Raw genomic sequence first — 288,358 nt, forward strand, 5'->3', positions numbered from 1 at the left:
AAATTTAATTAATTTTAGATTAATCCTGCAAAAAGAGTTAAATTTATCTCCAAAGAAGTGTCAACCAAGTTTAATATACTTTTATTTGTCCAGTAAAAGTAACTTCACAACCTATTAAAAATAAAATTTTAATTGAAGAACAATTTCTGTTCCTTTTCCATTAAAGAAAGCGTAAGATAAAGGACAGCTGTATTCAAGTAAATGTATAATTATGACATAATGACAGACTGAATCAAGTATCCAAATAAATGTTAAAACATAAAAATTTATAGTCCTGTTACCTTTTCCTTTCTAAACTGATAAAATACCATCAGAAAAAAAATGTACATGAAACTTTTCTTATTGTAACTTGTGATTTATTGTTCTATTTAATTGAAAATGTTTTGGTTTCAGTTAGTAATTTCTGTAAAGTAGTACTTAAATGAGTTCCTAAAAACAGTATTAGAGCTGTGAACATTACATTTAATCTCATCCAAAAAACTATACTAAAACTGTCATGATAAAAAAGGGTTATAAAATTTCTCTGCTTTTTTCCTTTTCCAGAATTCTAATAGAAAAGGAATTTTCAGACACAAATAGTTATCAGTCAGATAATGTATACTGCAATTTAGTGTACTTAGCTGCAAACCAAAGAAAAGTGAAATTGTTTTTGTCATTCATTCTGTGCTATACTCTTCTCCCTACACACCTTTAATAGTAGTCAAAATTCTATCCTAGAGATTCACCTTTTCTAGTCTAAATAGTGCTGACTCAACATTTTACCCTCACTTCATCTCTAGCAATCAATTTAGATGTCTCAACATCAAATTTAATAATCTGTTTTATTGAAAATTGTTTCAAGGGCTAAATTTCCATAAAGTACTCTAACAAAAAAAAAAGCAGAATCTGTAACTGTAGAACACAAATGTAAAATAATATACAAGAAACTTTATCTCAACTTAAAGACTAAATATCTGGGTGTTAAAAAATAGGCCTAAGATAAAGAAATTTTGTGTATTCTGCTCTTCTTGGGTGTTCAGTATATTTCTGTAACCTCAGAACCTTAGTTCAGAGTTTTATTCAAGTCCTCTGTTTCCTTATTGATCCTCCATTAGTTTTCCTATCATATTAAAGGTGATGTTTTGAAGGCTTAAAAAAAAAAAAAAAAAAAAAAAAAAGATAAAGAAATTTTACTATCAAATAATTTTTTTCTACATGGGGTCAATATTTATATTTTAAATTATATATTATTTACACTGTCCTTTTAAAATAGAGGTTCCCAAAAATCCTTCAGTAAAATTCTATGCTGAGTATGTATTTGGTTCTTACATGTTTTTGTGTGAACTGTTCTAGATTTATTTGATGAACATAAAGTCTATAAAAAAATGAAAATAATCAAAATCCTTATCAAATAATTCCACATTTTGAACCGTATCTGTAAATGTATTCTTATACACCTGTATTCCTAATACTATTTTGTAGTATGATCACAGCAAGTATATGGATTTTCCAATTTTGTGGGGAAATACTCAGTGTACTGAAATTTAACTGTATTTAAAGTCATTATTAAACACAAAACAAGTCATATAGTATTATCATATGCTAAATGGCAATTCACTATTTTATTTATAGTCTCAGTAGTAAAAACTAAACCTAAAAGAAATGTGTATCCAATGTGACACATTTTCAAGGTTTAAAGAACAGCCTGACTATAGCATTTAAAAAGTAATTACACTACAGAAAAGCAGAAAATCCATGAAAAGATTTAAATCATTACTACTAGAACTGATTATATTGTTATGTGCAAACTCAAAGGATTTGAGTTTTGGTTGGAGAAAAAGAAAGTAAATCTTTCATATATTCTGATTTACCCAGGATGAAAACTAGTCATATTGTAAAGGGATAAAAAGTTCTATGATCCTCAGAAGAAACTTAAATCATCTGTAAGAAAGATAAACTTCAGCCTTTTTACTAGCAGGAAAAACTAGAAGGGCTAAATATCACTCTAGAACCATCTCCTTCAGAATACTTCAAGTGACCTTTTCAAGATAAATTTTTAAAAATACAATAAAAGGTGACAGTACCAATTGTTGGTAGGTAAAAACACATTACTGTCTAAAGCAAACCCAAGAGTGGATATAACACAGATCAGAAAATTTTATTATTCAGTTTAAAGTTGTAAAAAAAAAAAAAAAGAAAGAAAGTAGACTTTTGCCTGTTTTCATATTTATATATCACTCAATTTCTGAGGATTCCAAATCAATTAAGTTCTAACTTTGAAAAGCATTTAAGACCCCTACTACAGCAAACAGTGTATTCTATATTTCATCAATCTTACTTTCAATAAAACATAGGATTTTAAATAAGATGAAAATGATAGCAGTCTCCATAATCTTAAAATCTAGGTGAAACAAATATCCTCATGGTCCAATAACTTGTAAAATGTAACCAGGTCATCAGACCAACACACTAGTGTACAACTTTAATAATTTCTAGCAGCAAAACACCTGGAACAGTCATTAACAAATGTGTTCATTGGATTGTAGATTAATTTCTTTGTAAGAAGTAATTTTTAAAAAGTATAGTTCAACTGCGGGCAAACATGAAAGATATCAAAGATCTTGTTTATCTCCACCTTTCCCAGTGGATTCAAGTGCAACTGGAACCTTACTAGTTTCAACAAAAACAGATTCAAAGGCAGCTTCCTGTTCATCCAAAGAATCAGCAGCCGTGGCTCCTTTAGTTAGTGTTGTGTTGTTAAAAGGTTGTTGCTGCTTGGAAATTTTGCTGGATTCCACTGCTTTTCTACCTCTTCTTTTACCAAGAATTTTGACATAATTAGCAGGTATAAGTCCTGTTGTTTGACCATCAAGACTAGCCAGAAGCCAACCACGTACTTTGGGTTGCTGTTCTGATGGAAGAAAAGACAGCCTTGTAATTATAACACACTTTGGAGTCCAAAAAATATTGGTAACAAAATATTAAGTAAAATCTGTGTTACACTTACATACTAAAATATATAAACAAACAGTATATATATTCCAAATCAAATGATGAGTAGGCTTACCAGTTCTAGGATCCCTTCTTATAATTTACACTTTTTATTTTATACTTACCAAATATATTTTCAACCTTGAAGAACATGAAGTTTCTATCAGTTTGTCCATTCATAGAGTAAGGAGATTCAGTTCTTCCAAAAGCTAAAACTAACATCAGTTGTTTTCCATATTTTAAATTGAAATTTAAGAAATGAATTTCTCATTCCTTCTCAAAAGAAGAGCAAGTATAGAAAATATGTACCTTTATACATGACAAATTTCTTTATATACTTTATATACTATACAAAATTCATTCTATTTGATTGTGATGAAAAATTCTTTCTTTCTTTTTTTTTTTTTAAAGTAGGCCCCATGTTGGCATGGAGTCCCTGTGGGGCTTGAACTCATGACTCTGAAATCAAGAACTGAGCTGATACCAAGAGTTGGATGCTTAACCAAGCCAGTCAAGTGCCCTCGTGATGAACAATTCAAGAAAGTGAATACTGCTGATTTTAATCCAAGATGGGCAAAGATAAAGACCTCAGTTATCTCTAGCCACATAACAAAAAAGGTAAGGCAATACTCTAAGCTTAAAGAAGAAAAGGTTTTTTAGTATATTCAATTTTGTATTTTGGTACTTTCAAGATAGCCTGTATCTTTAAAAAGCTGTTTAACTTTCAGTTTTAGTTCAACACTGTAAGTCAGGCACAATATGACATTTTTATGTTTAATACTTTACAATAGAGGGGAAAAAAATAAAACACCTAAAATCAACCATGTCTGTGACTGATTTTGTTCTAAATGCTCAAAGGTAAGTGTTTAGCAGCACAGTGTTAAGCAGCATCATTAGTGGACAGATAAAATTTGAGATATAAAATTTTCCTTAAATAGTATAATGTAATTGAAAGAAACCACACTTGAACTTTTTTATATTTTATTTCAATTAGTTAAAACTAATTATTTGAAAGTGCTATTTTCACTAGAAGAAAAACATGAATATAATACTTAGAAGCCTAGGTTTTGTGTCTGAGGGATGCAGCAGAGATTTAGCAAATTTGACCCATATTTTTCAATTATTTATATAATAATCAAATAATGTGAACGTTGACAATATTTTTTCCTTATATAAAGAATGACTAAAACTAATTAAAGGCTCAAGTTTCCATTAATAGATCACATAGTTAGTTACAAGTGTAGGTTCTGAAGTGGGACAAACCTAGGTTCATAGTCTAGCTCCATCATATCTCAGCTTTGTGATCCTAGACAATTTAGTCATTCTGAGTTTTCTCATAAGTAAAATAGAAACAGTATAGTAAGAGTGCCCACATCATATCATTATTATAAGGGTTAAATGCAAGATGTAAATTATAGTGCCTTGTACTATAAAGGACAGCTGTTATTGTCACTAGTATCTTTACCAACAAAATGTTACTTTTCCAGCAAACCTCAACCTCCACAAACACACAAAAATCTTTTCTTCCCCCCCCCCCCCCAAATCCATTAAAAATTCTGATCATCATTACTGGGGAAAGCTAAACGGAAAAGGCCATTTTGTTGGAGCCATTAAAAACTATTAGTGACCTGGTCTAAAAATAAACCCGAGATGTATATAAATTTTTTGCTGAGGTTCTTTAATACCTCATGAGAGTAATTCCTAAAATATTCATGTTGGAGTTTCTGAAGTAAACACTATTCCAATAAAAAAGAAAGCAATACCAGTCTGAGCAATCAAAGACTGACGGGGATACTTACCTGACACTGGATGATTTCTTTGGGTTGTTAGGTTTATTACATATAGTGCTTACTTCATGTTTTTGTGTGAGGATTAACAATTTGAGTTCAAGTTTTGAGTTTAGAAGAGGTTATATGAACAAAATATTTCCTCATCTCAGTGAAATATTATTGGAACAAACCTGTTGGGCATTCCCCACCCCCCCCACACCCCCAGGTTTGGCAGTTCTAAACTGACATGAAAGAGAAATCCTAGCAACTACTTCTGAGTTAACAAACAATGACCAAGATTCTTTGTTGCAGTTTTTAAATACTCTATTTACAAATTCAAAAAAAATTCATGGATAATTCCAATTTATTCACGTTTTATTACCTTTGAGAGCTAAGTTTAGCATATCACCAGCACGGAAGGAAATCTCTTCTTCAGATACAGCAGCAAAATCGTATTCTGCTCTAGCAACTACATGGTCATCCTCACCACTTGCCCAGTTTGTATTGTCTACAAACCAAATTAAGAATTAAGATTAAGGGTTAGGGTTTACAGTTCACTATGGTTTATAAACTGCATAAATTTATTTGCCAAGAGAAAAGTACCCCTCAAAGTAAATTCTATAATTAACACCATACAAAATCCAACAATATGTTCACTAGGATATCTATTATGAACTTTCTTTTTTTCTTCAAGCCAAAATTACAATTACCTGTCTATTGTCTTAGCCATTTCCCTGCCAATAAGTATTAGAAAGATAAGGGAGAAAAAACAAACAAACAAACAAAAAACAACAACAACAAAAAATAAAGATAAGGGAATTATGTCCTCTTTATCTTTGTATCCTCTACAGCATCAAGTTCAGTACCTTGTAAACAGTAATCAGGCAATGTGTACCGTTATATTAAGTGAACAATAAATAAATCAATAAGCCTGTTTTTGCTATATATTCGTTTTCCAGTTTTCAAGTTCTTAACTGAAAATATAACTGGATCAAAATATTAAATACAAATGAACATGAACAATGCTAACTTAACAAATTCATTCTTGAAATTTGAGACTGTTAAAAGGTTTTTGAGCCCATTCTCCTACTCTTACCTGTTATTTCATCGTTATGAGTAGACAGCAGTTTCCAGATGAGGTAAGGACCACCAAGGATAACAGCAAAGAACAAGAATATTGGCCAAGATTTTGCTGAATTAGCTGCTCTGTCCTCAGCACCAAGGCAAGCCACAGTTCCTTCACTTTCTGCCCATAGGTCCTCATTCTCAGAGCCTCTTCTTAAACCTATCATCCACTGCAATCGTCTGTAAAGATACCTTATAGTCCTAACTAATGCAAAAGCTGAAAAAACCTTTGTGAAATGTATTTTTAATCGGGAAAAGTGATTTGCTACATCCAATACAGCCCTGAAACTGTTATAGACAGCTGAAAAGGTAGCATCCATCATCATACTGACGGAGGCAAATGCATGCACAATACTTTCAATGGACTGAAATGCACCTCTGCTGCTTTCTTCAGCTTGCTGAACAAATCTACTAGGTGGCAGATCATCTACACGAAGGCGGTTATAGCCCAACCCATTATATCCATAACTATAAGGGCTATAGCTTCCATAAAATGAATTTCCATAGGCACTATATCCTGAAGAAAATGAACTGTAAGCAGGTCTGAAAGTATTCACATTGCTGCTTCCTGTCTGCTGTGATGGCCTTGGAAGAATAGGTGGGGGCACTCTGGTAAGCGCAGGTTGTCCAGGTCTTGTCAATAAGGTAGGACCCAAATCAGCAGATCTAAAACCAGATAAAGATTCAAAATAGCAACTTAAGCACATCATAAATTCAATTCAAAGTAACTATTAAACACTTCTTACATATCTAGTGTTAACAACAGATCTACTGAAGATATGTAAGAATAAGAAATAGTTGCTAATATCCACATGCTTAGAATCTCAGTCTTAAAATGAAGAAGTAAAACAGCTGACTAAACTTTGCTATTTTCTTGTTTCCTTATGCCGGCATTATTAGAAGTATTGTTAATCTATTTTCTCAGAGTTGGGTACAACCATGTATCTGTCTATCCTTGCACCTAAATGTCATTATCTTAATTACTATAGTTTTATAACAGGTCTTAGTATCCAATAAAGCAAGTCCTCCTACAGTGTTCTTCAACTTCAGTAATGTTTTGGCTATTTGACCCTTTAAATTTGTACACACATTTTAGTATCAGAGCTTGAAGTTCCACACCTTCTCCCCACCAAAACCTTATTGAGATTGTACGGGATTACACTAAATTTGTAGGTTAATTTGAGATAAACCACATCAAGTGAGTTTCAACTCACATTTATTAGGTCTCTGAAAGATTTTTCTCAATAATGGTTGTTTTTTTTAATTTTTTTTTTTTTATTTATTTGACAGAGAGAAATCACAAGCAGGCAGAGAGAGAGGAGGAAGCAGGCTCCCTGCGGAGCAGAGAGCCCGATGCGGGGCTCGATCCCAGGACCCTGAGATCATGACCCGAGCCGAAGGCAGAGGCTTTAACCCACTGAGCCACCCAGGTGCTCCTCAATAATGGTTTTTAAAGATAACTTTATTGAGTCTCCATAATGTTTTATATAGTTTCCATGTAGCAGGTTTTCTCTAAATTTATTCATATATACTTGGTATTTTCAATGCTACTATAAATGGTGTCTTCTAAAATTTCATTTTGTTACTATTACATAGAAATAATGCATTTAAAAAAAATATAGTCCTTGTATCCAGGAATCTTGTTTTTTATTCTATTGGATTTTCAAAAATCTTAAGCATTTCCAGTCATTTTGTATGTGAGTAACGGCTGGTTTATTTTCTCTTTTTTCAATTCTTACAACTCTGATTAAGCTATTATACCTTAGACATGTTATACAATCTTGATTAGAAGTGGTAAAAGTTCTCAACCTGTCACCATTGATTATTATGCTTGCTGCAGGGCTGCTGTAAATTTAGTAGTTCCTTTTCCATTTCTATTTGCTAAGAGTTTTTAGCATGAATGAACATCCAATTTTATCAAGTGATTTCTCAGCACCTATCAAGATTATGATTTTAATTATGAATTAAATTTCTTTCTTTCTTTTTAATTAATTCAATTTGTTGAATGCTACTTAAAATAAGGTCTGTGGACCAGTGCTAATTTATAAGTCATATGTTCCCATCTATAATGAGTAAAGTACAACAAATGAGACTGTTTATCTGACTTTGCTATATTTTTACTGTATTTTATAAAAGTATTGGTGGGGTACCTGGGTGGCTCAGTCATTGAGCATCTGCCTTCAGCTCAGGTCATGATCCCAGGTCCTGGGATGGAGCCCCATATGGGGCTCCCTGCTCAGCAGGAAGTCTACCTCTCCCTCTTCCACTCCCCTTGCTTGTGTTCCCTCTCTTGATGTGTCTCTCTCCGTCAAATAAACAAAATCTCAAAAAAAAGAAAAAGTACTGGTTATCAGCATAAGTATTTTGAGAAGAACTGCTATCAGACTATCTTCTTTATTTGTAAATTATACCTTGCCTCATCCCCTAAATTTTTTCCCTTCCTTTCTGTATTTTCTGTACTTGGTCTCTTTGTGCAAAAATATGTTGGATATTTTCTTCTTATCCTTCAGATCACTGCTATTCAAGGGCCATTCCACCACAAAATAAGTATCTTGTACCATAATGTAAATCAATGAATTCTTAATGCCAATTAAACTAAACATTGTGCTCAGTGTCAATGTTGCTTTCTTTACATCCTGGCCCAAGTTTCATTATTTTGTGGACTGCTATTACACAGTTTGAAAAACAACAGCTGGTCCATACTCTCGCAGGACACACTTAGAACACTGTTCTAAGTCACTAATTCTCTCTGCAGCAATGTCTAATCTGTGGTTAAACCCAATGAGTTCTTAATTTTGGCTACTATATTCTTTATTCTAGATATTCCTTTTCCTTTTAATAGTTTCCAAATATCTGCCAAAATTCCTTATGTTTCCTTCTATTGATCGCCTTCAACATATTACAATGTTAACTTAAAGTCTCTTTGGTAACTCCATTTTCTGAAGTCCCTATGAATCTGTTTTTTATCTGTCGTTAAACTTCATTTCCATTTTTGTTATCTAATGTCTTTCTGGGTCCTGTTATTTGGTTTTGCTTATGTAGCAGATATACACAAAGAACTGTAGCAATAATTTGAGCCCCTGGACTCAATGGATAATAAGCCCCTGGATAATGCTCTCCTCTTCCAGATTTATTTCATTCTGGATACTGGTTTCTTAATTATCCTCTCGTTTACTTCGGGCAGGCTGTTATGGCTATTATCAATTCATGATGTCCTTAATCTAATTTCGGGAATGGAGATGATTTAAAGCTGGGCTTATATTCCTGTTAAGGGTCTGTTTGCTTCTTTTATACCCTCATACCTAGATGTTATCTTTTCAGGATCATAACTCAAGGTGTGGGTAATTTATCAGCACTTCTAGACCACTAGACTCTAACCATGCTCCAAGAGTCTGTCAAAAGTGCTCTTCAACTAGTTTCTCATCACCCAAACTGCTTCTTTTGGAATCAGCAGCAGCTTCTATGTGAATTTACTCTCACCTTTGTGGATTTCCATCTTTCTCTAGATCTGGGCTCCATAAATCTTTATCTTCTTATTTGTTCTATAATGCATTCAAGCACATGTTTTAAGCAAATGTTTTTATATTCTGCTTAGCTTTTCCACTTGACAACATAATGATGTCCCCCCCCCCTTAAATTAATGCTTCTGCCATCATCAGAAGCCCTTCCCATAATTCTCTGTCCATCTTTATACAGTATCTTACATTCCTATACATGTTCTCTTCTATCAATGAGCTCCTCACAGGTACAGGAGTTATTCTTGCTTCACCATCACCTACTACAGTGCTTAGCATATAATAGGTACTGACACAAACACTACGCTGGAGTCTCTCTTTAGTGAATATTTAAAACACATATACCACCTAGAGTATTGATACAGATTTTTCTTTATATATCCTTCTATTATTTTATAAATTTCAATGAATATGATAGTTGAAAAATTATAATTAAATGTAAATATGTAATAAGAAAAAAAAGAAAGTTTTCCTCTTACTCTTCTCTGATTTGAATGCTGCTGATTTCTGGCATATACAAGAATAATCAGTGTCCACATATAGTCTGGCTTTCTGTTACAACCAGCAAAATAAGAACAACTAAGCAGGCCTATGACTTTGAATAACAAAATATGTATATTCAGTGCTAAATGTGCCAAAAGTCTCCCAACCCAACTTTGTATTTTGAAAAATTTCAAACACAAAAAGAGTTGAAAGTACAATGGATACCAATATTTCTCCTCTCTAGATTCAACAGCCGCTACGGTTTTGCTGTATTTGCTTTCTTTCTCTCACTCTCTAGTCTTTTAAAAGTTCTTGAACCTGGGGCTCTTTGGTGGCTCAGTCAGTTAAGTGTCTGCCTTTAGCTTAGGCCATGATCCCAGGGTCCTGGGATCGAACCGTGTCGTAGGGTTCCCTGCTCAGTAGGGAGCCTGTTTCTCCTTCTCCCTTGCCCCATAATTATGCTCATGAACACGTATGCTCTCTCTCAAATAAATAAAATCCTAAAAATATTCTTGAACCATTGAAAGTAACTTGCAGACTTGATACCTTTTTTTTTTTTTTAAAGATTTTATTTATTTGCCAGAGAGAGAGAGAGAGGGAGAGCACAAGCAGGGAGAGCAGCAAGCACAGGGGAGTAGCAGGCTCCCTACTGAGCAGGGAGCCCCACAAAGGACTTGACTGCAGGACCCTGGGATCATGACCTGGGCCTAAGGCAGATGCTTAACCGATTATGCCACCCAGGCGTCCCTAAACTTGATACATTATTACTAAATACCTCAGCAAGTATTTTCTAAGAGCAAAGATATTTCATACAAAACCATACCATTTTCTCATTTCTAAAAGTTAACAATTTCATCATTATCCAATTGATATCCAACAGATAACAATTACCTTCAAATGTCTTTAAACCTTTTAACAGACAACAGACAACAAATACCATCAAATGTCTTTAAACAGCTTTAATGAGATAAAATTCATATACCATGAACTCAGTTATTTAAAGTATAAAAAGCTATTTGAAGTATAAAATTCAATGAGCTTCTTGCATATTCACAGAGATGTAAAACTATCAACCTATGTAATTCCAGAACACTTTCATCATCTCACAAAGAAATCCCATATCCATTAGCAATCACTACCTATTTCCTGCTCGAGTCCTAATCTTAGGTAAAAACTGATCTAATTTCTGTGTCTATGGATTTGTCTCTTCTAGATATCTCATGTATCGTCAATTCTTATTTTCAATAGTCATTCTGTAAAGTTGCTGTGAACATTGAATTAGCAAATATGGAATCATTGTTCCTGGGGGAAACAATGTACTTCAGCATTATGGTTAGGGGCCATTTTAAAACAGCAAAATTACCAAAATATGAAAATGTCGCTTCCATCAAATTGTGAAAAGTACATCTGTTTATAGCATAAAGCGGAAACAAAAACCCCGAGGGTCAGGAAGCCTGGGTGGCTCAGTCAGTTAAGTATCTGCCTTTGGTTCAGGTCACAATCCCAGGGTCCTGGGATCGAGCCCCACATCTGGTTCCTTGTTCAGTGGGGTGGCTCCTTCTCTTCCTTCTACCTGCTGCCCTCCCACTTGTACACTTTCTCTCTCTCTCTCTCTCTGACAAATAAATATATAAAAAAAGAAGTGACAGGGTTGCTTTGTTCAACCTCAGCTGAGAGATGACTCAGATCTTTTGCCACTCTATGCATATCTGTGAGTGATCATGAAAGTCTCCTAAGTATTAATTTTGGGGTTACAATAAATTTTAGTAAGAAAATCTGCAAATACATCATCTGCAAATAATGAGAATTTATTGTAAATGAATCATACTAATATGTAGTATTTTGTGATTGGCTATTTCCACCTTATATAATGTTTTGAAGGTTCATCCATTTTGTAGCATTTATCAGTACTTCACTCCTTTTTATTGCTGAATTATGTTTATCCATCCATCAGTTGATGGACATTTGCACTGTGTCCACTTTTTGGCTATTATGACTGTTATTAAGAACATTTATATATAAATTTTTGTGTGGATGTACGTTTTTGTTATCTCTTCGGTATATATACCTAGGTATGGAATTGCTGGATTATACAAACCTTCTGTGGAATCGCCAGGTTGTTTCCAAAGCAACTGGGCCATTTTATATTCCTACCAGCAGTGTATGAGTGTTCCAATTTCTCCACATCTTTGCCATCACTTGTTACTATTTATCTTTTTCACTTTAGCCATCCTAGTGGGTATAAAGTAGTATCTCACTGTGGTTTTGTTTTTCATTTCCCTGACCGTTCATGATGTTGAGTATCTTTTCATGGGCTTATTGGCCACTTTTTGATCTTCTCTGAGCAATGTCTATGCAGAGATATTGCCCATTTGAAAAATCAGGTTATTTGCTTTTTTATCATTGAGTTGTAAGGTCAAATATCTTTTAGGTTACTGTGGTGTTCTTTGAACAAAAATTCAATTAAGGTTCACACATTGTATTTGGTTGTTTCCTCATCTCTTTTAAATTAGAATCGTCCTGTTTCTTTTAAATGTCCTTGACTTTTTGAAGAGTAGAGCCCATTTTATTCATTTTTAAAAATTATTTATTTGACAGAGAGAGAGAGAATGTGCACACACAGGCAGGAGGAGCTCCATGCAGTGGGAAGAGAAGTAGGCTTCCCGTTGAGCAGGGAGCCCAAAGCAGGGTTTGAGCCCAGAATTCTGGGATCATGACCTGAGCTGAAGGCAGATGCTTAAGTGACTGAGCCATCCAGGCACCCTGAGTCAGTTTTGTTTTAGAATATCTTACATTTCTTGATCTGTGTTTCCCAAAAATGTTGTTTGTTTTTTTTGGGAGGGGAGTGCATGTGTGGAGAGAGGCAGAGGGAAAGAATCTCAAGGAGACTCCCCACTGCCCCCAACACAGAGCTCAACCTCACCACCCTGAGATTACGACCTGAGCCGAAATTAAGAGCTGGATGCTTAACTGACTAAGCCATGCAGGAGACCCCAAAATGTTGTTTAAATATATCTCTATTCTCTACATTTCCAGTTAAATTAAACACTGCATCTAAAGGTTTCATTAGAATCAGGTTAACATTTTTGGCAAGAATAATTCATAGGTTTTGTTTATTTCATATTGTATCGCATCACAAAAAGTGGAACCAAACTTTAAAAAGGGTTAGCTGACTAAGAAATAGTATAGTATTTTCTAGTTTTCATAAAGCAGCTCTGCTCTAAAGTAGGAGCAGTAACAGATAAAACAAAAATAATAAACAGGCATATCTAGATTTATGAAATAGAAACTAAACAGAAATATAAAGATGATTATAGGGGTGAAGCTATGGGCCTACTCAATTCTGGGTCTGAAATCAGGCAGTGACAGCCAGGACATACGTTTCTAGGAAACAACAAGAACTAACAGTGCTCCACTCAAATAGAACTAGTTAGGGGCACCTGGGTGTCTCAGTCAGTTAAGCATCTGCCTTCGGCTTAGGTCATGATCCCAGGATCCTGAGATTGAGCCCTTGTATCGGGCTTCTTGCTCAGGAGGAAACCTGCTTCTCCCTCTCCCTCTGCTTCCGCTCTCTCTCTGTCAACTAAATACAAACCTTAAAAAGAAAAAGAAAAGAAAAGAAAAAGAAACCTCACTGGTTCTCTTATAAACAAACAAACAAACAAACAAAAAAACCACCAAACCAAACCAAACAAAAACAAATGGAACTAGTTCATCCCTTGAAGCTGTGGGTTGGAATGCAATACCTTGGCTTCTAAAAGGCAATTATAAATTTGCTAACAACAGTTTAAGATTTTTAGAAAGTTACAGAACTATGAAGGGTTAAGACTCTTGTTAAAGTCTCAAGTGCAGGAAATGAAACAAGTTAACAACTGACTCAGTGACTTGATCTTTGATATCCTTAATCTAAGCTACCATTTTTTTAAAAGATTTTATTTATTTATTTGACAGACAGAGATCACAAGTAGGCAGAGAAGCAGGCAGAGAGAGAGAGAGAGAGAGAGGAGGAAGCAGGCTCCCTGCTGAGCAGAGAGACAGATGCGGGGCTCGATCCCAAGACCCTGGGATCATGACCTGAGCCGAAGGCAGAGGCTTTAACCCACTGAGCCACCCAGGCGCCCCTAAGCTACCATTTTTATATTTGTTCTTACATGGGAAGGTGGAGAGGCAACAGGAAACCTACTAGACAGAGAGAGGTAAATATAGAAGGGAAAGGAGACAACTCAAAAAGGAAACAGAACCTATTCAAAACAAACATATCAAGAAGACACACAAAGAAGAAATAAAAACATTAAGAAACCAAACTAACAAAAATCAACGATTAGAATAAAAATTCAGCTTCTTGGGAAGATGGCTGAGGAGGGGACCCTAGTTTCATTTAGTCCATGGAATTCAGCTAGATAGCTATCAAACTCAACCAGACATCTAAGAAAAGAATTGCTACAATTCTACAAATAGAAAAGTGACCACTTTTTGCAAGGCAGGAGGTGAGGAGAAGTGAATTTGAGGTAATATATTGGAATATAAAGTGTGGGGGAAGGGGGCTCCCATAAGCTGGCTATGGGAAAGTGATAAGGATCAAAGTGTAAAATTGGAACTTTTAGAAATATGCTCTGGTGGGGGATATCCCTGCCTTAAAAGGTGCTCAGGTGGCAAATGAGGTGGAATCCTGGATGGGACAGTGTGGTCCCAGGATCCCTGGGGTCACAGAAAGAACAGTGGTGCCTGAGTGCGGCAGAGTTCCCAAGTGCTGTGAAACAATATTAGAATAACTGGGGTCTCAGAGGAAGAGGAAAGAGAGCAAGAGATAGAGAGCCCAGAAGGTTATATTTGAGCAAATTATAGCTGAGAACTTCCCCAGTCTGGGGAAGGAAACAGGTACTTGAGTCTAGGAGACAAAGAGAACCTCCATCAAAAATCAATAAAAATAGGTCAACACCTCGACATATAATAGTGAAGTTTGCAAATTTCAAAGACAAAGAGAAAATCCTGAAAGCAGATTGGGTCAAAAGGTCATCAACCTATAGAGGTAGAAAGATAAGGCTGGCAGCAGACCTATCCACAGAGACCTGGCAGGCCAGAAAGGACTGGCATGATATATTCAGGATGCTAAATGAGAAAAATATGCAGCCAAGAATGCTTAATTCTGTAAAGCTATCATTCAGAACAGAAAGAGAGGTAAAGAGCTTACAGCACAAACAGAAACTAAAAGAATTTGTGATCACTAAACCAGCCTGCAAGGAATATTAAGTGAAGAGAGAGCCCAAAAGTAACATAGACAATATACAGAAACAGTGACTTTACAGGTAATACAATGGCACAAAATTCATATCTTCCAATTGCTACTCTGAATGTAAATGGGCTAAATGCCCCAATCAAAAGACACAGGGTATTAGATTGAACAAAAAACCAAGATCCATCAATATGTTGTCTACAAGAGACTCATTTCACACCCGAAGACACCTACAGATTGAAAGTGAGGTGAGGCAAGGGGATCGGCTGGGTGGCTCAGTTGGTTAAGTGGCTGCCTTTGCCTCTGGTTGTGATCTCAGGATCCTGAGATCGAGCCCCATGTCAAGCTCCCTGCTCATTGGGGAGTCTGCTTGTTACTCTACCTCTGCTGCTCCCCAGCTTGTGCTCTCCCACTCACATAATCTCTCAAATAAATAAATAAGATCTTAAAAAAAAAAAAAAAAGAAGTGAGGGGGCAGAGAACCATTTATCATGCTAATGGACACCAAAAGGAAGTTGGGGTAGCCATCCTTATATCAGACAAAACAGATTTTAAACCAAAGACTGTAATAAGAGATGAAGAAGGCCACTATGTCATAATTAAAGGTTCTATCCAACAAGAAGATCTAGCAATTATAAATATTTATGCCCCTAACATGGGAGCAGCCTGTTATCCAATTAATAACAAAATTAAAGAAACACATTGATAATAATACAACAATAGCAGGGGACTTTAACACCCCATTCACAGCAATGGACCAGATCGTTTAAGCAGAAGATCAACAAGGAAACAAGGGCTTTGAATGGCAGAATGGGCCAGATGGACTTCAAAGATACATTCAGAGCATTCCATTCTAAAGCAACAGAATACACATTCTTCTCAAGGGCATATGGAACATTCTCTAGAATAGATCACACAGTGGGTCACAAATCAGGTCTCAACTGGTACCAAAAGACAGGAATTATTCCCTGCATATTTTCATACCACAATGCTTTTTAAAACTTGAGTTGAGTTACAAGAGGGAATTTGGAAGGAAAACAAATGCATGGAGGTTAAAGACCATCTTTTTTAAAGATTTTTTTTTTTTTAAGATTTTATTTATTTGACAGAGATCACAAGTAGGCAGAGAGGCAGGCAGAGAGAGAGAGAGAGGAAGGGAAGCAGGCTCCCTGCTGAGCAGAGAATCCAACATGGGGCTCGATCCCAGGACCCTGGGACCATGACCCGAGCCGAAGGCAGCGGCTTAACCCACTGAGCCACCCAGGCGCCCCAAAGACCACCTTTTTAAAGAATAAATAGGTCACCCAGGAAATTCTAAGAATTTTAAAAATTCATGGAAACAAATGAAAATGAAAACACAATTGTTCAAAACCTTTGGGATGCAGCAAAGGCAGTTCTAAGAGGGAAGTATATAGCAATATAAGTCTTTCTCAAGAAACAAGAAAGGTTTCAAATACACAACCTAAACCTACACCTAAAAGAGCTGGAGAAAGAACACACAAAAAGCCTAAACCAAGCAGAAGAGAATAAAGATTAGAGCAGAAATCAATGATATAGAAATAAAAATAAAACAAAACAAGAACAAAAATCAGGGGAACAGATGAAAGAAACTAAGAACTGGCTCTTTGAAAGACTAAGATTGATAAACCCCTGATTTATCAAAAAGAAAAAAGAAAGGACCCAAATTAATAAAATCATGAATGGAAGGAGAAATCACAACCAACACTGAAGAAATACAAACAATTATAAGAATAGATTATGAGCAACTATATACCAACAAAAAAGGCAATCTGGAAGAAATGGATACATTCCTAGAAACATATAAACTACCAAAACTAAAACAGGAAGCAATAGAAAACCTGAACAGACCCATACCCAGCAAGGAAATTGAAGCAGTTTAATCAAGTCTCCCAAAAAACAAGAGTCCTTGGCCAGAGAGCGTCTCAAGGGAATTCCACCAAACCTTTAAAGAAGAATTAATACCTATTCTTCTAAAGCTGTTTCAAAAAACAGAAATGGAAGGCAAACTTCCAAACTTGTTCTATGAGGCCAGCAACCTGACAAAGATTCCACCAAAAATATTCCTAAGGAACATGGATGCAAAAATTCTCACCAAGATACTAGCCAGTTGCATTCAACAGTACATTAAAAGGATTTTCACCACAACCAAGTGGGATTTATTCCTGGGCTACAGGGGTGGTTCAACATCTGCAAATAAGTGTGATATACCATGTTAATAAAAGAAAGGACAAGAACCGTATGATCCTCTCAATAAACAAAGAAAAAACATGTGACAAAATACAGCATCCTTTCTTGAATAAAACTCTCCACAGTGTAGGGATAGAGGGAACATACTCCAATGTCATAAAAGTCATATATGAAAAGCCCATAGCAAATATCATTTTCAATGGGGAAAATCTAAGAGCTTTTTCCCTTAAGCTCAGGAACACAAGGATGTCCACTCTCGCCACTGTTGTTCAACATAGTACTAGAAGTCCTAGCCTCAGCTGTCAGACAGCAAAAAGAAATAAAAGATGTCCTAATAGGCAAAGAAGTCAAACTCTCACTCTCTGCCCAAGACATGATACTCTATGTGGAAAGACCAAAAGATTCAACCATAAAATTGCTAGAACTCATACAGGAATTCAGCAAAGTGGCAGATATAAAACCAGTGCACAGAAATCAGTTGTATTTCTATACACTAACAGTGAGACAGAAGAAAGAGAAGTTAAGGAATCGATCCCATTTATAATTGCACCAAAACCCAGAAGATACTGAAGAATAAACCTAGCCAAAGAGGTAAAGTATTTGTACCCTGAAAACTATAGAAAATTGAGGAAGACACCAAGAAATAGAAAAACATTCCATGCTCACGGGTTGGAAGAACAAATATTGTTAAAAGGTCTATGCTTCCCAGAGCAATCTACACATTCGATGCAATCGCTATCAAAATACCATCAACATTTTTCACAGAGCTGGAACAAATAATCCTAAAATTTGTATGGAACCAGAAAAGACCTCAAATAGCCAGAGGAATGATGAAAAGAAAACCAAAGGTGGAAGCATAATAATTTCAGATTTCAAATTCTATTACAAAGCTGTAATCATCAAGAAAGTATGGTACTGGCACGCAGATCAGTGGAATAGAAAAGAGAACCCAGAAATGTACTCTCAACTCTATGGTCAACTAATCTTCGACAAAGCAGGAAAGAATATCCAATGGAAAAAAGACAGTCTCTTCAACAAACAGTGTTGAGAAAACAGGACAGCCACATGCAGAAGAATGATACTGGACCATTTTCTTACACTATACACAAAAATAAACTCAAAATGATTGAAAGACCTAAATGTGAGATCGGAATTCATCAAAATCTTAGACGAGAACACAGGTAGCAACCTTTGTAACTTTGGTTGCAGTAATTCCTGGCTAGACATATCTCCAGGGGCAAGGGAAACAAAGCCAAAAAGGAGCTATTGGGACTTCCTACAGACATCCTATAGAATGGGAGAAGGTACTTGCAAATATTTTATCAAAGGGTCAGTATGCAGAATCTATAAAGAACTCACCAAATGCAACACCCAAAGACCAAATAATCCAATCAAGAAATGGGCATAAGACTTGAACAGACATTTCTCCAAAGACAAACAGATAGCTAGCAGAAGCATGAAAAAATATTTAACATCACTCGGCATCATGGAAACACAAATCAAAACCACAATGAGATACCACCCCACAATTAACAAGTCAGGACACAACACACGTTGGTGAGGATGCAGAGAAAGGAAAACCCTCTTACACTGTTGGTGGGAATGCAAGTGGTACAGACACTCTGGAAAATAATAGAGAAGTTCCTTAAAAAGTTGAAAATAGGGGCATCTGGGTGGCTCAGTGGTTAAAGCCTCTGCCTTCGGCTCAGGTCATGATCTCAGGGTCCTGGGATCGAGCCCTGCATTGGGCTCTCTGCTCTGCCTACTTGTGATCTCTGTCTGTCAAATAAATAAATACAAAATAAAATCTTTTAAAAAGTTGAAAATAAAACTACCCTACAGCCCAGCAATTACACTACTGTTTACCCCAAGGATACAAATGTAGTGATCGGAAGGGACACCTGCACCCCAATGTTAATAGCAGCAATATCCACAATAGCCAAACTATGGAGAGTCCAGATGTCTATGAATGGATAAAGAAGAGGTAGTAAACACACATGCACACACACACCCCCCCAATGAAATATTACTCAGATATCAAAAAACGAAATCTTCCTATCTGCAATGACATGGATGGAACTAGAGGGTATTATGCTAAGAAAATTACTCAATCAGAGAAAGCCAATTACCATATGATTTCAGTCATATGTGGAATTTAAGAAACAAAGCAGAAGAACATAGAGGAAGGGAGGGAAAAATAAAACAAGATGAAATGAGAGAGGGAGACAAACCATAAGAGACTCTTAACCATAGGAAACAAACTGAGGATTGCTGGAGGGGAGGGGGCTAGAAGATGCAGTAACTGGGTGATGGACATTAAGGAGGGCATGTGATGTAATGAGCACTGGGTGTTATGTAAGACTGATAAGTCACTGAACCCTACCTATGAAACTAATAAAACACTATATGTTAATTAATTGAATATCAATTTAAAAAAAGAATGAGAATTCATTCAAGGAAAAAAAATTTTATATAACAGCCAAACATTAAAATAGTCAACCAGTTCAATGAAGCAATAACATCTATGAAATAAAAATTGAAATGAAATAAAAACATGTAAATATGAAAAAATCCATTACAAATCTTAGACACGATGTTCATAGTCACAGGAATTGTCTTGCAACTATAATGGAAGAAGAAAATTAGTTGCCCTACATAAAGGAACACAGTGGAAAATACAGAACTTGGGGAATTCCACTTCAAGTAGTCAGCCCTTTCTAGGCTAAAAATATATAACATTACCTGTTTAAAACATGCAAGAACAAGGCATTGAGGAATTAAGAAGTTAATATCCAGGAGAAAGAAAACTCAGAGTCCATTTTGAAAAGTTTCTAAAGGCACAAGCATCAATCTAGAAGAGATGGCTGACAGGGCAAGAAGCTGTGCAGAGCTTTCAATAGACTCACTGTGCTCAGGAGACAAAAATGAGAGTTCAGAACCTGTAAAGACGAGGGCCAATGTAAAAACCCACACTTCAGACTGGGATCTTAAAGGGTCATATACTAGGAATAAAGGAAAAATGGTATACAAGAAATAAGCTAGCCCTGGCAGGAACTAAAACCACAGCTTCAAACTGGCTCAATTCTTGAAGGCATTAAAATGATCTTACACTGCTAGTGGGGAAAGGTGCCTGTCAAAGGTAAAACTCTCAAGATAACCAGCATCCTGGCCTCAAATTGCTTTAAATTATCTACATACAATGTCCAACTCTCAATGAAAAATAATTTGGCCTAGGTGAATACTAAACTATATGTCAAAAAAATATATAGGATAACATCAGATAATACAAAGAGATCCATAAGGGTCCAGGTAATGGAGTTACTAGGCAGAGACTTAAAAAAAAAAAAACTATGACTAAGATACTAAAGAAAAAAAGACAAGATTGAGATTTTTTTTTTTTTTTTTTTTTAGCAGAGAATAGAAACTACAAAGCAGGACCAAATGGATATTCTAAAAGTAAAAAATTAAGATTACTTAAACTATGAATTTAATGATTGGTTCAGTACCAGATTAGACACTCTGAAAGAAAAACTCAGTGAACCAGAAGAGAGCTCAGGAGAAAATACCCGGAATGAAGCATGAGTACCAAAAGAATACACATAGAAAGGAGTTTAAGTTATGGTTTGTACAGTGAAATAAACAGCCTATAGGGAGTTGGGAGTCAAAGGGTTGTAAAAAGATGATGGGCAGAAGCAGTATTTGAAGAGATAGAGGCTGAGACTTTCTAAAATTAATGAATGATATCAAGTCAGATATAAGTATCTCTGTGGCTCCCATCCCAAATAACACAACGAATCTGTTCATACTGAGGCCTCAACAAAGTATGATTGCTGAAAACGAAAAACAAAGAGAAAAATCTTTAAAGCTGCCAGAGGAAAAAAGAGATTCCTTTCAAAGAAGCAAGAATAAGACATAAATGGCCCAAACTCAGGGCGCCTGGGTAACTCAGTGGGTTAAGTCTCTGCCTTCGGCTTAGGTCATGATCTCAGGGTCCTGGGATCGAGCCCCACATCGGGCTCTCTGCTCAGCAGGGAGCCTGCTTCCTTCTCTCTCTGCCTGCCTCTTTGTCTACTTGTGATCTCTCTCTCTCTGTCAAATAAATAAATAAAATATTTTTTAAAAAATGGCCCAAACTCTCAGAGAGCTTAAAGAAAACAAAAAGGAAGCCAGGAAAAATGTAGGTCCCTTAAAGACAATATTGAGTTAGCAGATCCCTAGACTCTCTAGACTTCCAAATAACTAAACAAGGAAGTGGAGTAAGTCATACATTGTTACTTTAGCAGAAACTATTCCTGATACAATGTTTAATAGGACTCAGGGAAGAAGAGATGGGGAATAATAGGGCTTAAAAGATGTAAGTAGTGAAAATTTTCCACACTAAAGAAAGACTGAATTCTTAGAGGTACTGAGCATGAACAATGTAGGTACTAAGCAGGAAGAAAAAATATACATGTCGGTATATTCATACCTGAATAGGGTATAATAAAGTTGCAGGGAACCAAGGTATCAGATAACATCTTAAAGCCTACTAAGGAAAAATAGTCTATCTACAAAGAAATAAAAATTAGACTAAATAGAAAAATTTCTGTAGCTATACAACCTGGATATAAAGCCAAAAAAGTACAGTACAAAGAAAGAAAATTATAGGCTAATTTCATCTAGAAATATATGCAAAGATCCTAAAATATTAGAACAGATTTCAACACTGTATTTTACAAAATAGTCACACTTAGGTAGTAAATTTCATCCAGAAATTTACTCATGATTCAACACTAGAAAGTTAACTGATGAAATAAACATTTTCAAATTTAAAAAATACATATGATTATCTCAATAAATGCATAAAAAAGTCATTCATGAAATTTAATACTCCTTCATAATAAAAATATGAGCAAGGTAAGGAGACAGAGGTTCAAAAGGAAACTTATTAAAAACAAAAAAGGAAACATTATACTTAACAGTGAGATTTGAGAAGCAATCCGATGAAAGCCAGGAGCAATACAAGGATGCTGGTTATCTATGCTGGCTTATTTGTAAATGATAGGACTGTCAGCATGGAACACAAGAGAATTTCAACTAAACCACTAGAACAAATTAAGTCTGACTTATGCTGGATATAAAAGATGGAAAAGTACTTCATGGAGATATTTATAAAACATTATTTAGGGGGCGCCTGGGTGGCTCAGTGGGTTAAAGCCTCTGCCTTCGGCTCAGGTCATGATCCCAGGGTCCTGGGATTGAGCCCCGCATCGGGCTCTCTGCTCCGCAGGGAACCTGCTTCCTCCTCTCTCTCCGCCTGCCTCTCTGCCTAGTTGTGATTTCTCTCTGTCAAATAAATAAAATATTAAAAAAACAAACAAACATTATTTAGGGCAAAAAAGGTCCAAATTCTCATGAAGTTCTAATAAAAATCCCAGTAAGTCTTTTTTATAAAGGGTAAATGTAACAAAGGCAATTCTGAAGAATAGCAATGTGTGGAGGCTATTGACATAACAGGTATCAGAACTTAGTAAAAAGACAGTGTGGGGTTGCCTGGGTAACTCAGTCAGTTAAGAGTCTGACTCAATTTCAGTTCAAGTCATGATCTCAGGGTTGTTAGCAGGGATCCCTCAGCATGGAGTCTGCTTAAGATTCTCTCCTTCTCCCCTGCCCCTCCTTCTGCTTGTTCTAAAATAAATAAAACGATCTTAAAAAAAAAAAAAAAGAAAGAGTGGTGCTAGCATATTAATAGAAAAACCAACAGAACATATGGGAAAGTCCCCCAAACAGAACCACACATTTAGGAAAACTTAGTAAGATATAGATAGCATTATAAACTCGTACAGAATAGATAAATTAATTTTACTGGGATAGTTATCCCCATGGGGGGGAAAACTATATTCTCTATTTTGTACTTATTTTGTACAACAGTCAGTTCCAGGTGGATTAAAGATATTAATGTGAAATGCAGAACATTTACAAAAATAAGAGAGAGAAAAATTTTCTTGATCTCAGGCACAAAGGGTTTCTTTTTTTTTTTTTTTTTTTTCAGATTTTTATTCATTTACTTGACAGACAGAGATCACAAGTAGGCAGAGAGGCAGGCAGAGAGAAAGGGAGGCAAGCTCCTTGCAGAGCAGAGAGCCCAATGTGGGGCTCGATCCCAGGACCCCGGGATCATGACCTGAGCCAAAGGCAGAGGCTTTAACTACTGAGCCACCCAGGCGCCCCAGAAGGGATTTCTTAATCAACACATTAAAAACACAAAGTATGAAAATTTTCACTATAAATTAGAAGTATCTGTACAACAAAAGTGAACATGAATGTAAACAGACAAGCCACAGACTGAAAGAAATTGAAAACATACAAACAAAAATATAATTAGTATGAACAAAGGACTCTTAACAAGTTGAAAAGCAAACCTAAAACCAATAAAGAAGTGGGCAAAAAATATCAACAGAAAAAATTCAAATGGCTAATTTAACATTCAAAAAGATGCTCAAACTTATTATTAACCAGAAGCACAAATTAAAGATTAAATATCATTTCACATCCATTAGATTGGCAAATATAGAACTAAAAAATAACATCATCAGTGTTAGAAAGAATGCAGAGAAACTGAAACAGCTAGTGAAAATGTAAAAACTGGTATATTACCACTTTGGGGGAGCAATGTGGCAGTAGTTAGTACTTGAAGTTAAGTGTACCTCCCACCAAGTAATTCCACGGCCAATAACACATTATTAGAAAGTCCCTTGGAAATGTGGACAAGGAGAAAGGCACAAGAACGGTCATGGGAGGGTGCCTGGGTGGCTTGGGTCATGATCTTGGGGTCCTGGGATCAGGCCCCACATTGGGCTCCCTGTCTTGGGGAGTCTGCTTTTCCCTCTCCCTCTCTTCCTCCACTCTGCTGATGCATGCTCAGGCTCTCTCACTCTCTCTCAAATAAATAAATAATCTTAAAAAAAAAAAAAAAAGAATGGTCACTGCAGCCATTTTTAATACATAATACTTTAATACTCACAACAGAATAGTTTATTATATAATAGAATATCCTACGGCAATTAGAATGAGCTACAGCTGTATGTATGAACAAGATAAATCTCAAATCAATAGTGTGTAATGGAAAAACATTTCGCAAAATGATACATACTTTGAACATATTTATTTAAACTCTAAAAACACACTAAACACTATAGATACAGACATATATATATAACACACAAACTTAAGGATCAAGGTATAAAGTATAAAAACATAACTGGGTACACTAAACAGCAAACAGGGACAGTAGTTACAGCAGGGAAGAATAGTGGGAGGCTTAACTGTTTTTGTAATTTTAATTTTTAAAAAATATTTTATTTGAAAAAAAAAATATTTTATTTGGGGTGCCTGGGTGGCTCAGTGGGTTAAAGCCTCTGCCTTCAGCTCAGGTCATGATCCCGGGGTCCTGGGACTGAGGCCCGCATCAGGCTCTCTGCTTAGCAGGGAGCCCGCTTCCCTTCCTCTCTCTCTCTGCCTGCCTCTCTGTGTAATTATGATCTCCGTGTCTGTCAAAGAAATAAATTAAAAAAATCTTTAAAAAATTTTTATTTATTTGACAAAGAGCAGAAGGAGAAAGCAAGAGCAGGGTGACGGGCAAAGGGAGAAGCAGACTCCCTGCTGAGCAGGGAGCCCAATGCCGGGCTCCATCCCTGAACTCTGGGATCATGACCTGGGCCCAAGGGAGACCCTTAACTGACTGAGCTATCCAGGCGCCCCTGGAAAAATTTTCTTAAAGCTAAGTGTGAATACACAAGTATTCACTCTTACACTCTACCAGTCTACGTATTTAAAATTCAAAATTTAAAGCTTTGCGCAGTGGCAGTATCGTAGCCAATGAGGTTTATCCGAGGCGCGATTATTGCTAATTAAAATTCAAAATTTAAAAAAGTGGGAAAATGGTTAATTTTACATAAACAGAACTTTAACAAGATGCCAAAGTATAAAACCTGTCTTCCAAAGAATTGTCCAAAAATTTTTAAAAAAAATCAAATCTCCATAAAAAAGGTAGCAGGAAGTGTCGTGCAGCTTAACAGTATAATTAAGGCTTTTATTTGTTATATATCTATCATTATTAAATTAAGTTGCTAATGTGTTCAAGCATCTTGATATTTAAATAAGGATTACAAGATTTTAGAACATAGCAGAAATACTTTCCAGTATATTGGGGATTTTCTAAACCTACTATGGTAGGCGATCTGCCATTCCAATCTCATCATCTAAATTTCCATGTCCAGATCCACCCAACATGAAGCACACAAGCATGTGAAACTCTTCTCCTTCATTCTCTTTTAACCTTTTCCCCGTTAAACACTCATTAAAAACAAAAAACACGCAAGCCTTAGAAAAGTGACACACTATTTTGCAAAGTCCATCCATAGGCCTTGGAGTTACAACTCGCGCTTTAAAGTTGCTTCCCCAATCCAAAACATTGCTGAGTTATGCTGAAAAACAACGCAAAGTGTATTGGCTTGGGTTCCAGTTGCGTAAAAGCGACCTTTTGGGCTTTCACCAACTTCTCGAGAGGCTGCTGAAAGCTCTGGGAAGACTTTGCTCCCTGTCCAGCCGGTGCTGAGCAAATGCCAGCTATTCTCATCACCGAAAAGACCAAAAGTCTAACGCTTTTAAAAGGGCCAAGCGGTTCTGTCACCGTGTTCCGCTAATAGAAAGGAACAGGAAGCCTCCCCCTTTCTCCCAAGCTCGGGGACCCAGTGAGGCTCCCAGGGGCTCCATGGAGACTATCTGCATCGAGAACCGTCGAGTCAGAAACAGCTGTCTGACACTGAAATTCCCCACACTGGCGTCCTGTTCCTACCTTGAACCCCTCAACGTTAAGGGCTGGTTGAGAGGGGGAGGGGACACCGCAGCGCAACAACGGCCTCAACCGTCTCCTGCCAAGTCCCCTCTGGCCCACCAAACCCGCGGCCAGAAAAATCCCACACTCACTGGAAAGTGGGCCCAGGTCCTGGTCCTGGCCCGGCCCCAGGAATTCGGCGGGTCTCCCAGGGTTTCGGGGGAGGAGGTGGCTGGGAAGCCATCTCCTACACCTCCGCTCGGCTCCCGGTTGGTGCTGGGACTCTCCAGGTCCGGATACACTAACCCCTTGCGCGCCAGGCACAATGGGCAGAACACCGAGTCCTCCACCCCGCCCTCCCCGGCCGTTAGGACGTCGTTTGTGGTACTTTGCCAGCCGGGACCTGAGGAAAGGAGGATGCCACTAGTCCAACGGGGTGGGGAACACTCTCTTTTTATTTGCCTTAGCAAGAATTTCCATTCTAAACCTGAGGGAAATGGCTCATCGATATTTCTGGCAGCGACTACCACGTCCTAGAAGTCAGAGTCCCACGGAGGCCTCTCTGGGACAGGTCCAGATCTGGCCCGGAGTTCTGTCCCACGCACTAATACCCCTGCGAGAGTGGCAGTGGGATGTGAGGTTGTGGCTGCGCCCCAGGCAGTTTTTTGGTTTCCCCACAAACAAGAAGAGGAGAGAGTTCCTTCAGCCCTTGCGGGAGGGCCTGGTACTTTCGTTCTAAAGCTCTCGTTTCCTCGGGGAACAGAATTGCTACACGCAGTAGGTGCGTTGTCTTTAGTCTTCCCCGTTCCCTCTGGGGGGCCGGAAGGGGTTAAACCTCAGGCTCCGGCGTCGCGGGAGAAGGTGAGGCAGGAAGGTCTGAGGGTTGGGGGTACAACCTGGGCGCTGGAGAGGTGTGGATGGAGGGGACAGATTCCTTCCTGCAGGGACGGCCTTGTTAGCAAGGAGGGGTGAGCGGGGAGTTTCTAGGACCTGACTGAAGGAGGGGAAGGGCTTTCTTGGCCGAAGACTGGAGGTTAGACCTTGGGTGAATTTCTGAAAGTCTAGAGTAGATTCTACAATTAAGTATAACGGTGGCACAACAAAGCTGTGAGGGTCTCCTTTGAAAAATCCACACACTCCCCCACCCCCGTGAGACGAATGACACACTTCTGAATGGAAATGTGTTGAAAAGATTACGGGATGTGAGACTCGGTCTGGCCATTTTGGTGTTTTTTCCCACGCTCTGCTCCTCTGTTTGCAACGAATGATTTCTCTAAGTCCAAGAGGTGAAAAGTCCATCGTCTTCTCCAGTTATCATAGATTTGTGGAGAAGGGACTCAAACCCCGTAACGATCCTGGCACGTGGGAAGATACTCTGTTGCAATGACTAGTTCCAATTCTTTATGTTAAAGAAGCGCCTAAACGAAAAACGAAAATCTTAACGAAGGCAACCGACAATAAAAACCTTACAATATGGGATGCATTTCTCAGGGCTTGCTTTCAAGGATAATAAATCTCATATGGAACAACTGATTTCTGATGATTCATGAAATCCTGTCAGGCTACACGTCAAGATGAAACGGCCAAATTTGAGACAGAACGCATTTCCTCCTTTTAATGTTAACTTGTTTGAGAGGTCGCTAGATTGTTGCTAAATGAAACGGATCCTGAGGGTTTGGAAGACCGTGACATTACTGACACATACACACGGAGAAGGTTTTGTTTTGCTTTTTAATACCTCTTCAAATTATTTAGGGCAGGAGGTTTCCTAATTCTCAACAGGTTTGGTAACTTCTCAGAGCCAAGAGATTGTAATATGTCATTTATAGACTTTGCGTGATAATCTTTATTCTAAGTGTACCTATTGGAGAAATAAACATTCCGTCTTTGAGCCAAAGGAAAGAGAGCATCCATTTCCTTCAATTTAAAAATTTTTCTTCTAATTTAAGTGTAGTTGACATACAATGTTACATTAGTTTCAGGTGTAAAACGTGGTGATTCAACTTCTGTATAGGATATTCTGTGCTCACCCAAATACAGCTACCATCTGTTACCACCCTACAACCTATTACAAATCATTGCCTTTTATTCCAGTGACTTATTCGGTAACTGGAATTACGTAACTCACTCCTCTTTCCTCTGACAACCACCAGTTTGTTCTTTATATTTTTAGAGATTCTGCGTTTTATTTGTTTATTCATTTGCTTTGTTTTCTTTTTAAATTCCACTTACGGGTGAAATCATATGGTATTCGTCTTTCTCAGTCTAACTTACCTTAGCATAATAACCTGTTGCGTCCATCCATGTTATGCAAATAGTAGGATCTTATCCATAAAAAGCATCCACTTTAATAATAGTATTTAACTTAAATCCCCAGGGAAAGCTTTGATACAGTGTTTTTTAAAGAAGTTACTCATGAAAAAAACAAACAAACAAACAAACAAAAAAAACAAAACCTTACTCATGCACTTTTTTACCAAAGGGTTTCTCTTTCTGAGTTAAAGGTTAATTCTGAATTAAATGAAATCTCCTGTCTTAAGCAATGGAAAGATAGAGAAAAGATAAAGAGTGAGACAGAAATAGTTTCTCTGGGAGGGGATTGTAGTCAGGGATATACCTTAAATGCTGATAATCAGCCCCTCACTGAATCCCAACCCTTTTTCAGAATCAAACTAACAGAGTAAATGGCCTGGCAGAAGGAATTCAGATCACTTGTATACAATGATGACCAAACAGAACTTCTCTGTATACAAGGTGTTTTCCATGTATTCTGTGTCCTTTTGTGAAAATGCCCCAAACCCCAAATATACTTAGGCTACCCTAGATCAGAGCTTTCATCCTGTGTCTCAAAGTTCTCACTAGTGTATCCAAGCAAAGTCTTATTTTTTTTCTCTTCCTGTCGGCAGCTCCCATACTGTATTCACCTGAATTGGAACTCAGCCAGAGGCAATCTGCTTTTGTAGTCCTGGCTGATTTTTATGCTGAAGGGTTTTGTTGAAGTATATACCCACCTTCCTCATTATTTTGTGTCAAGGATATACTCTTGATAAGTGGCCATGAACATGTAGAAACTTGCAAGTAAGTAGTGGGTTTTAAAGGGTTGGAAAACAAACTAATTCTAAGAATCACATCTTCACAGTAAGGAATTGGTAAGCTCCACCGTCTCACAGATTTCAAGCAAGTTCATTTGAATTATGAAACTGCATGAATTAAAAAGCTCCATTGTTTTTTATCTGTATGAGCACCATACCACAACATTGCCATGCAATCATTATTTTATAAAATACTGATAGTTCCTCGTTTTAAAGTAAAAATAGATCTAAGGTAAAAATAGATCTATTTTTGCAAAACAGAATGATTAGGTAATTTAATTTTTGTACACCTCATTCCTGGCAACGAGAGAGTTATATCAGATTTTAGTCCATTCTCTAATTTGTTTCTAAGGGCATGTATTCAAATTGTGAAAAGTAACAACTTGTTTTAGATGAGAGTTACTCTAAATTATTTTGCATTTAATTTGTGGGTGTTTTTTGGTGAGGGGAGGTTTTACTTGTGCATGAAAGGAACAGATTCTTCCCATTTTGCTAATAGTTGGTTGTCATTTAGTTATTTCACCAAGGTATAATTGGTGTTTTTAGATCTGCTGATCAATTTGTTTTGAATATTTGACTGCTTAACTCTCATTGGGGATAGTAAAATATGTAGACTGATCTGATTATTTTTTCCTAGCAAACTCATTTTTAATTTCTTTTTTTTTTCATTTTTAATTTCTAATAGGAAAAGCTAATTGACTTTACTACTTTGTGTTCTCAAACAATAGTGTATGGTACAATATAACAAAACTTCACTCTGTATTCTTTGTTTTTATTACCCTCCTCAGAGGCAACCTTTCTTGATTATTTTTATTTATTTATTTATTTTTTGAAGATTCTATTTATTTGACAGAGATCACAAGTAGGCAGAGAGGCAGGCAGAGGGGGAGGGGGAAGCAGGTCTCCACTGAGCAGAGAGCCTGATGTGGGGCTAGATCCCAGGACCCTGAGATCATTACCTGGGCCGAAGGCAGAGGCTTAACCCACTGAGCCCCCAGGTGCCCCGATTATTTTTATTTTTATTTCCTTTTATTGATTTAGTTATATTGATATACTTTATCATAATCCAGAATGCTACACTAAATTCCCTGATAATTAGAAACTTTATCTGGCTCATCTAATAAATGTCTTTCAAGTTTGTTTCAATATGCGTATAATGAAAAGGTTATTGTTGGAGAGTACAAAATAATGTTTTCAAATAAAAGTTAGTTTTATCCCTAAAGGTGCTGACATACTTGTCTGTGAAAGTAAAACACAAAAGATGTTCATTACTTTTTCTTTCTTTCTAGTTACAATTAGTCAATATGTTTCCACTGGCGGAGGAAAACAAGCATGTGGCCCAGTTATTGCTCAGTACTGGTACCTGTCCAAGATGTATTTTCAGATTCTGTGGTGTGGATTTTCATGCACCTTACAAACTGCCCTACAAGGTACTTCCATTTTGTTTCTAAAGAAAGTTTCTCTATTCTAAAATGAATACCTGTACATTTGAGGGCAAGTATCTGTCCATAACTCTTCATTAAATTAAAAAACTATAATAAAATAATTACTGATAATGGTAAATTTGGAATTTTCTTTTAGTACCATAAAACCTTAAGTTCCTTCTTAAGTGATTATATTTAACATTTAATGTAGTGGGATCTTTGTGGAGCAAGTCCCTGGTGTATTTAATGTTTGTATATACCTTTCCTAAAGAGAACACAGATACTACAAAATAGTACTTCTAACCAGGTATTAGTGAGATGTGACAGGAGGAGGATGACAGTCCTGAGATCTTCTATTAGGTGGAAGCATTGTGGATTTGGCTGCATTTTTTTCTTTTTCTTTTTTCTGTATTACCATTTGTACTTACAAATAGGTAATTGCAACCTTCCAGAAGTAAATGCTTATCATTGTTATTTACTGCTATTAATATAGCAAAAATAATATATAGGGATCTTTGACATTTATGGCAATATGCAGAGAGCTTTGACTATTAACAGAATACTTTCACAAAAAATATGTAACGTATTTTGTGAAGTATACTTGATTCCATTAGTGACATTCTTTTTAGAGACAGATAGTAATTATATATATATATAAATATATGCCTGTCTAAATAGTATGTACACACACACATGCACACTCAGTTTCTTACAATTTTTAAAAATTGCTCACAAGTTAGCAGTATCAATCATTTTCCTTATGTATTAGTTCTTTCTATTATTTTGGAAATAATAATTATATCTAATATTCAAATAACATTTTTGTATGTCAAGCTCTCATCTAATCCTCATAATAACCTATTAGGTAAGTACGTGCTATGATTGTCTCTATTTTCAGATGAAGAAACTGAGGCACAGAGAGGTTAAACAACCTGCCCAAAGTTACACAGCTATTAAGTGAGCAAGCTAGGATATGAACTGTCTGTCTGAATCCAAAGCCTAGAATTTGGAGCTAGAAGACATGGATTTGAATTCCAGTTCCAGCTTCAGTTTTCTCCTCTCTAAATGGGAATGATGATAACATCACCTCACAGGATTTTAAGGGACAATTTCTAATAAAGTATGTGAAAACACTTTGAAAATGGTACATATGCTATGATGATTAATGTATATGTGTATATTCATTTATATACACTATGACTATGAAGTAATCAGATTGATTTTGTGTAATTCTCCTTACACATTTTTCAGACACATTATATGATTCTATTTTCCTATGCTTTTGTTTTCATATTTAAAATATGTTTTAAGATTTAAAATATATATTAAATAAAGAGACTTAGTGTTGCCAACTTTTATTTGTATCATTTTATGTAAATAAACATGAAAATATTTGAAGACAATTTTTTTTTGTAAATGTACTTGAATTTTGATCTTTGTAGTCATCTAACTGTGTACACATACATATACATGTACTATGTTATACTGGAATTACAGAACTTAGGTAATAATCATATTTGTGTGGGTCATAATATACCTATATGTGTATGTATATATTAGTATTTCTGTTAAAGATGAAATAGAGCTACTGTCCTAATAAAATGAATTAAATTTGTTTGAGTGAAAGATTATTTTTTTAAAGTCAGTAAATTGTAATCTGAGTAAGTTTTAAAAGGACATCTATTTAACAACTGAACAATAAAATCTGTCTAATTAGGCAAGACAGAGAAAAAGTCCTGTGAGTATTTAGATGGATGGAATGTCTGAAATACGAGAATGGTTTCAAAAGAATGCAACTTTTAACGTTCTAGTACAAAGGGTCACAGAAATGAGGCAAACCAGAATGTAGTGGAGAGCTTCTTTTCAGTTAATGCATATAAATGGTTTTTGTAATTACTCTGCCAATTTTCAGCATTGCCAGCAACTGTTTACCTTTGTTTAGTGACTTGTCTTGAAATTACTTTTACTTAATAGATGTATAATTTCTAATTTTTCAGATTTCATATAAATAAATATTGTACAGATGTTTTAGTGATTGTGAGATTATTAAATAACCTAGCAAGAATGGAAATTCAGTTTGTATATCTATTTATTAATGATTAGAATTGAATTTTGTTTGTTTTTACTAAAATTAGCAAGTGAATGACCCTCACAACATAACTACAAACCAAATCACAGGTATACCTCATAGATATTGTGGGTTTGGTACCAGACCACCGTAATAAAGCAAGTATCACAGTGAAGTGAGTCAAATGAATTTTTTGGTTTCCCAGTACAGATGGAACTTACATACTGTAGTCTATTGTATAATAGCATTGTATCTAAAAAATGTACATACTTAATTAAAAAATAATTTATTGCTAAAAAGTGCTTACCATCATCTGAGCTTTCAATGAGTTATGGTCCCTGATCACAGATCACTGTCACAGTATAATAATGAAAAAGTTTCAAATATTGTGAGAATTACTAAAATGTGACACAGAGACACAAAGTGAACAAATCCTGTTGGAAAAATGGTGCGATAGACTTACTTGATAAAAGGTTGCCACAAACCTTCAATTTATAATGATGCAGTATCTGCAAAGCACAATATACTGAAGCACAGTAAAATGAGTCATGCTTGTAATAAATTTGTTAATGGAATCTTCTGCCTCAGCTTTAGGACTTTAGCTTCACTAATATGTGAAACCCTTTTGGAAAAATACTCACACATATTGTGGGCATTAGGTAATTTTCTTTAAATTCCCTAGAAAGCCAACGCTGGCTAATAAAATTAATCAATTGCTCCAAAATTGATATAAATCAACATGGTGTAAGTCTGCAGTATATCATAATTTCACTCCTATTTTCATTTTAGCCTTAAGGTCATTGTAAAAGGGTTATTACTTTTTTCAAATTAACTTTCCAGGAGTTGCTCAATGAACTACAGAAATTTCTGGAAATTGAAAAAGATGAATTCATTTTGGAAGTTCCAAACCCACCTCCCAAGAAAATTCGACTACAAGAACTAGAAGATGGGATTGATGGGATTGATAATCTGAGTCAGAATGGAGAGGGAAGGGTCTCCGTTATTGAAGATGGTAGCATTGCTTCCAAGAACTCAAATTTAATTGTGTGCAATGTGTGTCTAGGAATTCTTCAAGAATTCTGTGAAAAAGAGTTCATTAAAAAGGTAAATAATTTGTTTTTTATTATATGTGCCATTATGTAGAAATTTTTGGTCTTAAAGCCTAGAATTCTTGTATCTAAAGTAACAATACCATTAATTTCAACTTGTTTTACACCAATGGATCATTAAAAGGTTTCTTAATTAAAAAATAAAACAGGCTTACTATTCTCCAATTACTTTTTTATTAACAAGATAACTGAAAATTAATAAAGTAGGTGTCCACGTATTTGAGTCATGAGTACTACTCAACTGAAGAAAAATATAGTGGTTTTCCCTCTGCTGTTTAACATAGCTAAGGAGTTAGAGAAAAGTTCTTAGTCATACCTATTAGTGGCTTGAAAAGACAAGTGTTATGTCTTGTGGAAGGTACATGATTGAATGTGGGATTGCCTTTTGTTTGCAGCTGTCAGGAGCGCCAAATTTGGCTTAATTTTGTTTAAAAATCTTTTTTAAGTTCTGAGGTGATCTAAAAACTATTCTGACATTCAACAGATTGTTCTGCAAGTAAGTCCTGGCTGTGTTGACATCTCATGATAACAGTTTTCAGGGTCATAGTTAGGAAATACTTGATTTTGGGATTTTGGGATGCTTATGAGAATTCCCTGAGGTGAAAGTTTAGAAGTGTAGTGCCCTCTCCTGGACCCAAAATCCATGTTATAAAGATGAATGTAAAATTTTCAGCAATTCCCGAGAATTTATATATATAAATACTGTTTTGTGTAATAAAAAATGCTTTTATGTAATACTTTTTTAGGTGTGCCAAAAAGTTGAGGCCTCTGGGTTTGAATTTACCAACTTGGTATTTTCAGTCTCCTTTCCACCACAACTATCTGTAAGAGAGGTAAGGTCATTTAAAGCATAAAGTTATATGTGAAATGCATGCTAGAAATATCTCAAAAAATGGAGATGTAAAAACATTCCTTACAATGCTGTATTTTCTAGGTTTCTCTTTTTTTGTACTTATTGAATGATTGGTGACTGAAAGCATGGCATTATTATAGCTTCTTAATAATGTTGAATGAATGGGTGAGAAAAGGAATTATTAAGTTAGTTTATCGTAGGATTGGGTTTTTGTTTTTTGGGTTTTTTGGTTTGTTTGTTTTGTTTTGTTTTAAGTTTTTAATATGTATTGTGTCACCAGGACTGAGAATATCATATGATTCAGTTTTCTGTGGGAAGTTATATAATAAAAGCATAGTGCCTTTGAGCATGAAAATCCCAAAGGTCAGGAGTCCTCTAAAGGGATTGAAAGGTAGAGATTTCAGAGACTTTCTCTTATTTTCAACATGTAGAGTGACTAGTTTAAGTCGCTTTTTTGAAGACTGAGTGAAGAAGACAGTTCCTTAGGCCGTTGAAAGGACTGTTCTTTCAGTCCTGGGGCTCCTGGGTGTCTCAGTGGGTTAAGCCTCTGCCTTCGGCTCAGGTTGTGATCTCAGGGTACTGGGATCAAGCCCCACACCGGGCTCTCTGCTCAGCAGGGAGCCTGCTTCCTGCCTCCTCTCTGCCTGCCTCACTGCCTACTTGTGATCTCTCTCTCTGTCAAATAAATAGATAAAATCTTTAAAAAAAATAAAGGTCCTCATTCCATAGCACATATTCATTAAGCTTTAGATCTGTATGAGGCTTATTGGTCAGAGAAAGAGATTTGACCAGAACTTCAGACATGTTTTGGAGATAGATATATGCATGTTATAATGGTCCGGGGATAGGGTCATTTCAGTTATGATGAATCTTATTTTCTGGAGTCAAATATAAAAAGATGGCACCCCTTTTAGTCAATGGGAAAAGGGAAAGAAATAGCCTCATGTTTATTTTAACTTTTTTTCCTTTGTTAAGTGAAAAAAATAATAGTAGTCATTACTGTAACATTCTTGTGTGTCAAAACTGATGTGAAAACATAAAACTATCCTATAGGGAAAATGACCTTTGTAATTTCAAATTACAACGAGTTCTAAACATACCCATTTACATGTGTGTCTTTTCCATAAGAATCTGAAAGCATCACTAGAACATTATATCTCATACTATCACTTTCTTTGGCTGAACAAAATATGTTGGAGCAAATAATATGTTTATTAGCCCCCAAAAGGCTGAAGATCGATTTAAGACCTGATGAAGCTAGATGAATGATAGAGAAGAGCTGGGAAGTAAAGAAGAATAGAATGATTTTAAGTAGTATCTCTGTCAAGGGCAAGATGACGGAACAAGTAGGAGAAAGGGGATGATGATGTATGGAGGACTGTAAACACATAAAGTCATTTTCTAGTCAATCGTCAAAGCATTTCTCATTGATAGGTCATTTTCAGGATCATTTTGGTAGCAAGAAACAGACTTGTGAAAGCTGAGTGGCATGTAAAAAGTTGTAGTGTTTGAGTAACAAAAATAGAAATAAGCATATTTTCTGAGTGTGGCTATATATCTTGCCACCAGACTCTTTCTCTGAGTTTATATTTTGACATTAAAATTTATATTTTCCATTTTTATCACTTAAGTGATCATTTTAACATATCCATTTAGTATTTATTGAATATTTATGAAGTATTTATATTCCATATTAGAAATATAAAAGAATTATTCTGATTAAACTCTACTTGTTGCAAATGATTTTAACCACTAAACTGTTTTTTTTTAAAAGATTTTATTTATTTATTTGACAGACAGAGATCACAAGTAGGCAGAGAGGCAGGCAGAGAGAGAGGAAGAAGCAGGCACCCAGGTGAGCAAAGAGCCCGATGTGGGGCTCAATCCCACGACCCTGAGATCATGACCTGAGCCGAAGGCAGAGGCTTAACCCACTGAGCCACCCAGGTGCCCCTAACCACTAAACTATTTAACAGAAATATGTGACTATTCCAATTATTGGGGAATTAATACATTTCCACAGTATAGTGTGTTATGTGACTCATTATTTTCCTTTGTATTGAGTAGTATATTTTTACTCATTCATTTCTTAAGAATAATGATTATTCAAAGAGTACACAGTGTTACACACTGTATAGAATTTTCAGAACCCAGTTTTCTTTTTTTAAGGTTTTATTTATTTATTTGACAGACAGAGATCACAAGCAGACAGAGAGGCAGGCAGAGAGAGAGGAAGGGAAGCAGGCTCCCCGCTGAACAGAGAGCCTGATGCTGGGCTCCATCCCAGGACCCTGGGATCATGACCTGAGCCGAAGGCAGAGGCTTTAACCCACTGAGCCACCCAGGCGCCCCTAGAACCCAGTATTCTTTAACAAATTGTGTTTATGGTTCATTTTGTGATTTTTAAAAATTATTATATTTGGTTAACTTTCTTTATTGCTGTCTTTTGTTACTTCCTTGGAGTTGAGATATGTTATGTAGAGTGAATATAAATTGCTTTCCAAACTAGTTAACGTACTTGTAACATATCCTAATTTAAACAAGTTACACATTTTCAGATTATTCTTACATTTTGAATATATATTCTGTGACTTCTCTAGTGACATGTTTCTTCTAAGTTTTTCAGCTTAGATCTTGTAAAACTTAGAACTTATTTGTGTGTAGAATAAATTATGTTGGAGTTGATTCATGCTAGTTGTCTCATAATTCAGAGTGGAATATACAGTTGAGTGAATTTGAATGATTCAGTGTTTCCACTTCTAGAGAAGAAAATTATGATCACAGGTGTATTGATTTGAAACCAGATAATTTTTTATCAGCATGGTGGTATTATGTATCTGCTTACAAAAGAACCAAGGAAAAGGATGACCTCAAGTAAGGGTCATCCAAATACTAAATGGATATGTTAAAATGATCACTTAAGTGATAAAAATGGAAAATATAAATTTTAATGTCAAAATATAAACTCAGAGAAAGAGTCTGGTGGCAAGATATATAGCCACACTCAGAAAATATGCTTATTTCTATTTTTGCTACTCAAACACTACAACTTTTTACATGCCACTCAGCTTTCACAAGTATTAAATCAAAGTATTAAATTTATATTAACTCCTTCATATTCAGCCCTATCAATCCTTTTCTGGCTACAGCTATAGTTTTTATTTATCATCATTATAAAAGCACTAATTTGAAAGCTTAGGAAGAAAAGCTTGTTGACTATATAATCAACATCTTCCTCTGAGTTTTGGAGAATATGGAGGGAGAGGTAGAATACATCTGTATGTGTTTTCTTAGGAACTGATCTGGTTAGGACAGTTTTAGATTGAATACTGCTAGAGAGGATAAAAACAAGCAGATTAACTGATAAAACCCATTAGACATCAAATAAGACATGGTAAGCAGAATAAATGGGAGCAGTATCCAGAGACTCACAAAAGACAACAATATGGAATCTAGCTAGGGTTAGTACTTAGAGTCTTCAAAGTCTTTGTAACAGTAAACAAAATTTGAATGATAAAGTCGAGATTATAAGGGATAGTAATAAGTATGCCATGAGTATCATGATGACTTTCTGGATTTGGGCTCACCACTTGAATGTAGCAATGGTAGGATGTCTTTTTTATGAAAGTCAAGGAAAAGGATGAGTAAGAGGTAAGAGGTAAGAGGAGATATATAATAGTGTGGTATGGCAAGAAATTATATACCTACATTGAGATTTGAGATCCTATGAGTGGAAGGATGCTGCACACCATCCAGAGGAGAATAAAAAAGAGAGAAATGAGACAGATTCAGGAATAGAAGTGTGTTGAATGACCTTTGGCCAAGGGAAGAAGATGATGAATTACAGATTATAAGATAGTCCTAAAGGTTAGTGTTTACAGTAGTATGAGAGTCTCCCATTGTCTAGGCACTTGATGGGAATCACATTTGGTTAAAAGCACATCAACAGCTCTTGAATAAAATAATGGTTCTCAAACTCTAATATGCATAGGACTCATTTGGAGAGTTTCCCAGGCCCCTTCCTTAGAGATTCTGATACAGAAGGTTGGTGGAACCCATGAATTTGTGTTTCTCACAAGCTCATAGGTGAGGTTGGTACTGCTACAAAGGAGGACACTTTGAGAACCACTGTCCTAAAGGATAAAGGCAGAAATAATCTAGTCTGATAATAAACTGATAACTTTTTAAAATTTATATTCCTGATAGGATGAAACAAGCATAATTGAATGTATCCTACCCTTTTTTTATTAGAGTAAAAATTCAGTTTATTCATCTGTTTATGACACAGTACACAAGAGACAAAGTGTTTCATATCATATATTTCACTTCCAACTCTTTGGTATGTTCATTTCTTTGGCTAAGAGAAGAGACTAAACATGAGAAACAGGCAGTGCTTAGGCAACTGAAATAAGGATGGGGAGGGGTGATGCTAATGTCATCCTTGCTGGGCTATTTTCTAGAACTGTTAGCTGGAAACAAAGGAGCGCTGCTCCTGGATGTTCATGCTATGGTAAGCCTCACTCACCCCCCCTTCACCCAGGTACAGCTGTGGTTTTTGGCAGTCACTCTCATGTCTTGCTGGATGCAGTAGTACAGCAAGTCCCTGTACTTGCTGTACTTTTTTTTGAATTCAGACCCAATTTCCAACCTGTCCGCTTCACAGAGAGAGATCATGATCGATCATAATTCTAAATAGGACTTTATTGCGAGTCCCTTGCCTTTCATGGAGTCATACAGTCAGTCAGCAAAATATAGGGATTTGTTCTGAATGTTCTGGACCCAGTTCAGGAAAGCATTTTCCAGGTCTCCTTTGACCTCCTTCGTGACGCTCTTTAGCATGTCATAAGAGCGATTGCTCTTGCACCTTTCAAATACTTTCTGAAGGTGACACACACTTGGTCATGATACTGATCCACTTGGGCACATCAGTTCCTTTCCTTTTTTTTTTTTTTTTTTTTTTTTTCCTTTTTTTTTTTCCTTTCCTCTTCACTCCAGCATCATAGACATCCCAGGCATCTTGGTTCGTCAGTTCATAATTAATGACAGAGCCATCCTCTGCTCTTCTGCCCTTTGCAAGGGCAACCATCAGCTTGTGGAAGTCACCAGATGTGTCACAAATGATGTCCTCCAGATCAGTCTTGTGCATTTCCTTGTAGACCCTGTTAATTTCCTGAAGGTCTTGGTTGGTCCTTGAGCAGATCATCACAGTGAGGGAATCCTCATCAGTCCTCAGCCTCTTCATAGAGGCTTTCAGCTCAGAAGCATCAGGCTGAGCAGGTGTTTTCATTAGGCCCCAAATCACAGTCTTCAAGGGACTGGACAAGGCTGATTTCAGTGCTGATTCAAGTTCCTTTTAGATCCTTCTCTAGTAGGCAAACCAATATCCCTTCTCTGTTCATTGCTGCTGTTGGTCAAAATGTTGGCAATGGTGACCTCATCCTCACCTCTGGTCATTTCATTGATGGCCATTTCAGTGTTGAGAGCATCATGCTCAACATCAAAATTGTTGTATGCTTTGACCAACCATATGCACTTGGGGCGTGGAGTGATCATCCTCCAAGCTGAGCTTGCAGAGAATTTCCTGAACAATAAACAGTTTGAAGCTGGGCCAGGTGCTGAGAGCTGCAATCACCCCTAGTTGTGGAACTCTTTATCCTTCATTTTTGAGAGGTAGATGTCAAACAATACAAAGAAAAAGCAGAGAAAGAGGGCAGAGGAATCTAGGCTGGAAGATAAAAATATTGGGGGGTTCAGACAAGGTACAATTCACACTTCAATTAAAACTAGATTATCCCAACCAATTAAAAAAAGTTTAAGATCAAAGTACATCCCAATGAAGAAGACAACGGGCATCTCTGTCTCTCTGTGTTTCCATAAACATTTCTATTTATATATTTATATGTATTTATTTGACTTTATTTTAGAAAATTTAAAAAATAGTAAGACTAGCCTAATGAGCCTCTTTGTATTTATCATCCAGCTCCAATTGTAATTTTTTTTTTTTGCCAAACTGAAATCATTTTCCAAAACAACGTACATGAAAGCCAGAATAATGCAAATGTAAGAAGGAGGCTTAGCTCTGTAATTGCAACTGGAAAATAGAGTCTTGAAGGAGTAGAAGCTTGTAAGAATTGCCAAGAAGACTTAAGGGTTACTTTAAATTATGATTACAGCAAGAGATGAAAAAGAGGATGTGTTTGGAACTGATATTATTGATGGATGAAACAGAGAAAGTGGAATTTCTAAAAATTTTAATTTTGCTTCTGTCCTGTCAAGGAAAATGATCTTCAACCTAAATGCGTAGATTGATCATTTTTTAAAAAAATACAGATGAGCAGATGAGCCCTCTCCAGAACTATGTGGTGCCAAGGAGAGGGGCTGCTTTTCTCCATTCTAAAGCAAGGAGGACTAAGTCTTCTTTCCTTTGGGATATGGTGTTTGTGCTAGTGTTTGTGTTGGTTTGGGTCCAGTATTTGGAAATGACGTTGTCGAGTTCAGTCTCTGGAATTGCATCAGCTCTAAGTGGGGAAAAACATATAAGGAGATCCAGTCCCGCTTGTGGAAGACACAAAATGCGAGGAAGATATTTTGTCAATGGAAGAAGGGCAGGGAAAACATTCTGGACACAGTTTCCCTTTAGGCTCTCCAGGTTCATGCTTTACGAAGATTAGAATCTTCCTGGGATCATTGTCTATGATCTCTGGATTCCATTTCCTTGCTCTTTATGGATCAGCTGGGGAAAATAAGAAACCGGGAGGTGTACATTTAGGGCCACAGCTGGGCCTGGCTCTATTCACATCTATGCTGACCTAGGAGCTAGGATGTCCAGCCTTCCTGATTTTTTTACACAGTTCTTGATAAGGAAGCAGTGCCCTCCAGGCCCCAGCCACCTGGTCAGATCCATGGTAGCCACTGCTCCCAGGCTGGGGACAGATGGAGCAGAGATTGGTTCACTTTTGCCAGATAAAGGTTCATATGTTCAGCAGAGATTCCCACACTCTCCTTGCTGGCCAAGGGGACTGTTAGGTCCAGGTGGTTCTGAAGTCCCTGGGTTCCAACACCCACCAAGAGACACACCTATGTTCCAATCACTTATCTGAAATAGGGAAATCACCTGATCTGGAAGACCTAGACACAGATGTAAACTAAGCAGAGGGGAACCATCTGTCATGCAAATGGATGGCAAAGGAAGCAAGGGTAGGAGTACCTCTATCCAGACAAAACAGACTCTTAAAAGAAAAAAGGGGGGTGTAGGATAACAAAAAGAAGGAAACGAGGTCCTCACAGGCACCAATGGAACAGTAACACAGAGGAGGTTCTCCTGACACCCGCTTCAGGATCCCAACTCACTGAGCCTCCAGACACAATGGACGCATCACTGGAACGGTTCATTTCTCAGGAAAGGTGAAATGCGGTCAAACACGGAAAGATGCAAAATAACATCACTGAAAGAAAGCCCACTGTGATCCCCTGCCCGGCGTCTTAAGTCCCACCCATGCGTGAAGCCATTTGAGAATCACAGGGGAAGGGAGGGAAAACTGAATGGGAAGCCACCAGAGAGGGAGAAAACGGATGAGCAGGTTTCTTTCTTTCTTTCTTTTTTAAAAGATTTTCTTTATTTGACAGAGAGATAGCACAAGTAGGCAGTGCTGCAGGCAGAGGGAGAGGGAGAAGCAGGCTCTCTGCCGAGCAGGGAGCCCTGTGTGGGGCTCAACCTTAGGACCCTGGGATCATGACCTGAGCTGAACGCAGCCGCCCAATTGACTGAGCCACCCAGGTGCCCCAGGTTTCTTTCTTATGATAACTTCCTGAAAGCGGCAGGAAACATGAGTAGAATGTGAAGACAGTTGGGTGGGTTGTACCTGGCTGGCAATACTCAAAAGGAACTGATTAATAAGTGATTTCAAACTGGGCAGTATTTCTCCAAGTGTACTAGGCAGATCTGAAACTCACTTGGAGAAAGGTGTTAAAAGCAGGTTGCTGGGCCTTGTCTTAAACCTCCTAAATCAGAATCTCTAGATATGGGGGACGGAAGCCCTTATAGAGTTAAGTGCACACTGAAATTCAAGAATCGAGATTTCTGATGTCCTGCAAGACTACTCATACCTTGTCTTGTTCATGATTCTGTGAGTGATGATATAATAGGAACACTCAAAACAGGTGTGTATGACATAGAATCAAGAATATAGCAGATAGATTGAGTATTATGATTGAGATCCAAAAGTCTCACAAAAAGGGAAAATCTAACAAGATGCTATTTAACAGGAGTAAACATAAGTTGTTAGAAAAACAACTGCCATGTAAAGGATGAAACAGGAATGGCTGCTTCCTGAATTATCTGAGTCATCTCAATCCAATTATATGAGTCCTTAAGGGCACCTTTCTTCTGAGGTCAGGGTCAGAGGAAGATGTGATTATGAAAGAATGGTCAGATGCAATGTTGCTCACTTTGAAAACAGTGGTAGGGAACCAGGAATATGGTGGCCTCTAGAAGCTAGAAAAGGCAAGGGAATGGAGTCTCCTAGCCTAGATCCTCCAGAAGGGGATGCACCCCTGTTGACAACTTGATTTTAGCTCAGTGAGACCCATCTTGGTCTTCTGACCTAAAGCACTGTAAGATAATAAATGTGTGTGTGTGTGTGTGTGTGTGTGTTTTATTTATTTTTAAAATATTTTATTTATTTGACAGATGGAGATCACAAGCAGGCAGAGAGGCAGGCAGAGAGAGAGAGGAGGAAGCAGGCTTCCCGCTGAGCAGAGAGCCCGATGCGGGGCTCAATCCCAGGATCCTGGGATCATGACCTGAGCCGAAGGCAGAGGCTTTAACCCACTGAGCCACCCAGGCGCCCCTGTGTGTGTTTTAGAGATTTTATTTATTTGAGACAGAGAAAGAGAGCATGACTGGGAAAGAGTCAGAGGGAGAAGCAGGCTCCTTGTTGAGCAGGAGGGAGCCAGATGCAGGGCTAGATCCCAGTGGGATCATTACCTGAGCTGAAGGCAGATGCTTAACCACCTGAGACACTCAGGCACCCCATTAATTTGCTCTTCTTAAATATTTGAGGGTTTTTCTGCTGCAGAGATAGAATCAGGAGGGAAATAATTTTCAGTTATAAGGAATTATGCAGAACAGAATAGACTGTTTCAGGGATGGTGTTTTCTATTACCAGAATATTAAGCCAAAGCTGGGTAACTACCTGGCAGAGATATAGAGAAGAAAGGTGTGCACCATCTAGTTGGCTAGACTAGACTTTGTTCAGCCTTTTCAACTCTAAGATCCTATATAGTTTGTTCATTTGTTTGTTTTCTTTGACACAGAGAGATCACAAGTAGGCAGAGAGGCAGGCAGAGAGAGAGAGAGAGGAGGAAGCAGGCTCCCTGCTGAGCAGAGAACCTGATGCGGGACTCCATCCCAGGCCCCTGAGATCATGACCTGAGCTGAAGGCAGAAGCTTAACCTACTGAGCCTCCCAGGTGCCCCGATCCTATATAGTTTTAAGAAAAATATTTATTATGTTTGTTATTTTTTTATTAACTTCTATTCATAATTGAATCTTCTAGACTTCTGTACCACATTAAATTAGTGCCACACTAAAATTATTATAGAATGAATGACCCAGGCTTATGCTAATATTAGGCTAAACTTACATTTATGGGAAAAGAAGCATTCAGTTAAGTTCTATTAAAAGTAAAACTTTAGGGGCGCCTGGGTGGCTCAGTGGATTAAGCCGCTGCCTTCAGCTCAGGTCATGATCTCAGGGTCCTGGGATCGAGCCCCACATTGGGCTCTCTGCTCCGCAGGGAGCCTGCTTCCCTTCCTCTCTCTCTGCCTGCCTCTCTGCCTACTTGTGATCTCTCTCTCTGTCAAATGAATAAAATAAAAAATCTTTAAAAAAAAAAAATGTAAAACTTTAAAGTCCCCCTGATTTTTTTAGGTTTTTCTTTACTACTATGGTCCAGTAGAGGGCAATATTGCACTATCAGTTTCACTTTTTTGTAGTATATGGAAACAGCGTGCTCACTTTATTGACTTTAAATGGATATAGTGCCTCTTAAATGTTACTTCGGTTGTGTGAAACACTTGCTTCTTAATACAATTGATACAGTTGGAGTTTTATTTGTCAAATCAAAACTTTTCCTTTTCATTCTGGTAGTATTTCCATGCTTTACACTAAGTACTATAAATTATACACATCCCTAGAAATCTAACCAAAAATAGAAGCAGCACCATTTCTGTGGTAGCAATTTATATTTATATTTTTCTTAAATTCTGATAAATGGGCATTCAGAAGACTGGATTTTTCCTTAAATCTGGGGATTCTTAACCAATTTGGGATCATTATCTCATTAAGAATCTAAAGAAAACAGTTGAATCCCTTTCCTAAAAATGCATATGTTCAAAATTTTGCTTGTACTTATAGGGCCCTTTAAACTCCCAACCATTAATCTAGGATTTTTCTTAATTGGATACTCTAGAACACCACCCCTTCTTTACCCACCTTCCCACCATGAATACTTGATTGATGCACTTACTTTTTTCTAAAGGGCAATGTTTTTTTCTAATTATGTTGAAGTCATAGGACAGAATTTGTTGAAATCACTTTGACTTCAAGTATAGAGACTACACTTTCAAATTCATATTATGTGTGCAGGCTCATTCATTAACCTGTGATTTAGCATGTGTATTTTCAGCTTTTTGTTCATTTTCTGTGACTTCTCACATTCTTGTTTTGTATGACAAGCACCCTACCTAAATCACTTTTTGTTCTCTCTCACCTACCATTTAAAAGCAACTCAAGGTTCACTTTGACCAAGAAACTTTTTCTGAGCTTACTGAGCTTACTTTCAGAATCTGTAGTCCGATTTCTCATTAGCTTAGTTGGTTAGACCTTGCTTCAATTCCTTTGTGGTCCACTAAATCACTCAGAACATGTTTTTATAAGGTTGCTGAACAAGGCACTGAAAAACATGCAAAATTATAACAATCACTATCTCTGCCCCTTTAGTGTCTTTCAATGGACTCTTCATGGTTGGGTGGGGGCGGATTATAACCTTGCTATGATTTACAGGCTGCAACTTTAAAAACCCTTCAGAGGACATGAAGCAACTTAAATCTATCTTCCTTATCCCAAAGCTTGTCCTTGTGAGCACACCACCAGTGTATAAAGGTCTGCATCATGAGAATCACAGAATTATAGATCTGTAGGAGACCTTGGTGATCTAGAACAGGGCCCCCAGCTCTTTGTGGTCCTCATTGAAGAGTGATGATATTGTATATGGCTGTGATTTGTCAGAGCTCTGAGTATGCCCCACCCTCAGTGCAAATCTATTTGGAATCTCTGATGGAGAATCCAAGAGTTCTCCACTTTGTGTATAAAGTGATCCCCTTTTAATCTCTGACAGTTCAATGACTCCTCCATATCTGTGATTTAGAAAAAAGATATGCTTGGATGATTTTTTTCAGCCTTAGATTGGAACTACTTCACTAATCATCTCACTCATCCTCATTCGAAGATGAGAAAACCAAAACTTGTGAAATGTGGCATGTCAGAATTTGTGTGTGCCTCCCTGATTGTGCCCTTGATGTTTTTAGACCATACCATCTTTTCTTTTTTTTTTCTTTAAGATTTTATTTATTTATTTGAGGGAGAGAGAGAGAACACAAGCAGGAAGAGGGGCATAGGGTGAGGGAGAAGCAGACTCCCCACTGAGAGAGCCTGACTTGGGACTCCATCCCAGGACCCTGGGATCATAAACTGAGTGGAAGGCAGAAGCTTAGCCGACTGAGCTACCCAGTCACCCCTAGACCATACCATCTTTTCATCTTGTATACTCAAGATGCTGCATCAGGAGGAACATGGGATTAGACATGGTAGTAGGTTCTGGATTCTGTTAGTCAATGCAAGTTGGGATATGTGTTCCAAGGGAGAAAGGAAGAGTGACATGCAATTAGTTATAATCTATACAGAACCCCAGTCTTGGTTAGAATGGATGAATCAGATGTCCCGCTGTCAAGGAGTCACAGCAGGTATTGAAGAGGACTAATAACCCATTATTAGGGGTGTAGGCACAGGAGAGCCCAGTACAAAAACAGAAACCTAATCCTGAGGTCACTGCAACATGCAGCAAAGAGGAATGCTCTTCCTGCGAATGAGGTGCCATGGTGAAGCTGGACTACAAACAAGGCTAATTTCTAAAGCCCACCACAGAAATACAATGTAGGATTGAATTCAGGAACAGAGTCGGTGGGTATTTGGACATATGTTTAAGTACTTGAATATGCACATGTTTACTTCCTACCTTTGTTTTTTTCTTGGCCCAAGCTAGCTAAGTGAGGTGGAGCAGGCAGGAAGAAAGAAGAGGTTGCTGGGGCTGATCAACCCATGTGGGTAGTTGAGAGATAGCAGGGCGTAGTAGGAACATGAGGCAGCCTTAAAATTTTAAAGTTTATTGTTTCATTTTGTATGGTCTCATTCTTGTGAATTGTCACACTTCTGCATCTTCAAAATTTACAATAAGAAATATAAGAAATAAGAAACAACGATAAGGAATAGAAGACAAAGGAAATCATTTTTCTTTGAAACTCAGTTTCCCCGTCAGATGTGATATATTATCACATTGCTATTTACCAGCTATTGAGTTCCTTATCAAACTTTTTTCTCATTAATTTCAGGACTTTGTGGCCTAGTAAACTAAGTTTCAGGAAAAGGGAACTTCTAATTTAGGTTCTGCCTATTTCAGACTTGGTTTCTCTTGTTACATAGAGAAGTCATGTCAACTATTCTTTTTCTGATATCACCACCATGTTTTAGACTTAGTAATTCTAACCTCCTAAGTTGTGATTATTTTTGATATAATTTTATATATATTTTTGATATATGTAATATATAATTTAATCATCGTAACCCATTGAAGTAGGTGGTATTATTATCCTACTATACAGATGATGAAATTGCAACTCAAGGTCACATTGCTAATAAATAACAGACCTAGGATTTGAACACTCATCTGTCCAATTCTAAAGTTTATGCTGGTGATTACTACTATACCCTATTGCCTACATTGGAATTGATAAGATTTCAAAAGTGGGTTATTTTGTTGTTGTGTTTATAGGAGAGACTTAGCCTAGGTTCTGACCTTCACTGGTATTTTGTTTCTTCAGAGTGTGCAGTATCTTCACATTTAGAGAAAGGATCCTTGGGGGGAAAAATACGGAACCAGCATTTACCATACTTTAACAAGAATAAGGATAAATCACTAGTTGATTTGGTGATTCTCTAAAAATATGGCTTTAAAAGTAAAATTATAGGGACACCTGGGTGCCTCAGTCAGTTAAGCATCTGCCTTCAGCTCAGGTCATGATCCCAGGGTCCTGCTCAGCAGGGAGTCTGCTTTTCCCTCTCCCTCTGCCCCTCCCCCTGCTCATGCTCTCTTTTTCTTCTCAAATAAATAAATAAATAAAATCTTTAAAATAAAATAAAAATCACTTTTAAAGACTTTTCCAGGGGCGCCTGAGTGGCTCAGTAGGTTGAGCCTCTGCCCTCGGCTTGGGTCATGATCTCAGGGTCCTGGGATCGAGCCCCGCATTGAGCTCTCTGCTCAGTGGGGAGCCTGCTTCCTCCTCTCTCTCTGCCTGCCTCTCTGCCTACTCGTGATCTCTATCTCTGTCAAATAAATAAATAAAATCTTAAAAAAAAAAAAAAGACTTTTCCACCACACTCATGTTCAAATTTTGTTATTAGATGACTGGAGCATGTGCAGAAGAGGTTTTGCATCAAATATTTTATTACACCAGATATCTTAAAATAGAGGATTTTTCTTTGATCATGGGAAGATAAGTACATATGTGTGTGAGATGATGAATTATGATGTTATAGTCCCTTAATAATTGGAGGTGGGAGTAAGAGGGACATTTTCAGGCAAATCACAGATGTGTCCAAATGTCCAAGAAGAGAGACTGTTGGCAGGTGCCCCTCTGAACTCAGAGTCATCCAACTTCATTACTGACTTGTCTGAAATCTCTTTCTTTAAAAATAGTGCCGGTACTTTCTTCCCCTTTGGGAAAAGGAAAGATCAACGAAATAGTTTAGACTAGCTCAGTTAAGGGGCGCCTGGGTGGCTCAGCGGGTTAAGCCTCTGCCTTCGGCTCAGGTCATGATCCCAGGGTCCTGGGATCGGGCCCCACATCGGGCTCTCTGCTCTTCAGGGAGCCTGCTTCCTCCTCTCTCTCTGTCTGCCTCTCTCTCTGTGATCTCTCTCTGTCAAATAAATAAAAATAAAAAATATTAAAAAAATAAATAAATAAATAGACTAGCTCAGTTAAAAGGTGTTGATTAATGGTACTGCTGCAGCTGTTCCTGCTTCTTTTTAAAAGAATAGACCCTACTGCTTAAAATATTGAAAGTTATCTTTACAAATCTTCCCTTTTAAATAAATCCTGCTCTGTTTTTCTTCCTTAATATAGGATCAATACTAATGGAATACATTTTCTAGAGTAGATACCTTCAGGGCCCAAATGGAAATGTTTATCTGAGAAATTTTTTTCTAAGAAAAACTGTCTTTCTCCTTGCCATTATTTATTATTTATTTATTTATATTAATTCCAGGGGTGCCTGGGTGGCTCAGTCAGTTAAGTGTCTGCCTTCAGCTCAGGTCATGATCCCTGGACCCTGGAATTGGACCCTGGTCAGGTTCCCTGCTCAGTGGGGAGTTGGCTTCTCCCTCCCCCTCTGCTCCCTCCCACCTAACTCATGTTCTCTCAAATAAATAAATAAAATCTTAAAATTTTTTTTAATTCCAGTATGTTTAACATACAGTGTTACATTAGTTTCAGTGTATATTGTAGTGATTCAACAATTCCATATATGACCCGGTGCTCATCATGATGAGTGCACTTCTTAATCCCCATCACGTGTTTTACCCATCCTCCCACTCACCACCCCTCTGGTAACCATCAGTTTGTTCTTTAGAGTTAAGAGTCTGTTCCTTGATTCGTCTCTCTCTTTCTCTTTTTTTCCTTTGCTTTTTCACTTTGTTTTTTAAATTTCACAAATGAATGAAATCTTTATCATTATTTTTATTTTTTTAAATTTTTAAAAAAGATTTTATTTATTTGACAGAGAGAAATCACAACTAGGGAGAGAGGCAGGCAGAGAGAGAGGAGGAAGCAGGCTCCCTGCAGAGCAGAGAGCCCGATGTGGGGCTTGATCCCAGGACCCTGGGATCATGACCTGAGCCGAAGGCAGAGGCTTTAACCCACTGAGCCACCCAGGCGCCCCCCAGCTTTTTTAATACTATATTTTTCAACCAATTTGGATACTCTATTTATAAAACTCTCATGTAAAAGACTTTAGTTGAACATTGGGGTGTTATTTCACAGTGCTACTTCCTTTTTACTGCTTGTACTGTTTGGTGGGTCAGAGATCAGCTGGATGTGTGGCAGCCTCTACAATTGTGGCAAGAGAACAGACACTAGCAGAAGGAAGAGGTCAAGTTTTTAATTTAAAAACAAAACAAATATATGGCAAATTAAAGAGTCATATATTGTTTTCATTGTATTGTAATTTAAAAGCTTTTCATGTAAGTGACTATTCAAGTATTGCTATGATTGAAACTCTTGATGGTTTTTTCTGGTGGGATCTGTCTCTGAAGTGATTGCTAAAATGTTACTGTGAGTATCTGGGCAGAGATAATGTAAGGGGAACTAACTTGGGTAGGGAAAAATAAATAGATTTTATTTAAATGTAGTCATGAAGCATGCAGAAGGAAAGGAAATAATGAAAGAGATGCAAAGGTGTCAACACAGGTAGCCCTTTTATGCTTCTATTAAGAGTCATAATGTGGTTTCTTTTCAGAATTCAGTTCACATCTAGGATTTAAGTTTTCTCTGAAACTAGGATATTATGATGTGTAATGATTATATGATATTCATTTGGTATTATCACTATAAGTTCATGTTAGAAACCGTGAGATAGTGATTTTAGTGAGACTTAAATCATATTTCTGAAAGCATCTCAGAAATCCTTGTCCTATCAAGGAAGTGGGCATGTGGACCCCTGTCTTATTAAGTAAATCAGTACTTCCAAATTATGAATGGTAAATTGGCATTCCAAAAGATTTTGTAAAATGTAGACATGTATTCAGGACACTTCTGTTGGATAACATTTTAATTCATGATGTAACTAATCTGAGTTATTTTGCAAATAAGATTGAGATGTACCACATGTGTCTTCTGAAGAGCTTTTAATCACACTCATCACAGGTATAGTGTAATGAATCAGAGTGTGTGTTTGTTCAGATAAACAGTATTCTTTTTTTTTTAAGATTTTATTTATTTATTTGACAGAGATAACAGGCAGGCAGAGAGGCAGGCAGAGAGGGAGAGGAGGAAGCAGGCTGTCCGCAGAGCAGAAAGTCCGATGCGGGGCTCGATCCCAAAACTACAGGATCATGACCTGAGCCGAAGGCAGAGGCTTTAATCCACTGAGCCACCCAGGTGCCCCAGATAAACAGTATTCTGTCAGTGCATAGACTTTTCCCCCCCTGAGCTTGTGACATAGTATATCTATTGGTTAATGTATTGTTATCTTAGGTAAAGTCTTATTCCAGTTTGTTTAGTCTTTCATTTCTCATGGTTTTAAATAATTTTAAAAAATCCATTTAAACATGGATTACATGATGGGTCCTTGAGGTTGAAATCTATCCCAAAATAGAAATAGTTTCACTTTCTTTTTAATAAGTTTTTGTTTTTATATTCATCATTGGTTAACTCCAATCTTCTCCTTACAGGTAACTATTATCTTTGCCCCTAAAACTAGAGTTTAAATGGGCCTGATTTTGAACTTTATATGAAATGGAATCATAGCATGAAAATATTTTGTGTCTGGCTTCTTTCATTTGATATTATTTTTGAGAGATTCATCTGTATTGCTATGTGGAGCTATAATTTGTTCATTTTCATGGTTGTATAGTATTCAGTTGCATGAATGTACTGCAATTTATTCATACTGTTATAAATGTATATGAAGTTCTTTTCCAGTTTTTTGGCTTCTTCCAACAGTAAAACCATAAGCATTCTTTTAGGTGTAGTCTACCTGTGCAGGCCTCTATCTAGGGTATATGCTTGTGAGTAGATTTGCTGTGTCATAAGAATATATTTAAATAATATAATCTGAATTAACACTGTAATTTATAGCCTATTAATAAGCTTATTAGCTCATTCCTCCTAAGTCAACTTGACAACAGCCTTAGCTTTTCACTCACACTTTCTCCGTCAGTGCCGTTGTTAACATTAATGACATTCTTCCACTAATACCCATTACTGGTCAATTTCATCTATTACTAGATGAAAGAATCACTAACCTGCCTTAAAAACTATACATTACAATACAAGTTATGCTACAAATTTCTTAATTACAACTTTTACTGCTACAGAGTTAATCTTCTATTTTATATTTTATTTGCGGCCACATTAGTTCCAACCCTAATCATCATCACTTGCTGAGAAAACCAAACAGAACAATTAAATGCAGAACTTTATTTTATATGGTAGTAGGATCCCTCCCACTTCTCACTGTCCTAATCTTTATCCAAAATCTTACAGGTTCATTGAACTTTCTGATAATTCAGTACTGAACTGCTAGTTCTTGATGTTATATTTTCTTATGACTAGCATGTACAGTAGCATTTATAGTAAAAATACTTCTGGATGGCCTGCACCTTTGATTACCAAAAGCACATTTGAAACCCCTGCTCTGCTGGGTCCTAAGTGCTTGTAGCCATACTACTCAAACTAGGCAGCTATGGGATATTATGAGTTATAACACTAGACCCCTAACAAATTACATGCATATCCTTTTCTTACATTATCCTTATGAGGAGTTAATTATAACTAGCTCCATCTGTCAATGGAAAACAGACCTAAAATCACTCATTGCATATTCTTCTGTCAGCCACATAGCACTAGTAATTGTAGCCATTCTTATGTAAATACCATAAAGTTATATAAGAGCTACAGCTCTGATAATTGCCCACAGTCTTATAGCATCAGCACTGTTTGCCTAACTATGAACAGATTTCCAGCTGAACTATAATTCTAGTTCAGGAATTACAGACTCTCCTTCTACTAATAGGACCATGATGACTTCTAGTGAACCTTAACCAATTTGGCATACCTCCAACAATTAACCTAATTGGAGAACTATTTGTGGTTACATTATCATTATACAACATTACCATTGTCCTAAGGAATTAACGTAGTTATTATTAGCCTATATTAACTATAATGCAATGAGGCAAATATATGTACCATGTCAAAAATTTTAACCATTATTTATATGAGAAGATGGTCTCATAACCCTACATTTCCTACCCTTTCTACTTTTATCATTTAACCCACAAATTATTTTGACATCCATCTATTGTAAATACCGTTTAATAAAAACATTAGATTGTGAATCTAGCAATAGAAACTCAAAGCTTGTTTACTGAGAAAGTATGCGAGAATTAATTCATGCTTCCATTTATAATAATACGGCTTTTCAAACTTTTTATTATTTTTTTAAAGATTTTTATTTATTTATTTGACACAGACAGAGAGAGATCACAAGTAGGCAGAGAGGCAGGCAGAGAGAGGGAGGGGAAGCAGACTTCCTGCTGAGCAGAGAGCCCAATTCGGGGCTTGATCCCAGGACCATGAGATCATGATCCGAGCCGAAGGCAGAGGCTTAACCCACTGAGCCACCCATGCGCTCCTATTTTTTTATTTAAAAGATTTTATTTCTTTGAGGGAGAGTGCACTTGTTGGGGAAGGGCAGAGGGAAAGGGAGAGGTAAACTCCCCGCTGAGCAGGGAACCCAATGGAGGGCTCTGTCCCAGGACCCTGAGATTGTTACCTGAGCTGAAGTCAGATACTTAACCGACTGAGCAACCCAGGTGCTCTGTTTTCAAACTTTTAATGGGTAAAATTGATGATCTCTTGGTCTCAGGAACCAAAAAATTGATGCAACACCAAATAAAAGTAATAAATCTATTCACCTCTTGTACTAATTTCACTATTTATATTAACTTCCCCAATCATACAAATCTCTTCAAAAATCTACAAAAGCAGTCTATATCCATACTGTGTAAAGTCTCATCTCCTATGCTTTCATCCCACAACATTCATTTACACAGGCCAAGAAAAAATTATTTCAAATTGACACTGAATAACCATCCAAATCCTTAAACTATTGCTTAGCTTTAAACTAGGTTATTTCTCAGGGTGCCTTGGTGCCTCAGTTAAGTGTCTGCCTTCAGCTGGGGTCATGTCTCAGGGTCCTGGGGTCCTGGGATCGAGCCTCACATCCAGCCCCACAATGAGCCCCACATGGGGCTCCCTGCTCAGCAAGGAGTCCACTGGTCCCTCTCCCTCCCCAATCCTCGCCCTTGCGAGCTCTTGCATGTGCTCTCTCTCTCTCTCAAGTAAGTAAATAAAATCTTAAAAAAATAATAAACTAGATTATTTCTCAAAAATATTTCTACTAGTATAATGTTTTATTACATAGTCAATTATAGAATTTTCTATATGATATATACATTCAGATCCCAATATTAACCAATTTTTCAAATACTTCTATTCCTAATTACTATTCTAATCTTAGTCTCTGCTAACCTCTTCCAACATTTCATCAGATGAGAAGGAGTAGGAATTATGTCATTTCTACTAATCGGATAATAACATAGCTGAACAGATGCAGGCACTGCGTCCCTCCAAACTATTCTGTATAACTGCATCAGAGATACTGGATTTCATTTAATTTTTTTTTTTCAGTGTTCCAAGACTCATTGTTTATGCACCGTACCCAGGGCTCCATGCAGTACGTGCCCTCCTTGATACCCACCACTGGGCTCACCCATCCCCCCGCTCTCCTCCCCCCCAAAAACCCTCAGTTTCTCAGAGTCCACAGTCTCTCATGGTTCGTCTCCCCCTCCGATTTCCCCCAATTCACTTTTCCTTTCCTTCTCCTGATGTCCTCCATGTTATTCCTTATGCTCCACAAGTAAGTGAAACCATATGTTGGATTTATTATATCAATATCAGGATTGCTATTCAACCTAAAGTCACGAGATTTTCTTTTTTCTTTTTATGAATTAAATTTTGTTTTTTTTAAAAGATATTATTTATTTATTTGCGAGAGAGAGCACACAAGCAGGAAGAGTGGGAGAGGGAGAAGCAGGCTCCCCACTGAGCAGGGAGCCTGACATGCGGCTGGATGCCAGGACCTTGGGATCATGACCTGAACTGAAGGCAGGTGGTTAACCAAATGAACCACCCAGGTGTCCCAAGTCCTAAGATTTTCAACAAATTTTTAAACTCAACCTTAACCATGTTAATCACCTACTAATTGGACTTCTTTAAGCTACAACTGATAACTTAGCAACTTTTGACCAAATTGGCTTTCACCCATAACTTCCCTCAGCCACTGAGGGGCGTACACCCATGTCAGCCCTACTTAATTCAAGTACAGTATTTGCAGCAGGTGGAAATGAATCTGTTTCCACCCATTAATAGAAAACAACAAAGCCATTCAAACATTAACACTCTGCCTAGGAGCTGTCACCACATTATTTATAGCAATCTGTGCTCTAACTCAAAATATTAAAAAGGTTGTTACTTTTTCCATCTCAAGCCAATTAGACCTAATGATATTAACTATATTGACAGTATTCCTACTGTTTATGGAATGTATAGGAATGTCTAGCATTCCTATACACTCCTGCATTACAGTGTTTGGCTATTATGAATAAAGATGGTCTGTACAAACTTTTATGTATAATTCTTTGTGTGGATAGATGTTTTCATTTTTCTTGGATAAATACCTTAGAGTGTAATATCTAAGTCATATGGTAGGTTGTGTGTTTAATCTTCTGAGAAACTGCCATATAGTTTTCCCAAGTGGATTTACCAGTTTACATTTATATTTCACCAGTAGTTATGTGAGCATTATTGTTGCTTCACATCCTTGGCAACCGTTGGTATTGTCATTTTCTTATAGTTGAGCCATTCTTGTGGGTGTGTAGAGATTGTGTATTTATTTTCCTAATGACTAATAATGTGGAACATCTTTTCATGTGGTTAATTGCCATTCATATATCTTTGTGAAGTCTCTTCATATTTGACTTCATCAAATCTTTGCCATTTAAAATTAGGTTGCTCTTCATTGAGTTGTAACAGTTCTTAATACATTCTAGATCTAAATCCTTAATATGTATATATGTATTGCAGATATTATCTCCTATGTTGTGGCTTGTTCTTTAATTTTCTTAATGATATCTGTCAAAGAGGAGAAATTTCTACTCTTGATAAAGTCCAGTTCACCAGCTTTTTATTCTTATGGCTCATGTTATATGTGTCCTAGCTAACAAATCTTTTGTATGCTGCAAGTTTGCAAAGATTTTCTCTGATGCTTTATTCTAAAAGTTTTCTTCCTTATAGCATTTATGGTTATATCTATCATCCATTCTGAGTTAATTTTTTAAAAAGATTTTATTTATTTATTTGAGAGAGAGAGAGAGAGAACATGAGTGGGGCGGCAGGGGTGAGAAGGCAAAGGAAAAGGGAGAAGCAGACTTCCCATTGAGTGAGGAGCCCAGTGCGGGCTTGATGCCAGGACCCTGGAATCATGACCTGAACTGAAGGCAGACACCCCACCAACTAAGCACCCCCTGAGTTAATTTTTTTTTATACTGTAAGGGAAAAGTTGATGTTTTTCTTTTCTTTTAAGTACCTGATTAAAAAACTTTTCTTTCTCCATGATTTCTTTGCTGCCTTTATAGAAAATAAACTGACCATATGTATATACTTATATATGTCTTTCTTTAGTCCCAGCTCAGTTCCAGTGATATATTGGTATATCCATATATCAATACTATACTGTTTTGATTACTACAGCATTATAGTATATCTTTATGAAAATAGCATAAATCTTTGAGCTGTGTTCTCTTTAAAATTTGCTTTGGTGATTCTAGGTCCTTTGCATTTCCATACAGATTTTAGAATCTGCTTGTCAATTTCTTTTCTTTTTAATTTGCTTAAATTTTGACTGGGATTGCACTGAATTTATAGATAAACTCGGTAAGAATTGACATCTTGACAATATTGCACTTCCCAGTGCATGAATGTGGTATATTTCTTCATTTATTTTGATCTTTAATTTCTTTTAGCAGTGGTTTACCATTTTTAGTGTATAGATTTCACACATATTTTAAAAGTTTATCCTTAAGAATTTCATTGTCTTGGGTGCTATTGCAAATGGAATTATATTTTTATTGCATTTTTAAATTTTTCATTGCTGGTCTATAGAAATACAGTTTGTTTGTTTGTTTTTTAAAGATTTTATTTATTTATTTGACAGATAGAAAGAGCCAGAGAGCGCAAGTGGGGCAAATGGCGGAGAGAGAGAAAGAGAAGCAGGCTCCTTGCCAAGGAGGGGCCCGATGTGGGGCTCAATCCCAGGACCCTGGGATCATGGCCTAAGCTGAAAGTACTCACTTAACCAACTGAACCATCCAGGCGTCTCTTTGTTTTTGTTTTTGTTTTTTTTTTTAAAGATTTTATTTGTGGGGCACCTGGGTGGCTCAGTGGATTAAAGCCTCTGCCTTGGGCTCAGGTCATGAGACCAGGGTCCTGGGATCGAGCCCCGCATCGGGCTCTCTGCTCAGCAGGGAACCTACTTCCTCCTCTCTCTCTCTGCCTGCCTCTCTGTCTACTGGCTCAGTGGATTAAGCCGCTGCCTTCGGCTCAGGTCATGATCTCAGGGTCCTGGGATCGAGCCCCGCATGGGGCTCTCTGCTCTGCAGGGAGCCTGCTTCCTCCTCTCTGCCTGCCTCTCTGCCTACTTGTGATCTCTCTCTCTCTGTCAAATAAATAAATAAAATCTTAAAAAAAAAAAAAAGATTTTATTTATTTGACAGAAAGAGACATAGTGAGAGAGGGGGACACAAACAGGGGGAATGGGAGAGGAAGAAGCAGGCTTCCCCTGAGCAGGGAGCCCAATGTGGGGCTTGATTCCATGACCCTGGGATCATGACCTGAGTCGAAGGCAGATGCCCAACGACTGAGCCACCAGGCACCCCCATTTTTGTTTTTAATATAGATGTACTGGTGTTGAGTTCTCCTAGTTTTTGCTTATCTGAAATGGCTTTATTTCTTCTTCAATTTTATAAGATAGTTTCATTGGATATAGAATATTTAGTTGACAAAATTTTTCCTATCAGCACGTCAAATATGTTGTTCCAGTATCTTTTGTTCTTTGCTTTTTATGATGAGAAGCCTATCATTAATTGTACTATTGTTTCTCTCTATGCAATGTGGTGTTTTCTCTGTCTGGTTTCAGTATTGTTTTCTTTATAGTTGTTTTGCAAGATCTTTCTGCTAAATTAAATTTCTCAGAGTCAGTTTCTTCTGACTGCTCTTTTCTTAAAAACGAATCACTTATATATTGCCTTGACCCTCAAAAACAAGAATGTTTCTAGAATTTTAATATTAAGTATATTGTTAACTCTTTTCTGATAGAGACTTTTTATTTAAGGAAGTTTGCTTCTATTCCAAGCTTAGTAAGTTTTTTTTTAATCAGAAGTGGATATTTGCGATCATTATATTTTTCTGGATTTAACTATTATTGTAGTCAAGTAATTGAATAGATTCTCTTGTGTTGAACTTTTATTTTCCTGAAATAAACATTTTTTAGTTTTATTTTAATAAAAATTTGACTTCTTAATATTTTACAAAATTTTTACATATATACACATATATGTATATGTAAGACTAGTCTGTTGTCTACTTTTAAATTAAAATGTATTGCATCTTTTAAAAAAAGATTTATTTATTTATTAGAGAGAGACCACAAGCAGTGGGGAGGAGCAGAGGGAGAAGGACAAGCAGACTCCCCACTGAGCAGGGAGCTTGATGTGTGGCTCTATCCTAGGACCCTGAGATCATGACCTGGGCTGAAGGCAGATGCTTAACCGACTGAGCCACCCAGGCACCCTGGATCTTTTCAATGTTATTTCAGTGAAAGTTGTGTTCATCACAGTATATATTTATTTCACTTTGCACAGCTACGTACATTAAGTATTTCTAAAAATGGCACTTTTACATGTGAAGTACAGTGTCATTCATTGTACGAATCTTATCTGCTATTTTTTATGCTATCTTTGGTTTGGATATTGTGCAATTTGATCATATATATTAGATTAAGGTTTGTGTATTAGGTTATGTAAACATTGTGGAATTGTCAGTCTTTTTTCTTTTAAGATTTATTTATTTCTTTGAGAGAGAGAACGGGGTGAGGGGAGGATCAGAGGGACAGGAAGAGAATCTTCAAGCAGACTTCTTGCTGAATGCAGGGAGAGCGCAATACAGTGCTCAACTCATGACCCTGAGATTATGACCTGAGCCAAAAATCAAGAGTCATGGCCCAACTGACTGAGGCATCCAGGCGCCCTGAATTGCTAGTCTATCTTTTTCTTGGAAAATTTTAACAACAGAGGAATAATCGGTTTTTGTTTCTTGAAGTTTTAGTAGACTTATAAATTATAAGTCTATTATAAAATAGACTTCAATTATAAAACCAGTTGAGAGGCTACTAAGGATAGATCTTTATTACTTTTTCAGTTTATTCTGTTGAAAGTTATTTGGTTTTATTCCTTCTTCTTTAGTCAAATTTTAATTATTTGGGGGCACCTGGGTGGCTCAGTTGGTTGGGCGACTGCGTTCGGCTCGGGTCATGATCCCAGAGTCCAGAGATCGAGTCCCACGTTCACAGATCCATGGCGGGGGGTCTGTTTTTCCCTCTGACCTTCTCCCCTCTCATGCTCTCTCTCTCACCCTCTCTCTCTCAAATAAATGAAAAAAATTTTAAATTATTTGTATTTTCCTTAATTGTCCATTACATTCAGATAAGTAGTTCTCCAAGTGTGGTCCAGGGACCCTGAGGGGTCCTTGCAAGGGATCCATGAGGTCAAAGGTATTTTCATAATAATACATAATTACCTTTTCATTCTCACTCTCTCAGTAGTATGCAGTGGAGTTTTCCAGAGGCTATATGCTATGTATTGCTGCAGAAAATTGAATATAGAAGCAGATATGAGAATACAGCTATCTTTTATTAAGACATATATCAAAGAGAATAGCAAAAATGTGCCATAATGCTGCTGTTCAAACTAAATTATTTTGTCTGAAAAATATAATTTGTTAATGTTTATGTAAACATGTAATGAATTTATTACTTTTGCTATTCACTTTAAATGAGCTAATACATATTTTTAAATTCATCATTTTAATTGATAATATTATAATTATTACTAAATATAACCAGCATAGACAAAGCTATTTTGTCTCTCAAAAAATTTTAAGAGGGTAAAGAGTCCTGAAACTAAACTGAGAACCACTGATCTGGATTTAACAATTTAATTTTTTTGAGGATGCATGTACTCTTTTATAATTCTTGAAATCTTTGAATAGAACATTCTACCGTCCAGGTATATATATCTTCATCTCTATGTACACATATGGATGTGCATGCATTTTTGTTTTTACATATTTGTTGTGTCTCCTTGTGTGCTCAAGAGCAGAGCCCCAGCTTAGATGAGAGCACTGGCCTCGTTGGTGCTTTGGGTCTTCTTTGTGGCTGATTTTGTCCACAGGTCAAGTTTTCAGAAGTGATTTAGACTTGTGAGCTGGCACATTTCAGGTAGGAGGCCTGAATGAAAGGCACAGAGTTTCCTAACCCCAGCAGGAAGGGTGGGAATCTCCCTCAGAGAAGTTTGTCTCACAGACTAATCTCATCTTCTGATGGTTAAGCTGGATTTCTTGAAATCCACATCTTGTGCAAAATAAGAATTCAGAGGTGTCCCTAGATTGAAGCTGCATGGTACAGAGTTTTGGCTACTATACCTCCCATGCCCAGTATTTTTGGGGGACCTGCAGTCTATGCTTACCAGCCATCTGTCCTCAGTGCACTCCCTTCTCCAATTCCACTGAGCTAGACTATTTGATCTTGTCTATAATGACTATTCAGAAGCCTCTGGCTCTAAAGGTCAGTACCTACAGAGACTGTTGCAGGGCACAGTTCTGTGGGCCCAGGACTTCCCGTGCACCAGAAGCTCCTTCTTGGAAGGATGCAGTGTGAGGCATAGAGTTACTGACCAAGACCAAGACCAAGGACAGAGTTATAACCTGGTAAAGCCTCAGATTATTCTTTTAGGAAATGGACCAAGGACTGTTGTGCAAAAGTTAGTTTGAAGGCAGTGAGATCCTAGACTGGAAAAGACCCCAATCCTCCTTGCTGTACCTTTCAAAGTCATTTCCTTTATTCTGACATGGAGGGTGCATAGATAGGTTGAGCAATTACCTGAATTTTTATAATAATCTCCTCACAGCTGTCTTTGTTTCCATGTTTGTTGCCTATCACTTTAAAAGTCAGTTCACATCCTTCCTTTGCTTATCCTCCTAGTCTCCCCATCTCCCTTGGAATAAAATCAAAGTCGTTTAATTGTTTCCAAGGCCTCATACTGGCTCTACCTAGCATTGTACCTCAGTTTTCTTTGACTTCATTGCTTGCTTCTCTATTCTTCCAAGGTTCAGCCACGTTGGCCTCCTTCCTGTTTATTCATTGGACACACCAGGCAAACTTGTACTTCAAGGCCTTTGCTTGCTGTTCTTTCTGCTTAAAATGTTTCTTCCTCAGATATATTCGTGGCTTATTCCCTCACTGTCTTCATATCTTTTTTCAAATGTGGCCTTCTCAGTGAGGCTTTCCCTGACTGTGCTATTTGAAATTGCAAATCACTTCTATTCCCCATTCCTCTTTTACTTTTCTGCACTTTATTTATCACTTCACATTGTATTTATTTCATAAAATGGTATGTGACTTACTTGTTTTGCTTGTTTTCTGATTCTTGGCTATCAGTTTTACAAGGGCAAGGATTTATGTCTGTTTTGTTTACTCATAGATGCCTAACACACATGGGTATGCACACTTACTTATCATTGGCTGTGGTTACTCTGAACCATATTCGGCATGTCTTGCCCAAGTCCCCAGCAGTAACAGCAGCATTTTATATCTATGCAGAGTAAAAGGAAGAAATGGTGAGTAGGAGGAAGGACGTCCTACCTTCTCCCATACCCCGAAGGGTTCCTCCTACTTCTTTTCTTTGCTGAAGAAACAGAAAACCTTTGAGGTTGAGATAATATACAGTGGAGAAAGAGACAGAGAAATTATGTTCCAAGAGAAATGACAGTGTATTCTGTACTTTCTAACATGGTATTTAAAAAGAATAAAAGAAAATGAGGGGGGGAAACCCCAAACCTTCTCCAAATATGTGGTTCTAGTCCCTTTTTCATTTCATTTTTTTTTTTTTTAGATTTTATTTATTTATTTATTTGACATACAGAGAGAGATCACAAGTAGGCAGAGAGGCAGGCAGAGAGATGGCGGGGGGGGGGGGGAAGCAGGCTCCCGGCCAAGCGGGGCTTGATCCCAGGACCCCAAGACCATGACCTGAGCCGGAGGCAAAGGCTTAACCCTCTGAGCCACCCAGGCGCCCCCCTTTTTCATTTCTAATGGTGTTTGCTTATACTAAGATGCGGTGGTTTTCAAACATTTTTGCTTATATACCCTTCTCCTATGCCCTAAAAAATAAAAAATGCCCTAAAAGCATTTTTAGAAACTATGTACTCCCTCACATATTTTTAAATTGACATCTAGAATATTTCATTTATAAATTGAATGGGTAGTAAAGAATATCACTTTTAAAAATGTTTCCATTGGAAGGTATTCACAGGATTGGATTTTCTTAAAACAAACAAACAAAAAAGCCAAATACTAAAAAACTGGAGCCTATTTCTCTCTCTCTCTCAAAAAAAAAAAAAATAATAGCGATAAAAGAAGATTGGCAAAATGTTGATAACTTGAAGCTGCTCAAAGGGTGCATGGGAATTCATGTATTATTTTTTCTACTTCCACGTTTATTGTTTTGTTCTTTTCCTTTCATGTTAGAGATTTTCTCTAAATGACTATCGATATTTGTCTGTTCATTGTTAAACATAGGGTATTTAAAAACTGATTGAAAGTTATGTCTATAGGGAGCAGGTTAGTGGGCTTGTTGACTGGGTTTTATTGGAGGAGAACAGGTAGTAACCTGACTTTTACGTGGAGAGACCATGTGTCATTTTCTGAAAGTTTTCTCTCAGAAGCCATCCCATTTATCCAAAGATGAACTCTTGAATCTTCTGTCCACAGAGGTGGAAGTTTGGCTGCCTGAGTACCCAGCACAAGGTAGGAGCTGCAGGCTCTAGGTGAACTGTAAACTCCAACTGAACCCCTGCAGGGCTTGCCAGGAGCTGCTGACTGTAGATCCCTCTAGTTTGTTTGGCCTGCAGAGTTGAAATCTCCTCTTACTTGGTGTCAGTTAGAGGACGTGGGTCTCTCCGTTCCCCCTCTGTTAGCCTGTTTCACCTGTGTTGTCTTACACTTCCATTCTCAGCTTGGCTGGATTTACAGGGGCAGGTATTTCCGTCTGCCAACACTTAAGAATCAGCTTCCTGGGCTCTGCCACTTTCCACTCCTACATTTCCTTTTTGTCTTCATATATGGAGAGTTGGGGTGATGAGTAATTTTTTTGTTTTTCATTGTAGATGGAGTTTCTTTTTCTGTTTGTCACTCTCCATTTTATTTTGGGATGATTTTCCAAAGAAGAATCAGACAGAAAGGGCTTTATTCTATCACCTTGAAGTCACAAGTCTTTATTTTATAATAACAGATTATTTTGCATATTTAAAAAGTAACACCTAAGTTTTTTTTATTTTTATTTTTTTAATTTTTATTTTATTTATTTATTTTTTAAAGATTTTATTTATTTATTTGACAGACAGAGATCACAAGTAGACAGAGAAGCAGGCAGAGAGAGAGGAGGAAGCAGTCTCCCTGTCGAGCAGAGAACCCGATGTGGGGCTCGATCCCAGGACCCTGAGATCATGACCTGAGCCGAAGGCAGAGGCCCCAACCCTCTGAGCCACCCAGGCGCCCCTATAATTCAGGTTTTTTTTTTAATAGGTTTTCTTTCTTTTTTTTTTTTTTAAAGATTTATTTACTTGATAGACAGAGATCACAAGTAGGCAGAGAGGCAGGCAGAGAGAGAGGAGGAAGCAAGCTCCCTGCTGAGCAGAGAGCCCCATGCAGGGCTCGATCCCAGGACTCTGGGATCATGACCTGAGCCGAAGGCAGAGGCTTCAACCCACTGAGCCACCCAGGCGCCCCTAAAATTCAGTCTTTATCCCTAAGAATGTATCTAGTGCAAATCAAGTTCAACACAATTTCAGTCTTGTAATTTTCTTGTGATAACTTGGAATAATTTTTAAATAGTCCTTTTCATAGAATTCTTGAGTTATTTATTGAAGAGATTTTTTTTTTTTTAAAGATCTTATTTATTTATTTGACAGAGCTGCACAGTGAGAGAAGGAACACAAGCAGGGGGAGTGGGAGAGGGAGAGGCAGGCTTCCCGCCGAGCAGGAAGCCCAATGCGGGCTCGATCCCAGACTCTGGGATCATGACAGAGCCCTGCTAAAGGCAGACGCCCAATGACAGAGCCACCCAGGTGCCCTGAAGAGACCTTTTCAACAATGAATAGATTTTCAGCAATTAACAATTAATTTGTCTCTTTGGTATTCTAAAATTTAACATTTACTATTAAAAGCTGTTTTTCTTGGTAGTAATTTTGAAGTAAAATTGTATTTATGACTTGAAATTGAGCTTTAAATACATCGACATCTTTAAATACATCAATGTCTATTGAATCTGCAAGTTCACTTTACGTTAACTGGTATTTCAGTGAGGATGCTAGTTCTTTAAAATCACAATCTAGGAGGAAATATATATGCATCCCCTCAGCCACACCCCATTGCTAATAGATATTTGTTGAGATGTCTTTGTTTCAGTGATATTAACACCAGAGTTACTTGAAACTGTCAAGTTATCCTCTCATTAGCATATGACACTAAAGGACAAGGCTGAACCGTATCTTTTTTTATTATTAAACTTTTAAATTTGAGTAAACACATGAGTTTGACATTTGAGTTGACACAGTTACAATAGTTTCAGGTGTACAGCATAGTGATTTGACAAGTTTATACATGATGCTATGTTCATCACGAGTGTAGCTACCATCTGTTCTGATACCTCACTCTGATAATATAATGATATTATATATGACTAGGATATAAGACTGTATTCCTTATGTTGCACTCTTTATTGCTGTGACTTATTCATTCCATAACTGGAAAGGTGTATCTCCCACTCCCCTTCACCTATTTTACCCATCCCTCAGCCCCTTCCCCTCTGGCAACCATCAGTTTGTTCTCTGTATTTATAGGTCTGATTCTGCTTTTTGATTGCTTATTCATTTGGGTTTTTTCTTTTTTGAGATTCCACACATGAGTGATATCTCTTTTCATGTCTGTCCCAGAGCCTTTCATTCATTGCAGCTTTTCTGTCTTTTCTGATCCTGCTTCCTACCTCTATTCCTACCTCACTTCCCACCCTCATAGAATTTCCTCTTGTGATTATTTCCAGTTACATTCTTCAGAGCTAGGCGAACATCAGCACCTGAAATATTGGAAAACACAACAGAAATTCTCTTTCTTAAAATTCACATCTTAGAAATAGGATTCCCCTGTGAAATAAATCAGTAGAACTGTGCAACTTCATTTGGCCCACAGATTCAGTTTGTCTTTGCTGATTTGTTCTTGCTTTTCCCTTCCAGCTGTGTCAAAAATAAGAAGTTCAGCATTTTTTTAAAAGATTTTATTTATTTATTTGACAGAGATCACAAGTAGGCAAAGAGGCAGGCAGAGAGAGAGAGGAGGAAGCAAGCTCCCTGCTGAGCAGAGAGCCCGATGCGGTGCTCGATCCCAGGACCTGTGATCATGACCCGGGCTGAAGGTAGAGGCTTTAACCCACTGAGCCACCCAGGCGCCCCAAAAGTTCAGTATTTTTAATGCTATCCAAAGGTTTGTGTTACCGTGCTCGCTTCGGCAGCACATATACAAAGGTTTGTGTTACCGACAGTAGTAAAAGCTGGAGTGAGAAGGGTTTATGTCCCACTTCATGTTTTTCCCCTCTCAAGCCAGTAGGGAAAGAATGTAGAGGATATGGGTGGATTTTCAAAGATAGCTGATGTTTTATTCATGAAAAGAGATACTCAGACTCAGTCTGAGTATCATGGGTGTGACATCAGAGACTCGGGAAAAGAAGGGTGAGATTGAGGCAGGGAGGTGGTAGAGGTTAGGAGATGTGGGCGAGGAGTCTTTACCTGACATGGTGGAGTCCAGCAATGGTTATAGGAGTGCATTCTCCTCCCTCCTCTCTTACCTTCCTCTTTTTGCCACCACACCTGACACCAACCCTGACACAAAGTGAGGAGCGGGCCCTGGTGAGGCAGGTGCTCATGGTTGGGAGGAGGAAGGAAGAGTGACTTGTTACTGACCTCGTTGTTGAGCCTAATTCTCAGCTGCCTGTTTGTGTGCAAGTAGAATACATAAATATGTTTGTGTGTGTGTGTTGGAAGAAGAGAGAATAAGGGGTAAACCTCTAACGGTCCACACAACTGTTGTCCTTTTCCTGTTGATACAAGTCTGTATTTGTATTATCTTTGTTATTTTAAATGAGTCCAGGAGATATATAAGATTCAAAAGATTTTAGAGTTTTAAAAAGGGCCTTAGTGGTAATTTAGAAACCATAGTGTCACTGCTGGTCGCCAAGTCCTGGTGGTCTGTCTCCATTTTCTCTTAAAGGTATGTACTCCTCTCCATCCCCACACTAATTTCCCATGTATGATAATGAAGTAATTTGGTATAAGAACTCTTATCTTTTTATTTTCTTTTTAAGCTACCATGTAAGAAAAATACTGTGCAGATGATAGTTATATTGTGACTTGATGAATTAGAGAAGATCAAATGTCAAAAAAGAAAAAGATCAAATGTTGTCCATAGGACTTTGGATATACATAAATGTGGCACTTCTTCTGTTAAAGTTTCATTCTTTGGAGTCATGCCCTAGGTTGACACTTAAAACCTGCTGACCTTTCCAGTTTCATCTCTAGTTGTTGAACCTCTACTCACATTTATACATACGTTATATATATGCTAAGCACCAGCTTTACTGAATTGTTGCTCCCCAACATGCCATTTAAAAAAATTAACATATAATGTATTATTAGCCCCAGGGGTACAGGTCTGTGAATCGTCAGGCTTAAACACTTCACAGCACTCACCATAGCACATACCCTCCCCAATCAACATGCCGTTTTTTAATGCCTCTCTCTCAATCCTTCCTTCCTGACACCTCTGCTTAAATCAGCCTCAATTTCTGACCTGCTGTTACACACTCTCATTGGTTGGTGCTAGATGAACCCCCATCTCAGAACTCTGAGATCTAAAGCCATTTCCAGGCATCAGCTTTCCATGGCGTGCATGTGTGTGTGCGTGTGTGTGCTAGCGAGTAAATGAGCACTTTAGTAAGCACGTTATTCAACTGCTCTCTTTAGCACTTGACTAGAATTCCCCAATAAAGTTAAAACAGAGTCAAGGATTAAGTTGTGTGGTTCCTGAATTTTCAGGAGATGACATATTGCCTTTGGTACCAAATTTGATTAAACTTGATAACTTTAATGCCACTTGGTTCTGTTGGGGAGGAAGAATTAAATTGCTTACTCTAGAGAATAATTTTTTTCCCACTGACTAAGGAATAGAACATTTATTAAAATTATCTTAGTGACCTGAAAGAGAGAAATGTACTTTCTTCCCCAGCAGAAGCAGGTCTAGGATGTTATTAGCACGTAGTAAAAATTGAATAATTGAGCAACACTGACTTCTTTGGGATTCAGCCTTCCAGCCCCTGCTGTGTGATTAGTTCTGTCCAACCTGCTGGCATGCTTGAGCAGGAAGCCTGCAGAGGATTAGGAAGGAAAAACCCTTTGGCAAATCTCAGGTACTGAAGACATTTGATTTAATTTTATATGTTATACATGGTAATCTGGTTTCCCTTGGCAACCTCCAGTTCTGCCCTATTTTATAATCAGAGGATGGCAGGACACATTGCATATTTGATGGTATCACCTGGAAGTGACTGTAGAAAACAGAATTTGCTTCCAAAAGGAGAGAAAAAGGTCACTAAAAAAGGACAGAGGAATCTGAGTCCCCTTAAAGAAAGGACAGGTAATTCTCTATAGCTTAGATACCCATGAGGATTTCACTGATGAGAGCAGTTCCAGTACTATCCATATCAGAGCAGTTTGGGAAGTGAGGGAAAGGAATCAGTCTTGTAAATCTTTTTTTTTTTTTTTTTTAAGATTTTGTTTATTTATTTGACAGATAGAGATCACAAGTAAGCAGAGAGGCAGGCAGAGAGAGGGGGGGATGCACGCTCCCCAATGAGCAGAGAGCCCAATGCGGGGCTTGATCCCAGGACCCTGGGACCATGACCTGAGCCGAAGGCAGAGGCTTTAGCCCACTGAGCCACCCAGGCGCCCCAAGTCTTGTAAATCTTTTCAGGGATGATAATTTGGGGCACCTGGGTGGCTCAGTGAGTTAAGCATCTGCCTTCAGCTCAGGTCATGATCCCAGGGTCCTGGGATTGAGCCCCACTTTGGGCTCCCTACTCAGCAAGGAGCCTGCTTCTCTCTCTCCCTCTGCCCCTGCCCCCCAACTCGTGTTCTCTCTCCCTCGCTTTGGTCTCTCTCTTTCACATAAATAAGTAAATAAATACATAATCTTTAAGGAGGAAAAAAAGATAATAATGTTATCATTTGTGAATTACAGTTAAGGTTTTAATTAAAAAATGGCAGTGATAGTTACTGTTTGTTAAGTACATGTCAGGAATCTTTCTTGGTTCTTTATGTATACAACTTCATTAAATTCCCACAATCTCCCTTCAAGGGGAGTATTAATATCCCTATATGGATGAGAAAACAAGTATTTATTGATCTCTTAAAGTATGGAGGCTGGAGGATGGTGGGGCAATATTGACTCCAAGGTTTCAACTTTGGGAGACCATTCTTCATTTTTTTTTAAAAAGATTTTATTTATTTGACAGATCACAAGTAGGCAGAGAGGCAGGCAAAGAGAGGGGGGGAAGCAGGCTTCCAGATGAGCAGGGAGCCGGAAGCGGGGCTTGATCCCAGGACCCTGGGATCATGACCAGAGCCAAAGGCAGAGGCTTTAACCCCCTGAGCCACCCAGGCGCCCCTCATTCTTCATTTTTTTCTCTGATCTTAAAGTCCTATAAGTCCTAATAGTCTCTATTCCAAAGCAGTATACTAATCCACATTCATGATGACTTTTAGCTAGCAAAGTAAACATACTACCGAATCAGAAGGTACTGTTAAGGTGTTTAGGCATTGGGAACAGTTCTAGTTCTTACTTGGCCAGTAATTAATTTATTCTGCTTGACTCATGTCTGAACAATGTAATACACTTAAGATTTCCAAATGATTAAGTCTTCACAGATATCTAGTGCCTCAGTGGTCATTTGAAGTGTAAAAGGACAGGATTCTACATATGAATGGTAACATTTGTGGGGGGGTGCTGGTCTTGCGGTAGATGTGAGTGATAATGAATGGCCACTTTTGTGACAGGTGGATGCGGAGACTACATAATGGTCTTTTATCAACTTATGCATGTGTACTTCTGTCATGTTCACAAAATGACATACTGAGGTAGGACATGTCATTAGCTTTCTGTCAAGTGACAGCTTTGGGAGCCTACTGGCAAGCTGAGAAATCTTAATGTCACACACTTATTGTGTAAAGCATTTTATATGAATTTAATTTAATCCTTACGACAATTGTGATTGTGAATGTTATTGTCTCCATTTTAGCAACTTTTTCAGTTTTTTATTAATTCTTCCCAGAACATTTTCTCTAACATTTTAGTAAGAGAATTTTTAAGCATACAGTAAGGTTCAAAGAATTGTACAGCGAACACCCAAATACCTACCTAGATTCTATAATCGTTTCCTTTATTATATATCTTGTCACCAGTTTATCCATCCACCCAACTTAGTTTTTGTTGTATTCTGAAGTGAGTTACGGATGTTGGTACATTTTACTTCTAAACACTTACATGTGGGTATCATTAATTAGATAGAGTTAAAAGTGTGATAGCCCTATTAAAAAAATGAAAACAAAAAACTGAGGCCTTGAAATTCTGTTTGGGGGACATAGTATGTCCTCGGTCACTTTTGGCCTTCCTCTGTGAAGTAGTAAGATATTTTAAGAAAAAAATAAGCTACTCATGTTAAATACTAATACCTCAGTAATGACACAGAAATCTGTAGGTAGGAGGAAGATACTCCTGTTAGGTCCTAGACCACAAGCAACCCAACACTGCAAAGTGGCATCTTACTTCATTTCTGATTTTTTTTTTAAAGATTTTATTTATTTATTTGACAGACAGAGATCACAAGCAGGCAGACAGGCAGGCAGAGAGAGAGAGGAGAAAGCAGATTCCTCGCGGAGCAGAGAGCCCGATGTGGGGCTCAATCCCAGGACCCTGGGATCATGACCTGAGCCGAAGGCAGAGGCTTTAACCCACTGAGCCACCCAGGCGCCCCTTCATTTCTGATTTTAAATGAGTATGAGGTCATTGCCACATTTCTGAACACTAATTCCTCCCCTAAATAAGAGACTTTGATTAGGAAATTAGTTAAGCACTTTAGTAATGATACTGGAACTTCATTTCAGTGAACATTTTTTCTCTTTTTCTCTTCTGGGTGTGACTAAATTGCCTACAGCATGCTGCATGGTTGCTGGTAAAACAGGAAATGGGGTAAGTAATTTAGGTAGGGAATTTTTTTCTACCATTTAAATATAAGCTACCTGATTCTTTTTTTTTTTTTTTAAGATTTTATTTATTTATTTGACAGAGAGAGAGGTCACAAGTAGGCAGAGAGGCAGGCAGAGAGAGAGGAGGAAGCAGGCTCCCTGCAGAGCAGAGAGCCCGATGTGGGGCTCGATCCGAGGACCCTGAGATCATGACCCGAGCCAAAGGCAGCAGCTTAATCCACTGAGCCACCCAGGCGCCCTAAGCTACCTGATTCTTAAAGTACTTTTACTACTACTATCTCTTTTTTTAGAGTGAGTTCACTAGCTCTTAGAGAAATAGAAAGAGAAAAATTTTATTGTATGAATTTAGGTGTCATCTTTGTTTAATTAGTTTATTTGCATGGTACATTATTAGTAATCTATTAAAGTGGATTCATTTTTTATAGATTTAACATGAATGTAAATATATATTTTACATTTTTACATTAGGCTTTTATATAATATAGCTTGGCAAGCTATTATAAAAGAATAAATTTTATACTAATCTTAGAAACTAAATTATAAAACTACACTATAAGAGACACAAAGTAAAATCCTACTTAAAGCAGAACAACAGTGAGTTTATACATAGATAAAATATATAAAACATAGGCCCACAGTCCTTTATCTGAAACCCTTGGGGACCAAATGTGTTTTGGAATTTGGAATTTTTTTTTAGATTTTAGAAATGTATTTTGGTGTTCAATACCATATATAACATACCCCTCCCCTCCATGGTCTGAGGTGGTACTCTATAATTAAACACATTAATGTTTCTGTAGTGAAACGTGAATATCCACACTAAGTTTGATACACAAAATCTCTAAACAGCCTCTCATGTTTAAGACACTGTTTGGTTGCCAACTGAGTTAAGAAAAAAAAATCTTTAATTTTCCAGACCTTTTGGGATTTTGAGACTAAAAATTCCATACCAGTATAAAAAGGGCCATGTGACTACTGAAGTTTCCTGTGTACTCTGGAGAGAAAAGAGAAAGCACAAAGAAAAGTATAGATTTCTGTATTAGAATCTTATACTTGGTTATAAAAAAAGTAATTCATTGAGTTTTTTGTTTATTTTCTATTTTACATCTGCTTTTCTGAAAGGGTAGTAGCAGTATATCTATCAGGGGTTTTGGGGTTTAGTTAGGTTATGTTAAATTAGTCTCAAATGCTTGTGATTCTGGCATAATAAAATTTGATCCTATGCTTGATAAATTTTTAGCATAGTCAAGGCATGCTATTTTCTAAATGTTTCCAGTTTCCATCCACATTGGCTGCGAGTTGCTGTTACTATTCTTTATCAAAGAATTTTGAACTAAGCTTAGTTATTCCAAAAGATCCTGCTCAATATAGAGATATTGGCACAGAGGAGATACAGAATACTAATCTTTTCCTCTGTGTCTGTAAGTTCATTTTACATTCAAAATATTGTGGAGGAATCACCATTAAAGATTTGATTCAAGAAATTTAGGAAAATTAATTGTGCTTAGGTATTTGGGCTCATCTTTCCTCTGGAGTGGTCGTCATGTTGTATCTATAGTAACAGTGATTGCAGTTGATATCCTCATCAGTAGTTATCCGACACAGGAGAGAGGGAAATGCAGTTACTAAGTACTCAGTTAGGACTGAATTTACCTCATGACAACCAATTCCCCTACAAGACCGTCAGGCATGTTCTAAGAACCTCTGAAAACATTTACCCTAAGTTATACTAGGCACACTGAATTTACAGGATTAAAAATCTGGTATTTTAAATGTTAAATTTTTGCCTTGTATAGAAGGTTAATGTTTCCAAGATGTCTATTAACCCCTTTCTACTACTCTTTAATCTAGAAAGAAAAAAATACCTGTAGTTTTTTTTTTTTCCTTTTAAGATGTCTAAATATATTTCAAAGACTGTGAAGAATTTAAAATACCAGTAGTTTTAACCTGTATTTAGGATTGCTTTTTGCTGCAAATCATTGTGCTCTCTAGAGTCTAAACAATTTTTTTTTTTTAAGATTTATTTTTATTTATTTGACAGACAGAGATCACAAGTAGGCAGAGAGGCAGGCAGAGAGAGAGGGGGAAGCAGGCTCCCTCCTGAGCCAAGAGCCAGATGCGGGGCTCGATCCCAGGACCCTGAGACCATGACCTGAGCTGAAGGCAGAGGCTTAACCCACTGAGCCACCCAGGTGCCCCTAGAGTCTAAACAATGTTTAAGTAGTTTTCTATTCTTGTGTTTCACATTTCAACTTTTTTATCCTTTAAAATGTATTCTCATACATTCCTTTTCAACTGTGATACTATTTTATGCAAATATCATTAAACTGTTGGTACAATATCAAGATAGTCTTTTAAAATACTTTAAAAGTTTCTGATATTCAGAGATTAGGAACAGTTTAAGAAGTTCATGGGGTGCCTGGGTGGCTCAGTGGGTTAAGCTGCTGCCTTCAGCTCAGGTCATGATCTCAGGGTCATGGGGTCGAGTCCTGCATGGGGCTTTCTGCTCAGCAGGGAACCTGCTTCCCTCTCTCTCTCTCTGCCTGCCTCTCTGTCTACTCGTACTCTCTCTCTGTCAAATAAATAAATAAATCTTAAAAAAAGGAAAAAAAGTTCAGTGTTTCAATAAGTTCTTGAGTGTAGAGAGTAGTTTGATTATTTGTCAGATGTAGGATTTATCTGAGTATTTCATTGTTAAACCACAATCCCAAAGCATACGAAAGCATTCTGTGTAACCAGTTACACTCTCAACTGGGTAGAATGTGTACATCAACCATTTCTTAATTTGTATTCTTAGAGGATAGTTGTTGTTATATGTTTTTTAGATCAATTAAATTAAGCCATTAGCTAAATTTGTTTTCTACCTATATTAGTAGTGTATTTTTGTCTTCAAGAATTAAATTACGGGGCGCCTGGGTGGCTCAGTGGTTTAAGCCTCTGCCTTTGACTCAGGTCATGATCTCAGAGTCCTGGGATCGAGTCCCACATCAGGCTCTCTGCTCCGTGGAGAGCCTGCTTCCTCCTCTCTCTCTCTGCCTGCCTCTCTGACTACTTGTGATCTCTCTGTCAAATAAATTAAAAAAAAAAAAAGAATTAAATTACAATGAATTTTTGATATAAGCCCTCATTTGTATCAGTGAAAATTGGACATAAAAGAAGTGATTCACAAGTTGGTCCTAACATCTTTGTTAAGAGCAGCCCTGTTCACAGCCATAAGACTAATTATTTGAATAAGACTAATTATTGGAATGGTGTGAATTTGTTAATTTATTAGTGATATCATAGTATTCACAGCATAGGAAAGCACTTTTTTTAAAAAAAGATTTTATTTATTTATTTGTGTGACAGAGAGATCACAAGTAGGCAGAGAGGCAGGCAGAGAGAGAGGAAGGGAAGCAGGCTCCTGGCTGAACAGAGAGCCCGATGTGGGGCTCGATCCCAAGACCCTGGGATCATGACCTGAGCCGAAGGCAGAGGCTTTAACCCACTGAGCCACCCAGGCGCCCCGCACTTTTTTTTTTTTTAAGATTTTTATTTATTTATTTGACGGAGATCACAAGTAGACAGAGAGACAGGCAGGGAGAGAGAGGAAGAAGCAGGCTCTCTGAGGAGGAGAGAGCCCGACATGGGGCTTGATCCCAGAACCCTGGGATCATGACCTGAGCCGAAGGCAGAGGCTTTAACCCACTGAGCCACCCAAGCACCCCAGCAAAGCACTTTTATTAATATCACACCATACAGGTTTTTCTTTCTTTTTAAAAACTTTAGTTCCTTTCTTTTTTATTTAATTTTTAGTTGGCTTCATATCCAACATGGGACTTGAACTCATGACCCTGAGATCAAGCGTACCCTGAGGCACCCCCTTCAGTTCCTTTCTATAACAATTTTGGGTTACAGACTAAAAGCTAGAGATCACAACTGGTTCTTCCCCAAACCTATTTATTGGCTCATGAGTAGATTCGGGGGAATATCAGATTTTTATTCAGATATTTTTTTGATATTAAAGTGACAAGCGTTACAGCACATTGATACTTTAGGATTTAATGTTTCTTCTTTAGCACTGAAGTACAGCTTTCATACTGATTTCCCAAAAGTAAGCCCCATTATCAGGACGAGGGTAGATGTAAATATTTTTAGTCTGGATGAGATTATTGTAATACACAGTTTTGTTGTTTCTGAGCAATAAACAGTCCCTTCTATTCCACTTTCTGTCCTCTGATGTATAAATCCTGGAATCTGGTAGCTCAGAAAAACTCATTAGTATACTTTTGTCTTTGAAGCTTAAAAACTGTCTTATATACCATTTTAAAAAGCCATTTTTTTTTTTTATTCTACTAGACTATAACGTCCATGAGCGGAGGAATTTTTGTCTGCTTCCTCTCTGCTTTCTAGCTAATGTGTAAAAAATAGTGCCTGGAACATAGTAGGCACTCAATAAATATTTTTAAACAATTGCATAAATTCTTGCCTTTAGCAGAAAAAGTGAAGTTTTTCATTTTAGTGAATTAATTTTTATGTTTTTCAGAAAACAGAGTCTGTCTCTGGGAAGAAATGATATTGTTCAGCTGAAAGAAGCCTACAAATGGATAACTCACCCACTGATTTCAGAGGAACTGGGTGTTCCCATTGATGGAAAGGTATTTGGTCATCAGCATTGTTAATTTCATTTTCTGGTTTTACTAGTTTTACTTCATTATATGGAAGAATTTTGATTAGCCAAAATAATCTTCTTTTTAAATAATCCAATGGAGAATTTTTAAGTTTTTAAACTACTAATTTCTAGCAGTCTTAAATTGAGAAAGATTTTATTTTTAAAGACTTCTTTGTGATCTAAGCATTTATGAGTGTAACAAATGTAGTGTACCCTAATTGACTTTAAAAGATTAGAAATGAATCTAAGCCTTCAATATGTTTTTTTTTTTTTTTTTATTTATTTGACAGAGAGAAATCACAGCTAAGCAGAGAGGCAGGCAGAGAGAGAGGAGGAAGCAGGCTCCCTGCAGAGCAGAGCCTGATGTGGGGCTCGATCCCAGGACTCTGGGATCATGACCTGAGCCGAAGGCAGTAAGCCTTCAATATGTTTATAGTTTAATTGGAGAGACACATATACTGATAAAAAGCAATACATAAGTAACTATGAATAAGTGTGGAGTTAACTCCAGACTATTTAAATTTGGTTATCTGTGGCTAATCTTGTTTTCAAATATAATCAGTCAACTATAGTGAGCATGGGTTCAACCTGTCCCACCTTGTTGTATCTCAAGTCCCTCTATTTAATTTTAGGTAAAGACTACCTTTGAAGCCAGAACACTTAGTCATCTCCCCTGTTCCAGAATGGACCTTGCCTCAGTCTCCAGAATAGACTGAAGTTTAGGGAAGAGCTCAATAGTTTCCCAGATGTGGAAACAGGATATATTCCCAGCTCATCTTAAATTATGATAGGCCATAGTATGGCCTCATTGCTTCATGATTTTGCTTGAAGGAAATTCCCTGAATATCAGACACACCCCTATTCAAGTAAAATCACAAAACCATCTTTCAAAGCTAAATAGTTAAAAAATTATTCACCATTTAGAATTACATAGCTCTGTTTCCTTCTGTTAGTAAGAATAAACTCTCTCCTTTAAACTGAATACTGACAGAATAGAGAATAAAACCACTTCACACATATATGGAGGGGAAATGAGGTAATGAAAGTACTTTGGAAATTAGAGAAGTCATTGATGCAAAATATTTTTACCTCAAACTTCAGTTTTGAAGCATAAGTAATTTTACATGTTGAGCTAGTGAGAACAGAAAATGGAAAACAAAAGATGCAACAATATTCTAATAGATTCAGAATGAGTGAATTTTCTTGAGCAAAAGCAATGTCTTATAATTTTAATTTTACTTTGTAAATTAGAGAGGAAAGAAAAAATTTAGCTATTCAGTATTATGATTCTAGAGAAGCTAATATGCTTGTTAACAATCCAATGCAATCAGTAAATACAGAAATACTGAATTAATTAAAAAAAAAAAAAGAAATACTGAATTAAAAAGATAAAATTGTTACATGGTAGGGATTTGTCATTTTTCTCAATGTGGAATTTCGTTCTCTGTGAAGATTTGTATATAGAGTATGAAATTGTGCTTTTTTTGTATGCAAGGATGTTTATTATAGCATTTTTTAATAATGGAAAAGTTTACAACTAAAATGTCCAACAGTCCCTAGAGTTGAAGAGATGAAAGATGTCCACATAATGCTAATTAAATAAAGCAATTTTCTAAAAGTATGTTTAATATCCTAAGAATACATATATGTTTATATTGATAAAAATGGCTAGAAGGAAACACACCTGTTACTATGTTCTACCTCGGTGGTGTGAGATTAAAAATACATTGTTTGATTATTTTATAACTTGTATGTATCGTTTTTATAATAAAAATTAAGATCTCTCTTTTAAAACTCAAATCCACTAAGAAGTTTGAATACTCAAAGTGCCATAAAATAAACAATAAAAAAATAAAGGTTCCCACAGAGATTTTAAGCATGTATGTTATGAAATGCTTTTGCCTTGCTAATAATTCTAATCATAGGAACAATTCTCCTTTCTGTTATCTCTTTCCAATTCCCTGAATTCTCTTTCATCTTCACATTGAATTTATATACATACACAAAAATCATACAAATTTATTAAAAAAATTTTTTTGTAGAATCACTAGTGACTGAACTTTAGAAGTAGAAAAACAAAAAACAAAACTATTTCCTTTCCAGCTGCCCTGTGCACAAGCTGATTTGAGAACAATAGTATTTCCAGTTTTCCTTGTCACTATTTGTGAGCCAATCTTTGAGAATTAATTTCTATTTCCATTCATAAGTGGTTAGATGTTGGTTTCCTTTTGCTCATTTTTAAACTGTCTTTATAATTTTTAGAGCTTGTTTGAAGTGAGTGTGGTCTTTGCTCACCCAGAAACAGTTGAGGATTGCCACTTCCTGTAAGTTGCTACGTAAACAACGTCAGTTGTGTAACATTGTTAATGCTTTTTGGTTTTCATGAAACAGTGTTCCTCCTCTTTGTAATGAGCCTATCAGAACTTATCATGTCTTAGTAGGTTTAAAATGTGCTGTCTAATATAAAGGTGTAAGCATACCCGTATAGCTGGTATAGGGATTCATTTCGTTTGCTCTTAATATGTTGAGTTTAGCAGCCATATATATTAAAATATATAAAATATATTTGAATTATATTCACCCCAATAAAACCCACTAACTTTTTTTTATAAACTTGAATTTTACTTAGACGTGTGATATGTCCAGATTGCTTCAAACCAGCCAAAAACAAACAGGTAAGGATTCCTCCTTTTTATTCTTTATTGAGTTTTGTCTGAGCTGAATATTCAGATTAACAACAAAATGATATGCATTAGAAATCCTGGCAATATGTTATACTAAGAATCATTCTTTAAATATTTTCATTTGCTACATTTATTTTTATTTTTTTCAACCCTGAATATCTTTGCCTCTAGTTTGGAAGTCATAACACAAACATTCTCATATTTGTGTCACTGTCTGGGTTGTTTCCCTGGTGTTAAATTTAGAACCAGTGTTTCAATGATGTTACTGTTTTCCATTTGGGGGAAATTCAGCTTTTAGGTTTTAATCCCAAAGTTACCTCATTGGAGAAAATCCATGTTAATCATTAGCATTCCAAACTTTTATCTAATATTCATTTTCTGAGAATTGATATTTAAGAAATATAATCCAAAATAAATTATTTTACTTAGGACAATCTGAATTAATATGGCCTATTTCAGGCTATATTGCAAAAGGGCATTTTATTTAAACTTCACTTTATTTGATATAAGCTGGTCTTCATGTTAGTGAGCGAATTAGTTAGCGTGTATTTTTAGTTTCTGCTATGCCAGGATGGAATGGCATGGCAATGATATTGTCAAGATTTCATGCCACAGATACTTAGCCTGTTTTATACAGAGACTCGGGCATTCTTAATTTTACTAACATCCATTTTGCTGTTATGGTTGTTAAAAATAAATAAATAAATAAATAAATAAATAAATAAATATATATATATATATATATAGACAGATACATCTGTTGGGCTTTACTCTTGCTTTAATTGCTGAGCCTTTTGGAACTGGGCTCAGGGTTGTGGGGTGGGGGAGAGTTTGTAACATTTGTTGAACACCCTGTGAGAATAATTTACAAATGCAGATGAAGCCTAAAGCACTGCTTCCCACCTTTCTCACATCATGGTACACCTAGAACATTATCATGTTTGTTCAGCACCCTGAGGTTAACAGATGAAGTTGCTCTAAGTTGGAAGCAATGGGCCTGGGAGTTCTTTCCATCCAGGTCCTGCCCCTCTGCCCTTGGGAATTAGAGGGCTCAACATCTTGTGTATAACTTTAGCTTATTGCTTTATCGTATCAGTTGGAAAGCTCTGTCCAAAAGACCTGTAGCCATATTTATATTAAAAATCTTGTTTCAGTTTTTGAGGAAATATACAAGTACAAGTACCAAGTAACGGGATAAGGAAATTTTTGTCAAAGCATCATTGACACCACATCATTTGGCCAGTAGTATAGGTGTATGTAGCTTTCCTGCCTTTTTGCTGGGAACAAATCACATGACCTTTTGAGATTCTTTCAGGCTTGAGATTTCATATCTTAACAAATAGGCACTTATTTTTCAGTTTTAACCTTGTATCTTTGGGTTCTCCCAAAATATGGTTTAGAAAACCATTGATTTGATGACAAACCATTGAGATGCCTACATTATGCCTCTTTAGAGTAAAGTGTAATTTCTCCAAACAGAAGAGACAATTGTGATTTATTGTACTAAGCCATGTATATATGCACTGATTTTTTCTAGTATATCTACCATGTGGTTTGGCTTTTCTTATCTTGAAAAACCCAATGTGGGACATTTGTTGTAGATGCCCTTCTATTCAGCATGGTGAATTCGTTTAATTTATCTATGACTGGTGAGTGATGTTGAGTTGTTAGATGCCAGGGCAGGCCGGTTGGCTCTATTTACCTCTTAGCTGGCAACCTGCTGTTAAATTGTTCTGCTGGACCTACCTGGCATTATTGACATAGGCTAAATTGAAAAGAAGGGTTGTAGGGAGAACTGACAGTATGAATGTTTATGTTTTATTTTCTTGGAGCTCTTAAGTATTTCTCTCCTATAAGTATGGTTTAAAATGATGTAATTTCTCCAGCCATGTTTTGTGTTTCACCTCTGATGTTTTCTTGTCTGGTTGACAAAATGTCTTTTTTTTTTTTTTTTTTTTCATTTTTACTTTATATAGTCAGTGTTCACTAGAATGGCAGTTATGAAAGCGTTGAATAAGATAAAAGAAGAGGATTTCTGCAAGTAAGTAGAAATATAGAAACGTGGGAGCATCATGGAATTTTTGAATAAAAGGGATGTTAGAGATAATCTGTTATCTCTAAAACAAAACTGGATGTCTTTCAGGGATGATGATTGTGTCTTCGTCATTGTGATATTCCTACTCCCTGGCATAGTACCTGGCGTGTAGTAGTGTTCAATAAATGTTTGTCAAATTGACATTTGAATTTATGAATCAAACCCAACTTCTTTATCTTTAGAAGAGGATATTGAGGGAGTTGACTTGCCTAAGATTTCAGCTGGGTAACAGAGTGGACTTAGAGCCAGGATTCTGGACTCTCCATTACATCCCTCATTCTGCATTTCGAGTATTATCCATCTCCAGAAGAGGGAGAGAAAGGCTCATGAATTCTTCACTGGTTAAGATATAATGAAATACAGTAAGCCTTACATTTTAACTCTCATTGTGCTCATTTTATTTAATAAAATATTATCATAGTTATCCTTCCAGAATATCCTTGAATAAATTTCAAACAATGGAGCTATGAAGCAGGTTTTACTTATTTTACTGACTAAAAGCAAGCCCCAGGAAATGGAAATACTTCTATTAAATTTTAGAAGGTAAAGTTAGCTACTCTCTACAAGCAATAGTTCCTGAGTTTCTAAGTGATTTTTTTGTTAAGACATCTTGGGAAACTATGACATTTTCAAGACAAGCATTTGGAGTAAATCCATATCTAGTCTTTTACAGGTAGACTCCAGTCCATGGCTTTGGAAGTTCCCAGATGGTAGACAGAAAATAAAGCCATATATTGCTCTTTCCTTTCTGTCTTCAGTTAGATTGAAGTTTCTTAGCTAAAGGGCAAAGTCTGCCACATTCCACTTTTTCTGGCCCTGAGGTCATAGTTGGAATGAGAAGAAAAATGGTGGAGACCCTCCCCACGGGTGGGGCTTACTCCTATGACTAGTCTATCAATGCACACCAACTTTACCCAAATGATTAAGGGTTTTGTAAGATGGTACCAAGTGTTCATGGATAGCAAAATGGCTAAAGAACCCAGAAAGGCTTCCACTTCGTAAGTATGGGTTTTTCTCTCAAACCTCAAGGCTGTTAGAAATTATCATCTGGGAACATGAGGCCTCCTAAGTGAAAGTTAGTAGCAGAGCCCTGATTTACTTAGTGCCACTCTCATGTATTAAAATGTACTTGAGGCCTGAAAGACCCCAGTGATTCCAAAACTTAAACTTAGGGAGTGGCTTAATCCATGAGACGCTTGGGCTCTGTGTGTCTCAGAAAATGCTGATTCATCCTAGTTATGTGGTTCGATATCATGTCTGGAAAATAGTAGCTGTAAAATTTATTTTGTTTTGCAGGCAGTTTCCTTGTCCTCCAAACTCACCAAAGGCTGTTTGCACTGTTCTTGAAATTGAGTGTGCTCATGGTGCTGTTTTTGTGGCTGGTAAAATATTTAGTCTAGAATATACTTACACTGTCGACTTACTCTCCTTTCTGAAAAACTCAAATGACTCCTTTGTTTCCTTCTTATATTTATTATTAGGTTCTGGTTAGTTACCTCTTTTGAGAATTAGGAATGATAGCCAAGCTTATTTTAGGTTCTATAGGCATTTTTAAGGTCCACTTAGTTTTGTTATTTAAAATCCCATGCCAAAGGGAAATGACACTTCTCAGGTTTTAGTAGTTTCCATCAGAGATGGCCAGTACCCATAGAAATATGGGTAGATACAGAAACCCGAAACTGATCAGGAGAAACTTAGCCACAGAGATCATGAAAGTGAACTTGAAAAAAAATAATTTTATTATCTGCAAAATGACTGAAGACTGAGCTTCTGCCTTAAAAAAAAAAAAATTGTTGCACTGACCTTCCCAAGAGGTAATCTAGCAGATAGTTTTTGTTTTGAAAGCTGCATCGATTTCACAGTAATAGTTGAAATGAAATTGCTCTCTAGTCTCAACTATAACACCCTGCCCCATGGTAATGAAAACCACCTGCCATTAGTGCAGCTTTATTCATAAAGCAATGAATCCTATTCTATTAGAGTCATGGTTTTTTTTTTTTTTTTTAAATTACAAAAACTGCAAAATTTCCTATATTTGAACTCTTTGGAATATATTATCTCCAATGAGTGTTGCATTAAAAGTATTATTAATCAGGTGTAAAAGCAGTAATTGCTGTTTGTTTGTTTGTTTTTTCTGATGATCCTTGGGGTGTTCCATAATATAACTTGTTCAGTCAGCCAATCAGATTAATAAATATACTGAGCATTCCTTTAGAGCTCATTTGGTGATTCATATCATGTCCTTAGCCATCTCTTCTACTGTTACCTTAAATCTTTTAATTTAATTATTTATATGTCTGTGTGCTGGCTCCCCAAATTAGATTATAAGTTAGCTGAAGGCTAAACATTGTTTTATGTCGTGGCACCTAGGATACTGGCACTCAATAAATAGTTGTTTTATCCTATTGTGTTAATTATAGCATTCCGTCCAGGCTACCTTATGTTTCTTTGGCAGGGAGATATAATAAATATTCTAGGAATCTGCCACAGACTCCTTGGATAATCGATGGAGAAAGGAAGCTGGAATCTTCAGTGGAAGAATTAATCTCAGATCATCTTTTGGCAGTATTCAAAGCAGAGAGTAAGTATTATTCATATTTTAAATACATCGTCATTCATGAGTAGATTTCTTGGAGGCGACAGGAAGGATTTCTGAATTTTGTAAATCCCCAGCGAATCTGGACTCCTTACCTGGCAGCATCCCATGAACAGGGGTCACCAAGGCCTGAGCACTTCTGACTTGGGCTGGATTTGAGCCAAGTATTTCTTTCCTTTCTCAAGATGACTGTTTTTTTCCTGGGCAAATTCAAAGCCCCTCAAGCTATTTTAAGTGAATGTACTTAACCTCTGACCTTGGGACGCTTCAGACTTGGCCTCTTTTGGGGGAATATGAGGAAATTAAAACACAACTTCCACATCCAGTGCTTGTTCAAGAACAATCACTGGCAAATGCCTGACTCCCAGCATAACTGCTAACATGTCCTGGGATGAAGTTCGAGACTAGAGAAAAGAGATCAACAGCTACCATTTTACAAAGACCTAATGATAGTATGTTGTGTTTCATTTTCCAGGTATTAATGAGCCCAGGTTTGTGGAATGAGTCAGATCCTGTCAGGTTTATGTTTTCTTTGTCTCAGTAGGTCCGTCGGGTCATAGGCAGCATGGATCCTTATGATGTCACCTGGGATTAGACTAGAGGAAAGGGGCCAAGATTTCAATTGCGGAAAGTCATGTTGTACATCAGGAAAAACTGTAGGCAGTAAATAATAATTTACTTTGAAGTGGGTCTCCTGTCTTTTTTGAGGAACCAGCTTGATATCCACCATTCACTCTGAAAACCTTAAGTCAGGCCTGCCTGAGGAATGGCAGGCAATGACTGAGAAGAGATATGGCTGTCCCTTCCAGCTCTCTGCCTTGTCAAGAGAAAAGAGGACTTTAAACTATATCCTTCTTATAATTTGTTGCCTATTGGGTTGGTGGATCCTCTTTTTAAGGGTCTTTAAGAATTGTTTACTGAGGGGTGCCTAGATGGCTCAGATCATTAACCATCTGCCTTTGACTCAGGTCATGATCTCAGGGTCCTGGGATTAAGCCCTGCATTGGGCTCCTTGCTGGGCAGGGAGCGTGCTTCTGCCCTGCATCCGCCTGAAGCTCCCCCTGCTTGTGCTCTCTCTTTCTTTCTCTCTTTGTCAAATAAATAACATTGTAAAAAAAAAAAAAAAAAAAAGTTGTTTACTGAAAAAAGAAGAAATTAACCTAACAACCTAACATTTTCCAAAATCTTAGCAATCAAGACTCTGGATATTGGCATGAGCTTTTACCTACTTAATATTTACGTACTGGTTATCCCATGAGAATTATCCAAGTTATGAAGAAGTAAAAATCAAGCTTTAGCATAAAAAGTCTCTTCCAAATTCTATGGGGCCACCTTACTCTCTTTCTATGAGATGATTCAAGAAACTTTCAGTTTTGATTATTTGGGTCCCAAGGAAGCCCCCATTACCAATAGGGCTATTGGGAGGCTCTGAAAGAGCTGTCTGTTTCCCCCTTGCAATCTTTCATGCAGTTAGCTTGGTTTCATTTTCCATTTGAGGGGGAAAAAATTATACACAAACTGAAAATGAAGCAAACTATGTGTTTAGCATCCGTAATCGTATCCTGAGGAAATGTATTGAGAGCTGCCTGAGAAAAAGCAGACTTCTAGACTCCTGTGCTACTGGCTCCTTGTTAGGGGATAAGCCTGTTGTTTGAAATGCCTGATTGGTAGCATCAGTTTGCTAAACCTGTGCATCTCAAGATATATTACTTGTTCTTTCTGTGGTTCATGTCTGATGGCTCTGGGAAGATGGTTCTGACTGTTGTACCTCTATGATTTACAACTCTCTGAAAATAAGCAATATTGTATGAAGTAGTCTAGCTGCTTACATAAAGGGTCCTTCCCCATGGGGTGCCTGGGTGCTCAGCAGTTTGAGCATCTGACTCTCTTGGTTTCATAGGGCTCTGTGTTCTGTGCTCAGTGTAGAGTTGGCTTCAGATTCTCTCTCCCCTTCCCTCTCACCCATGTGTGCTCTCTCTCTCTCTCAAAGAAATAAAATCTTTTAAAAATTAAAAAAATAATAATAAAAAAATAAAGATTCCTTCTCTGAAATGGGAGATACAAACTTGTTTCTCTCACTTTCAATGGGCACATCATATTATCCACTTGTTAATCCCCTAGTTAATGAGTAATAAACTTTGACACACTCTCAAAGTCAATGTGTCTAAGAAATTTTCCCCTAACCCATTTATTATTTCACGTATTGAATAAATATCTGTCATGTTATTTCCCTGCTGAAAACTTACCAGTGACTGCGTACAGGATTAAAGTCCAAACTACTGAGTTTGATCTCCTGAGGCCTTTATCCTCTTTCATCTGCTCATTTGTCAGTCCCATCATTGGTCTGCCCTGGGTATGGGGGCCACTGCTGACTAGCTAAACTGCTGATAGTCCTGATCATTCTTGCACTTGGTTCGTTTTGGTTTTTGAAATATCTGTTCCTTTGAGCAAAAGGCTCAAAGAACTCACAGGATAGGGGGATAAGACAAGGCATAATGGGAATTTAGAAAACTCAAGCAGGACAGCTGGCAGGCTCAGTCGGTGGAGTATGTGACTCTTCGTCTTAGGGTTCTGAGTTCAAGCCCCATGTATAGACGTTACTTAAAAATAAAATCCTTAAAAAAAAAAAAGAAAGAATGAAAATTCAACCAAACTTTAAACATGTATTTCCTAATACTTCAGGTGGTAACTCCTTTTTCTTTTGTTGTCAGCTAATATTCATAATTACACAGAAATAAAGGGTTAAAGGTTATGCCCCAAAATATTTCTCAATGAAGTGTCCAAATTTGAAATATTTTTCTAAAAGATATAATAAGTGTCCCTTCTTCCTTTGTCTAGATTTAGTGTTTCTTTGGACTTCTCAAGAGCTTTGTTTTCTGCAGCTCTTTCTTATTCATGGGCTAGAACTTGTGGAAGTTTTATGGGCCAATTTATGAACTGAAAATCTCTGGTCTGATTTAGCTGTCACGGGTAGACTTACCTCTTTGTGTCCTGTTCATTCCCTTCACCCCTACCTGTCACAGGTTATGGCTCAGTCACTATGGATCCCCTGGTTCACTAACATTATGGCTGCTTTAGAGATGGAGGTGGGCGGGTGTAAGACAGATCGCAGACCCAGGGAGTCTGTATCTTCCCAGATGCCCCCCGAACTCTCCATTTCACTCTCTACCCCTACTTAGTGGTGCTCCTGAGTCTGTTGACTCTGACTAGAAGCTGCTGATGTTACTATGGGTTTTATTAACAGTTTTAAAATGGAGTGTAAACATGGAATGGAGGGTTCTTGGGGTCTGAATGTTTCACAGAATCCTACTCCTTGCCTTTCTTAGATTCTCTGCCTCGAGAGGAGCCTGATCCTGTAGTTTCATGGCTGCTTACCTGGCCAGTTCTCAGGTGTTAACACAGCAGCTTATGTTCTAGGCCTACCTTGGATGTCTAGCCCTTACCTAACCAGCCCTGTGTTGCTTCTCTTGGTAAGACCTATAGCTTTGGGCCCTATGGGCAGAGAGGAGCCTACTTGACCCTGGTAGTACATGACAAACAACAGCTCAGAGCCTATTTCCCCAACGTGTTGACCTTGGCTTGCAAAAGGGATTTCTTAGAGGTGAAAGAAGAATGAAATTTTCCTTTCCTCACAGCTACACATCCTAGGAAAGAGGGCTAACTCTTCAGTGTCATTTCCTTAGGACTTTTCAAGCTTGTTCACCCTCCTCTTTCTAAAATCTACATGGGAGCTTTACATGCAGACTCTTTCCTTGGAAAAATGTGGCTGTCAGAATGGTGTTCACCCTCCTTCCACCTTTCCCATTTGTTCTTCCCAGCTATCTTGTTCTTCTCGTCTTGTGCTCTCCAAAGTGCCTGGACCATTGAGGAATAAATACAAACCTCATAGCTCATGCTGCAAACTGTAGTTTTAGAACAAGAATGTTCCTGTATGCTTCCTGTCCTAGCCCTACTCACTATACTGCACTTCTTATCCCTCCACAAACAGTAAGCCCTGTGTCCATCTTGTTTGTCTCCCCAGGATCTAACACAGTGCCTTGCACATGCCCACTGTAGATATTTGCTCCTAAGTAAATAAATCGGGGTGTGAGTCTGAATTCTAGTCTCCAAAATATGTGTTCAGAGATCTTACACGTTGCCAAACGCTAAGGACTGACCAGAGTTCTCCAAACATCCCAGCCCTTTTTTTTTTTTTAAATATTTTATTTATTTATTTGACAGAGAGAGAGAGGGAGAGATCACAAGTAGGCAGAGAGGCAGGAAGCGAAGGAGAGGAGGAAGCAGGCTCCCTGCTGAGCAGAGAGCCCGATGCAGGGCTCGATCCCAGGACCCTGGGATCATGACCTGAGCTGAAGGCAGAGGCTTAACCCACTGAGCCACCCAGGCACCCTGCATCCCAGCCTTTTTTAATCTCTTCTCTCAGAAGACTGGTCTTGCTTTCCCTGGGACGAGTTTGGACTGTCTTTGTGGTGGTTAAGAGACTCTGGAGTCAGACTGTCTGGTTCAAATCCTGGGCTTACCACCTACCATTGATGTGATCTTAGGCAAGTTACCTATCCTGTCTGTCTCATTTTCCTTGTAAGCAAAATGAGAATAATGAGCATACCTACCTCATAGTGTTAACATATATGAAACATTTATGATAATGCCCACCTCTGGTAATGTTTCCTATGGTGATGATGGTGAAATTGTCAGTTTTTTATCTAGGAAATTTGTCATATAACCCCTGCCCCCCCCCTTTTTTTTTCTTTCTTTAAGATTTGATCTATTCATTTGACAGACAGAGATCACAAGCAGGCAGAGAGGCAGGCAGAGAGAGAGAGAGGAGGAAGCAGGCTCCCTGCTGCGCAGAGAGCCCGATGCGGGCTCGATCCCAAGACCCTGAGGTCATGACCTGAGCCGAAGGCAGAGGCTTAACCCACTGGGCCACCCAGGTGCCCCCCCCCCTTTTAAAATGTCATTTCCCATTCTAATATTTGCAGCTTTTTTTTTTTTTTTGAGATTTTATTTATTTATTAGACGGATATCACAAGTAGGCAGAAAAGTAGGCAGAGAGAGAGGGGGAAGCAGGCTCCCCACAGAGCCCGATGTGGGACTCGATCCCAGGACCCTGGGATCATGACCTGAGCCGAAGGCAGAGGCTTTAACCCACTGAGCCACCCAGGCACCCTAATATTTGCAGCTTTTTAGGCTAGTGTGATCCATCTATCTTAGAATGAACACTAGTTTTGTTATGGTCCTAGCCTAGGTTTGTTTAACGTAAAAATTTACTTTTAAACCCTTCTTTTCCTCTCTTCTTCTTTTCATAGAGTTTAATTCTCAAATAAATGTTTTTGCTTTGTTTTGCTTTGAGGAAAAAAAGGAAAGGGGTTAAATTTCTAAAGGATTTAAAGGACAGATTTTTCACCATAAGCTTGTGGCCAGGCTTATAGTGGGTCCTTCCTCCAAATAGTGCTCTCTCCCTTTGGCTTTCCCACAGGATGGTGGCATAGGGTGACAGTTAAAGTCTGGCTTGGACACTACGAGCAGCTCTGCCATTCAATCATGGGATCTTGGGAAATGTACATATCGTTTTAGAAGCTTGGTGTTCTTTTATTTAATACCTACACCATAAGGTTATAATAAAGATGAAAGGAAATAATGTATGCAGAATTTTAGCTCAATGCCCAGCATAAAACAAGTACTCCATCAGTGGTGTTTCTTACTATCATTGCTACTTTTATTGGAGATTGGGATTAGAGGTGGGATGACTATCCCTTGGATTTTTCCTATAGATTGTTCAAGACAAATGAAGTCTCTACCGAGGGGTGGGAATGAAAGTCTTAGAGTTACTGTGTTACTGACTGCTTTTCTTTATCTGCTTTGCAAAGGTTTTAATTTTTCCTCCTCTGGAAGAGAAGATGTAGATGTGAGAACATTAGGAAATGGTAAGATTGCAACAGCATCTCTTGACTAGAACTAACTTTCAGACTATCACCCTTCTCAGACAGCAGGTTCGCTGTAGTTGCTTAGTTAAAACCAAAGTGGGCAGAGCCCAGAGCTTCTTCCATCGAGGAAGCTTTGTGGATTGTAGAGCTACCTTTATAAATTATACGATTATGTCTTAACAGGATTCATTTCTTAAGAGGCCATCCTTATTACATGCCTGTAGGTTCTAAGGGACTTTTATGTGCATTAACAAGGCGGTGCCTGAGTTTTTCCAAAAGTTCGCTTATTAATTGCTCCATTTGATAACATTTCAGCAGTACCAGTATAGCTTTCAAAATGCACATCTTCATTTAAAAAGTGATTCTGCTCTCTTAGCCTCCATTTCTCTCATTTTACATTGTTGCATTTTAAAAAAGATGATGAGAGTTAATCCTAAACTTGAGGTTAATAGTCCCTTCACCTTATGGAATCATAGCTTTTCCATTTCACTAGTGGATTAGGCTTAGGAGGATGGATTTCAGTTTGGTATACCTGGGCATTGCCATGTGTGATAATGTTACCTTAGTGTAACCAAGTCAATTAGCAGCTCTTCGGATTTTATTTTGTAATTAACAAGGCTTGTTCATGGACCTTTGGGAAAGTAGTCATTTTCACATACTGCCTTTACTGGGGTTTAGCAGCCCCCAAAAAGCCCCTTGATTCTTTCACACATCCTTCCCTCCCCCAGATGTAGTCATGTCACTAAACTTTCAGTCCTCTAGAGCTCAACTCGTTTTTTTCACACCTCCTAACCCTCTTGCATTAGCCCAAATGTTAACTCCATCAACACGTTTCTGTTTCATGACGGGGTGTGTGCTGCCAGGAAGGCCCTTTGCAATTGAGCTGGTGAATCCTCATAGAGTACATTTCACTTCACAAGAAATTAAGGAACTTCAGCAGGTAAACCACTTCATGACATGGAAATTGTCATGTTTCTGCAACTCTATAACTGGACTGGAATTGCTAATTGTTTCTCTTTTTCTGCTACTACAGAAAATTAATAACTCATCTAACAAAATCCAAGTCCGTGACTTGCAGCTTGTCACAAGGTAAGAGTGGACTCTCAGTAGATGATCTCAGAAGGGAAGTTCTGGTTGTAGATGATTTCTCTGTTAACAGAATTATCTCCAGAATATATAAGGAACTCTTACAACTCAATAATAAGAAAACAACACAATTAAAAATGAGGGAGATGGTTAAGTGGGCATTTCTCCAAAGAGGATATACAATTAATGAATGAATACATGAAAAAAAAATGCTCAGCATCATTTGCCATTGGGAAAAGACATCAAAACCTCAGTGATAGCTCACTGTATTCTCATTAGGATGGCTCTAATAAAAAAGACAGAAAAAAACAAATGTTGGCAAAGATGTGGAGAAATCGAAACCCTTGTATATTGCTGTGGGAGTGTATGTGTGGCCACTTTGAAAGACAGTTTGACAGTTTCTCAAAAGGTTAAACGTAGAGTTACCATTATGACCCAGCAATTCCACTTCTAGATATATACCCAAGAGAAATGAAAATGTACATCCACGTGAAGACTTCCACATGAATGTTCGCAGTAGCATTATCCATAATAGCAAAAAAGTAGAAACAGAGGCGCCTGGGTGGCTCAGTGGGTTAAAGCCTCTGCCTTTGGCTCAGGTCATGATCCCAGGGTCCTGGGATCAAGCCCCGCATCGGGCTCTCTGCTCAGCAGGGAGTCTGCTTCCCCCCTCTTTCTGCCTGCCTCTCTGCCCACTTGTGATCTTTCTCTGTCAAATAAATAAATAAAATCTTAAAAAAAAAAAAAAGAAGGAACAACCCAAATGTTCAAGGACAATATATGGTATCTCCATACAGTGGAATGTTATCCAATAATAAAAAGGAAAAAAGTCCTGATACATTCTCCAACATGGATGAACCTTGAAAACATTATGAAGTGAAAGAAGCCAGATACCACATACCACATATTGTATGATTCTATTTTATATGAGATATTCAGAGTAGGGAATCTATAGAGATAAAAAGTCAATTAGTGGTTGTCAAAGGCTGGGGGAAGTAGGGCATGGGAAATGACTGCAAATAGGTATGGAGTTTCTTTTTTGGGGTGATGAAGTATTCTAAAATTAGATTGTGGTGACGGCTACACAACTCTGTAAACATGCTAGAAATCACTGAATCGTATAGTTAAAATGGGAATTGTATGTAAGTCTTATCTCAATAAAGCTATTTTTAGAGAAAGGGAAGTTTGGGGCAAGTCTTGTGTGTATTCTGTGTATTTAGACAAACTTCGCTTTTTTGTTTGTTTGTTTGTTTAGAGAGGCAATAGGACATATGAAAGAAGGTGAAGAAGAAAAGACCAAGTCCTATAGTGCCTTAATATGGACAAATAACGCCATACAGAAGAAAGACATTGAATTCCTAAATGACATAAAGGTAGTTAAGTGCTCTCTTTCTCATTTTTCAATTGCTTTTAAAAGAGTCCTTTCACTTTTAGTTTATTACTAGCAAGTCATAGGCTTTGGGGAATGTGGATCTTGCTTGCCATTTACTGGTTGAATGATGGGGCAATTCATTGGGCCTGTTTGAGAGACAGCATGCCAGTGATGAAGAGACTGTCTCTGAGCACAGATCGCTAGGGTGCAAATCCTGCATCTGCCTTTCATAGTTGTGTGACTTTGGACAAGTTGCTTATCCTCTTTATGCTTCAGTATTTTCATCTATATTATTAGTTAGAAGAATGAAATTAGTTTAGTCATATGAAGCACTTAGAACAGTATCTGGTACGTAGAAATCCTCAGTAATCTGGTTATTATATTTGGCCTTCTGTAAAAGGGAAATACAAAATAGAATTGATCTAATAGAATTGATGCTAAGATTAAGTGCATAAATAAAACATGTTGGATTTTTAAGAAGGATAGTATATGAGTATATGAGCAGCACCGATATTTTGGCACCTGCTAGGTTTCCCCTCCCATGAGCATATCACTGTAGAGGGTCTGCCTATTTATTTGCATATTTCTTCCCACCTGTCCCCACCTCTTCCTGTAAAGATAATTTACTCTCAAATGCAAGGAATGAGCCTAAATGAGCACAGAGATGTGTACAGTTATCACAACATTGTTTAAATGGGCGATATTTTACAATAATCTAGGTGATCTACTAAAGGAGAATGGCTTAATCTTACGGTTTATCTGTGTGATGAGCTATTAATGCTAGCCAGTTGTTAGAAATTATGTAGTAGCTGACTATTTATTGACAAAGGAAAATGGTCCTGGTAGATGCTAAGGGGGAAGAAAACAAGCTATAAAGAGTACATAGAGGGTGATACGCTGTGATGTGTACACATATGTATGACCACGTAGAAAACAAATTGTGTGGCAAAAGATACCATAAATGGGATTTATACTTAAGAAAAATACAAACACCCAATACAGAAATGTAGACAAAGGATATGAACAAGCAGCTGAAAATGAGCAACACCAAATGCCAAGAATCATCTGAAAAGATGTTCCACTTCTGGATTGAAGTAACAATAAGACCTCACTTAGTCCTCTGAAACTAACAACACCTTATGGGTGGCATGGAGGAGAAAGCTAGTTGTATACTTAGTAGAAATGTAAAGTGTTTAGCATTTTTGGAAAACAATGTAGCGATGACTGAAAACTAAAAATATACTGGTCTTCTACCCAACACTTTTACTACTGGCAATCTGTCCTGAAGAAATAAAACTCCGGTGCTTAAGGATATGTGTGCAAAGATGTTTGCTTTATTCAAAGTGGCAAAATCAACAACACAACTAGAAACAAAGTGAATTTCCTTCAAAAAGGAAAGGGAAGAATAAGCTGGAATATTATAAAGCCATTTAAAAAAAACACACAACAGCATGTGCTCTCATGTAGTTTATGTTATTGTATGTATATATACCTAAATTGTTGTAAAAAAGGATAGAGGTAGGTCTATGTCTATGACTTAGAGAAACACCCAAGACATTATGAGAAAGAAAGTGAAGTGCAGAATCATGGTTATAGTGTAAGTGTTTTGGTGAACGCACACAAATCATCTACCCGCTTAGACAAGTTCATCTCTAACCTGGAGAGTGGACTAGATCACCCCCAGAGGGCCTCCAGGTCTCAGGTTCTGTGATTCTATATCAAAAACTGTTGGCTTTTTTTTTTTTTAAAGATTTTATTTATTTATTTGACAGAGAGAGATCACAAGTAGACAGAAAGGCAGACAGAGAGGCACAGAGAGAGAGGAAAGGAAGCAGGCTCCCTGCCGAGCAGAGAGCCTGATGCAGGGCTCGATCCCAGGACCCTGAGATCATGACCTAAGCCGAAGGCAGCGGCTTAACCCACTGAGCCACCCAGGCGCCCCAAACTGTTGGCTTTTCGTCCATTATCTGGGGCCTTTAGGATGATAGTTTAACTCTAGACAGATATGTTTAAGGTTGCAAAACAAATTTCTAAATCTCTATTCCATCATGTGTACAAGTCAGTCAGAATGCTGAGGGGAAAATTAACTCATTTAAAAAATAGATTCATGGGCACCTGTGTGGCTCAGTCAGTATAGCATGTTACTCTTGATCTTGGGGTCATGAGTTCAAGCCCCACACTGGGTGTGGAGCCTACTTAAAAAAAAAAAAAAGATTCATTATTTGGAGGTAGCCCAATTCAGAGCTAATTCAGAAATAATGCTGAATAATGCTGAAAGATGATTTTTGGAGGTTCAGAGTAAACATTGAAAGGGTCTCTTTTAATGGTTCACAGCCCAAATAGACTGATGGGACTAGCTGATTTCTGATTTTTTGTTTTGGGGTTACGACTATTTTCAAATATTCCTATTGTCATCAAAAATACAAAAAACTGAGTTACTGTTTCATGTTGTGAGTCACTTCAAACTTACTATTTGTCTCTTCTTTTTTAAGGGCAACCTACTTGTAAGGAAAAAACAAAACAAAACAACTTTTGTGTATATGTGTTTCTGAAAATTCAGCAGAAAGTGGCCAGCAGAGTGCAATGTTAGAGGTTCCTTTTTATCTACTGAAAATAGACAGACACAAAACACACAAAGGAGTGTGTGATTGATCAAGTGTTATGTTGGAAGCCCAGCTCAGTTAGTACTTCCATTGACTAGTTCATGGTTCGCAGGCCTGGGAGTGAGTAGCAAGAAAGGAGACAGGGAGAAGAGCACTCCTTAGTCATCCATTTAAAACCGGCTGTTTCTGTACAGATTCCTTAACAGTTCAGCCTTGTCCTTTTTTTTTGTCTTTTTGGCTGGAGAAATGTCAGACCTTATGGAGACAGCCTGTATCGGCAGAACAAAATGCTTCTAAATTTGAAGCCTTAGAGAATCATAAAACCCACGAGTTAGGAGGGGTTGTTGACTCACTGCTATGATCAAAACAGTCACACCATTTCAAGTATAGTCTTTGTCAGAACTTGCTCTTTCTTTCTTGGTGGAGAACTGGATAGAGGGAAGATAGACAGAAATCCTTCTCTGCTTAGCGTGGTTTCAGGCACTCCCAAATCATGCAAATTGGGAAGGAGTTGTTCCAACAAGAAACGGCAGAATATTCAAAGTTCTTATGAACCTACATTTCTTGTTATGCCCAATATGTATTTTTAAAACTTGGAATTAGTTGACCTTCTGCAATATTAATCTCTGTTTCTTAATTATATATCTTGTGACAAAGGAAATCTCTAATTATAAGAAAAATAAACCCATGCCCCTAAAAAATCTGAATTGTAAAAAAGACATGCAGTATGATTATTCTAAAGTAACTTGAACTGGCTTACAAATACTGAGAGGTCCTGGTTTATTGTACACACTTCTTTGTAATTCTTTGTAATTATTATATTGAATTGAATTGTAATTCTTTGTAATTTTTATGTTGAAACATTACCCTAAACAGTGATGCAATTGTTAATTTTCTAGATATTTCTTTTCATATAACAACAACAACAACAAAATAACCTTGTAAGTAGGTGCATGGTTGTCCTTAAAACATGCACACTGCCCATACACACCAGTGATGCTGAGGTCTCACCTTCTACAAACAGCCATTTCTCACCTCAGCTGCTAGGTCATCTGTTGGGTTGAGGGGAGAGGAAGGTAAGAATAGGTCTTCTAGAAGAACTCTGTTAAAAGTGAAGGACAGGCTAGAACTCCAGGGTCCTACTCAATTTAATTAATTAAATATTAGCGCAAAAGAGACCCTGGGGATCATCTACCTCAAAGTCTTTTTAAAAATGGCAAACTGGGGCCCAGTAAGTGAGTAACTATGGACGACGTTATGAGAAGTTCCACAGAGCCTGAACCTTGGGGAATACTATTTAGTATTCCCCATTACTATTATACTACTATTATACTGTTATCAGGGTTATGGATATTATACTACTATACTACTACTATTACTATTATACTACTATTACAATACTATTAGTATCTACCCTGACAGTGATAGATGAGGTCCTCCAAAGAAAACATCTGTGGTGGGCCATGGATGACAGAGGTGTTGAGACAGGCTTTCCTGGGCAGCAAAGCTGACTCCATGATTGTGTAGCACATCCTCCTCTAGGACTTAAAGATCGACCAGAAAACACCTCTGCGGGTCCTTCACCGGAGGCCCCTGGCTGTGAGAACTCGCATCATTCACTCCATGGAGTCACGCTATGTGGATGAACATCATTTCCGCCTCTATCTGAAGACTCAAGCTGGAACGTATCCTTTTGCCTTCCACATAGCAATACTCTAACCAGAACCCTGTTGGAAGAGTTCAGGCTGCCCTAGAAAATAGCTGCAACTTGATCTAGGAACGATTAGGGTAAGGATTAGGTTGGGGAAGAATCCTTTTTTTGGGGGTGGGGAAGGAGGGTTCCCAACTAATTTGTATCTTTCAAAACGACATTTTAAACCACGAGGCAGCAGCCAATAGAGCATGAACTTTAAAATAGTGTGTCACACAATGCTGACTGTAGAGTGAATACTCAGGAAACAGTTCTGATTGATTCATTTGTTGATTTGTCTCTATGCATTTTGCAAGTCAGATTTTCATAACCACATTTGGGTCCTTTCAGCATTTCGAGCATTTGCCCCAAATCACTAAACACTGATAATAGGTGGGAGTGGCCCTACTTTACATACTGATCTTCACTTCCTTATGGCCACTGGCCCTAAACAAGAGAATAGTCCAAAAATGATCACTTGTTCATATGGTTCATATGGTTTGTGTTTACCTGTTTTGTGTGGTTTTTTATCCAGTCTGAGTTTTTAGTTAAAATACATTAGGGAGTTGCCATCCATATTCGTCCACATTTCATCAAAGAAATCACATCAAAGAAAATCTTTTTACCTAACTCCAGCTTTTATTTTAGAGTGCTAGGTGAAGTACAGGGGTCTTTTGAAGAAACTAATGTCTTGATTTCAATCTTATTAAAACATTTTTAGGACCAGGCATGTATATGTTACTTATGGGCTTAGCCAAGAAAAACTGTCTGCTAAAGCTTTAGATACCATGTGGTTATACACAAAAGTATGCGAATATTTCCACATATATTGCTCGGTATGCTGAACTAGTTCATTTGACTTACACCTCATCCTTCTGGATATGAATAAGAACCATTCTGGCCCTTTTAACTGGTTGTTCTGGGGCTTTTTGGTCATCTCCTCTCGTCATTGCTACTCGGAAGTAGCATTCTTTTTTTTTTTTTTTTTTTTAAAGATTTTATTTATTTACTTGACAGATAGAGATCACAAGTAGGGAGAGAGGCAGGCAGACAGAGAGAGAGGAGGAAGCAGGCTCCCTGCCAAGCATAGAGCCCGATGCGGGGCTCGATCCTAGGACACTGGGATCATGACCTGAGCGAAAGGCAGAGGCTTTAACCCACTGAGCTACCCAGGCGCCCCTGGAAGTAGCATTCTTGAAAGAGAAAAAGGATGACAAATGTTGAATAAGTATGAGTTCAGCAAAGAAAGCAGTTACTAGATAATTACATGTCTTACGCTTGAGTGAAGACATTTGGTAAAAGTAGAGTGAATACACTTTCAGAAAGTGAGGAGGACATAATATCAGCATATTCATGGTATAAGTTTTTTATTTGTCATCTGAGAATCAACTTATTTTTCCTATTTGAATTATATTAAATTTTTATACTCAGTGCCAGTTTATAGAACACAACATAATACTGAACGGGTTTTTACTAAATGCTAGCAAAATTGTATCTCTCAGATAACAATTTTCAAGGCCGTAGTAGAGTCCTGTCTAAGGAATGTTAATGTAATCGTAATAAGTAATTCCAGGATTGGCCATTGATATCAAAATTTGAAGACTTATGAGGGAAACACGAAATCATCCCTTTCAAAAAAACTTAATTCTCTTGCTAACCATGTAAGAATGCAAACAGCTAAAACTTAGGCCCCTTGATAATCCTTCTGAAAGGCCTTTATCAACAACTAAATTGATATTCTCATTGTCCCTCCCATCCTACTGGTATTGTGTCACTGGGTCACATTACCAGGAAAACCATCATTGGAGTCACTGTGCGTGACCCTGTGGAAACTGCTCTTCTGGCAGATGCCAGCTGGTGTTATTGAAAAATGGGACCCAAAAGATGACAAAATGTAATCTGTGGCAAAGAAAAAATAGCAAAGGTTGTTTTGTTTTGTTTAGCATTGAAGTACAGTTCGTTTTAAAAATCCATATCCAGGGTTGCCTGGTTGGTTCAGGCAGTAGAGCATGGGACTCTTTTTTTTTTTTTTTTAAATTTTAAAAAAAATTTATGTATTTATTTGACAGATAGCGATCACAAGTCGGCAGAGAGGCAGGCAGAGAGAGAGGCGGAAGCAGGCTCCCTGCTGAGCAGAGAGCCAGATGTGAGGTTCCATCCCAGGACCCTGGGATCATGGCCTGAGCCGAAAGCAGAGGCTTTAACCCACTGAGCCACTCAGGCACCCCAGGACTCTTGATCTCAGGGTTATGGATTTGAGCCCCACGTTGGGTATAGAGATTACTTAAAAAAAAAAAAAATCATTTCTTATCTCAATGTTTTATTTAAATTCTAGTTAGTTTAAAAAAAAAAAAACAAACTTAAAAAAAAATCCATATCCAAACCTTGGCACTTGGAGATGAGCTAAAGGAAAAAGAAAGGCGTGACTTTGGTAAGTTTGATGTAAACACAGGTGCCAAGTCCTGCTGTTAGCTACCAGGCTGGTAGGAACCAGTCTGCCAAAGCTTATTTTCTAAGATGCACATCATGGGTCACAGCTCAGAAATAACCTCTCCCTTGTAACATTTCTGCTTTCGTCTGTCATTTCCCTTTCACCTATCAAATCTCACCAGTTAGCTAGCATAGCTATCTCCATTGTTTCCTTAAACAAAGCCCAGCTACATTAAAGAGTTTGTCCATGGAGACTTTGGGAGAACCAAGCCAAACATTGGCTCTCTAATGAATGTGACTGCAGACATTCTTGAGCTGGATGTTGAGGTAAAGCATTTTATTGTGGAAGTAGCTGTTTGTACATTGAATTCAGCCAAGGTTATGCTTTTGGGGGGGTGGGCATTAAGCCAAATAGGTATCTATCTCCACTCATCTTAATGGGTATTTGAAAATGGTCAAAATCTCACAGTAGCATTGTATTGCAGGAAGGGACCATCTTTGGAATTTTTATCTTCTTAAAAAATACAAGATCTCATTGATGATCCTTGGAAATATATAGCTAATTTACATGGGGCATGAGATCTTAAACCCTTAAGTGGGTCAAGAAAGTGAAACTTAAGAACCTTCATATGTCCTTTGGACTCTACGGAGTTCATTCCCAGAACTGTTTTGTTTTACCAAAAATTTAAGGCAGGCTACTCAGAAACATACATTCAGGACAGGGATAGAAAATGGGATCAGCCGATGTTTACTGGAACAATGAAAAAAATAAAATTAAATTTAAAAAAAAAGATTTTAAGCAGAGGACATGGGGGGGTGGGTAGGTGATCCTGGTGGTGGATATTAAAGAGGGCATGTATTGCATGGAGCACTGGGTGTGGTGCATAAACAAGAATCTTGGAACACTGAAAATAAAATAAAATAAAATGGAAAAAAAAAATAAACACACACACACACACACAAAATAGTTCTATAAGGGACCCCTATGATGTGGTATAAATTTTCTGCTCCTAGGGTCTGAATTAAAACAAGGTTAAATTCTTAAGTATTTGAAAGAGTGGATTTAATAGGTCCTTCTGGCAATTCTCCATAAATATATTTTCTCATTTGACCATCAATAGGTACTGAGTCACAACTTGTGCTCCTTGATGAATATCTGATGAAGAATGGGGTCCCTCTCCCACGCCTCCCCCTGCATAAAGAAAATATTAGGAGGCTAGTGTTTTGCACTTGGGATGATCAGTTATCAAAAGAAGTGGGTTTAGTGACCTCGTGGGCAAACAGCTATGGTAATCCCATGATCACTGGTGCATCATCGGCTTACTGGCAATTTTCGAGTGCTTTCAGATTAGATTTTACACAGCTCCTGCATTCAGCCATTGATAGCACCTTCAAGGTTGCAGGGAGCATTCTCAGAGGGACTGTTATTTTGAAGATAGCCTTCTGTTAAAGTAAATCTCAACTTCATTCATCTTTCTTAATTCGTAGAACAATTTAGCAATGTTAGAGTCACAGGCCAGTGTTCCTCATCCATGTTTGTTCATTAAAAACACCCATAGAGCTTTACAAACCTTCCCTGCTTTCAACACTAAAAAGACTGACCTGAAATGTTTAGTTTTCAGGCATGAGAAACAACCCATTAGCTTATATATGGGTGTTCAGTATGTGGCTGTGTTCTGAAATAAAACCAAAATATCTTCTTGGATTTCTGAAAGATATGCATAGACACATACAACAGTTATTTGGGCTTTTCTAATAAAATTTCCTGATTCTGGCAGTGACTCGTAGATTGATTTTAAAAATCACTTGTGGTAAAGCATTTTGAGTTTAACAAGACATGGGTACAGTGGACTTTTTAAAACTTCTCAAATTGGGCCTTCTACGGTGGTTCAAGTACTTCTAAAACCTAGGATGTGATTGTTGTATGTGGAGGAAAAAAATAGTCTGCTACTGTAGTTTCATTATGACTGAAATCAAGGCTTTGTTCTAGAAGAGCCAGACAAAGTGAGTAGAGATAGATAAATCTGATTTTAAAAGAAACAAGAGTTCTGAAATGATATACAATGATCATTTATCCTTTTCTAGTTCCAGGCGATCTTTCATACTCATTTGTTTCTCATTCGGTTGCTAAGTTACAAATAACAAGCTAAGTGTATAGACTATTTGAGTGCTTGTTAAATGCAAGATGAGACAATGGAAATGATCTGAAGAATAAAAGTTGCTGAGACTTCTGAGGGAAAGTTGGTGTTGTCCCTGAAGTTGTTACTTTACCTATAAATAACATTTACAAAATTTGGTTGTACTCTAGTCTCTTCTTGGACAAAAGGTACGATTAATATAAACAGCTGAGTAACCATTCAGATACAGACCTTGGGCCCAAGAATCTCAAGGCCAACCATGGGTTTTTGAGTGTTGAACTGTGGTATTCAATGACTTTTGTTTAAATTCAGCTTCTGCTGCTGCCTTATATTAAAACTATTAAGTTTATGCATTGCCAGCAAATGCTTACTGGAACAGTAATATGTTTTCATGTCTTGTTTCCTTCCTTCTAGTCTGTAGATGTTGACTGGCCCCCTGCTCTGGATGACTAGCTTTCACATGTGGAAACAGAGTAGGGTTTTCGTGGAACGAAGCGGACCTCCATTCAGCATACACTGTATAATGGCTATTTACTCACTATTACAGTGTCTTGGAAACCATTTGGATCATGTTGATCTATGTATTTTAAAATCTGTTGTAATATCTCAGGATCTATGTATGTGTATATTTTGTGTTAAATGTTCTAAGGATGTCTTGGGATTTTTCTTGTTCCTTCTCCAAACCCTACACGCCAGACTATGAATAATGAAAACATTCTCTTAGTTCTTTCATTTAGAGACATACACAAACAGGATACATTCTCTGATAATCTGAGAGGCTATCATTTGTTTAGCAAAATTTCCCTCCACAAGACATACCACCTTCAAAATCATGTTTGAACTTTCTTAAATGATCTTGATAAGTTATATCTAGATTTGTACAGTACAGTATCCTATAATATACTAAGATATCAAATGCAAATCTAACATCATTAATATTTTTCCCAGTAGGCTTCAAGCAAGATATTACCAACATAAGTACTTTTTTATATAATCTATCACAATCTTAATGACTTCAAGTAACTATTTTGACAACTTAAAAATATCAGTACTTTTCCTGGGGAGGGAAAATGAAACCTTAGGAATTGAGGCATACCCTGTTAAGAGACTTCCATAAATCTTTTAAATAAGGAGACATAAGTGCCTTCAGTAACTTCAAACCCAGGGATAAGATTTTGAAAAATTAGGATTGCTAAACAATCTGCTATTATTCCAGAGTGCTTCAGTGTATTATCCAATTTCAAACGTCTTCATTAAGTGGATAAGATATTATAATTTCCATTTTATAAATCTGAAAACCAAAGAATGAAAGTTAAATGATTTATCTAAAATCATTAGTTACTTCTGTATCAGGGGCTAAACTGAAGTTTCCTGGTCTCTAGGGTCCTTTCTTAATAAATCTTGTTATTGAGGTACCCATTGTGTGAAGGAGGCACCTGAGAATGTTGTTTAAATGCACTAACCAAATAAATAAATAAAATAATTAAAATGAACAAATAAAACAAATGCACTAAGCATCAGAGATGACTTTTGGAGTTTAGATACCAAATCAAGGAGATTGCCAAAAAATAGCCCAAGTATATTTCATATGATCTTATATGACTACTATTTGTTAATAAGTTAATCATCAGTTGGTACTATGAAGAGGAAAGAATGAAATAAGCTAAATCTAAAGAAAACAGATGGGTCATTAAGAGAAACATTTCAGCAGTCTCATTAAAAATTTCAGACTTAAGTGTATTTTCTATCACCCTGATTCAACTATCTGAGCTTATTTTAGAACACATGTGACTTGGATAGTATTGGATGATTGTTTCCCATCTCTTCATTAAATATACTTCATAGATACAAAGATGCATTATTCATTTATCAGGAAAATTATTTGACATTTAGAAGTTTCATATGTGAATACTAGCAAATAATTGTTTCACTATTTTCAATGCCAGAAAACAAGAAAGGAATAATAGAAATAAACTTCTGATAAACAGGTAAGAACTTTTGTGTGAATGTTTCTCCCTTTCTGGGAAAGTTTTGCTACAAAAAAGATTTAAATAACTTGGGAGATAGTGTTTTCCATGTTTCTTTTTGGCTCAGCTTTGAATTTAGTGGAATCTGAAAAATGGAAAAATTAAGATTTCTATTTCCTAAATTTCTATTCCTAATATTATGCAAAATTTCCAGCAAAAAGTAGACATTAGCTGTATATACTTTATATATTATGAGACACAGGTTGTTAAAAATCAATGTAGGTCTTTGTTTTATGCAAGAACTGAGAACATTAAGTAATGAAAGTACTATAGTGTCGCTTTTGCCTATATACAATTATTTTAAAATTAGTTTTGTGATCTTTTCTCATAGCTTTATTTTGTAATTATTTTTTCCTTTTCAAATTTTTAGTTAAATTCTAGTAACATATAGTGTACTATTGGTTTCAGGAGTAGAATTCAGTGATTCATCACTTACAAAAACATGCAGTGCTCATCATAACAAGTGCCCTCCTTAATACCCACTCATAGCTTTATTTTTTTTTTCAAACTTTCATTTAAATTCTAGTTAAATCTTTAATAAAACATAAAGAAAGAGCCCCTTTTTACTTCTTAGTATTTCTTTGTCCCAAATATAGTCTATGATTTAGTTTAGGAAAAACATCAACTCAACTCTGAATACCTGGAGAAGCCGAAAGAAAGAAAGGAAAAAAAGAAAGAAAGAACAGAAAGAAAAGAAGAATTTCCCAAGTAAGCAAGTAAGTTAACTGGTTACATTAATAAGTTATATGAAATAAACTTAGAAGGTAAATTTTGATTTCTAAAGAGAAAAATCTTATTTATCTTACTTAGGCTAATCTTTTCTTTTGGAGCTTTATTCTTGATTTTTAAGCCCATATAATGAGAATGAACTTTGATAAGGTTTTCTGATTTCTAAAACTGGTACCCTTTTGGAGCCTGGGTAGCTCTGTCCGGTAAGTGTCTGACTTTTGATCTCAGCTTAGGTGTTGGTCTCAGGGTAGTGATTTCAAGCCCTACTTTTTTTTCTTAAAATACTGCTTTTATGATACTCATTTAATTGTTTTCATCTTGAAATAATTTCAAACTTTCAGGAAAGGTGCAAGAAATACAAAGAAATACCCACCCACCCCCCCCAACCACTGAGCTAGTGATGCTCTGTCACCGTGAATGTGAATACTTTAGCATACAATTTCTACAAACAAGGACGTTCTTCTACTTTGCCACAACAGGACTATCAATTCAGGATGTTAACCTGGATATTACAACCATGTAATCCACAGAGCCCACTCAAGTCTCACCAGTTGTCCCAACAGTAACATTTCACAGGCAAGGGATCATGCTTTGCACATAAGTCCTCCACCAATCTGAAACAGTTCGTCTTCCCTTGGCTTTCATTATTTTAACATTTTTGAAGATTTCACGTCAGTTATTTTGTAGATTGCTCTTCAACTTGGGTTTGCCTGATGTCTCCTTTTTATTAGATTGAGGTTGTACCTTCCTAGCAAGAATACCACATAAGAGGTATTATCTTCTTGCTTGTCAGGTGTCCTACAATTTTGATTTATGCAGTTACTGATGACTGGATTTTAATCAGTTAATGAAGGTCGTGTCTGCCAAGCTCCTCTACTTTTATAGTTACTCTTTTTTCCCTTTAATTAGTAAGTATTTTGTAAGGAAACCATCAAATGTTGATCTACTAGTTTTAGCATTTACTGAAGATTTGTCAAAAACCGATCTAATTCCACCATTCCTTCTCCATTTATTGCTTAGCATTCGACTGAAAGGCAGAACTTCCCCTTCTTGTGGATTTGTGGCTTCCTGTTTTGTTTGATAGGTCATAATAACAAATGCAAATGCATACATGCACACATAGCATATTTCTTTACATATATTGAAAATTGGGAGTTGTATACCAATATATCCAATTTCAACCTTATTCTAGTTTTCTCCCTTTTTAAAAAAAAATTTATAATACCCTTCTCTGACAGAAATCTGGCTCCCATTAGCCTTAATATATTTACTTGATAGATCAGTTCCCCTCATAAATAACCAGTCTACTCTTGCTGCATCCTTATTCCAGATCCCTGGGAGTTTCCTCCATACTACTGCCCTCAAATGTGCTCCTCAAGTTTCACTCTGTATCCCATACTGGGCCACCACCTTTGGCCCCTGTGGTAGTACCTACCTGTACCTTGCTCAGTATAAGTAAATGACGTTTGTCCTGAATTATAGGGAGAGAGGCAGGAAATAAATCAGGAAGGCAGAAAATGAAAATCTTTAAAAATGCATTCTAGTACTCTACAAAAATTATCATTTCAAAGGATAGTTATATGTGCAGGTATTTTCAGCTATAGCTTTCCATAAAAATGCCTAATGTTTCTAAACAACCAAAATACCCTTCCCAAGGAGGATGGTATAAATAACAAAATCTCACCAATATTTTTAAAGGCAAATAACAACAAAATTTTCGGAATTTTAAAGTTTTCCATTTATTATATTACCACAAAAAATCACTGTATACAGAGATATTACAAAGGTAATAAAATATTCTGTACAACAAAAAGGATTTTGACACTTTACAAGTGATTGTAACTTTTTAACACATTTAACATTAAATAACCTGAGAACTTTAAAAATACTCTGAGCGTTTTGAAGGGGCGGGGGTTGGGAGGTTTGGGAGCCTGGTGGTAGTTATTATGGAGGGCACGAATCGCATGGAGCACTGGGTGTGGTACATAAACAATGAATTCTGTTACACTGAAAAGAAATTAAATAAAAAAATACTTTTTTCAGTATCTCCAAATTTATTATACTCACTAAAAAGCATATCAAAATACTGAGCACAGTAAAAAACAGAATAGTGCCATTCTGTAGGGTTCTGAATTCATCAGTTAGGATTTTTCACACATAAGTCATCTCTAAAGGGTTCATCTGGTCTGAACCATGACCCCAACGAAGTCTCCTGAGAGACTTCTATACATAGATCTCCAAATACTCCATCTTAACCTATTTCTTACTATATTTTAGGCAAAGCTATACTGTTTTGATTAGATAATAAAGAAGAAAAATAGGTAAGATGTTTACTTTCATCAAAAACTTGTATTTTAATGGAAAAAAAAACATAAAAAAAAAAAAAACACCTTGTATTTTATTTACTCTGCTGATACCCCTGAAAACCCAATTTATTGAAGCACCAACATAGAAGATTCTTCTTGGGGAAAAGGAATAAAGGCCTCTACTAAGAAAGCAGTAGGAATGAAAGAGGGACAAATGGAAGACATTTTTATGAGGCAGAATTTAAAAGACTTGATAACTAAGTAGGACAATGAGGGAGAAAAGGAATAAAACATGATTCTGAGTTTCTAATTAAGTATCTTGGATGGCAGGGTAAATGATAATGCCATTAATTAAAGTAGGGAATGCAAAAGGGGGAGGCAGTTTATAAAGGCATTTGGGTAGCGTGAGAGAAAGCTGAAACTGTAGACACTGATGAGGTCAGCCAGGGAAAAAAATAGCACCAAATGAGGGCTGGGGTTGAGATTCTGGAAAAAAAGTCAACCTCAGAAAGGAATCTTATCTACCACAGAAACCTCGGAGGAGTATCCAAGAAGGGAGTAACCAATAGGAAAAAAGGTTATGGATAGGTCAGGCAGAATAAGGGCTGATAAAGACACTAGATTTGACAAGGAAAGGTGTCTCTGGTCACTTTTCCCAGAATATCATAAGAAAACAGTAAGAGGGGGCACCCGGGTGGCTCAGTCAGTTAAATGTCCAACTCTTGATTTTGGCTCAGGTCATAATCTCAGAGTCACAAGATGAATGCCAGGTCGGGTGCTTGCAACCTGCTTAATATTCCCTCTCCCTCTCTCTCTCTGCCCTTCCACCCACCCTTGAGAGTACACGTGCCTATGTGCGGCCTCTCCCCCCACCAAAAAAAGGGGAAAAAGAAAGAAAAAAAGAAAACAAAAGGAGGTGAAAGATTAGTAAGCCAAAGAATGACTGGGAGCTGAGGAAACAGAAGCTGGAAGTATTTCCTGAGTCCGGATGTGAAGGAAGGAACATGAAGGTAGTAGGAAAGGTTTTTGTTTCCTTTCTTTTAAGGCTAAAGAAAATGTTTACCACAGTTATACTAAGAAAACCACCACTAAATGGTGATGTGAGGATACAGAAACAAGATAGAGACAGAGCAGGGTCCAGGGTGCAAGTAGAAATGTAGAAAGGCAGTGGGGCACTTTTTCCTCAGAAACTACGTGTGAAAACACAAATACATTTAGAGATAGATGAGAAGCATGTTGCCAAATTCTTTTTATATTATAAACTCTATGATGAGTAAGTAGCACCCGAAAAATGAAAAAAAAAAAAAAAAATCCACTGGAAATACTTTAAACACAGATGAAGCAGTACCTTAATTCAGCTTACATGGGGTGGGGGACGGTGGACAAAACACAACCCTACAAAACAAGTCAATTGCTTATTTAATGCAAAAATCCCGTCAGATATTCTAAAGTCTGTTTGAGCTGGCCAGTGCTAATTACTACAAAATTACAGGATTCTGTATTTTTTTTTTTTAAAGCTCACCACCTATCAACCACTATCTAGAGATACCCTGGGTTCATTCATATTTTGAACAGAAAAGAAATGATGCCTTTCAAGGTCTTCTTTCTCCCTGGTAAATTCTTCACATGCTTATGGTTTTTAAAATTATATAACAAATGTTTCATTTTTAAATCATAATTTCTGAGAAATATTAATGGTACTTAGGTGTCTTTAATCTTTTTCTTCTTCTGCTTCCTAGACTATCCTAACCCCAAGTCTTATCTTGCTCTCCTTCCCAGTTCCCAGTATCACTGAACTCAGATTTTTTTTAGAGATTCATACATTCAGACATTCATACATTTCCCATTTTGATTGTTCCAGTAAACTACTGGTTTGGTTGGACACTGTGTAAATGAAATGACATACTGTTTCTAGCTCAGAACATGCTCAACATTATGGTAGGCTCTAGGTGTAAAATAGAGTAAGTCTTCAATAATTCAGTTACTTAGCATCATGACAACTCCATCACAACTAAGATTACTGCCTAAATTCTACCATCATTTTGCAACTGGGATTACTTTGCTTTCAAACAGTTTGGATTACCATTATTAATCCTTGACCTGAAGGTGTATGATTCTGACATAAACCCAATGTCACATTAAATAGAATTATAAAAATCATGAACATCTAATAATTAAAGCTGTTCTTCCAAAAACAAAGTTCTATTAGTAGTACTTTGAACATTCAATATTTACTGAGTGCTTAATATGAGGCAGACCCTGTCCTACAAACTGGGGATTCAACAACAAAACATAAAAATTTTCACCCTTGTAGAGCACATATTCCAGTTAAGGAAAAAAAATTAAAATAAAAAATAAGTGTTTAGTAAAGGTCAGACCTGGTAAGTGCTACGGAACAATATAAAGGAGAGGAGACATGGAGTGCTGATATGTACAGACTCGAGGAAGGCCTTGATCAGTATCAGATGAGTGAACCTGAAGGATGTTGAAGTGAGCTACACATGTATCTGAGAGAAAAATAGTTAAGGCAGAGAGGACACCAAGTACAAAGAGTCTGAGGCACGAATATACTTGGTGTTTTTGAAGAGAGGCTGTGAGAATGCCTGGAGCTGAATGAGAAGAAAATGCTAAGAGATGAGATAGGAGATGGAGTATGTATGAGCCTGCCAATTTTAAGGATTCTGGTCTCTACTCTGAGTGGGAATGGGGAACCACTGGATGGTTTTGAGCAGGTGAATGATACCATTTGACTTGTTTTAAAAATACTCATTCTGGCTACTTTGGGGAGAAGAGACTATAGGGGCACAAGGATGTAAGAGCATCTTTTGAGGCTATAGCTTCAAACTAGGCAAGAGATGATATGACAGTGGCTTAGAAGAGGAAGTTAATAGTAGAGGTCAAAAGAGGTGATGAGCTTTGGGTATATTTTGAAGTCACGGCCTACCAGATTTGCTGATGGATTGAATCTGGGAGAGAAAGAAAAGAATCAAGGATGACTCCATGGTTTTGGGCCTGAGCAACAATAGAAGCATAGCACTGCTATTTGCTAAGTTGGGGAAGACAAAGGAGAAGCAAATTAGGAGAAAAGATCAAGAACTCAGTTTTGGATATGTTGAATCGGAGCTAGATTTTTGTTCATTAATGGGTTTCTAAGTAGAGATGCCAAATAAGTAGTTTTACATACACATGTAAGCTCCAAGTATGTAGGTCAGAAGATAGGTCTAAGGTAAGGATAAAATTGATGAACAGAGAGCATGAAATTGGATGAGATCACAGTGAGTGAGGAAACACAAGAAAGAAGAGAGGTCTAAGAAAACTTTTTCACCTTAAAGACATGGGTATAAACCTAAAATCATACGCAATTTTAAAGGTAGGGATTTAAATCGTCCAAAATGTAGAGAACTTCCCCTACCGTGAAAGCTCACTTCAACTCTCTTCTGTCCAAGTTAGAATTTTTTTTAAAGACTTCATTTATTTAAGAGAAGAGTGTGCGTGCACAAGAGCGAGGGTGGGCAAAGGAGAGGGAAAGGCAGACTCCCCACTGGGCAGGGAGCCTGCTCCAGGACTCGATCCCAGGGTCCCTGGGATCGTGACCTGAGCCAAACGCAGACACTTCACTGGCTGAGCCACCCAGGCGCCCCCTGCCAAGTTAGATTCTTAAAGATTTAAAAATTCTTGACTTACAGATAACTCTAAGAAACTCCAAGAACCCTCAGAAAACCCCTTGGGGGTCACCTTGGCCTATGGGTCTCAAAAATAATAATGAAATCATTTTTCTAATGACACAGTCATTACAGGTTTTACCTTAAATTTGCTTAAAAGCAAATATCAGTTAATTCATTTAACTAAGAACACATTAACACCATATAAAAGAAGAATAAAAAGGTGTATTTGGAAGAATTGGAGGCTTGCTCTCATTTTCTCCTCATTCTGTACTGGGGAAATGGGGTAGGACTCTAAAGATAGAATTCCCACTGCATACAGTATCAGGACACATATTTCAAAAAGAAGAAACAGTTAAGCCCTCTTAAATTTCTATTTCAGAATTTCCCTATATGATACTTTCCAGTTTTGAATTCAGTATACCCAAACAACCATTTAAGTTTTACAAATTACCTTGAAAAAAATCAAATGCAAATGAGTCACTTAATTGCTCATTCTGCATAGTGCCAATACTAGAATACTGACTATGAACAAAACCATGACTGTTTGGATTAGTACCATTTGATGGTCCTGACTCATTTATCATACTGTTATCTGTACAGTTGAAGTCAGATCTCTCAAATGCCTCTGGCTGTGGAACAAAAGCAGCCGTACTGGAACCAGCGCCGGCTGGCATACTGGGAGAGGACATCTGATGGAGCTGTCTCAAGTCTCTTGGGTCTAACACTGAATTACATGAGGGATTTTCAAGATTCATGCTCACAAGTCTCGGATTATCATTCTCCCTCATGCTGTCACTACTAGGTGTCATCATATTCATCGGGCAATTCGGCAGCAGGTTGCCATCAGAAATACCATATAAATCAGCTGGTGACATGGATGGTGCTTCCATTCTGCCTATGTCATTCGCATTGTTATAAATACAAGCATTAGAGGCATTCAGATCACTCTCAAGAGGCATTTCCAGATATTGCGAGATACCTTGTGGATGGGAGGAAAGTGTCCCTGTTGAAAAACCACTTAATGGATTTGTACTAACTGCGCGTGAGGTGGGGTGGGCCCCAGCTGACCAGCTTGAAGAAGGTGGAGACACCACTGAAGGTATGGGTGGAGTATGCTGTGACAGTGCGTTTGAGATGGACGCAGGTGAGGAATAGTAGGAATCTCCTTGACTTGAAATGCCGGAAGTCCTGGGCATTTCTGTCAAAACTGCACCATGAGAAAAGTTTGATTCTGTGAGGAGGAAAATGTATTTTTATAAACTGAAGTGAAAGTACAAAAAACATTATCTCTAAATTAAACTTGCATAAACATACTGATAAAGAAAATTTCCAAGCAAACTGATATAACATTTTAGATAAAAGTATGAAATAGCACTAAATTATTGTAAGAGCCCAAAGCTGAATTCTGTAACACTTACTATTTTACAAATACCTATAAAATAATTCTGGTAAGTTATCTTGTCAGAGATAGCTTCATTAAATAATGAAAATTTAGCTTCTGAGGCCCTATAAAGTGAAAAATCAGAATTTCAGGGATGCCTGGCTGGCTCAGTTGGTAGAGCATGCAAATCCTGATCTCAGGGTCGTGAGTCTGAGCCCCAAGCTGGGCACGAGATTACTTAAAAAAATAAAGCATTTATAAAAAATCAGAATTTCAGTTAATGGGAATCTAAATAGCCAAAATAATTTCATATTCACTACTTTTAGGAGAAAATAGAGGGATGGAGGAAATGGTCATTAGGGATGATTGAAAAATATACATATCTTGCTAAGATATATTAAGATATAACTCTAGGGGCACCAGGGTGCCTCAGTTGGTTAAGTGTTTAACTCTTGATTTCAGCTCGGGTCATGAGCTCAGGGTTGTGATACTGGGCCTGGAGTCAGGTTCCCTGCTGGTCATGGAACCTACTTAAGATTCTCTTTCTCCTTCTGTCCCCTCCCCTTTCTCTGTCACTCTCTCCTCACATCTCTAAAAAGAAAAATATATATATATAAGTCTAAGGTACTATAAAATTCCCAGTCAGGAAAAAATTAAAGATTCTGTATTTATTTATATAGTAAATAACTGCTATACACACTAAACCAGGAAAAAGCACAGGTTTAAGAATGTAAAGGGAAGAAAAGACTTCCAGTTAAATAAGCCTGGTTCAATGATTTAAACCAGAGGTTCACAACTTTTTTTTTTTTTTTTTCTGTAAAGGGCTGAATATTTTATGGTCTGTGGGCCATACAGCCTCTGTTGGAACTACACAATTCTGTCACTATCATGCAAAAAAAGTAGCCATAGACAATATGTAATCAAATGAGCATGGCTGTGTTCCAGTGAAGCTTTATTTTTAAAGATAGGCAACTTGCCAGATCCAAACCATTTCTTCCACGACACACTATAATTAAATAAAATTACCACCATATGAACAAATGTAATTTCTCAAACAATAAATCCCAAAAACATAATCATAGTTTCCAAGAGGACCTTAAGAAGTAGAGGACATCAATTCATTTAATATTCAAAGCATGAAAAAAGTTGTGGGAGTGGAAAATAGCAAAGAAGCAGTTTTTATTCCTAAGAATGGAATTCCAATATATTGGGCAAAGCACTGGTCTTTTGACCATAAGGAATACTCTATAGGATAAAATACCTTTTTTGATGAATCTTCCTTCTCCAGTTGATCCTAGGGTAACAGGTCTAGGTCTTTCAGGAAAATTAACTGCTGTGATAAAGTTTTTCCATTATTAAGCAATTTTTAAAAGAACATCAGTTAAAATTTGGAAAACTGAATAAAGCAAAAAACCCAAAATCTATTTAAATACAAATCAATCCAAAATACTCTTACCACAATCTTGCCACAGTTTCTGGAAAAGTAGAGTTGTTTTTTGTTTCTTTGCTTTATTGCCATAAGTATCTAGTTAAAAAGAAACCAGGAAAGCATGTGAATCATCATAGGTTTATGCTGCTTCTCCTTTAACAAATAAATAGGTATTGTATTCCCATAAGGTGCGTTAAACAAATGTATAGAATATGGATTTAGTAAGTGTTGCAGAATGTGTCCCAAGTCAGTTGTAAGGGGTATAAAACTCATCTTGTTTTCTTATAACACCTATAAGTCAACAATATCAACTAATGCAATAAGGGCAGATAAGGACAAAGCCAAAGTGGAGATCACTCTGAATGGCAAACTTTCCATCTATAAAAAGGGCACAATAAGGACAAAAACAGAACTTCAAATATACAATAAATTTTGATAAACAGTTCAAATACTCTGAAATTATTCTAGATTCCTTTCCAAAGAAAGAGAGGCAAAGAGCAGAAAAATCGATTAAAAAAAGAAATCAACTTAAAACTTTCAGGAAATAAAATGTAAATTATTTTTTTTTTTTTTAAGATTTTATTTATTATTTATTTGATAGCGAGAGAGAGAGATCACAAGTAGGCAGAGAGGCAGGCAGAGAGAGAGAGAGAGAGAGGGAAGCAGGCTCCCTGCTGAGCAGAGAGCCCGATGCGGGACTCGATCCCAGGACCCCGAGATCATGACCCGAGCCGAAGGCAGCGGCTTAACCCACTGAGCCACCCAGGCGCCCTAAAATGTAAATTATTAATAAACCTAACTGTATCCAAATGTATCTTATAAGAGAACTAACTTTAAGAAACATGACCACCAAGAAGTCATACCTTTTTCATCTGGCAGATATCTAAAATCCATAGATTCACTAACTTCCTGGTCAGAAGGTCTCCGCAACTGCATTTTTACCGTCACTGGTTCTGTTATCGCTCTGCAATATGGTGGAGTCTTAAAAACAATGGCTACTTGACGGTGTACATCAGCTTGTGAAAAGATACCTTTTGCTTCCCAGTCGTTCAACACAAACCGAACTTCTATGTCATCTAGTGAATACGAAAGCAAAGGAATAGCAATGGAAAACAAAATCAATCTATTAATCTAAAATATAGGCGGTCCCTAACTGATGATGGTTCAACTTCACAATTTTTTGACTTGATGATGGTGTGACAGTGATATGCATTCAGCAGAAAGTGTATTTCAAATTTTGATAAAAATCAAAATCAAAATCCAGGCTAGTGATAGGCTGTATGACACTCTGAAGATGCTGGGCAGTGGCAGTAAGCCCCATCAGCAACATGACCAGGAGGGTAAATAACAGATACACTCACAACTGTTCTGATTTTCACTTTCAGTACTTTCAGTTTTCAGTAAATTATGTAAGTTATTTAACACTTTATTATAAGTAGACTTTGTGTTAGGTCATTTTACCCAATTGCAGGCTAATGTAAGGATAATGTAAGGGCATGTTTAAGGTACACTAAGCTAAACTATGGTGTTTGGTACGTTAGATGTAGTAACTGTACTTTCAATTTAAGATTATTTTCAATTTACAGTGAATTTATCATGGTATAACCCAAGAAAGATCTGTATATTCTAAATTCAATGAGACAAATAAGTACCTTTCTGAACTTTATCACATAGTAGAAATATTTCATCGCCGCCTCTGACACTTCCACAGTTCTTGTTTACACGACAAATCCTTAATTCTGCAGTATTAGGAGCACCTAAATATAGAGGATTGTTTTAAAAGGTTTCTGCATTAGTAATATTTTTTATTCCTTTTTCATGGTGAGAATTCTAGGGAAACAATTTACAAGACAGATAAAAGCTTTAGTGTATACATAAATTAAGGACACTACATTAATCCTTTACACCTGTACTCTTCCTTTCTAACTACACTCCCAACCTGGTTTACAGCCTTGTGAATTTCTCAGCAATAATAGATCCTCCAGTTAAATCTGATTCTTTCAATCCATACATTATACTGTTACCAGATTAACCTCTTAAATCTTAACTATAAGCCCACAGCAATGCAGTTTTGTGCTTTCTATTAGGAATATAATTTCAGTAACTCTCCCTGGCAATTCAAAGTTCTCCATGATGAGGATACTCTGATCCACCTTTATAGACCTACGTCCCACTATGCTACTATATGCAAAACAGGCAGTAATATACCATGAATGGATGCATACATAAGAGCAAATACACACACACATGCACACAAAAACTTTGAGGGCAATTTCATAATCTTTTTTTTTTTTTTTAAAGATTTTATTTATTTATTTGACAGAGATCACAAGTAGACAGGCAGGCAGAGAGAGAGAGAGAGAGAGAGAAGCAGGCTCGTTGCTGAGCAGAGAGCCCGATGCGGGACTCGATCCCAGGACCCTGAGATCATGACCTGAGCCGAAGGCAGCGGCTTAACCCACTGAGCCACCCAGGCGCCCGATTTCATAATCTTTTAAAACTACAAATATCCATATCCTTTCATCTAGCATTTGCCAACATTTCTACCTCTGTAAAATTTTTTTTTTAAAGGTTTTATTTATTTATTTGACAGACAGAGATCACAAGTAGGCAGAGAGGCCAGCAGAGAGAGGAGGAAGCAGGCTCCCTGCCGAGCAGAGAGCTCGATGCGGGACTCGATCCCAGGATCCTGGGATCATGACCTGAGCCGAAGGCAGAGACTTTAACCCACTGAGCCACCCAGGCGCCCTCTACCTCTGTAAAATTGTGCTAGAGACATATTTGCACAAAATATGCACATAAGGTTATTTACTGAAGTACAATTTGTTAGAGGAAAAAAATTAAGAAGGAAACAAACCAAATGTCTTGTAATAGGGTAATGAGTTAATAAAATTGTGATAGAGCCATATAAATACGCAGCTACTGAAGAGAATAAAAGGGAAAAAGATTTTTTAAAAAATTTATGATGATTTTTTTTACATTGCCAAAAGTATCTTGTATGAATGACAGTGATGATGTATTTTTATATATAAAGAAACTGGTGAAATATGTACCTAGGGATAGTGATTGTCTTTGGAGGAGGAGATCAAAGAAGATGTCTTCTTGCTATTTCAGTAATGCTTGAATTTTTCTTATAATGAACATACTCTTTCTCTAACTGCCAAAATACTTAATAAAATTAAACAACAAAAAAAATAAGCTAATGCTACAAATAGAAGAAAATAAAGTACTTACGGTTGTCATAAATTGGGTTAGAGACAACAGGAGGTAGAGCCATTGTCAAATTACCATGTTCATCGGGGAGGAAAACTTGAAAACATAATCTCACCACATTGAGGTCGCAATCTTCAGTATCAAACACCTGCTGTTCGGGGACTAAACAGTACATTTTTTTTAAGGATGTAAAAATAGTCACATAGAACTAAAATCCTGCTATGTCCTCCTCCCTGCCCAACATACTCAATAACCCTAAGTAGCATGCAGTCTATACTAACAAAATAGAACAGTATACAAACTCAAAAGTGCCTTTTATCATTATAATATGTAGTCACTAACACTATTCACTAAGTTATGTGCATGGTCAGGAAGTAACTATCCTAAATCATCTGAAATTTAGAACAGAACACCTGACTTACAGTAATAAAAAACCAAATTTTTACAAATTGCAGGTTATATAAAATAGAAAAGGGAGAATATAAATCTTTATGAGAGAATGTAAATGTGTATAAAAATTACCATCATCCCCATTTTATAGATGAGAAACAGATTTTATTTTATTTTTTTAAAGATTTTATTTATTTATTTGACAGAGATCACAAGTAGGCAGAGAGAGAGGGGGAAGCAGGCTCCCTGTTGAGCAGAGCGCCCGATGTAGGGCTCTATCCCAGGACCCTGGGATCATGACCTGAGCAGAAGGCAGAGGCTTCAACCCACTGAGCCACCCAGGTGCCCCAAGAAACAGATTTTAAAGAGATGAAATTACTTATCCAAAGTTCCACAGATAGGAAGCGGCAGAGAAGGAATTCATTCTAAGAAGTCAGTGAATCCTGAACCTGTGCTCTTGAAAACAACTCTAATTAGAAAATTTTACACATGTTTACACATGTTTTGTATAAAGGTGACATATACAGAAATATCTACTAAATTTCAGAAAAGTATCTTAGGGATTAAATATTAAGAAGATAATAGATGATATAAGGTAGTTAGCTAGTTTCCATAAAAAAATTTTATGTCCAAATCAGGTTTGCTTTAAAAAAAAAACAAACAAAAAATGCTATAGCAGGAAAAATTTGCGGTTCTAAGAAAAATATAAAAACCTTTATGACAGATATGTGATGACAGTTTGTTAAATTGATATCTGAAAGGAAATCTAGTTCTAAAAGAAAACATTAACCACATTTTCAAATAATGTAAGCCGTAGGAATAAATCATAACAGAGTCATATCTTTTAAAAGCATAAAATAGGGGCGCCTGGGTGGCTCAGTGGGTTAAAGCCTCTGCCTTCGGCTCAGGTCATGATCTCAGGGTTCTGGGATCGAGCCCCGCATCGGGCTCTCTGCTCTGCGGACAGCCTGCTTCCTCCTCTCTCTCTCTCTGCCTGCCTCTCTGCCTACTTGTGGTCTCTGTCTGTCAAATAAATAAATAAAATCTTTAAAATAAATAAATAAATAAATAAATAAAAGCATAAAATACACAATCATGTGAAAGTATTTTCACATTTCATTTTTCAGAAAGTATTAAAATTTGAAGTTTAAAAATTTGAAATACTAAATTTGAAACACTGTTAAAACCCAAATTCTTTAGTCTTACAGGCAGTAACAAAATGAGAATACAATTTTGATTTTGACTTTTTATTTAAACTATGTTCACAGTCTCAGCAGCTATCACAATTTAAAATATTCCCATTAGTATTCTTAAACCAAGCATTTTAAGGCATCTATAAGAACTTATCTGTTCAACTAGAAGGTCAAAATATACACCTGCGATGTAGGTGTTCATATCATATCATAATATGACATAACAGGTGTGGCTGAAAGGGGCTTATTACAAATAACAAAAGATACTCCTTTCAGGTTTTTTGCTGTTATTACTTAGCAAGAGTTTTAGTTCTTTGCCAGGAATGGGGGTGAAGAGCAAACATATATTTGTTATAAATCCCAATATTACAAAAACCCAGAGAGGTAAGTTCATAAGAGACCTCTTTTTTTCTAGATAGAGCCTGACAATTTTGTAGGATGTCATTAACAAAACATGAAGTTGAGATAAACTCTCAATAGCCTATAGAGGAAAAATAAAGGTGTTCAGGTTCTACTGAAGAGGGAAGATCTGGTAAATGCCCAAAACTCTGGTTGGGCCCTGAAGGAGCTATACCTTAGGAGTTAAGAATGAACTGAAAGATACCAGATCTCACAGAGATGAAGTCCAGCTTCAAATAATCTAACTCATTCACTGATCTGAGGCAATCTGAGACTGCTACTGACTAGCCACCTACCACAAGAAAACCTTCTGAGGGGCGCCTGGGTGGCTCAGCGGGTTAAGGCCTCTGCCTTCGGCTCAGGTCATGATCCCAGAGTCCTGGGATCGAGCCCCGCATCAGGCTCTCTGCTTGGCTGGGAGCCTGCTTCCTCCTCTCTCTCTCTCTCTCTGCCCGCCTCTCTGACTACTTGTAATCTCTATCTGTCAAATAAATAAATCTTCTGAAGACAAGTAACAATATCCTAGGCCAGAAGCTTTATAAGTTTTCATACACAATGACTGGTATTCTATTTTAAATAGCCAGGCAAATGAAGAGACAAAATAAAGGAGTTTTTGTTGTTTGTTTGTTTTAAAGAAAAGAAAAAACAACAATCTACAGAAATAGACCAGGGGCACCTGGGTGGCCCGGTTGTTAAGTGACTGACTCTTGATTTTAGCTTAGGTCATGACCTCAGGGTTGTTGAGATCAAGCCCTGCATCATGCTCCGGTGCTGGGTATGAAGCCTGCTTAAGGTTCTCTCTCCCCCTCTCCTTTTGCCCAATCCCTCGAAAAGAGACCACAAAGGATTCAAATAAGTGCAGACAGATGATTTTAAATAGATATTCAAGGAGTTAAGAGACAAGATGGAGTTTAGTAGAGAATTTGAAACTATTAGGAAAGGAACCAAATTCTACAACTGAAAAATATAATAAACTGAAATTAAGAATATCATCAAATTTATCAACTGTTTTTATGAAACTTTATTTTATCTTTTGTGTTTCTATATGCCAAGGGCTAAAATCTGTTTATCAGATTCAAAGACCAAGAGTCTTTGAAAATGTAGATATACATTTAAATCTTTAATTCATTTTCAGCAGATTTTTGTATATAACAAGAGGTAGAAAAATCCAACTTAAGTCTCATATTTTCTTAAGTGTCTTTCTGGCTCACAATTCTACTCCACTGGGCAATCTATCTATTGTTACCCCAATACTACACTGCCTTAATTAATACTTCTTCATAATAAACCCTAGTATCTGATAAAGTCAGTTTCTCATTGTTGTTTCTCTTCTATAACATATCCTCCTTCTCCTGTTCAGAATAATTTTATCATATTTAATGAAAAATCTCAAGAGTTTGGATTTGCATTGAGTCTGTATATCAATTTGGGGGAAAATGCAATTTTTATAATATTGACATTAGTAAACATGACATGTATTTCCTTCAGTATAGGTGTCTCTATCATCTCATAATGAAATTTTATAATTTTCCCCAAAGAAATCTTGATCATCATTTCTAAGATTTGTTGACATGGACTTTATATTTTCTGACAATATTTTAATTATTTTCTGCTGATATACAGAAATGCAACTGATGTTTGCATATTAATTTTACATCCATTTACCCACGTAAAGTCATTTTAATAATCTATTTGTATGTCCTTTTGAGTTTTCACCATAAATAATAGCTTCCAATAATTACAGTTTTACTTCTGCATTTTCAATCAGGTCTCACTGCACTGGCTACACTCTCCACTGCAATGCCGAACAGAAGTAGAAGGAGTACACATCATTTCTTCATTCCTAATTTCAAAGTGAATGCTTTTGATGTTTCCTTCCTTTAGGATAATGCTTCCTGTAGGCTTTTCAACATATACAGATCATTCTATAACACAAAATGCAGTATTTTATTCTGCAATATGACAAATGCTACTCAGCTTTTAAAAATATGCAAAATCTGAAGTATGAGAACAAATTCTCTTAAGTTCCTCTTAAACTAGTTTAAAATTTCCCTTAATATTTGATCAAAAGGAAACAACGTAACAATCATTCTTAATCTATCTTTAGAAATAAATATTACTCCTTAGTCCTAAGCTGTATTATAAGAATTTCATTTTTATCAAAAATATATCACCATGATGTATTTCTCTTAGAAGCAGGGACTCAAGTGTTTAAAGTCAATTATAACCTCTATTAGGTCTAGAGATGTGACATTTCCAAAATCCTAATACAGTTAAATATTACTGAAAACACAAGTAAACAACAGGATAAAAATATAGAGTTTATAGGCTAATAATTTTATTTATTTTTAAAAGATTTTATTTATTTGACAGTAAGAGAGACAGAGAGAGGGAGAGCACAAGGAGGAGGAGGGGCAAAGGGAGAAGTAGACTCCCCACTGAGCGGGGAGCCTGACCTACGGTTCAATCCCAGGACCCTAGGATCATGACCTGAGCCAAAGGCAGATGCTTAACCACCTGAGCCACCCAGGCACTCTGATCACTTGTCTTTTTAAACTCTGTTCTTAAAAAACTTAGGAAAAAATTAATAAAATAAACTGTTCTTTTACAGACTACCAATATAAAATAATTCCCCCAAACTCAACTGTAAAACAGTTTTTGTAACAACTCAATGTCCTCTGTATGTGGAAAAACAGTAAAATACCTAATAAAACTGAATTGCAAATTCTTTATTATCAAAATTCTATAGATTTTAATTACTGAATCTTGGAATTCCTTATATGTCATTAAATAGAAAATGATAATTTTTTTCAGCTTTCATGGTAAGAGTCCTCTATGAAGTCCAAGTGTTTTTCTTTTATTCCAGCTAAATGGACACTATTAAAACTTGATAGTGAAGCCCTTCATTAAATTTCTTGGATTTTAGCATATCTTAGACAATTGAACAATATTTTTACATGAAGCCTCAATTTTAATACTAGATTGCTATATAACCCCATTTGCAAAGTTAGTTCCTGTTTTAAAGAACTGATAGCAAGAAAGATAAAGAATGGCCTTACAACATATTAATTGATGTAGTACACAAACCAATTCTATGCAAAATAAGAATCATTTTGTGTTTTTTTTTTAAAGATTTTATTTATTTATTTGACACAGAGGGATCACAAGTAGGCAGAGAGCCAGGCAGAGAAAGGCAGAAGCAGGCTCTCTGTTCTGCAGGGCTTGATCTCAGTACCCCCAAATCATGACCTGAGCTGAAGGCAGAGGCTTAACCCACTGAGCCACCAGGTACCCCAAAGTAAGAATCATTTTTAATAGTCTTTGTATTTTCACATGATACTTGATCTCTAGAGATCTAGATCTTGATCTAGAGATCAAGATTTTCTAGAGATCATCATAGCATCAGTCTATGGACCAGAATTTGTAGATCCTATTCTAAGCATTTCCAATTCCAATGGCTTTGTTTTGTTTTTTTTTTAAAACCCAGGAGAACTGAGAAACTCCTTTGTTTCTATATATCATAAATATATATCACAAAAACGAAGTCAGCTGGTTTCTTACAGTACAGCAGAAATCTCTTACATGAAGTGATACAGCCATGAAAAAGTATCAATTTAGCTCTGACAAATTTCTATGTAAGTGGCAGAATTTGAACTTGCAGATCCCCAAAATAAAATAAACAATCAAAGAAAGGATAATTCTACCTCTGAGTTCAGGTTATTTAAATCAGTTTTTAGTGTTTTGACTTTTTTTAGAGGGATTAGATTTTATTTTGCTTAGTATTAGAGATGTACATTTTAGGTTTCATTTCAACATTCTAGGAAAACAATAACATATAATAATCTATTTCTATTATGGAAACTACATAAGAATAGAGAATGAGGCCTACTCTAACCATCTATTTATATTTATAACCTGTTGCCCCCAACTACGGATTTCCAAGCTCCTTACATTGCTGATACTCCCCCTTAGCACTTTTCATTATCTAATAAATTATATAATATACTTATCTAGTAAATTTGTTAACTGTTGGTCTTTCTTCACAGAAATATAAGCTCCTCAAAGGCAGGAATTTCTGTCTGTTTTATAAACTAACTTACCAAAAGCACCTAGAACAAGCTAGGACTATAATGACTGAATGAGATTAAAAACTATTGAAGGAATGAATGCACATAAGTAGTTAAGATGTGTAACCTACTGCATAGAAGTAGAAGACTTTTATCTCAAGGCACTTAGTCGTGAAGATATTTAATATGAATATACTATTTAGGTACCAAAGTGAAATATAACTTAGTTTCATCATAGATCCTGTCCACAATGAGCATGAAATGCATCTCAGAAGACAACTGACACATTAAATGATGCAACAGATGTCACAAAGTTTTTTCTTTCTTTCTTTTTTTTTAAGATTTTACCCATTTTATTTATTTGACAGAGAGAGATCACAAGTAGACAGAGAGGCAGGCAGAGGGGTGGAGGGGAAGCAGGCTCCCTGCTGAGCAGAGAGCCTGATGCGGGGCTCGATCCCAGGACCCTGAGACCATGACCTGCGCGGAAGGCAGAGGCTTTAACCCACTGAGCCACCCAGGCGCCCCGTCACAGTCACAAACTTTTCATGACCAATTGCTGAGTGAATGGTGTAATTAGGAGGATATCACCTTGGGCTCAATAGAGCTGAAAAGGCTTTCAGGGCATTTTAGGTAAGGAAAACAACTTGAATATTTTTGGTAGACAAGTACAAACAAGGCATGTTCACTCATTCATTTATTTATTTACCCTTTCAACAAATTTTAATTAAGCATCTACTATGTGCCAGATACTAGGCTATGTGTTAAACATACACAGAAGATAGTCCTTCAGAACTCAGGACTCAGTGAAGGAGAAACATGCAAACAAAATTGTAGCAAATCATTTGAGAAATATGTACAACATTTTGGGAAAACAGGATACTCTACTCTGTCTGGAAAGATCACAGAAAGCTTCAAAGAGATGACCATAAACTTGCAGGCTGAGCAGGAAGAACTCACCAGGTAGATCAGAATATTCCATGTAGGAGAGTTGCATATGTATAGGCTGAGTAGTAAGGAAGAATGTGGCTCTTCTAACATGGCAAAATGGTTCAAATGGCAAAACAAAACACATACGTATGAAACTCAGTCTTAGGGGAAGGAGGGACAGAAAGTTGAAGCAGAGGATGCAAGCCAGAGGTGACAGACACTTGGCTGCCTCCACATCTTGGCTAGTGTATATAATGCTGCTATAAACAGAGGTGCATGTGGATAAGCATTTTCTTAAAAAGAGAGAGAGAAAGAAATGTAATAGAAAGGAATGGAAGAATGGAATAGCATAGAGAACATATTCCATGTAGTAAGAATTTGGGACCCACTGGTCAGTCAAAACTAATTTGGTGAGTTGGATAAGCATTTTCTTTAAAAAAGGTGGGGGGGAGAAATGGAATGCAAAGGCATAGAGTATACTGCATGTAGTAAAGGACAGTAGAGAAATAAGATCTGTTTTTTCTGTGAGTCACAGTCAAATAAGTTAAGAAACATGGAGCTAGAGGTTTCATAAAACACAGTCCCAGGGTTGCCTGGGTGACTCAGTCAGTTAAGCATCTGCTTTTGGCTCAGGTCCTGGTCCTGGGGTGCTGGGATTGAGCCCCTGAGCAAGGAGCCTGCTTCTCCCTCTCCCTCTCACCTCTGCTCTTGTGTACAATCTCTCCCTCTCAAATAAATTAATCTTAAAAACACACACACAGACACACAAACAAAAAACCATGCACACAAATTACAGTACCAGATCCTTTGCCAGACCTAATAAATTAGTCAGAATATGACCTGGAATCTACCTTTTTAGCAAGTAAGAAGGGATTCTTAATGCACATTCAAATGGCTTGATGGCTGAAAAGTATTCAGAGCCACTGAATGATGGTAAGTAGAGCTCTGAAGTGATTCCTACTGGCTTTCGAAGGATTTTTTTTATGCAGTGTATAAAGTGTATGGAAGATGATGGACAACAGAGGCAGGACCACAGGTTCAGGGGCTAACAATAGTCCAGGCTTCAGGCTACAAATGATGTAAGCTTACATTCATCTGGAAAATGGAAATGGACTGAGAGATGGTCAGGGTAGGGTGAACAAAGAGAGATTTGCAGGAATAGTGAGGGGTTTATGAAGAGGACCAGTGGAAGAGAAGGAAGGAAAGATATGTTAGAGTTCCATGTGTAAGACTTTCAATTTAGGGCCATTTAGTTTTTAAACTTTTAAAGGAGCCATTCCGGGGCGCCTGGGTGGCTCAGTGGGTTAAAGCCTCTGCCTTCGGCTCGGGTCATGATCCCAGGGTCCTGGGATCGAGCCCCACATCGGGCTCTCTGCTCCGTGGGGAGCCTGCTTCCTCCTGTCTCTCTGCCTGCCTCTCTGCCTAGTTGTGATTTCTCTCTGTCAAATAAATAAAATATTTAATAATAAAAAAAATAAATAAATAAAGGAGCCATTCCAAATTCTTAATCAGAATAATATGCTAAAAGCACTGTTCTAAGATTACTCCAACAGGGTGGGGGTGGGGTGGATTCCAAAACTCAAATTGTGAGATAGTCCTTCAACTAGAGAGACCAAAAGGGTTATGGGGAAGAAATGGATGTTAGAAAAAACTACACAACAACCAAACCCACAAATACTGTGAAGGCCCAACTGGCAGGACTGCTCCCTTCCCCAAATCTAAATCCACCTAGGCAGCTCAGTAGAGGGATCATAAGCTAGGTTACCTGTGTTCAAATCCCAGCACCACGACTTACCAGTTCTATGATTGAGAAAATTACTTAACTTTTCTGTGCCTTCACTTCCTTATTTTCAAAATGGAGATAACAATAGACCCTACCTCATAGGTTGCTGTAAGAATTAAATGAAATAAGGGACGCCTGGCTGGCTCAGTTGGAAGAGCATGCGACTCTTGATCTCGGGGTTGTGAGTTGAGCCCCATACTGGGGGTAGAGATTACTTAAATAAAGAAATAAACTTAAAAAAATTTTTCAAGTAAAATAAAATATGCAAAGCACCTATTTTGTACTAAGAACTATTCTAAGTGCTATATGATTATTATTAATACCATGCCTGGTTCTGGATTGGTAAAAAACAAAAACCCTAAGAATCTTCTAGAGGGCCCATCTGCTTCTTGACTCCTGCATCTTCCTTTCTGAACGCCTTTTCCACTAGAGTCCGGAGACCGAGACTCGAACTCTAGCTCTGCCACCTGTACATGCTACATAACTTAGGAAAATTACATAACCAAAGCTTTGGGATTCTCTTCTACAGAGCAGTGTTGCTGTAGTGACTAAATATATAGCATACATAAAGCACTTAACATTTACTCCTTGACACAGAAAAAATACTTAATACATGGTAGCTGTTATTTATGATCTTCTTGTTTTATACTACATGATCCCTGTTTAATACTGCATCTGGACTTAGATGGACTCTGTAAGTTTGGGGTTTTACTTTAGCAATGAAAATGGGCATATTCCTGACACAGAGATTTTCCACTTTTGAAATATTTATCCTTGGGGTGCCTGGCTGACTCAGTCTGAAGAGCAAGCAATCCTAGATCTCGGGGTCATGAGTTTGATCCCCATGTAGAGAGGACTTAAATAAAAAACAAACAAACAAAAAAACCCCCCAAACCCCCAACATTTATCCTAAGGAAATAATCACACAAGAACTCCATGTATATATGTTCAGTGGAGTTTTTTTTTTTAAGTAAAATGAAAATAACCTAAACGTTCATTAACAGACGGCTAGATAAATAAACCGGTCTATCCAAACAGTAGAGCACTCTGTTAAATAGTAAAATAGATTTATAAGTACTAACATGGCAAAATATTTAAGATCTATTCCTATGTGAAAAGAAAAAAGCAGCAGCAGTGTAGCATGGTTCTATTTATATAAAAAAATACATGCATATAGTTGTGTATACAGCTGGATATTTACTGTTTCATAGATTTTGCTGGATAACAACTGTAAGCACTCTGTATTGTTTGAACAAATGAATGACTACACCAAGCTAAATGCTGGCATCCTACACTACAGTAGTCTCCACTGTAAAAACTATGAGATGTTAAGTTCCTAAACTAGGGAAACAGATACACATGTATAAAGGAAATTCTAGAAAAATACACACCAAACTTAACAGTCATCTGCTCTGATGAGGAAAACTGAAGAGGAAGAAGGGGACTTTGTTTAGCGCATTATACTAAGCAGTATAAAAAATAAAGACCTAGGGAGAAGAGATGCAGAAATTATGGTTCATAAAAACACATACTTGGTTATGAACATGTTCCTTAAATTATCTTCATAACCCTTAAGTTATTTTTATATATCCAGGAAAAACGCAAACCAACGATATGAGGAGATCTTAAATCTATTTAAGAGATCTATTCTTTGAAAATGTTATAGTTGTTCAGTTCCTACATTATGCCTATTGAAGTAGCTGCAGAAGACTTTACAGTGGACACTACCCTAGTGTGGGTGCCAGCATTTAGCCTGGTGTAATTATTCATCTCCTCAAACAACACAGAGAGCTTACAATTGCCAGGTGCTACACCAGATCACACTATCCTTGACAAAACCCACTAACCAGCAAATACCTAGCCTTATACACAAATATACTATGAAAGTATTTTGTATAGCTTCTACTATTTCTACATGTCTTCTTCCACACTGGGATTAATTTAAATTTCACTGTTGAGTATGACCTTGATTTAAATAACCACATGCAGAGAAGGTAATGTATACTGTCTGCTGGAGTGGCAAATGGAAGGCCACATTCAAAAAGAAATCAGAACATTTATGAGGTTTTCTTATAGAATACAATGGCCCTCTCCATGGATACCAGAAAGCCTTGTTTGTCAGAGAATTTTCCCCCAACACTATGAAAGGTTTTAAGTTTTCTTCATTCCTCAGATACAGGTATCTGCCAGAGAGTGATCACAAAACTTAAGACAGCTTCTAAAGCACAGGTTCAAGATACAAACAGAATTAATTTGCACAAATAAGTCAATATGCAAATAACAGAAATAATTCTCTCAGACATTACTTACCATTGAAAGGATTGATTCCTGCCCTTATTCTTGAAGTAATAGCTTCTTTTACTTCTTTTTTCTTCACACAACGAATACCCAAATTTTGAAAACTGGAAGAGAAACAGAGCTTTCAAACTGCATTATAGTTAAACACAAGGACATATAAATGAAGTTTTACCAAAAAATACTGCACAAATCAAGGGTACATTCTATGCCTATGTCAAATACACCAAAACAGATGAACATGAACAGGAAAGTAAAATCGACCTCCCAAACAAAAAAGTTGTAAAAGGAGGCCCACAGCTACATTTTGCTGAGCCCATAAAAGTGTCGCCTGTATTTTAAAAAAAAGCACACACTCTACTATCATTTAATAATCCAGTAATTGTATATGAACATCTGGATTTCTGGTTCTCTTGAACATTCGGAAGGTCTGGCCACAGCAGCCTAGTACAGGAGCACCTTGATGGAGTCGATCACCTGCGGCCCCATTTATCAAGGCTCTCCAATTTACTACAGTGCCTGCTAGTCCTCTTACACCTGCTCTATTCCATGGACATTTGATTTTTGAGCCCTGATTTCACTGCTAGTAGCAGTGATGTGTTTTTGCTATATTACATGAAGTCATAATAATCATTCATAAGAAAGCACTGAAATGTTTTCTTTTAAATTAGAAAGATGTTTAATACGAACGATAATATTTAGCAAAAGTTTCAAAATGTCATTTATGGAAAACTTCTCAAAAGCTACAAATATTACTAATTTGCATATCTGTAGCACAGATGATGGTGGGGGGAACTCCCCTACCACCACCAGTCATACTTGTTCCCACATGGAAAAACCATGACATCATTAAAGCTGGGTGGGTGTGAATAAGGAAGCAAAACTTGGTTATAATAACATTACTATTTGTTCAAACTTCACATGGCACTTAGGCAACAGGAGGCTGCCTGCCTCGTTTGCTCCTCTCCATGCTCACAGGGCCTTAGGTTTATGCTCTGCACCTTCACCATACTTGTCATTTTGTTAGCATCTAAAGTATCTTTGGCATTTCTTTCCTTTGCCTCCAATAATTAAAAAATAAATCTTGAATTCATAATCCTTTCTTGAAACCCTGAAACCCATAATCCTCTTCCTCAAAAGTATTCCTCTTCTTTGAAAGATTCACACCTTGGTTCTCACTTTTTCTTTGATGAAAGATTTTAAAGAATTATTTATTTTAATATATTTATACAGTACTTGATTTTGTTTCATCTGAAAAATTGTATTTGACTATTTATAGAATATTAGAAATGAGAGATTTTTGAAATTCTGACATGAGGAAACCAAGGATCATGAAGATTATTTGAAACTATTATTCACTCATTTATGATTCAGTCATTCAATAAATTTTGGGATTCCTTCTCTGTACCAACTCTAGAAAATAATGGGCATTACAATCCCTCTCCTCATGGAGCTTAGTCTAGTGCACAGGTTTGCAAATTTTGGCCCACGGACCATACTCGGCCCACCACCTGTTTTTCTAAATAAAGATTTTTTGGAACACAAACAAGCTGATTTGTTTACACATTGTCTATGTGCGCTTTCACGCTACACAGAAATGAGCAGATGCAACAGAGACCATATGGCCTGCAAAGCCTAAAATATTTATTATCTGGCTCTTAACAGAGAAAGTTTGCTCACCTCTAGCCTAGTGAAGCAGACAGATCAATATTAAATATCACATGCAAAAAACGCTAAACTGAAACCATGACAAGTTTTATTAAAGGAGACATAAACTATGTCATAGAAGCCTGTGACAGGAGAGAGTTGATCAGTTCAGGAAGGACAGAGAAGCTTACTGTACAAAGTGGTATTTAACATAAACAGAGATGAACTAGGGAAAGAGGAGAGTAAAGACTTCAGGCAGAAGGAACAGACAAGCAAAGGCCCCTACAGAAGAGTCTTGTGAGCACAGGAAACTAGAGGAAAGCCTCTGGGACTGGAGTATGGACTTCAAGGGGAGCACAGGATGAAGGTTACAAATACAAGCAGACTCTGTGAACCTTGTGGGCCAATAAGGAATACTGCCCTTATTCTAAGAGCCACATAAAGCTATTAAAATGTTTTAAATGGGAATATGACAATCAGATTTGTATTTGAAAAGATCACTCCAAATAAAAGTCACCTTGGCTAAAGTGGAGGACAGATCTGGGGGGAAGAAGTACAAGGAGAGTTGATGCAAGAAGACCAGTCAGGGGGTTATTGTGGCAGCCTACATCTGGACTATGGGTAGTGTGGTGATGATGGAGATCACTGAGAGCAGTGTACAGATTCAAGAACTATTTAGGAAGTACCTGTTAATTAATTCAATGTGTGTGCCTGTGTGAGGGGTGCAAGGATGATACTCATGTCTGGGGGCTTTTACAGCAACCACTGAGATAAGGCACATTGGAAGACCCACTGAGAAGAAAGAAGTACTATCATGGAAAAGTCAGGGTTTGGGGCATATTCTAGTTGAGGTGCTTTTGATATATTTAAGAGAATATGTCAAAAAGACAATGACACTAAATACCATTCTCCACTGAAAGGAACCAGGGCTCCTTAGAAAAAACTATTTCAGAGCTGGGGCAAGAAAAGTACAAGTAAGTCCTGAACACTTTGCTGTGTCAGAAAGTAAAGAAGGGCCCAAAGAAAGATAGAAGCATATCAAAAGGACAAAGGAAGCAGGCGGAAAGGGCCTGCATTGGTCAAATCTGGGTCAATCTGAACATCAAAATAATAATGCCAGTAATGGACTAGATAGAGTACACTGAATATAAAAATCCATGGGTCTACAGTGGTATATATTTTTTTTTAATGGGGAAGGGAAAAAAGGGAAAGTTTTTCTTTACAATAGAATGCCAATTAATATTGCCAATGGAAAACACTAATATCCCATGTCTCCTGAAGGGATATTTTGAAAACAACATAGCACCCCCTCTGTAGATTTCTCATCCAAAATGTTTCATGTTCACATGAAAATATTATTCATGTTACTCATATTAACATGAGTATAAACAAGCAACCATTCAGACTAATCCACATTCAACAATCTTCAAAACGAGTAGCCTAGACTCTTCAAAAAAAAGGTAATGTCAGGAAAGACCAAAAAAGGCTGAGACACTATTCTAAATTAAAGGAGACTTTAATAATCATGACAACTAAATAAACACGACAAGTAAATACACTGTGTGATCCTTAACAGGATCCTGAACTGGGCAGAGAAGCAGGAGAGCCATAAAGGGCATTATTGGACATAACTAAGAATTTAACTGTCTGTAATTAAGATTGAGAAGGAACAGCCAGAAAAGCAGAAAATAAAACAGGGGAGTCTGTTCTCAGAGAAATCAAGAAATGAGAATGTTCCAAGAAGGGAGTGGTCCACAATGTAAAATAGTGTTGGGAGGTCAAACGATATAAATAGGAAATATTTCTTGCCATATGTGTATTACTAGATATTTTTTGTTTTGTGTTATTATTTTAAGAGGAATATTTTTAAAGTATATTTTCTAGATAGTTACTGTTAATATATAAGGAGGTTACTAACATTTTCCTCGTAGTAATTAGGTTCATTTTTCCAAAGGTAATGCAGGTTCATTATAAAAGATGAATCACAGAACAAACACAAGTTAAAAGAAAAACATAAAACCCCACCAAGAAACAACTACTATTAATACCTTAGTGTATATACTACCAAGTATATGTACACATATACTTTTTAAGATTTTTTTTATCACATATTCTGTTTTAAAACCTATTTATCTAACATAGTGTGACTATCTTTTTATACAAAGAGATATTTGCAATGTTGTTTTTAAGGCTACATAGGAGTACACTGCATGGACGTACCAGATTGTCTAACGGATCCCTCCGTGTTTATTATTTTGATTGCTTCTAACTTTTTGCCATTACAAAATAAGCTGCAATGAACATCACTACAGCTCAATGTCTGAACATGGTTAATTTTTTCCTGAGGATAAATCCCTAGAAGTAGAATTGCTGGTTCAAGAGACATTCGTATTTTTCAGGCTTTTCCTATATAGTTGTTAAAGTGCCTACCAGAAGGATTTTATTAATTTATACTATCACCAACATGATGAATGGACCCATCTTCTGGCAGCCTCACCAACACCACGGTGTGACATCATTTTTCTTATCTTAGAACTACCGTCATGTTACTTTTATACCTGTCCTTTTCTAAGTAATAACTCCAGGTTTCCAGCTGGTTTTCCCATATCTGATAATTTTTAACTATTAATGAAAGGACAGTAAAAATATATGCAAGAAAATTTTTCAGAGATTGTTCACACTAAGAAAGAAAGTCACAACGTAAAATAAGTTTAGGTTTACCTTTAGTAGCAATAAATAAGTATTCTTGCTACCCTGATGGACTGTGTCTACTAATAAAGAATAAAAGGGAGGTTCTAATATAATATAAGAGTTAAGAAAATTTAAATGTCTACTACAGTAAATAGAAGAATGAGAAATCACTTTATCCTGCTAAGAAATAACAGATGTACATGTCCAGGAAACAGAGGATCCTCTGCTTATCCTAATTCTAAAGATGTCTGTGGTTGTGTACTTACAACAAGGGTCTGCGTTCTTGTCCAAATTCTGCTTCATAGTAGCCATCTCTGCAGTCTTTTCCTACTAAATCATGAGGATGAGGTTTATATGGGTCGTTCTTTGTTACTAATGTAATTCTCACTTTTCCTTTTCCGTAATAGTTCATAATCTGAAAAAAAGGGGGAAATTAAATATATGATCCATAAATTGATCCCATTCAGAACTGACCTACTAAAAGAGAGTTCAATTTATATAATGTAGTTAGCACTAGATAAATAAAGTCCAACTGACTGGCAAATACAGTTTGGATGGAACTTTCCAGGGAATATCAGAAGGGAAGAATTTATCTCTCCATTCCTTGGCATATTATTTTCTGCACCGATTTCAACTGGTTATATCATCTGATTCTGTTTGTTTTCTTTTTAAAACAAGTTCTACCAAAATATTGTCATGGAGCAAGAGAAAATAATTGGATGCTGGGTCACTGAATGCCATGCTCTTATATTCACAGTCATGTCATAAATATCCCTTGAAAGTATATATTTAAGCCACAGTGGAAATGAGAGCACACTGTGAAGAAACTGGTCCTTTCATGTGATTGCTATAGATAAAATACAGAGCAATTAAAAATTAGATACACACAAGAGAAGGGTCTATTACCTGGATAGATGGGTATGTCCGGTTGTTGTCGGTGCTGTGCTCCCCTGGAATGCTGCCTGCTGATCGCCCTTCACATTTGTATCTAAAACGCATGCCCCTCTGCCTGGGCTGTTCAATGATCTCTATACATGGGTTATACCCACCTGAAAATTTAAAAAAGGAGGAGGGTAAGATAACAATAATAGTAATAATGGATTTGATCATTTTGTTTTTTTCAAAATAGCAGACTAAAGAATTTTGCCTCCCAATATTAAATAATAGGTTGAAATGTAATTACCCAAGATTGGATGGTAAAGGTGCCCTTCTCCCATTCATATACTGAGCTCCTATACAGTGTTAACATAAGATTACTCAAATCATCTTCATTGGTTAGCACTTTATCATTTAATATCAAGAGCTAATGCCAATGTGAAGTTCTGAGATCCCCACTTCAGAGATATTCACTTCACACGTAAGAACAAGTACAAGGAGATCCCTCAGGATTGCCCCAGAAGGGTCAAGAAGATAGTCTTCAAAAGTACAATATCATACTCCAAAGTAAGTTGAACGCTTGACTTTACATTAGACCTCTAACAGTGGACTAAAAGACTGCTACTTGAAAATGAAAATGCATTTAAACCCTTGCAGAAAGGATATGTAAGTTTTTTTTTTTTTAATCTCCCCTGGAATCTTAAAGGATTGATACATAGAACATCTAAATAAGTTCCAGAAGTGTTCATTTTAAACTCAACAGAATTTTCAATCAGTTCCATCTAAATCTCTTTACTGAAGACACAACAGTGGAAAGAAAATTACTCACTTTCTATAACAAATGTAATTCAAAATATGAACTTTAGAGTGAACTGATCTATACAACATGGATGAATTCTATGTTATACACCTGAAACTAATGTATGTGTCAACTATACTCCAATTTAAAAAAAGCTGAGCTGACTGAAAGAAGCGAGACCAAAAGAGCACATCCTGTAGGATTCCATTTATATAAAACTCTAGAATATGTAAACTAATCTATAATCAAAAAAAGCATATCACTGACTGCCTAAGAAAAAGGGTGTGGAGTGGATGGGGAAACTTGGGGGATGATGGATATGTAATTATCTTGATTGTGATGATGATTTTACGGTTGTATTCATGTCAAAAGCTATCAAATTGTAAACTTTAAGCATGTGCAATATATCATACATTAATTATATGCCAGTAAAGTTGTCTGAAACATATGCATCTTTACCCTTCTTATTATCTATATTATAAAAATGAAAAGTTCAATGAAGACACTCAAGTATGCTTACAAGTAGGGTACTTGGCAATGTGTCTATTTCAGGGATATAAAGATGTCTTCCATTAAAAAAAAAACAAAAACGGGGCGCCTGGGTGGCTCAGTGGTTTAAGCCGCTGCCTTCGGCTCGGGTCATGATCTCAGGGTCCTGGGATCGAGTCCCACATCGGGCTCTCTGCTTGGCAGGGAGCCTGCTTCTCTCTCACTCTCTCTGCCTGCCTCTCTGCCTACTTATGATCTCTCTCTGCAAATAATAAAATCTTAAAAAAAAAAAAAAAAAAAAAAAGTTTTCCCTCCATCAGTTAAGTGATTTTTACATTCCTACAATTAGATAATCCATTTCTCTGATTAAAGATTTACCCTCTGTTAGAATGCAAACAAACCTTTAGAAAGGGTAACACAATGGGTCTTACTGGTAGTGTTAGGAAGGAGTCTTTTGAGTCCGACTTTGCCATATCTTAATAGCAAGGATCCTGGAAATGTTATCTTCTAAGTCTCCTAATCTATAAAATGGGAATAATAGTAATAGCACCTACCTTATAGGGGTTTTGTGAGGATTCAAGGTAGTGTGTATTCAGTTCTTAACAACCATCATGCCTATGACAAATACTCAATAAATATTGTCTACTATTGTTTCAGATCCTTTCTTGAAAACAATGATTTATAGTAATATCATGATGGTGTAACAACCAGTACTTTCAAGAATTTTATAGAACAATGAGGCAAAACCACCAATTATTAGACTACAGAAGAGTCCAACAAAACAAATTTTATTTATGCTAACAAGATTGTGCATAAAATGATAGTAAGAGCAAAAGAGTCAGGCATGCCTATGTCAAAAACAAAGGAAAAAGAGTTAATGAAGCAAAAAGGTAGGGAGAGTAGAGAGGAAGGCCTTCTAGTAAAAGGGAAACAATGTGTCCAAGGCTAGGGAAGCATAGAAGAAGAGTTTAAAAAATGACCAATGGAGCCACAGTGGAAGTGGATTACCCTTCTATCTTTAGAACCAAAAGCCAAAGGACATTTGTAATCTGTACAAATGGGCTCAAAGTACAGAGGACATTAGGGATTTGGATTTTAGTTCACGAGTGACAACAAATCAATGAATGGCTTTCTGCAGGGGAATCATATGATCGGGCTGACATTTTATTTTTTTTAAAGATTTTATTTATTTATTTGACAGAGAGATAGTGAGAGAGAGAACACAAGCAGGGAGAGTGGCAGAGGGAGAAACAGGTCCCCAGCTGAGCAGGGAGCCAATGTGGGGCTTGATCCCAGGGTCCTGGGATCATGACCTGAGACGAAGGCAGTCGCCCAACCAACAACTTAGCAACCCAGGCACCTCTGGACTGACATTTTAGAGTGAGGATTCTGATGGCAGTGGACAGGTTGAAAAGAAAGGAGACAGTATGATGATCGGTTTAGAGGCTGTGACAGCACTGTGGGCAACGGTGAAGGCAGGTCTGACATCTAGCAGTGATAACAGGAGTGAAGGATTATTTCAATAAAATTGACAGTTCCTAGCAACTGACTGAACATTAGGGTTAAGAGCAAGTAAAGAATCATTGAGGCTCCACAGTTTCTACTTTGGGTTACTGAGTAAAGATACTATTAGAGCCAGGGAAAACTGACTTTAACCTAATCACATTCATAACACTTATTTTATTGAAAAATGTAAGGCATGCAGATGGGTATTTCAATGCCACATACTTATATATCCTTGTATATTATGAATAACTCAAATTCACATTTCGCTTCAAATATTTTACATCCTCGTAGGTCATTGCAGGAGAATTTGAAAGAAAGTACATTTTCCTCTCAATAGCTCGAAATACTCAACAAAATTTTTTAAGTGATATCTCAAATAATGTATGTGGTTTAACTAAAGGTCAAATAAATCCCTGCCCACTACTTATTTAAAGGTGTCTTGGCGGGAAGTTGATACAGAATTACATCATTAATGGTAAGCGGCTAACTTTACGGGGAAGAGTGCATAAAAGTGCTAGGCTCGTAGTAATTTTTCAAATATTTCATTGGTTACACAATGCTTCTTTAAACTAGAAAATGTTTGTGAAAAAAGTCTCTAGACAAGAGAAAAGCAGTTGTTGAGAGAAAATACAATGATTTTTATAGGTTTAAAGTTATAATAATGACAAATATTAGTGATCATATAAAATCAAGTACTTAAAAAAAAACCTTTGAAATCTAGTCTTCCTATTGTACAAGCTCTTTATTTGATATGATCAACCAGGTAATACTTTATTTACTATTTCACATTTCCCCAGCTGGAAATAATCTCCCCCTCCTCTAAATTATCATAGTATTTTGTTTATGACAATTATTCCAAATAACTATAACTTAGGGAAGACTCATTATTTTATTTCTTCTTGAAAAAAGCTACTTGTTCTATTTCTTCTCAAGCTACTTGAAGGCAGGAATTGTGACTAACTCATCAGTGCCTTGCACATAGATATTCAGTAAATATCTGGGGAGTGAATAGCTGAAAATCTAAAAATCTTTTTTGTTTGTGTAAGTTATATAAACAGCAAAGGATAGTAATAGTGATTAATCATATTTTCCCTATTATGTTCCACTACTATGGAAAAAAATAGTGCTTTGTAGGTATTAGAACTGCTGCACTTTTTACTCTTCATACCTATTCATAGTCTAATTTATCTGTATTTATGATTGTTAAATACTTTCCAGCTATTAATCGTTTATATCATGCATCAGTATAATGTACCAGTCACTTCCTCCCTCAGCACTGTTTTAAAGTGCCTTTCTTCCTAAAGATAGAATGTTGAACTGTAGTCTTGTGTGGGGTGGAAGAAGGTAAAATGTAAATCAGAGAACTGTAGGGAAAATAAGTACTCCTAAGTAAGATTATCTCGAATCACTACAGTTCTGAAAAGTACTGAAATTTCTCCAAAGTGGTTCTAAGAAAGCTGATTACTGTACTTTTTTTAAACTGATACTGCAAAGTTGGGATTGACCCCTACCTTTGAAACAATACCATAAAATGCTAATACTGACCCAAATAATATTTCAAATACAGCCAAAATGTTCACAAGATATACTTATGTTTTTATTTTCATTTAAGCAAAAAAGAGTGCTATTTCAGTTTTTAAGGTTAAAAAAATTATATTGAAATACAAGTTAAAAATGGAGCCTCAATTGTCAGAAATAAACACATTAATTAAATCCTTATGGCTAGCACCGGGAACTAGCATTAATTGTTCAGGAAAAAATTAATTACAGTAATTGTAATACTGTTTTAAAGTACTTTTACATATATTGTCATTTGATCCTCTCAACTTTAATCTTCATAAAAATAGAACAGGAATTATTCTCCCATTTTATAGGTGATAAATTTAAATTATTGTTATAAAAAAAGAAATTATGAAGGACATTAGCAAATATGATAGCTGGAATCCCAATGGATCAAATTTAAAAAAACAAAAAACAAAAAATAAGCATAAAAACAGCCGGGGGATAAAGTCACAATAACATTACAGCAAATAACCTAAAATAAATACAACTTAGTTTAAGAAGATAATGCATCTTGCCACAGGCAAGTGAGTATTTAGATCCAATGAAATTCCTGGAAGAGTTCATAGTGGGGTGTATACCAGAATCATTTTGGAAGCTTTTTCAAAAAACACACCTGCCCTGATTCCACCTGTGATCTTCTATATCTATATCTATATAGATATAGAAAGAGAAACCTATAAAGCCCCGACATATTTCTGAAAAAGCCTTCCAAGCAATTCGAACACACTCCTGATTAAGAACCATTGCCCTAAAACTAAAGAAGCTTAAAGAATCACATATCCAGAGAAGCAATCCAAAAATTCATATACAAGTATGGGCTGGATGACAGACAAACCAGGCAGAGGAAATCTGACGACTTTTTAAAAAAATTCTGACAGCTTTAACTCTTCTTTCTCTCCCACTCGAAAAACTTAGCCAAATATAAGCAAGGGAAAAAGCATTATGATAGGGATCACCTTTAATCACACTGATCTATTTAAAAGATAAACTGTTTATAAAATTAATACTGTGATTATCATCAGTAATGTTTCTTACAATATGGCAAGCAAATGATCACACACTACTGTGTCAACACCACAGCTGAGAATATCTGACTGCAGACTGCATCTCCCTCGCAGAAGTACTGGATAATAGAGTACCTGAAAGCCAAAGGAGCAGACGGAGCTAACAATATACACTTTTCTAACAATATACACTTTTCTAAGTATCACTTTCACTCACTCTGGAGAAAAAGAAAATGAGATCTAGTCATCATTCCTCAAACCTGGGAACCCAACTGAATCATGGTGGTAAGCTTCCTTAAGACACACTTTTTCCATTTCTTCCTAATCATGATCAAAATTTAGAGTAACCATTTCTCACATACATAGAATGGCATTCAATGAACAAAAGGGCAATGAAAACTTAAGCCTATTCCCACATGCTAGAAAAAGACTAACACAGAAGGTACAAAAGAAGTCAAATGAAGGATAAGTTATAACAATCAATTATCACATTTTGATTTACTTTCTTTTCAGAATGTTTACTGTCATTGAAGTAGATAAAGGAGAAAAGGTACGCTGCCTCCAAACATCACTGTCAAATTCTTCTCCACTAGTTTAAAAATACAGAAAACCATTTCAAACTGTTTAAAAGTAAATGGACACTCTTATATATTCTTTTTTTTTTTTTTTCATTCTCATATATTCTTGAAAGACTTTCTATCTAGCATCTGTTCTGGTCTATTATTAGAATTTTTCAAGGTTTCACAGAATTCTAGAATGTCAGGATACTCAAACAATAGTGAGTGCCAATTACTTCTAGTAGCTCTTGTTTCCTAGATGTCTAAGTCTCCAAACACCTCCACTACATAAGAAAACTAACATTTATGGGCATGAATTATCTCTGTTGTTCCTCAAAACAAGATGCTGTAGTAGTTATTCTCATTTTTATATCACAGAGTGGCAGAACTGGAATAAAACCAGGTTCATTATGGGCTAAAGTCCAGATTTATTCCAGTATCTGAGGCTGCCTCTCAAATAAGTCTTAAGCATCCATGTAAGGGAATTTTCAGAGGAGTATTTGGCTGATGTATGCACCAGAAGGTAAATAAAAGATGCAAGAGTTGCACAATAGAGATTCCACTGCGGTGGGGAGAGAGAGAATCTTGAAAAAAATGTTAACTTCCAGAATGAAAAAGTAGAGAAATATTTAAAATCTGTTCCAGATTACTTAGGTATTTAATCAAATTAAAAGTAAAAGGCAGTACCAACTCATCTGTCTTAAGACTTCCAGATTCAAAAATAAAAATTACAAGATGCCTACTTAAAAATGAATTAAACAAAGAAATTTTTTCAGTGTAAGTATGTCCCATGCAAGTATCCGGGTCACGTGCCTACAAACCCAATCACATGCAGGGAACACAAATGAGAGAACGAAGGAACAAAAGGAAATTCTGAGCCTCTTACATTGTATTTGGGAAAGATACTGCACACAACCCAGATATTCCTAATATCATTTCATCACAATTCTTCCCTAGCCATTTCACTCCCTCATTCCCTTTTCCCTGTCATGTATCACCTTAATTCTTTTATATAGCTGTTGTCTCTACATTCACGTGAGGCATTTCAGATACAGAATTCATGTTTATAGTGTGTAGGCTTCTACCTAAAAAAAGTATTTTGCTTTAGTTGTCAATTCCAGCTTCCAGCTCTATCGTTAATGATTAAGTTGCATTATACCTACACCAATCTTTTTTCCCCTTACTCAAGAGAAATACTTATAGTTCTCTTGAAATTTACACCAGAGTTGGAAGTAGTGTGGTTTACAAAAAGTTTCTTCATGTACTTCCTATTCTATGACAGAACAGAACTATACTAAAGAAAACTGTGAACAAAAATCAATTATCAAATTTTAAAACATATTTTACCAGACTTACTAGTAAACAGAGCTACCTATGTGTGCATAAGCATATTTTGCACTTTCTACAGGAACAATGAGAAGCTTTAAATTCAGACAAAATAGCTAATTTTAGTTACATTAAATGAAACAGAATGATATATATACAGTAATGACTGCCTATGCATGCCCTACATGGGACAGGGAACATTTTTCTTAACAATACCTGTTCTAATCAATTGTGTCAAAAGACAGTTAAAAAAAAAAAAGCAATAACGACAGCAAAATAGGACCCAATCTGTGAAATCCTAAATAATTCATTTGGTAATTTACCTGAACGAAATTTAGAATCATATAAAATCATTCATATGTATATATATATATGTATATACATACATACACATACATATATATGATTTTTATGTATCAATAAATTAAATCAATAAATTAAATAAATGATTTAAGTAATCATGGTACTTAAATCATTTTGCTAATAAGATTATGATCGGTTACTTTTACATTCTACGTTTGTTATTTTACAGGTAACAAATCCGGCTACACATACCTATTTACATATGACATCCGGTGAGAAAAGAAGAAATGGTCTTAAGTGCCTGGTAATCAATAAAAATACTTTTTGAGGTTTTAAAACTACCTTACTACAAATAATCTAAACCAGAGAGTGATAACTAATTAAGCAAAATTTTTTCCTATTACTCTTTCGGTTCAATTACTGTTTCAAAACAGAATTAGAATTTATAATTTACTGAATCTTCTCTGCGCCCTTTACAAGTGACTAAGAAAAATACTCCCAGATTCCTTTTTAAAAATTTCTTTGGCAGTTTTCAAACAACTAAATTACAATTTAAATAACTTGTCATATTTTAAATAGTCCCATTTTAATGTAACTCCAGAAGAAGCAAAAAAAAAAAAAAAATTACCCCACAGCTTTTCATTCCTTTAATTTTTTTCCCCCTTCAATTTAGGGAATCAGTCCTCACAACAGCACAAACTATAGTGCCATTAAACAAATTTAAATCGTATCACATTTTTGAATGACTTAGGTCTTACGTTATCCTCTGTGTAAATGGTTCTTTTCTCTTTTAAAAGAATTAGAAGTATTACACTCATGCCACAAATTAATGAAGTTGGGTTAAATTGGCAGCAGTCTGACCTTTTTTTTTATAACGCTTACCATTCTTTACATCTCTGTCAACCAATAAATTAACCAAATATTTCAGATCATCTTTGGACTTTAAATCTAAATGTGCTTTTAAATTATAAATTTACAGAATTATCTGAAAGTTTGGGGTCACTGAAGTGGGTAAAGAGAAAGTTGAAATATTTTAAACTACACTTGTATTCGCACATAAAAAACCACAGACAAACTGAAATCAAATGTCATGTGAACCACCCCAATTTCCTTTTCGGCCTACAGCAGTAGCTTATGGCATTGTTCTGCTCAACCCCTTAAAAAAAAATCCTTTAAAGCTTTCTACTTCCTCTTCTCAGCTAGACATCAGCCTCTGAGGGTCACTGAACCAGGGTCTTGGGAGGACACGGGTCAACCAGAAACAAGTCCCCCCAAACCTTCAGTCTCCTAGTATAGCGCTAATTTACCCTACCAGGCCTCTCTGCCTCTGCTCCGTCTGCCGGGAAAGGGCCCCATGAACCTTGCCAGAATCCTGTAAAGGTCCAACTCAAACACAGTCTACTTGATTTACTTCCCTTTAGGTTACAGGCAGACCTAAACCACGGCTATATATATGAGACTCCCTCCCTTGTCCTCTAACCTGTTTCTTGGTAAACTCGCCCCCCCCCACCCAAAGCAAGAGATTTACGCATTAACTGAAAATGAATTGTTACATTAGTGATGGAAAGTTTTCATATCCACTCCTATTTTAAATTAAGCGCGGATATTCTAATACTCCTTTTCCCCTTTCTTCAAACAAAGAAAAAAAAAAAAAAAAGACTTCTCCGTAAACCAGAAAGTACCCGCTTTATAGTAGAAATCATCCACTTTGTTGAAGCAACATTTCCACTTAAGACCTGTTAAGACAGCACTGGTGACTTTTAAAGCCGCACCTCATTTTGTACAACTGTCAACACATCAGCGGTCACCTCCTGGCGTTTGATAAAATTAAACTAAAAAAAGGAGAGCACTCCTGAGGTCTGAAGGTTCTTCATTCCTGTTCTAAAACATGAAACCACCATTTCAATATAAATCAATTTTTAAATATGAGAACTCTCCGTCCTCGTTTAGATTCGTGTTACTTCCCTAACCCTAAAAATCTAGTCGCTGGGAATTTCTAAGGTTCCGGCTCTTATAATGGCATCAAATTACAGAGCAGGACTTAGATTTCGCACGCAAACCCCCGAACCAGGTAACTTTTTTAAAGGCTGACAATCTGCCAGATGAGACGATTTTAAGACAGAACGCGCACAACCGAAACCGAGACCCCGACACTCTGAGCTGCAAAGACCCCCCGGACGAGGTCCTTCCCGCGGTCGGGTCCCGCGTCTGAGACACTCACCCGAGGCCATGGCTCCGCTCACCGCGCCGCCCCTCCAAGTGGCCTGACCCGAGGCCGCCACAATCAGCCCGCGCCGGTCCGGCGGCGGAGGGACTCTGCCGACGGGACCCCCAGTCCCCCTGACCACCCCCGGGGCCTCCTCCTCCTTCCCGCCCTCCTCGGGGTTTGCGGCTCACACCTTCCCACCCCCTTAATGCTAGCGTTCCGGATCACCCGGCTTCGCCCGTCGGAGGTGCGGGAGCCAGGGGCAGGGGGCGGAGCGCCGCGAGGACCGAGCGCCTGCCGGCCTAGAGGCAGGCGCCTGGCGGGAGGGGGATTTCCCGCGGCTGAAGTAGGCCCCGCACCACCGCCTTCCCCCGGACCTGCGCTCCGCCCCGTCCGTGCCCTGCGCCCCGCCTCCCGCCCTGGCAGTCCGGGGCTTTGAGACTGGGTCGCGGTTGCGAGAGGCGGGATCTTCGGGAGCGCAGGGAACGCTGGGAGCCGGGCGGTGACAGTCCCGAGCGTGCGAAAGCCGCCGACTCCGGAGAAATCCCCCTCCTCCAGGTTGTTCTTAGGCGCGTGGTTTAAAGTTCAGGAGCGGGTGGGAGGGCGCGGTGACGTCTAGGGGGCCGGCCGCCTGGGAGCACTTGGGGGCGGGCCGGGCAGCGAAGTGGGGCTCGCTCTCCCGGGCCTCGAGGGGACGGCGGCCCGGGGTTTTCGATGGGTGGTTCCCCCTCTTCCCAATTTCGTATATGCAAATCGTCGCCCCCGCGCCGGCGGGCGGTGCCGCGCCGATGTCCCGGTGCGCCCTGGAGGGGAAGTGCGGAAGCCGCCGGCGCCTGTGTTCGTTTGTAATTCACGTATTTGCATTTGGGGACCCCCGCAGTCTGATTTTCCCCCGTTCTGTCTGAACTGCGACGGCTCTGTCAGCCTTACGTACTTTGCCTCCTAAAACTTTTCAAACTCTTTTAAGATCGGCACTTCAGGTTCGTTACCTCAACGCTGTGCGGTCAGGATGAGTGAAGGAAACGCTGTAAGGAAACAGCTGAGGACTTGACAGATACCCACGAGGAACGGGGGAGTGGATCGAAAGTTTAGTGTGTTGAGGGCATCTAGTGTAACTTTGCTACTTTCACGGGCTAAGAATCTCCTGTGTGTCAGTTTATTTACTTCATTTATAACATATTCTAATTTTATAGATGATGTAATAGGGGTTCAGAGAAGTTAAGTAGTACTTCAGAGGAAAAAATAAAAGGTAATACTTCAGAGAAGTTAAGTTCTGGTAAGGAGAAGAGCACAGTTGAAATCCAGGGTTGTCCAAAGGCATGCTCTTTCCACTATACCTTACTGCCTAAAACAAGTGCAGAGAGGGAATGGGGATTATCAACCAGCTGTACAAGGGCGGAAACTGGAGGATCCTGTTCTAGGGAAATAATTTAAAATAAAATCTCGTAATAGAAAAGCCCTCCACAAAAAGTAGAAAACAATAAAACCATTTTATTATTGAATAAGCATTAAAGCATGCTGTGACGCACTGAAGAGATTATAAAGACAAAAAAAATTTCTCATTTGTTTATGTAGCCAGGTAGAATCCATGACAGACCTGTTGTCTTTACCCAAAGGAAAAAATGATACGAAGTTACATCTGGAAGCCAAAAACTGAGGTTTAAACACCCACAAAGACAGGGAGGTGGAGGTGGAGTACCGTCCTTCCTGATACTTGCATTTCGAAGCGGTAACTTCAAGGATCCCAAGTAAGACCTTAGCGGGATTCAGAACTGGCAAGAGGCTTACTTAGCTTTTACAAAGGTGTACATACATCTCAAAGAGAGAGATCGTTTACAATTTTGATTTTTTTCTAAAGGAATTGGGGATTGAAAAGAAAGGAGGTGAAGTTTCTTGTCCTTTTGGGGACTAGGGCATTTTTTTTTTTTTAAGATTTTATTATTTATTTGAGAGAGAGAGACACAGTGAGAGAGGGAACACAAGCAGGGGGAGTGGGAGAGGGAGAAGCAGGCTTCCCGCTGAGCAGGGGCAATCTGGAGACTTGATCTCAGGACTTTGGGATCATGACCTGAACCCAGGGCAGACACTTTATTACTGAGCCACCCAGAAGCCCAGGAACCAGGGAAACTTTTTCATTTAATTTTTTAGACAACCGCAATGTCAGAGCTGTATGGGAGAACTGAGCCGAGATGTTTAAGAATCCATTAGGAAGGTGAATGACAAATAGGAATGGAGAATATTTTGCATGTAGTTGTTTATATTCCACCTCCAGAAACTGATTGGTTTTATGTACCTCTTGAACTTAATAGGGGATAATAATGTTTGTTTACTGAAGAGTTCTGGGCCAAACAAGAGTCTATCCCAATTGCAGACTTCAGATCAGTTCTGAAACCACTCCAATCTATAAAATCATAAGTTGCAACTAAAGAGATTTATTAAAACTACAGAATTTTGAACTTATTAAGTTTTATCGTTTATTTTTCAAAGACTCTGACTTATTTAAATCTCACTAATAGGACAGCATGTTTATATTTACTTCCAGGGCTATTTTTATTTGTCACATGACTAAGCTATGTGTTTTATTTCCCCCCCCCTTTTTTTTTTAAGATTGTATTTATTTATTTGAGGGAGAAAAGGAGAGAGCAAGTGAAAGAGCATAAGCAGGGGGAATGGCAGAGGAAAAGGGAGGGAGAAGCAGGCGCCCCTTTGAGCAGGGATCATGACCTGAGCCAAAGGCAGACACTTAAGCTTAACTGCTTAAAGTACTGAGCCACCCAGTTGCCCCTATCTTACCTCTTTAAAGGTTTTTTTTTTTTTAACCTTTCACTATTTATTTTTTAAATATTTTAAAATTTATTTTTAAGATCTTACTTATTTTTTTAAAGATTTTATGTATTTATTTAACAGACAGAGATCACAAGTAGGCAGAGAAACAGGCAGAGAGAAAGAGGGGGAAGAAGGCTCCCCGCTGAGCTCAATGGGCTCCATCCTAGGACCCTGGGATCATGACCTGAACCGAAGGCAGAGGCTTTAACCCACTGAGCCACCCAGGCACCCCAAGATTTTGTTTACTTATTGAGAGAGAGTGTGTACCTGCATGCATGAGAGCTGGGCATAGGGGGGCGTACAAAGGGAGAAGGAGAGAGAGAACCCCAAGCAAACTCTGTGCTAAGCCTGGAGCCTGACACAGGGCTCGATCCCATATGTATGTATTTTATATATATACACACACACACAGACACACACACATTTTTTTTTTTTAAAGATTTATTTATTTTAGAGAGAAAGCACAAGCTGGGGTCAGGGCAGAGAGAGAGAAGCAGACTCCTTGCTGAGCACTGAACCTGACTTGTAGCTCCATCTCACCATCCTGAGATTATGACCTGAGCCAAAACCAAGAGTCAGATGCTTAACTGACTGAGTCAACCAGGCACCCCACCCCCCCACCTGGAGATATACACCAATTCACTATTTTCTGTTTTTTTTAAAGATTTTATTTATTTATTTGACAGAGAGAGAGATCACAAGTAGGCAGAGAGGCAGGCAGAGAGAGAGGAGGAAGCAGGCTCCCTGCGGAGCAGAGAGCCCGATGTGGGGCTCGATCCCAGGACCCTGAGATCATGACCCGAGCCGAAGGCAGCAGCTTAATCCACTGAGCCACCCAGGCGCCCCTCACTATTTTCTAAAGTAGCTGAGCCCCCCTTGAAAGATTTAGTCCACATACGAAAAATGAAAATATTTTAGTTGTATCGGAAATGCTTAATTTTTTGGATGGACTAAAAACAACAAAGGAAAACAGTGATTTTTGATTTGGAGGGAGCTTATGCTGGGGAAAAAGTTTATTACTGTAAAGATGATAAGCAGCTACTTGTTAGGGCTTATAGAAAAGAATAGCACATATCGTTTTTCCCCCAAGGGCCCTCAGTTATTGTTAGTGTTCAGGTCAACAAATATCTACTCTGTGCCAAGTACTCCTCTCTTGGGAACCCCATACTCAACCTACTCAACATTTTTTCTTCCAAGTTTACTCTTACCCCATATTTCTTGTACCACCAGATACAGGTACCCAGATACAGGTCAGGAAGTTGGGGGCCATCTTTGACTTTCAGCATCTCCCATCTACCCCACAACATCCAGTCACCAAGTCCTGCAGATTTTACCAATAAAATATGAATCCATTTCTTCTCCACTTTATTGGTATTGTCCATGTTCAAATCTTCATCATATCTCACCTAAACTCCTGGAATGGTCTCTTAACTATTATGCCCACCTATACTTTTGTCCCCCTTGAAAGCCATTAAAACCCATTCAAATCCATTACTGCTTGAATCTTTTGTATGAATGCACATCAGATCTCTTTCTTCAGCCCCATCTTCTGAATTCTTTTTTTTTTTTTTAAAGATTTTATTTATTTATTTGACAGACAGAGATCACAAGTAGGCAGAGAAGCAGACAGAGAGAAAGAGGAGGAAGCAGACTCCCCAGCAGGCAGAGAGCCCGATGCGGGGCTCGATCCCAGGACCCTGGAATCATGACCTGAGCCGAAGGCAGAGGCTTTAACCCACTGAGCCACCCAGGCGCCCCCATCTTCTGCATTCTATGTCCTGTGCTTTCACACCTCATTGAAGGTGCTTCATAGCATCTCATATTCCATAAGCCATGCTGTTTCTTATCCATCTGCCTAGAAGTTCCTCCCCAGAGACATGCCATGTTCATGGATTGAAAGACTTAATATTGTTTAAATGTCAAGTCTCCCCAAATTGATCTGTAGCTTTAATGAATCCCAGCTGAAACCCCAGCATTGCTGGAAATGACAAGGTGATTCTCAAATGTATGTAGAATCACCAAGGTCCTAGAATAGCCAAGCCAATAGTGAAGAATAAAGCTGAAGAATGTGCGGTACCAGATATCCAAATTTATTACAAAACTACAGGAATTAAGATAGTGTGATATTGGCACAAGTTTAGACAAATAGGGCTGGTTTAGAAAATCCAGAAACAGGCCCATACATATACAGTCTCTTGTTTATTACATTCTGCACTGCAGCTGGTGGGGGGAAAGGAGGCCTTTTTATTAACTAGTACTGGCACAAATCTGTCACCTGGAAAATGATAAAAGCTAACGTCAATATACACACATAGACCTAAATGTGAACAGAAAAATAATAAGACTTCTGGGGGAAAACATAGGAGGATACCTTCGTGACCTTGAGAAGGGCAAAGACTTCTTGAACATTATACAAAAAGGAATAACTACCAAAGAAAAGATAGATAAGTTGGACTTAATTAAAATTAACTAACAGGTGCCACTAAGAGAATAAAAAGGCAATCCACATACTGGCAGAAGATATTTGGCAACACATGCTTCTGGTAAAGAATTCTGTGGCATCCATGAAGTTACTTTGCTCAGATCTCCCTTCTAGAGAGGATCTACCTCAGCTTGCAAGCCAAGGCCCCGTGATTCCTTGGAAGCACTTAGCCGATTATGAGCACAGTCATGGGACAAGGGCTCGCTATTTCTAGCCAGGACAGAACTTCTCTATGGGGAGTCATTATGTCAGAGCTCCTTATTGGACTGGCTGAGACTTTCTTGGAGATATACACCAATCTGATTGTATTCCTATCCAGTTCTTCCATTTCCCTTTTTACAAGTGTCAGACCTGTATCTGAAAACTTTCCTGCCTATTCCTTCTTTCTCTCCCCTTTTTCTTTCATAGGTGTTGCCCCCAATGTATCTCTTGTACTGGTCATTTCATATTGGTATCAGCCTCCCATAGGATCCATTCGGTATATTGATTGACTCAACAAATCAGTAAGAAAAAGACAATTTTTTAAGTGGGCAAAAGATCCCAATAGACACTTTACAAAATGTCTATGAGCATGTAAAATCAGCATGTAAAAAGGTGCTCAGTCAAAAGGGAAATGTGCACAAAAATCGTAATAAAATATTGCTATACCTTCATCAGAATGGCTCAAATTAAAAGAACAATACCAGGTGTTTGTGAGAACGTGAAACAAATTCCCTTAAATTTTTTGTAGGAATATAAATTAGTACAATAACCTTAGAAAATTGGCAGTATCTACCAACCCTAAAATAATAAGTATCATATGAGCCAGCAGTACCACTCTTAGCTAAATACCTAACAGAAATAAGTGCTTATATTTATCAAAACATAGGCAAGAATATTGAAGGCGTCTTTATTTGTACTACTTAACAATGTGAAAACAACTCGAATGTTCATCAGCAGCAGAATATATAAACTGTAATATATTCATACATGGATTTCTCTTCAATTACGAAAAAGAATGCATTATTGCCACACAACAATATGGATGAGTCTTATAAATGAAAAGTCATATACCAAAGAGTACATACCATATGATTCCATTTATAGGCATACCTTGGAGATATTATGGATTTGATTCCAGACAACCACCACAAAGCAAATACTGCAGTAAAGTGAGTCAAATGAATTGTTCAGTTTCCCAGGGCACATAAAAGTTATGTTTATACTATAGTATAGTCTATTAAATGTGTAATATCATTATATCTAAAAAACCCAATGTATATACCTTAACTTAAAAATACTTTATTGCTAAAAATACAACTATCCTCAGAGCGCTCAGCGAGTTGAAATCTTTTTGCTGGTGGAGGGTCTTCTTGCTTTGATGTTAATGGCTGCTAATCAGAGTGGTGGTTGCTGAAGGTTGGGGTGGCTGTGTTAATTTCTTAAAATAAGACAATAGTGAAATTTGCCACATTGATGGACTCTTCCTTTCATGGGTGATTTCTCTGTTCAGTGCTGTTTGATAATGTTTTACCTATAGTAGAACTTCTTTCAAAAGTAGAGTCAATCTTCTCAAACCCTGACACTGATCAACTGAGTTTATTTAATATTTAATATTCTTAATATTTAATATTAAATATTTAATATTTAATATTCTTAATCCTTTGTTTTCAGCCATCTTCATGCATCTTCATCAGAAGTAGAATCCATTTCAAGAAACTACTTTCTTTGCTCATCCGTATAAAACAACTCCTCATCCATTAGAATTTTACCATGAGGGGCGCCTGGGTGGCTCAGTGGATTAAGCCGCTGCCTTCGGCTCAGGTCATGATCTCAGGGTCCTGGGATCGAGCCCCACATCGGGCTCTCTGCTTCGCAGGGAGCCTGCTTCCTCCTCTCTCTCTGCCTGCCTCTCTGCCTACTTGTGATCTCTCTGTCTCTCTGTCAAATAAATGAATAAAATCTTTAAAAAAAAAAAAAAAAGAATTTTACCATGAGACTGCAGCAATTCAGTCACATTTCAGGCTCCACTTCTAGTTCTCCTGCTGTTTTCACCGTATCTGCAGTTCCTTCTTCCACTGATGTCAAACCCCTCAAAGTCTTCCATGAGGATTGGAATTAACTTCTTCCAGCCTCATGTTAATGTTGATATTTTGAACTATCCTTGTATCATGAATATTCTTTTTTTTTTTTTAAAGATTTTATTTATTTATTTATTTGACAGAGAGAGAGATCGCAAGTAGTCAGAGAGGCAGGCAGAGAGAGAGGAAGAAGCAGGCTCCCTGTGGAGCAGAGAGCCCCATGTGGGGCTCGATCCCAGGACCCTGAGATCATGACCTGAGCCGAAGGCAGCAGCTTAATCCACTGAGCCACCCAGGCACCCCTGTATCATGAATATTCTTAATGGCATCTAGAATGCTGAATCCTTTCTAAAAGCTTTTCATTTTACTTTGCTCTGATCCATCAAAAGAATCACTATCTGTGACAACTATAGCCTTACAGAATATATTTTTTCATCTTTTTATTTAAAAAAAAATTTTAATTGAAGTATAATTGACACACAATATTATACTAGTTTCAGGTGTATAACATAGTGATTCAACAATTATATGCTTTATAAAATGCTCACCATGATAAGTGTAATTACTATCTGTTACTTTACCAGGTTATCACAATATTTCTAACTATATTCCTAACTAAAAATACAGTATATGCTGTACTTTTCATCCCTATGGCTTATTTATTTTATAACTGGAAGTTTATAACTCTTAATCCCCTTTACCTATTTTGCCCATCCCCCCAAACCCCTCCCTCTGGCAACCGCCAGTTCCGTCTCTGTATTTACGATCTGTTTCTGCTTTTGTTTGTTTGTTCATTTATCTTGCTTTTTAGATTCCATGTATAAGTGAAATCATATGGTGTTTGTCTATTTCTGACTTATTTTGCTTAGCATAATACCCTCTATGTCTATCCATGTTGCAAATGGCAAGGTTTTATTCTTTTTTTAATGGGAAGTAATACACCATGATCTATATATCACATCTTCTTTGTCCATTCCTCTATTGTTGGATGCTTAAGTTGCTTCCATATCTTGGCTATTATAAATAATACTACAAAAAATATAAGAGTGCATCTATCTTTTTAAATTAGAGTTTTTCTTATCATTAGATAAATATCCAGAAGAGGAATTACTAGGTCATATCTTTCTATTCTTAATTTTTAAAAAAGGTTTTATTTATTTATTTGAGAGAGAGAGAGCGTGAGAGGGGACAAGGTCAGAGGGAGAAGCAGACTCCCGATGGAGCTGGGAGCCCGATGTGGGACTTGATTCCAGGACTCCAGGATCATGACCTGAGCCGAAGGCAGTCGCTTAACCAACTGAGCCACACAGACACCCTCTATTCTTAATTTTTTGAGGCACTTTCATACCATTTTCTATAGTTAATGTACCAATTTACACTCCCAGCAATAGTGCCTGAGGGTTCCTTTTCCTCCGCATCCTCACCAACACTTCTTATTCCTTGTTTTTTTGATACTAGCCATTCTGACAGGTATGAGGTAATATCTCATTGTGGTTTTGATTTGCATTTCCCTGATGATTAGCGATGTTGAGCATCTTTTCTTTTCTTTTTTTTTTTAACCTTTCTTTCTTTTAAGTAACATATAATGTATTATTTGCTTCAGGGTACAGGTCTGTGATTCATTGGTCTTACACAATTCACAGCACTCACCAAGCACATACCCTCCCCAGGGTCCATAACCCAGCCACCCTATCTCTCCTTCCCACCCCACAGCAACCCTCAGTTTGTTTTCTGAGATTAAGAGTCCCTTATGGTTTGTCTTCCTCCTGATCCCATTTTGTTTCATTTTTTTCCCTCCCTGCCCCCCACAACCCCCACCCTGCCTCTCAAATTCCTCATAGCAGAGAGATCGTATTATAATTATCTTTCTCTGATTGACTTATTTCGCTTAGCATAATACCCTCTAGTTCCATCCACATCATTGCGAATGGCAAGATTTCAGGTTTTTTGATGGCTGCCTAGTATTTCATTGTATATATACACCACATCGTCTTTATCCATTCATCTGTTGATGGACATCTAGGTTCTTTCCATAGTTTGGCTGTTGTGGACATTGCTGCCATAACATTCGGGTGCATGTGCTCCTTCAGATCACTACATTTGTATCTTTAGGGTAAATACCCAGTAGTGTGATTGCTGGGTCGTAGAGTAGCTCTATTTTCAACTTTTTGAGGAATCTCCATACTATTCTCCAGAGTGGCTGCACCAGCTTGCATTCCCACCAACAGTGTAGGAGGATTACCCTTTCTCTGCATCCTCACCAGCATCTGTCATTTCCTGACTTGTTAATTTTAGCCATTCTGACTGATGTGAAGGTAGTATCTCACTGTGGTTTTGATTTGTATTTCCCTGATGCCGAGTGATGTTGACCACTTTTTCATGTGTCTGTTAGCCATTTGGATGTCTTCTTTGCAGAAATGTCTGTTCATGTCTTCTGCCCATTTCTTGATTGGATTATTTGTTATTTGGATGTTGAGTTTGATAAGTTCTTTCTAGATTTTGGATACTAGCCCTTTATCTGATAGATCATTTGTAAATATCTTCTACCTTTAGTTTTGCTGACTGTTTCCTTTGCTGTGGAAAAGATTTTGATCTTGATGAAGTCCTTGAGCATCTTTTCTTGTGTCTGTTAGCTATCTAAACATCTGCTTTGGAAGAATATCTATTCAGATCCTGTGCCCAATTTTTAATCAGATTTTTTTTTTTTTTTAGTTGCATGAGTTCTTTTCATATTTTGGGTATTAACACCTTATCAGATATATCATTTGCAAATATCTTCTCCCATTCTGTGGCTTGCCTTTTCATTTTGTTGATGGTTTCCTTTGCTTTGCAAAAGCTTTTTAGTTTGATGTGGTCCCAACTGTTTATTTTTGCTTGTTTCTTTTGCCTGAGGAGACATTGAGAAATATTGGCTGAGGCCAATGGCCAAGAGATGTTTTCATTTAGAATTACGGTTTCAGGTCTTACATTTAGGTCTTTAATCCATTTCAAGTTTATTTGTGTGTATAGTGTAGGATTGTTGTCTGTTTCTTTTTTTGCAAGTGGCTTCCCAGTTTTACCAACATCACTTATTGAGGAGACTCTTTTTTCCTTTGTATAGTCTTGCCTCCTTTGTCCTAGATTAATTGACCCTATAAATATAGAGCTTTTTTCCCTGGGATCTCTATTTTGTTCCATTGATCTGTCTATGTCTGTGTACCATCTATTTTGATTACTATGGCTTTGTAGTATAGTTTGAAATCTGAGATTGTGGTATTTCCAGTTTGATTCTTCTTTCTCAATATTGCTTTGGCTATTTGGAGTCTTCTGCAGTTCCATACAAGTTTTATTTTTATTTTTTTTTAAGATTTTATTTATTTACTTGAGAGAGATAGAGAGAGAGCACAAGTAGGCAGAGCAGCAGGCAGAGGGAGAGGGAGAAGCAGGCTCTCTGCTGAGCAGGGAGCCTGATGCAGGACTTGTTCCCAAGGCCCTGGGATCATGACCCAAGCCGAAGGCAGCTGCTTAACTGATTGAGCCCCCCTAGGCCTCCCTCCATACAAGTTTTAGAATTATTTGTTCTAGTTCTGTGAAAAATACTACTGATATTTTGATAGGGATTACACTGAATCTGTAGATTGCTTTGAGCAGTTTAAACATTTTAACAATATTCTTCTAGTCCGTGAGCGTGGTCTATGTTTCTATTTATTTATGTCAACTTTAATTTCTTTTAACAATGTCTTATCATTTTCAGAGTACGGATCTTTTACCTCCTTGGTTAAATTTATTCCTAGGTATTTTATTCTTTTTGATGCAATTGTAAATGGGATTATTAATTTCTTTTTCTGCTAGTTATTAATACCTACAAACACAACAGGGTTCTGTATATTAATTTGTATCTTGCAACTTTACTGAATCAAAATGTATCTATTTTTGTACATTTATAAGATATATTTGTGATTTTTCTGACCAAAGAGCAATGATTTTTAAATCTCCTTTAACAAATAACTGAAAAAAGTATTCAAGAAAATAAAACACAAATGGGAAATTTAACCATTAGATTTTTTTGTTTCATACCAATCCTATATTTTAGTCTAGAAAACAAGCAAACTTTGAATGAAATGTTACTAAAATCCTAGCCAAATCATAAAATGTATTCTTAAATAATAAGACTTGAAAGTCAAAATGACTCCTTGATCTGTTGGCTGCAGAATGTTGGTTGTGTTTAGCGGGCATTTAACATGAATCTCATGGTACATCTCCAGCAGCATGCTTGGGTGACCGGGTGCATTGTCAATGAGAAGTAATGTTTTGAAAGGAACCTTTTTTCTGAGCAGTAAATCTTAATAGTGGGCTTAAAATATTCAGTGAACTGTATTTGAAATAAATGTGTCGTCATCTAGGCCTCGTTCTGTTTATAGAGCACAGATAGTAGATTTAGCATAATTCTTAAGAGCCCTAGAATTTTTGGAATGGCAAATGAATGTTGGTTTCAACTTAATGTTGCCATCTGCATTAGCCTGTAACAAGAGAGTCAGCTGGTCCCTTGATGCTTTGAAGCCAGACAGAGCTTCTTTCTAGCTATTCAAGTCCTGTCTTCTTCCAACAGAAGGTTATTTTGTCTACGTTGACAGTCTGTTGTTTAGCATAGCCACCGTCATTAGTGACCGTAGTTAGATCTTCTGGAGAACTTGCTGCAGCTTCTACATCAGCGCCTGCTGCCTTGCTTCACACTTCTATGTTGCAGAGATGGCTTCTCTCCTTTAAACTCATGAACAAACATTTGCTCGCTTCATACTTGTCTTCTGCAGCTTCCTCACCTCTCTCAGCCTTCATAAAATTGAAGAGAGGTAGGGCCCAGGATTAGGTTTTGGCTTAAGGGAATTAGTTTTTGGCTTAAGGGAATGTTGGGGCTGATTCAGTCTTCTATCCAGACCACTAAAACTTTCTCCATATCAGCCATAAATAAGGCTGTTTCTCTTTCTTACCATTTGTGTGATCACTGGCATAGTAGCACTTTTCATTTCCTTCGAGAACTTTTCCTTTGCATTTACAGCTTGGCTAACTGTCTGGTGCAAGAGGCTTATCCTGGCTTTTGACATGCCGTCTTCATAAGCTTAATGATTTCTAGCTTTTGATTTGAAGTGAGACATGTGAGCAGCGCCTGGCTGGCTCAGTTGATAGAGCATGAGACTCTTGATCTCAGAGTCATGAATTCAAGCCCCACATTGGTCATACAGCTTACTTAAAAAAAAAAAAAAAGTGAGAAACATGTGATTTTTCTTCTGCTTGAACACTTAGAAGATATTTCAGGGTTATTAATTGGCCTAATTTCAATATTGCTGTGTCTCGGGGAATAGGGAGGCCTGAGGAGGGGCAGAGAGATGGGGAACACTGGTCGGTGCAGCAGTTAGAACACACAACATTTATTGATTAAGTTTGCCATCTTAATGGCTGCAGTTTACAGTGCTCCAGAACAATTACAGTAGTAACAGTAGTAACATCCAAGATCACAGATCACCGTAACAATTATAATAATAATGACAAAGTTAGAAATATTGTGAGATTTACCAAAATCTGACTCACAGACCTGAAGTGAGCAAATACTATTGGAAAAATAGTGCCAGTAGACTTACCACAAACCTTTGATTTGTTAAAAAAAAAAAAAAAATCTGCGAAGTACAATAAAGTGAAGAACAATAAAAGAAGGTATGTCTGTATATCAAGCTCAAAAAACATATAAAACTAATTTTTGTGATGGAGGGCAGAATATTGGGTACACTTGGGGTGGATATTGATGAGAAGTAGCCCAAGGGAGCCTTCTGAGTTGCTAGAAATATTTTATATCTTGATAGGAATGGTGGGTGATAAAGACTCTCTCCTTGGCCAAACTCTGGTCAGGCTCTTCTGAGCCCTGTTTTTGACAAGTCCTCAGTCTTGGCCTATAACAACTTCAGTCTCAGCACAAATTATTTTTCCCACACCTTACACTAAGAGACTTGAACAAACACTGGCAGAGTTTCTAACCACTCCCGTCCAGGGTGATGACTTCAGCTCCCTGTAGGTTGCTGCTTGGGAAAGCACAAGACCCCCAAAGAATTCACTGTTTGTTCCAGCCACCACCTAAAGACAGGATGCCTGGGGGCACCTGGGTGGCTCAGTCAGTTGAACATCTGCCTTCAGCTCAGGTCATGATTTCAGGGTCCTGGGATTGAGCCTCACATCAGGCTCCCTGCTCTGTGGGAGAGTAGGAGCCTAACTTCAATAAATGCTGGTTAACAAACACAGATGGCTCCTTTCCATTTCTATAGATTTCCACATCCCTGACTGCTCATTGTCCCTCCTTATTTCCCCTCTTCTCCAATGAAAATGCCCAGTCACCTCTGCACAAATCAAAGTTGAGTTCAGTTTACACTGGACTCTCTTCTGTATTTCAATACCACTTTAGAGTCTGGATAGCCTTTCAAAAAAATTAATATTTATTTGTTTATTCTAGAGAAAGCATCCTCACCCTTTCATGCATGCTGGCTCAGGGGGAAGGAGAAGAACAAGCAGAACCTACTTGGAGCCCAAGTGGGGGCTCAACACCACAATCCTGAGATCATGGCCTGAACTGAAACCAGGAATCTGATACTCAGAGAAATGAGCCACCCAAGAGCCCCTGGCTTTGTATATCTTTAACATGGGTTACATATATTTAAAAATTGAGCTATACTGATGGGTAAGGACTTGCACACTTTATGTATGTTATATATCAATTTTTAAAAGTATCTGAATAGACTTGTGAATAACTTTCCCCACGAGGGCCTCACAAACTGCGTACCCTTTCCTTCAGACCCTGCTTACCATCTATCTCCCTTCTCTCCACCTCCTAAAACACACTTCTTCACTTGTTTCATTCCTTCTATCCTTTCATTCCTTTCAATCCTTCTAAGATTCAGTATACAGATTCCCTTAGCCAGATAAGCTGTTCCTTCTTTGTTTTTGGTTAGCAGCTTCAGTAGTTCCCTGGGTGAAATTCAAAACTGGCCCCTGTACACTGAGGACAAGGAAAGACAAGAAAGGCACACCACTCCACACTGGTGAATTGCATGTTTGATAAGCAAGGAAACTTACAAACAAGGTTTGTCTTGCACAGCTGCAAGACAAGTAGATCTTGCCAGAATCTTAAAAATTTATTTTGAGGCCATAACAGGGTTCGGTCAAAGTTCAGTCCAAGTCTAGATGGTCTCTACAATACATCACTTTCTTAAGGCCGCAACCTTGGATGGCTCCTAGTGTGGGAATGGTGAGTGGAACCTATATTCCAAGGACAGGGAAGAGGGTAAAGGGCTTCTGATTGCCCTGCCTGAAGGTCAACTGGTGGTCACATCCTCTCGACCTCTTCTAACATCTGTGCAAAATAAAAACAGCATATTGCCTATCATCCTGCTTATCACACTGAACTACAGTTTTCTGGTCGTGTGCCTGGTTCCCTTACTTAAAATATAAAATCCTTGAAATGAGGGACTGTCTTATTTCTGGTGGCTGCATATATAACAGATGTTCAATGTTTGCTGAATGAATTAACCTGATTAGAGATCAATACCTTTGCTCCTTGAGCCTGGTTGGGTTATTAAACATCCCACCATGTCTGGTATTCAGTGTGTGCTATATCATACACCTGGCATGTGGGTAGCTCTTCTGAGCCCATGGGGGGCCACAATGGTTAATTTTATTATGAAAGTTTGCCATAAACACATCTGTTCAGCTTGATAACAGACATCTTTTTTCTTATAAAGCAATTTCATTGTTTGTCTCTTACTCATGTTCTTCTGGGATCATAGACCCACAACACATCCATTTACTAATCTGATTTGTTTGTTTCTTGAGAGATGTGACTTCTTGATTGCTGCATCATTAAAAAAAAGAATTTGTGTGTTTAAGGCCTTTCTTTAGCATCAAGGACAATGATTCTTCACCTTATCAGATCAGTGTCCACTCTTTTATAACATATTTGTAGCATCCCTTTTACTATCCTGAAATGAAATTCATAGATATAATCTATCTCACAAGTATATTTTCAAGCAGATAAAAACAGTGTGCTAAAAGCAATATCAAGGGGAAATAAAAAGCCATTTATAAAAAAAAAAACTTAAATATGTAAATGTTTGGTTTGAATAATGGGAAATATGTATATTTAGGTCTCTGCCCCCAGTTCCTGGTACAGAGCTCCTAAATCCCTTGGAATTTCCTGAATAATAGCAATGTCTTTTGTTCTAATGAGGCAGCTCTTTGTAAGCTCCTGGTTGGCTCCTGAATGGTCACCAAAAAGACCAACCTGCAATTAGAAGCTTGGAATATGCAGCCAAGCCCCCATTCTCCAAAGAGGGAAGAGGGGCTGGAAATGGAGTTGATCACTGATTATGCCAGTGTGCTGAAGCCTCCATAAAAATTCCAATAGTATGGAGTTCAGAGAGCTTCCAGGCTGGTGAACACACGGAGGTTCCTGGAGAGTAGCTTGCCTGGAGAGGGCATGGAAACTCCCTGTCCCTTCTGACATACTTTGCTCTGTGTATCTGTTCATCTGGCTGTTCGTCTGTATAATTTACCATATCCATGATTATATAATAAACTGGTAAAAATAGGCAACTATTTCTTTGAGTTCTGTGAGCTGTTCTAGCAGATAATTGAATCCAGTGGGGAGGAGATTGTAGGAACTTATGATACGTAGCCACGTCGGACGGGGGTTATGGGTAGCTAGGCCACCTACTTCTTGTGGTTGGCATCAGAAATGGGGGCATTTTATGGGACTGCTGCCCTTAAATCTGTGGAATCTGATGTTCTCTCCAGGTAGATACTGTCAGAATTGAGTTAAATTGCAAAACATCTAGCTGGTATAACACAGAATCGTTGGGTGTGTAAAAAAATCCCGTACATCTGGTATTGGAAGTTGTGGGTTTGATAGTAGTATGAGAGTAAAGGAAGAAAACTGAGCTTTTCTTTTCTTTTGTTTTGAAATATTTTATTTATTTGAGAGAGCGAACAGGAGGAGGAGCAGAGGGAGAGGGACAGACTCCATGCTGAGTGTGGAGCCCTGTGCAGGGCTCGATCCAACAATGAGATCATGACCTGAGCCGAAATCAAGAGCCAGTCAACTGACTGAGCCATCCAGGTGCCCCCAAAATTGAGTCATTCTTTACACACTTGGGTCTGACTACATTGAAAGACTTAATGAGAGGGACACTTGGTTGGTTCAATTGGTTAAGCATCTGCCTTCGACTCAGGTCATGATTCCAGGGTCCTGGGATGGAGCCCTGCGTAGGACTCCTTACTCAGCAGGGAGCCTGCTTCTCCCTCTGCCTGCCAATCTCCTTGCTTGTGCTCTATCTCTCTTTCAGACAAATAAATAAACTATTGAAAAATAAAAAATAAAAGACATAATGAGGTTTTCAAATGCTTGTACCTACGTATTAGCATTACAGCGAATGTGAGTGCTGCGCATACAGCCTGATGCTGTTTTGTATTGGTGAGCTGCCAAAGTTGCAATTTTGCTACTTTCAGAAAGTTTTCTAATTAAACAATCTTTTGATTTGCGCCGCAGTTGCATTCCTGGGGAAATTCAGTGTATATGAAAGCCACATGAAAAATATTTTGTTCTTATATGTAAAATGAAATTGGGTTCCAGGCTTATGATAAAGTTTTCACCTACATGCATGTGAATATCAGATGAGACACTGGGAGATCGTAAGGATGGGGGCCAACTCTTGGCTGTGCCAACTTTCCCTAGAAGGCATGTAGCATCTCTAACCACCCCCATAAATGCCCACGATACCCCGAATCACTTTGACAACCAACAATTTGGTCCCAGATTTCCAAAATATCCCAAGTGGTTTGAAATAGTGGTTCTGAAATTTTGGTGGTCCTAAGAATCATTTGGAGAGCTTATTTGGAATGCACATTCCTTGGCCCCATTCTCAAAAATTCTGATTCAGTACGAAGGGGAAGGGCTCTGGAATCCATGTTTTTTTATTGACTATCTTAAAAGTTCTGTCCCTCAACACTGACAAGCTTTGCTCTTCACTAGAGCCATGATATTCAACTTACTATGCTCCTACTACAGAAGCCATGACATAGCAGGGGACAAATTTGGACCATAACTGTGATATTTAGAGATGTTCATTTGGTACATTTATGTTTTAAGACCACACAAGTTGTAGTAGTCTTGTTGGCAGTACATTTTATTGCTATCAGTTTATGACACCAACAGAAGTAAAAATTCCATTAGTAGTTGAAAATTGTAATGCTGTTGAGTATATTCTTTTTTTTTTTTTAATATTTTATTTATTTGACAGAGAGAAATCACACTAGGCAGAGAGGCAGGCAGAGAGAGAGGAGGAAGCAGGCTCCCTGCAGAGCAGAGAGCCCGATGCGGGGCTCGATCCCAGGACCCTGAGATCATGACCTGAGCCGAAGGCAGAGGCTTTAACCCACTGAGCCACCTAGGCACCCCAGTTGAGTATATTCTTGCTACTATAATAACTATGTAACACAGAAGCAAGTTTTAGTATATGTGCTGCCGAAGCGAGCACACACAGAAGCAAGTTTTAGAAGTCAAGTGATAATTGGGGATTTATCAAGAATTTATCATTTTTTTTTATTTTTTTTTTAAAGATTTTATTTATTTATTTGACAGAGAGAGATCACAAGTAGGCAGAGAGGCAAGCAGAGAGAGTGAGAGGGAAGCAGGCTCCCTGCTGAGCAGAGAGCCCGATGCGGGACTCGATCCCAGGACCCTGAGATCATGACCTGAGCCGAAGGCAGTGGCCTAAACCACTGAGCCACCCAGGCGCCCCAAGAATTTATCATTTTTTTATTCAAAAAAGCAATAGTGGTAGGTGAGGGCAGGGAAAGTATTTGGAGGAGACAGGGGAGCCCCAGGTTAATGGTAGCCTACCAAGGAGTTCAAAGGGACAATGGAGCCACAAGGGAATGGTATCCTACACTTGCAAGTGGACATCACAACTCAGAGGGGCTCAATTTAATGATTACTAGGAAAACCCAATACCCCACCTAGATGACATCTGTTTTCCACAACCAGTTGAGAACCAAGCCCGGCTCTGGAGTTTGATCAGAGGCTGTGAGAAGAGATGTAGTTCATCCCTTAGGCCCCCCCAGACACTCTTTCCCCAGGAGCAAGTTGTTTGGGAGGAAATAGGAAGACTGCTTTGTGGATAAGAAGTCAGGCAAAGTGAGTGAGAGAATCTTGAATAATATTTTATGGAGACTATGAGAAAAGTCTGTTGACTTATCCCTATATCATAACTAAAGGCCTGGATTTGCAAATGACAAAGACCTGGATTTAAATCTTAGCACGGCCACATTTTAAACATGGGATATTGGACAGATCATTTAACCTCTCTGTGCTTGTCTGCTCATCTATAAAATGGAGGTGAGAACAACATAGTGACTGTCTCACAGACTTGTCCCGAGGACAAAATGGCATCCTTTTCTGACAAAGGAAAAGTGTTTTTAAAATGGTAGCAGGCTTTTTTCCTCTTTTTTTTTTAAAGATTTTATTTTATTTATTTGACAGAGATCACAAGTAGGCAGAGAGAGAGAGAGAGAGAGGAGGAAGCAGGCTCCCCGCTGAGCAGAGAGTGCGGGACTCAATCCCAGGACTCCGGGACCATGACCCGAGAGCTGAAGGCAGAGGCTTTAACCCACTGAGCCACCCAGGTGCCCCCTTTTTTCCTCTATTATTATAAAATTTTCAACATGCAGGAAAATTGAAAGAATTTTGCAAGGACCATCTATATGCTCACCGACGAGATTCTACCATTAATATTTCAGTACACTTGCCTTATCACCTGTCTAGCAACTTTTCTATCCCTCTATCCACCACTCATCTATCTTATTTTTTTAACGTATTTCCAAATTGATTGGCAGCACTGGTACACTTCTCCCTAAATACTTCAGCACATAGAAGCAATTATATTTACACTTCTCTAATAACCACAATGAAGGATGCCTAGATAGCTCAGTTGGTTAAGTGTCTGCCTTTGGCTCAGGTTGTGATCCCAGGGTCCTGGGATCGAGTCCCACAGTGGGCTCCTTACCCGGGGGGAGCCTGCTTCCCCCTCTGCCTGCTGCTCCTCTGTTTGTGTACTCTCTCTCTCTCTCTCTCTGACAAATAAATAAATAAATAAATATAATCTTTAAAAAAAAAATAATAACCACAATGATCTTGTTCATCAGATTCAATATCTCTCCCTCAAATAGTGCTGGATGAACATTGCCAAATTGCTTCTCTTTGATACCTCTTATATCTGTATTACCTTCCCTCTGTTGCACAGTTTATGTAGATATTTTACATCAATTTAGGCAACAACATTATTTTACAAGAAAGTAAGCCTCATCAAGACTACACTCAGGGCACCTGGCAGGGACAGTCGGTGGAGCACGTGACTGCTGATCTGAGTTGTGAGTTTGAGTTTGAGCCCCACATGGGTGTAGAGATTACTTAAAAATAAAATCTTAAAAAAAAAAAAAATCTTTTCAAAAGGGATGCCTGGGTGGCTCAGTCAGTTAAGCATCTGCTTTTGGCTCAGGTCTTGATCCAGGGTCCTGGGATTGAGCGAGCCCTGTGTTGGGCTCCCTGCTCAGCAGGGAGTCTGCTTCTTCCTCTCACACCCCCCCCCACCCTGCTCTCAGTTTCACTCTCTCTCTCTCTCTCAAATTAATAAATAAAATATTTTTTTTTTAAAAAAAGGAGGGGGAGGATTATACTCTTGTCCCTTTAGAGTACTCTCAAGTCAGGACAGAGAATTGTAATAGTTGGACTCAGCCATTAGGAGTGGATTTTACCTGTGCAATTGGCAACCCCACCCTCTTCCTGTTCCCACTCTTCCCCTGTTTACTTATTACTTGGTAAGCTTTATTTAAGATCTCTGAAGTCCTCTTCCATGAATTGAAGAAGTTGTAAAAGACAAAAGTCAGGGGGAAAACACCTCATAAAGGGCAAGGATTAGGATGTACAAATCAGTTTTGAAGAGCCCTAGAATCATTTCCACTTTTTTCAGCTTTCTGAAGCAGTCTTTTATACGGTTGCAGTGCTCATAGCAGGAGATAATACGTAAACAGGGCAGATGTTATTTGGATAAGTGGAGAGAGGAGAAGGAGAGAAAGAGGAAAACTGAGTGTTGGAGAGACCAGCACTATGGAAGCAGAGGGCAAAGAGAACCAGCTGACTTCTCTTCTTGTTCTGTCTTAACTGTAGTTTGGTATATGGTTGCTCAGCTGTGCTGTATCTCCCAGCTTCCCTTGCGTAGAGATGATACGTGCTTATCCATTCCTAGGCAGAGACTTTCAGATAGTGAGCCTGCTTTTTCGCTTTTTCAAGGGCTAAAAAGTTGTCCTCTGATCCATATTCGGCCCTATTATTGAGGACAACATCTTGCAGGTTATGATTGAGGAAAAAGGTAGAGCAGCTTGGAACTCAGACACTAAATTAAGAAATGAATTTCTGTGTTTTCTAAGCCATTTGGGTCTCTTATAGCAGTTAGCATAACACTAATATGAATGTATCTTGAGAAACAGAGAAATAAGGGTAAATTTTGGTAATGGAAGGATTAGAAATACTGGGAGGAACGGTTTAGTTTTATCTGTAGATAGTAGAGAAAATTGCAAGTGCAAGTTCTTTTTTTTTTTTTTTAAGGTAAACTCTACACCCAGCATGGGCCTTGAACTCACAACCCCAAGATCAAGAGTCTCATGCTCCACCAATTGAGCCAGCCAGGTGTCCTGAAAAATCCAAGTTCTTAATCCAGACAGTGCTATGATGAAGGAAAGAGACTGGTAGCAGGAAAGCCTCCACGAAGAGGTTATTGCTGTGAAACAAACGTGAGCCTGAAGCAGACCAGGATGTTGAATGTGGAAATGAAGGAAAAATGAAGAGGAAGGAAAATAATTAAGAGGAATTACAAAGAGAAGGTATAGGCCTTGGTAACCTTGGCTTGGCCTTGGCTACAGGGAATTAAGGAGAACCAGGAGGCAAAGAAAAGTCTCAAATATCTAATCTGGAAAAGTGCTGATACAGCAGGTATTGCTGGCAGAAAAATGGAAATATGCAGATTAATTTAGAAAAAAATCATAAATAGCTTGGAGTGTGGCAGCAGACCCAGATCCTGCCATCACCAATGTTGCCTGCAGTCCCTCCTATCCAACACGAGTCCATGTACCACCATTTCTAAAGCAAACTTTAGGGGCAAGGGACAGTCCCTAAAGGAAGGACTGTAGCTCTGAGAAACCTGCCCACTCACCTATTTTCATTTAAGGAACCGAAACATATGGCTTGTGAACACCCGGAGAAATGAAATCTTAGTACATGAGAACTCTAAAAAGCAATTCTAAAATACTCATTTTTCAAAACACTCCTTTTTCAAATGCCTCTCTCTCTGTAATCTCTATGTTTATATTGTTTGAGCCCTACAGTATTACATATGCTCGTTTTGCATGTATCACACTGCCTGTGAGTATGACACAGCATACTAACTTGGTTTCTGTAACAGTAGTAATACCCGATGTTTCACAAACATGAGGTCTAATAATTACTTGCACAGATTTAGAATTAGCATTTTTCAGAACTGGTAATAAAGCCATCATTAAAGTCATATGATGTTTCTGATATGTCTCAAGAGAGGATAGTTGAATTTTAAGGTTGGAAGGAATCTTATAGAAATTGAGGCACAGAAAACAAGTTCTTTGCCCATGTTCACGCAGCTAGTTAGTTGCTGAGTTGAGACTTGAAATTAGACCTTCAAACTCTTAGTTTGTATCTTTTCTTCCCTGCCACATTGCGTTTCCAAATGTGATCTAAAACATAAAGCAATATAAAAATATTCATTAGCTAACAACTAGCAGCCATAATCTCACTAAGAAAAATGCTAACATATAGAGTGGTTAGCAGTCATAGGCTCTATATCTTTTAAGACTCTCGTTTTTCCCCAAGAGTTCTTAATTCAGCATCTCTGTGGAAAAAGTAAAAATAACTCCTTTAACATGTTTTATTAAAGGCACTGGCTGTGTGTTATTCATCATTTGTTCCCTCTAAGGTTTAGCACAGTGCTCTGAGTATTGTAGATGCTCAGTAAATATCATTTTTTAAAAAAAATTTTATGTATCGGGGCGCCTGGGTGGCTCAGTGGGTTAAAGCCTCTGCCTTTGGCTCGGGTCATGATCCCAAGGTCCTGGGATCAAGCCCCACATCGGGCTCTCTGCTCAGTGGGGAGCCTGCTCCCCCCCCCCACCTGCTTCTCTGCCCGCTTGTGGTCTCTGTCAAATAAATAAATGAAATCTTTAAAAAAAAAAAAAGAAGTCTCTGATGGTAATATTTCTGGGTCAAAGTTAGAAATAATGAAATTGAGTAAGTAAGATACTACAAAAAGTTAAGTCCATGATTATCAGAACTGTATCTGAAGACCAGCTCTTCAAATAAATAAATAAATCTTTTTTAAAAATTACAGCATCAAAAATATACATCTAAAACATTCTAAAGACATATTGGGGAAAAGAAAATGACCTGTAGTTCTACCTGACTAATACAGATGTCACCAATGTGCTGGTGTGAGAATGTATGTGTGTGTTCCCTTCCAGAGCTTTTTCATATACAAGCTTTGATGTATGTCTTCCGCTATTATTTGATTATAGCAAAAAATTAAAGCACAGGAAATGAGACTAAATTAAATGACCTCACCCCCTGCTCTGCAAAAAAATATCCAAGAGTAATGGTTGGATGTGTATCCTCGCATAACTTTTTTTTAATTTACTTTTTATAGCTACAATCATGAATGGTATACGTACATAAAATTTGCTAGCCTTTTAAAAAAATATTATTCATATTTTCCTGTGTTGCTGTAGTTTTATGTGTGCGTATTTGGGGGTTTTTTGTTTGTTCATTTGTTTGCTACTTAGTTTTTATACTAGCCTGTTTAGGAAGGATGTTGGTGGGATGTCTGGGTGGCTCAGTTGGTTAAGCATCTGCCTTTGTTTCAGGTCCTGGTCCTAAGCGTTCTGGGATGGAGCCCAGCATGGAGCCCCTTATCTGGCTCCCTGCTCCGTGGGGAGCCTGCTTCTCCCTCTCCCCTCTGCTTGTGTTCTCACTCTCTTGCTTTCTCTCTATCAAATAAATGAATGAAATATTTTTAAAAATTTTTAAAAAAGGAAGGAAGTTGGCTAAAGAATGGGTGTCCTAGGAAACTTGAAATAGTTCCAAAGTTTATAGGCCTTAATGAAGTTAAAAACCAGATTTTGCATGACAAGTTGGAAAAATAGGGAATTATGATTTGAAAATTAGGCTTTCTAAGTTGCAGCATAAGAAAGGCTTATATTTGTTAACTAACAACGGAGATTGAAGACAAACATGACTTTCATCCAATAATTTAATTATTCTAAATACTTCATCTAATATTTACAGACAACTATCAAAAACTCTAATGAGAAAAAAAAAAACTCTAATGAGGTTCAAAATGTAATAAACCCAATTTTGGATTTTACAGATGGTACTTTTTCATTTTTATAGCAAACATATACACATTTACCTATATTTAGTCATTATTAAAAATTGTAGATCAATATCATAAATCATAAAATAATACTTCAATATTATTGCATATGTTTTGAATACATTTTTTGTCTTAAAGGTGATATGATGGGGGCGCCTGGGTGGCTCAGTGGATTGGGCCGCTGCCTTCGGCTCAGGTCGTGATCTCGGGGTCCTGGGATCGAGCCCCGCGTGGGGCTCTTTGCTCCGCAGGGAGCCTGCTTCCTCCTCTCTCTGCCTGCCTCTCTGCCTACTTGTGATCTCTCTCTCTGTCAAATAAATAAATAAAATCTTTAAAAAAAAAAAAGGTGATATGATGTAGGTTGCATCCTTTCTCTAAGTGGTTGTTTTTGGGTTCTGCATATATAAATGAAAATTAACGGGGTGCCTGGGTGGCTCGGTGGGATAAGGCCTCTGCCTTCGGCTCAGGTCATGATCCCAGGATCCTGGGATCAAGCTCCGTGTTGGGCTCCCTGCTCAGTGAGAAGCCTGCTTCTACCTCTCTGCCTGCCTCTCTGCCTATTTGTGATCTCTGTCTGTCAAATAAATAAATAAAATCTTAAAAAAATTAAACTTAATAAATGTTGAATTAACCAATGATTAAATACTTACCATATCCCAAACACTGTGCTAGGCCCTTGGAATACAGAGAAGTAATTATGCATCGGCACCGAAGACCTTCCAGCTAGTGAGGACACAGACCTGCCATTCGATATAGGATAATTAGAGTTGAAATAGGGACAGAATATGATAAAGCATGGAGTCTTTTCTCCTGCTTTGCTGAACCCAGAAGACTTGCCCTTCTGTCCAACACAGTATCACATTTTGTCACGTAGGCCTCAAATAGGACTGCTTGTGCACAAAGTCTCACAAAAATCTATCATGAATATGGTTCCGTTATCTTTTGGCTCTAACCTCCTCCTCTGCTGTGACTCTAAATCGTCATCAGGCTGATGATAGTGACAGACATTTCCCATCTCCTCTACTGGCCTTGTTTTCCCATCTGTCTCTTGAACCTCTTTATACCAGGACACTTTCATGTTTCTGCAGCCACAAAGCAAATTTCACCATATAAATGAGCTCGTGTTGGAGGAAGTAGAGAGTGAAAGTGGCAGCTAACTTCATTTTTAGCATTTGAGCTCCAATGAGAACACCCTGGTAATCCAGGAGAGAAAGCTCACGGGCTCAACAACATAGACAATGGACTAAGGGAAGTACAAGACTAGAGGCAGGTGACCGTTAGGGAAAATAGTTGTAATAATGGTGGGGAGAGAAGGTAAGCGTGTGATCTGAGGCAGTGGTTTTGGAAAATAGATATTTGGGGCAGTAGGAAAATAGAATTTCCAGGTTTCTTCTTTGAGCAACTGTATTAATTGTGGTGCCATTCAATGATCTAGGAGGAATGATCCAGGGAAGGGCAGGAATGATCCAGGGAAAGGGAGTATCTCCTTTTGTATTACAGTAAATCCTAATATTCAAAGGCCCCCTGTCTATCATTATTTCTCCTCTTCCCCCTTTGTCGCCAAGCTTTGATTTTGTTTGGCTTATCTAACCTGCTACAAATGCCAACTTCGTTTTAACTCAATCATGATATAGTCCCATCTTGAGCCAACGAGTGGTTTAGGAATTGGCAAATGATACAATTCTGACTGATATAGGAGGGGAAATTTGCTGGGGGAGATTCTGGAATACATTTTTTGTTTCATTAATGAAAAGAGATACCCAGGAATTCACTGGACTTTGTTGTGTCTGCATGTGACAAGTAAACTAGAGAATCCATTTTAAGACCACGAATTAAAAAAAAAAAAAAAAGATTTAGAAGGAATCTGAGTTTTTGATGACATGGTTAGCTACTGAGTTGGAATCATCTCACCTCAGATTGCTTGTTATATGAGATAATAAATACTCCCATATGGTTCAAGCCAGTTGAGTTGAGGCTCCTGTTTGCAGCCCAGAATGATTTAAGAAGCACAGAACTGTCCCTAAAAGAGAATTCTAGCTAGGCTTGTAATTACTTGGGAATGAGATCTTTGGGGCGAGAGCCTCAATAGTCCAACCAATGGCCAAGAGCAGTTCATACTGAGAAAGTGTATCAACTCTTTGAGGTCTGAGATCTCTGAAAATGGTCTCCACTAAAATATACATTTCTTTAAAGTAGGCGTTTAATTCTATCAATATTAAGATAGTACTTTAATTTTCACTTCCTATATTATAGTTACTGTGTACATACTGTTGCTTAAGACTACTGACAGATTCAGAAATAGAACACAGCACCTAGGCCAAAATGGAAGTTTACAACTTTGACAAAGCCCTTTGACAAAAAGTACAGGAAATAAAAGTCAACCAAACAGGAAGTAAGCAGAGTAGAACAGAGCAGCCGGAAATATTTGAGCCTGGCATAAAAATTAATCTATCTGCAGAACGTATAAGACCCAAGCAAAACATTTAAAGCTGAAATCTTTAATTTGTAAATGTTTTTTAAATCTTTTTTTTAAAGATTTTATTTATTTATTTGACACAGAGAGAGCGCACAAGCAGGCAGAGTGGCAGGCAGAGGGAGAGAGAGAAGCAGGCTCCCTGCCCGACTTGATCCCAGGACCCTGGGATGATGACCCGAGCCAAAGGCTTAACCGACTGGGCCACCCAGGAGTCCCAATTTGTAAACATTTAAACACAAGGAAGTAAAAGTAAGAGAGAAATAAGGTGTCTCAGTAGAGTTAATTATTACATAAACCAAAGAAACGTCTTCTGCATAGATAATGGCAGTTGGAAACCTTTCTGTGAATTCTCTGACCCTTCTCTCAGAAGGAGGTGGATAGTGTGGTGCCTCCCTTTGAATCTGGACCAAATCTTAAAGACTGGTTGACCAGTGAATTATGACGGAAATAACTTACATGACTTTTCAGGCTAGGTCCTAAAAGGTGGTGCAGGGGCACATGGGTGGCTCATGTGGTTAAGTGTCTGACTTGATTCCGGCTCAGGTCATGATCTCACGGTTGTGATATCAAGCCCTGCTTGAGATTCCATACCCTGCTTAAGGTTCTCTCTCTCTCTCCCTCTGTCCCTCCCAGCAAAGGTGGCACAGATTCTACCAGACTTGTTGGACCCCATGTTAGAGCCATGAGACACAGTGTAAGAAGTATTACCACACTGAGGTCACCATCCAGTGAGGAAGCATACGCTAACCCATGCAGACAGACCATACGGAGAGCCCACCTTACATGGTGAAAGAGAGATGCCCAGGCATCCCGCACTCTGCCAATGCCCACTCTTTTAGCACCTGCAACTGCAAGAGAGATCCACCTAGTGGAACTCTTCCTGAATTCCTGACCCACACAAACCTTGAGAGATATTGTTTTAAGCCAACGAACTTGGGGTGGTTTGTTATGCACCCTAGATAACCAGAACAATAGATGAGTTGATTTAAATGCTATGGATCTTTATTGATTAAGGAAAGAACCCAAGGGCCCATTTTCTAATTAACTCGCTGGAGTTAATTAGCATGACAAGCAAAGTGAAGTGTTGGTTTTCTGTCAGAGGATCTGTTACCAGTAATAAAAGCAAATAATCCGCGAGACCAAGTAAGATTCTTTAAAAATCTCAATTCTGAAAGAACTTCATTTTAGTTAATATGACATGTTTAAAGATTATGCCACATTTCTCAAGGGCAATTTGTGTTAAGTAATTTTCTTTTTACCACTTTTTATTCCTATTTCAGAGATTCATATTACAGTAGTTCCCTACCCTCATCTTTGGTTATATGTGGGGATATGTCCTATGACTGCCAGCGGATGCCTGAAGCCATGGCTAGTGCTGAGCCATATAAGCACTATACCCTTTCCTGTACAGACACCCCTATGATAGAGCTTAATTTGCAAGTTAGGCACAGTAAGAGATTTTAACAGCAATGACGAATAATGAAATGGAACAATTAGAACAATATACAGTAATAAAAGTTATGTGAATGTGCTCTCTCTCACTCTCTCTCAAAATAGCTTATGTGCTGTACTCACTCTTCCTCTTCTTGTGATGACGTGAGATGACAAAATGCCTACGGGATGAGATGATGTGGAAATCGTGAGGCGTTGTGACTTAGCATTAGGCTACTATTTTTCCTTCTGACAATAGGTCAGAGGAAGGATTCTCTGCTTCCAGACTGCAGTTGACCATGGGTAACTGAAACCATGGCAGGCAAAACCTTGGGTAAGGTGGTGGCGGTGGGGGGGGGGGGGGGTTTCCTACTGTACCAGCAAACTACGAGAGATATTTGGGCTGATTTCTGTCTTGTCAACTCAGCTGCTCAAAGAGCTACAAGCTAGGAGACTCAGTATCCCTGTCCATTGGGGTCCAGTTTCCTGATCTCAGGATGTTTAGTCACAGAGCATTTTTGTAAGGGGAAGTCCAAGACATTTTTAGTCCACATAGGGCATGTAGCTAGTGGGGCCTCAACTATGGGCTAAATTTCAGGATAGGAAAGATTTATGTCAGAGAAGTCAAAGCCACCTACAGCTCATGCTTCTGGTATTAGTTCTTGTTCTTGTTTTAAAGTATTGAAAGAAAAAGAAATAAAAATTAAGATCAACCAAAGCACGTAAAGAAAAGTAACAGGGAACATGTCTATAAAATGTCTAATATGGGGCGCCTGGGTTGAGCCTCTACCTTTGGCTCAGGTTGTGATCTCAGGGTCCTGGGATCGAGCCCCGCATTGGCTCTCTGCTCAGCAGGGAACCTGCTTACCCTCCTCTCTCTGCCTGCCTCTCTGCCTACTTGTGATCTCTCTCTCTGTCAAATAAATAAATAAAATCTTTAAAAAACAAATGTCTAGAATAGACAGATCCAGAGAGACAGAAAGTTGATTAGGTGCTCCCTAGGGCTAGAGTCTGCTTGAGATTCTCTCTCCCTCTCTCTCTGTCCCTTCCCCCAACCACCCCCATTCTCTCTCTCAAATAAATAGATCTTTTTGAAAAAATAGAATAGTAATTGAGTGTAATCTTTTTTAATAATACAGATCTGTTGATGACAAGCATTGAATTCTTTTTTGGGAGATAACATTTCACTTAACTGAGGTTTGAGGTGAATATTCTCTGTCCTTAAATTGATTGCAGACATTCTGAAGAAAAAAGAGTTCTTACCTCATGAGCCATATAAAAACAGGCAGTGAGCTGGGTTTGGCCAATGGGCCATAGTTTGCCAATTGGTGTTCTTGAGAACTATATTCCCAAAGGCTGGTTCATTAGTTTCCATGGCTTCTATAACAAAGTACCACAAACTGGGTAGCTTAAAACAACAGAAATGTATTATCTCATGGTTCTAGAGATAATAGAGATAATCTGAAATCAATGTTGCTGAGTTATGCTCCCTCCAAAGGCTCTGGGGGAGAAGACTTCTCTGCCTCTTCTGGTATCTGGTAGCCTGATGTGTCCTTGGCTTGTGGCAGTGTCCCTCTCATCCCTGCCTCTGTCTTCTTGTGGCCTCCTTCCCTCTGTATCAGTGTCTGTGTTTCTTCTCCTATTCCTGTAGGGACACCAGTCATACCCTAATTCAGTGTGACCTCATTTAACTAAAAACATTTGCAATGACCTATTTCTAGATAACAGGACATTCACTGGGACTGGACTTGAGCATATCTTTCTGGGGTACACAATTCAGCCCACAACAGCAACAGATTTGGGTAGAGAGCCCTGGAGGATAATGGGGGTCAGAGATGTCTTCTTGGGACACCTGGGTGGCTCAGTGGGTTAAAGCCTCTGCCTTTGGCTCAGGTTATGATCCCAGGGTCCTGGGATCGAGTCCTGCATCGGGCTTTCTGCTCAGCGGGGAGCCTGCTTCCTCCTCTCTCTGCCTGCCTCTCTGCCTACTTGTAATCTCTGTCGGTGAAATAAATAAATAAATAAAAACTTAAAAAAAAAAAGTTGTCTTCCTTATTACGTATCTCCAAGAACAATGATGCTATTTACTGACTGCCAGATATGGCTCAGTTCTCAACCTAGGGAGCACTTGCAAACCTGGAGCACAGAGCACCACTCTTCATGGTTCCCACAGCTCCAAAACCTTGGTCAGTTATTTTTTTTTTTTTAAGGCCCTTAGATACTGTAGTTAGGTGCTTTCATTTAAAAATATGTCACTTCAGGGGCGCCTGGGTGGCTCAGTGGGTTAAAGCCTCTGCCTTCGGCTCAGGTCATGATCCCAGGGCCCTGGAATTGAGCCCCGCATTGGGCTCTCTGCTCAGCAGGGAGCCTGCTTCCCCCCCCCTCTGTCTGCCTGCCTCTCTGCCCACTTGTCATCTCTGTCTGTCAAATAAATAAATAAAAATCTTAAAAAATATGTCATTTGGGATGCCTGGCTTGCTTTGTCAGTGGAGCGAGCAACTCCTGATCGTGTGGTCCTAAGTTCAAGCCCCACATTGGGTGTAGAGCTTACTTTAAAAAAAAAAAAAAGTAAGAAAAAAATGTCACTTATTATTAGAAAAAATGACTAGAATTCATTCTATACTAGAATGAATGTTTCTTAGCTATTTTGAACTTCCTGGAAGTTTCATGATACATTTGAGACTCTAGAAAGTGGGCAAATTTTTGTCTCTTACAGTGTGTTTACATCTTAAGACTTTTTAAAAAAGCCATTATTACAGTCCCAGCAAGAGTTAATGGTGGCTTATACCAAGGTTGCAGCAGATGGAGAGAGGAGGGTGGATTAATGATCTGTTCATAGGCAGAATCTATAGTATTAGAAAATTTGCATATTTAAGGGTGAAGAAGGTTTCAAGAATGACTTTCTGGTTTCCAGCAACTGGGTGGAGAATGGTACGATGGAATGAAACAGGGAACATTGGAAGAAGGTTGGGGTAGAAAGAGGTAGATCATAAGTTTGTCATGGATATATTTGTTTTGAATAGCTTGCTAAACAATATAGCATTTATTTATTTATTTATCAGAGAGAGAGAGAGCACAAGCTGGGGGAGCAGCAGGCAGAGGGAGAAGCAGACTGCCCGCTGAGCAGGGAGCCTGATGCAGGACTCCATCCCAGAACACGGGGATCATGACCTGAGCCGAAGGCAGACGCTTAATTAACCGACTGAACCACCCAGGCATCCCAAACAATATAGCTTTCTATATGGAGCTGAAACTCGAGATATAAATATGAGAGTGGTTGTGGGATTTAAGGGGACCCATGAATAATGACTCCTATCTTCTGAATTCAGAGCAACAGAGAAATAGATCTTAGGGAACAAAATCCCAACTTTTAAATTATTTATTTATTTTTATTATTATTATTTTTATTTTTAATCTCAGCTTTTTAATTGGTTAAAACTGGATTGTAGAATACAGTTTTGATTAGTAGACAGAACTGGGTTTTTAAATACCTTTCCATTGAATTTAAACCTATTGGCTTCCAACTGCGGACACCCTGTTGCAGAAACAGAGTCTGGCCCAACAAAATTGTGCTTTGTGGGAGAAAGGACTGGGTGCCTGCTGCAGGGGCGCATATCCGGACAGAGAGGAGGGGCACCAAGCTGTGTGTGAGTCACTCCTCCTGGGGCAAAGACTGTGTGTTTCAGCAGGAAACATGGTATACTCAAAGAGATAATTGAGGGGAATATAGCAAAGGGATTATTTACAGAGCGTGGGCAAGGTTAAGGGTACCAACAAAGGACGCAGAAGCGTCCAGGAACTCTGTAGAGGGAAGTTCTAGTGAGCATCAGGGAAGGGAGCTCTTTCCAGAACTCAGTGAGAGCTCTAGCCAAGGCGAAGATGCTGCCAAACAGGAATGTGGCAGAGGAAAGAAACCAGTGCCAAAACTGGCCCTGACTGCCCCCAGGGGGAGGGGAGGCTGTGGGGGAAGATAAACACCTGCCTATTTGCTTGTCCCACCATCTGAACTCCCTCCTGTCGACCAGACCCCCAGGAAACTGGGGGACTATAATGACCATGGAATGTAGTCCGTAGCGGTCAGCCTGCCCAGGCAGAGAGCTGGGCAGAAAAGGGTGGGGAATGGGCAATCAGAAAATCACCAGCATGTTGTTAGTAAGGACTGCAGAGCAGGCAAGTGGTGTCACTCTGTGGTTCAGTCATGGCAGGGGACTTCCTGAGGCGAGGATTAGAAACCTGTTGTCCTGCTCCCACCTTTATGAGGCTAACCTCTACACCGACACCCTACTATCCAGTGTTTCTTTGGGTTCCTTTGTCAATTGTCAATTGTCAATTGATAGGTAGTTTAGCCTTTCCTCCAAGAAGGTTCTGAAATGGGAGCAGAACAGTTCTTTAATTAAATGCCCACTGCACCCTAGGGTGAAAAGACGATCACTATCCTCATTCCTGTCTCATATTTGCTCAGCTGTTTTTTGTCCAACTGGTTTGCCAGAAGCTATGCAACGGGATCAGGTGACAATATAAACATATGACAATATGATGTTTGACAGTGATGCAATACCAATTAAATTGAAATGTCCCAAATAACCTTCCATCACAGAGTTTCATCAATACTAAGAGGTGAGCTCCCCCCCCATTTTAACCTCTGTAAAATGGGGAGTCAAATGACAATCTCATTTGCCAGGCAGCTGTTACAACGGCGGTGTCGTCGTTGCCTGCCACGTGCATCAAAACTGGAAGAACGGGCATCAGCAGCTTGGAAGAAAACCCAGCAGACGGAGCAGAGCACTTTCGTAAAATGCTCCATCTCCAGTGCCCTTGATGACGCAGAGGTGACACTGTCTGGGGTCACACAGGCCACTCCGATTTAAAAAGTGGTCCAGGACAGAAGGGGAATTAGTGGTTGTGGGTAAGAGAGCAGGAGCAGTGGGCTGGGGAATAATGGCTAATGGGTGTAAGGTTTCTTTTTGGGGTGAGGGGGACATTCTGGAATATGCAGTGATGACGGTAAGCATATTAAAAACCATTGAACTGTATACTTTCAAAGGGTGAATTTTATGGTCTGAGCACGATATCTCAATTTTTGAAAGGTAATTTGAAACCTGAGGGGAAGCTAAGTTGTGCATATACATGAACTCTTTTTTTTTTTTTTTTAATATTTTATTTGTTTTTCTGACAGAGAGAGACAGCGAGAGAGGGAACACAAGCAGGGGGAGTGGGAGAGGGAGAAGCAGGCTTCCCGCTGCAACAGGGAGCTGGCTATGGGCCTGGATCCCAGGACTCTGGTATCATGACCTGAGCCAAAAGCAGATGCTTAACTGACTGAGCCACCTAGGCTCCCCTATAGGAACTGTTTGTGCTATTTTTGCTAGTTATTGTGAGTCCAAAATTATTTCGTATCAAAAAGCTTGAAAGAAATGTGCGAAGGGGAAACACTGTAAAATGGAGGTCTCAATGTAAAAAGATCTGTACGCAGAGTATGTTCTAGACTTGTGTGAAGGCTTAGGAAAAAAAGCAAAATGATATTCACTAAAAGCTCTTTTCCAACTCTGAAAACAAACATGATTCAGAATATTTGGGTTCTGAATATAAAGAGCTTCTAAGAATACTTGGTTATTTTGCTCATGTTTTCCTTTTTATGTATGCACAAGAACAACATATGGTAAAATCTATGTCTAAGTAAGTCTAAAAGAGCTTGTTAAGTAAGTATAAGATCAACATTTTAAGTGACAAGTGTTGTGTTAAAGTTTATTTGGCAGTTTCTCCCCCTTCCGTGGTGGTATTTAGATGTTCTGAAATACAGTCTTACATTCCCAAGGAGCAGGGAAAGCTACCAGACCGGATCTCTACGTGCTTGTAAGATGAAGCCCACAGACATGGAAGCACACAAGCTATCTCTTTCACAAACTTGTCCTTTTTTTTTTTTTTTTAAGATTTATTTATTTATTTGACAGAGAGTGGGAGTGAACACAAGCAAACAGAGCTGCAGGCAGAGGGAGAGGGAGAAGCAGGTTCCCCGCTAAGTGGGGAGCCCGATGTGGGTCTTGATCTCAGGACCCTGGGATCATGACCTGACCCGAAGGCAAATGCTTAACTGACTGAGCCACCCAGGATCCTGCGCACAAACTTGTTCTGTTCAAGCTCACTGAACTCAGTGCCTGGGAAGAGAGGGGGGTTCCCTCTGTGGTTGCAGCCAATGTCTCTTCTATGTTCCACTGTTGGAGTCCAAAGGGTTAACAGGACATAGCCGGTTACCCCAGCCCCAGCCCCACACCTGAGAAGCTTAGAATAACATGAGCCCATCTGCTGGTCCGTGTGGCATTTAGACCTGTTGTATCAGCCCTGATTATCAGTTGTGAGCTGTACAAGGGGATTCCACCTGATTTAAGCAGAGAAGGAATTTATGGATAGTTCTTTGAAGAGTTGAGGGAGTTGCAGGGGGGGGGACTGGAAAACCTTGCTTTGAGTGCTGTGACCTGTCAACTGGCCCATGAAGACCCAGTTGTCCACTCCTGAGCTGTGCACCACCCTCTCCATGGAGAATTCTCTGCCAGGCCTCTGTCTGTATATCACCGACTCTGGATTCAAAGCTCTGGGTGAGTGTGTCTCACTGACGGGACCTTGGTCATGTCGCCGCACCCGTGTCAAGTGGCTGCAAGGGAAGCTGGGAAAGTGAGTAAATGGCATTTCTCGTTCGGTAATAGGAGATAGATTCTGCCTCCCACCAAGACTCTTAAGGAGGGGGAAGAAGTGGCAGGTAAAGGGCAGCCCAAATCATGGGGAGTATCTGCTTCAATCAAAATAAGGTTCTTGGAATCTCAGAACACACACATAGTACTGGTACCAGCTGCAAACCCTGGCAGAGGCCTAGTGGGAGCTGAGGGAAGGAAGGAAGACCGAGAAAACAGGAAAGAGGAAATCTTGTTGCTATCAGCCTTGTCTGAATGCCTCTGAGTCTCTATGGCAGTTCGCTACAGTGCTTGACCTGTGAGCTTTTTGGGGTTGGGAGACCTCTTTCATCCAGAGGTTAATTGTGGCCTAGGTGTATCATATCCTATCTGGAAACTGAAACCTTCCCACCCTCTTGAAAAATTTAGAAATTATTAATGATGGTCCAGGATTTGCTAGAGCCTCCTTTCTTCCCCATTCTGTATATTTAAACCCCCCTAATTTCTCTTTCCCCCATGTCTCTGTCAAAATCAGTTCTTCTTACGAGCAGCCCTTGCAATGGGGCGCTGATCAGCTGGCTCCCTGGAGGAGACAGAGAGACCCTGATTTATAGCATTTGCCAGTTTCCTCGGGGTAAGTACTCCCCCCGTAGAAGATTTCAAGCAACCAAAGTTGTGCCTTGCAAAATCCCTGAATATTTATCAGCTTTTCCAAGCCCCTAGGAACTATTGCCTCTTGCCCAGAATGTCTTAGGCCTGTAATACCGGCCTCTTAAAGCAGTTTTCTTACTTTTTTAATCTGGAGAACCATTCCTAGCAGATTTCTCAACCAAAGCTGCTGTTGGCTATATGCTCCATGATGGAGTCCCAGAACCTAGAACAGTACCCTGCACATATTTGTTTGTGGTGGTGGTTTTGAGGCTCTTCTCTGGTTTTAGGGAGCACAACCTGTCGCCCATGTGCTAGGCCACAGAGCAGTGCCTTTCTCTTGGGTATTCAAGCTGTGCCAATGGCCGCAGAGACTGGTTTTTTTCTGTAAAGTGGGATGTGTCTCTGATCATCCGTTTGCCTCTGTCGTTCCACTTTTCTTTTTAGGAAGATTCAGCCCCATTTTTAACATTTTAATGTGCCTTTTTTCCCCTAATTTATTTGTGTGTCAGAGAAAGAGAGAGAGTGTACAAGCAGGGGGAATGGCAGGCAGAGGGAGAAGCAGGCTCCCCACTGACTGAGGGGCCTGATGCCCCTCTATCCCGGGACCGTGAGATCATGACCTGAGCCGAAGGCAGAGGTTTAACTGACTGAGCCTCCCTGGTGTCCCTTTAATGTGCTTCTTAAGTTGATCATTTCCTTCTTTATCAGGTAAGCCAGTGATGTTTTTGCCGTATCGATTAGCGTTTTACTCTTCCTTTCCCTTTGCTTTTGAGTCAAGACGTTTGCTTTCCTGATGTACTCCTTAGACTCTGTCTTGTGGGGTCCACCCCAGCAAACAATGTGAAGTAATGAAGTTCTGAGTCTGCCAGAAATATGGCTGTCGACATGGGTCTTGCCCTCCTTTATCTCTCCTCTTGGCTGGGTGTTATTCGTGGATGGAGCTAGCATCCTGGACCGGTATCTAACCTAGGCCTGGACTCCATCTACCAATGTCCTGCCTGGTTTGCTTGCAGCTCATCTCATCTTCCTGGGCCTTTTCTGAAAGTCCTCCTCCAGAAGTTTCCCCGGTAGGTTCCCTCAGGGTACATGCCAGACCTGCATTGTGTCCTGTCATGACTAAGCCACCTTAAAGCCCACTGGTAACGCTAGAAGCATTCTGTGCTCATCTTCCCGGACCTCCTCTTTCCAATCTGGCCATGGTTATGTGACTACCTGTTATAACTGTCGCAATCTTTAAAGGGTGATTCCCCAATTAAACTTATTGTTGACTCCTTATCTGACCTTTTACGAGGGTACTTTTCAAGAGCTTCCTGGAACTGTATACTTCTCTGGTTGGGGTGGCAGGGTCTAGAATATTCCAGCCTGTTCTCTGAAATTTCACCTCCCTCTATGGTCTAGTAATAATAAAAACAAACAAAAAGATGTTTAACACCTTCTTTAAGAGCAGTTAGGTCCAAGCATACATATCTCATTTCACCTTTCATATTGAACTAGCCTGACCTCCATGATCAAAACCTGTCTTTTAAGGAAATCCTTCTCTCTACATGGCCGTGGTGGTAAGGCCCCATGCTGGACGATCAGAATAGACAATGACTGCGAACAACCAAGGTATGTCTCCGGTCGGACCCCAGGCTCCCCCTGCTGACCACCCCCCTCTGTTATCATTCTGATACTCCTTTATTTATTTTTTTCCTCTCCAGCTGCTCTCATTCTGACTTCAAGATCAAAGTTTTGTTAAAGAAACAAGTATTCAGAGATCTTGTTAGAGAATGAATAGTAAGGCAGACTCTGGGGTAGGAACCACTGCAATGGGGTTTTGCAGCAGGGGAGAGAGATTGGGCTCAACGCAGAATACAGCATGGGCAAGTGGGAATGTACAGCCAGAGAGGGAGGAGGGGGGTCTGTGGATAGAAAATCACTCAGAGGAAGCATCAGGAGTTGAGGGGGTGGGTGCTCTGGCTAAGCCCACCTCACAGGACTCTTGCTGAATGCAGACCAGGGAGATTGGACATCGCCTGGGGGTGCTGGAGGACGAGGAACTGATTAAATATCAAGGGGAGGTGGGATTCTGGTTAAACTGACTTAACAGGATTCTTACTAAAACTGGACAATGTAGAGATGAACATGGAAACCAGGGGTCAGGGGCCAGTTGAGAAAAGAGTTCAGAAGAGCCTTACTAGAGTTTGGTTTCTAAACCAATCCAGTTCCTCCTTGATTCCTGGAGACAGTATGGTACAGTATGTAAAAGGCACAGACCTTTTACTATTTATTTATTTATTTATTTGACAGAGAGAGAGATAGAGAGAGCATGAGCATAAGCAGGGGGAGCGGCAGAGGGAGAGGGAGAAGCAGGCTCTCCCCTGAGCAGGGAGACCCAGACTCTGGGATCATGACCTGAGCAGAAGGCAGATGCTTAACTGACTGACCCAGGCACCCTGCCTTTTACTGTTCTTTCTGAGCCTTTGATTTACTAATGTTTTCATTAATGCCCAAGAAGATGGCCTGCCAACCATCAAAAAAGGCCCTTATTTGAATCTCTGATCAAAGCCATGGCTGGGCTTAGATAACAAATTTAGAGGATTTTTGATCCACATGGTGGGGCTGAAGGGTGATTCTAGGAGTCTGTAGGTAAGCCTTAAGGATCCAGGAGGTTAATTTCATTGCAGTTCTCTCCTTGGTCCTAAAGCAAATGGGTTCAGTTCAACATAACAGAGAGGAAGAGCATTTGAGGTAGTTGATTTAATGCACCTAATGCTAGAACCGCACAACTGGTTTGTTCTAACCCGGTGTTCTCAGTGGTCCACAGCATGGCTCCACCTGGGAGCTTGTTAGAAATGCTCATCCCAGAGCTACTGAATCAGGGGAGGGAGCCCAGGAAAGTAAACAAACTCGGTAGGTGATTCTTATGAATGTTAAGAGTTCAAGAACCACAGCTCTCACCGCAGTGGTACCTAGCTCCCTTTACAGGACATTTCAGGTGAAATAGCTTCCCTTAGGCGGTTCCTGGCAAAGAAATATGGTAGGATCAGAAAGAAATTTTCCTGACCACTAGTGCCTAAAGAATTTTTTCACTGGAACTCTGTATGCTTTAAGTGATGGAGAGACTCCTCTAATCCCCATGTTGGGTGCACCCGCTTAGATCTGTAAGTTGCAAAAGCCTTCACAACCTGTATGTACTGAGGTTGCAAAGGCCTGGGTTTGCCCAAGCCCCTTCACATCAGTCTCATTAAACTGCAGACTCTTAAAGCAGTCGGGGACCTGAAAGCCCTCTGCTTACAAGTACTGACAACCTTCTAGCCCAGCCACACCTGAAGCATCCTTCTTTCTGGGTATATCTTATTTCTCCAAAGCCCTATCTTGGTGCCTCTTTCTTTCTTTCTTTCTTTTTAAAAGATTTTATTTATTTATTTGATAGAGAAAAACTGCAAGTAAGCAGAAGGGCAGGCGGGGGGCAGGGGGAAGTAGGCTCCTTGCCGAGCAGAGAGCCCGATGTGGGGCTCGATCCCAGGACCCAGAGATCATGACTTGAGCAGAGGGCAGAGGCTTAACCCACTGAGCCACCCAGATGCCCTTGGTGCCCATTTCTTAAGTTTTCCTGGATTGTAGACCATGGAGTGGGGTTTGGTGGTGAAGAGGAAACAAATCCAACCCCTTTCATCCAAGTTCAGAATCAACTGAGAGTTAAGATCAGACTGCCACTAGCAATCAGTAGACCAATTTTATTGCTGCTCAAGCTGGACTGGAAAATGCAGCTGGAAATCTACAGCCATCATTGGGCTTCATCATACCTTCACCTTGAATTGAACTTCTCCACCCCTGTTGCCAGCCTTCTGGTCTGCTGGGGAGGTTGCCAGACCCAGCCATGTTGTCCCCAGAGCTAGTGCAGTCTTACTCCAATCTTTCCCATTGGCTCAATTACGTGGTCTTTGGACGAGAGTGGTAAGTAGTGGAGAGACAGTCAGGAGAGGTGCTCCAGACAGCTCCTTCCTAGCGTGAATGGGAGGATGCAGGAACAAGAGTTGCCTTGGCTGTGGAAATAGTATTTGAGAGCATTGGCCCCAATGAAAGAGTCTAGAATGGGAAGACAGGAAGGTCAGGATTGAGGCTTGAGGAAGGCTCACATTTAAACATGTTTTTGTTTTTGTTTTTTTTTAGATTTTATTTATTTATTTGTCAGAGAGAGAGAGAATGCACAAGCAGGCAGAGTGGCAGGCAGAGTCAGAGAAAGGCAGAGAGAGAAGCAGGTTCCCCACTGAGCAAGCAGCCCAATGCAGGGCTCGATCCCAGGACCCTGGGATCATGACCTGAGCCCAAGGCAGAGGCTTTAACCCACTGAGCCACCCAGGCGCCCCAATTAGTCAGCAATTTTAAGTCAATGAAAATCTACCCATATTTTTGGTGTTCAAAGGTAAGTAGAATGACAATAGAAAGATTAGGAAATGTTTAGATAGAAGACATGGCTGGAATATGTGAGAGAAAAATGATCAAAATGACTGTGCTTGGAGTAGCCAGAAACTTAAGAGATGTTTCCCGAGAACAAGTAAGTACAGAAACATTGCTGTATCTGCTGTATAAAATATGCCAAACTCTTCTTTAGCAGTTAAAATATTAACTACATTGGATGGGGATGCCTGGGTGGCCCCATTGGTTAAGCATCCCAGTCTTGATTTCGGTTCACGTCATGATCTTGGGGTTGTAAGATCAAGCCATGTGTAGGGTTCTACACTCAGTGGGGAGACTGCTTGGGATTCTGTCTTCCTCTGCCCCTCCACCCTACCCTCCAACTGTGCACACACACTCTCTTTCTCAAATAAATAAATACATCTTTAAAAAATAAATCACAAAAAATAAAAATATATTACATTGGATGTAATAGGCTGCAAAACAACATGAGAGTGATAAACCTGCAGGGACTCATTTACAGATGAAAATACTTCTAATGAGATTTTGACTTCTCCTTTGGGATCCCAGGTGGAGTGATCTTTGCGAGTCCATGCTGGGGTTGTCAGGGTCTTGTGGCAGTTTTAACGTGGTTCTGTTCTTCTGAGGTCTAGGAAGGAGCTATCTAATTCTCCTACTGGACATGGAGGATACATGATCACTTCAAAGAGACATAACAGGTCTCTGCAGAGGGATGGTCTCCTGGTTCAGGCGTGGCTGAGACACATGGCCACTGCACCCAGAGATGAAGAGAGAGAAACCGTACAAAATTCTCTTTAATATATCAGAATGGTCGCCAGTGGGGATGGGGGTTGGGGAGTGGAGAATGGAGAGGAAATGCAGTAAATACATACACACTCTCGCCATACAAAATACTCTTTAATATATGAGCAGGTCACCAGTGGTAAGGGGGGGGTGGGGAGTGGGGAATGGAGAGGAAATGCAGTAAATACATACATAAAATGAGATTGTTCTTTACCACCTAATGATACAGTAATGATGATGATAACGTGCCATGAACGGGGAAGTATGAGGAATAGTTCAGTAAAAAAACCACATTATACTTACATAAGTGAAATATACCCAAGGTTACTTATAAAGTAGGTTCATTTTCAGTGCCTTTTTACTTCCCACTCACCTGCTTTCCCACTCTTCCTCTCCTGACTTTCCTTTCCTCCACTTTCAGGCTGGCCCCCTGGCTGCCCAGGAACTCATCCCTGTATGCCCCTCTGCAGGCAGCATCTCATGCTGGGCTCATAGTCCTCCCTTCTCCCTCCCTCTTACTTCTCTGTCCTCTCCTTCCCTCCCCAGAACTGGGAAACAGCACTTCCATCCAGGCGGGAGGGGCCCCATGCTGAGCCCTGTGCTTTAAAGGACTGTGCTTTAAAGGACATGCCCTCGCCCTATCCCAGAGCCTCTGCTCTTCTTCTAGAGCACATCCTGGCCCTGGAGGCCCCAAAGAGCTCCAGGTCTCCTACAGGCCTCTTCCAGATATGGATCCTCTTGAAGGAAGACTGTGCCCCTAGTCTGTGTACTGTACCCCAAAGCCAAAGGTGGCCGTGGGGTCGCTGTTTGGGGAGGTGAACAGGACTTGGAGGTGCAGACTGGGGTGTGCCTGTGCATGTGCAGGAGGCCCAAGCAGGGTGGGATGGAGCCAGGCAGGGAGCCGAAGGGAAGCTGAGCATGGGCTGGGAGCCAGGCTGGCCCTCACGTGCCACCAGTTCTGCCAGAAAAGTCCAGAGTCTGAGAATTCTAGGTTTGAACCCAGCCTTCCAGGCAGTTGTCAGGGTGGGAGGAATGGAAAGTATTTCATCAGTTTGTTGACTTGATTTACAACTCTTATTAAATATTTAAACATATATTTTAGAAGCCTCCATTTACACCCTTGCACTGGTAAGTGTGAGTGACTCCCTTGCATGGGACTCTCTGCCTTCCTCGGGGCATCTGGGGCTTTGATAGGCAGCTCCTGGACACCCGGCAAAAAAGAAGAGTGGTCCTAATCAGAGCAGGGCAGACCCTCTGGCAGGTGACCACAGCAACAGGCTTTGGTGCCTCTCACATCACGCCCCGTAGGAGAGGCTGGCTCCTCTGCCTTTGCTAGCTGGTCCTGCTGGAGAACTGGGGTTGACCTTTTTTTTTTTTTTTTTTAAGATTGATTGGTTGATTGATTGATTGACTGATTGAAGGGGGTGTGTGTTTTGAGGGGGGTAGGGGCAGAGGGAAAGAAAAACCCAAGCAGACTCCCTGCTAGGCACAGAGCCTGACATGGGGCTCAATCTCACAACCTGATCACCACCTGAACTGAAACCAAGAGTGGGACACCTAAACAGCTGCACCCCCCCCCCCGGGAACTTCTGGCCATTCCTTCTTCATGGAGGTGTGCGAGTCAGGAAGGCCAAGCGCCCCCTCTTTATCAAGTGCTGGGGCAGTCCACATCCCTTCCACCCTCTCTCCCCCTTAGAGAAATGGTGTTTACACTGGCTGTAAGTGGTTTTTTTGTTCTTTCTGAATACACACTATTATATGAAGCACATTTTAAATGGGAAGGCTGCATCCATTGGTGATGCAACCAGCCAGAAGGATTCTTTGTTGGGAGGGGTGATGAGCCTGGGGGGAGGGGGGGCCAGGGAGCAGAGCTGCAGACAAGAAGGCTGCTTGAGGACCTAGTTGAGGCAGAAAGACCCAGGACGAGTCCAATTTCTGTGCTCGGGTGTTCCCGGCAGCTCCGGTCCCTTCATTCGTCTTCCTCTGCTCTCCTCCCCCTTTCCTCGCCCCTTCCCTAGGCTCCTACTCTCCTTCCTTTTCTGTGGATGTTAAGGCATATTAAAGATTGGCAAGGTGTTCCTGGGGGCAGGCATGAGTAGTTTTTGTTAAACAGAACTTTCAGAAATAAAGGGGAAAACCAAAACAATTTCCCCCTTCGAATAAGTTGTATGTCTAAGAGGCCAGAGAACTCTTGAGGATTTCCCCAGGATCTCTTCCACCGAGGATGTTTGTTTGCTTTTTCATCTGAGAGTAGGGACTGATTCATTCATTAAACCAATATTTGCTGAGCTTGTATTATAAGCAAGCACCACTGCAGCCGCCGAAGAAATCGGAGTGAACCAAAATGGCAAAAGCCCTGCTTTGGTGCCCCATACATTCCCGTAGGGAACACAGTTGGGAAGCGGAATAAATAACAGCAACAACAGCAATGCGTGTGTCTTGTGTGTGGTGGTGAGAAGTGCTCGGGAGAAAATAAAGAAGGGTAGGGGCGCCTGGGTGGCTCAGTGGGTTAAAGCCTCTGCCTTCAGCTCAGGTCAGGATCCCGGGGTCCTGGGATCAAGCCCCACATCAGGCTCTCCGCTCAGCGGGGAGCCTGCTTCCCCCTCCCTCTCTCCCTGCCTCTCTGCCTACTTGTGATCTCTGTCTGTCAAATAAATAAATAAAAATCTTTAAAACAAACAAACAAACAAACAAAGAAGGGTACAGTGGAAGGTAAGGAGTTTCGGGAAGGCCTTCCTGAGAAGGTGACATTTAAAGAAAGGAGGTGGTGAGGAGATAATATCTGGGTTAGAAGCACTCTTGGCCCTGGCAGAACCTCGTTGGAAAGATCCAAATGACAAAGCCCAGAGTCAGGAGCGTGTCCGGCGAGTTTAAGGATCAACAAACAGGCCAGCTGTGACTGAATCAGGAACAGGATGAGCATAAGAAAGAGTAGAAGGTGAGGTCAGGAAAATGTGTGCCGGCGGGTGGCGGATTACCGGGAGCTCTCGTTAGTGTGCTAATTTATGCTGAACAAGGTGGGAAGCAACTGTATAGTTTAAATCAAGGAGGGACTTGATCTGATTTGCATTTTAATAGGATCCCTCAGGTAGCTGGCCGAGAGTAACCTGTGAAGGACAGGGTGAATGAAGCCAGTGAGGAAGCCTCTGCAACAATCCAAGAAAGTAATCCAAGGAAGAGAAGAAAGTACCTTAGACCAAAGTAGTAACAGAAATGGAGGAGTGGTGAGATTCTGGAGGAAATAGAATCAAAGATTGGCTAATGGATTGGTTGTGGGGAGTGAGGAAAAGAAAGGAGTTAAACAGAGCATTGAGGTCTTTTACTTGAGCGACTAGAAAAAGGGAGTTGCCGTTGAACCAAGAGGAAAGACTAAGGGGGTGCAGGGAAAGATCAGAAATTCCGCGGTGGGGATTTACATTCTAGATCCCTTTCAACATCCAAATGGAGAGCCCAAGTAGGCAGTCGGATTTATGAGTTCGGAACTCAGGAGAATGGTTGGGCCTGGAGATAAATTTTGGGGAGTCATCACTGAATAATAGTATATAAAGCTAAGAGATGAAGAGATTTTTGAGGAAATGACAGTAGATGGAAAAGAGAAGTCCAAGGCATGAGCCCTGGCACAGTCTAGTGTTTATGAGTGAGCAAAAGGGAAAAAATAGGTGGAAAAGACAGAAGGATCAGCCAATGAGGAGGAGAAGGGGAAGAGTATGGTGCTGGGAAGTTCTGGAAGCCAGTGAGGATGTGTCCAGGACGGGGGAGGAAGCCGCTGTGCCACCGTGGCTGCTGACAGAGAGTAAAATGAAGACTGGGAATCCTCCAAAGTCAAAGTCATTGGCAACTTTGAAAAGAGTAGTGTCAGCGGAGTGGTGGGGGTGAAAGGCTTGTTGGAAAGGTTCAAGAACACATGAAGAGGAAGAATTGCAGTTAGTGAGTACAATGCTTTGAAGGCCATTAGTTGGGAAGAGAGAAATGGGGCTCAAGCTAGAGGAAGAAGTAAGGTTGAAAGAGATTTTTAAAAATAGAAATAACTGCATTTGTACATTGGTAGGAAAGATCCAGTAAGGAGCGAAAAAGTGAAGATGGAGGGTTAATGGGCTAAGTCTGGTAACATTAAGAAATATCTACATTGTATTGAATGCTTATATGTAGTAGGTTTTTTTATATGGTATTCATTCCTTAAAACATGAGATATACATATATTATATTTTCATTTTTCCAATGGGGAAATAGAGACTCAGAGGTTGAGTCCCTTGTCCAACATCACCCAGCAAGGCTAGAGAAGAGCTGAGTCAGAGGGAAGGAAGCTCAGGCCATATTGCTCCTGAGGGGACCAACCCCTCTACCGGTCCCAGGCACCGGTCCCAGGCACCAAAGGCACACGTTTATTTACGGTTTCACATCCCTGCCTGAAGGAAGAGTATGTGTGCTTACACAGTCATGCCTAGAGACTTCTACCTTCTTTTCTTTCTTAAAGTCTGGAACAGGAGACAACAGAGAAGTTGACCCAAATCTGGATGGATATCTAATGAATAATGTCATGTTGTATGTTGGAACATACAGAGGGATAGAAATCAAGAGTCCTGTGTTTTAGTCCAACTGTCTCCATAAGGCTATATTCCTTCTGGCAAGTCAATGAACTTTGAGACTTAGTGTCCTCATTAGCAAAATAGGAATAAAAAAATCTGTCCTGTCTGCTTCTTGGATGGTTGTGAAAACATCACCCTAAATTCCCCGCTCCTCTGCGGCTCCAACAATATGTGAGACTTTATGCTATTTCCAAAGTATTTGACATATGGTGGCACCAGTAGTTCTCCAGCTGAAGCAGGGCAGAGCCCCCAGGGAGTTTTTACAAATACTGCTCTCCTGCGAGGATGTGGAGCAACTAAAACTCACAAACATGCTAATGGGAGCATAAATTTGTACAGCCACCTTGGAAAGCAGTTTGGTAGTCGCTGTTGACGTTGAACCAACATCTCCCTGTGATCCAGTGATTCTAATCCTAGGTTTATACCCAAGAGAACTGTAGGCACATTTAGGCATACGCGCCCGGAGGGACCTTACAGAAATGTTTGCAGCGGTATGATTGGTGATTGCTCAAGCCATAGATGACTCAAATGCCCGTCAATAGCAGAACAGATTAACAAGTTGTAGTGTATCTATACAATGATATACTGAACAGTATTAGAAGTTTTCACACTATGGCTCCAAGCACACCAATGAATCTCATAGATACAGCATTCAGTGAAAGGAAACTGACATAAAAGATTTCCCTCAAAACATGAGATAATCAGGGGCACCTGGGTGGCTCAGTGGGTTAAGCCTCTGCCTTCAGCTCAGGTCATGGTCTCAGTGTCCTGGGATCGAACCTTGCATCGGGCCTCTCTGTTCAGCAGGGAGACTGCTTCCTCCTCTCTCTCTCTGCCTGCCTCTCTGCCTGCTTGTCATCTCTCTCTCTCTCTGTCAAATAAATAAAATCTTTTAAAAAAAAAAGAGATAATCATAAAATAGTGAAAATCAGAAAAATCATGAATCTCTATGGTGTTAGAAGCCAGGACCTTTAGAGAAGACAAAATGTCTTCTCTAATATCCGTGTGTGTGTGTGTGTGTGTGTGTGTGTGTGTACCTCAATGATGGTTATAAAAATGAAAAACAGGGGCACCTACGTGGCTTAGTGGGTTAAAGCCTCTGCCTTTGACTCTGGGATCAAGACCTGAGTGGAAGGCAGACACTTAATGCCTGAGCCACCCAGGTGCTCCTAAAGATTTTATTTTAAAATAATCTCTACACCCAACGTGGGGCTCAAACTCACAACTCCGAGATTGAGTCACATGCCCCACCACCTGAGCCAGTCAGGCGCCCCAAAGCAAATTTTATTGTATAGATTTTGATATAAGGGGATTTGAATATATAAATATCGTTTTAGATGCAATAATATTCTTCATATGATCATTATTATTTCTCAGAAAATCTGTACTTAAATTTGTAGCGTAGGAAAAAAGTTGTTGTTTCTTGTGGTTTATCATTGGATATGGTTGATTTCAGTGTTTTCATTTTTGTCTATCTGCATTTTTTTTTTTGCTTCAGTAAAAAAAAAAAGCTGAGAAAAAAAATAGAAAAAGCTGAAAAACAGGCATCCCTCTCTGTAGGAGTTAAGGTCTTAATAGCAAAGCAGCTAAACTTCTGGAACCTGTAGAATCAGTATCACCTGTCAGATACCAAATTCTCGTGCCCGCTCCAGACTTGCTGCATTAAAAACGCTGGGCGCAGGCCCAACAATCTGCTTTCACAAACCCTTCAGGTGACTCTGATCTAAAGAAGAGTGTGGGGGCGCCTGGGTGGCTCAGTGGTTTAAGCCTCTGCCTTCGGCTCGAGTCATGATCTCAGGGTCCTGGGATCGAGCCCCGCATCGGGCTCTCTGCTCAGTGGGGAGCCTGTTTCTCCCTCTTTCTCTGCCTGCTTCTCTGCCTACTTGTGACCTCTCTCTCTGTCAAATAAATAACTAAAATATTAAAAAAAAAAAAGATGGTGAATGCCATCTCAAAACCTATTTAAAAAAAAAAAGAAGAGTGTGAGAAACCACTGTGCCTAATTTGGCAAGCCCTGAAGTGACCCACTCTGGGAATAGGTGATTTGTTTGATAAGTAAGTCTGGGTTTTGCTCCCTAGCTCTGCCCGCTCACCGCGCGCCCAGTCAAACCTAGACCAGTAGTTCTCAGCCCTGGCTGGGAAGCTTTTTAAAATCGTGTCTCCCCAGATGGGTCCTGGGCATCCAGGTGCTTCTCATGTGCGCCAGGGTTGATGAACTCTGTTCTATATTCAGGTACTTTTGTGGTTGAGACAGATGATTGTTAACACCTGCCCCCCAATTCTTTGGCTTATTTCCTGCAGGCCCTGTGAAGCAGAACTCAGGCCTCCAGCGTCTGCTTGTCTGGACCTAAAGGTGTTTCCTGAGGGTCGAGGCGGCCCTGCCTCGCAGGTATCTCCGCAGACCACAGCAACACACCAAAGGCGCCACGCTCCCTCCTGGCACGCACCGCCCCGGCCTCGGGCTCCTCCGCTCCCCCTCCAACCCCAGCTCTGCTGCCCAAGCCGGATGCTGAGTGAGATAATATGAGGTAAACATTTTATTTGGTGCACAGAGAAAATGTCGACAAATGCCAGCTATCCTTATCTTCGTTACCTAAACCCTGAGGTCCCCTTTTCATTTCCAGCTTACAAAACACCTACTTGGAAGGCCCATCGTGGTGGTTTTATCTTGAAATGCCTACCCCTCCCCCCCCCCAACTTTCCTGCAAAGCTGGGAGGGACCACTCAACACACTCATGAGGTGTGTTCTAAGCCAGTGGTCCTTAAAATGTGGTGGCCGGGGGGATATGTGTCAGCAGCATGAGTATCACCTGGGAACATATTAGAAATGCAAACTCCTGTCACCACCAGGTGTAATAACAAGAGAGAGGGCAAGAGGAGACTTTTGGAGGTGATGGAGAGGTTTATGGCACAGAGTGAGGTGATATAGGTCCATGAACGTATATTTCTCTCCAAATGCGTCAAGTTGTATATGTTAAATATCTATAGCTTTTTGTATGTCAGTCATACCTCCATAAAATAGGTGTGTTTTTGTTTTGTTTTGTTTTGTTTTTAAAGAAACGCAAACTCTTGGGCCCCACCCCAGAACTTCTGTGTCAGAAATTCAGGAGACAGTGTGCGGCCATCCATGTGTGGTTGTGATGGCGTCCCACGTCTGACCACGGCCGCTCCACACCGGTGCCTCGCAAGATTGTGAGAAATGCCCAACCTCGGGCCCCAACCCAGGCCAGCGGAATTAGAATCCCAGGTTCCTGGGATCACACTGGAGTTTGAAAAGCCCAGCTCGGGGCGCCTGGGTGGCTCAGTGGGTTAAAGCCTCTGCCTTCGGCTCAGGTCATGATCCCAGGGTCCTGGGATCGAGCCCCACATGGGGCTTTCTGCTCTGCAGGAAGCCTGTTTCCTCTCTCTCCGCCTGCCTCTCTGCCTAGTTGTGATTTCTCTCTGTCAAATAAATAAAAAATATTAAAAAAAAAAAAAAAAGCCCAGCTCGAAGCTTTCCCCCTTGATCTGGTCAGTGGTAGAACACCAGTAATGTGCCTTCTTGGATTGCGGCTTCTTAGCTCCCCACAGAAAGGCGGTCACAAGATAGTAACTTAAGTGTGAGAAACACAGGTATGAGCTATCGTTCTATATTTGTGGAAGACAATTTATGCTGCCACTTCCCACCCCGTCGGGTAAAGATGTGTCCTGCCAATTTTCTTTAGAGCAATCGCAGTGTCTGGTTTTTGTTGTTTTGTTTTTGTTTTACACAGGAGTTGAAGTGAGGAAAGGCCTATGTAAGATGGCAGGATGCTTTGATTGTTACCTCAGTTCAAAGAACTAGTCTGAGTTCTCTCCTACAGCTCTCCCTTCTCCTGTAAGGGACCTTTGCTTTTAAGTCTTGGGGTAACAATTCTGTTATGGCTGCATTTTTTTTTTTTTATTATAAGTGGCCTCAAATACTGTGTAAGAAGATAAGCGGTTGATAAAAGTAGGTGATTGATGCCTGGAAGCCTCTCAGCCTTTATAAAGCCTAACGATGTCAAGAGCTCAATTCAAAACCCTCTTTCTTCATGAAGCTTTCCTGGCAGCTCTCCACCAGCTGTAATTACCACGACCTCAGATAACAGTATTTGTTTTCTGTCATCCTCACAGATACCAAGTATTTCCCAGTATTTTGTGAGTTAATGTTTGTAAAGTGCTTGAAGGGTATAGGAACATAGAACATACTCAGATTACAGTTGACCCTTGGAAGACACAGGGTGGAACAGTTCCTGTCTCCTTACATGTGTTTTTTGACACATACAGTAAATACAGTATATAATGCATATAACATACAAAATATGTGTTAAGTGTTTCTATTACTGGTGAGGCTTCTGGTCAACAGTAGGTGATTAGTAGTTATGGTTTTAGGGAGTCAAGTTACCTACAGATTTAAGATTGTGCCCCTACCCCCAACATTAATCAGAGGTCAACTGTCGTTGTTTATATATACTACATGTTATTCCTGTTAGATCTCAAGTGAGGAGAGGGCTTTATTTACTAATGGAGTCCAAGGAAGTCTGGTTTATGCTGATCTCACAAGAGGTTCTTACATATAACATAAAGGAGAGTAAATAAGAGCTTTGGGAAGAAAAATATGATTTATTGCCACAGTTGGAGCATTAGGTCTCAGTCAATCCTAGCGAGAGAGAGAAGCTGTTGTGCCAACAAGGGGAGCACATCCCTTCGCCCCCGTCCCAGGAGGCATCAGAAAAAAAAAAGGAAGTGAAGGATAGATGTCACCAAAGTGTCAGTGAAACTCAATTCAGAAGAAACTCTGACCAAAACCAAAATGGAACCAACTGAAAATGTTAATGGTCATTTTTAGTAAGTCATAAGAATTTGAAGAAAGGCTATTTTAATAAGTAGAACAATTTCATTTTCCATGCAGCCTAGGAAATGAAGATCTAGATGGTTTCTTTTACACAAGTTCTGGTCAAATTTGTACCTCTTTTGTAGAAAGCAGTACGGTTTCATCTTCAATAACTTGTGGGGGGAAAAAAGCAAAAGGGATAATGTCTTACGTATCTGTTGACAACAGAAAAAACACACTGGATGTCATATGTGGGGGTCACCTGACATAGTACTCTGGAAAAAGTTTAGGCCAGAGAGGAAAACTGAGGAAGGACTCGGATTTGCATGAGGTGTAGAAGCGGGTTCACAGTGAAACTAGCAAAGCCTGAGATTCACAGCTCCACCCTGAAATACCAGACTCTTCCAAAGCCCCAGGACGGCCCCTGGCAATTTTGTGTCTGCAATGGTGCTTTCGTGTTCATATATGGACTTATCAAATTGTGTGTCAGCCCCTCCAGCTCTGCTCCTGAGGAAATACCTCTCTCTGTAGCTCTTGGCTTTCCAGAACGTTTGTAATCATCTTGTTCTGCCTCCCCAGACAGGGGGTGCAACAAGGAGGGGATGCGCTCGTGGGGAAGGAGGGCCTTGGAGAATGGCTGGGAGGGGAGAGACCACCACAGCGGGGTTCAAAGTGATGCATTGTAGAGACTAGGATGGCTTCCTTCAAGGGTTTCCTGTCCTGTCCTTCTAGGGTGGTGATTCTTAGTGGAAGGTACTTCCCCCCCCCCCCCCCCAGGCGCCATTTGGCAGTATCTGGAGACATGTTTTGTTGTCTCCAGATGGGCTGGGCTGTGGAGATGCTACTGGTGTCTAGCGGGTGGAGGCCAGTGATGCTGCTAAACACCCTGCAGGACCACAAAGAGTGATCTGGCCCCAGAGCTCAGTAGTTCCAATGTTGAGAAATCCTGTTCCAGGGTGTTCCTTTTCCTGTAGGTCACTGACAACTCAAGTTGTCAAAATGAACAACGAGCAAACAGTATAAGGTAACTTCTCAGAGAGGTTTTGCAGTTTCATCTTCCCCATCAGCTACTGTGTGGCAGGTATCTGGCCCTTCTTTAGTGACTTTCACTCCTACCCACCCTCTGCCCCCCACATACACATATGCAAAGGCTGTGAGGATGGTGGCTTTAATGAACGCGCTGGTGAAAACCTGGGTCTGGCAGCCGTATGGGAGAGAGAGACCCTCCTCTCACCAAGGGACTGGACTGCAAATGGCCTTGGGTTGATGGGAGAATCCCAGGCACTGGAGTGGGACTTTGCAGTCTAAAAGCTTCAGCCGTTTACTTCAACACCGGGAATGTGAATGCAAGTTGATGGAAATGTCCATACCCCCTCTAGGCTGCTGAACCCTACTGGTTCAAATCGCAGAATTCCCAATGGACTGCTCCAAATTCCTGCCCTCTGACCTCAGCTGGTCCTCCACTGCCTCTTGACCTTCCTTCAGGTCACCTTCTGATTGTGTCTCTGCCTTATTCCTATGACGGCTCCCTTCCAAGGCCCCAAACCATTCTCTCCCTATTTCCCTTCTGCAGATGGCCGTGCCTCTTGCTTTCCTGAGATGAGTAACACAATAATCACAGCTGCTACCATCTATCCCACAGCTGCAAAGACCAGGCTGGCGAAGAAGAGGTGTTCCATCTGCAAGGGGAGTGTCGCTAACCCTGCTTTGCAGATGATGGAACCAGAGTAGAGGCCTCTCACTCTTCCAAGTCACAGTATGAGCATTTGGTCCCAGGCCTGTCCATCTCCAGTAGGAACTCCCTATACTTCTCTCTTTTGCAAATCTGTCTGTTTTTTTTTTTTCTTTTTTAAAGATTTTATTTATTTATTTGTCAGAGCGATAGAGAGAGAAGGCACAAGCAGGCAGAGTGGCAGGCAGAGGCAGAGAGAGAAGCATGTTCCCTGATGAGCAAGGAGCCCGATATGAGACTTGATCCCAGGACCCTGGGACCATGACCTGAGCCGAAGGCAGCGGCTTAACCAATTGAGCCACCCAGGCGTCCTGTCTCTGTCTTGATCCCTAGGTCTCGGAAGAAGAAAAGTTCTTTCAACCCAAAGTTTCTTCCCCAGTCTTGATCCCGGATTTCTCCTATCTCCCACTGCACATCACTTCATCTCCCATAGCCCTGCTTTCCCAACACAATCCTGTCTTATCTGCTTCCTTCGCTTCACTGTCAACTTGTTAAAAGGAAGAGTGTCTCAGTTTGACCCTTCTAGTCACCTATTCTCTGGGCAAAGCCTCATTACCTTCTCTGGCTCTGTGTTTCCTTGGGTCTCCTTTCCTTCCTGGATGGACACCATGTCCACCTCTTACCCTATAGTTTCTTGGTGCTGGGGACAGCATCCTGAGACACAAATAGTGATGGTCATGATCTCACACTGAGAACTGGACCAAAACAAGACAAACTCTCCCAGGGGCCAGAGAGATGGCTGAAATAGGGCTCCCAGGGAAATTCCTTTGGGCTGGAGTTCTGTTCAGCATATGACGACACACTATTGCCATTTTTAGAGCAGTGATTACCAAATGGAAATACCCTACTTCACCAGAGACTGAGATCTGAAGTCACTAACTTCATATCTAAATGTCATTCGAATCTTCACTGTAACCAAAGCTCTGATCAACAGAAACACATGACTACAAGCTAGGGGATTCAATTCCTGTTTTTTCTTCCTGTTTGTCCTCTGCTAAAATAAAAAAAGAAATACCTAAGAGAAACTTCTTGATATTGTTATCCTGATAGTATATTACTACTACATACATGGAGGTGAGTTAAATGAAACAATAAATAATTTTTGAGCTGTTGGCATCAAATGCCCGTCAGTTTTCAAAAGGCAAGTAAATAACATCTGGGCGTGAAATCTGTATTTGATGGCAAAGATCCCTTCTCTGTAATTCCATTTTCCTGCCCTCTCCATTGAAATGTCTATAGGAACTTCTGTAAGCTGGTATTAATAAGCTTCTGTCTAACCTTCATCTGTATTGGTTCATTCCTTCATTCAACAAATACTTATCAAAACTCTGCTTAGTCCTTGGACAGGATAGATAGTGTCTGACCTTAGGAAGTATAGTCTAATCTGGCACTTACCCATCAGTATGATGGGTGCTGGACAAGATAAATGTTCAATGTGGTAAAAATATTTGCAGAGACACTCCCCACCCCAGTCTTGGGGGTGGCTGGTCAGGGAACATTTCCAGGAGAAAGTAATATCTAAGGTAAAACCTAATGGCATTAGGTGGAGCTGGAGGGGTAAAATTAGGGGAGGGGTTGTCCCAATAAAAGAGAAAGCATTCTAGAAGACTCATATCAAGAGAGAAAGAGACCTAGAGACAGAAAGGAGAGAGGTTTAGGGAACTGAAAGAAGTTTATTCTTATTGGATCAGAAGAGGAGAATGGAGAGAGACCTTCATCATCGTCATAGCTAATACTTGAGATACATAAAGTGGGTGCCATTGTTATCCCCATTTTACAGATATGGGAACTGAAACCCTGGAAGTTTAAAGTAACTTGCCCAGGTCATCAGCCGGTATGTAGCAGATCCCAACGCAACCCAGTATGTGTGTCCTTAACTGACACATTACTGCCTCCCATCCCGCCTTTGAGATAATTTTCCAAACTCCTTCACAGCAATGGTTTGGAGGTCCCAAAAGAAAAGAGTAGGTTGAGGCAGTGATATTTAGTGGGAAGTCTGTGTGGAAATCTTAACTGAAGAAAGCCTGCCCTCCCTCGTGTTCTACTCTTTGCAAGTCAGATTAAGGTAAAAGTATTGCTCTTCTGGAGAGAGTTTTCATTTAAATGGGAGTGGGGAGGGGAAGAAGGGTAGACGACAAGTTTTGAGTACCCTATCTGGTAGGGTGGGACAAAGGGAAACAAACATTTTGGGGTAGGATCCTAGTCTGTGCCCCCTAGGGGAACAACTATATAAGGGACTGCCTACTCATAATATCAGAGGCATCTTTTTGGCGTACAGGGGTTGGTATGTATCACCACACTTTTAATTTTGTTTTATTAGGGAATGACTTAAGCTTTTGAAAGCTTTTTTTTTTTTAATTTTTTTTATTAATTTTTTTTTTTTTTAATTTGACAGAGAGATCACAAGTAGACAGGAGGCAGGCAGAGAGAGAGGGAAACAGGCTCCCCGCTGAGCAGAGAGCCTGATGCGGGGCTCGATCCCAGGACCCTGAGATCATGACCCGAGCCGAAGGCAGCGGCCTAACCTACTGAGCCACCCAGGCGCCCCTTTTGAAAGCTTTTGAAAACGTCCCTCCCCAGCCCACCCCCAAATACTAATGACATAAGTGAAAATTTCTCAAATTGACTCAAAAAGTGAGTTGGCTTATTCAGAGGTAGCTGAGTTTTGTCTCATTCAGTGACTAAACCAGAACAAACAACAGCTTCATATCCCTGTAAGGGGGGAGCCAAAAGGGTTTAATGCTATCAACTTTCCAAGCAAATACTTCAAAGTGGAGAAGTGTATGAACAGTTCACCCAAGCATGGTGTATCATGGTAAGACTTCTTAAGACCAAGTAGTTTCTAATGGACAATTACCTACTAGTTAGATTAAATCTTGAGCCAATGAGAAACCCAGCATTTGTTTATGACTAATTCTTCCTAGAATAAGATTTCAGTTTGGAAAGGACTCTATACCACACTTCCTGAATCAAATGCCTACTTTTCCAGTTTCATCCCAGTTGCCTATTTCTTCTCAAGAAGGAAAGTAGACAGAGATAGGTAATATTCTAGTTGCTAAGACTGGCTTGAGTTAAAATGCCCGTTTTGGGGCACCTGTGTGGCTCAGTCAGTTAAGCATACAGCTCTTGATTTTGGCTCAAGTCATAATCTCAACGTTGTGGGATCAAGCCCAAGTGCTGGGCTCAGGGCAGAATCTGCTTGTCCCTTTCCCTCTCACTTCTCTCTCTTTCTCTCTCTCCAAAAAATAAATAAGGTCTTTAAAAAAAAAAAATCAGAAATGTCATTTATATGATTAACACTTATGGGAGCCCAACCCTGACCCAGCCGATGGTTTCAAGAACACTGGAACAATGATCATGCCATGGTGATTCTCATCCCATAAACAATTATTCATTCAAACAAACAGAGACTTTAATGAGCCACATATTAGGAAGATATAAGGGCTGACCTTGAGCATTCACATTTCAGACTCCTCCCAAAGTGGGCTCAGCAAAGGTGCTGAAAAGGCCTGAGGCTCATCTACCATCAGCGGCTGCTTTCTCTTTTCACAGGACAGAGCAGATGGTGTTATTTTCCATACTCCTCAGGCCCAACTTGCCTATAGTAGTGAACTATAAAGTAACAGACTCCCAGTGACTTAGACAAAAGAGGGGATTTATTAGAAGGTTCAGATAACAGGAAGGAAGTTCAACAGCTTGGTCGCAGGAAGGGCAGGGCATCAATTACGAGGGAACCAGGGAATCCATGTCTCCTTTATCCCTCTTCCCCATCCTACAATCCTCCTTCTCCAGCTAAGTCTTTGCAAAGGAGGCTTTCTTCTTTCTCTCCGCAGACATGATGGTGGTACCGCAGTCTCACACTTCGCAACGTCCAACCTTCTCTTTCTCTGTCTCCCTGTCAGGCTCAGCCAGTGGTGGAGTTCAAGGTTGTATCCACGGTGCTCTTACTCCCTCACTCAGAGATCTCATTCATGCCCACAGCTTCGACCACCATCTCTACTTAGAGGATTCGTTATTTTCCATCACACACCTTTCTCCAAGCTCTCCAGTGTACCCAAATGCCCACCCGGCGTCTACCCTTGGGTAACCCAAAGGCTTCTGAAACTTTCCCCTTCTTTCTTGGTAACAGAATTTCCATGTTGTTGAAAGTGGCAGTGTACCCAGCTGAAAAGACTATATTTTTCAGCTTCCCCTGCAGCGTAGGATGGACAATGAGATGTATGCAGAAATCATGAAGTTGAGCTTCTTGGGAAAGTCCTTTACAAAAGACTGACTCTGCTGGAAGCTTTGCCCTTAAGCCTTCTTCCTCCTGCTGCCTGGAATGAGGATAGGATTGCTGGCGCTACAGTGGTCATCTTGAGAGTATGAGGAAAATGTGAAGATGGAAACTAACACTACAAATGGCAGAGGAAATGGTGAAAGCGGCCTGGGATAAAGATGCCTACTGTCTATAGACAACTTTCTGGGGAGAAATGGTACATTTCTCTTATTGAAGCCCCTCCTATTTCAGGTCTCTCTGACTAGAACCAAACACCATTCCTAGCAGATAGAATGCATTCCTTCTTATGTCTCCATACTTGTTGGACACCAGACCCCATTTCACCCTTCTCCCCCTTCCCTTTCCCCACTGTCTCCTCTCTGTATACTTGCCATGCTCTCTCCTGCCCCTGAGACTTCTAGCTTGCCATTCCCAATGCCTTAACGTTCCTTCCTCCAGGGATTTACCCTTGACCGGCTTCACCAGGCCAATTCTCCTGGTGGTTCTCAAAGCATCACCAGCCTCTCCTTTGTAGTAACTGTCCCCACTGTAAGTTTACAGTGTAGCAGTATGGATTCTCCTCTGTCCCTCCCACCAGGCTACAAGCTCTAGGGAGCCAGGGACCGTGTCCTTTGCTTTTATTACCAATGTATCCCTAATACCCAAGCACAGTTGTATAAGTGCTCACCCCCCCAAAGAAAAACAACTAAGTGAAGGCAACAGAAAGGATTTCCTCAGCAACAGCCCCCATACCCCTGGCCATATTTTAAAAATCCCAGAGAAGAATTCTGACTGGCTTAGCTTGGGCCAAGTTTCCATCTCGGGACTATAGCTGAGAGCAGGGTTTGTGGGAACAAGGCAGCGTCTGTTCAAATTACATGCTTGGAGTAGGGAAAGGAACAATCCCCAAAGAAAGGTGAGGATATAGATACATGTAACAATAAATGCTTACCCCTTTGAGGCCATCCTCGATGCTTACGGTGGCCTAATTTTATCTGGAGAAGGTGGAGGAAAGAAGGTTCACAGTATAATTTGGCTCAAGTCTTGCATGTTCTGGGAGAGGGTTTGGTCCCCAAACTCTTGTATGTAGTGAGGGGATGACCTTGGTACATTCCCTCAGGGCCTATCCTCCACTTGCTGTCAATAGAAAATGAACATGAGAATGAAAAACTTTGTTTTATCCAGTCTTATGACTTCCATTGAAGTCAACACTTAAAATAGAAGCTCCTCACTTAAAGGCCTTCTCCTCCTCCTGGGCCCTGCTGCCCTCTCTGACTCCTTTCTCCCTCTCTGAACAACCCCCTCCCATAGCCCCTCCTGCCTCCATTGAGTTCCAGCCACCCTGGCCTCCTTTTTCTCAATGCCTGAGCTCAGTTCTGCTTCAGGGTCTTTGCACTGCCATTCTGTCTGGAACTCTCTGCTCCTAGATCGTGGCAAGGCTGGCTCCCAGGGAGGTTGAACCAGCAGGGCTACTATGAACATGAAGCACTCGACCTGAGACGCAGACTACGGTCAAAATTCAGTCCCCGTGCTGCCCACCAAGCTGTGTGGTCTGAGAAGAGGTGCATTTTTCATCACCAAAGAGCATTCTGTAGCAAATCCAAGAGCCCTTGGGGTTGTATCTGGCTAGAGGGGAGATCTTGGTTTACTTTGAACACAGCCATGTAAGGCTGGCTAGCAATGGCCCATGAAAATTATCTGTAGTACATGATGACCCTGTGGCTGAATCGACCCCCCAGAGTCCCAAACCTTCAAACTGACTGAAAGTGAAGGAGAGTGAATGCCACGGTATAACCCTGAAAGGTAACTCTGACTCAGCCCAGTGTCTGTGCTCTTTGGATTAGCCACTTCTTCACATCACATCTTCATCGTCTCACAAGATACGTTGAGCTTCTGTCATGGGCTAGCGAGGGCTTAGTGGTGACCAGCCTCTGTCTGTTAGAGGGAAGTTAGTTAGTCTAGAGGGAAGGAAATACAAATCAAAAAGTCACATCAAGAAGATTTACCATCAAACTGTGATGACTCCAGGAAGGAGAGGGAGGGTGGGAATTTGAGAGCTCAGGGTAGGAGGATCTGACCTAGGTTCGGGTGGGGTGTTGGAAAGACTTCCTTGAAGTGACTCAAGCCGACAATGGAAGGCTGAGTAGGAGCTAACCTGGCAGAGAAAGGACGGGACCTGAGGACCTGGGCCCAGCCTGAGTGCAGGTCACTGTAGTGCCCGTAGGTGTTTCAAACAATGCTTTTGAGCTTGTAAGATTATGCTGTTACTGGGGTGCCTGGCTGGTTCAGTTGGGGTTATGAGTTTGAGCCCCACATTTCAGGTAGACCTTATTTTAAAAAAGTTTAAAAAATGTGTTGTTGTTCACCACTGGGGTAACATTTGCAGATATTCTGGTAAATTGTCTCGGGGTCAAGGTAGAGTGTGAAGCAATGGCGCGCCAGGGCCAGCTGCTCTCCGGTTGGCCAGCTGATGATACCTGCCTCCCTCAGCTCTGCGTTCAGTGGCCTCACAGTGGTACTTTGAAATTGGTCACAGTGGAAGTATTTAGTCTAGAAAGATTGGGAAACACATCAAGGCTTTATGTTTTCCTCCTGGAGAGCTGATTTTGAACATTTACCAGCATGCCACAGAGCATGAATGACCTCTCACAGCCCTCAAGAAGTTACCCAATTTCAAAGAGCCCTCAAAGTTTTCTTGGAAAGGTTGGGTTTATGACCAAGTGATATGGTGGCCTTTGGATCCTGAGATAGTTGGGAAACGATGCTGCTAACCCACCTGAGACGGGGTGCGATTTTGATTATTCATGAATGTTTCCTGGAAGTTGGCTTTCAGAAGAGCAGGAGCTCCTAGATGCTGTAACCTGAGGGTGACGGAGGTGGTTGGAAGTGGCTGGTTAGCCCTGCTGGCTGACTCCCTCCATGGTCAGAGACTGTCCCCAGAACCATGGAGCAAACCGTAAAGACACCCAGGACGTCTTCCCTACCTTCTCAGGACTAGCTGTTGGTTAGTAACATAGGACAAATAGAAATTACGTGCTTTGTACCACCTGAGTGGTTTGGGGAGGGCTTGATTCAGAGGATGAGCCTCCTGAGAGCATGGACTGTCTTAGTCATTCTCAAGTTTCTCACAGTATCTGACCTGTTGCCTGGCACATAAGCTCTCACTGGATGGTACAGTGTTGTAATAGTTGAGATATACCGATGTATAATAACGTCAGGGGGAGAAAGGTGATTAGGAAAAAAAAAAATCTGACAAGGCTCCTTAGGGAGTGATAATGAAAACAGCTTGGGCAACATTAGCCTAAACCTAGATGGTCTCCTGTCTCCAAAATCTGGAACCTCAAGGGGTCTCCTTGCTTTTTGGTCAAGGAGGGTAAGTCAGGAATAAGCAACGCTGCTTGGAGACGTCCAGGGGAAAACAGCTGAGGGTCTGTGTGTGTGCTGGGAGGGACGGGGGCTTGGATGTAAGGACACAATTAGACTTGAAAGGACAAGTCAGTAACCAGAGTCCGTAGAGCTCTTGCTGTGATCAATACAGGGGCCAACTGGCCCATGCATGAGAGGAAAAGTTTCTTTTATTAGCACCTTTTGTTGAGGGCGGAAGTGATGAATGTCTCCATCAGCCCTGCTGGGCGTAATGTAAGATCAGATCTTGCCTGGAGGAAGCTAAGGAACCACAATACAGCCACCATGCTCACGCTCACGGCTTCCTCAGCCCAGCACCCATTGTGCTCCTGGAACTCATGCGTGATGTTTCCGCCCCAGCAGGCCTTCCCTTGTGAGCAAATGGAAAGAAAGTAAAAAATCTGGAAAGAATGAATGCATCGAAGAGAAAGCAGACACCATGAATTGGCCAGGGGGAGATGCCAGGGGCCCCTGGACACCAACTGGGAAGGAGGGGGGCTTGCAGAGAAGCCTCTGCCCTTCTTAACTTGTGGTCTCTGTCACCAGGGGACCCTCGCTCTTGAGGGGTGTGTGGTCAGCCGGACTCAAGTGCAACCCGCCAAGCCCCTGGGGCGGCCTGCAGCCCTGAATCACTCACACCTCCAGGCGGTGCGTGGGCTCCACCCGCTGAGCTGTGTGGCCCTAGCCAGCTTCCGACCCTTTCTCAAGCTTTCTGCGCCTGGGTCTCCTCAGGTGCAGAATGGGGGTGGTTATGTGCGGGTTATGTGGGGATGGTAGTGAGTACGCACAAAGTGCTCCAAGCCAGGGCTTGGCCTTCCATCTCTCTGACGTGAGCTCTGATCTTCACTGTTACTTAGGACAACTGATACCTGTCCTCAAGCTGCTCCCACACTACGGAGGGTCTCACCCTCTTTTCTTTTGTTTTCTTTCCTTTCCTTTCCTTTTCTTCTCTTCCTTCCCTTTCTTCCATTCATTCATTTTTTTTAAAGATTTTATTTATTTATTTGACAGAGAGAGATCACAAGTAGACAGAGAGGCAGGCAGAGAGAGAGAGAGGGAAGAAGGCTCGCCGCTGAGCAGAGAGCCCGATGCGGTACTCAATCCCAGGACCCTGAGATCATGACCTGAGCCGAAGGCAGCGGCTTAACCCACTGAGCCACCCAGGCGCCCCTTCCATTCACTCATTTTATTTATTTTTTTTACAAGCTGAAATTATTTATTTGAAGAATCAATATACACAGAACTCCTATATCACATTGCAGTATGTTTCTTTTTTGTATATATTTATTTTTTAAAATTTCATTCATTTTATTTTTAAATTATCTCTACACCCAGGTGGGACTCAAGCTCAGAACCCCGAGATCAAGAGTTGCAGCCTCTGTGGACAGTCAGCCAGACACCCCTAATTTCTTTTTTTTTTTCTTTTAGATTTTTTTTTTTAAAGATTTTATTTCTTTATTTGACAGAGAGAGATCACAAGTAGGCAGAGAGGCAGGCAGAGAGAGAGGGGGAAGCAGGCTCCCTGCTGAGCAGAGAGCCCAACTCAGGGCTCATTCCCAGGACCCTGAGATCGTGACCTGAGCGGGAGGCAGAGGCTTAACCCACCGAGCCACCCAGGGGCCCCTCTTTTAGATTTTTATTTAAAAAAAATTTTTTAAGTGATCTTTACACCCAGTGTGAGGCTCAAACTCACAACCCTGAGATCAAGAGTTGCATGCTCTATCAACTGAGCCAGCCAGTCATTCCCCTAATTTATTCCTTCCTTCCTTCCTTCCTTTCTTTCTCTTTTTTAATTTTAAAAAATATTTTATTTATTTATTTGACACAGAGAGAGATCACAAGTAGGCAGAGAGGCAGGCAGAGAGAGGAGGAAGCAGGCTCCCTGCTGACAGGCAAGTGTGATTTTAATAGTTCTCAAGACTTCAGGCAGGAATATTGCTGCCCCCTTGGGGTTGTCACTTTTTGATTGACTTGTTTCCCCCTTCCCACTTCTCCCCCACTCAGCAGCCGCTCTGCAGAAGGGGAAGGTGGAGATAACCACTGGCCTTGGGGTGGGGGCGGAGTACGTAGCCCAGAGGAAATTTTGATTGAGCCTGATGACTTATGAGTCATTGTGCGCTTGGCTCAGCAGGGTGAGGTCACAGCACTCGCAGCCCAAGCTCAGGTCTGCTTGACCAAGATGGGGCTGTTTTTCACGTGAGGAATGCTCCAGGCCTGTGGAGGGAAACCTGGGCTGTGTGTACCACATTCTCTTCCTTCCCACGTTATTGTGGTAAAAGGGATATGACAGCTGGGATCTGGTGGATACGGGTAGGATTGGTTCATCTGGTTGTGCTGTGGCTTTCAGAGGCCCAGCTTATTTGTTCTGCGCCCAATTTCCCAGAGATCCTTGTGCCTTGCAAAAAAGCCATTGGATGATTTGTTCTGAGGATCACAGGTTGAGCTCCCCAGGAAGCAGGCTCTGTGAGACTGATGTGCCCAAATCTTATTGGGTGTGCTGTCAAGATCAACACCCGTGGGGAGGGAAGGAAGCAGCATGCACACGAGGAAAGTTGAACTTTGATGCTGTCACAATGGCTTCAGCTAATACTGCAAGAGCTCTGAAGCTGGGATGACCTTTCCTTTTTATTATTATTATTTTTCCTTTTGCGTCTGGTTTATTTCACATAACGAAAGGTTTTCAAGGTTCATCCATGTTGTGTGTATCAAACTTCCATTCCTTTTTAAGGCCGAATAACATTCCATTGTGTATGTAGAGCCCACCTTTTAAAAAGTTTTTAACATACAGTATTAATTTCAGATGTGCAATATAATGGTTCAACAATTCCGAACATTGCTCAGTGCTCATCATGATAAGTGTACTCTTTTTTTGGTGGGGGTAATAGGGGCGCGAGAGAGAATCTTAAGCAGGCTCCACACCCAGCACCGAGCCCTGTGAGGGGCTTGATCTCACAACCCTGAGATCAGACCTGAGCCAAAATCAAGGGTTCGAGGCTTAACCAACTGAGCCACCTAGGCACTGGATAAGTATACTCTTAAATCTGCTTATTTCACCCGTTCCCCACACTCACCTACCTTGGCAACCACCACATCTCTGGTTTTTGTCTCCTTTTTCCTTTTGTTTCTTAGATTCCACATATGAGTGAAATCATATGGTATTTGTTTTTGACTTATTTCACTTAGCATAATACTCTCTAGGTCCACCCATGTTGTCCCAAATGGTAAGATTTCACTTTTTTTTTTTTTTTAAATGAGAGGATCAGCAATTTTTTTTTTTATTTGTTTATTTGACAGACAGAGATCACAGATAGGCAGAGAGGCAGCCAGAGAGAGAGGAAGGGAAGCAGGCTCCCTGCTGAGCAGAAAGCCTGATGCGGGGCTCGATCCCAGGACCTTGGGATCATGACCTGAGCCGAAGGCAGAGGCTTTAACCCACTGAGCCACCCAGGCGCCCCTCACTTTTTTTTTTAATGTCTGAATAATATGCTATTCTATTCTATTCCATTCTCTCTCTCTCTGTGTGTGTGTGTGTGTGTATATATATATATATATATATATATATATACACACACATATATATATATTTCCATATATATGTACGTATATATATCAATCACATCTTTATTCATCTACCAATGAGCACTTGGGTTGCTCCCCATATCTTGGCTATTATAAATCATGCTGCAATCTACATATGGCTGTATATATTTCTTTTTAGTTTTAGTTGACTTTGGATAAATACCCAGTAGTGGAATTACTGGATCATATGGGACGGCCCTTTTTTTAAAAAAATTTATTTATTTATTTATTTGACAGAGAGAGAGATCACAAGTAGGCAGAAAGGCAGTCTCCCTGCCAAGCAGAGAGCCCAATGTGGGGCTTGATCCCAGGACCCTGAGATCATGACCTGAGCCGAAGGCAGAGGCTTAACCCTCTGAGCCACTCAGGTGCCCCTGGGATGGCCCTTTAAAAATGGCACTCAGGGCAGCCTGTAACCCCTACACTGACCACTGGGTACAGGCTGAGCTGAAAAGGGGAAGTGGTCTTGGGTGAGGCGGTCTCTTTAGGTCACGGCGAGCCTGGAGGGTGCAGCTGTGGGCTGCTGGCTGCCAGCATTCCCAGCAGCTGTGGTAAGGCCCGCCGCATCCTGACGGGAAAGCCGCGCGACCTACCTCAGCATCCACCGCACTGACGTGCGCCGTAGGCCTTCTGCCTTGTCCACCTGCTCAGATCCTTGCTGTTCTCCAAGATCTGCAGAGTATATTATTTAAGGCTATAGATTTTCAAGCCTTGCCGACTCCTGTTCAAATTCTATTTCTGCCATTGGTTGGACAATATTTTTTTTAAAAGATTTTATTTATTTATTTGACAGAGAGAGAGATCACAAGTAGGCAAAGAGGCAGGCAGAGAGAGAGAGAGAAGGAAACTCTCCCCGCTGAGCAGAGAGTCCGATGTGGGACTCGAACCCAGGACCCTGAGATCATGACCTGAGCTGAAGGCAGAGGCTTTAACCCACTGAGCCACCCAGGCACCCTGGTTGGACAATGTTTTTAGAATGTATTTCCCATGCTGCTCAAGGCACTAAGGGTACAAAAGTGATAACATCCCTGCTTCTGAAATTTCTATTCCATGGGTGTCAGGGAGACATAATTTAGAAGTATATGTATCAAATATGTGATATTTATAGTTATGATGTATACTGTGATATATATTATATGTAATTACTAGTGACGTGGAAAAAATTGAGTGTGGGAGGTATGGGAATGGTTGGAGGGCTGCTTTGTGTGGAGGTCAGGGAAAGGCTTTCTGGAAGAGGTAGGTGGCCCTCGAGCAGAGACCTTTAGAGGGGAAGGTGTGGCTGCGCAGTGATCAGGGGAGCATGGCTTTTAGGCACAGGAGCTGCTGTGCAAAGGCCCTGAGAAAAGAGGGTGCTGGGAGTGTTCAGGTGGGTTGGTGTCGGGGAGAAGTAGGGAGGAGATGTCTGGGGAAGGGGGGCAGGAGTAGGAGATAAAAATCAGACAGGTTTATAGGAAATATCACAATAGGCGCATTTATGACAGAAAGCAGGGTGCCAGGACCAGGGAGAGGAGAGACTGAGGAGTATGGCTGCTGGAAGCAAGAGTTCTCTTTGAAAGGACGAGAGTGCTTCAGAATTCACTGAGAGGATGGCTGCACAGCTCTGTGGACAGGCTGCAAGCCGCGCAATTGTACATATTATGTAAACTGTATATATGTGTTATTAAATCTGAAAAAGCTATTATGATCAGAACAGGAACTGACAGGAGGTGCGATCGCGCAGGGCCCGTGGGCCCTCGGGCAGACGGCTGCTTTTCCTCTGATGGGGAGCACTACTGGAAGGTTTTAAGCAGAAGGTGAAGGAGTTGGATTTGCATGTGGAAGGATCCCCCTGCTGCTGTGTTGAGAAGAGGCTGAGGGGCACAGGTGTGGAAGCAGGGAGACGGGCAGGAGCTTTAATAATCCAGGTGGGTGGGGCTGGGGGCCGCTTGCTGGGGCTGCAGAAGGGAAGGGGTGGTCGCAGTTACACACCCTGCGGTGGTGGGGCCCATAGGCGCTGGCGGGCTGGAGTGTGGGTGTGTGAAAGAGGAGTCTGCTTTTTAGTCCTGACTGACAGAGGGAAGTCACTGTTCAACAGGATGAAGACGACTGTGGTGGGGGTGGGGGGCAACACATTTTTGGGAGGACTCAGGAGTTTGTTTGTGACCATGTTGATGATTAAGAAGTCCAGTAGAGGGTTGCCTGGGTGGCTCAGTGGGTTAGGCCTCTGCCTTTGGCTCAGGTCATGATCCCAGGGTCCTGGGATCGAGCCCCGCATCGGGCTCTCTGCTCTGCTGAGAGCCTGCTTCCTCCTCTCTCTCTGCCTGTGTCTCTGCCTACTTGTGATCTCTGTCTGTCAAATAAATAAATAAATAAATAAAATCTTAAAAAAAAAAAAAATAAAGTCCAGTAGAGATGCTGCCTAGGCAGTCTGGGAATTTTTTCTAGAGCTCAGCGTAGGCACGGTCTGGGCTGGAGAGGAAATCTCAGGGTCGTCAGCACGACCATGGAACCTCGTCTTGAGACTGGTTGAGAGCCTAGGAGTGAAGACACAAGTCACGGACAAGTGTCTGAACCTTTGAGCCTTAGTTTCCCAAACTGCGGAAGGTCTACCCTGCATCGTGGTTGGGGTGTTGGCGGAGACGCACGGTGGAGAGTGGCAGCCTCCCACTGCCTCTTTGACCTCACAGTTCCTCCCGCAGACTCACTGTCTGCTCAGTCTTCAGCCTTATAATTTAACTGCTTTAAGCAGTTCAGAGCTGAGTGCGGACTGTGAATCAGCAGTTCTGCTAAGAACATCAGTGACTTCAAGATCCTGGCTCATGCTTTCTACCCTCCAAGGACGTACTTTCCAGTGGAGAAAACCAAAAACCCCATCAACCGAAGGATAACGTCTGCTGAGCCGTCGGGCTGTACCGGGTGCAGCGCTGGGCTGGGGGTAGGGAGGGGTTGATTCGGACTGGAGATATTTGTGAGGATCTCACTAAGGAAGCAGAATGTGAGCTGGAGCTTGAGAACTGAAAAGCAATGCACTGGGGAAAAATAAAAGGGCTATGTTGGAGAAATGGGGGAGGAATGGAGGGCAACCCAGGCAGACATGGAACAGCAAAACCCTAGGTGTGCTTAGTGGGGGAAGCCTGGCGTTCAGGGGGACGGGGTGGCAGGAGCTTAGGTTGGCTTGAAGTGGGTGGGAGTAGCTGGCAGGGGGCATTCCCTGCACCCCTGGGCACATCCTGAGTCATCCAGTTACCTAGAACTGCTCCCCTTTGAACCCAAGCCTGGGGCCTTTTGGTTTTCTCACTCTTTACTCTGTCAATCAGCTCATCAGCTTCCTTGAGACCACCATCTTCTGGCCGTCTAACCATGACCTTCCAACCGACTCTTGTCTCCCGCCCACCCCCGGCTCCTGTGGTTCCCTCACTGCAGTCCAGCTCTTGCTGGCACCTGCAACTCATGCGCCTCTTTGGCTTTCTGCTCCGTCTTCTTATAAACTCCCCATCTTGGCCTCTTCGACAACCTCTTTCTCTGCTCTTTCAGAGCGCGGAGGTAGCCGGACAGCAGTTCGGTAACTGCCTGTCACAGTAGCTTCAACTCTGCGGTCCCCAGTCCCAGACGGGTTGTTAAGAGTAGTGGTCCATTCTCGCACGCGTCCTTAGCCAGCTAAGTGTTCCCATCTTCCACGGCGGCCACACCGAACCTTTGCTCCTCTCAGTTTGTTCTCAGCACAGAACACGGAAAGGTTTTCGGGTTCGTGCTCCCTCAGACATTTGTCCTCACTACACACCAGCTGATCTCCTTCTTCGTTATCTACTGCTGCACTCAAAACACGGTGGCTCAAAGCAACGTTTATTATCTTACGGTTTGTGGACTCTGGCTGTGGTTTAGTTGGCTGCCTCTCCTCCCGGGTTTCTCGTAAGACTGCAGCCAAGTGATTGGCTGGGACTGCAGTCGCCTGGAGGCTTGCCTGGGCGGAAGGAGCGTCTTCCGAGGTCACCACTGTGGGCGTCTCCAGGGGACTGCCTGGCAAGATGGCAGCTGATCGCCCCCAGGGGGGAGTGACATGATCCGAGAGGGAGAGCGAGACGAGAGGGCACAAGACAGAGGCCACAGTCTTTTCGTGACCTGATATCACAAGTGGCAATCCATCCGCTCCGTGGCATTCCGTGGGTTAGACGTGAGTCAACCAGTCCAGCCCCTATTATAGGGGAGGACACGAGGGCACGCGTACCAGGAGGCCGAGGTCACCAAGAAACGGCCTCCAAAACTGTCTACCACGACTTCCCCACTCCTTCCCACGTTCCTCCCTCCTGCCTGAGGTAGTTCTCCTTGTGTGCAGACGCTCCCGTCCTCTCCATCTGGCTCTGCCGTGGTTCCGTGGGCTCCTTCCCCTCAACCAGAGGGCAGGTTCAGAAAGCTCCCGAGTTAAAAATAAGCCTTTCCTCCACCTTCATCTGTGAACCCTAATCTCCCCTCCTTCTGCTGCTCTTCTTGAGAACGTGACCTTTCTTCCCTGCATTGACTTCCACCTCCACAGCCCTCTCTGCTAAGGTCATCCTAAAGGCCACATCACAGGCCTACATTTCCATCCTTTTCTTCGCTGACCTCCACAGTATTTCCTGCTGGTCACTCTCCTCTTCAGAGGCTCTGGCCTTGCCAACTGCTCATTCTCAGCCCCCCTCTTTCTTCACTTACCGCCAAGTCCGAGATTGTCCGGGCTTTACCCACACCCCTCGACTTCGCTCAGGAATTCTCATGGCTGAGCCCTCCCAGCACCTCTGTATTCCGAAGCCGACAGTTGGAGCCATGAATCCTGGTTGTCCAACCCTGAGGTGAAGGAAGCGCACTTCTGGGCTTTGTGTGACTCAGCTTCAGCCTGCACGGAGCCCCCCTTCTACTGAGCTGGCAAGAAAGTAAACTCAGTAGTTGTGGAACGCCCGCACTTCCACCCCTGGCCTCCTAGGAGGCCCCTCTAGGCAGAACCTTGCTCTTTGGTTCTGGCAGATCAGTGCTGAGATGTTTCCTTGTCCCACCACATGGTCCTTTCAGGTCTAGTACCTTTGCAGCTTGGAACAGAGGGATCTTTGGCCAAGGAGGTGCTCCTGGACCCGGGGTCCAGCCTTCCTAACGGCACTGATCGATCGCCCTCTCTGGAGACTTGGCACTGAGCAGCGTCCAGACTCCAGCCCTCGGGGACCAGATATTTCCCCTCTTTTCAGCCCCAGCCCCAGGGTCCATTCTCCGCTCCCTTCTCGGGAAGCTGGCACAGCCTCCACCCCAGGACACCAAGCACAGACAACCAGTCTGCAAAATACGTGTCGGGAAAGGGAGTCCTAGAAGCCCGACTGCCTGCTTGGAATGTAGGCGATGGAAAAGGGCAGCAAACCAAACCTACTTTAATATCGCTGAGAGCTTGGCAGTGGTTTCAACAAGTAACACTCTCTCCCCTGAGAGTCTGTAGGAGATGGATGGAGATCAAAACACTCACTTTATTCCAAATAAAGGTGATCAGAGGCCGTGGGTTTGGGTTTGCTCCAAGCGCCTCTCTCTCCAGACCAAGCAGCTGCAGGCCCAGGGGAGCCCCTCAGTGAGCACGGCCAGACCAGCCAGGCTGATCAAGAGGCCTTGAGCCCCCGGGGGGCCAGGCGGTGCTCTGTTCCTTCCCCGTGCTGACTGAGCACAAGAGCCGCCCCCTCCTTGTTTCTGTAGTTGTAGAACCCCTCTCACGAGGCCAGCTGCCCCCTAACAAATATTTCTGAACACAACCCTGCCACGCCGTGAAATCTGGACATCCAGACAAGGCCTCCCTCCTGGGCTCCAGGCCAGTGTTTCTCACCGTCCACTCTACTGGTCCACTGTACCCTCCCAGGACCCATCTCCCTGCCTCTGCCTCTCCCATCCCCAGGTTGGGGGGGGGGGGAGGTGTTCTGCCCCCATCTCCAGCTTCTTCTTCTAAAATTTTCCTGAAAATGCACCCAATACTCCCTTCACGCACCCCTACAGCAACAGCTGATCTCCAGAACCTTCGTCCTTTGCACTTGAGGTTTTCTCCTGCTGCCTTCCCACTGTCCCCAGCTTGCTGCCTGTCTGGACAACTCCTAACTGCCCTGCAACATTCATCCCCAAGGTCCTTCTTCCTGACCCCGCCTGTGCTCCCACAGCACAGTGTAACCAAGACCTCAGCCAGCTTCTCTGCTGGTCTGCAGGGTCCTTCCGCATAGGGACAAGTTTAATTCTTGTGTGTGTCCTGGATGCCTAGCTCGATGCCTAGTGAGTATCAGGGTCTCTGTAAATACTGAGAAATGAACGGCCTCCTGGCTACTGTCTCCCACTGACTCCATCAGTTGAACCTTGTCAAACCAATGTCCTCCTTCTTCCCTCCTTCCCCCCTTCCCCATCCCCTTCACCTGGTGACCTTGTTGCAGCTAATGGGCTCAGAGCTCACAGGGAATTTAGTGGTGCTTTCCCTCTGGTGTGCTCAGCGGGAGGCAGGCCCAGCGGGTGTCTCGTCTCTGCAGGCAGCGAGTGGGCCTCGCTGGAGGAGCCGCAGCTTTGTGCAACCTCAGGGCCTCCTGCAAATCAGACTCACTCGCCTTCACTTCCTGTGCTCAGGGAGATCAGATACGGCCTAATCAACGTCGATGGTTTCTTCTTGTCTTCATGTTTGAAACTACCAAGTACCAGCTGCCATCCTAGTGGGTGGTTTTCAGAAATCCCCTCTTTTCTGGTGTTTGACTTCTTGTGAGTTTCAAGAAACCAATCTATTTGGAAAGAACCTGCACTTAGAAGTTCTTTGAATTGCTGAGAAGCCCGGGCAGGAAGTGACTTGGGATCCGGCTTAGCTGGGCTGGCCTCACTCTCTCCCCGAGGGAGGTGGGAGTAATCATGAGGGTTAGGGGCACCTGGGGTTGTGTGTGTCTTTAGAGCCCTGCTGTGGCCTGCTTTATAGCTGCAGTCTGATCTGAAGTCAGAGGAAGGCTGTGGAGGTCTTCCTCAACAGGCCCGACACAGGGCTGGTGCCCCCACCCTGCTGGGTGCTCTGGGCCCTGGGCTGGCAGGGACAGCCTTAATGGGCTCTCCTCTCAGCCTGACCTGTGCTCACCCAGAAGCAGACTGAAGGTAACGCACGTAAAACTCCATCAGAATTAAATGCGTCTTACACACTGTCTCTGAATAAAACGGCTGTTGTGAGAAGTATTTTTGGAGATGGGCTTGGTGGCCCAGCAGGGAACACTTACCCCCACATCACTGCATGGGAGGTAGAGATCTAGAACCCTCGCTGGCTGAGGAGACCAGCAGTGGCTTTCTTTCTGGATTCTTCTGATGTGTTTTTAGGAGAAGGGGGTGCCCACTGGGGGGCCAGGTGCCATGCATAGTGACTTGTTGTGTTATTCTGTGTAACCCTCCTCATGCCTCGCAGGTGTTTGTTTGTTTGTGTTACTGAACTCCTCTGTGGGACTCTATGTGCCAGGACCATCTGGTTTGTCTGGTTTTTCTCTCTCAATCCACTGAGAGGTAGGTTCTATTATAATCCCCATTTTTTCAAAAGAGAGAATAGGCCCAGAGAAGTGAAGTAATTTTCATAGCTTCTCACACTTAAGTCAGTGAGAGCTGGAATCTGAGCCGAGCCGTCTGACCACAGAGTCTCCTAACTGCTTCACTCTACTTCATCTCCTGTGAAGTAGGTACCGATATTCCCACCTCACCCATGAGTAACCTGGAACCCAAACAGTTTCAGCAACTTGCCCAAGGTCCCACACGCAGTCGGAGGCAGAGCTGAAGTCTGCTCCAAAGCCCACACGTTCTCTTACTGCATGCAGGTTAGAAGGTCACCAGTTCTGTCTGTCTTCCTTTTAAAAAAAGAAAAAAGTCCTCCTCCTTCTTCCCCATTCCCGATTTCTGCTCCCCAGAGGGAGCTGTTTTCAACTTTTTAAGACTTATCTCCTGTTATTGCTAAATCCTATGCCTACGGTATTCTAGACTTTTCAGTTTTAGGAATTACCTACTTACTACCGCCAAAGATGAGGATCTCACCATCTTCCACCCCCTCCTCCTTCCCTTACCCCGCTTCTCGGTGTAGATACAACCTGGGGCTAGTTCAGTGTTCTCTGTGGATACTATTATGACTATGAATATTCACAACAGAGCCATGTGATACAGTCTAGTCACATTTCATTTTCATTTAGCTTTTTCATTTCCCTGAAACTAATGTGTCATTTTAAAAAGTTTACTTGATTGTTCTCCACCTCTGAGAGCAATGTTCGGCTGCTCTATGATTGAGCCTATCAGATAAACCTTCATTTTCATTTTCTTCTTTTTTTTTTTAATATTTTATTTATTTGACAGAGAGAAATCACAACTAGGCAGAGAGGCAGGCAGAGAGAGGAGGAAGCAGGCTCCCCGCGGAGCAGAGAGCCCGATGCGGGGCTTGATCCCAGAACCCTGAGACCATGACCCGAGCCGAAGGCAGAGGCTTTAACCCTCTGAGCCACCCAGGCACCCCTCATTTTCTTGTTTTCTTACTGAGAGTTCTCCTGGATCCCTTTTCTTTCTGCTTCAACCTAGACTGATGGCTTAGGAAGGCTACACGGATGTTATTCTGGGAGAACCGGTCCATCTCTCCCATTGTAAAGCCTTGCCAGTCTGCTGGAATACTTTCATGTTGCAGCTTCCCCGTGAGGTTTGAAGGGCAAGTGTCTCAGACGGGAGAATACAAAGCAGAGCAGGGTTGAGGGTCACTTACACAGATGGAAGTGACTGAACGGGGCTAGAACTGGGCTTTCCTGCTTTGGCCGTGGGCTCCCTGCAGCCTGGCACAGACGACCATTATTGCTGCTGGCCAGGCAAACCTCTAAAGTTCCAGACTTCGGGTGCCTGGGGGGCTCAGTCGGGTAAGCATCTGACTCTTGGTTTTGGCTCAGGTCGTGATCTCAGGGTCTGGGGATGATCGAGCCCAACTCAGGCTCTCTGCTCCGCAAGGAGGCGGAGAGTTGATCCATACATACCTCCACCTAACTTCTTCCATAAGCGGGAGATAAAGTTGAACACTAGACTCTGAGTCATGCTTCCTGAGTCTGCCAGTTAATAGTTATGCAATTTGGAGCTGACTGCATAGTCTCTTGAAGCCTCCATTTCCTCATTAGTAAAGTAATGAACAGTGCTACCTCATAGGATCACTGTAAAGATTAAGCTCCATTAATATTTTAAAAGGCATATCCTAAATGCTTACGAAATGTACAGCACTTTCATAATAATGGTTTGGAATTTCTTGGGAGATAGTAATGCTTTTACTATTTAATCCCATCTCTTGTATCCTTGATTTCCTGGTCTGTGTTGGGATATTATATGACAGCTCTGTATAATAGAATTTTTTTTTTTCCTGCCAAAGGAGTATTTATTTTTACTGAAGTATAGTTTGACACACGATGTTACATTAGTTTCGGGTGTACAAGATAGTAATTGGACAAGTCTGTATGTTACACTACACAACACGTATAGCTACCATCTGTCACCACTCATCACTCCCTTACATTAACTATACTCCTTATGTCTTACGTTATACTTTTGATTTCTGTGACTTATTCCTTTCATAACCGGAAGCCTGGACCTCCCACTCTTCACCCACTTTTGCCCACTCCCACCCCTTCCCCTCTCACAACTACCAGTTCTCTGTAGTTATGATTTGTTTCTGCTTTTCTGTTTGTTTGTTTTTTTAAGATTCCACATATAAGTGAAATCATGCGGTATTTACCTCTCTCTGCCCGAGTTATTTTGTTTAACATAATATCCTCTAGATTCTGTCCATGTTGTTATGAATGGCAAGGTTTCATTAATTTTTATGGCTGAGTAATATTCCATTATCTATATCTGTGTGTGTGTGTAATCTCACATCTTCTTCTTCCATCTATCAGTGGACACTTGGGTTGTTTCCAGAGTGGTTTATTGTAAATAATGCTACAGTAAACATAGGGGTGCATATACTGAACTTGTGTTTTCATTTTCTTTGGGAAAATGTCCAGTAGTGCAATTACTAGGTAGTTCTATTGGTATATGGTATATATGGTACCATATATATGGTAGTTCCATTTTATGTTTTTGAGGAATCTCCAACTGTTCTCAGTGACTGCACCATTTGCATTCTCACCAAGAGTGCACAAGTGTTCCTTTCCCTGCCCACATCCTTGTCAACACTTGTATCTTGTGTTTTTTGGTTTAGCCATTCTGATAGGTGTGAGGTGACATCTCATGGTAGTTTTGATTTGCAATTCTCTGATGATGAGTGATGTTGAGCATCTTTTCATGTATCTGTGAAGTCTGTATGTCTTCTTTGGAAAAATGTCTCTTTGGGTCCTCTGCCCATTTTTTTAATTGAATTAGTTTTTTTTTTTTTTAATACTTTATTTATTTGACAGAGAGAGAGAGAGCACAAGCAGAGGGAGAAGCAGACAGAGGAAGAGGGAGAAGCAGGCTCCCCACTGAGCAAGGAAGCCCACGCGGGGCTTGATCCTAGGATCCTGGGTCCATGACCTGAGCCCAAGGCAGATGCCTAATGACTGAGCCACCCAGGAGCCCTGAATTAGTTTTTTTCCCCCCTTTGGTGTTAAGTTGTGTAAGTTCTTTATATATTTTGGATGTTAACCCCTTATGGGATATATCATTTGCAAATAACTTCTCACATTTCATAGGTTGCCTTTTTGTTTTGTTGATGGTTTCCTGTGTAAAGACTTTAGTTTGGTGTGGTCCCCTTAGTTTATTTTTGCTTTTTTGTTCTTCTTGCCCGAGGAGACGTATCTGAAAAATGTTGCTAAGGCTGACGTCCAAGAGATTTGACTACTGACTGCCTATGTTTTCTTCTAGATTTATGGCTTCAAGTCTTATATTTAGACTTTTTTAAAAGATTTTATTTATTTGACAGAGAGATCACAAGTAGGCAGAGAGGCAGGCAGAGAGACAGAGGGGGAAGCAGGCTCCCTGCCGAGCAGAGAGCCCAACGCGGGGCTTGATCCCAGAACCTTGGGATCACGACCTGAGCCAAAGGCAGAGGCGCTAACCCACTGAGCCACCCAGGCACCCCTCACATTTAGATTTTTAATCCATTTTGAGTTTATTTTTGTGTATGGTGTAAGAAAGTGGTTCAGATTCAATTTTTTTTGCATGTAGCTGTCCAGTTTTCCCAGCATCATATAACAGAATTTTTTAAACTAGTAACTTATACACCTTACTGAGTGACTCTTGATTTATAAGGTATGTTTGTCCTTCATTTTACCCCAGTCCACCCTCCAGGGACCGAGGGCAGTCCTTGGCCACGTGAGGTCAACTGACAAATACTAAAGTAAACACCAACCAAATGTCTCAATTCTTACTCTGAGTTTTGGCTTCTACATTTTTTTTTTATTATCAATTGATACAAAGATTTTTGGGGGAGGGTAAGATTTTTTCCTTGGGAGAAATGAGTATCTGTACTTCACCTACTTCTCCCATATGACTTATGCTGTTTTTTTTCAGTACTATTTTGCTAGAACAGTTTGCATCCTAGTACAGACAGACCGAATAAAGAAAGATGATACAAGTTTGAAATGAACTTTTGGGGGCGCCTGGGTGGCTCAGTTGTTAAGCATCTGCCTTTAGCTCAGTTCATGATCCCAGGGTCCTCGGATCAAGCCCCGTGTTAGGCTCTTTGCTCAGTGGGAAGCCTGTTTCTCCCTTTCTCACCCCCCCCCCACCCCCGGTTTTGTTCCCTCTCTATCTCTGTCAAATAAATAAATAAAATCTTAAAAAAAATGACTTTGGAGAGAGAACACCTAATGCAATATATTTCAAACTGTAGATCTTGACTCAGGAGAGGTCATGAATCTTTAGTGAAATCACCATTAGCACTTCAAAATAACCGTGCTACACTTGGTAAGGAAAGCATATTTGTGTGTGAAATTTAATTTTAAATGTGCATACACAAATATCAAAATTATATATACATATATACACATCGATGTATGTATGTATACATGTGCTGGCTTGCAATATAAAATGTTATTTCTTACTAAGTGTTACAGTTGAAATGGTTTATAAAATGTGTATTAATGATTTTCATTGAGTTTTGTTTGCCTCTGCAATTTAGATCATCAGATCTCCTAGATAATCTTAATCAAATTAAAAAACAAAACCAACCAACCAAACAGGACCTTGGTTCTCTTCTTGAGCATCTTTTGAGCACCCACTACATAAAAATTCTTGGGTAAATTTTACTACTCTCAAACCTACAACCTCTTCAGGGGAAACAACTGAACAGTATGCAAGTTAGAATAACTGAAATATTGAAAGGTAAAAGTAATGTTAGGATGGTTGGGTGATTTACTCTGGCCAGGTTATCAGAAGGCTTTGTGCAGCCATTAGGCCCCAAAAGTCAGCAGTGGGGTGACTGGCAAGTAAGGGTTTAGAAGTATGCTATTTTGAGGACCATACAGTTGGAAAGATAATTTTTAGAACATGTACTTTAAAAGCAGTTAAGTTTTATTTTGCCTTAATAACTTCATGCATTGGGATCCATAAAGCACCTGTTACTTTAAAACATTTCAGCATGAAACAAAAATATTTCAGCATAGTGTGATAATTCTGTTAAAGTTCTAGAAGCCTTTCTGTTATCCATAGCTCAATATATACAGGAGGCCTTGCTAATTAATTAGCTTAATGTCAAATGTGTTTCTATTGGAGCCATGAATGGCTAGCTAATAATCTAAATGATGTAGACACAGGTTATTTGCGAATTCAGTACTAGTATTCAAGATATGTGGATTGGCTAAAAACAAATCACTGTTAAATTAACAGGAATGTAATACTCTAACTTGTACTTCTGTGGACAGTTCCCAAGGCCTGCTTGCTAAATGCACCTCTGTCCATCCATTAGTAGAGAATTCTGGTCGCCTTTTGTGGGCAAGTGACAGATTTTGTCCCCAGTACTCAAGGAAGATGACACCATGTGATACTGCTTGCTAATGTTTAATGTTTGTGATACAAATTGAGTATCTTTGCTTTCATATTAAGCAGATACTGGATACCATTATCTAATAAGAAGAGTCTGGGTGGTAAATGACCAAATTGGCTATCAGTTTTGTTTTTTTGTTTTTTTGTTTTTTAAAAGATTTTATTTATTTATTTGACAGAGAGATCGTAAGTAGGCAGAGAGGCAGACAGAGAGTGAGAGGGAAGCAGGCTCCCTGCTGAGCAGAGAGCCCGATGTGGGACTCGATCCCAGGACCCTGAGATCATGACCTGAGCCGAAGGCAGCAGCTTAAACCACTGAGCCACCCAGGCGCCCCTGGCTATCAGTTTTTTGAGAAATAATTAAGGTTATCTTGAGTTACTCCCCAATAATACCAATCAACACCTATTTAGCAAAGCAAGTTTATTTGATTACTTATTCCAGATAAGCGAGGCTTGTGTGTACAACTAAGACAATCCAAATAAAAGGCAGGAAATATTAATATGAACTACACAAAGAACTATCTAGAAAGGAACAGCAGCTGCAGCATTCATTTTACATAATACTGTGGAGTGATGTAGCACCATGTACCTCAAAGATCTCCTAAATACTTTATAAGGTAATTTCCTAAGTCTTTGCTAAAATGCAGCAGTAGCTTAAAAACTGTAGTAAGTCTGATGATAATATTCTGTTCAACTAACCTCAAATATAAAATCTTATCAGAAAGATCCAGAAAACCCTGGGAATTTGGGAAGAATCTGATCTTGTATAATTCTTTTAAAAAAATTCAAAGGAATTTATTAAGACCTGTTTTCTTTCATCATCTGCACTACTTACAACGATCATCATCACCTAAATTCTAAGCTCTGGGAGATTTAATAGGTAGTTATTTACACACACACACACAGCATTTTTTAAAACTGAAGTTCTATTTATTGGTCTGTTCAATCTGTTCTGCTCTAAACCATAAACATGAAGGAACAAGAGAGAACTTTAATGCTACTGAAATAAAAGGATTAAGATCCTTAATGATTCTAATTATCATTCTAAACTACTCTAGTCTGATCAATCTTAGGCTGAAATTTGTTGAAGTTTGACCCTGTTAATCTAAGTAAACATGAGGACATTTATAAATTCAATAGTGTTTTTAAAAATACTGATTAAGGTTCATCTGTAATATATAAAGAAACACAACAGAGAAATTTGGTGTTCTAGAATCCTCCAACAGCCCACTTTACTAGTTAGAGCCATAGTATATTTTTAGAAATGTATCACAGAAAAATCTTATGGAAAAAAACCTCAGAGTCTGGGATTATTCAATCTTGCAAAGCTATGGAATCTAACAATGCCCCATCACCCCCGCCCCCTTTTTTAAAGGGTCATGAACCACTTTGAAAAGCTGATGAAATTTGAGTCTCTCTCCCCACAAAAATGCATATAAACTAAAATTTCTTATATACATTAAAAAGGATTCCTCCCAAAGGCCCATGATCCCCAAGTTAGGAATTCCTACTTCAAAGCTGAGGAACACAGAATAAGGTTAGGCCAAGTGGCCACTGTCCATCTTCACTTTATTGCTACTGTAGTCAAGTAAGCATTTTTAATAATGTTGCCGTAAGACACTCATTGTAAGCACCAATAGGCTTTTAAAATTCATTCTGCTGTCCCAGTTTTACAAGGTTTTAAGCCAGGTACCCCCTCAAATGAGTTAGGTCCCTCAGATTTAAGCTAGCAATTATTTCCCTCTGATATACACTATTCTTCAGAGCCAGTCCTGAACTCTAAAATTTAATACCCTCATGAAAATGAAGATGTCTACATATTGGAAATTATTTTGACTTTATAAAATATATTTCTAGGTATAGTTTCAAACTCGAAGTCACATTTATTTAGTGCCTCTGAACATAACATACAATCCCAGAGCCCCTTTACTTACTTGGAACCAATACCGTGGAGCTCTCCTACTACGGTCACAAAATGTACTGAAAGTCCTACCTCCTGTTTAGGATAGGAAACACTTCATTTCTGACCAAACCCGCCATCTCAAAAGCATCTCATCAACTCCCCAGTTACCAAACAGGTTGAAGAATGAGATCTTTGAAGTGTCTAACATAGAACCATTTGGCTAGGTCTCAACCCCATGCTGAATGGACCTTTAAAACAAGAGAAAACGGCAATACTGGGGTACTGGGTTAGGCCTGTAGCTTTCTTATTAAATATGCTAAAGAATCTGTTTAAAAAAGGAGGGTAAACATGAGAATTTCTTAGAGACCCTGAAGACTGATAATCAAAGGGGAAAATAGGTAGATATTAAACAGAAATGCAAACATATCACATATATAAAATTTACTCCAATCTTAAGAATTTTTCAAAGTCTGAAGTCAGGTGGCAGTTATTAGTCCTTTCATAACTATTTACTTTTGCTCAAGGAGTATTTATGGAATAAATCTTAGAATATCTGAATAGAGGAAAAGAGTCAGCTAAAAGAGCTTTCCAAGCGAGCTACACCTTGACTTACAGGATTTCATTCTTGTCTTTTGCTATGTAAAAAGTGAATAATGGAACAATCATTCCTTCTTCCTTGCTCTTTTAAAAGTTTTCCTTTTAAGGGTTAAAAGCTAGAATTTCCATTTCAGCAACCTAGGGGTCAGGGAACAGGTAAGGGTGAAGGATACTGTTCTATCAGAATTCCAAGCATTTCAACTCAGTGGTAAGGGGCCTGCAAGAGATTATTACTCCTTGGGCTAAGTGAGTCCCACAAGTCCTATAAAATATATAACCGAGTATTTTCCCTGCACTATTCATATGTACCATTTTGTGTTTTTCCTACCAGAACCTACTCAATTGCCGAGTGACAGCTGAAGAAGGTAATAAATACTAGCATTCCTGGCTGTGCAATCTATACATTTAAGAATAATTCAAGCATAATCCATATTTAAAAAATTAGACTAAAGAGAGACAGTAAAGGTTTTAAAGTTTTCTCTTTGAAAAGATGGTATCTTACAGTACATACAAAAATACTCTGAAAATACATACGACTTCATTTACAAAACACTGAATCAACATATTACAAGAATTACATGGTTATGGATTTTAATAAACTGAGCATGCGTTCATGAAACTTAAAAAATATTAAGAAATGCATTGAAAAAAGCAGTGTAAAAAAAGACAACTCATATAGTTAAATAAAAATTACAAAGGTCCTGAGCCAATTAATGGTTGGTAACAATGTCATTCAAAAATGCCTTTAGGTTTCAGTAAAATCCACTGCTTATTTCTGCATGCCTAGTCCATGAAGAAACTGTTTGAAGTTGTGGGGTAAGTAAGGGTCAAGAATTACCATGCCAAGTTATTTTTACACCTTAAAAATACAAGTTTGCCATACTTCAAGGTATCTTATTGTTGGTGTTGGAATGAGTTGCTCCTCAGTAAAAAACACCAGTCAACTAACAAGAATGGCATGAGCTAGGATATGTAACAATTTTACCATTCATATACTGACTTTCAGTATCTTGGTTATATTCTGATTCTTTATAAAGATGCATTTCAAAGGCCTCCATGGGAGGCAAAATATAGAGAATTTATGGTGCCCAACTCTTATGTAATCACTGGACTAATCCTCCCTGGTAACTATGCAACACTTGGACAGAAAGGCACAAAAAAAAAAAAAAATAGAAATTTAAATATTCCATGTGCCATTCTGAAAAAAAATAATTTAAATCAACAATAGACAATAAGTACATCTACACAAATGAGAAAAGCAGAAAAGATACCTCACATTCATTTATCTCAGGTTTCACAAAGTGGCTTCAATGCTAAAGTAAATGTGTTAACATTTGGAAAATTACAAGACAATTTTTTTTGTTTTGTTTTCAACTTTTTCAGTTCTATACAATGATTATAACATACGACTTAAAAAAAAGAAAAAAGAAAGAAAGAAAAAGTTCAGGACTTGTTTTATCCGCGTCCAAAGAGCCAAGAACTGGTTCCCACAACAGAGAAACAAGCATCGAAAGTTAAGGCAGTAAAACCTCCAACGCAAAGCCGTAATATTGTAGATGACAATTTGATAGCAGGTGATCCTCACAGAAGTGCATGTAGCAATCAATGAGAGAATGCTACGGCATCTGCAGGTCAAAGTGTGAGAGTTCAAAAACCACTTCAAGGTCGTTAGTCCGATGACTGAAACTTTCACCTTATTTTATGTATGACAGCCACATCTATTTTAAAGAGCGGCTGCATCTATGCCACTAAATGATTGCATATTCACTTAAGTAAGGAGGCACTGCTTTTACCGATTAAGGGTCAGTCGAATGGAATTTTTGATGACTCGGATGTTATTTGCTGGAACTGGAGATGATGAATCTGGTAGTTCTTTACTGGGTAGTCTCTATTACAAAAGGATAGAAACAAAGAAGAAAAAGCAAATATATATTATCAAGTCCCAACTAGTAAAGCAGTCACAAAACTGAGTTTTCCTCCAAATCCCAAAGGCTCTTAAACACTCAAGTATGTGTTGGATATTTTCTTCCAACATCCACTGCCTTGTTTTGGGGACTTTTTTTTAGTAGTTGGAGGTGAAGAGCAGAGGTACAGAGAAAAGGTGCAAGTGGGAGGAGTGTATGTATAGGAAAAAGGACTTTGTTAAATTACCTGCCCCTTCTGGGTTGAGAAATGCAAAAGAACATGATCCTTCTCAAAGAGCAGAGTCACTAAGCAGGAAACTCTTGGGGTGCTAAGTGAAAAATGGGTATATTACAGAGGAAAACTGGATATCCAGTTAGTTTCTATAATACATTCATGGAGAAAAACACTGTAAACCCTACTTGTGTGATACTTAAGTTTTCAGGACTTTGTAGCCAGACCAGGTTTTTTCTGGGATGGTGAAATTCAGAGGCGTCTAGATGAGGGGGTCGAGGATACTAAAGTTGATTATACAATGAAGGCCAATGCTGAAAAACTGAGACAGAGACCTCTAAATACAGAGAGTTGTGTGATGGCAGCAGTATGTGAGTTAATTCCCCTCCTATGTTACATTAGCTTAACCTACACCCTACCCACATCCATTCAAAAAACATGAAAAATAGGGCGCCTGGGTGGCTCAGTGGGTAAAACCACTGCCTTCGGCTCAGGTCAAGATCCCGGGGTCCTGGGATCGGGTCCCGCATCGGGCTCTCTGCTCAGCAGGGAGCCTGCTTCCCTCTCTCTCTCTCTGCCTGCCTCTCTATCTGCTTGTGAACTCTCTCTGTCAAATAAATGAATAAAATCTTAAAAAAAAAAAAACCATGAAAAATGTCTGATATACATAAAAGAGGACAATGAAGACTTCAATACCACAACTAATACTCAGACATTAAAATTTTATTACATTTGTTAGGTTTATATCCTTGCCCTTTATACTGGAAATATATTTTAAAAAATTACTTATTTATTTATTTGTCAGAGAGAGAGAGAGAGAGAGCACAAGCACAGGCAGATAGCCCAATGTGGGACTCGATCCCAAGACGCTGGGATCATGACCTGAGCCAAAGGCAGCCGCTTAACCAACTGAGCCACCCAGGCATCCCTGGAAATATTTTTTTTTTTTTTAAGATTTTATTTATTTATTTGACAGAGAGAGAGATCACAAGTAGGCAGAGACGCAGGCAGAGAGAGAGGAGGAAGCAGGCTCCCCGTGGAGCAGAGAGCCCGATGCGGGGCTCGATCCCAGGACCCTGAGATCATGACCTGAGCGGAAGGCAGCGGCTTAATCCACTGAGCCACCCAGGCGCCCCACCCTGGAAATATTTTAAAGCCAGACCCAGGCATGTCATTTCATGCTTTTGTACTTAATAACCACATCAAACTTTTTTCTTCCATTATATGTAATTACACATCCATTTTTTGGTAATCTACTCTTTATGTTAAAAGAAATTTTATGACTTCTACAACTATTAGGAAGTATGATACTTTCTGTTTGTTTTAAAATGGCCAATACAAGGGGCGCCTGGGTGGCTCAGTGGGTCACAGCCTCTGCCTTCCACTCAGGTCATGATCCCAGGGTCCTGGGATCGAGCCCCAGTGGGGTTGGGCTCTCTGCTCAGCAGGGAGCCTGCTTCCCTTCCTCTCTCTGCCTGCCTCTCTGTCTACTTATAATTTCTGTCTGTCAAATAAATAAAATTTTAAAATAAAATAAAATGGCCAATACATCGTGAGGTACCTGGCAGGGTGAAAGTTGACTGTTGACAAGTACTTTACTCTTTAATGGAGTGAAAACAAGCCATTTTTTTCACTGTAAATTCTCAGAGAAGGGCTATCTCTGAATACACATACACACACACACACACACACACACACACACACACGGCTGATTTTTGAGCACCTGCTTAGTAACTTACCATGCTTAATAATAGCATATTATTAGTTTCAGTGGTAATTCTTTGAAAAATAACTTTTTAAATTGAGATTTAGGGACTCTTTAGCTCATGTTTTAAAGATACTTACTATGAATACTGATACATTGGCTCTTCCAAAATATTAATAAGTACCAAGCCTAAGTTTTTTTTTTTTAAAGATTTTATTTATTTATTTGACAGACAGAGATCACAAGTAGGCAGAGAGAGAGAGGAGGAAGCAGGCTCCCTGCTGAACAGAGAGCCCGATGTGAGGCTTGAATTAACCCACTGAGCCGAATTAACCCACTGAGCCACCCAGGTGCCCCTCAAGCCTAAGTTTTAATAGTAAACAGTGATGTACAACAAAAATATACTATCAAGTGTTGGTAAGCAATTACTATGCTGAGCACTAAACTTCTTTAAAAATAAACAAAGGCTAAATATAATCCGAGTAAGTAATGAAGTCTTAAACTACCTCCTCTTTTCCTCCCTTCTGAGGTACATATATTTAATGACCAGACACTGTTCGCTACTTCCACCCCAACTCCCAACTACACTGCTGATCTGAGGACAGGGACAAAATCTTATCTTGTTGTTTCACTCAGTACAAGGATCATAAGCTTTGTGTACCTGAAGATAGATTACCTATGAATAAGACTTTACCTTTTTGCGTGATGTATCAATTGTTGGAATAGGCATACATTCTCCTCCAATGGCATCCTAAAAACAGAATTATATTCAAATGAAAACTTTCTTTCCTTTGTACGCTTATTTCTACACACAAAAAAACACAACCCAAACTTCACAGACCTATCTGATCCACTTTCAAATACAGTATCCTGATATATAGCTCTCTGAAAGTAGTATCTTGAGGCACATTATTAATACATTTACCATTGCTTTTCTTTTTCTATCTTCAGGAGCACGTGATTCCTTAAACGTTGATTCAAGCCGAATGAACTAGAATATAAACATTAAGATGAATTGCTATTATTACCTACAAATACCATATAATCTCTATAAGCTGAGAAAATAGTGATAAGGCTTTCGTCAAAAATACTGCAAACAAGGGTTGGTGAGGGAAAAGAATTTAAATTAGACTAAATTCAGCTGCTACCATTAACTTCTGGAGTGATCTTTTTGGTTAACTCAAAGCAGATGGTAACAAAGTAGTCTTACCACCACCTACTGGAGGCAGAAGACATCAACATTTTAACACCTAATAAATATGCTTAGTTACCAACAGTGACCTCTGGTAAGTCAAGAAGAGATTCAGACCAATCAGTCAAGTTTTCAGATCTATTACTAATTTCAATTTAGGACAAACAATCAGTATTATTCCTTTAGGGTCTGGGCAAATATTCTTTTTAAACAGTCCTAAGCACTAAGCTAGGGAGAGCTGTGAATTTCTCTAGTGCTAGTTTAACTTCAAACAAACAAACAATAAAAGAACTACAGTAATTACCAGTAAGGTTGTAGCTTTACCTTTTCTATGTCTTTCAACCTCTTAGAAGCCCCATCTACGGATGGGGAATGGGATCTCTTGTGTGTAACATTCTTAGTTGACATTCCATTAAGATGTGGCTGTCCCTGGGCAGGGTTGTGGGGTGTCGGGATTCTAGGAATGACATTTCGTCCCACTACAGTAGGAATGGTGCACACAGCTGGGGGTGATACAGCTTTTACTGCAGAATCAACTTCTGAAAAGGAAAGAAAAATTCTAGTCATTAAATGTGTATGTAGTAGTAAAACAATTACTAACACAAGTACAGATACCTACTTGCACCAATGACTGGGATAGATAGTCCTTGTGCTGGGGGGACACTCAGTGGCTTTTCCACAATGACAGCAGCAGGCTCAGCATTACTCCTATTAAAAGTTTTGAATTATCATTGAATAATCTGTGTTACTTACTGAAAACACTCTTAACATTCAGGATTATTTCTTCAAGTACTTCCATCTTAACATTTCATTGGAGGATGAGAAAAGGGGAAGAAAGGCAAAGGACCAAGTAAAAAGTGAGAAACGAGAAAAACCTGTGCATTTTTGTGTACTGATCTAATCCTACATCTTCATAAGCCTACCCCATGTCCCAAGGATTACAACAAATTGTCAAATATTTCTAGCCAGAAAATGACTAGCAATTGGTAAAATAAAGTATATTAACAAGATATTTAGCTAAAGGTACAGAAAAGTTTACATCATCCGCAAACTGAAGACTGAAAATTCTGAAAGACAGACCTTTCTGTTTCTCCTGAAGGAGGAACGTCAGGCTTGGAAGGTTTGTTTGTAGACACTGGGGAATTAAAAGGTGTTCCATTATCAGTGTCCCTGGAGCTATCCAAACAATTGCTATCTAGAGATGATCTTTTGGATTGTGGTCCACTTGAACTTCGACTAACATCAGAAAGACTTTGCTGGAAGAGGGGAAAGCAGTTAGGATTTCAAAAAGCAAATGAAAATAATTAGTGGTTTCAATTCAGAAGTACATAAAATGAATTATCTTTTGTGATTAATGAAGGAGGGATTTTAGTTCTTGATTGAATTGTACCTTTCTTTCCTTTTTTCTCAATAGGTTTGGGAGGCTGTTATAAATGCAAATCTGGTCCTAGGATCATGCGTCTGAGTGGAACCATACACTGGAAAGTTAAAAGTACAAACTCACCTTTTTCTTCTTTTGAAGAATCTCTGCTGGAAGGTAGTGATGAAGCTGCTTTTTTTTAACATGAGTTGCTTCAATTTTCATTCCTTCCTTTAGCATGTTTATATTATTTGCCTGTCTGTACACTGTAACAATGTTAATATGTTAAATGGGCAAGTTCTTCCTGAACCGGTTTTCTTTCTCTAAAATGCATTGGGTATCTCCCCATTATCTCACAAACACACATACCCACCCTGCTGATAGAACAACTATTTCTCAAACATTTTTACCGTATCCCAATCCTATTTAAGTACCAATTAGGGGCACCTGGGTGGCTCAGTTGGTTAAGCACTCAACTCTTTCAGCTTGGGTCATGATCTGAGGGTCATTAAGATTGAGCATGTGTCAGGTGTGCAGCCTGCTTAAGATTCTCTCCCTCCCCGCTCCCTGCTAGTGCACATGTGCATGTGAGCTCTCTCTCTCTCTAAAGAAATAAAGTCCTAGAAAAAATAAGTACCAACTCGTTTTCTCATGTCCAACTTTTAAAATTTTCCAGTAATTCAATCTCAGTAACAAAATAAACCCATGAATTTCTTCCAAATCCTGTTTTCTGTTTTTTTCCCCCAAACGGCAATCTCTTTCTCATAATTATTTGCCCAACTCTAAGCTAATCCTTACACTAAATGTCCAAGATGCAATTCGAGCTCTTCTCCTCCATGAAGTTTCTTTTACTACACTAATCAGGATGTCAGACTGTTAGAAACTACCTAGAAATACATCCTTATTATACAAGTAGGGAAATGAGGCTCAACAGCCTTGAACAAGTTACTGAAACACACTGACCTAGAGTGCCATTTCTAGTGCTTTTCAGATCTTCTAAGAAAGTCAGTTTTACTAACACACAAATTATTCAATGTATGTTCAACCATGAATGCGAAGTCAGATTATAAGCTTACTGAAGACACAGATAAGAGGCTTCTTTTGCACAGTAACTACTGTGACATGTGGTAAATTATCTAATCTCTTGGGGGTCTCAGTTATCTTTAGTTTTCTAGAGAAGAACATTCTATAAATCTATAATAAACAGAGCTTCCCAACCTCCTGCTTTTGGAAAAGTGAGCCCAAATTAGAATGGAAAAATTTATGTTTGCATTCCAGATTGCGTATAAAAGCATCACCAGGAGTGCTTGTTCAACGTGAAGATTCTCTGGCTCCACTCCCAGAGTGGGGGACACAGTAGAGCTGATGTGATGTACAGGAATCTGCATTTTCATGTGAAAGCTAGTTTAGAAGAATTTAGAAAACTCAGATGAGCCAAGCCAAAAATATTACTAGTATGAATGTACACTATTCCAGATTAAGACAACTCCAAATTTCTAACAGATACATTAAGATATTCCAGAGAGGTGTCATTAGGGAGCTACATGTGAAAGACACTCTTTCTGAAACATAATCAGCAAGCTGTACAACTGTTAGTACATGGAAAAAATACAAAAATCATCTTTATGATTGTGCTTCTATCTGTGCAGAATGAAAAAAATCACCTGTATGGGGTTTTTTTTTGGTTGTTTTTAAATAGATAATACCATCATTTGGTGCAAACCTCAAACAGTTCAGGGCACTGAGTGAAGTCTCCTCGCCCTGTCCCCTAGACATACCTGGCCCCTTGACCTAAAGCAACCAGTTCTGCCAACTTCTTTTATTAAAACTATATATCCTTCGAGATACTCTATGTATTTATAAGCAAACATGCTCACACATATCTATTTTTTTTTTACTTATTGATAGAAATGGTAGTGCACCATACAGACTGTTTGGCAACATTCCCCCCACTTAGTATCTTAGAGATAGTTTCACCATGCCTTTACTTTTTTAAATAGCAGCATAGGTTTTCATAATAGGGATGTACCATATTCATTTAACCAACTGAAAAACAGAGCTAACCAGGTCTATGGCAGATACCTAGAGGTTGGCAGATACATGGCAGATACAGCCGAGGTTGAGAACCACAGCTCCATGATGACAAAGTCTTACCTGTATCAGTAAATGACTGTATATCATAGGTCAAGTCTATGTTAACACTTTCTGCATTTTCTACTCTCCGAAAAATTATTCCAAGGAACCACATTGATACGTAATTGTTGCTATAAAATAAAAATTTTAAATTTGCATTAATTTGTTTTACAATTTTACAGATGTCATTTGGTAATTCAAACTTGGCACCATAAATACGAATTGTAATGGTTTGGCTAAATTCTTAAAACTGACCACAACAGCACCGATCAGTTATCCTGTGTTGTTATAAAGAGGATTAAATGGCTTTGTAAACTACATACTAAAATTCTACTTAAAGATGCTCCAAATTTTACGATAGAGTTTCTGCTGGGGTCTATGGGCTACCAACACGGCATCTACTCGTTTTAATGCATGACCACTCACGTTCAAATAATGTATCATCCTCCCCCATCAATGCTTGTTAAATGACAATCTCACAACTGATCTTAAACAATGCATATTGTTAAATAACATTATCTAAGAAATACAGTACTAAACAATAATTAATAATTAACTTACTCTTTATGATGTTCCTTATTTCCTGGGAATGACTGGGGATTTACATGGGCAAGAGTAATAAATTCATTTCGTTCTAAGTTTCCAACAAGCACACGAATTTTAGATTCCACTAATCCAACCCTGAAATAGAACAGTGAACAAAATTTTTCCTTTTAAATTTGGAAACTACATCTAAGTAACCCAAAAAGCGTGTTAGCTATAATGCTTTACATGTTCATTAAAAAAATTTAGTCCAATATATTACGGACGGTTTAAAATACCATTTAAGTAAATTACAAGTTACTTGGTCAATTTCTGTGTTTCCCTCTTCCCCTTTTATTTATTTTATTTATTTATTTTTTTTTTTAAAGATTTTATTTTATTTATTTGACAGAGAGAGATCACAAGTAGGCAGAGAGGCAGGCAGAGAGAGAGGAGGAAGCAGGCTCCCTGTGGAGAAGAGAGCCCGACGCGGGGCTCGATCTCAGGACCCTGAGATCATGACCTGAGCCGAAGGCAGCGGCTTAATCCACTGAGCCACCCAGGCGCCCCTCCCTCTTCCCCTTTTAAAAGAACTGCTCTATTCAGTGAATTCCTGATCTAAACTATCCTGCCTGTTAAGACCATAAAATAGTCATGATTGGAGCATGAACAAAAACTGTTGGTTAATCTGGTTCTAAATACTTTTTCACTTTCAAATCTTATCTCTATACGCTAAAGCTATGTTTAAATAACATGGGGGGGAAAAGCTCTAATAACTAGCACGTAATTCATGATAAATGTGCTTATATTTTCATAAAATTGTACTAGATATTACACTTATAAAAGTTTCAGTAAAATCAGATCAGATACTACTAAAACATGGAAAGTTTCATCAGGTTTCTGCAACTTTGTTTTCTAAGTGGACTACTATCGGTTATATTAACTTACAATGATTTCATTAATTAGAAAGAATAACTACAAGGACATTTTTACATTATTCCAACACTTGAAAAAGCCTATACATTGTAACTGTGTGTGCTTCAACAGCACATATATGGGATGCTGGGTTACTGCTCAGTGTTATCTAAATGAGAGGTTGGCAAACTTTCTAACAAGGGGCAGATAGTATTTTAGGCTTTGTGGGTCAGTTTCTGTTGCAACTATTCAACTCTGCCATATAGCAGGAAAGAGGCCAGTCAATATATAAATGAGTGAGCATGGCTCTATTTCAATAAAACTTTATTTAAAATTTTTAAAGTTCATTTATTATTCAGTGATCTCTATACTTAACATGGGGCTCAAACTCACAACCCCCAAATCAAGAGTCACATGCTCATTCGACTGAGCCCCCTCAGGTGCCCCCTCACTAAAACTTTATTCTTAAAAACATGTGGCAAACTAGATTTGGCCCAGACCATAGTTTCCCAATTTCCAATCGAGACAAATGAAATATTCTTCTTTTTTTTTTTTTAAGATTTTATTTATTGAGAGAGAGAGAGAGTGAGAGTGCTGTATTCAAGTGGGGGAGAAGCAGAGGGAGGGAGAGGGATAAGGAGACTCCACACTGAGCATGGAGCCCAACTAGTGGCTTGATCCCATGACTCTGAGATCACGACCAGAGCCAAAACCAAGAATCAGAAGCTTAACCAACTAAGCCACCCAGGCACCCCTACAAATGAAATACTCTGTTTTGGTGACAGGATTCTTTTCAGTGTCTCTTTAATTACCAATAAAATAAGCACTAAACTTTGGAATCAAAAATAAAACAGTATCATGTTTCCCTTCCCAGAGGTCACACCTGAGGAAAGCAAAACCACTTCTGGTGGCCTAAAAGCTTCTGCCTGCTAGAGTTAGGGATGTCAGTACACTGGAGGCAGAGGGAATGAATTTGGATTTACTAGAAATAATACACTGCTGCTTGACCAAAAATGCTTCTCTTATCTGCTGACAGAAGCTTTCATGCCACTAATCTCCTAAATTAAAAGAATATAAAAAATGTCTTTTCCTTCTAGTTTTGATGGGGAAATGTGATGGCAAGGATGGAAAAGTCAGTCAGAGGTAACAGAATCATTCGAAGTGCCTCACAGTTTTGCTTAAATCTGACTGAGAAGTGGCAAAAGGCAAAGACTATACAGATACTGCTATTTTATGTTACTTCTAAGTCTGAAACATTAATCTGATAGCATTTCTTAAACACTGATGCTGCACAATCATGTAAACAATATGATTTAATAATTTTAAGGATAAATGATTTGTAAATGGTAAAACATCATTAAAAATGTTATCACCACAAAGTAAGTACACAACTTGAATCAGTCTTACCACTCTAGATGGTTTTCTTCTGTTGATGCACTGGCAGTCAATACTATATAATGTCTATGAAGAATTTTTAGCCACAAATGGGGGGAGGAAAAAAGCCAGAAACATAGTTAGGGTCTGCTCTGCCACCATTACTTTTTCTTTCTTCCTCCCACTGAACAAAAGAACTAATGCAGGCACACAGTTTATGAAGATTAGAACATGCTCTGATTTTCACAAAATTAATTCTAGACCCTACAATTAAAAACGATTCACTAAAACAAACACCACTAATACTGGGTTAGATACTATTAGAATACACAAACTCAACAGTTAGGATTTCTGCTAACCTATTCCCTACCTCACCTGAAATATATGTGACCAAGTCACCCATCACATATTAACTTTAAGTTTAACATTCTTCTTTACACACACACACACAAAATGCAAAATTTCAAATACCTATACTTTTGAAAAAAATTTGGTGGCTCAAGTAGTTTGGACCAGTCTGATTTCCCTTGAAGGATTTCATCTGTGACTGCAAGACCTAAATTAAAAACAAGAGAGAGACTGATTTTGAAAACGGGCTATTTTATTACCAGCTTCTGTATCACTCTATCCCAAAACCTTGAACTCTACCAAACTCTAAGGAAAAAATATATATATATTTCTCAGAATGCAAAAATCAATTTCAAACAGATTGGGCTGGCTCCATTTTGGACTTATTATATTTTGCAAAACCATTACTGAAAGAATAAATACATATTTGAAAGAATTTTTGGAATTAACAGGCATAACTGCACTTTAGAATAAAACTGTTGTAAATCAAAAACTTGTGGGAAAGGGCCAACAGGTTTACCTTGTTTAAATTCTTCTACCATTACTGTTCGAGTTGAGGTGGACACATTATACGTAGAATTCTGCTGTGGGTAGGCAGGGGTGATTATGGGCATGAGATGATACCTATCTGATGGATTTACCTGTGAAATTAGAAGCAGAATAATTGATCTATTCTCCTATTTCAGTTGTCCTCACTTCATTTCCCCAAAAGTCTGAAGAATATGAAATATAAATTTAATACTACATTTCCCCAATTCTAAGAAGTATATTTTCCCTCCCCAACTACATTTATTTCTGAAGTCAGGTATGTCTGATATTCAAAGGCACCTCTGTAAGAGTGTATTTTTCCTCTGAAAAGCTGTTAAACTGATGGTGCATCTTATAAACAATGGTCTTTTAGAACCAAGAAAATACAGTATCATAGTTGTAAAAAGCATTATTAATCCAATGGTTCTTAATCTTCTTTCTGCACACTCAATGGGCAACTCCCTATAGGTAACTCAGAGGAATGAGCACTCACTCTAAAAGCAAATGAAAATGCAAGGTGAGAGTTATGCTAGCTTAGAACCACGAGTCTGCTTAAATTGCAGGGCAAAGTAAATCTTTTATATACTTCAGCACTTTATTAGTTATAACTAATTACTTATAAGACAGTTTTTAACAATGGATTATGACATTTTGGTTGTTACACCCACTCATCTACTTTTATATGGGTGATTTTTAATGACATAACATTTGGATCAGAATTTGAGATACAAATCACCTGCACCAAAAAACATAGCAGACAGAAAGAACTATAACTATACAGAAGGAAGATGAGCAGGAATAAGAATTATTATTTTTAGATCGCAATTTAGAGAATCATCCTTTGCCTAGAAGGTTCTGTCTCAGTAATAAGTCACATACCCGAGGATCCCAAACAGGCAAATTCAAATTGCTTTCTTCTGGTTGCTTCAGCAGCACAGGATTTGGCCATTCCCTAACATAAATAAGGCAAATTAATTCACACAGGATCTCACTTCAGGAACTATATGAAATGTTAAAATCATCAGAATCTCTCTTAACTTTTATAGAGCAAACATTGTGGATGGGTATTTGGTATTGAAAAAAACAAACAGGCAAGGGAAGCAAGTATACAAAGTGGTTATATTTTAAATGTGTCTTCTGAAAGGGCAAATACTGTTTAGCTCATTAAGCTGTAATTTAAATCTAAATTTTCCAGGGGCACCTCGGTGTCTGTTAAGTGTCTGACTCTTGATTTTGGCTCAGGTCAAGTCATGATCTCAGGGTCATGAAACTGAGCCTCACATCAGGCTCTGCACTGGGCATGGACACAGATTAAGATTCTTTCTCTCCCTCTGCCCACTCCCCACTCTAAAATAAATAGATAAATTTTAAAAAAAATCTGAGTTTTCCTCTTCCTTCTATTTGCTTACATGGATTTAACTCTGATAACTTAATATCAACAAGGGCTAACTTTATTGAAAATACTAATAAATTCACATGGTAGCTATGATTATCACCTCCATTTTACATATAAGACATTAATCTATATGTAGCTAGTCATCAGAGGCAAATAATTGCGACCACTCTCAAGCTAAAAGCCTACATTTACAGACCTCTCCCAACCCCAGGAGAAAGCGCTATGTGGTGTCTCATCATTGTCTCAAATTTGATGTCTTTAAACTTTTAACTTAAAAGGAACGGAAGACAAGAGAAAAAGTCTATGCATCTCTCTTAAATTGCTGAACAAATTTATGTAAAGGCAGAAACTAGTAAATAAAGTATGCATATGAATACTTACCACTTGGAAAAAACTAAAAAGAACTTATGAACTAAAGTAGAAGCTGCTGCATTTGGGTATAATTGACAAGTTCTTGCAACTAGCATTGCCCAGGAGACACCACCAAGGAATCCCAGCATGTTGGAATAAATACCACGTCCTAGAAAATTAATGTATTTGTTAATTAGTTAGGATCTATCCATGACATTCAACTATAAGGAATGGGGTAACTTAGTTCCTACGACTGTTCTTAGTTATCCTTTCCCCTCTGGAAATAACATTATACAATCAATAAGCAGACCTTTTATTACTAAACTATAAGCTGCATCTTGTCCCACTACTTCTCCAAAACAGACACCTCAGTTCCCTGCCTCAGTTCTGACTGCCGAACCAGGCTCTATTGATATAACACTGGAATTTACCCCTTTTCAAAAGCTATGGTTGAGAAAGAAATGAAAGGAAGGAGGAAAGATATCTGGAGGGTTTACAAGTACAAAGAATAAACATTTCATTACTAATCATATTCATGGGCATTTTAAAATCAAGGGTAAAGCTGGACTAACTTCATTATTTTGCCGAATTTCAATCTCTCTCCATAAAGTACAATATACCATTGATATTAGTCATTTCTCTTAAATTGTTTCTTAGAGCAATCTATAAAAAAGTATTACCACATTTCATCAAACCTATTAGGTCCTCATTACATAATACAGCATTATTTTATGTCCCACTAATCAAGAAAGAAAGATACAAAATGTCAATTTCAGATATGTTAAAGTATGTAAAATATGCATCTAAGAACTGACAAGACATGGTATTTAATTTAATCTGTAAGGGAAGAAAAATTGTGATATCCCTTTCTTACAAATTACTTTATCCTGACTATATAAGGTTAACTGAGCCCAAGGACAAATCCTACTTGCTTAAAGGTCTTTTAAGATATATACTTCCAATATGGTAGCCACAAATTACATGTAGCATTTTTTTGGTTAACAGCTTTACAGAGATATCATTCATATAGCATAGGTTTCATCAATGTAAAATGTTAAAAATTAATGGCTTTTAGTATATTCACAGAGTTGTGTACCCACCACCATCATCAATTCTGGAACACCTTCATCACCCCAAAGAGAAATCGTTAACAGTCACTCCTCTCCTGTTTGCTCTCGATCCTCCCAGACCGAGGCAAGGACTATTCTTCTATCATTATAGATTTGCCTATTCTGGACATTTCATATAAATGGAATTTATCTCAGTCCTTTTTATTGCCAAGTAATATTCCAATATTCCATATTATGGATATATCATCTTTTGTTTATCTATTCATCAGTTTATAAACATAAGGTTGTCTCTTTTTGAATTATGAGAATGCTAAGAATATCTGTGCATAAATTTTTTAATAAGACTTATTTGAGAGAGAGAGAGAGAGAGAGAGTTTGTGTGTGTGTGTGTGTGTGTGTGTGTGTGTGAGAGAGAGAGAGAGAGAGTGGGGGTGGGGCATAGGCAGAGGGAGAGAAGCAGACACCCCTTGAGGATGGAGCCCAAAGCAGGGCTTGATTCCAAGACCTAGAGATCATGACCTGGGCCAAAATCAAGGGTCAGATGCTTAACCAACTAAGCCACCCATAAGCCCTATCTGTGCACAAATTTTTGTGTGGACATATGCTTTTACTTCTCTAAGACACTTTAATTTTAAATTGTAATTTAATTTTAAAATTCAGTTCCTTGGTTTCACATTTCAAGTGCTCAATAGCTACATGATTATTTTTGGATAGCACAGATATGAAGTATTTCAAACATCACAAATTTTATTAGAGAGTGTGGTTTTAGACTAGGTAAAACCTGGTGCCAGAAGTACAGCACTACTTAAATGTAGTTACAAATAATAGAAACTGTGCTATGCTAGCTCAGGATTGGACCTTTTATGAACCATATCCTCTGTGTATATATAAATTAGTTCCAGGCTTTATTAGAAAAATGTCGTACCATAAAAAAAAAGTTGAAACTATCACTGTACGTTCTTCCTTTAATAAATTTACCACATACCTACTACAAACTACATGCTGCTGGTAATGGGAAGACAAAAATGAGTAAGATGGTCCTGCCCGCAGAGGACTTGAAGAATAGTGAGGGTTTCACTCTTCCAGTTCTAACTCATTCTGACTGCCTGGCTAAAACTGGAGATGAAAAGTCAGGAGGTTTTAGTTTTCAACCAAGAAACAAGAGGGTAGAGTCACACCTCAGAGCACCAAAACCACTGTATGTGAAAAACAGGATTCTCCAAAATCTACTGTACCTCAATTCCCAACAGTATAAAAAGACTCAGGAGTTTCCATATGTGCTTCTATTATTAGTAACTGAAAACAGTAATTTTATAATGCAAACTTAAAAAAGATGTGGATACTTACGTTTTGCCCATAATTTGACTGCTCTTAGGGTGAGTCTAAAAGTTTCTTTATTTGGCACTAAATGCAAAATTTCATCAGTAACTCTACATCCTGAAAGATAAAGCATTCATTTATCATTATGCAACAAAATCTAGTTAATTCAGACACACTGCTAATTTCCAGATTCTCAAATGCTAAAACTACCAAAGATAATAAAATGTGGGCTTATTTTCTCTATGTATTTGAAATTTAGCACATATATGAGAAATTACTTTGCTTTTAAAGAATTAAAAGTACATGGCTAATGTAATTCAATATCAAAATAAGAGATGGACCTGAGTAAGTTTAGCTTTCTTCACCATTTGTCTTTACTGCTAATCAAATGTCCCCAACTTATAAAACAAAACAATAAAGCAATAACAATGCTTTAACATTCACCTTATTTCACAAACACTGTGATTTACTGTTGTACTCTGAAAGTACAATAAAAATGCAGTGATAAAAGATGCTATAAGCCAGTGTTTTGTTCTCAGAGAGCAGTCTTGGACCCTTGGGAATGCTAGGTTAACCTATTTTTTTTTTTTTAAGTTTGTCAAACCTATTTTTATAATAACAATTAAGCTTTGCCTCTTTACTGTGTTAACATTTACACTAGTGGTGCAAAAGCAGTGGTAGCTAAAACTTGTACCAAAGCTTTAGCAACAAACTGTACTAGTAAATAATTATTTTCACCACCACACATTTTGAGTTAGAAAACAGGAAAGGAACCCATCCAATGTTTGAGCAAGTTAAAGAAAGCTGAACTACCTGTTTTTTTCAAGGAACACCAGTTTTACTTAGAAGAATCCTAAAAAATGAACAAAGTGAGCCCCTCACTTCAAGGAAAACAAATGACAAAACTTGTTACCAATAATAAAATTTGAGCTTTCAAGTAAAAATTAGAATTTTGGACAACAACTAGTATCTGCTACTGTGAGACTGACAGCTTTCCAATATTTAAAGACTTTTCTGATGAGATTGGTGGTGATATTAATGAATGTGATTTTCCCGGATATTTTATAATGAAATGTGTGTTAACATTTTGAAGATCCAAATAACCTTGTAAACCAGTAATTTCCTAATGACCAAAGCATGACAGTACAAAATCATGTATGGGTAAAAGATCTATTCAAAGAACAAGACAGAACAATAGATTTTAATATAAGAGTATAAAAAGTTAATTGATGTGGTTTTAGAATTGATATTCAAATTAACCTTTAAAAAAACACTTCTACTCACCAGTAAAAAGGAACAAACTTCTGATATATGCTACAAACATGGACAGACCTCACAAACACTATGTTAAGTGAAAGAAGCCAGACACAAAATACCACATTTTGCATGATCCCATTTACATGAAATGTCCAGAAAAGGCAAATCTATAGACACAAAGTAGAAGAGTGGTTGCCTAGGACTTGGGGTTGGAAAGGAGAATGACTGTAAATGTGTAAGAGGGATCTTTTGAAGATAACAAAAATGTTCTAAAATTCCATTGTAGCGTACAACTCTGGGAATATGGTAAAGACTACAGAATTGTACTAAAAAGAACAAATTTTATGACATGTAATTATACCTCAATAAAGCTGTTGAAAAGAAAAAAGGAAACTGTCACTGGTCAAGTTTTACTGTATTACCAAAGAATATCCACAATTTTCTGAAAATGCTATTAAAATTCTCCTCCCTTTTCCAATTATGTATCTTTAAGAGGTCAGATTCTACCTGTGCTTCAATCAAAACACTACAAGAAATTAATTGACTGAAAAGACAGATATGGGAATCTAGCTATCTTCCATTAAGTCAAAGAGATCTACAAATATGCCAAAAAAAAAAAAAAAAAAAAGCCAGTCTCACACAAAAATACACTTATATTCACTTAGAATGGGTTATTTTGAAATAAATGCTTTAAAATTTTGTTTTTATTTGTAATATGGTATATATTGACAGATATAACCCACATAAATGGAAGATCTTTGGGGTTTCTCAATAAACTTTTTAGAGCACAAAGGCGTCCTGAGACCATTTAGTCTGTGCACCATCACTATAAATATAAACAACATTTCAAATAAATGTATGTCTTTTAAAATGCCTAAATGTGCTCAGATTATCTATATAAAGAAAATCACATCATTTTTAACTGAGATAATCCGATCCCTTAAAAAGTACATTAATAGTTCTGCAAAAAATCTAATTGTTTTCAAGCAGATATCTGAGATTTCTTTTTAGAAGCTTACCATTTAGGCTGCGAATACACCTTATATCAAGGCTTCTCAGTCGAGAGTCGTCTCTTAGATCTAAATTATCTGATATGGTTTGAATTGCCAGTCTTGCAAAGACTAGATCAATCTTTGGAAAGATGCAAAAAAAGAGAAAAATATTACTTTTTCTCCTTCTAGTCCATTCTCCCCCCAACCACCCCAACCTCAAAAGTATAAAGTTCTAATTATTAGTTTGGGAAGTTCTACCAAAACTTCAAAAGTCTTATGTAGGCAATCTCACATGAGAAAATCACTGCAAAGTTGTGGGAGGGTAATTAAATTCACAAATTAAGGGAAAGCATTTTAATTTTAGCATATATGCCAAGCATCAAAAAGAACATCAAAATCTTATGAATTTCTAGATAAAGATGGCAGATCCAACACACATTTACATTCACTCTCTCTTGAAACCCCACTAAAACACCAGTAAAATTTTATTTTTTTTAATTTAATTTTGTTTTTTAAAGGCATAACCCACTAGTATGAAGGGAATAAAAGGAGACAACAGCAAAAACTATGGAAGAAGATGGATAAGTGGTAATAGACTTAGCAGATTTAAGAAAGCAGAGATTAAAAAAATATTGCATCCAGGAAAGGATAGGTATCTATAAATACATACATAAATAGAAAGGAACATTTAGAAAAATAAAAAAATTATTCTTAGAAATTAAAAATATGACAACAGAAATGGAAAACAATAGGAAGCTTGGAATATGAGAAAACCCCCCAAAGCAGAAATATAGAGATGTGGCTGTCCAATATACGGAAAAAGAGAGAAAACAAAGGCAGGAAATCCAATAGAATTCAATACAACTTCCATGACTGAAAGGACAGGAATTTCCAAAGTGGAAGAAGACTACTGAGTGCCTAGCATATTTGGTTGAAAAGACACACACCAAAGTACGTTACCATGAATTTTACAACTATGAAGCCCAGGAATAAAAAGATCATATTAAGTGTCCAAAGAGACAAAACAGGTCACAAAGGATGAGAAATCACTTTTCCACACAGCATGAAAGGTAGAAGACAATGAAGCAAGGCCTTCAAAATTCTGAGATACCTAGAACTCTATACTCAGCCAAACTATTAGTTTGGTATAAGAACAAAATGAAGACATTTCATTTAAACATACAGGATCTCAAAAATATGTGCTCCTTCACAGGAAGCTAGTGGATCAGTGACACTAAAATGACAGTAAGTCAAAAAAGAAGAGAACTCTAGACAAAGGCAAAAAGAAATCCCAGGATGATAGTAAAAAAGATCCAGGATGCCAGCTGTTTCTCCTTCATGGAGAACAACTGGTGTGGAATCCAACATGTGAGAAGACTCACATATTTTTTTAAGATGATAATGATGGAACACCTGAGAAATCTAAATCTATTTAGAGGAGATTCAGACAGCTAGCAGAGACTGACTTTTAATTAGTATTAAGTATAAAATCCAAGCAAACAAAAGGCAAAACAGTTATTAACTCCCAAGAAACAAAATGCCACAAAGAATGATAATCTACTACACTTTGTGCTCAGTTTCAAACATTATTTATAAGATAATAATGTAAACACTGAATACTGATCCAATCAAAATTGTAACACAATTATTTTAGATTATAGGAACGAGAAGGGTGTCTATAAAAATCATGGGGTAGGGATGGAAGCTGGTTCATTTTCCATAGTGAGAAGTCAATAGATACAGGAGAAAGAAAGGTGAGGAACTATTTAAAAACAATTTGATTCTTTAAAATATGTGTCTTTGTTGGTCTGATTTAAAAAAAAAAAAAACAAAACTGAAAAAAAGCCTTATGTATTCATTCAGTTGCAAAGTCAGAAAAAATATTAAACACTTACTTCAATTCCATCAAATTCAAATTTTATAACAGGTACAAAGGCATCTTCTACAGCCTACAAAAGAGGACAACAATTAGAACATGTAAATAATCCTCTAAAGGTATAATCCTTTCTCTATCCTTCCTAACTGCCAATGATGTGAATACCTTCGCTAAAAAGTGAAAATGTTCCTGGTATCACATTCCAAATAAGTAAGTGCTTTTACTCTGTGACTGTGTTATTTCAGATACAGAAAATGTCATGACAGTAATTATCTAATTTATTTATCCTCCTAAAGATACTCATCAGAAACTGGCAGACAGAACTGCTATCATCTGGGTACTCACTATTTGTTGAGATTAAATTGAAAACCGATTATTTACAAAAAACACTAGTGTTGGAAATTAAAATATAATCAGAGCTCATCATTAATCTATTAAAAATACAACGTAATTTAGATTTAGTAGAAATGTCCTCTGAGCTTTCTTAATCGCCCAACCTAACAAATTCTTAACCTTCTTCTCCAGTCCCAAATGCCCAAATAGTGCAGATCCTTTCAACTTACCCTAGCACTTTAGACTGCATTAAAACTATGTTTGTTTAGTTCCCCTAATCCCTCCCTCCCATAAATTATGTCTTGTTCACTACCGTATCTGTGGGACTAAGGACAGTATCTGACAAATCACTGGTGCTGAAATTTCATTTACTAAATGAATGGCTAGATATGCACACAGAGAGTGACTAACTGAATCTTACACATACTAACAGCTATCATTTGATATGCATCAACAACTTATTAGTCAATGTTAATGTCAATTATCTCATTGATCCTCAGAAAAAACCTTTAAAAAAGTTATCACTACATCTCCATCTTACAGCTTTGAGGAAACGAGGCTCAAAGAACAAAGGTAACTTAAAATCTAAGAGCTAATATGTGGTAGACTCTAGATTCAAACCCAGGTCTGTATTAACTATAAAGTCCATGTTCTTAACCATCTGTTATTTTAACAAGATATAGCAACTTCTTAAGAAGTACTTCAACAATCATAAGCCCAAGTTTTTGTTAACAAGTTCAAAATATTAAATACCAGAGGATACTTACTCTTAAGTTTCTAATGCCATCTTGATGTTTCAGTTTTTCAAAAAAAGACTGAAAAAAGTCAGATCTCTCCACATGTCTTGGAGCTACACAAAGTGCATCAATGTCAGCTCCTGCAAATCAAAGTATTTCTAATTAAGACTATATTAAGTATGCATTATATTTTTGTTAAAACATATAAAAACATTATGTTCAGAAGAAAATATGTAAGATGAATACAGGAAAATGTTAACAATGATTAGCTCTGAGTAGTGAGATAATGGATTTTTCTTCTGTACTTCTAATTATGAATAACAAGTAAGAGTTTGTTACTGAAAGTTTTTATCAGAACACAGAAAAGCAGTTACCTTTGGTGTGTACTCCAAGCCTATAGGAGCCAAATGTGAAAATTTTACCACCGACAGTAGCCACAACAGAAGGTGGGAGATTCTAAAATTAAATTAAATTAAATTAAATTAAACAAATGGCATTTGATTGTTGAAATTATTTAGCATAAAAATTGCCTAAATACTACCGATATATAATATATTTGTCAACTTTGGGAAACTGAGATTTCTGAAAGTACTTCAGAGCTCTTTGGGCTGCAGCTTGACGTAATGAGAGTATTCCCAGAGGGAAGACAAAACAAATTCATACCTACTATACATGCACACATCTCTCTTAAGAAAACCATTTTTTATCACTTGACCCTACTTGTCCCCTTCCAATTGCCTGTTTTTGACTCCATCATTCTGAAGTCCCCAAGGAACTCTTAACTACCAAACTAATGCACTTTCAGTTCTCTATAGTATATCATACACTTAACTCATTCCACTTCCCCATTAGTTTCTGGGAAAAATATGCTTAATTTCTTGATTGAATTTATGCAACCTTTCTGCAAGAATGTGGTCATCTTGACAAGACCTCCTTAAACGAGGTAATTTAACATCTTTAATGAAATTTTTTGGACTGTACCAGAACTATAAGGCTACTCTTCACCTTTCTCTGCAGCCAATTCTAACTTCCCATCAGGTGTTTTCTACTCATACATCCTGATCCACTTCAATATCCTGCTTAAAACAAAATATTCTTCCTATGATAAACCAGGTATCCCTTCTGATTTCTCTCTTTCTGTTCCTCATTTTCCTTAATACCTGTACCTATAGTCGTTATTCTTCTTGGCTTACCAATTCTTAGCCTATATCCCTCACATGTCACCTCCTTTTTATTCAACTACTGTGCCCTTAATTCTAGGCTTTAATAGAATTTTAAGCTACCTTCTTGACCTCATTTATTTTCTCCTATTCCATTTTTTAGAAACTTCACTTGATGTTCTTACTCTATTTTATAACTCTTCTGCTCAAACATTGCTAATGCATTCTTCTCTGACTACTGAGGTAAGGATCCTTGGATCCTGAGAATCTCCACAATGTACTCTTACGGGATCTTTGTTGCCTTGTCTCCTGATACTCCCTTTTGAATCTCCAACTGCCAACATGTTACATAATCCAGTATCCTTTCCACCGCACTTGCCATTCTCCCCACCTCAAATGCTTGCCCATCTTCTCTGGGTATCTCAATACCATCTGTTTTTCCAAAGTTCAAGTTCCACCTTTTTCATGAAGGCTTCTCTGATGATCCACCCCTTCCGTAAGAAGCTCTTTTCCTTCTGTGATCCTTCGCTATTATCTTTAACTTTTTTATACTACATTTATTACTGACCTTTTCCCCCTGAATACATGTTCCATCCCCTCAACTATATTTAAACTCCTTGAAAATGAAAACTGTATCTACTATCTCTCTTATTTTTTTATAATGCCCAGTGCAAGCTTCAAAGAATATCCCTTAATTAACTTAATAAAACTATCCATGTAACAGGATATTGTATTTGTTACTTCCTCTGTTGAGTGGATTTTTTTTTTTTATATTTTATTTATTTATTTGACAGAGATCACAAGTGGGCAGAGAGGCAGGCAGAGAGAGAGAGAGAGGAGGAAGCAGGCTCCCTGTGGAGCAGAGAGCCTGATGCGGGACCCAGGGCCCTGAGATCATGACCTGAGCCAAAGGCAGAGGCTTAACCCACTGAGCCACCCAGGCGCCCCTGTTGAATGGATATTAATGTTTAAGACTACTACACATGATTTTAGAGCTAGAAAGAAGTCAGTAAATTTATTATTATGAATCAAAAGGACAGAGAAGATAGGACCTTTTGGTTTACCTTCCTACTTTCTATCTTAGTTTACTTTCCTACTTTGAAAAGCAAGATTCTTGCATAATTTATGAGAAAGTGGTACACCAATCAAAGTAAAATATTTTCACCACAAACCACAGTATTTAACTAAAATGATCTGTTTGAGTTCTAGATGGCTTATAGCTTAAATATCCCAATTGTACGTGGAACAGTCAAATGATCTTTGCTCTCAGATCCTTCTGATATTTTCTGAACTAAAATATGCACAAATCAAAGGAATAGTTGATACAGAAAATGAAAAAAAAATCACTTTATCCACAGTGGAAGATGTAAAAAACAATTTAAAAAATTTTAATGAGATATTTTATTCACTTTGCTTAAAAAGAAAATCCAAATTATGGCAAAGTCTTAAATTTTTATGCCTAGAAACTAAATGTAAGCCAGCGATTGCTTTCTGCAGATTAAAGTATTAATGTGAGTAAAATGGGGGAAAATGCAATTTAATAAAAACAACAACAAAAAAATCTTTTGACCTTGAAACAGAATATTACATTTTTCTGTTAAGTGTGAAGAAACCCTGAATAAAATTAGTTAGGTACATCTCTCAACAAATTAATAGTCTCTTTTGTGAATAATAATACTTCATTAATTTCAAATGCATTCTAGAATAGGGATGGAAGGAAAGACCTTGCTACAACAATAGTTGACATAAAGACCACACAAAGTCATAAAGCTTATAATTTAAAATAATTCTAGCAATTTGAGTATTTGGTTTGCACACCTATAGTATTTATGGACTGATCAGAGAGGGACAACAGATTTCTTTAACATTTATTTAATGCCTGAGCTCTGTCCTGAGATTATGTAGGTGACCAAGACAGGTTTTTTTCTTATGGAGCTGATTACCTAGTAGCAGAAAAACAAACATGAATTTTTTTTGTTTCTCATGACTAGCATTTCACCTGCTCAGAATTCAACTTATCTGAAAATCTCAACTACTGATAACCCTGCTGAGAGTTCCAGAAATGAGTCAGGGAGCTGTTTGGCAGCAAAAGTAAGCAACATAAAGACCATTTATTTAAACCTGATGACTGCAGACTTAGCAGAGTCCCTCATGACCTTATTCTGTTGAAAAGAACCAATTTTAAACATGTGCCATAGGCACAGAAAGAAATAATAAAATTTGCAAAAGAAAGAATTCTAACAGGTGTTTATCTAATTTCTAAATCCAGACAGATTAAGGAGCAGAGAGTTTACAGAGAGACACACTGACTGCTGTGATATATTAACTTTCAGCTAACTGTTAAGGGAAAAAGATGGGAAAACTATAAAAATTATAAAAAGCAAACAAAACTTAAAATACAACAGTTGGGTCACTCAGTGAAGGGGCAAATGGTATCACCCAGTTGCATACACCTACTTTGATTTAGTACAGCCACTAAAATAATACTCAGTGATGATTCCCAAACATATGAAAAATCAACTACATTCAAAATACTCTAAGAAAGCAAGAAATATGTAACTTGTTTTAGAAAAATAAGCTACTGGAGGGAAGAAAGGTCACATAATTATAAATTAGGATTTGCAAACTCCTATATCTCAGGGGTCAGGCAGGTATGCAAATGGAGGGTACACATAAGAAACCCAGAAACTGACTGATAAATGACAGGTACTATGTCAGAGAGAGCAGGATTGGTGGGGCCACAGGGGACTGGAGGGCAGGAGCCCAAATCCATTCAAGCCTATTCCTGCCTTGCACAAGGCAGGACCAATGTTGCCAGATCTGGTATTTCACAAGATGTCTGAAATCTGGCTTTTAAAGTAAAATCCCTTGATATTTAAATTTTGGTACACCTCATGTAATTCAAGCAGGAAATCTATGTAGGATTATAGCTAGACACTGGGGTAAATTTAAATTCTCATTTATTTATCTCATTATTTACAGACTCAACTGTCTAGACCAATTCATTACCAAGTATACCAAAAAGCCTATTTCAGATTATTCTCAACTCCTGCATCTTATTACTAGAACTAATGATCAGGACATAATGAAACTGAATCCAAGGAGTTTAGAGTCTTACCTTACTCTCACTGACATCAGAAATCCATTCTTTTACTAAATTGTTCAATTTACCAAGAACAACAAGCCTATAATAAAAAATAACATGCTTTAGATCAAAACTAAGAAAACCCAAAAACAGTATTTAAAAAAGTAGTTAACTATAGGCAGAATCTTTATGTTGGCGCCAGAGTAAAAACACATTATAAATAGGCTAATGCTGTCACATCTGTTGATACATGGCACATCTCATTGATGCTCTTAGGTCCCCAAGAGTTCCAAAGAAATGACGACTGTGATAGTATGTGGGTCTCTGAGCTACTCTGAAAATTCAAGAAGTCTAATAAAAAATCAAAATTACCTTCAATATCACAAACCTTTACCCCTGGGGATAAAAATACATTATATGTTTATAAAAAAATAAGAAATAAATAAAAAATTTAAAAAAAATTACCTTCAATAAGTCTGCAGAGGCCAACTGAATTGTCAACTTTCTTGCCCTTACTATGGAATAAAATAAACTCAATGTGGTGATAGACGTTAGCATTCTCCCATCTACAGTCATAGATCTTTGGATAATTAAAACAGGTAAATTAAATATTGGCTAATTTTTAAAAAAAGATTTTATTTGTTTATTTAAGAGAGAGAAAGAGCATGAATAGAGGGAGGGATAGAAGGAGAGGGAGAAGCAGACTCCCTGCTGAGCAGGGAGGCTAATGTAGGACTGGATCCCAGGACCCTGGGATCATGACCTGAGTAGAAGGCAGACACTTAATGGACTGAGCCACCCAGGCTTCAAATATTGACTAATTTTTAAGAAATAATATTACTTGGGCGCCTGGGTGGCTCAGATCATGATGTCAGGGTCCTGGGATCGAGCCTTGCATCGGGCCTCTCTGCTCAGCAGGGAGCCTACTTCCCCTTCTCTTTCTGCTTGCCTCTCTGCCTACTTGTGATCTCTCTCTGTCAAATGAATAAATAAAATCTTAAAAAAAAAAAAAAGAAAAAGAAATAATATTACTTAAAAACAGCAGTTTGATATTAAACCAAACTTTCAACCAACAGCATATCTAAATTCACAATAAAAAAAAGAAGAGAGAAGAAAAGTAGAGTTTAGACATCTCAAGGATAACATATGAAAAATGGAATTCCTGAGATGTCCAAACTTGCTTCTCCCTCAGCCTTCTCCGGGTAATGGAACTCTATCCTTTGAGGTGCTAAGACCCCAAACCTTGGCATCATCCTTAACCTCTGTCTCTCACACATATTCCAGTCATTAAACAACCTTACCTTTCAAATATATCTGGAATTCTACTTCTTATCACCTCCACTAATATCCCCCTTAGTTTAACCCTGGAACCTTTCCTCCCTGGGTTCTTACCATAGCCTCCTAACCAGTTTCCTGACTTGTGCCCTTGATCCCTCTCCAGACTATTCTCAATATAGCAGCCAGAGTGATTGCGTTAAAACATGAGTAAATCACATCAATCTTCTGCTCAAAAACCTAATGGCTTCTGATTTCACTCAGACTAAAAGCCAAAACTTTTAACAGTGACTTTCAAGGTCCTAAGTGACCTAACTCTCCCTCCAAGCAACTTCCCACCTCAAGTTCTTTGAGCCCACATTCACCTGTTTACTTACTCTGCTCTGGATACCCAGGTTACCTTATTATGTAATTCCTTACATATAGCAGGTACACTCCTGCCTCTAATCTTCTGCTAGAGTGCTCTTCCCTCAGATATCTATATAGTTCCCTCTCTCACTTTGAAAATTTTCCCTTAAATGTCAATAAGGCCTTCCAGATAACCTCCACTTCCAGCTTCATTTTTCTTAGCAGCATTTGTCATCTGTAACATTCTGTTTATTTTATTTATCTGGCTTATTGTCAGTCTCTTCGCCTAACCTCCACCTAAAATATAAGCTCTAAGTGGGCCATAATTTCTCTTCATTTTGTCATTTTTTGCATCCCTAGGCAGGGGCATGGGAGGTACTTTACATTTGCAGAATTAATGATTAAATAACGTACTATAAAATATTTTGCATTTTTAAATGACATACCTGTGGTTCAATTCTTCCTCATCTTCAAACACTCCAAATGGTTTCATAGCATCAATTAATTTCTGTGTGTAAATATGATCAATTTCTTTAGGACATGCCAAACTAATTGGAGAAGTGATTCCATAATGCTTTTGTTGACGCTGGCTGTCCAGCATGGTGTTTCTGTTCAAGAAAAATGAAACAGCAGAAAAAAATTTAAAGTATTATATCATACTGATATAGTTAATCTCTCAATACACTCATTAATTTAGCTACCTTAAAAGTTTACTTAGTATTAACAGTTGCGGCAGGCTTTTTTTTAGGGGAAAAAAGGGTATTTTGTGTTTATTTTGATGAAGGGCTATTCATACTGCCTCCAGCTTTCATGGTTAGGATGTCTTTTCAAGCCAAAAGCAGCATGTGTTGGCATCAGGACAACTGTGCCAGCACCACTTAGCTCAAATGCAAAAAGCCTGAATGGGAGCTGGGCCAGGGCCACCTCCACTACACCCTGTGGACTTAAGTCAAGTACCATCTATATTCAATCTTTGAAAAGCAGTCAGCCACTTGAAAGAAAGCTCTGAGTAAGAACAATGTTCTTTCCCCCTCAGGAAAGAAACAAAAACATCCCATTAGAAGGTCCTTGTGAAATATCCTGGCTTTTAAAAAGAAATCACAACTCTATTTGTCCTTGAGAAACTTATATTAACATCCTTTGCTCAAATCAGAATTTATAGTCCTAACATCTTGTGACTCTAGTTAATTGTCCTCTTCATTTAGATTGGTACTCAGACCATTTTCACACTAAATAACTACAAAATTCTTTACACTTTTATCGGCACAATACAAGCCAACCTCCAAGAGATTCTAGCTATCAGGAAATTATAGTCTTGAATAAAGTACTATCGATTTCAATAATTTCAAAATAAATTTTGGGACCAACATGGGTTGGTAAAACTTTTTATTTTGCTAAGAAAGTAAAGTAAAAATAAACATACACAATAACCAACTAACCCTACCATCTATCTTCACCATTCGATGTTGAGGACCATTAACAATGGTAAGAATGTAATCTCAAAATATAGAAGAAGTCTTTTAAATGAATAAATTAGCTCTGTAAACAATAACACACAAAAATACAGTAGTGATTGTTTTTTAATTTTTAACTGGTCAAAAATCTTACTGCTACAAAGTTCTTAGGCATGCTCTTTAGCTAAAGATTTTATTAGGAAAGGAGGGAGAATCAAATGGAAGAGAAAATAAACTATATATCCTCTGAAAGGATTCAAAGAAACAAAGGGAAACACCAATACTAGCGACTTCAATGTCTTTTTGGTATTAATCTTCCTGTGGAACAAACAAAATTTCAATTAGCTATTTCAAATAACTTCTTTTTAAAGATTTAGCTTTTTGCCTCTATGAGAGCTATTTTAGTATTGTCTGTGTGTGTTTAAATATGTATGGTAAATGGATGGGACAGACTGATTATAAGTGCCATTTTACAGGTAAGCACCCAAGATCTAAGAGATAGGACAGCCAGAATCTGAACTCCAAAACCCAAGATCTTTCCACCACTCCATTCTCCCTTCAACAAATACATCTGTTCTGCCATTATGATCTTGGGTCTCCCTTTCTTATCTATATGATAAAAAAAATTGGCTATCAAGCTTCCTACCCTACCAGTACTAGATAGCACATAAATTCCAAATCTATGGTTCTGAACCTCCCTCATCTGGAGGGGGATAGGAGGGAAAGCCAACCAAAAGAATCCCACATTCCCTTCAACTCATCAATTTCACTTATAAGTAAACGCCCTAGAGAAATTCTAGTACAAGTGTACAAGGAAACATGTACAAGATTGTTCACTGCCACACTGTAACAGTAAACACTTAGAAACAACCTCAAACAGTCACTAACAGAAAAGGGACTAAGCTAAGGTGTATCCCTACAATGGAATACAATATAGTCGTTAAGATGAATTAATGAGAGTTGAAAATATTAACACGGACAAAGTTCAAAGATACTATGTTGCACTATAGAAGTTGCAAAATGATAAGTATACCAGCTATAAAAAAAGCTTAAAAACAAGTAAAACAATGCCGTTATTATGGACACTTACATATGTTGTAATAGCATTTTTAAAAACGCAGTAATAAACATCAAGTTCAAGACTGTGGAACTCTGGGAAGAGAGGTGAATGGAATAGGAGGAGGTAAGAGAATCCTTAAGACGTATCTGTAATGCTTGATTTCTTTTAAATAAACATGTATGTACACACACACCCCCCACACATAAAGAATTCTATGCTTTGGGAGACACGGATGGTGGCTACACAAATGATGCTTATGTTATTCTCTGCATTTTTCTGTTTAAATTATTTCCTAATAAACCAAAATATTAGGAGCTACAACAAAATCCTGCCAAACACGGAAACCGTTTCTGACTTATCAAAGTGTGAGCAGGAGGTATAGACCGGTAGATATACGGTGGGTCGGTGGGGGAAGGTTGGAGGGCGAAAAGATCCTAGCTTTTTATTAAAAAGAAACGCTTGGGCTGGGATAGGTCATTCACTCCTGAAGACCAGGAGACAGCCGGTCGGGAGGGAGGAGGGGGAGGTAGGGGGATGGTATTTGCGCCAATGCAGACAGGAGCAGAGACGGGCTCAGACAGTGCTGGGGGCAGGACAGTGACCGACAATTTCTCCCCACGGACACCCGCGTCTCTCCTGCCGCTCCCCTGTCTGGGGGCGTCCTCCGAGGCAGGACAGGAGAAGGCAGATGGGGACTCCAGGAGTCCCTGAGTCTGTGCAAGGGTGGCCAGGTGAGCCGCCGGGTGTAGGGGAGGTGCCCTTGCCGACCGGCCAGAAGCGGGGAAGGAGACCACTCGGGCGAGCTCCGGGCAGGGCGCGAGGGGAGCGAACGGACACCGGGTCCCGGGCCGACCACCCCAACCCACCCCTCTCCGCTTCGCCCCCAACCGCCGTCCCCCACCACTTACGCAGACATCTCTTTCATCGCTTCCTGCGTCTCCCTCACCGACGAGTATCTTTCTCTCTGGAGTCAAGTTCTTGCTCTTCCCTTTTCCTCTGGTCGACTTTCCCCCGGTCGCTTGTAGCTCGCTTGCTCGCTCACTTTCTCACTTACTACGGCCGAGGCATCCAACCGAGTAGTGAAAACACCACAAAACCGGCTCTATTTATGACAATACAGCGCGGCCGACGCCAATATGGCGCCGCTTCCCAGCCTGCCCCTCGCCCGCTGCGGCCCCGCCCCTGGAAACCTGGACCCGCCCTCGACCCCGCCCCCTTCTCCTTTGGGTCCCGGGAGGCTTCGGTGGCCACGCCCACAGGGGGGCGCGAGCTCTGGCTGCAAACGCAGGTCTAAAGGAGCGTTTCGTCCCCTCCTTTGTCCGTGGGACTGTCAATCCAAGCAAACCGCTTGGAATGTGATTAGGAACATATTTTCCTTGTTTCACTAATGAAAGACTATGTTTTTAAAAAGATCACAACCTTGCCTAGCAAATACAAGTTTAACTCTTCCGTTATCTTTCACCTTTAATTAGTCATAATCACATGTAATCAATCCACTCGTGGAGATTTTGTCGTGATAGGGTCACACCAAGGAACGTGTGACTTTACAATTATCCCAGGGAAAACCAAGCTTGTAAATGGGAGGCTAATCTGTTCACTTCATCTCTACCTCCCCCTGATTTATGACATTCTGGCAGTTGATGTGGGGGTTGAAAGGACAATCGCTAGCAGTTTGCCATAGGAGGATTAATCCAAGAAATAATTTAATATACTAAATCATTACAAAGAAAAGGATGTCAAGAAGCTGCTTTTTCTCTGAATGTGACTCAGAACCATAGAGGCGATTACTTATAAAATTATTCATTCATTCAAAAATATTTATCGAAAACCAAGCGTTAGTAGGCACCAGTGGTTTAATGGTGCCTAAAACCAGATGTAATCTTTAACCTTATGAAGTTCGGAGTTTAGTGAGGAAACAATCAAATATAAATGATATTCTTCTGTTGTAGAACTAAAAATACCTACTGTGTGTCAGGCACTAGAGATACATAATTCCTGCCCTTTACAGTTTACAGTCTAGTGGAGGAGGACAAACATACACAGAGATCATTGAAATACAGATGGGGCCAAGAGATTTGGGGAAGCTTAAAGAGGGCCACCTATTGGAAGCTGAATCTGAAGACTTGATTAGACTCAGGCTAAACACTACATCACACCAAGAGTCACATTATGAACCTCTGGTAATCTCATCATTGGTGATAGTAAGATTGACCACAGGGTTTATGTGCTGATAGTCATCGTGGAACTAAATAGTAATCCGTGGGGTGCTAACTTTGACACTAGGTGAATATCAGATGTCCAGCCACCATTCACCTAATGGTTTCATCACCTGTTGATAATATTGCCTTAATTATTTCCTTAGGGGTTGCAAATTTTGAGTTTCCAATTCTGTCTACATTTATAGGGGGCATTTTTCTGGAAAGAAGAGCTTTTCCTCATTGACTAGGACTATTAGGTTATTCTGCAATATGATTCCTACTGCAAAGGAAAAATAGTCCTTTCCCTTCCAGAGTTAAGAACTTGGTATAATGGCCACCTCCAAAGAAGTTCTTAATTGTTTGCTTGCTTATTTTATTCCTTTTTGTTGTTTTTGTTTAATGGCCACCTTCAAAGAAGTTCTTATTTGTTGTCTAGCTTATTTTATTCCTTTTTCTAATATGTTGGCATGTTTCAATCAATTACAGTCATGGTTCTTTTGATGCTAAAATTGTCCCAACTTTGCTCTTTGGGTTCCTCTGTCAAGCTGGTTTCTTGGCTAGTATTTAAAAAAAATTTTTTTAAATCAGTATGATAGGTTGGAAAGTGGTATTTCTTTGTGATTTCACATATCCCTGATCAGTGGTATATCACTAGCCATTTATATTTCTTACTCAGGGAATTCAAATGTTTTGTCCATTTCCCTTGTAGCATAACTGTCTTTACACCAATAATCCAGACTCACCCCTACAAATGAAATATTCTTGTTACTTATTGCTGGTCTCTTTCAGCTGCAACCTCCCTTTGCTTGAGTTTTTCCTTCTGATCATCTCTTGCTCTAGAATGAGCTTAAAATAGCTTATTCAGAAAGGAAGTGCATTTTCCTAGTTCTGACATATTTGAAAACATGTCCTTCAAAGCTTGGTAGATGGTGCTTAAACACTTGTAAAATTCTTATTTTTGAAGTTTAAAAATTCTTTTCAGATAGGCCTTTGTATGATCATCTTTTCCCTAAAATGTGTCTTGAACATAATAAACATCAAATTTTTTTTCTGAGTACTTTTTAAAAGATCGAATTAAGTCCTTTTTTTTTTTTAACTTTAAAAATTGCTTCTGTTACATCCATCAGTCAGCTCTTTTGTTTGTTTGTTCAGGTAAACAGAATTGCAACTTGGGAGAATGTTAACATGTTCATGCAAGTAATTCAGGGGGAAAAATCTTTAAAAATTGTTATTTTAGCTTTTTAAACATTTATTGGGCTGTAGAACAAGTAGGGCATATCTGTCTTCCTCACCAGCTCATCCTCAGAACTTAAGTGTTTAATAAAGATTTGTTGAGGGAATTGATTTCCAGTATTATTTTCCCTTATGTCTTTATTCATCTCATCATCTCTTCATCTTTTTGTCCCAACTGGTAGACAATCTCCACTTTATCTTCTGCCTCTAAGTTAATATTCTGACGTGTCTGAATGTTATGTAAGTATTCCGTTGGAACACTTTTATCTCTGAACCACCTTTATTAACTCAAAGCATTTCCTTTACCTGGCAGATGGTTGTAGCAGAGTATTGCTCACACTGGTCATCAGCAGGTTATGACTAATACCTATTAAAATATGACTTAAAGAGTATGGTACTTCAGGTAGGTCATCCAAAAATGACCTTGGGGACTGAGGCTGGGGATGCCCACATATTGTGCTGGAAAGAACTAGGGTTTACCCTTCTACCAGGCTGTGCCCACACTCAGCTTTCCAGGAGGGCTTTTACCCCTTGCAAAAGGGGCTACAACTTCTTAAGGGCTCCTGATATCCCCAGGTGTTGGGCAGCTAGCCCCTAAGCTCAGTTACCCTGGCTCTGAATTCTGACGAGGCTGCTTTCTCACAAGTTTACTCTAAGAAGATACCATCTTGGGGGACATGTTCTTCCATCGGAACACACATAGCGCCTAGCCATAGCATCCGTCTCTCTGGGATGTTTGGAAAACGCTAGATTATGCTATCTTCTCTTTCTGACTCTTGGCTTGTATTTTCCCCCATTAAGGTCTGTTCCTTAACTTAAGCTGAATGACCATGTGGAATTCACCCTAAACCCTGTTGTGTGATAGGTAGTGACCATGTAGAGACTCCCTACCCACACTGAACAACAAAAATAAAGTAGGTGGTTGAATTTGCTGTCAATGATTTCATGTCCAGTCCTGCTCAGTTGATTTTGAACAAATAGGAATTGGAAGTTGTCAGAAATTGACATGGGTCATGTTACAAAGTGCCTTTTTGATTCCACTCCCCACCCTGCCCTCCAATTCCAGAGTTGGAGCCTTCCGGAAGTAATTAGATCATGAGAGTAGAGCCTTCATGATGAGATTAGTGCAGTTAAAACTGGACAGGAGAGTGCTTCTGTCTTTGGTCCCTGCAATACAAGGTTATAGTGAGAAGACAGCCATCTGTAAACCAGGAAGAGGCTCTTACCAGACACTGAATCTGCCACTACCTTAATCTTGTACTTCCCAGCTTCCAGAATTGTGAGATACAAATATCTGTGTTTTAAGCCTCCCAGTGTATGGTCTTGTTACAGCAGACCAAACTGATTAAGACAGATCCCAACCAAATTTTTAATAGTAGGACATCAGATCCTGATAAAGAGGAAAGAAGCTGACAGTAAAGATATCTCAGAAATGTAGAAACATTTTGTTAATAGAATTGTGTCGGGGGAGGGTGCGGGCAGAGAAGAATGGGAGAGGTAGTCCTAGTGAAGCCTCATCTCTACCACTGTGTGCAGGTTCTTTGGGAAAAGGACCTTACTCTTTAAGGTCTTGTGCTTGGATAGCTAATTGATGCCCTGTTGGGGTCTCAGCCCATCACTGAGGGGGTCTCAGAGGGACAGGGGCACCCAAGCATTGCCCTTTCTTTTAAAGATGTTTATTTATTTGACAGACAGAAATCACAAGTAGGCAGAGAAGCAGGCACAGAGAGAGGGGGAGGCAGGCTCCCTGCTGAGCAGGGAGCCTGATGCGGGGCTCGATCCCACGATCCTGGGATCATGACCTAAGCCGAAGGCAGAGACTTTAACCCACTGAGCCACCCAGGCGCCCCAGCATTGCCCTTCTAACAGACCTCTCAGACTGCTTTGCCTTCAGCCTTCTGTCACAGAGTGACCTCTGTTACTGCATGTTAGGGGTGTCAGAGGGCATCTTCTGCTTACACCCATAATTTGTTGCCTGCTTGTAGAAGAAAGATTGCTTTCTGTGGTTCCACTTTATTTTGCTACTAGCGTAAGTCCTCGGTGTTTTTAATATGAAATATCTATTGCCAGTGCAGATATTTTGTTTGCACAATTTTAAAGGAGATTTTATTCATTTCTTTGACAGAGGGAGAGAGACCACAAACAGGGAGAGCAACAGGCAGAGGGTGAGGGAGAAGCAGGCTCCCCACAGAGCAGGGAGCCCAATGTGGGGCTCAATCCCAGGACTCCGGGATCATGACCTGAGTGGAAGGCAGACGCTTAACCAACTGAGCCACTCTGGCATCTCTTGATTGTACAATTTACTTTTTTTTTATATGAATTTGATCCAAAGAAAAGATAAGGCAGGTGCATATTCATTTCTCTGTATCTAGAATAATATGTAAAGTCCTTGATATGCTTTAAGCAATTCAAGAGTCCATTGATCAGATGAGTTTGCTCTGGAGAGCAATTCCAATTCCAAGTATCTGGATTTTCATGGTTTATGTTTGTGGGGTGAGGCCCCCTGTGTCTCCAAGTTTTTTCTTGCATCATAAAACCTGTTAGCTTCATTGGAAGAGCCTAAACTCTGTGGGCTTAGGAGTGGCAAACCAAGCAAAGTAGCAATCAACGGCTTTCCTGGGATGCGGCTTAACTGCCTGAAGTTAGGGACCTCAGCAACCCCTCCCAGCTGTTTCTCCCCTACATGTTCGGAAAGGCAGGAAGAGTCTTTATGCCAATTTAAAAACTTCTTCCCAGAGCTCGGGGGATTAACATATAAACTCAGTGGACAGAGCAGATAGGTTTCCTGCTTCTCTCCAAATTGAAGGCAGGATTAATTATGGTCCTCACCTGTTCCTGAACCGGGCTGGTAATGGATCCTGGCTGTGCGCTCCCCGAAGCAGCTCTTATCCACAGTTCTCTGCCGACTCCCTGGCTTTGATCAGCCCATTCCCTCTCAGCAGGCTAACACGGTAGCCACAGGACACAAGTGCTTAGTTTACAATCATGTTAATTTTGCTTTTTGTTTGTCTTTAGCAGTTGGAGATTAATGAGTAAAAAGGGTGTTTAAATTTTCAACCAGCCTTCTTTTAATCCCTTGCCCGCATTGTTGCTGGCAGTTTTATTACTTTGATTTCCTGAATCGATCAGGTATATAGTTTCCTTGTCCAGTGTCAGGTACAATGCAGGAAAAGACAGTCCTACCAGGAATTGCTGCTGCTCTGGATTCCACGAAAGGCTCTGGTGACAATTCTTTAGGTTCTTTGTCATGATTTGTCATAGCATTTTGTTGCTGAATGCATCCGTCACATTTTACATAAATTAGGGATGCTTCCAAAGTATTTTATTTTTTTACAAAGGATGCTGCTATGCTCATTCTTCGTAGCTACAGAATCAAATTAGCCTTTATCTGATGGGATGGTGAAAATTAATTCAGATTTTGGAGTAAGTTCTTTAGATGAGGTAGTTGCTACTCCGAGCTCCTAATTCTGTCTTCTGAACTGAGGAACACAGACTCCATTCCACTGCAGCTTTTTTTCAATGTGTGCTTCTGGCATGTACATAAGCATGCTGGACCTTGATGATTCTCTCTCAAAGAGGCTTCATATCAAAGAAATCCCCCTCAGGTCTAATACATTTCAATGCAGTTTCATATACATAGCGTTACTGAGTATGCCTCATTCCTGGCAGCAAGGGACATGGTAGCTTTGCTTTAACATAGTGATGATATTTCTTGCTTGCCTTTTTTAAAAAAAAGATTTTATTTTATTTTTATTTAAATTAATTAATGTATAGTTATTATTAGTTTCGGAGGTAGAGTTCAGTGATCTGTCAGTCTTATATAACACCTACTGCTCATCATATCCCATGACCTCCTTAACGTCCATCACCCAGTTAACCCAGACCCCGCTCTCCTCCCCTCCAGCAACCCTCAGCTTGTTTCCTATGATTAAGGGAGATGGTTTGTCTCCCTCTCTGATCTCATCACGTTTTATTTTTCCCTCCCTTCCCCGGTGATCCTCTGTTTTGTTTCTTAATTTCCACACATGAGTGAAAGTGTATGATGATTGTCTTTTTCTGGTTGACTTATTTTGCTTAGCATAATACCCGCTAGTTCCATCCACGTTGTTGCAAATGGCAAGATTTCAATTTTTCAATGGCTGAATAGTATCCCATTGCCACATCTTCTTTATCCATTCATCTGTCCATAGACATCTGGGCTCTTTCCGTAGTTTGGCTATTGTGGACATTGCTGCTATAAATTGAATCGCTACATTTGTATTTTTTTTTAAAGTTTATTGTTTCTTGCAACTCTTTTTACCATCTTTTTTTTTTAATTTTTTTTTTTTTAGATTTTATTATTTATTTGACAGAGAGAGAGAGATCACAAGTAGGCAGAGAGGCAGGCAGAGAGAGAGGAGGAAGCAGGCTCCCTGCGGAGCAGAGAGCCGGATGCGGGGCTCGATTCCAGGACCCTGAGATCATGACCTGAGCCAAAGGCAGCGGCTTAATCCACTGAGCCACCCAGGCGCCCCTACATTTGTATTTTTGGGGTAAATATCCAGTGTGCAATTGCTGAGTCATAGGGTAGCTCTATTTTCAACTTTTTGAGGAACCTCCATACTGTTTTCCGGAATGACTGCACCAACTTGCATTCCACCAACAGTGTAAGAGATGCATCCTTGCCAGCATCTGTCGTTTCCTGTTATTTTTCTCCATCCTTGCCAACATCTGTCATTTCCTGATTTGTTAATTTTAGCCATTTTGACTGGGTGAGGTGGTATCTCATTGTGGTTCTGAGCTTATTTCCCTGATACCGAGTGACGTTGAGCATTTTCTCATGTATCTCTTTGCCATTTGCCTGCCTTCTTTGGAGAAATGTCTGTTCATGGCTTCTATCCATTTCTTGATTTGATTATTTGTTCTTTGGGTGTTGAGTTCAATAAGTTCTTTATAGATTTTGGATACTAGCCCTTTATCTGATAAGACATTTGCAAATATCTTCTCCCATTCTGTCGGCTGTCTTTTGGTTTTGATGACTATTTCCATTGCTGTGCAAAAGCTTTTTATCTTGAAGTCTCCGGAGTTCATTTTTGCCTTTGTTTCCCTTGCCTTTAGAGATGTGTCTAGAAAGAAGTTGCAGCCTATGTTCTCCTCTAGGATTTTAATGGATTCCTGTCTCACACTGAGGTCTTTCATCCATTTTGAATCTATTTTTGTGTGTGGTGTGAAGAAATGGTCATTCTGCTGCATGTGGCTGTCCAATTTCTCCAACACCATTCGTTGAAGAGGCTGTCTTTTTTCCACTGGATATTCTTTTCTGCTTTGTCAAAGATCAGTTGAACATAAAGTTGAGGGTTCATTCCTGGGTTCTCTTTTCTGTTCCACTGATCTATGTGTCTGTTTTTGAGCCTGTACCATACTGTCTTGATGATTACAGCTTTGTAATAGAATTTGAAATCTGAAATTGTTATGCCTCCACCTTTGGTTTTCTTTTTTCAACATTCCTTTGGAATGTATTATATTTGAGGTCTTTTCTGGTTCCATACAAATTTTAGGATTATTTGTTCCAGTTCTGTGAAAAAAGTTGATGGTATTTTGATAACAATTGCTTTGAATGTATAGATCGCTCTAGGCAGCATAGACGTTTTAACAATATTTGTTCTTCCAATCCATGAACATGGAAAGTTTTGCCATTTCTTTATGTCTTCTTCAATTTTTTTTAAAAAGATTTTATTTATTTATTTGACAGAGATCATAAGTAGGTAGAGAAGCAGGCAGAGAGAGAGAGAGAAGAGGAAGCATGGTCCCCACCGAGCAGAGAGCCTGATGCGGGACTCGATCCACATCATGACCTGAGCCAAAGGCAGAGGCTTTAACCCACTGAGCCACCCAGGCGCCCTTCAATTTCTTTCATGAGTGTTTTATAGTTTTCTGAGTATACATCGTTAATCTCTTTGGTTAGGTTTATTCCTCGGTGTCTTCTGGGTTTTGGTGCAATTATAAATAGGATCGATTCCTTAATTTCTTTCTTCTGTCTCGTTAGTATATAGAAATGCAACTTATTTCTATGCATTGATTTATAGCCTACCACTTTGCTGAATTCCTGTATGAATTCTAGCCATTTTGGGGTAGAGTCTTTTGGATTTTGCACACACAGTATCATGTCTTCTGCAAAGAATGAGAGTTTGACTTCTTTGCCTATTCAGGTGCCTTTTATTTCTTTTTGTTGTCTGATTGCTGAGGCTAGGACTTCTAGTACTATGTTGAACAACAGTGGCAAGAGTGGACATCCTTGTCATGTTCCTGAGCTTAGGGAAAGAGCTCTCAGACTTTCCCATTGAGGATGATATTTGCTGTGGGCTTTTCATATATGGCTTTTATAATATTGAGGTATACTTCCATCTATCCTTACACTGTGGAGAATTTTAACCAAGAAAGAGTACTGTATTTTGTCACATGCTTTCCTGTATTTATTGAGAAGATCATATGGGTCTTATCCTTTCTTTTATTAATGTGGGGTATCACATTGATTGATTTACATATGTTGAACCACCCTTGCAGCCCAGGAATAAACCCACTTGGTCCTGGTGAAATCCTTTTAATGTACAGTTGGATCCTATTGACTAGTATCTTGGTGAGAATATTTCATCCATGTTCCTTAGGAATATTGTTCGCAATTCTCCTTTTTGGTGGAATCTTTGCCAGGTTTTGGGATCAAGGTAATGTTGGCCTTATACAATGAGTTTGGAAGTTTTCCTCCCATTTCTATTTTTTGAAAGAGCTTCAGAAGAATAGATATTAATTCCCTTTAAATGTTTGGCAGAATTCCCCTGGGAAGCTGTCTGGCCCTGGACTCTTGTTTGTTGGGAGATTTTTGATTACTGCTTCAATTTCCTTGCTGGGTATGGGTCTGTTCAGGTTTTCTATTGCTTCCTGTTTCAGTTTTGGTAGTTTAGACATTTCTAGGAATGCATCCATCTTCCAGATTGCCTTATTTGTTGGCATATAGTTGCTCATAATATGTTCTTGTAATTGTTTGTATTTCTTTGGTGTTGGTTGTGATCTCCCCTCTATCATTCATGATTTTATTAATTTGGGTCCTTTCTCTTTTCTTTTTTATAAATCTGGTCAGGGGCTTATCAGACTTATTCTTCCAAAGAGTCAGTTCCTAGTTTCCTTGATCTGTTCCCCTCATTGTTTTTTTGATTTCTATATCATTGATTTCTGCTTTAATCTTTATTAATTCTCTTCTCCTACTTGGTTTAGGCTTTATTTGTGTTCTTTCTCCAGCTCCTTTAGGTGTAGGGTTAGGTTGTGTATTTGAGGACTTTCTTGTTTTTTGAGAAAGGCTTGTATTGCTTGCTATATGCTTCCCTTTTAGGACTGCTTTGGCTGCGTCCCAAAGGTTTTGAACAGTTGTGTTTTCGTTTTCATTTGTTTCCATGATTTTTTAAAAATCTCCTTTCATTTCCTGGTTGACCCATTTATTCTTTAGTAGGATTTTTTTTTTTTTAACCTCCATGCATTTTTTTTCTTGCCAAATTTTCTCTTGTGACTCAGTTCAAGTTTTAAAGAATTGTAGTATGAAGGTATGAGGGGAATAATTCTAGTCTTTTGGTATTAGTCGAGACCTGATTTGTGACCCAGTATGTGATCTATTCTGGAGAATGTTCCATATGCACTCAAGATAAATGTGTATCCTGCTGCTTTAGAATGGAATGCCCTGAATATATCTGTAAAATCCATCTGGTCCAGAGTGTCATTCAAAGCCCTTCTTTCCTTGTTGATCTTCTGCTTTGATAATCTGTCCATTGCTATGACTAGGGTGTTAAAATCCCCTATATTATTATATTATTATCAATGTGTTTCTTTAATTTTGTTATTAATTGGTTTATATAATTAGTTGCTCCCATGTTAGGGGCATAAATATTTACAATTGTTAGATCTTCTTTTTGGATAGACACTTTAAGTACAATGTAGTATCCCTACTCATCTCTTATAACAATGTTTGGTTTAAAATTGAATTTTTCTGATGTAAAGATGTCTGCCCCAGCTTTCTTCTGGTGTCCATTAGCATGATAGATGGTTCTCCACTCCCTCACTTTGAATCTGGAGGTGTCTTTAGGTCTAAAATGAATCTCTTGTAGACAGCATATCAATGGGTCTTGCCTTTTTTTTTTTTTTAATCCAATCTGATACCCTGTGTCTTTTGATTGGAGGAATTAGCCCATTTACATTCAGGGTAACTATTGAAAGATATGAATTTAGTACCATTATATTACTTGTAAAATCACTGCTTTTGTATGTTGTCTCTGTTCCTTTATGGTTTATGTTACTTTTGGGCCCTCTCTTCCCTTAAAGGATCCCCTTTAATATTTCTTGCAAGGCTGGCTTAGTGATCACAGATTCTTTTAGTTTCTGTTTGTTATGTAAATTCTTAATCTCTCCTATTCTGATATTCTTGGCTGCATATTTTTCTCATTTAACACCCTGAATATATCATGCCAGTCCTTTCTGCTCTGCTAGGCCTCTGTGAATAGGTCTGCTGCCAGCCTTATGTTTCCACCTCTGTAGGTTAAGGACTTTTTATCCTGAGTTGTTTTCAGGATTTTCTTGTTGATGCTGAAATTTGAAAGCTTTGCTATTATATATGTAGGTGTTGACTTATTTTTATTGACTTTTGAGAGGGATTCTCTGTGCCTCCTGGACTCGAATGTCTGTTTCCTTCCCCAGATTAGGGGAGTTCCCAGTTATAATCTGTACAAATATACCATCTCCCTCTTTTCTCTTTATTTAGGACCTCAGTTATTCTAATATTGTTTCACTTTATAGTATTTGTGATCTCTCGAGTCCTCCCCTTGTGATCCAGTAGTTGTTTATCTCTCTTTTCTTCAGTGTCTTTATTCTCCATAATTTTATATGGAGATATAGAGTCTATATCACTGATTCTCTCTTCCACTTCATTTATCCTAGCAGTTAAGCCTCCAGTATTGATTGCATCTTCAGTAATACCCTTTTGCATTTCAACCTGATTAGGTTTTAGTTCTTTTATTTCTCCAGAAAGGGATTCTCTAGTGTCTTCTCTGCTTTTTTCAAGCCCAACTATTATTTTTATAATCATTATTCTGAACTCTAGTTCTGACATCTTACTTATATCCATACTGATTAGGTCCCTGGCAGTTAGTACTGCCTTTTGTTCTCTTTTTTGAGGTGCATTTTCCATCTTGTCATTCTGTCCAGAGAAGAACAGATGAATGAGAAAACAAAATACTAAAATGGCAACAATGACTGCAGAGAAATATACCTCAGACAAATCAGAAGAGACCTGAAACCAAATAAATAAAATAAAATAAAATAAAATAAAAAGAATATAATCAGACAGGTGAACAGAACAGAGCAATACACTGGAGCCTGGGTGTATTTTGGTCTGTTTGTTAGAATGTGGAGGCTGAGAAAATTAAGGCCATCCCACCTCAGGTTTAGCCTTAGCATAAGTACAGCCATCTTAGCTCCGGCAGCCATCTCAGACCCCTGTGCCCAAGGGCTGAACTTTCCCCCATCTTGCTTTAGTAACCCCCACCCTGTTTTGGTTTTAGGAAGCCCCACCCTGCTTTAGTTTCAGAGACCCCCACCCTGCTTTGGTTCCAGGAATCCCCACCCTACTTTAGTAACAGGAACCCATAAATACCCCTGCCTTAAATAAGCTCCGGGTCCAAGTCCCTACTCCACTGTGTCGGGTATACTTGGGCCCAAGCTTAAACTTGTCAAATAAACCCTTGTGTGATTGCATCTGTGCTTGGCTCCTTGGTGGTCTCTTGGACGCGAAAACTCGGGCATAACAAGAAGAAACTACACTTCAGAATTATAAAGAAAGAAAAACATATAAATACAAAAATAAAATTAGATACATTGAAAGGACAGAATGTACCTGTAAAAACAAAAATTAAAAAATATTTTAAAAAAGAGTTGATAAAATAAGAAATTTGTTGAAAAGGAAAGAGAAAAAGATTAAAATGAAAGCCTAAAGAATCATTAGAAAAAAGAACCCCATGAATTCTATATACTCTTTTCTCCTAACTCTGGAGTTTTGCAGTTCTCATTGATCAGTAAACTTGGTCTTGGCTGGATGTTCTTACTGATCTTCTGGGGGAGGGGCTTGTTGCATTGATTCTCAAGTGTATTTGCCCCAGGTGGAATTGCACCGCCCTTGCCAGGGGCCAGGCTAAGTAATCTGCCGAGCTTGCTTTCTGTTGCTTTTGTTCCCTGAAGGTGCTTCTGCATAGCTTTAGAGGACTAGAATGAAAATGGCGGCCTCCCAGTCTCTCACCCTGGAAGAGCTGAGAACTTGGGACTCCACTCCTCAAAATTATGGAAATATAATTTCCTCTCAGGGAAAAGCAGTCCATCACTCCTCTCTCCTGGTCTCTGGCTACGCTCCGTGCTCACCCTGCCTGTGACTGAGCATTTCTATCTCAAGCGCTCAACCGTGCTTTGGTCTCCAAACCTTGCAGACTTCTGTGGCGTGCATTTGTGCCTTTCCTTGTGGGGAGGAAAGGGGGGTCTGGAGGCAGCTCTGCCGCTTGTTGGGCATTTGCTCAAAGATAGGTTGCCTGACTGTGCTTTGGTTTGCAGTTTATGAGAACACCCAGCTGAGAGCCCTCTCCTGGGCTGAGAGCCCTCTCCTGGGCTATTTGCAGCCGGTTTCCCATTCCTCAGAACTCTGCCACACCCAGGCACCCCACCCCTGCCCCATTCTTTCTGTGACTCTGAGGATCCCAAGACCACACTGTCCCAGGGAGGGCTCCATCCTGCTTCACCCTGAGTGCCTTTCAGACCGGGACATCCTTTACTGGAGCAGACTTCTTCTTTTTTTTTTTTTTTTTTTTTTAATTCATTTGACGGACAGAGATCACAAGTAGGCTGAGAGGCAGGCAGAGAGAGAGAGAGGAGGAAGCAGGCTCCCTGCTGAGCAGATGCGGGGCAAAGTTCTGATCTTGCACTCTGCTGCTGTATCACTTTCCAGTAGCTGGTTACAGAGGCTCCCTCCCCTCCCCCATGGTTTATCTTCCCATATATTGCCTTGGATTCACTTCTCCACATCTCCCGCCTTGCAGAAAGTGGTCACATTTCTATTTGTAGAATTGCAGCGACTCTTCTCTTAGATCTCTGTTGAGCACACAGGTGTTCAGCATAATTTGATAGCTATCTAGCTGAATTCCTGGGATCAGGAAAAACTGAAGACTTCTACTCCACCATCTCGGACTCTCTCCTGAAAAAGATTTCTTAAATAGGACACAAAAAGTGCCCTAACCATGAAAGAAAAGATTGATAAGATGGACCAAATTCATACTAATAACATCTGTTCACTAAAGATACCATTAAGAAGATGAAAAGGCAAGCCAAAGGATTTATATCCAGAATATAATATAGAGAACTGTTTCAGAGATACCTGGCTGGTTCAGTCAATAGAACATATGACTCTTGATCTCAGGCCATGAGTTTGAACCCCAAGCTGGGTGTAGACTTCACCTAAAAAAGTTTAAAAAAATCCGTTCAGATCAGTAAGACAAAATACAGACCAGCTACTTTAAAAAGGGATAAATGTTTGAACAGGTTTCACAAAATGACTACTAATACATGAAAAAGTACTGAAACTCACTAGCAATCATAAAATTCAAATGAAAACAATAAAATGCACTGTACATTTCTACCAGAATGACTAACATTACAAACACTGGCAATATCAACTACTGGCAAGGGTGTGGGGCTAGTGGGAACGCTCATACATTGAGGGGGTGGGGATGTAAGTTGGATGACTATGCCAGAAAACTCTTCCACAGCATAGCCAATTGAATACAGATGCACCCTGAGATCCAGCAATGTTATTCCTAAATATATGCCCTGTAGGAATGTGTTCAAAAACAAACCAACAGACAGGTACAGAAATACTATTCATCTTGGCCACTAACTGGATACATCTGAAAAGTAGAATGGATGAACTGTGGCATATTTGTACAATTGAACACTACTGACAAAAATGAATGAATGGTAACTATATTCAACCACCTGGATGAATTTCCATACAAACATAATTTTGAGCAAGATACAAAAGAACACAGGCAGTTTGATTTTTATTTACATACTGTTCAAAAATAGGCAAAACTAATCCTTTAACATTTTTACTTCTTATTGAATTATAACTTAGAGAAAATGCATGAATCATAAATGTACAGGATAAATTTTACATGGTGATAACTATCACATAGATCGAGATATAGAATGCTTTCAATACCCCAGCGGGCATATCCTTTACCCAGATAACAACTTCCACCATTAACCACTGCTCTGAACTATTTGGACCAAGAACTAGTTTTTCATGTATTACTACTACCTTAAACTGATTGTTGATTACATAGGCGTGGTCACTTTTTATTATTCATCAATCTGTACACTTAGAATTTTATGTCTTTGCCGTATGTATGTTATACTTGTTAATAATTTTTAAAAATTTAATGATTCTGTGACCTGTGTTCCCTCAAACCCTGAATAGTGACTAGGATTTTATTTAGACATATTCTAAGCATTAGTTTCTTCTATTTCTGCTACTATAGGCATATTTCATGATTTTATGACTATTATCATGTTATGAATCTGCCTATTTAAACTAAAGACTCACATTAACATCAAAAAGGGGACCATTTAGAAACTACTGTAGAGTGCTATGAAAATCATTGCTTCTCTGTGAGGAGAGATGAATGCATGAACTGTTTTTCCTTTCTCAGCTTTCTTGGTCTTTTCTTCCAAAGAACAACCTGGAGACACTCTGAAGAGGTGGGGGAAGGGGCTTAATGTTGAGCAAACGAAAGCATCTTCTTCAGGCCCAGTCCCTTTAGATTAAGGTATGGCCCCAAGTTGGGTCTTCAGTATGAAAGTCTGACAATAATACCCCAAGGCAGAATCCCTTATCACATCTAGGGGTATTGTTTGTGTTGAGCTCATTAGCTTCATGCTGGGAAGACCTGTAATTCTTGTCTGCTCCATTCTGAGAAGATTTACAGAAGGAGTGGATACCAATGATTATTAAAATTGGAGGTTTATGTAGGAATAGACTTTCTGTTGTTTTTCTCTCTTCTCCTCTCCCTCCTCATGTTACAACTTTCTCATTAATATCAAGCTGTTGTTATGGCTAATATTAAAGGATATTATTTTTATATGAGTTAGTTCCAATTTCATCTCCATTTCATAAAATCAGTACAAAATGAATTGATGGCTGAAAAAAAAATAATTGCTTGTAGAAACAATTAATTTGGGATATTGTGTCTCCACTATTAGGTAGAATTTTATTTTTTGAAAAATTAGAAGCTGTTAATTGCACTCAAATTATGACCCTCCTGAGGAAAGTACTTTGCAGACTAGAATTATTAGTCCCACTTCACAAATGAAAAAGTAAGCATTGAAGAAATTAAGTGCTCTGTGTAGAATTAGAGCCAGGAATGAGGCTTAGGATTTCTGGATCTTTTTCTGGCATCAAACCATCTGACCACAGGCAACTCCTAGAAGTTAGCTGAGGATATGGAAATTTGTCGGGATAAACTTAATAAATGAATATGCAGTAGCAAAAGAGAATCTCCAATCTCTGCAATCCTCCTTTACTTTCAATTTATGAAATGCTATTTAATATATACTGTCACTAAGCTATGAAGCCTCACATTTCAGTCTCACCCCTGTCGCTTAAACTAGAAATCTGGGAGTTCTTCTTGTCTCCTGCCTTTCTCATGTCCAATTACGCTTTATGTTCCATCACTTACTTTTTTTTCCCTTTTAAAATAACTTCAGGTTTGCAAGAATAGGGCAAAGATAGTTTTACCTTGAACCATTTGAGTGCAAATTGCTGACAAGGTGTACAAATGCCCACAACACTCCTGGAGATGCATTTGAGTTGTGTGCGTCCATAGTTAATTCCTTTTTTTTTCCTGAGTAGACTTCCATAGTGCCATAATTTGTTTGCCTGTTGAAAGACACAATAGGTTTTGGCTATGGTAAATAAAGCTGCTATAACATTTGGGTACAGTTTTTGTGTGAACATTAGTTTTCCTTCCTCTGGGATAAAAGTCCAGGAGGGAAGTTGCTGGGTTGAATAGTCGTTGTGTGTTTAATTTTATAAGAAACTGCCAAACTGTCTTCCAGAGCGGCTGTCATCATTTTATATTCCCACCAGCAATGTGCGAGTGATCCAGTTTCTCTGCCTACCTGCCAACATTTGGTGCTGTCACTATATTGTATTTTGGTTATTCTGAGAGGTGTGTAGTGACATTCCATTGTGGTTTCAGTCTGGTTGCCTTTAATGGCTGAGGATGTTGACCCTCTTTCCATGTACTTATTTGCCTTCTGAATATTCTCTTTGATGAAATGTTTGTTCATGTCTTATGCCCCGTTCTGATCTATGCAGTCCTCTTTCACATTATATTTATGAAATCACATTTAACGTATACTTTAAGATATGAAAACTTAAATTCTCAGTCTCAGATGGTAACCCCTATTCACCTAAGCTAAGGAATCATTCTAGACTCCTGCCTCTCTCATGTGTTACTCCTGCCTCATACTCTCTCTCTCTCTTTTTAAAAATATTTAAAAATTTTATTTGAAAGAGTTAGCACCAGCAGGGGGAGGGACAGAGGGAAAAGCAGGCTTCCCACCGAGCAAGGAGCCCAACACAGGACTTGATCCTAGGACCCCAGAATCATGACCTGAGCTGAGGGCAGATGCTTAATCGACTGAGCCACCAGGTGCCCCCTGTCTCATGTGTTATTGGATTGTTTATATTTTTATGTTGAGTCTTGAGTATGATTTACACGTTCCAGATTAAAGGCTTGGAAACATTTTCCTCCAGTCTGTAGTTTGTTTCCTCATCCTCTTAAGAGAGTCTTTGTAGAGCCAAAAAAAAAAAAAAAATTAATTTTGATGAGGTGCAATTTATCAATTTCTCCTTTTTATAGATCACACTTTTGGTGTCAAGTCTAAGAACTTTTTCCGTAGCCTGAGATCCCAAAAACTTTCATTTTTTTTTCCTAAAAGTTTTATGTTTTTATATTTTACATTTAAGTCCAGGGTCCAATTTGGGTTAAATTTGGTAGAAGATGTGAGGTTTAGGTAGGTTAATTTTTTTTTTTTTTTTTGCATTGGATGTCCAATTGCTCCACCATTATTTGATGAAAAGGCTATCCCTCCCTCACTGAACTGCTGTTATACCTTTATCAAAATCAGTTGGTCATACTTGTGTGGGTCTATTTTTGGGTTCTCTATTCTGTTTCATTGATCTATGTGAATATCCTTCCACCAGCATCTCATTCTCTAGACTGCCATCTAAATAGTAAACCTTAATATTGGATACAGTGATTCCTCTATGTTGATTCTTTTTTTTCAAGATTGTTTGAATTGTTCGAGGGCCTGTATCTTTCCATATAAATTTTAGAATAAGCTTGTCTATTTCTACAAGAAGCTTTGCTAGGATTCTTACAGAAATTGCATGGGTAAATTTAGGGAGTGTTTATATGCTTGCTGTATTGTCTGCAGTGCATGAACATGGTATGTCTCCCCTTCTATTTAGGTTTTTTTCTTTCATCAGCATTTTGTAATTTTCAGCGTACAGATCCTGTACATGTTTTGTAAATTTATAACTTTTTTTTTAAAAGATTTTATTTACTTATTTATTTGACAGAGAGAGACACAGCGAGAGAGGGAACACGTGCAGGGGGAGAGGGAGAAGAAGGCTTCCTGCTGAGCAGGGAGCCTGATGCAGGGCTTGATCCCAGGACCCTGGGATCAGGACCTGAGCCGAAGCCAGATGCTTAACAACTGAGCCACCCAGGCGCCCCTGTAAATTTATATCTTAGTATTTCATTTTCTTTGAAGTGATTATAAATAGTGTTATGTTTTAAGTTTCAGTTTCCACATGGTTGTTGTTAGCATATAGAAATGCAATCAGTCTTCATGTGTTGATCTTGCATCCTGTGATCTTGCTGTACTTAGTTCTGGGAGGTTTTGTGTGTGTGTGTTGCTTTTGTTTGTATTTTGTAGATTCTTTGGGCTTTTCTACCTAGACAGTCATGTCATCTGCAGATTGGGACAGTTTTGGTTGTTTGTGGTGTTTAAACAATTTATTCCCTTTTTTCTGAGTTGTCAATCTTATAAAAGTACAGTATTTCTTTATCACTCTTTTAGTAGTTGCAGAATCTGTAGCAATATTCCCTGTTCCGTTCTTAATATTGGTAATTCATTTTTTTCCTCCCTTTTCCTCGTTAGTCTTGCTAAAGGTTTATCAACTTTATTGACTCTTTCCAAGTTCCAACTTTTTTGGTTCATTAATTTTCTCCATTCTTTTTCTGTTTCAAATTTGTTGATTTATGCTCTTATTTTCTTTCTTCCGCGTGCTTTTGGGTTTTTCTTTCTTCTTCTCTTTCTAGTTTCTTGAGGTAGGAACTTAGATTATTGATTTGATAGGAAGTCTTTTATTTTTTCCTATACAACATTTAGTGTTATGAAATATCCTGATTTCAGCACTGCTTTAGCTAAATTACACAAATTTGGATTTGTTATGTTTTCATTTTCATTCAGTTATGTGATTTTGGCTTGAGATTTTCTATTTTACCCATGTATTATTTAGAAGTGTGTTAATTTCTAAATGTTTGGAGATTTTCTTGGTATTGATTTCTAGTTTGACTTCATATGGTCAGAGAACGTGCTTTGTATGATTTTAACTCTTAAGTTTGTTGAGATTTGTTTTATGGCCAGGGATCTATTTTATCTTGGTGAATGTTCTATAGGTATTTGACAAAAACTTGTACTCTTCTGTTGTTGGATGTTGTATATTAGAATCTGCTGGTTGATTGTGTTGTTGAGTCCTTCTGTATCCTTGCTGATTTTCTGCATAAATAGTTCTATCAGTTGTTGAGAGTGGAGTGTTGCATTCCCTAACTATAATTGTGTGTTTGTCTATTTCTCCTTTCACCTCTATCAGTGTCTGCTTCGTATGTTTTGTGGCTTATGTATATACTATGAGCTTCATTTGCTTGGTGAATTCACATTTAAGATTATAATGTCTTCCTGGTGGACTAACATTTATCATTTTACGTTTTATCATTATGTAATGTCCCTTTTTGTCTCTAGTAACTTTCTTTGCTCTAATGTCTACTTTATTTGATATTAATAGAGCCACTCATATTTTCTTGAGTAAGTAGGCTCCACAGCTAGTGTGGAGCCCAGTGCAGGGCTTGAACTCACAACCCTGAGACCAACTGAGCCACCCAGGTGCCCCAGATTTTTTTGATTAATGTTTGCATGATACAACTTTTTCCATCCTTTTACTTTCAATTCATCTATGTCATTGTATTTGAAATGAGTTTCTTTCAGCTAAATTGGTATGCTTAAACCATTTATATTTAAGGTAATGATTGATATGTTTGACTTTTTATACATTTTCTGCTTGTTTTCTCTATTTCTCATTCATGTGTTTATCTTTCTCTCTCTCTTTTTAAGGATTTTATTTGGGCGCCTGGATGGCTCAGTGGGTTAAGCCTCTGCCTTTGGCTCAGGTCATGATCTCAGGGTCGTGGGATCAAGCCCTGCATCAGGCTCTCTGCTCTGCGGGAGGCCTGCTTCCCCCCCTCTCTCTGCCTGCCTCTCTGCCTACTTGTGATCTCTTTCTCATGTAAATAAAATCTTTTAAATTCTTTAAAATAATTTTAATAATAATTCTTTAAAATCTTTAAAAGATTTTATTTATTTATTTGAAAGAGAGAGCATGAACAGGGTTGGGGAGGGGCAGAGGGAGAAGTGGACTCCCTGCTGTGCAGAGTCTGATGTGGGGCTCCAATCTAGACTCCGGGATCAGGATCTGAGCGGAAGGCAGACGCTTAAATGACTGCCCCATCCAGGTGTCCCTCCTCCGTTTCTCTTTTATTTGAATACTTTTAAGGGTTTCTTCTTGGTTTATTTATAGTGTTTTCAGGCATATGGCTTTGTAGTTTTCTTAATGGTTATACTAGGTATTCTAATATACATTCATAACTTATCAAAGTCTACTGGTATTGATATTATTAATCCTTTCTTTCTTCACATCCAATAGAGGCTGACTACTGTAAACATGAATTCTCTTTCTACTCCTGGGTTGGAGATTTGAGCACTTGTGATGATGCCATTTTACTGAAGCAATCCCATGATTGGAAACTTTGTGCAGTCTTAAAGAGGATGTTTTCTTTTCTTTTTTTTTTTTCAAAGATTTTATTTATTTATTTGACAGATAGAGATCACAAGTAGACAGAGAGGCAGGCAGAGAGAGGAGGAAGAAGCAGGCTCCCCGCTGAACAGAGAACTGATGTAGGGCTTGATCCCAGGGTCCTGGGATCATGACCTGAGCTGAAGGCAGAGGCTTTAACCCACTGAGCCACCCAGGCGCCCCAAGAGGATGTTTTCTGAATATTTTCAGAATATTCAAAATGTTGAAAAAGACTCAACACTCCTATCCTTCCTTATATTTTTTGCTTCTCATGTTTTAGCAGTCACTCACTGTTTCACACAGTGACATGGAAAAAGAATTTCTTGAACCCTGGAGCAAGGAAAGAATGGAACTGGCTTTTGCAGTAACCAAATAGTGGTTGAATATCCACCTGTGTCTCAGTGGTAACTGTCTGTATGCCAGCTTCAGTATCTTATCTGGAAGAGTGATAACGAGAATCTCTGCAGCAGGTATTGTGGAAGAAAGGTTGTAGCTGAACTCATAACGCATCAGTTTGGTTATTTCTTCATCAGGTCCCAGCAAATGAAGCACTTTTTCTGGAAGCAGCTATCAACCTGCTGCTAAGCTCTGCTTCCTTGCTGTTGTTTTCTGTGGAGGGCATCCAGGCTTTCTTTTGTTCAAATGCTTTAGAAACAGGTAGCAGCTACTATTCCATGTTACCTGAGCATCTTTTATATTAAGTCAAAGAGAGTATCTAAATCTCTTATGTGTTCAGTAGCTTGTTTTTAGCTGAAAAATGATGAGGCAGCCTGCCATTGTTTAACCCTCAGCTAGTAATCCTGTATATTATGCTTTACTGTAATTACCTTATGGAACATATAGCTAAAGGATGGGAATAAAACATTGAATGTTTGTGATTCCTTAATCATTCTTTATCTTGTTCGTTCCATGCAGTGACAATTGCACGACACCTAAAAGAGTTTCCATTCTACTAGTGTTTCATCACTCAGATTCACTGTTCTATTTGTTTTCAGGAGATCCATAATCATCTCAACCACCAAGTAAAGGAGAGTTGATATAATTTTTTTTTAAAGATTTTATTTATTTGACAGAGAGAGATCACAAGCAGACAGAGAGGCAGGCAGAGAGAGAGAGAGGGAAGCAGGCTCGCCGCTGAGCAGAGAGCCCGATGCGGGACTCGATCCCAGGACCCTGAGATCATGACCTGAGCCGAAGGCAGCGGCTTAACCCACTGAGCCACCCAGGCGCCCGATATAATAATTTTTTTAAAAAAAATTTTATTTATTTATTTGACAGGGAGAGACAGCGAGAGAGGGAAAACAAGCAGGTGGAATGGACAAGGAGAAGCAGGCCTCCTGCTGAGCATGGAGCCCGATGTGGGACTCAGTCCCAGGACCCCGGGATCATGACCCGAGCCGGAGGCAGACGCTTAACGACTGAGCCAACCAGACACCCCAATTTAGTCATTATTATTCCAAAGATCTGTCAAACCTAAAGATGCCATGTTTTTCTACATGTCCAAATGTCAACATAAACAACACCAAAGGAACACATTCAGTCAAAACACTACCCTTGGGCGCCTGGGTGGCTCAGTGGGTTAAGCTGCTGCCTTCAGCTCAGGTCATGATCTCAGGGTCCTGGGATCGAGTCCCACATCGGGCTCTCTGCTCAGCGGAGTGCCTGCTTCCCTTCCTCTCTCTCTGCCTGCCTCTCTTGTGATTTCTCTCTGTCAAATAAATAAATAAAATCTTTAAAAAAAAAAACCACTACCCTTTTTGTTCTCAGCAAATTAAATTCTGGGAAAGATTTTCCAGTCCGTTGTGATTTTGAAGAAATTTTTTTTTACCTAGGATGTACAGGTTGGGAAACCTCAAAAGATTTTTTACTTCACCTAGGGAGAATGGTGGAAGTCTGTTCAGTGAAACCACAATATTTTTGGCTACTTCATTATTCTCTAGAAGTTTTGCTTTTTCTTTTACATATATATATATATTCTTGTTTTCAAATATTTTATTTAAGTTCTAATTAGTTAACATATAGTGTAATGTTGTCAGTAATAGAATTCAGTGATTCCTCACTTACATAGAATACACAGTGCTCATCACAAGTGCCCTCCTTGATACCCATCACCCATTTAGCCCATTCCTTGCCCACCTCCCTCCATCAACCCTCAGTTTGTTCTATCGTTAAGACTCCTGTGGTTTGTTTCCTCTCTCTCTTTTTTCCCCTTCCTATATGTTCATCTCTTTTGTTTCTTAAATTCCACCTATGAGTGAAATCATATGCTATTTGGTATATGGTATTTTCTGACTGACTTATTTCACTTAGCATAAAACACTCTAGTTCCATCGATGTTGTTGGAAATGGCAAGATTTTATTTTTTTTTTTTGATGCATAATATTTCCATCTTCTTTATCCATTCATTGGTCAATGGACATTTGGGCTCTTTCCATAATTTGGCTATTGTTGATAGTAGTGCTGTAAACATCGGGGTGCATGCACCCCTTCAAATCAGTATTTGTGTATCCTTTGGATAAATACCTAGCAGGACAATTGCTGGGTCATAGGGTAGCTCTATTTTGTAACTTTTTTTTTTTTAATTTATTTATTTGACAGACAGCGAACACAAGCAGGCAGAGAAGCAGGCAGAGAGAGAGAGGAAGCAGGCTCCCTGCTGAGCAGAGAGCCCGATGCGGGGCTCGATCCCAGGACCCTGGGATCATGACCTGAGCCGAAAGCAGAGGCTTTAACCCACTGAGCCACCCAGGCGCCCCTATTTTGTAACTTTTTGAGGAAACTTCATACTGTTTTTCAAAGTGGCTGCACCAGTTTGCATTCCCACCAATAGTGCAAGAGGATTCACCTGTCTCCACATCCTTGCCAACACTTGTTTCTTGTGTCGTTAATTTTAGCCATTCTGACAGGTGTGAGGTGGTATCTCATTGTGGTTTTGATTTGCATTTCCCTGATGATGAGTGATGCTGAGCATCTTTTCATGCCTCTACTAGCCATCTGTATGTCTTGTTTGGAAGAATGTCTATTTGTGCCTTCTGCCCACTTTGAAACTGGATTATTTGTTTTTTGTGTGTGTGTTTTTTAAAAAGATTTATTTAGGGCGCCTGGGTGGCTCAGTGGTTTAAGCCGCTGCCTTCGGCTCGGGTCATGATCTCAGGGTCCTGGGATCGAGTCCCGCATCGGGCTCTCTGCTCCACGAGGAGCCTGCTTCCCTCTCATTCTCTCTCTGCCTGCCTCTCTGCCTACTTGTGATCTCTTTCTGTCAAATAAATAAATAAAAAAAAAAAATAAAAAAAAAATAAAAAGATTTATTTATTTGACAGAGATCACAAGTAGGCAGAGAGGCAGGCAGAGAGAGAAGGGGGAAGCAGGCTTCCTGCCTAGTAGAGAGCCCGACGCAGGGCCCGATCCCAGGACCCCGAGATCATGACCAAGCTAAAGGCTTAACCCACTGAGCCACCCAGATGCCCTGAAACTGGATTATTTGTTTTGTGGGTGTTGAGTTTTGTAAGTTCGTCATAGATTTTTGGATACTAACTCTTTATCAGATATGTCAATTGCAAATATCTTCTCTCATTCTGAAAGTGGCCTTTTAATTCTGTTAATTTTTTCCCTCACTGTGCAGAAGCTTTTTGTCTTGATGAAGTCCCAATTGTGCAGTTTTGCTTTTGTTTCTCTTGCCTCAGGGGACACATCTAGTAAGAAGTTGCAGCAGCAGAGGTCAAAGAGGTTGTTGCCTGTGCTCTCCTCTAGGATTTTGAAGGTCTCCTGTCTCACATTTAGGTCTTTCATCCATTTTGAATTTTTGTGTGTGTGTAGTATAAGAAAGTGGTCTGGTGTCATTCTTCTGCATGGAGCTCATCCAGTTTTCCCAACACCATTTGCTGGAGAGACTGTCTTTTTTCCACTGGATATTCTTTTCCGCTATGTTGAAGATTACTTGACCATAGACTTGTGGGTCCATTTCTGGGTTTTCTGTTCAGTTCCACTGATCTATGTGCACTACTGTACTGTCTTGATCACTACAGCTTTGTAATTTAACTTGGAGTCCAGAATTGTGATGCCTCTGGCTTTGCTTGTCCTTTTGAAAGTTGTTTTGGCTATTTGGGATCTTTTGAGGGTCCATACAAATTGTAGGCCTGCTCATTCTAGCTCTGTGAAAAATGCTGGTGGTATTTGGATAAGGATTGCATTAAATGTGCACATTGTTTTCAGTAGTATAGACATTTTAGCAATGTTTGTTCTTTCAATCTACAAGCAGAGGATTTTTTCATGTCTTTGTGTCATCTTCAATTTCTTTCATCAGTGTTTTATAGTTTTCAGAGCACAGATCTTTTACCTCTTTGGTTAGGTTTATCTCTTGGTATCTTATTGTTTTGTTGCAACTGTCAATGGGCTCAATTCCTTGATTTCTCTTTCTGCTGCTTCATTATTGGTGTATAGAAATGCAACAGATTTCTGTATGTTGATTTTGTATCCTGTGACTTTGCAGAACTCATGTATCAGTTCTAGAACTTTTTGGTGGAGTCTTTGTGTTTCCTATGTAGAGTATCATGTCATCTGCAAAGAGGGAAAGCTTGACTTCTTCCTTGCTGATTTGGATGCTTTTTATTTCTTTTTGTTGTCTGATTGCTGAGGCTAGGACTTTCAGTACTATGTTAGATAGTAATGGTGAGAATGGATATCCCCGTCTTGTTCCTGAGCGTAAAGGAAAAGCTCTCAGTTTTTATCTATTGAGGATGATATTAGCTGTGCGTTTTTCATATATGCCCCTCTGATGTTGAGGTATGTTCCCTCTAACTCTACTTTGTTGAGGGTTTTTATCAAGAATGGATGTTAAACTGTCAAATGTTATTTCTGCATCTATGGAGAGGATCATATGGTTCTTATATTTTGGGAAGGTATAAGTATGTATATCACATTGGTTGATTTGCAAATATTGAGGTTTCAATATTTTCTTCCTGTATACCGGTGAATGATCTTGTACACACCCCGGGGTGTGCACACCTCACTTTGCGGGACTACCAACCCATAATAAAGTTCAAGCTCCTTAACCTGATGTAACAAAGCCCTTGAGATCTGGTCACTGTTTAATCTGTCACCTCTCCCTGTTGACCTTATCCTCCAGCAACACTGGATTACTTGTAGTTCCCTGCCCCTATGCCTTTGCCCTAAGCCTAGCATGCCATTTTCTTTCTTTGCTTGGCTAAATCTGTTCATCATTTTGTTCATTGCAGACATTGCACTCTCAGTAAAGTTCCCTGGCACTCCTTTGTTCCTCCTTTGAGGCTTGTTAGGCATCCCTTCTCTTGCTTCCCAAATTCCTAGCTTGTAGTTCTATTCTTACACTTATTAATTGTATTTTTATTGTCTGGGGGGAACCTGAACTGATTTAGCTTGTGTTTTTTGCACCCTTGGAGGATTGGGGCTGAAATAGAAATTAAGTTGAGTTACAGAAAAGTAGAAAAAGTTATATTTTCTGTACACTTGAGAGGTTTCCAGGCTGAGGTTTGAACCTACCATCCTTACTGACCCTGACCCTTGGCACAAGGAATCATACTTTATACAGGGGTGAGGTTCAAAGATGAATAAGGTGAAGATATAGATACATATATCACTAGGTATAGTGCCAAAAAACAGATGGCATGGCACTGTCAAAGGAAGATATTTGAAGAGAATTTAATAAGGGAATGTCTTTCATTCACTGTATTTTCTTTACTCTCGCAAACATTTCTGACACCAGGTGTGTGGATTTTCTCCACACTGACCAATTCTCTGACACCAGCTGGGTGTCCTTAATTCAATTTAAGTCTGACATTAACCAGAATTAACACAGACCTCACAGTTTAAGGGATCAGTCCCCCAAGAGTGCCCCCACTTTAGATGCCATTCACAAGTAATAGGTCCCCAGGTTACCCACAACTTCTATCCAACCTGGCTGCAAACGAGGTTCCCACAACCCCCTCCTAAGGCTCAAAAATTTGCTAGAGCAGCTCAAAGAACCCAGGAAAACAATTCACTTACTATTGCTGATTAATCAGAAAGACTATTTTAAAGGAAGCAAATGAACCGCCAGATTAAGAAATTGAGTGCACGATCTTCTCTTCCCAGGGAATTGTCCTTTGCCACCCTCTTGGGCCATTGATATGTTCACCAACCCAGAAGCTCTCTGAATCCCACACTTTGGGGATTTTTATGGAGGCTTCATCACATAGCCATGATTGATTATCAACTCCACGTTCAGCCCCTCTTCCCTCTCCTGAGAATGGAGGAGACAAGGTCTGAAAGGTCCAAGCTTCTAATCATGGCTGGGTCTTTCTGGTGATAAGCCCCCATCCAGAAAGCCCATCCAAAGTTGCCTCTCTCAAGTAAAGACATTCCTACCACCCCCAAAATCCCAGGAGCTATAGGAGCTCTGTGTTAGATGCTCTTATCCTTCTGGAAATTACAAAGGTCTTAGGAGCTCTGGGTCAGGAACCCAGGCCAAAACTGAGTGTTACAACAAAAGATTTTCCAAGCACTCCTACTTACAAGGGTTTTAGGAGCCATATATCAGGAACAAGAGTCAGAGACGAACATTTACATTTCTGACTATTTCACAGGAACTACTTTCCAGGGTGTTGACTGTGTGCAGGTAAGCCTCGAGGGACTGTCCAGTACGAGACCTTGTACTGGCAGGTTCTGTTTCAACTCCCAGGCCATGGGAGGGAGTAGTTACAGGTACCCAGAGACAGAAAAAGCTGTATGGACAAGGTTACCTGGCAGGAGCAGTGACCTCTGAAGTGACCATGCTGGGAAATAAACACTCTGACTTTGCTCTCCTGCTTTTCCATCTTCTCCCCAGAACCCCCACGTTTAGTTGAACCCAACTGGAAGCCAGAGGGTGATGCAGTCCTGGGCACAGAGCATGGTGAAGAGCGGGGAGAGCGGACCAGGAGGGCAGACAAGAAAAACTGGCACAGCAGATAACCCAAAGCCCCTTTGAAAATCCTGAGAACCGCCCCCAACCCCTCCTCCACTTAGTCTTGAGGTTTCACATATGAAACTTTTAAAGAAATGACTCGGCATAGAGTGATGGCAAATGCTAACATTTTTCTTTTATTCCTTTTCCCCTGAGAGGACTGCTGTCCCTCAGCCAGTCACCTGTGGCTGTTTGGGTAAAATGGTGGGGAATTCTATAATGTAGAAAATTAGCAAAACATAGGACATCACAAATGCCAGTGCTTCAGGAGGCCAGACAGGTGATGGAAATCAGACCAAATCAAACACAGATGGGTGCAGGTGAGGGCAGGCAGTGGGCCATCTCTGGGTCCCTCGCCTTATGATCCCTCCTTCCATCAGCCTTTAGTTAACAGTGATGAACAACCAGTGTTGGCTCGTCATTTCTGGATGCAGAATGGGATTGGTAGAAGGCAGCCTCTCCTAAACCCTTCAGAAAGACCAATCCCCCTAATAAGTGTGGGCAGGAGGCTGGAAGCACTTTTGGAGGCCTACTATGTGCCAACAGTGTTCTAAGTGCTTCACCTGAATGAATTGTTTTCATTCCTTCCAGGTCCCTACAAGATAGGAGTCATTATGATCACTCCTTTACAGGTGGGGAAACTGAGGCACAGAGATGTTAAGGAGGGACCAGGTGACCTGCTATATCTCTTCAGCAGTACGTTCTGGGAAGAACTATCTAGCTTGCAAGAGCCAAGGGGATTATTTATTAATTTCTGAATCTGACTTGAATTTAACTTAGTTTAAAAAATGATTTGAGGTACCTAGGGGCACCTGGGTGGCACAGTCATTAAGCATCTGCCTTTGACTCAGATTATGATCCCAGGGTCCTGAGATTGAGTCCCTCATCAAACTCCCTGCTCACTGGGGAGTCTGCTTCTCCCTCTCTCTCTGCCCCCCACTCCTGTTCATGCTCTTTCTCGGGTGCTCTCTCTCAAATAAATAATCTTTTAAAAAACGATTTGAGGTATGGAGAATATTTCAACTTTGACATATATTATAAGTTATATCATTAAGAAAATAGCAAATCTGGAAAATAATATTTGCCTTTGAAGTACTGGATATTCGGCAACATTCATGGCTGCGTTAGCCTGGGGCAGGAAGTCCTAGCTGCCCTCTCTTAACTTGTCTGGACACCTCCCTGGGCCTCTTGGTTTCTGTGGGTTTTCAGGTGCTACATGTGTGGGCTGCACTTCAGGAGCATTCTTTTGGAACAGCTGAATTGTGGGAGAAGGTAGGCTTCGTGGGAGGTTCTCCATCCTTGGCTACCTTAACCCACTACCTCTGATACCGCTCCCCTGTATCAGACAACCTACAAACTTTGACATCAACACTGGGTATTTTAATCACTTCCAAGATTCGTCAACAGAAGACAAACCATTATTTATAAACCTGTGGTACCATGCTTAATAAGAGTGGTGACAAGGACATCTTCCCTTGTTCCTGATCTTAGAAGGCAAGTGGTCATTCTTTTACCATAAAGAATAATGTTACCTATAGATTTTTGAACAGATGCTCTTCACATGTAAAGTTGGGGAGATTTCCCTCTATTCTTATTTTTAGCATAAATGGTTATCACATGTTGTCAAATGAATTTTTCTACATCAATCAATCTGATTGTATAATTTTTATTGTTTAGCTTGTGGATATGGCAGATTGCATTGATTGTTTTAAAACCATTGAACCAGCTTTGCATAACTGCAATAACCACTTGGTTATGGTGTATAATTTTTTTATACATTGCTAGGTTGGATTTGTTAATATTTTGTTGAGGATTTTTGCATGTACATTTATGAAAGATATTGGCTCCACTTTTCTTTTTTGCATTATTTTTACCTGGTTCTGGTACCAGGGTAATACGAACTCCGTAAAATGAACTAAGAAATATTCTAGTTTTTGGAAGAGTTTGTGTAGAGTCAATATTAACTCTTTAATTGTTTGGTAGAATTCTCCAGTGAAACCATCTGGGCCTTTATAATTTTAAAATTATAAATTCAATTTCCTTAATCGTTATAGGGTTATTTAAACAATCTAGTTTATATTGGGTGAATTGTGATAATTTGTGTATTTCAAGGAATTTATTCATTTCCTCTAAGTTGTCATATTTAGGTATGTAAGGTTTTGTGGGTTTTTTTTTCTCTTTTTAAAAAGTATTCCCTTATAATCCTTTTGATGTCTACAGGGTTTGTAGTGATAGCCCATTTCATTCTTCTTATTCTTTTAACTAACAACTTTGCTGAGGTATAATTGATACACAAAAAAAACCAGTGCGAATTTAACATATGCAATTTGATGAGTTTGGACACATGCATATACCCATGAAACCATTACCATAATCAAGGTAATAAACATATCCATCACCTCCAAAGTTTCTTTGTGTTCCTCCTCCTTTGTGGTATAAACAGTATGATTTCTACCCATTTCACAGTTTTTTAAGCACACAATGTAGTATTGTTAAGTTTAGGCTCTATATTATACAGAGGTCTGTAGAACTTACTCATCTTGTATAACTGAAAGTTTATATCCTTGAACATCAAGTCCCCATTTCCCCCTCCTCCCAGCCCCTGGCAATCAGCTTTTGACTATTTGCTTCTTAAAATTTGACTATTTTATTTATTTTTTATTTTTTAAGTAGGCTCCATGCCCAGTGTGGAGCCCAGTGTGGGGCTTGAACTCATGACCCTGAGATCAACTAAGCCACCCAGGCACCCCTAAGTTCGACTATTTTAGAGGCTTTGTGTAAGTAGAATAATTCAGTGTCAGACATTCTGTGACGGGCTTATTTCACTGAACATAATATTCTGCAGGTTCATCCATGTTGTTCCACATGGCAGGATTTGCTTCCTTTTCTATAATTGGATTATATTCCACCATATGGACACCACATTTTCTTTATCTATTCATTTATTAATGGATATATGGGTTGTAGCCATATCTTGGCTATTGTGAATAGTGCTGTAATGAACATGGGAGTGCAGAGAGTTCCTCTGCCTTTCGCTCAGGTCATGGTCTCAGGGTCCTGGGATCGAGCGCCGCATCCGGCTCTCTGCTCAGTAGGGAGCTTGCTTCCTCCCCTCTCTCTGCCTGCCTCTCTGCCTACTTGTAATCTCTCTCTCTGTCAAATAAATGAATAAAATCTTAAAAAAAAAAAAGAAGTATATTTATCCAAAAAAATTAAAATAAGAAAAACTGAAATACTTGGTCAGTTTACAGATTCTTTGCTCTGCCCCTCCATTCTGCTGTTTATTGAAAGTTTTTAGCTTTTCAAAGAATCAACTTTTGGGTTTATTGACCCTTCCAATCATTTCTTTCTTTTTTTTTTTTTTTTTAAGGTTTTATTTATTTATTTGACAGAGAGAGAGGGAGTACCAGGAGGGGGAGTGGCAGGGAGACGGAGAAATGGGCTCCCTCTGGGCTGAGAGCCCAACCTAGGGCTCCATCTCAGGACCCTGGGATCATGACCTGAGCCAAAGGCAGACAGACGCTTAACCAACTGAGCCACCATAGAAAGACTGTCCCAAGTCTTAATTCTTTCCGATTTTTGAGACTTGTTTTATACCCTAGTTCAGCAGTTCTCAAAGTGTAGTCTGCAGATCCCTGGAGATTCTCAAGACCCTTTTAGGAAATCTATGAAGTCAAAACTATTTTCATAACAATACTGCGATGTTATTTGTTTTCTCATCATGTTGCTATTTGCCCTGGTGGTAGGTATAAGTGCTGATGCCCCCCAGAATCCAGGCAGTGGATTCCTGTACCAGTCATTGCATTCTTGACCACCACAAACTTGCAGGGGAAAAAATGTGCTTGAAAGTGTTCTTGATGAAGCAGTAAAAAATTATAGTTTTAATAAGTCTTGAACCTTGAGAACACATCTTTTTATTATTCTTTTTTAAAAAATATTTTATTTATTTATTTGACAGACAGAGAGAGATCACAAGTAGGCAGAGAAGCAGGCAGAGAGAGGGTGGGGAAGCAGGCTCCCTGCTGAGCAGAGAGCCCGATGCAACGCGGGGCTGGATCCCAGGACCCTGAGACCATGACCTGAGCCAAAGGTGAGGCTTAACCCACTGAGCCACCCAGGCGCCCCCTTTTTATTATTCTGTTTGACAAAATGGAAAGTACACATAGAGTATTTTTGCTGCATTCCAAAGTGTGATAGCTGTCCTATACAAAAGCATTTGTGTGACTGAATTGAGAGCAGAATCGGCTTTTTTATTCCCCCATGGGATATTTTCCCCCAAGGCACCCCCCCCCCCCAGAGAAAACCTGATGAACAACCTTGGCTATTCAGAGTTGGATAGCTGGCAAATGCTTTCTTGAAAATGGTTGTAGGAAACCTGCTTTTTTGAGGAAAACAACTGATAGTAATTGTCAGTGATAACATTTGAACTTTAAAGAGAAAATTAAAATTTAGGAAATCTTGTATCTGCTTCTGTAAGCTTGACATATTCCTAATACATAGATACAAAAAAATACATTTTCTGATGAGATTGTGGTGATATTAAGTGTCATTTAAAATATATATATATTGTAGGGATGCCTGGGTGACCTAGTCTGCTCAGCCTTCCACTCAGGTCATGATCTCAGGGTCCTGGGATCAAGCCCCATGCTGCACTCCCTGCTCAGCGGGGAGCCTGCTTCTCCTTTTCCCTCTGCCCCTCCCTCCCCCTGCTCATGCTTTCTTTGGCGCTCTCTCTCAGATAAATAAACTCTTAAAAAATTAAATTAAATTAAAAATACATTTTGAAATAAAATCTGTTAACATTTGGAAGAGCTGTATAACTCAGTGAACCATTATTTTCCAAATGATTAATAAATGATGTTCCAAATTATGCATGAGCAAAGACTGACTCAAAGCACAAAAAAGACAGATGGATTTTAATGTAATGGAGTACGCAAAACTAACTGAGATGGTTTCAGATTTCCACATTTGACCAATCTCTAAGAAATTATCACTTGTTGCATTTTGGTATAGTATCAGAAAAGAACACCCACCATGATTTGAAAAGGCTATTAAAACACACTTCCCTTTTCTAACTGCATATCTGTGTGTCAATGCCTCCCAGCCAAACACCACCAAGAACAGAGCTGTAATTGAACAAGTTGGGTTTATTATTCATTGCCGGGAAGAACAACATACAACCTACAGAACTGTCTGGCATTTTGATAAGATGGTGTTAGAAAAGACATGGGACTTGGATTTGCCTTAGGTGATTCTGGGGGAGGGTTTAAGAAAGCAGAGGAAAATAAAAGAAGATGAAAACAGAGAAGAAGGCAAACCATAAGAGACTCTTAACTCTAGGAAACAGAGGGTTGCTGAGGGGAGGTCAGTGGGAAGATGGGGTAACAGGGTGACAGGCATTAAGAAGGGCACTTGATATAATGAGCACTGGGCGTCGTATGCAACTGATGAATCACGAAATTCTACCCTTACAACCAATAATATAGTATATATTAACTAAATTGAATTTAAGAAAGAAAGAAAGCCAGTAAACAAGCAGAGCTTTATTCTAGATTGGATGCTGTCAGAAAGTGGGAATAATTCTTTTTTTTTTTCTTTTTTAAGATTTATTTATTTTAGGGCAGCGGGGCTACTCAGTGGGTTGAGTGTCTGCCTTAGGCTCAGGTCATGATCCCAGGGTCCTCGTATTGAGCCCAGCTTTGGGCTCCCTGCTAAGCAAAGTCTGCTTCTCCATTTCCCTCTGCCACTCGCCTTGCTTGTGCTTTCTCTCTGTGTGTCAAATAAATAAATAAAATTGTAAGAAAAAGATCTGTTTATTTTAGAGAGGGAGAGAGAGAGAGCGAGAGAGAGTGCAAAGGGAGCAAGGGGGAGTACACAGGGTCAAAAGGAGAGGGAGAGGGATAATCTCAGGCAGAATCCCTACTGAACACAGAGCCCCATGCAGGGCTCAATCTCATGACCTGAGCTGAAACCAAAGTCAAATGCTCAACTGACTGAGCCACCCAGGCACCCCTGGAAGTAGGAATAATTCTTTTTTTTTTTTTCTTAAAGATTTTATTTATTTTGTTTGACAGACAGAGATTACAAGTAGGCAGAGAGGCAGGAGAGAGAGAGGAGGAAGCAGGCTCCCTGCTGAGCAGAGAGCCCCGTGTGGGGCTCAATCCTAGGACCTTGGGATCATGACCTGAGCCAAAGGCAGAGGCTTTAACCCACTGAGCCACCCAGGCGCCCCAGTAGGAATAATTCTTAATAAATCTTAGGGACAGTATAGGGAGTTGAATGGTGACCCCTCAAAAGATATGTCCACATCCTTACCCGAGAACCTGCTAACATTAGCTTATTTAAAAAAAAAAAGTCTTTGCAGATGTAATTAAGTTAGAGATCTCCAAATGAGATCAGACTGGATGAGATGGAGTCCCCACTCCATGACAAGTATCCTTATAGAGAGAGGCAGAGGGAGATCTGAGACAGACACGGAGGAGAAGGTCATGGGAAGACAGAGGCAGACACTGGGCTGACATGACCACAGGCCAAGAAACTCTTGGAGTCACCAGGAGCTGGCAGACACAAAGAAGACTTCTCCCCTCGAGCCTTCAGAGGGAGTGTGGCCCTGCTGATAACTTGATTTCTCACTTCTGTCTCCAGAACTGTGAGAGAATAATTTCTGTTGAGTATGCCATCGTGTCTGTGGTGCCACAGGAAATGAACACGGAAGGGCAGGCTAGAGTGATGCTAGGGCTATAATGGGCAAAGGAACCAGAACACAGTGTGTGTGGTCACCTCTTGGGCTTGGACAAGTTCACAGTCATTTCTTAGTGTTGGCCCATGATGGTCATAGAGCGGTCCCGTGGGCTGTGCATGTTCCGAGACATTGTTTAAGCTCAGCAGGAGCCCGGCGAGGCCAGCTGTGAGTGCCAGGCCAGTCACCAGTAATGCCGAGGCCTGGCGGGGCTCCGCGGGCTGCTTTTCTCTTTCTCATGTGAGAGGACGGACTGTCACTTTTATCACCAGCTGACAAAACCTGTCACAACAGACTGGATGCCGAAGCTGCTGTGAGAATCCAGCTGTGTTCTATTAAGCCAGACGTTCAACAGATTTACCAAAATGTAACACTGTGCCATTCTCACTAATTACAAAAAATGATTTTTCATAGAAATGTGACTTATGTTGACATACAGTGGGATTATTACCGTTATTTTAAATAAATAAATAAAGCTTCCATAAACAAAAGCGCTTTGAAATTCTCAGTAATTTTTAAGAGTATAAAGGGGTCCTCAAAGGAAAAAAATACTAATTCAAAGGGGTACCTGCACCCCAATATCTACAGTCATATATACAATATCTACAGTCATTTATACAATAGCCACATTATAGAAACAGACCAAGTATCCATCTACTGATGAATGGATAGAGATGGGGCATACATACACAGTGGACTATCACTTGGTCATAAAAAGAATGAAATCTTGCCATTTGCGATGATATGGATGGAGGCAGAATGTATAATGCGAAGCGGAATAAGTAAGTCGGAGAAAGACAAATGCTGTATGATTTCACTCACATGTGGAATTTAAGAAACAAAGCAAATGAACGAAGGGGAAGAGAGAGAGAACCACGAAACAGACTCTTAACTATAGAGAGCAAACTGATGGTTCCTAGAGGGGAGGTGGGGGGGGGATGGGGGAAATCGGTGGTGGGGATTAAGGAGGGCCCTTGTCGTGATGAGCACCGGGTGTCATACGCAAGTGTGAATCACTATATCATGCTCCTGAAACTCAAATTACACTATATGTTAACTAACTGTATGTCAAATGAAAACTTAAAAAATATAAAATATATTATGAAAAAATAGAATTAAATTTGAGAGTACAGACATTTTTAGTCTTTATATCTTCTTTTTTAAAAATTTTATTTAAATTCCAGTGGAGCATCTTTTTACGTGTCTGTTAGCCATCTGTATGCCTTGTTTGGAAAAGTGTCTCCTGCCCATTTTGAAACTGGATTATTTGTTTTGTGGGTGTTGAGTTTTTAAAATTCTTCATAGATTTTGGATACTAGCCCTTTATCAGATATGTCATTTGCAAATATCTTCTCCCATTCTGAAGGTGGTCTTTTAATTTTGTTAATTGTTTCCTTCACTGTGCAAAAAGCTTTTTGTCTTGATGAAGTCCCAATTGCACAGTTTTGCTTTTGTTTCTCTTGCCTCGGGACACATCTAGTAAGAAATTGCAGCAGCAGAGGTCAGAGAGGTTGTTGCCCGTGCTCTCCTCTAGGATTTTGAAGGTCTCCTGTCTCACATTTAGGTCGTTCATCCATTTTGAATTTGTGAGTGTGTGTGTGTGTGTGTGTGTGTGTGTGTTGTAAGAAAGTGGTCCGGTTTCATTCTTCTGCATGGAGCTGTCCAGTTTTCCCAACACCATTTGCTGGAGAGACTGTCTTTTTTCCACTGGATATTCTTTCCCGCTATGTTGAAGATTACTTGACCATAGACTTGTGGGTTCATTTCTGGGTTTTCTGTTCAGTTCCACTGATCTATGTGTCTGTTTTTGTGCACTACCATACAATCTTGATCACTACAGCTTTGTAATATAACTTAGAGCCCAAGAATTGTGATGCCTCTGGCTTTGCTTGTCTTTTGAAGGTCACTTTGGCTATTTGGGATCTTTTGTGGGTCCATACAAATTGTAGGCCTGCTCATTCTAGCTCTGTGAAAAATGCTGGTGGTATTTGGATAAGGGTAGCATTAAATGTGTAGATTGCTTTGGGTAGTAGAGATATTTTAATGATGTTTGTTCTTCTAGTCCATGAGCATGGTTTTTCCATGTCTTTGTATCATCTTCAATTTCTTTCATCAGTGTTTTATAGTTTTCAGAGCACAGATCTTTTACGTCTTTGGTTAGGTTTATCTCTAGGTATCTTATTGTTTTGTTGCAATTGTCAATGGGCTCAATTCCTTGATTTCTCTTTCTGCTGCTTCATTATTGGTGTATAGAAATGCAACAGATTTCTGTGTGTTGATTTTGTATCCTGTGACTTTGCAGAACTCATGTATCAGTTCTAGAACTCTTTGGTGGAGTCTTTGTGTTTCCTATGTAGAGTATCATGTCATCTGCAAAGAGTGAAAGCTTAACTTCTCCTTGCTGATTTGGATGCCTTTTATTTCTTTTTGTTGTCTGATTGCTGAGGCTAGGACTTTCAGTACTATGTTAAATAGTAATGGTGAGAATGGACATCCCTGTCTTGTTTCTTACTGTAGAAGAAAAGCTCTCTGTTTTTCCCCATTGAAGATGGTATTAGCCATGACTTTTTTGTATACAGCCTTTCTGATGTTGAGGTATGTTCCCTCTAATTCTACTTTGTTGAGGGTTTTTATCAAGAATGGATGTTAAAGTTTGTCAAATATTATTTCTGCATCTATGGAGAGGATCATATGGTTCTTATCCTTTCTTTTATCAATGTAGTATTTCACGTTGGTTGATTTGCAAATATTGAACCAGCCTTGCAGCCCAGGAATCAATCCCACTCAATTGTGGTGCATGAATCTTTTAATGTACTGCTGGAGTCGATTTGCTAGGGTTTTCTTGAAAATTTTTGCATCCATGTTCATCAGGGATATTGGCCTGCAGTTCTCTTTTTTAGTAGAGACTGTGTGTGGTTTTAGAATCAGGGTAATGCTGGGGCATAGAATGGGTTTGGAAGTTCTCTTTCCATTTTTATTTTTTTCGAGTAGTTTGAGAAGAGTCAGTATTAACTCTTTTTTTTTAAAGATTTTATTTATTTTTTTGACAGATAGATCACAAGTAGGCAGAGAAGCAGGCAGAGAGAGAGGAGGAAGCAGGCTCCCTGCTGAGCAGAGAGCCCAATGCAGGGCTTGATCCCAGGACCCTGAGATCATGACCTGAGCAGAAGGCAGAGGCTTAACCCACTGAGCCACCCAGGAGCCCCAGTATTAACTCTTCTTTAAATGTTTGGTAGAATTTTACTGTGAAGCCACCTGGACCCCGGCATTTGTTTCTTGGGAGATTTTTGATTATTGATTCCATTTCTTTGCTGGTTATGAGTCTGTTCAAGCTTTCTATTTTTTCCTGTTTCTGTTTTGGTAGTTTATATGTTTCTAGGAACTGATGCATTTCTTCCAGGTTGTCCAATTTGTTGGCATATAGTTTTTTATAATATTCTAATTGTTTGTATTTCTGCAGTGTTGGTTATGTCTCCTCTTTCATTTGTGACATTATTTATTTGGGTCCTTTCTCTTTTCTCTTTGATAAGTCTCACTAGGGGGCTTTTAATTTCATTAATTCTGTCGAGGAACCAAACCCCGGTTTCAGTGATCTGTTCTACTGTTTTTGTTTGTTTGTTTGTTTCTATATCATTTACTTCTGCTCTCATCTTTATTGTTTCTCTTCTGCTGGCATTAGGCTTTATATGTTGTTCTTTTTCTAGCTCCTTTAGGTGTAAGGTTAAGTTGTTTACTTGAGATTTTTCTTGCTTCTTGAGGTAGGCCTGCATTGCTACATACTTTCCTCTTGTGACTGCTTTTGCTGCATCCCAGAGGTTTTGAACAGTCATGTTTTCATTTTCATTGTTTCCATGTCCGTTCTGATTTTCTGGTTGACCTGTTCATTCTTTAGTAACATGTTGTTTAACCTCCATGTATTTGTGTTCTTTCCACTTCTTTTTTTCTTGTGGTTGACGTCACTTATCACAGCTTTGTGGTCAGAAAATATGCGTGGTATGATCTCAATCTGTTTGTACTTGTTGAGGCCTGATTCGTGACCGGGTATGTGATCTATTCTGGAGAATATCCCATGTGCGCTTGAGAAGAATGTGTATTCTGCTGCTTTAGGATGGAATGTTCTGAACATATCTGTTAAGTCCATTTGGTTCGATGTGTCACTCAAAGGCCTTGTTTCCTGTTGATCTTCTGCTTAGATGATAGGTCCCTTGCTACGAGTGGAGTGTTCAAGTCTCCTGCTATTATTGTATTATCATCAATGAGTTCCTTTATGTTTGTTATTAATTGTTTTATATATTTGGG

At 39.2% G+C, this 288,358-nt stretch overlaps 4 protein-coding genes, 2 long non-coding RNA genes and 1 other non-coding gene across 15 annotated transcripts; 4 read left to right on the forward strand and 3 right to left on the reverse strand.

The window, feature by feature from the left end:
• Nucleotides 1-1,582: 1,582 nt before the first annotated feature.
• Nucleotides 1,583-26,407, reverse strand: PEX13 (peroxisomal biogenesis factor 13). Its single transcript, XM_045979638.1, has 4 exons — nucleotides 26,271-26,407; nucleotides 5,836-6,530; nucleotides 5,122-5,247; nucleotides 1,583-2,890 (listed from the first exon to the last, which is right to left on the reverse strand). Exons 1-4 carry the CDS (start codon nucleotides 26,360-26,362, stop codon nucleotides 2,592-2,594), a joined length of 1,212 nt encoding a protein of 403 aa, XP_045835594.1. The 5' UTR covers nucleotides 26,363-26,407; the 3' UTR covers nucleotides 1,583-2,591.
• Nucleotides 25,132-25,268, forward strand: LOC123926298. Its single transcript, XR_006815213.1, has one exon. It is a non-coding gene; the product is annotated as a U4 spliceosomal RNA (small nuclear RNA).
• A 294-nt stretch (nucleotides 26,408-26,701) lies between the features above and the next one.
• Nucleotides 26,702-101,805, forward strand: PUS10 (pseudouridine synthase 10). 7 transcript variants are annotated; one of them, XM_045979533.1, is made up of 18 exons: nucleotides 26,702-26,979; nucleotides 30,500-30,640; nucleotides 33,543-33,806; nucleotides 34,558-34,644; nucleotides 70,490-70,524; nucleotides 75,067-75,178; nucleotides 77,455-77,516; nucleotides 77,822-77,867; nucleotides 79,853-79,917; nucleotides 81,268-81,353; nucleotides 82,427-82,552; nucleotides 88,438-88,494; nucleotides 89,358-89,434; nucleotides 89,528-89,583; nucleotides 90,836-90,953; nucleotides 95,098-95,240; nucleotides 97,903-98,002; nucleotides 100,228-101,805. In XM_045979533.1, exons 2-18 carry the CDS (start codon nucleotides 30,515-30,517, stop codon nucleotides 100,264-100,266), a joined length of 1,599 nt encoding a protein of 532 aa, XP_045835489.1. In that variant the 5' UTR covers nucleotides 26,702-26,979; nucleotides 30,500-30,514; the 3' UTR covers nucleotides 100,267-101,805. The 7 variants fall into 7 exon arrangements, with proteins under 7 accessions (XP_045835489.1, XP_045835485.1, XP_045835483.1 ...); XM_045979529.1 differs by lacking the exon at nucleotides 100,228-101,805 and adding an exon at nucleotides 29,025-29,196 and having other exon boundaries at nucleotides 26,702-26,899; nucleotides 97,903-98,402; XM_045979532.1 differs by lacking the exon at nucleotides 100,228-101,805 and adding an exon at nucleotides 29,025-29,196 and having other exon boundaries at nucleotides 26,934-26,979; nucleotides 97,903-98,402.
• Nucleotides 101,806-104,283: 2,478 nt separating this feature from the next.
• REL (REL proto-oncogene, NF-kB subunit) lies at nucleotides 104,284-140,921 on the reverse strand. Of its 3 annotated transcripts, none has more exons than XR_006815034.1 (11): nucleotides 140,603-140,921; nucleotides 130,865-131,007; nucleotides 130,225-130,373; nucleotides 125,636-125,727; nucleotides 114,585-114,725; nucleotides 113,003-113,107; nucleotides 112,214-112,426; nucleotides 111,378-111,446; nucleotides 111,183-111,251; nucleotides 104,960-109,771; nucleotides 104,284-104,915 (listed from the first exon to the last, which is right to left on the reverse strand). XR_006815034.1 is itself a non-coding variant. In XM_045978790.1 (10 exons), the coding sequence occupies exons 1-10, from the start codon at nucleotides 140,610-140,612 to the stop codon at nucleotides 108,981-108,983; spliced, it is 1,785 nt and encodes a 594-aa protein (XP_045834746.1). In that variant the 5' UTR covers nucleotides 140,613-140,918; the 3' UTR covers nucleotides 104,284-108,980. The 3 variants fall into 3 exon arrangements, 1 of the variants encoding a protein (XP_045834746.1); XR_006815033.1 differs by having other exon boundaries at nucleotides 111,183-111,254; nucleotides 140,603-140,918; XM_045978790.1 differs by having other exon boundaries at nucleotides 104,284-109,771; nucleotides 111,183-111,254; nucleotides 140,603-140,918.
• Nucleotides 140,922-141,089: 168 nt separating this feature from the next.
• On the forward strand, nucleotides 141,090-154,837 carry LOC123925527. Its single transcript, XR_006815036.1, has 3 exons — nucleotides 141,090-141,145; nucleotides 142,204-142,335; nucleotides 154,431-154,837. It is a non-coding gene; the product is annotated as an uncharacterized LOC123925527 (long non-coding RNA).
• A 22,226-nt stretch (nucleotides 154,838-177,063) lies between these two features.
• On the forward strand, nucleotides 177,064-188,008 carry LOC123925526. Its single transcript, XR_006815035.1, has 3 exons — nucleotides 177,064-177,306; nucleotides 177,399-177,474; nucleotides 187,791-188,008. It is a non-coding gene; the product is annotated as an uncharacterized LOC123925526 (long non-coding RNA).
• Nucleotides 188,009-219,208: 31,200 nt separating this feature from the next.
• Nucleotides 219,209-249,814, reverse strand: PAPOLG (poly(A) polymerase gamma). The gene is made up of 23 exons (XM_045978789.1): nucleotides 249,584-249,814; nucleotides 246,608-246,769; nucleotides 244,572-244,638; nucleotides 240,668-240,749; nucleotides 240,324-240,433; nucleotides 239,243-239,296; nucleotides 237,375-237,486; nucleotides 235,126-235,215; nucleotides 232,739-232,877; nucleotides 231,841-231,913; nucleotides 230,954-231,074; nucleotides 230,557-230,641; nucleotides 230,119-230,172; nucleotides 227,836-227,955; nucleotides 227,296-227,405; nucleotides 225,286-225,407; nucleotides 224,862-225,037; nucleotides 224,401-224,489; nucleotides 224,106-224,320; nucleotides 223,515-223,580; nucleotides 223,284-223,340; nucleotides 220,542-220,636; nucleotides 219,209-220,373 (listed from the first exon to the last, which is right to left on the reverse strand). The coding sequence occupies exons 1-23, from the start codon at nucleotides 249,598-249,600 to the stop codon at nucleotides 220,145-220,147; spliced, it is 2,445 nt and encodes an 814-aa protein (XP_045834745.1). The 5' UTR covers nucleotides 249,601-249,814; the 3' UTR covers nucleotides 219,209-220,144.
• Between the last annotated feature and the right edge of the window lie 38,544 nt (nucleotides 249,815-288,358).

The sequence above is a fragment of the Meles meles genome, chromosome 15, assembly GCF_922984935.1.
Source record: "Meles meles chromosome 15, mMelMel3.1 paternal haplotype, whole genome shotgun sequence".
Taxonomy (NCBI): domain Eukaryota; kingdom Metazoa; phylum Chordata; class Mammalia; order Carnivora; family Mustelidae; genus Meles; species Meles meles.

Excerpts from the sequence above, each read along its gene's own strand:
- PEX13 (XM_045979638.1), bottom strand. The coding sequence starts at position 26,362 with ATGGCTTCCCAGCCACCTCCTCCCCCGAAACCCTGGGAGACCCGCCGA. Across the intron at positions 5,248-5,835 it reads TCATAACGATGAAATAACAG|ACAATACAAACTGGGCAAGT; the intron begins GTAAGAGTAGGA and ends TTTGGTTTGTAG. Across the intron at positions 2,891-5,121 it reads GCTAAACTTAGCTCTCAAAG|AACAGCAACCCAAAGTACGT; the intron begins GTAATAAAACGT and ends TTCTTCCATCAG.
- PUS10 (XM_045979527.1), top strand. The coding sequence starts at position 30,515 with ATGTTTCCACTGGCGGAGGAAAACAAGCATGTGGCCCAGTTATTGCTC. Across the intron at positions 77,517-77,821 it reads GTTGAGGATTGCCACTTCCT|ACGTGTGATATGTCCAGATT; the intron begins GTAAGTTGCTAC and ends AATTTTACTTAG. Across the intron at positions 82,553-88,437 it reads GGCAGTATTCAAAGCAGAGA|GTTTTAATTTTTCCTCCTCT; the intron begins GTAAGTATTATT and ends TGCTTTGCAAAG.
- REL (XM_045978790.1), bottom strand. Across the intron at positions 112,427-113,002 it reads ATGTGATAAAGTTCAGAAAG|ATGACATAGAAGTTCGGTTT; the intron begins GTACTTATTTGT and ends CGTATTCACTAG. Across the intron at positions 111,447-112,213 it reads ATATCTGCCAGATGAAAAAG|ATACTTATGGCAATAAAGCA; the intron begins GTATGACTTCTT and ends CTTTTTAACTAG.
- PAPOLG (XM_045978789.1), bottom strand. Across the intron at positions 231,075-231,840 it reads TGCCTGTTTGGGATCCTCGG|GTAAATCCATCAGATAGGTA; the intron begins GTATGTGACTTA and ends CTAATTTCACAG. Across the intron at positions 220,374-220,541 it reads ATTCGACTGACCCTTAATCG|ATGCCGTAGCATTCTCTCAT; the intron begins GTAAAAGCAGTG and ends TTTGACCTGCAG.